We start from the raw sequence: 288,358 nt of genomic DNA, 5'->3' as shown, positions 1-288,358 counted from the left end.
TATAAAAGAATTACTATGCTAATCATAATCATAATCATGCAATGATAAAGCTTTACGAAAAATATATAAAGACAAATATTAAAATTACATTGGAGATGTTAATCTTAAAGTCATTTACAATTGGATTACATATATGATTCAGGAAACACCATAATTTTTGCTAAGGTCCCTTTAAGGATTAACCAGATAAACTAGAGATTTCAATCATTGACATGAATAAAGAGGACAAAGAATTGTGGAATGACATGTCTTTTATTAGTATGTCAGAAAACATCAACAACGTTTATAAATAATCTTTTAAAGATCAAGAAAATGGGAGCCATATGACAAGGTAACAGAGTGCATCACAGTCCATGAAGAGAGTTGCCAAGGGCCAGCATAGCCCCATTGGAGCCATATGACAAGGTAACAGAGTGCATCACAGTCCATGAAGAGAGTAGCCAAGGGCCAGCATAGCCCCATTGGAGCCATATGACAAGGTAACAGAGTGCATCACAGTCCATGAAGAGAGTTGCCAAGGGCCAGCATAGCCCCATTGGAGCCATATGACAAGGTAACAGAGTGCATCACAGTCCATGAAGAGAGTTGCCAAGGGCCAGCATAGCCCCATTGGAGCCATATGACAAGGTAACAGAGTGCATCACAGTCCATGAAGAGAGTTGCCAAGGGCCAGCATAGCCCCATTGGAGCCATATGACAAGGTAACAGAGTGCATCACAGTCCATGAAGAGAGTTGCCAAGGGCTAGCATAGCCCCATTGGAGCCATATGACAAGGTAACAGAGTGCATCACAGTCCATGAAGAGAGTAGCCAAGGGCCAGCATAGCCCCATTGGAGCCATATGACAAGGTAACAGAGTGCATCACAGTCCATGAAGAGAGTAGCCAAGGGCCAGCATAGCCCCATTGGAGCCATATGACAAGGTAACAGAGTGCATCACAGTCCATGAAAAGAGTTGCCAAGGGCCAGCATAGCCCCATTGGAGCCATATGACAAGGTAACAGAGTGCATCACAGTCCATGAAGAGAGTTGCCAAGGGCCAGCATAGCCCCATTGGAGCCATATGACAAGGTAACAGAGTGCATCACACTCCATTAAGAGAGTTGCCAAGGGCTAGCATAGCCCCATTGGAGCCATATGACAAGGTAACAGAGTGCATCACAGTCCATGAAGAGAGTAGCCAAGGGCCAGCATAGCCCCATTGGAGCCATATGACAAGGTAACAGAGTGCATCACAGTCCATGAAGAGAGTAGCCAAGGGCCAGCATAGCCCCATTGGAGCCATATGACAAGGTAACAGAGTGCATCACAGTCCATGAAGAGAGTTGCCAAGGGCCAGCATAGCCCCATTGGAGCCATATGACAAGGTAACAGAGTGCATCACAGTCCATGAAGAGAGTTGCCAAGGGCCAGCATAGCCCCATTGGAGCCATATGACAAGGTAACAGAGTGCATCACAGTCCATGAAGAGAGTTGCCAAGGGCCAGCATAGCCCCATTGGAGCCATATGACAAGGTAACAGAGTGCATCACAGTCCATGAAGAGAGTAGCCAAGGGCCAGCATAGCCCCATTGGAGCCATATGACAAGGTAACAGAGTGCATCACAGTCCATGAAGAGAGTTGCCAAGGGCCAGCATAGCCCCATTGGAGCCATATGACAAGGTAACAGAGTGCATCACAGTCCATGAAGAGAGTATCCAAGGGCCAGCATAGCCCTATTGGAGCCATATGACAAGGTAACAGAGTGCATCACAGTCCATGAAGAGAGTTGCCAAGGGCCAGCATAGCCCCATTGGAGCCATATGACAAGGTAACAGAGTGCATCACAGTCCATGAAGAGAGTTGCCAAGGGCCAGCATAGCCCCATTGGAGCCATATGACAAGGTAACAGAGTGCAACAGGCACAACAAAAATAACAAAAAGGCCAAATGGCAACCATAAAAAGCAAAATCAACATGTGGACGGAAGATTCTTTTCTGCGCCCTTGGAGCATCTCCAGATCCTCCACTTACTGGTCATCCCCTTCATCATCCTGTGCCTGTCCAGCTAGAGATTTAAGCATTGAATTAAATCGCAGCATCTGACGCAGACTCAAATGCTGAACCTGTAGCTGGGCCTGCATGGTGTCGTTCATCCCTCTCAGGACAGCTGCGTTCCTCAACACGGCCTGCTCTATGCGTGCTAGACCTTCTAGCGTCAGCCATGTTGAGTCACAGCCTAAAATAAAGAATAAATAAAATATTAATGATAATTACACAACAGAATAACAAATAAGCAAAGATAGATTGTCATCATAAAGACAAATCATTCTTTAAATCAATTTGTTGAAATTGATTATTTACACATGAAATATGTTATTCAGACAGACCTAAACCATTAAAGGGATAGTTTACTCAAACATGTTGTCCCCTTTAATTGGTTTACGATGATCCACTTTTACAGCTTGAGTGTATAAAATCTTGTAAAAGGATTTACATTGTACTTACATTAGCAATTTAAATATTTTAGTTATACTGTGGTAGGCACACCTATCCTTAAACATTTTGGCGTTGAGGATAAGCTGTGTAAACATAGCAACCAGAAGAAATTACATTCCCACTGGGTTATACAAGAGATTATGTATGAACATTTGTACATAAATTGTTGGATCCAAGTAGTGGTGATTGGTATATGTAGTGATATCAAATTAAAGGGACACTAAACCAAAATATTTTATTTACTGATTCAGATAGAGCATGACATTTAAAAATATCTATTAATTTACTCCTATTCTTTAAATGTTAGAATTCTATAGCTATATTTTAAATGCAAGAATGTAAGTTTATAGGGCAGGCCATTTTTGGTTATCAACTTTGGTTGTCCCTGCTGATTGATGGATACATTCATCCAACAATAAAGAAATGATGTCCAGATTTTGTTTTATTTAAAAATAATTAGAGGCATTTCTTTGTTTCAATAAAGATAGCAAGAGAATGAAGAATAATTGATAAGAGTAGTAAATTATAAATTTGATTAACATTGCATGCTCTATTTGAATCACAATAGAAACAATTTGCCTTTAGTGTACCTTTAAGTATCTTATAATGATTTTGAATGATACTTACAGCTGTGCCTGGGAAGGACAATCCGACACCCAGGACAATGAAGGTTGAGACAGGGGGGAGGGATGGGATTGGGTTGGGGAGAGATGGGATTGGGTTGAGGAGGGATGGGCTACTGCTCTGGGGTAGCCCGTACAGCTGGGGAGTGGTGAGTTGGGGGCTGGGCAGCTGGGGTAGCTGTACGGGCCAAAAGACAGGGAGAGCGGCGAAGGGGGACGAAGGGGCGTTTTTTGGGAGGGACAGGATAGGAAAAATGGGAAGGGCCGGGAGGTTCTGTGGTCTGTGGAGGGGCAGGGGGCTGGGCAGGGGACTGGGCCTGGGCAGGGTACTGGGCCTGGGCAGGGGACTGGGCAGGGGATTGGGCAGGGGCGGAAAACTGATGACCAGAAGAGGAGGATCCATCTGAAATAAATAATAAAATATATTAACATCTCATACATCATGAAATCAAATCAACACATTTCAACTTGATTATGTTTGCAATATACTTAGAAGTGTGTTTGAATTTCTAAACAATGATGACGTGAGGATATGGTATGCATATAGGCACTCAGATGAATAGCAATGACTGTCTGTACAATTATAAAATTATTATTGTGGTTTGGCCTGGAATATGCATGTGACATCATGATGGCATGAATTAGAAATCCAAAAAAACAAAAAAAAATCCAACCATATTTTCATGCTGCCTGATATAGAAAAGGGGCAGTAGTGTATTTGAACAGACAAATAATATTCCTTTTTAAAGTGCAAAAGCTGTAGACTTTGAATGTCTTCAATAAAATGATTTCCAATAAAGAAACATGTTGGATACATGTTAGATATATTTCACATACCATCAGACTTCAAGGGAGCCTCTTCCTCCTCTGTCCCACATGTTAAATCAATCTCTGTAAAACATAACATGTTGTGTACACGTTAAGATCAGATATTATAACATATGTTACTGTTGCTCAAAGACACACATCAATGTTGCATTAAAGATATACACACCCAAAGTTATGATTTACATCATTTTGATGGAGCATACAAATGACATTAGATTTGTTATTCTCAATGATTCAGATTTTCGATTTATTGTTTGTATTAATTTTAAAATCATAAAAGCATAGTACATTGAACATTTAAGATTTCTCATGTGTGTATCACTTGATGATTGTTGTCAAAATTGAACATGGAAACAAACTATGCTATACATCTTCTGAATAACAAATGTGTAGACTAAGAAAATTGTAATTCTTAATATTTCAATATTAAAATAAAATTGATATATAATCAGAGGAGTAAATTATATGTTTGTTTCAAATGTTATGCTTCATCAGAATCATGCTCATAATATTGATTACCAATACACCTTCAATGACATATAAATGAGTCAATGGACTTACCAGAAGACCACAAAGGCAGCTCTGTGTCGGTGCTGGATCCCTCTGGGCTCCCCACAACAACTCTCTCTATGAATGATATAGATATATATTAGTGAACACATTTGGGATAGCACTAAATCACATCTGTATCGATTTATAAGAATAATCAACTTGAAAATGTGAAGAATAGAGCAGTCATTAGAATAAAAAATGCTTGATTGAATCAAGGGGATTCTGTAAAAAATGATGTATTTAACATATGTTTAATTTCTGACTATATTAGACATCAAACTCATCTCATACGATGCTATTGCATATCTAAATATACCCATTAATCAATGTTCTTAAAAGAATACACACAAACCACATTTCGAATAACAGCTGTTGACAAATATAAACAAAGACATGTGGCACATCGAGCCATTTGTGCAATGTACAGTTTAGGACACAACACATATTGATCACAATACCAAACCAAATTGATTTATACAAATATGTAATCATGGTGCTGTTAGAGTATGCTTATATCTAGAAAGTAACTCAAACAGTGAATATGTGAATTATATATCAATATTGTTTAAGCCAAAGAATGTAAGGATTAATGAATCTATTGTTTATCAAAGGGACACTGACATGATTTATTTCAAGCAGTGATTTCACAGTTCAAACTGTTCCAAATTATTTAACATTGACTCCTATTATAATTTTAATTTTGCTACATTTTAATCTTAAAGGCAGATAAGCAATATTGGATTCAATAAATATTGTTTGTTGAAGGTATCCACCAATCATCAATAAAAACCCAGGTTGGTCAACCAAAATGGAGCTGCAGATAAACGTACATTCTTGATTTTAAAATACATTTATCAATAGAATATTTAAAATATGATTATAGTATTATATTTAAATGTTGATTAATATTGCATGCTCTATCTGAATGACAACAGTAATAATTTTAGCTCAGTGTCCCTTTAATATAAAAATATATTGATTTGACAATGTTGCTGTTAATGAATTCTCTACTCCATATGTTGATGTAATGAATGGGATGGAGCATGCAATTACAATCTAATAGTTAGTTAAGGATATCCTAAAAATTATTTAATTATTCTCTCTTAAAGGGACATGAAGCTCAAAATGTGTAATTGTATACTTTTTGAAACTATGTACTACTGTTATCTGAACACATGATTTAAATTTTTAAAAAAATGCCAATTTATGCTTAAAAAAACAGCCGGATAATACCAGTAATGCATTGTTTAACCTAAACCAAAATCAATATGTTTTTAGAAGAACTAAAACAATAGACTGAACCAATTTAGCTCATAAAATGTTTATACAAAACAATAAAATCACGTTTCAAAATCATTCAATGTAAAATTTAGTTGGCATGTCCCTTAAATGAGGTGATCAATTTCAAAAATTGAATCTATATTTTAAAAATCAAAACATATGCAAAAGTGTGTGAATTTTGTCAAAATGTATCCAAATAAGATTAAGCAATACACAGGGGAAGAATATAAATTGGACATTCAAAGAATCTTACATTAAAATGAAGATATCAGGAATAGATGGGATATCTTAAATTAAAAAAAAATTCAGATTAGTATTACAATGTAATCCTATGTTTGTTTGTTTTTTATTCTTATTTGTAAATATTTTACAAATTTATTTTGCGGATACATATAAATATTGAACAATGTGGATTTTGTATGTAATGTTCTGTCCATGTTTCTAAGACAAATGTCAATTAAAATGAGACATACCATACTGTGACAAGCCCTGGCTTGAGGTTCCAGCACCAACATCACGATCTGTAATATATTAAATGAGGATTGGCTATCATTAATACAAATCATGCCATGTTTAAAATCTTTACATTATGACCAAATCAATGAAAAACTATTAATCTTTTGGTAGTCCCATGGGTTAATTGTTTCCTTAATTAAATTCATCATAAATATATCCTGTACTCTTATTTTCAATCAGTTGTGTTGTTTACTGTAGCTTTAATAATTTTTTTGTGTTATTTCATTCTCATCAATTGATGGACATATTTTATTATTTTTTTGTATTCTGCTATTTTGTTTTTTATTATGTATAATATTGAAAATAAGAATACTGTATACTTCAAATATATAATAATTCACATTTCATTTTGACCAACATGTGTAAAGCGATGCCACTTACATCAAACCCATGTTCACGTGTGTGCGCAATTCTAATTTTCGGGATCATTGCGCAATGATTCCAAGCGGAATTACGCATCCGTCATTTGACCAACATGTGTAAAGCAATGCCACTTACAGCAAACCCATGTTAACGTGAATGCGCAATTCTAATTTTCGGGATCATTGCGCAATGATTCCAAGCGGAATTACGCATCCGTCATTTGACCAACATGTGTAAAGCAATGCCACTTACAGCAAACCCATGTTAACGTGTATGCGCAATTCTAATTTTCGGGATCATTGCGCAATGATTCCAAGCGGAATTACGCATCCGTCATTTGACCAACATGTGTAAAGCAATGCCACTTACAGCAAACCCATGTTCACATGTATGCGCAATTCCATTTTCGCTCTGTGACGCATATTCTGAAGAGCGCAAGAAACATCATTCCTATTTCATGGGTCACTAATCTAAAATCAGATATCTAAACATCATATGTAGCGTATGTTGTGAGATCTATATAGGTTTAGTATCTGACTATATACACATTTCTTAAAAATCTAATCAAATATTAATATATTATATGAAGTTGGATAGTTACCTGGTTCAGATTCTCTTTCCGCTCCTCCTAGGCCACCGGACGGAGAAGCAGCTGCCCTGGCCCCCGGGTCAGAACTTTCAGATCCAGCAGCTGGGAGGGAAGAAGAGGAGGCCGAGGATGGAGAGGATCGAAATCTTTTGGGGACCCGGAGAGTGAGGAGCTCGCATAAAGTCACCTCATAAGGGAGTAGGTAGAGTTTCCGCAGGGCCTTTCTTTTGCCCCCTCTTTTACGGGCTTGTACCCACTCCCTTATGAGGTCGACTTTTTTCGTCAAGCGCAACCTCATATCTCCGAATCTCCACATGATCTGATCCTGGCTCCTCTGGACGCCACACACCAATTGAACCGCATTGGTGATAGACTCCCAGAGGGCCTTCTTAACAGGCGCATCTGTCGACCTCCTCTTGTTCCCAAACAGCTGGGGATAAAAGTCCTGGACAGCGTGGACCAGTGCAGCGCTCTCCTGCTTGGTAAACCTGGGAGGTGACATGCCTGCTGGGTTTTTTGATATGATATATATAAATTATATATACAGTACGCCTGCAGGCATTAGAGAACTGACAAAGATGGCAACGTGTAATGGACTTTTATATGGTGAAGTAAACATGAGATGCACCATGGGACAAGTTATCTGTACATCTGATTGGATAAAAGTTTGAAATATTGTTAGAATGTCTGTGAGTCCATCCTGACTCAAGTTGTGTTTGTGTGATGAACTCTGATTGGCCGTTCCTTAATGTTTCATATCTTAGCAACTTCCATACACATACCTCCTGGTGGTGCTGTTACTTCATTGTTCATGTAGACTTATTTGTAACTCATGGGCCTGTCATGCGGATATGTGTGACGCAGATTTAATATCCGTGATCCGTTTAAATTCTCTTTAAAATCTAATACTGTCACATTATTAAATGTTGTAGACATTTCTCGGTTTAATAATGGTCTGTTTCTTTAATACAAATACGTTGGATTAATACACATTTAATATTGTATGTCTTTATTGTTCATAAAATCAATTTGGTGACTTATTGTGAAGTATTGACATTGCTCTATTAAATGTATTTATAATGCACATTGATTGTGTGCTATTGCGTGACATTAGACTCTAATGTTTAAAGATGCAAATCTGGTGTTTCAAGATACGTTTCCCACGCAACATTTCTGAATGTTCAAATTCAGGTTATAATGTCAGTAACTTGGATAATCTGTTTATAGATGTTAAACTACAGGTTTGTTTGTTATTAGTAAATAAACCTCGAGCTTGTATTTGTCTGAACTGCTCATATATGTTATTGTGCAATGGCGTCTTTATTTTTAAATAGACATTACAACCAAACAATTGTATCAAATGATCTGTAGAGATCAAATATGTTTAGACTTTAAAATGCAACTCAATTGATCTTTGTATTTAGATATCCTCAACAGAAGAAATTTAAATGCACATGGTTGAGCCAATCACATAAGGCATCTCTGTGCATCCACAAATCTTCATCTACTGAGCCTATCTCGATATGCTTTTCAAGCAAAGTATGTCAAGATAATAAGAGAAGAGAAGTAAATACACTCTTTAAATCTCTTAAAGGGACACTGTCCCAAAAAATTTAGCGTTCGTGATTCAGATTGAGCATCAAATGTTAAGCAACTTTATAATTTAATCCGATTCTCAAATGTTAATAATTATCTTGTTATCTTTCTTTGCAAATAAAAAATGATATTTTATATTACGGACAATTTTTGGCGAAAAACCTGGGTTGTCCTTGATGATTGTTGGATAAATTAATCCACCCAAAAAAAAAGTTCGGTCCAGAGTACTGAAGCAAATAAATTATCAATTTAATGCCTTATTTTTCAAGTAATGATAGCAACATCACGAGGAACATTGATAATATGAGTCAATTTATAAAGTTGCTTAAAATTGAATACTCGTTCATAATGTATAAATAATTAATTTTTTAACAGTCTCCCTTTAAGTATATTTTGAGTTCATGTCCCTTTAAGGAGACATTTCGCAATAATGCTTGAAATATCATAAACCTAGGCACCTTCCTTTGGCAAAATTAGTATAACATATGAGTAAAGCATATTTAGATTAACTTCTGGATTGTTTTACACACTGAATGAAATAGATATTGTAATGGATGTATTTCACAGTCTTCAGCTTAGAGGGACATTAAGCTATATTTTATTTATGCATTTTGGAGAAGATTATAATATTTGAACAACTTAATATGTTTTGTTATTTGATCATTATATTTTAATTATATATATTCTTGGATTAAATACATATCTACATAGGCTATTTTGATGCTGATTGTTGGTTGCACATAGATGCCTTATGTAATTGTCTAAGATATGTGCATTGATATATCTTTTTCTAAGTATATTTAAAGACTGAATGTAATTCAATAGTACATTAGAAATATGTAAAAATTATTTTATGATTGTTTAAAATTCAATACACAATATATTTTGTGAATGTCCCTTTAAGGACCAAAACATTCAGAATGTTGATTTAACATTGTCGAAATAAACTAAAGGGGAATGAAAATTATATATAGATATGTGATGTCTAACCCAAGAGGTAAGATTTTAAAAATTACATAATATTAATAACTATAGTTAAATGACCCTTTAAATGACTCCACTAGAACATAAAATCAATTAACATTGCATCCAATAACTAGCTTGTGCAAAATATGAAGTTAACTGACCTACCATTTTTAAATTTTAAAAATATAAATTTAGAAAAAGAATGTTTTTAGATACCTAAGGAAGATACAAGATCTTACAAAAGAAATTTTACATTCAACAACACTGTCACTTTAATGTAAGTGAACCACTTTCCCTTCTTAAAAGTGAAAAGAAGAAAGTTATGTTAAATTCTGACTACATATCCGAAAATATTTTTACAAATTAACATCTAAAAATTACACAATAAAAGCATCGATGGATTTCACTCCCCAATTAATTTAAAAAAGATAGTTGACTTTAATATTCTCTGAATCAGTGGATTTTCTCAAATTAATGCAATACATGATGCCTAATTTGATCTTATGCATGTGCTTGTCAAATAGACAACTACCAGTGATGGGAGTCAAATAGTTTTTTATTGACAGATTATATGGATATTTATTATAATCTGTTCAAAAGAGGGTATTTAATAATAAAATGTTGATTATTACCATTAAAAAAAAATAAAAAAAATTTTTATCAAAACAAAACAAAAAGTCCTGGAAGTCATCAGATGAAAATCTGTAAAAAATAAAAAATATTTTACAAAATTAATACACACGTTGTAAAATATTCATAACATACATTTACAATCATCTTGTGTCTATGCTCTAACTTTGTGCAACATTTTATCAAGATATTTATGAATTAAATTTTGGGATTAAAAACCAAAAAACATACACCATTATATTGTGTAATCAAAATTCCATTTAAATATCAGCATTTCTAATTATACATAATAATGTATATCACATTTAAATAATCCAAAAAACATATATGTATGCTGAACATAAATGTAATATTTAATGTCCATTCAAATACCTCTATATCAACTATAATATGTATTCCTTTGTCTGATTGTGATACATAAATATCTAATTATGAACAAAGTATGGCTAATGTATGTAAGCTACAAATATTCTACATTCTTCCTGTAATTCTTAACTAGCATGCATTGGTAAACCAACCTGGATAATGCATGGTCTTTGAAAGTCAATTCTGGAGAAAACAGTTGATCTTCAATAGGTATCTTATTCATCATTTCAAAAATAGAGGACTGAAATACCATCTAAAAATTTAAAAATAATCTAAGTGTCTGATTGTGATACATAAATATCTAATTATGAACAAAGTATGGCTAATGTATGTGAGCTACAAATATTCTACATTCTTCCTGTGATTCTTAACTAGCATGCATTGGTAAACCAACCTGGATAATGCATGGTCTTTGAAAGTCAATTCTGGAGAAAACATTTGATCTTCAATAGGTGTCTTATTCATCATTTCAAAAATAGAGGACTGAAATACCATCTAAAAATTTAAAAATAATCTAAGTGTCTGATTGTGATACATAACTACTAATTATGAACAAAGTATGGCTAATGTATGTGAGCTACAAATATTCTACATTCTTCCTGTGATTCTTAACTAGCATGCATTGGTAAACCAACCTGGATAATGCATGGTCTTTGAAAGTCAATTCTGGAGAAAACAGTTGATCTTCAATAGGTGTCTTATTCATCATTTCAAAAATAGAGGACTGAAATACCATCTAAAAATTTAAAAATAATCTAAGTGTCTGATTGTGATACATAAATATCTAATTATGAACAAAGTATGGCTAATGTATGTAAGCTACAAATATTCTACATTCTTCCTGTGATTCTTAACTAGCATGCATTGGTAAACCAACCTGGATAATGCATGGTCTTTGAAAGTCAATTCTGGAGAAAAAAGTTGATCTTCAATAGGTGTCTTATTCATCATTTCAAAAATAGAGGACTGAAATACCATCTAAAAATTTAAAAATAATCTAAGTGTCTGATTGTGATACATAAATATCTAATTATGAACAAAGTATGGCTAATGTATGTAAGCTACAAATATTCTACATTCTTCCTGTGATTCTTAACTAGCATGCATTGGTAAACCAACCTGGATAATGCATGGTCTTTGAAAGTCAATTCTGGAGAAAACAGTTGATCTTCAATAGGTGTCTTATTCATCATTTCAAAAATAGAGGACTGAAATACCATCTAAAAATTAAAAAATAATCTAAGTGTCTCCAATAGGATGCCTCCACAGCCTTATTCCATCAAATAGTTGGCACTTACCATGTGAACATGTCTTTGTATGGTTTTCAAGGTCAGCAGATTTGAAAGATAATGCCAGACATGATCCCATTGGTATTCTTCAATTTCAATCTTGGCTTTTTCCACTGTCAGTCTGGGAATTCTTCACTGTCAGTCTTCGAATTCTTCCCTTTCAGTCTTTAGATGAAGTCACCTCCTTAATGGCAGAAAAAGTTTTAGAAAAATTATTACTACAAGTGTGTGAATCAGTTCTGTACCCTTCTCCCACCCCCCATTTCTGAATCAATTTCTGTCACTAGCTTAATAAGCGTGTGTAGCATCTTGTGTTATGTTCTATCAATCAAGTGTGAAGATGAGTCATATTGAGCAGAACGAACCTCTAATGTGTGACTTTGAACCATAGTCATGCTAGAGGATAGTTATGCTAGAGGATCCCTTTCTGAGTATTTACATTTTAAGTAATGTGTAAACTAAATACTAGTTTTGAAAATGTATGCCATATGATGTATTTGTGTACAATTCATGCCAGCAACAGTCCATACATTTATACTTACCAGCTGATGTTCTCTTTAAAAACCAGGTGGCAAAGACTCGATACAGGACCCAATGACCAGAGCATCACCTATATTAACAAATGAAACACATTTTTAGCATTTGATGAACAATCCTAACATGTTTGCACAATTCTCTACTTGTCATTTCCCTAGAGTTCACATCTATTGACAATACTCCAATCTAACTTCTATTATTTACCGTCTAAAGTGGCGGTTGATGATGTCTGCTCTGACATTGAGCCCCTCGTCCCGGAATGGCCCCTCTAGAACTGGATCGTCCTCCTCATCTCTGAGGAGGTTTCGGGGTGCCTGGACGGCCTGCAGCATCCCAGCCCGCTGTGCAATATTAGGCAGGACACTACAGGCTATAACGATCTTAGCCACCTTCTTTGGGCTGTACTGGAGGGCTCCTCCCGACCTGTCAAGGCACCTGAATCTCATTTTCAGGAGCCCGAACATTCTTTCAACCACAGCCCTGATTCTCTTATGCTCCCTATTGTAGCGCTCCTGAGCCACATCAGTAGGGCTACGTAAGGGAGTAATAAGCCAAGGCCGGCTCATGTAACCAGAATCACCTATAAATGATGAACAGAACATAATTCAAACTGAATCCTCAAAATTGTATTTCGATTCCAAAAAAAGTTTGTGTACACGATAATCCACTAACAAATGTTTATTTTTTAAAAGAATAATCTAGTTCAATATTATTCTCTATCTTCCCATTTCAGCTAAGACATGCTACATATGCGTATTTCGCCTAAACCAGACCTTGTGTAAAATACCAACTAAATGGTTACATTGCATTCTCTATCTGAGCATTTAAGGTAAGACATGCTACATATCTGCCTTGAACTAAAAGTAGACATTAGCGGAAAGAGACAATGACATGGTTAAATTGCATTTGCTAATATCTTCCCATTTCAGCTAAGACATGCTACATATGCGTATTTCGCCTAAACCAGACCTTGTGTAAAATACCAACTAAATGGTTACATTGCATTCTCTATCTCAGCATTTAAGGTAAGACATGCTACATATCTGACTTGAACTAAAAGTAGACATTAGCGGAAAGAGACAATGACATGGTTAAATTGCATTTGCTAATATCTTCCCATTTCAGCTAAGACATGCTACATATGCGTATTTCGCCTAAACCAGACCTTGTGTAAAATACCAACTAAATGGTTACATTGCATTCTCTATCTGAGCATTTAAGGTAAGACATGCTACATATCTGCCTTGAACTAAAAGTAGACATTAGCGGAAAGAGACAATGACATGGTTAAATTGCATTTGCTAATATCTTCCCATTTCAGCTAAGACATGCTACATATGCGTATTTCGCCTAAACCAGACCTTGTGTAAAATACCAACTAAATGGTTACATTGCATTCTCTATCTGAGCATTTAAGGTAAGACATGCTACATATCTGACTTGAACTAAAAGTAGACATTAGCGGAAAGAGACAATGACATGGTTAAATTGCATTTGCTAATATCTTCCCATTTCAGCTAAGACATGCTACATATGCGTATTTCGCCTAAACCAGACCTTGTGTAAAATACCAACTAAATGGTTACATTGCATTCTCTATCTGAGCATTTAAGGTAAGACATGCTACATATCTGCATTGAACTAAAAGTAGACATTTGCAGAAATATAAATAAATGGTTAAATTGCATCCTATAGCTGAACATTACGCTAACATTTTAAGACTACAGTGGCAATTGTCTAACTAATTAACCATGTTGTGCACAAATACTCACCAACGAGATAACCAGGGGGCATTTGTCTTTCCTCAAACTGCCGCCACAGGGTGGACAGAGAGAGGATGTGGGCATCATGACAAGCCCCTCCAAAATTCGCACACACGTGCATAATCCTCATCCGTGCGTCACAAACATACTGCACGTTGAGGCTTTGAAAATGTTTGCGATTTCTGAAGGGCAAGTCATCAATTGGAGCACGCAGCGCAATGTGGGTACAACCAATGACATTGGGCAATTCAGCAATATCAAAGAATTCCCGCTTCAGGCACCTCCAATCACCATCATTCTGTGGGAATCCTATGTAGTGCTTACTGATACGTACCATGGCGTCCAAAAAGTTATCAAACACCACAGAGAATGTACCTTGAGACAGGCCATGCATGTACATTTCTCCTGATTGAAAACTCCCGGAGGCCAGGACGTATAGACAACTTAGCATCTTACTCATGCTGGGAACAGCAGTCCTTATTCTTATACGTGGCTCCAAATGAGGTTTAAGAAGATCGTAAAGGCCAATGAGCTGTTCGCGATTGAGCCGATACTTATCATAAACCTCAAAGTCGCTCATGTTTTCCAAGGTGGGTCTCACCCTGTAGACACAAGGACCTCGAACCAGACAACCCCTTTGTCTCAGTCTGAGCCGCCGAGGCTGCCTGATTCTATCAACAGCTAGTTCGCCAATAGCAGCACCAGCAGCGTCTACCATATCATCATCATCCATATTTCCAAACAGCAGAGCAAGGAGTAACAGGGTATGCAAATTGATATGATGTTGATCACCATGGATGCTTTGGCCATGTTGTTTGGGGGATTTATAGTACAATTAGTCCAATGGTAGTGAGTTTGTAATGATTGCTAATTGTATTCACTTGTTTGTATGTGAGCGGCGCGAATGCTTTCAAAGTGGGCGTTTTTTTAGGTGTTTGTTGAAATGTTGTTTTCCACCAATGAATCTCAATGTGAAAGTATCAAATATCACACATACAGTGCATGTTTGTAATGTTTGATCATATGCGTAATCAATATTTATTAAACGCGATCTTATAGTAAAAAGCACACGTCCAGGCTAACATGAATGAAAGTGCATAGTTGTGTATAATGTGCATCGAATGTGATCGATCAATGTTGCTGCAATATTGTTTGTAAACGATAAAGTAACATCTGCCATCTGTAGTATTGTATATATAAGTGATTGCCGAGATGTCAATATTGTATGCGTCCCATTAAAATCGCACTAATACTGAAGAACTTCCGGCTGTCATCTGTAGTATTGTATATATAAGTGATTGCCGAGATGTCAATATTGTATGCGTCCCTTTAAAATCGCAATAATAATTCAGAACTTCCCGTCTGCCATCTGTAGAATTGTATATGTAAGTGATTGCCAAGATGTCAATATTGTATGCGTCCCATTAAAATGGCACTAATACTGAAGAACTTCCGGCTGTCATCTGTAGTATTGTATATATAAGTGATTGCCGAGATGTGAATATTGTATGCGTCCCATTAAAATCGCACTAATACTGAAGAACTTCCGGCTGTCATCTGTAGTATTGTATATATAAGTGATTGCCGAGCTGTCAATATTGTATGCGTCCCATTAAAATCTGCATAATAATTCTGAACTTCCGGCTGTCATCTGTAATATTGTATATATAAGTGATTGCCGAGATGTCAATATTGTATGCGTCCCTTTAAAATTGCAATAATAATTCTGAACTTCCCGTCTGCCATCTGTAGTATTGTGTATATATAAGTGATTGCCGAGATGTCAATATTGTATGCGTCCCATTAAAATGGCACTAATACTGAAGAACTTCCGGCTGTCATCTGTAGTATTATATATATAAGTGATTTGCGAGCTGACAATATTTATTAATTGTCCCATTCAAATCGCCCTAATAATGCTGTTCCAAACTGTTGTTTACGTATATTTAGTATTGTAGTATTGAGTGGTAAATTTCTGAAAGGGGCGGTACAGTCGTGAATCTGTAATGTGTATGGTTGAATCTTCTAATGACGTCATCATATTATTAACCTGCCTATGTAGTTCTGAAATCCTCATTGTGTTGTTGTATTGTACTACATTGTTATTGTGTGCTGAATAAAATATAAATGTGTGCTTTGTGGTTGCGTGATGCGTGTTATGTACATATACGTATATGTTGTGATTGTGTCCCACATATACTGACTTCTATATAGCGGTCTCGCATTGTTGTTCCTTCCCATAAAGTGACAGCTGTAATCTGTTGTAATGATGTTATTCTTGTACGTAATTCCTAATGGTTTATTGTGATCAAATCATGATGTTAAAAGTACAGTAAAATCCATATGTTCTGTTTTGTGATTCCTGGAGAGAATGTAATGTGTTTTTCCCCCATCATTTGAATGCACATGTATGAGTGAATGTTAAAAGTAATGTATGTGCATCAATGACTGATAATGTGTTAAGCCTATGTAGATATGCTGTTGCTGCAAGCATATGAGTTGAATAAATGAAATGCAATAATAAAGGTAAATGAGAGGTGTTTCCCATTGTCTACTGTTTGTGAATCCTGAAATGTTTTAATTATGTTTGTGTCCGTTTAAATTTTTTTTTTTTTTTAAATATGTTTGTTACTAGTGATGTTGATTTGTAGTTGATGTAATGTAAAAGTATCAAACAATATAATGCTGTTGTGAAGATTCAATAAGTAAAATCCATAAGTCCACCATAGGGAAAGAGGCATTTCTTGATCTATTTGTCATAGCTGGGTCTAACGCAGAAAAGCATTTTTTTTTTTAAGATTTCTAGTGCTGGTATTTGGAGTTTTTTGGTCTACGCTTTTTGCGTGCGTTATGGAAATCTGTCTGTCGCATGCACGAGCACGTCTTCCTCATAGAAGTCAATGGAGGCTCAAAATTTGTGTGTAAATAGAATCCAAGACTGGTTTTGAGCGTAAAGTGAGTGACGTCATGAGCTTGTGTGAAAAAGTAGCTAAATCGTGTTCATTTTGTAATAAATAACTTGTTTGGGTATGTAATGTGGTGTATATTGTTTGTATGCATCGATGAGTGTATGTTTGTGATAATATTATTAGTTATATGAAGCTATATGAGTGTGTTTTCCCGTCTGTCAATGTAAGTCAATGGCAAAATGGATTTGTGTTGTTTTTTTTCTAACACCCGAGATCTCGCATCTTTGATCCTTTCTATTTTGAAGAAAAAATATTAAATCTGAAAAATAAATATAGTGTAGTGTTTGTATGAGTGTAAGTGTACTTTGTGTAATATTTGTTTTGTGATTCGTGGATGTTTATTTTGTCGGTAGATGTTAACTACTGGATCTGAGCTGTCGGTAGAGATTTGTGCGTTGGGAGATTTTTGAGTGTCGATAACTAAACTCTAAATACCGGAGGGCGGTAAAAACAAGCGTTAGAAGCCCTATACGCTGGTTTTGACGGCTAACGCCAAACTCTAAATCTAGGCCAGAGAGAAGTGCACTCACAGTGCACCTACAAAATCTATCCTGTACACCGACTATGTTTACAGCGCTGCGGAATCTGTTGGCGCTCTACAAATACCTGATAATAATAATAATAAAAAAAGTACTTACCGCTCACTCTGTTAAAAGCTTCCGCAGATGTATCGATCAGTCTGAACCCATCAGCTCTGAAATGTCCTGTTTACTTGAATATGCATAATCCAAAACACGTTCTGTCAGCTGTTTTTTCTATTGCTTACGCTTAACTGCCGGGTATGTTATAACCATTTGAGCACCTGTCTGGAGTTGATGTTAACCTTTCTATTACCACTTTGCATAAGTTGAAACCACACAATATTCCATCATTTACAGCTTGCACTTCTATGTAAAACCAACGTTAGGAATTTCTTGTAACCTTAACAACCTGAAATACCTCTTATATATATATATATATATATATATATATATTTAACCAATCTGTGATGACTGATCCACAGCCTCCTGTTGTAGCAGTTATAAGATCAGCTGTTCAACTAGGCAGTGGTAAATTAACTGTAACATGGTTACCACCTCACAGAAGAATAATGTGAGGAAGAAACTAATGTCACACAAAATATTATATAACACACACAAACCTAGATTTAATCTGCACATTTGATTCTTCTATTCAGTAACAGATACCATTACAATACCATTGTTAGCCTGTTTTATGGCAATTTATCACCTGGGTGCAACTTCTTTTAGCCCAGTAATGCTTTTCACAGAGTAAAAATTCCTGTAGTATATCAGTTTGATCCTGCCTATTATGGTCAGTCCAGCACCGAAATACCAGGCAATTCCTCTCTGAACAAGGAACACAGCAACCCCAGACAATTGTTTCGGCCTTCATTGGGCCTCATCAGTGAGATGTAGAAATATTCCTCTAAGCACACTGAGCAAGGAGTCTACGTCTGGTTGCCCCTTTTTTCCATAGAGAGACTAAATACACACAGAGAGAAGTGCACTCACAGGAACGAAGAACCAGCTCAATACCATTGTTAGCCTGTTCTATGGCGATTTACCACCTGGGTGCAACTTCTTTTAGCCCAGTAATGCTTTTCACAGAGTAGAACTTTCCTGTAGTATATCAGTCTGATCCCGCCTATTACGGTCAGTCCAGCGCCGAAATACCAGGCAATTACTCTCTAAACAAGGAACACAGCAACCCCAGACAATCGTTTCGGCCTTCATTGGGCCTCATCAGTGAGGTGTAGCAGTATTCATTTAAGCACAATGAGCAAGGAGTCCATGTCTGGTTGCCCCTTTTTTCCATAGAGAGACTAAATACACACAGAGAGAAGTGCACTCACAGGAACGAACAACCAGCTCAATACCATTGTTAGCCTGTTCTATGGCAATTTACCACCTGGGTGCAACTTTTTTTAGCCCAGTAATGCTTTTCACAGAGTAGAACTTTCCTTTAGTATATCAGTCTGATCCTGCCTATTACGGTCAGTCCAGCGCCGAAATACCAGGCAATTCCTCTCTGTTCAAATCAGCCAATAGGATTTCAGTAGCTCTCATCCTATTGGCTGTTTTGAACAGCCAATAGGATTTCAGAGGCTCTCCTCCTATTGGCTAATTTGAATTTGAAGAATCAAATCAACCAATAGGAGCGCAAGAGACGCCATTTTGAAAAGGCTACATTGCATTGAAGCTTCAGTGTACGGCGGGGACTGTATGAAGAAGACGCTCCACGCTGGATAGCTTTGCCGCTCCGCCGGGATCAAGATAGAAGAAGCCCCCACGATGAAGGAAGATGTCGTTGCCTGGATGAAGACTTCTCGCAGCCTAGATGGCGATGGATGTCCGGACTTCAGGAACCATAAGTAGATATTCTGGGGTTAGTTGTTTTTTTTTCAGATTAGGGTTTTGGCAGTTTGAAAAAGTGCTAAATGCCCTTTTAAGGGCAATGAAAAAGAGCTGTTGTCCATACAAATGCCCCTTTAGGGGCAATGGTTGCTTAGGTTTTTTTTTTTAGAGTAAGGTTTTTTTTATTTTGGGAGGATGGTTGGGTGGTGGGTTTTACTGTTGGGGGGACTATTTTACAAAAAGGCCCTTTTAAGGACTATTGGTAGTTTATTGTAGGCTAGGGGGTGTTTTTATTTGGGGGGCCTTTTTTTTTTATAGGGCTATTAGATTAGGTGTAATTGTTTCTATTTTTGATAATTTAGTTTATTGATTTTTGTAAGCTTAGTGTTTTTATTTTTTGTAATTTAGTGTTTATTGTAATTTCACGTAGTGTTAGGTTTTTTTTAAATTTGTAATTTAGATTTTTTTAATTGATAGTTTTTTAAATTTTATTAGATGGTGAGGTTATAGTTTAATGTTAGGTTTATTTTTATTTCACAGGTAAGTTTTTATTTAAATATAGTTATATTGTAATTTTAATTTAAAGTTAGGGGGATGTTAGGTTTAGGGGTTAATATTTTAATTTAGTGTTTTGCAATGTGGGGGGGCGGCGGTTTAGGCGTTAATAGGTTTATTTAGTGGCGGCGATGTGGGAAGCCAGAGGTTTATGGGTTAATAACTTTTGTATAGTGTCAGCGATGTCAGGGAGCGGCAGATTAGGGGTTAATAGCTTTATTATTGTCGGCAATATTGGGGGCGGCTGATTAGGGGTTAATAAGTTTAATATAAGTTTAATATAGTGTTTGCGATGCAGGAGGGCGGCGGTTTAGGGGTTAATATGTAGTTTATGGGTGTTAGTGTACTTTGTATCACTTTAGTTATGAGTTTTGTAAAACATTTTTGTTACACAAAATTTATAACTAGTCCCCTCAGATGACGGTATGGATTTTAGCCGGACCGCACAACCTGTAATACCGGCGCTACGAAAATCCCACACAAAAACATAATTTTTTTGAGTGCGGAATGGACGTTGCATTACAGGCTAAAATGCTTGCGGCATAGCTATACCGACACAACTCGTAATAGCGCGTTACTGCCATTACGCTGAAATTGACATTTTGTCAGCGTTAAAAGCCGTAACGCAAAACTACCTGATTGTTAGGTGCCTGATGGTTTGTTCATTTCTCGTGAGAAGTCACATTATTGCTGATAAGGAAATTCTTAACTATTTCATACTTGTAAATTCCTATATAGAGTATTGTATGCAGGATAGAAGTCACAAATAAACAAGCTGCATCACAATGATGTACAAGTGAGATGTTCGTTCCTTAATGTCTTATGCAATAATGCACCTCAGAGAATTTTGCTTTATTCTGGGTCTACTGTACTGACTAGGAATTAGTTACACTCCAAGCAATAGAATCCTATGTTTGCTCCTATTAAAGGTTCATAGACGTGCTTGGCCATATGCAAAAATAGCCGATCATCTTAGGATATCTCTCAGTGAGTAAACTATTATACAATGGCTTTTGGTTTACCTATGTCTGTGGTTATTATAGTTCACTAGTTATAGAAATTGTTATACTAATGCTATTGACTATTACCAGTAGCAGGTAGGATCAGTTTGTAGTATGTATTTTAGACAGAATTTACAAGTGATATCTTTACACATCTCTTTGCTAGGCCGGTTTTATTGGAGGTTTGTGTAATGATTCATCCAGATGTTCTCAGTATATGCTTATCTTATTCATTCTGAATGCTATACAATGGAGCTTTTCCATATATATATATATATATATATATATATATATATATATATATATTTATATATATATATATATATATATATATATATTTATATATATATATACACTGTATATATATATATATATATATATATATATATATATATATATATGTTTCAATGCAAATTTATGCTATACACACGTCTATTCGATATTTCGGTATAATTTCTACTTTCAAAGCTCTATAAAATAAAATAAAAACTTAACGGCAATAGACGCGGAATTATATATGTAGTGCAACCAACAACTGAATGTATGAAGCATAGATTCCATGACTAAGGGCTAGATTACAAGTGAAGTGCCATCGTTTGTGCAAAACTTAAATTCCACCCGTATTATAAGTTGAAAATAAATACAAAATCATGAGTGCAGTTGCGATTTACGTGACCTCAGATCTCTGGTTAATTGTTACGCAAGACAAAAAAGTTGCACAAAACACATCAAATATACATAAAAAGTGAAGTTGCACTCATAATAACACTGTCTGATTAAAAATTTGCACAAAAAATTTATAAGGACTCAAACATATGAGGTCTCAGGTATTAGAAAATACATACATATACATGTCTAAATAGGTTTATGTATGCATACATGTACGTTGATATGTGTGTACATATGTATCTATGTATTTATATGTGTATATATGTATTTACAGACATATATACACATAAATACTATATATATATATATATATATATATATATATATATATATATATATATATATATACATAAGTGCATTGGAGCCCTTTGAAGTACAGTAGATGAAAAAATGAAAAAAATCCTATATATGCAATATTCATACTTAAAGGGACAGTCTACGCCAGAATTTTCATTGTTTTAAAAGATAGATAATCCCTTTATTACCCATTTCCCAGTTTTGCATAACCAACACAGTTATATTAATATACTTTTAACCTCTGTGATTATCTTGTATCTACAGGGAGTGCAGAATTATTAGGCAAATGAATATTTTGACCACATCATCCTCTTTATGCATGTTGTCTTACTCCAAGCTTTATAGGCTCGAAAGCCTACTACCAATTAAGCATATTAGGTGATGTGCATCTCTGTAATGAGAAGGGGTGTAGTCTAATGACATCAACACCATATATCAGGTGTGCATAATTATTAGGCAACTTCCTTTCCTTTGGCAAAATGGGTCAAAAGAAGGACTTGACAGGCTCAGAAAAGTCAAAAATAGTTAGATATCTTGCAGAGGGATGCAGCACTCTTAAAATTGCAAAGCTTCTGAAGCGTGATCATCGAACAATCAAGGGTTTCATTCAAAATAGTCAACAGGGTCGCAAGAAGCGTGTGGAAAAACCAAGGCGCAAAATAACTGCCCATGAACTGAGAAAAGTCAAGCGTGCAGCTGCCAAGATGCCACTTGCCACCAGTTTGGCCATATTTCAGAGCTGCAACATCACTGGAGTGCCCAAAAGCACAAGGTGTGCAATACTCAGAGACATGGCCAAGGTAAGAAAGGCTGAAAGACGACCACCACTGAACAAGACACACAAGCTGAAACGTCAAGACTGGGCCAAGAAATATCTCGACTGATTTTTCTAAGGTTTTATGGACTGATGAAATGAGAGTGAGTCTTGATGGGCCAGATGGATGGGCCCATGGCTGGATTGGTAAAGGGCAGAGAGCTCCAGTCCGACTCAGACGCCAGCAAGGTGGAGGTGGAGTACTGGTTTGGGCTGGTATCATCAAAGATGAGCTTGTGGGGCCTTTTCGGGTTGAGGATGGAGTCAAGCTCAACTCCCAGTCCTACTGCCAGTTTCTGGAAGACACCTTCTTCAAGCAGTGGTACAGGAAGAAGTCTGCATCCTTCAAGAAAAACATGATTTTCATGCAGGACAATGCTCCATCACACGCGTCCAAGTACTCCACAGCGTGGCTGGCAAGAAAGGGTATAAAAGAAGAAAATCTAATGACATGGCCTCCTTGTTCACCTGATCTGAACCCCATTGAGAACCTGTGGTCCATCATCAAATGTGAGATTTACAAGGAGGGAAAACAGTACACCTCTCTGAACAGTGTCTGGGAGGCTGTGGTTGCTGCTGCACGCAATGTTGATGGTGAACAGATCAAAACACTGACAGAATCCATGGATGGCAGGCTTTTGAGTGTCCTTGCAAAGAAAGGTGGCTATATTGGTCACTGATTTGTTTTTGTTTTGTTTTTGAATGTCAGAAATGTATATTTGTGAATGTTGAGATGTTATATTGGTTTCACTGGTAAAAATAAATAATTGAAATGGGTATATATTTGTTTTTTGTTAAGTTGCCTAATAATTATGCACAGTAATAGTCACCTGCACACACAGATATCCCCCTAAAATAGCTAAAACTAAAAACTACTTCCAAAAATATTCAGCTTTGATATTAATTAGTTTTTTGGGTTCATTGAGAACATGGTTGTTGTTCAATAATAAAATTAGTCCTCAAAAATACAACTTGCCTAATAATTCTGCACTCCCTGTAAGCCTCTGCAAACTGCCCCTTTGTTTCAGTTCTTTTGACAGACTTGCAGTTTAGCCAATCAGTGAATGCTCCTAGATAACTTCACGTGCATGAGCACAGTGTTATCCATATGAAAAACACCCTCTAGTGGTGAAAAACTGTTAAAATGCATTCTGAAAAGAGGTGGCCTTCAAGGTCTAAGAAATTAGCATATGAACCTCCTAGGTTAAGCTTTCAACTAAGAATACCAAGAGAACAAAGCAAATTTGGTGATAAAAGTAAATTGGAAAATTGTTTAAAATTACATGCCCTATTTGAATCATGAAAGTTTATTTTGGACTAGACTGTCCCTTTAATAAAGTGTTATACTGTGTATTTTCTGTAGATATTTCACATTCCAATGTCCTGCACATAGCAGAATATGCTCTAGGTATTTCTAGATATTCCCATAAATATGTATCTAGGTATTAATATATTTGTGCAAAAACCCATCAGATATATATTTAAATATCTCTTTAGGAATAAATAGAACATATTCTGCTGTGTGCAAAACATTGGATTATGAAATATGCAATATTATCTTCTTATGTTGCGCTTTTAAATAACTATGATTATGTTTGCGCGACTTGTTAATGTTAGTTTTTTTTTTACTTTTTCGGCTTCATTGAAGTCTATGGCGGAATGTGATTTTGCGTTTGGGGCATCTCAAAGTCTATTTGTTTCTGCGACTTTGTGAATGCGAGAGCAGAAAACTTTTTACTTTTAGCTTGTAATAAGAGCGCGAATCTCAGAGTGCAGAAAATTACTTCTAGGAGCTTTAACGCTTGAATGCTAGCGCAAAATTCTGCTCCACGCTTATTCTAGCCCTAAATGTTTACTATGAAAAAATGACATTGAAGCAAAGTTGTTTAAGGGTGGAGCGTACGGCCATGACTTGAGAGTGGTACATACTTAAAATGCGTGTAATATCCCAACACAATCTGTTGTCATCCGTTAATTTCTCAACTTCTTAGCCCTCAGTGACTTTATGATGCATATAAAATATTACTGTTTTTAAATTAATCCTGATTTGCAAACATTTTTTTTAATAAAGATCCTGCTTACCTTTTTGCCTTAAAGGGACATTAAAGACAGGAGTGTACTGCAACTGTAAATGGCATTTGCTGTGCACATATCGCACGTTTTCATAATTATTATGCATTAACAAATACTTTTAGAAATCCCCTCATGGATATATATTCTGGCCACTGGCAGAGCTGAACTGTTTTCTGTGGCAGATGGTTTAGCCAATTGCATGGCTACCAGCTCTGCTGCTGGTTTTATTGAAGAATTGCTTCTGCCTTTTTCCTGTCAGCCCTGCTTTTCTGGTGTGGCTGATTGCTTCAACCAAACAGCTCACACACCATTGTAAAGAGGACCAGTTTAATGCAATGAAATCATGAAAAAGCTTCAGAGGAAGGGAAAGGGGCAGCCTTCTATTCTCATAGGGGCATATCTATCAAGGTCCAAATGGAGCTTGAAACCCGTGAGGCTCGCCAGAAACACCAGTTCTGAAGCAGTGGTCTAAATACTGCTGCTCCATAACCTGTCCGCCTTCTCTGAGGAGGCGGACAGAGATCGACACAATTAAACCCGATCGAATACGATAGGGTTGATTGACACCCCCTGCTAGCGGGGGCGGCGTAGCACCATCAGTTCACAAGAGCTGCTGGTGCAATGCTGAATGCGGACAGCGTATTGCTCTCCGCATTCAGCGAGGTCTGTCGGACCAGATCTGCACAGTCGGATCATGTCCGACAGGCCTTTCATAAATAGGGGCCATAGACTGGACCACTACAGAGACTCAGGTGTGGCCTTTGTGGCAGCATCTGGCTAACAGATCCAAAACAGAAATATAATGTAAGGTTAAATATGTGCTTCATATTAATTTATTTTATGAAATGGATAACCTATGTGCTATGTGAATACACAGATAAATACAGAAATGCATTTTAATATTTGGATGTTTATGGACTACCTCAATGCTGTAAATAAGACCTGCAATTGCAATGAAGTTAAATTGATCGTTTATGGTGAGAGCAATCACTTAGCACAATACAGTGTTAATGGGACATGAACTAAAAACTTTATTTTCATGATTTAGATAGAGCACACAGTTTTAAACAACTTTCCAGTTTACTTTTATTAGCAAATTTTCTCCATTCTCTTGGCATCCTTTGTTGAAAAGCATTTAAAAAAAGCATTTTATTCAATATCACTTTTGTTGTGTACCCTTTGTTTTATAACCTTGTTAGTATAGAAAATATGTTCTATGGACATTTTTTATTATAAGTATCAGATACCACAGATTTATTTTCAAAATTTGACTGTTTGTGGTATAACAAAAAGGTGAATCCTACTGAAATCCTGACTTTGAAAATAAGTAATTAGGTAAATAATAAATGAATAAACAAACAATATTACCATATTCTAGACATATTCTATGTATCTATAAAATTCACCATTACATGATATGGTAATTTAAGTAGATATGAAATTCCAAATGTTTCTTTCATGATTCAGATTCAGAACATGTCATTTTAAACAGCTAATTTACTTCTATTATATATTTTTTCTTTGTTCTCTTGGAATCATTTGTTAAAAAACAGGGATGTAAGCTCAGGAGCGTGCATGTGTCTGGAGCACAATAAGGCAGCAGTTTTGCAAAAATGTTATCCATTTGCAAGCGCACTAAATGGTGGTACTATTTCATGTAATGTAGTATTTCAGACACCTACCTAGGCATTATAATTTTACTATTATACTAACTATTGGCAAAGTTCTAATAAGCTTGAATTGCATGGACTTTTATAATTATTTAATTTCAACTGCAAATACTCAGCAACTTACTAATCTATTTTGAATAGAAGTAGGTGAAATATATTACTATCTCCATCCAATGAAAATGTAGTGCGGATAAGCACTGGTATCTGACATCCTTATCACACTGATGTATTGAGTAAAATGCATAAAACAGCATTGAGACTATACTAAATTTGGTATTTTTGTATTTTTATTTCTCCATTACATCACTGTCACTTTTTGTCAAACTATTATTTAAAGGGACAGTATACATGACTTGTCATATAACTGCATGTAATAGACACTACTATAAAGAATAATATGTACAGATGATGATCTAAAAATCCAGTATAAAACCTTTTAAAAACTTACTTCGAACGAAGCTCCCAGTTTAGCACTTTTGATTAGGTTGACTGGAACACCCAGTGAAAGCAGACACTCCCCCCTTCCTCAGCATATGAAAAGACCCTTAACACAAACAGGAGCAAGCTAGCTGGGGTAGGTATACATCAGTATGTTCCTAAAACTTTGGGGCTTGGTTAGGAGTTTGAAAATCAGCACAATGTTATTTAAAAAGAAGCAAAACTATATATATTTTTTACAAAATAAAACCTGTATGGCCTATATAAATGGATCATCTACAAAACATTTATGCAAAGAAAAATCTAGTGTATAATGTCCCTTTAACTTCACATTAAAGGGACAGTCAACTCCAAAAATGTTATTGTTTAAAAAGATAGCTAATCCCTTTATTATTACCCATTACCCAGTTTTGCATAACCAACACTGTTATGTTAATATACTTTTAACCTCTGTGATTACCTTGTATCTAAGCCTCTGTAGACTGCCCCCTGATCACATGAATGTTTATTTATTATCTATTAACTTGCATTTTAGCCAATTAGTGCAGTGTTATGCACAACCAATGGGCGTGATCACAATGTTATCTAAATGGCCCACATTAAAGGGACACTAAACCCAAACATTTTCTTTCATGATTCAGATAGAGAATATAATTTTAAACAACATTCAAATTTACTTCTATTATTTAATTTTCTTCATTCTATAGCTATCCTTTGTTGAATAAATTGCAATGTATATGGGTGTGCCAATCACACAAGGCATCTAGGGGCAGCAACCAATCAGCAGCTACTGAGCCTATCTAGATATGTTTTCAGCAAAGTATAACAAGAGAATGAAGCAAATTAGATAATAGAAGTAAATTAGAAAGTTGTTTAAAATGACATGCTTTTTCTAAATCATGAAAGAAAAAAATGTGGGTTTCATGTCCCTTTAACTAGCAGTCTCTTGTTGTGAAAAGTTAATAAAAAAGCATGTGATAATAGACTGTCTGTAGTGGATTAGAAATAGGCAAAAATTTCGAGGTTTAAATCTTATAAAGAATATTAATATAACCAAGTTGGTTGTGCAAAGCTGAGGAATGGATATTAAAGACATTATCTTTTTTAAACAATAACAATTTAGGTGTTGACTGTCCCTTTAACAAGGAAAAAGACAAACATTTGAAAACAAAATACAGTATACTTTACAGCTTGATGTTTCTTTTAATGTTTTATAATAAGGTCTTTATGCCAAAGTCTAATTTTGTACAAAATGTGGCTAAATTATTTTTCAAGAGGTCTGTCCTATATATTAAATTCAGTTTATATGGCATTTTAAAAAGCTAAATTAATTGCAATTGTAATATCTGCACTCCAATGACTACCTCTATTACAAAAGAATAGCTGGCAATCTGGTAATAACTCATGTTCCAATTTTATACTAATCTTTTATGTTTTAGGTCAATATGACTTTTAGATGTTGTATTGCTATTATTTTTGACATGTGATTGGCAGATCATTCTAATGCATTCAAAGTGCTGTGTAACATGTTCCACATGGCTTTTTGCAGGGTTTTCAAATGATAATTTTCCATATGATAAAACTTGGCTATCATGTTTTTTTTGAGTGGCTTTGTAAGAGCTAAGCTCCGCTAATACTTTTCCATTGAGACTTCAATTGCAGTGTTCCAGTCTGTCAGAAACCAATGTTTGAGCAATGTTTCCATTGATTTTTAGACTTTTCTATTACACCAGCCTTGATCTCATAAAAACCCATTTTAGCCACTTTCAATAGGCATATATCTTGGTTGCTCTTTTATCTTTCTTTGTTTATGCATTCTAAGTTTACATATTAATAAACATGATTATATTCTGGGTTAAATGAAATGTTAAAAATATCGGTTAAATCACACGTTTAAGCTATGAAGCTTGTACACAACTAAAATATTAATGGTTGCAATTTTTTTTAACTATATTCGTAAGTACATTTATTGAGATGAGACAAAAGGTAAGTAGATGCAGAAAAGTTTGTGTGCACATGGTAGAAATCACTTTGATGGTTTAAATCAATATATTTGGGTTTAGAGCACATTAACATTAGAATTTTATACATTTATATTTGTATACAAATTAGATTATTGCGATATACAAATAGTTATGTGTTATCTTCAAATCAAGCTTCACAGTGTATATGATCTCTTCTTATTATATGCCAGACAAAATATTCATCCTTATGTTTCACAGAAAACTGATTCGACAGATACAGATGTAATTTCTTAAAATGTTCAAATTCTGCATCATTTTCATCTGCCATGGGTTCTCTTAATTCAGCTGTCAGTGAGGCGAAACAAAAGACTAGATTGAAAGGCCGACAGAGTATGTTGTCATGGCAATAGCAGAAATGAGTTAAAGATTTCTGTATATTATAGTTGTTTTGGAGCATTGGATTACACAACCTTTTACCATTAAGCCTGCTACAGCTGTTGTTAACTGCACTGTCCAGGAGGTATAGCAGACATATTTACATGAATTGAGTATGATTATGTATGAAATGGGTAAAGAGGAATATTATCATCGATTTGCCTTGTTTATAAAACCCAAAATAGAATTTACTTCACTTATCAATCTACTATTTAACAATCACAGTATTCAAGAGATTTTATGTCCTTCCATACTGGGGGCTGATCCAGTGTAGAACCTTAATTTGCTCTGAATTTCTAGGCTTGTGATGCATTGGCTATGGAAATGGCACCAAAGTTCATGTATGGAAATGGCACCAAAGTTCATGTAGGAACTTAGAGAAGGGCTTTTATATTTTATTAGGGGGCTTAGATTAGGTGTAATTAGTTTAAACTTCTTGTATTTTTTTTATTTTCTGTAATTTAGTGTTTGTTTTTTTCCGTATTTTAGTTTATTTAATTTAATTGTAATTAATTGTAGGTAGTTTAGGTAATTAGTTTAATTATAGTGTAATGTTAGGTGTAATTGTAATTTAGGTTAGGATTTATTTTACAGGTAATTTTGTACTTATTTTAACTAGGAAGTTATTAAATAGTTAATAACTATTTAATAACTATTGTACCTAGTTAAAATAAATACAAAGTTGCCTGTAAAATAAATATAAATCCTAAGCTAGCTACAATGTAACTATTAGTTATATTGTAGCTAGCTTAGGGTTTATTTTACAGGTAAGTATTTAGTTTTAAATAGAATTAATTTATTTAATAGTAGTACATTTATTTCGTTTTATTTAAATTATATTTAAGTTAGAGGGTGTTAGGGTTAGGGTTAGACTTAGATTTAGATGTTAATAAATTTAAGATAGTAGCGGCGACGTTGAGGTCGGCAGATTAGGGGTTAATAAATGTATGTAGGTGACGGCGATGTTAGGGACGGCAGATTAGGGGTTAATAAAATGTAACTAGTGTTTGCGAGGCGGGAGTGCGGCAGTTTAGGGGTTAATAAGTGTATTAAAGTGGCAGCGATGTCCGGTTGGCAGATTAGAGGTTAAATAATTTTATTATAGTGTTTGCGATGTGGGGGGAGGGGCTCGGTTTAGGGGTTAATAGGTAGTGTATGGGTGTTAGTGTACTTTGTAGCACCCCTTAATGCTGCTTTTTAAGGCTAACGCAAGACTTGTAATCTAGCCGATAGCAGTGCTATGGCAGTGCAGTCTGAAGGGAGAGGGAATCAAGGAGGGATCAAGGAGGTGGTAGGGTGAGGAGAGATCCCTATACTACAGAAAATTAAAAATAAAATATAAAAAAATATAAACTAAAATGGAGACTGGGCACCAGTACCTAGGTGTGGTCTGCAGGTGCAATTAGTGGCCTTCTGATTACCAAAAATCGGTGGCAAAGCCATGCATGCCTGCCATTTCAGAACAAAATGCTTCTTATTACTTCAGTAGATGTGTGTAAATAATTTTAGTTAAAATTCCAAAGTTTGTGAAAAAGTTAATGATTTTTTTATATTATCGCTTTTTGGCAGCCAAATTGTAGCATAAAATATACTAAAAATGGGCCTATATAGTTTTGGGGGTCAATTTTGTGAATGTGGGGAGTTATACCAAATTATAGTTACCCTATTGCATCATTTTAAATCATTAAAGGGACACTCAAGTCAAAATAAACTTTTATGATTCAGATAGAGCATTCAATTTTAAGACACGTTCCAATTTAATTTGATTATCAAATTTTGCACAGTCTTTTTAAATTCACACTTTTTGGGGAACAAGAGTCTACTGAGCATGTGCACAAGCTCACATGGTATACGTATGCTAGTCTGTGATTGGCTGATGCCTGTCACATGATACAGGGGGCTGGCAAATGGGAGAAAAAATAATTTGTCATAAAAAAATCTACTGCTTATTTGAAATTCAGAGTAGGTGTTATTGCATTGTATTTTTATTACGTACTTGTTAATTATGTAATTCTACTGCATTGAGTGGTCCTTTAAATACATAGCTGCAGATAAAGACCTTAAAATCATCAAACATAATAAAAAATATATATGTTTGGTCTTAGCTGAAATAGAGGATGACTTATTTATAGATATTTTTCTACAGTTCAGAAGTTCAGAAGCTACAGGTTTTTGTGGAATGTGATAATTAATATTTTTATATATATATATATATATATATATATATATATATATATATACACACACATACATACAGTATATATATATATATATATATATATATATATATATATATATATATATATATATATATATATATATATATAAATTACTGCTTTTGGAAATGTTACAATCATTTCTTAAATCTGTAAATAAAAAGCTAGTTTATCCACTGAAACTTTTTTTTATGCCAAATAATATATATATGTATATATAGTTTTCATATGTTAATAAAAAAAAAAAACAGAGGTTTCAGTTTAAACTGAGTGATAGCAAAAATGCTAAAACTTATCTGGTACTTTGGGCAAGTTTTTCTCTGAAATTTAAGGTAGTGAAGGGGTTAATGTGACATTAAAGTCAAAATTAAAATGGAAAGCTGTTTAAAATGATTTGTTATTTCTGAGTCATGAAAGAAAAAAAGCATGTTTCATGTCCATTTAACGGTAAAAGAGTTGCAAACATCCCAGTTAAATAGGTAAATAAAATTATTTTACTATTCTATGTTCCAGCATGAATAGAAATGGGCTACTATTGAAGTATAGCAGTGATATTTCTTAGAACTTTGTATTAATATGCTACATCTAAAACAGGTATCTTTGGTTGTCGAAATCACTTTAAACTGAATTACTGGCATTTCCTTCACCTTCACATGTACAGATTCCTATTCCGTGAGATAATTAAGAAATCAAAGTTTCCTGACCAGGTTCCATCATTTTTACTGAAAAAAAAAATCTTCATGAAATGAAAGGGCTCAACATTTCTTCAAAACAATTACCGAAAAGTCAGAACTACAACGAAGAAGCAATTGGCCTTACAAGGTTACTGAATGGGGCAAGTCCATTTGAAAAAGATAATTGTTCAACTACCTTCTGTACAGTCTTAGTGTTTATACTAGGTCATTTTAGGTTATGCTCCTGTTTCAAATTTACAGTGATTTAAAAATAAAAAGTTTGAGACATAAGTTTCAATTTAACTGGAAAAAGTAGAGTTTTCATGAGCTTTATATAGTAAGAATTATCTACAGTATTCTATTATGTAGAGATACTGTTTAAAATATTAAAGACAAACGCCTAGATTATGAGTTTGGCGTTAGCCTTAAAAAGCAGCGTTGAGAGGTCCCAATGCTGCTTTTTAACGCCCGCTGGTATTACGAGTCAGGCAGGAAAGGGTCTACCGCTCACTTTTCTTCCGCGACTCGAGGCTACCGCAAATCCCCTTACGTCAATTGCGTATCCTATCTTTTTAATGGGATTTGCCTAACGCTGGTATTACGAGTCTTGGAAGAAGTGAGCGATAGACCCTCTCCTGGCAAGACTTCTACCGCATTTAAAAGTCAGTAGTTAAGAGTTTTATGGGCTAACGCCGGAACATAAAACTCTTAACTAAAGTGCTACAAAGTACACTAACACCCATAAACTACCTATTAACCCCTAAACCGAGGCCCCCCCTCACATTGCAAACACTATAATAAAATTATTTAACCCCTAATCTGCCGACCGGACATCGCCTCCACTTTAATAAATGTATTAACCCCTAAACCGCTGCACTCCCGCCTCGCAAACACTAGTTAAATTTTATTAACACCTAATCTGCCTGCCCTAACATCTCCGACACCTGCTTACATTTATTAACCCCTAATCTGCCACCCCCAATGTCGCTGCTACTATATTAAAGGTATTAACCCCTAAACCTAAGTCTAAACCTAACCCCCCTAACTTAAATATAATTTAAATTAAACAAAATAAATTTAACATAATTAAATAAATTAATCCTATTTAAAACTAAATACTTACCAATAAAATAAACCCTAAGCTAGCTACAATATAACTAATAGTTACATTGTAGCTAGCTTAGGGTTTATTTTTATTTTACAGGCAACTTTGTGTTTATTTTAACTAGGTACAATAGTTATTAAATAGTTATTAACTATTTAATAACTACCTAGCTAAAATAAGTACAAAATTACCTGTAAAATAAATCCTAACCTAAGTTACAATTACACCTTAAACTGAACTATCATTAAACTAATTACCTAAACTACCTACAATTAATTAAAATTAAATAAAATAAACTAAAATACGGAAAAAACAAACACTAAATTACAGAAAATAAAAAAAAACAAGAAGTTTAAACTAATTACACCTAATCTAAGCCCCCTAATAAAATATAAAAGCCCTTCTCTAGGTTGTTCTACCTGATACATTATATTTAAGTTTTACTAGCAGCTCCTCACCCCCTCCCTACCCCATATTTCCCCCCTTCCACATTATTCGAGCGGCTCTTGCCCGCTGCAACCCCTCCCCCCTGCCTACTATATATACAAATTACGTAAGACCGTGATACATATCTATATTCTTCACCATGTTTCATTAAAGATCATTATATTTTACCTTGTTCATACTCCAATAAACTGTGAGAATTACTACTTCATACTACTTTGTATTGTATGGTATGCAGTCTACAATGTAAAGTTAAATGAAAAATGAGAAAAATCATCTCAGAAAAGCAACATCTTGATGAAGATTATATTAAGATTTATGGAAATATTATCTGTATGTTCTCTTTCACCTCACTTAACCAAGTCTGTCGAAAATTCTTTCTTTAACCATAGTAATAACTGTTTAGTAAGTTGCCATATTACTAAAAGTGAGGTTTCATTCAAGGTTTCCAGATGTATTGTTGACACCTGTATTATTGTGATAAGTTTGACTCGCAGATTTGTTGCGTTTATTTGATGTTATTGTAATTTCTCAGTAAAAAACTTTATTAAAAAAAAAATATATATATAAAAGCCCCCCAAAATAATAAAATGCCCTACCCTATACTAAATTACAAAGAGCCCTCCACCCACACTACTCTAAAACCCACCCAATCCCCCCTTAAAAAACCTAACACTACCCCATTGAAGATCACCCTACCTTGAGCCGTCTTCACCCAGCCGGGCACAAGTGGTCATCCGATCCGGGCAGAAGTCTTCATTCAATGGGGCAGAAGAGGACATCTAGACCGGCAGAAGTCTTCATCCTATCCGGGCAGAAGAGGACAGCTGGACCGTTAGAAGGCTTCATCCAAGCGGCATCTTCTATCTTCTTCCATCCGACGATGAGCGACTCCATCTTGAAGACATCCGGCGTGGAGCATCCTTCCAGCACGACGAACTAACGACGAATGAAGGTTCCTTTAAATGATGTCATCCAAGATGGCGTCCCTCAAATTCCGATTGGCTTATAGGATTCTATCAGCCAATCGGAATTAAGGTAGAAAAAATCCGATTGGTTGATTTAATCAGCCAATCGGATTGAAGTTCAAACTGATTGGATCAGCCAATAGAATGCAAGGTCAATTCTATTGGCTGATCCAATCAGCCAATCGGATTGAACTTCAATCCGATTGGCTGATTAAATCAACCAATCAGATTTTTCCTACCTTAATTCCGATTGGCTGATAGAATCCTATCATTCAATCGGAATTCGAGGGACGCCATCTTGGATGACGTAATTTAAAGGAACCGTCATTCATCGTTAGTCCGTCGTGCTGGAAGGATGCTCCGCACCGGATGTCTTCAAAATGGAGTCTCTCCTCGTAGGATGGAAGAAGATAGAAGATGCCGCTTGGATGAAGCCTTCTGACGGTCCGGATGTCCTCTTCTGCCCGGATAGGATGAAGACTTCTGCCGGTCTGGATGTCCTCTTCTGCCCCATCGGATGAAGACTTCTGCCCGGATTGGATGACCACTTGTGCCTGGCTGGGTGAAGACGGCTCAAGGTAGGGTGATCTTCAATGGGGTAGTGTTAGTTTTTTTTAAGGGGGGATAGGGTGGGTTTTAGAGTAGGGGTGTGTGGGTGGTGGGTTGTAATGTTGGGGGGGGTATTGTGTTTTTTTTTACAGGTAAAAGAGCTGATTACTTTGGGGCAATGCCCCGCAAAAAGTCCCTTTTAAGGGCTATTTGTAATTTAGTATAGGGTAGGGCATTTTATTATTTTGGGGGGCTTTTTTATTTTATTAGGGGGCTTAGATTAGGTGTAATTAGTTTAAAATTCTTGTAATTTTTTTATTTTCTGTAATTTAGTGGGGGTTTTTTCTGTAATTTAGTTTATTGAATTTAATTGTAATTAATTGTAGGTAGTTTAGGTAATTAGTTTAATGATAGTGTAGTGTTAGGTGTAATTGTAACCTAGGTTAGGATTTATTTTACAGGTAATTTTGTACTTATTTTAGCTAGGTAGTTATTAAATAGTTAATAACTATTGTACCTAGATAAGATAAATACAAAGTTGTCTGTAAAAATAAATCATAAGCTAGCTACAATGTAACTATTAGTTATATTGCAGCTATCTTATGGTTTATTTTATAGGTAAGAATTTAGTTTTAATTTATTTAATTGTAGAAATTTTATTTAGATTTATTTACATTATATTTAAATTAGGGGGGGTGTTAGACTTAGGTTTAGGGGTTAATAACTTTATTATAGTGGCGGTGACGTTGGCAGCGGCAGATTAGGGGTTAATTAATTTAATATAGTTGCGGCGACGTTGGGGGGGCAGATTAGGGGTTAATAACTATATGTAGGTGTCAGCGATGTTGGGGGCAGCAGATTAGGGGTTTATAAGTATAATGTAGGTGGCGGCAGTGTCTGGAGCGGCAGATTAAGGGTTAATAGTAAAATGCAGGTGGCGATGATGTCGGGGGCAGCAGATTAGGGGTTAATAAGTGTAAAATTAGGGGTGTTTAGACTCAGGGTTCATGTTAGGGTGTTAGGTGCAGACATATGTTTTATTTTCCCATAGGAAACAATGGGGCTGCGTTAGGAGCTTAACGCTGCTTTTTTGCAGGTGTTAGGTTTTTTTTCAGCTGGCTCAGTCCCATTGTTTCCTATGGGGAAATCGTGCACGAGCACGTTTAGCCAGCTTACTGCTACCGTAAGCAACGCTGGTATTGAGGTGAGATGTGGAGCTAAATTTTGCTCTACGATCACCTTTTTGCGGCTAACACCAGGTTTAAAAAAACCTGTAATACCAGCGTTGGCTTAAGGGAGCGGTGGGAAAAAAAGGAGCGTTAGCCCCGCAAGCCTTAATGACAAAAACTTGTAATCTAGCAGAAAGTAGGTTATCCAGGTTTTTTAAACATTAGCATTCTGGTATGATAATCTGATTCTCACCTAACACAGATTCATGTTGGCCCGTCACACAAATATGTAATATCAAATATGACTGGTTAAAAAAAAATTATCTGAATTTGAATGTAGATAAAGTGATAAAATAATCTCCTTCAAATCTTTTAATCCTCAACACTTTTTTGTTGTTGTCAATTTGTATCAGAATTCGGTGAACTGTACTTTATCAATCTGACAGTGGATTAACACAAAGATTTTGAGATGTTGGCCATTAGTACACTCAAAATATTATGCATAAATAGTTTTCTTATTAGAATCAAATTTAGATTACATACCTCTTCAACTGATGCTACAAATTAAAATTAAATTTTTATTGGAAATATTACAATACATTTGGTTCTTGAAACACTACACCAATTGAGTAGCCTTAAAATGATCTTAAACTCAAACGCCTAGATTTAGAGTTTGGCGTTAGCCGTCAAAACCAGTGTTAGAGGCTCCATCTGATTGGCTGATCCAATCAGCCAATTGGATTGAACTTGAATCTGATTGGCTGATTCCATCAGCCAATCAGAATTTTCCTACCTTAATTCCGATTGGCTGATAGAATCCTATCAGCCAATTGAAATTCGAGGGATGCCATCTTGGATGACGTCCCTTAAAGGAACCTTCATTCGTCGTCTAGTCGTCGGAAGAAGAGGATGGATCCGCGCCGGAGGTCTTGAAGATCAGCCGCTCGTCATCAGATGGAAGAACATAGAAGATGCCGCCTGGATGAAGATGTTTGCCGGTCCGGATGTCCTCTTCTGCCCGCTTGGATCAAGACTTTAGCTGGAGGATGGACGTCACTCTTCAGCCCCCGCTTGTGCTTGGATGAAGACTTCGGAGGCTCTTCTGGACCGATCGGGACCCGGTGTGGTGAAGACAAGGTAGGGAGATCTTCAGGGGCTTAGTGTTAGGTTTATTTAAGGGGGGTTTGGGTTAGATTAGGGGTATGTGGGTGGTGGGTTGTAATGTTGGGGGGGTATTGTATGTTTTTTTTTTCCAGGCAAAAGAGCTGAATTCTTTGGGGCATGCCTGCAAAGGGCCCTTTTAAGGGCTGGTAATGTAAAAGAGCTTTTCTATTTTAATTTTAGAATAGGGTAGGGCATTTTTTTATTTTGGGGGGCTTTGTTATTTTATTAGGGGGCTTAGAGTAGGTGTAATTAGTTTAAAATTGTTGTAATTTTTTTCTAATGTTTGTAAATATTTTTTTATTTTTTGTAACTTAGTTCTTTTTTTATTTTTTGTACTTTAGTTAGTTTATTTAATTGTATTTATTTATAGGTATTGTATGTAATTAATTTATTGATAGTGTAGTGTTAGGTTTAATTGTAGATAATTGTAGGTATTTTATTTAATTAATTTATTGATAGTGTAGTGTTAGGTTTAATTGTAACTTAGGTTAGGATTTATTTTACAGGTAATTTTGTAATTATTTTAACTAGGTAGCTATTAAATAGTAAATAACTATTTAATAGCTAATGTACCTAGTTAAAATAATTACAAAGTTGCCTGTAAAATAAATATAAATCCTAAAATAGCTACAATATAATTATAATTTATATTCTAGCTATATTAGGGTTTATTTTACAGGTAAGTATTTAGCTTTAAATAGGAATCATTTATTTAATAACAGTTAATTTATTTCGTTAGATTAAAATTATATTTAATTTAGGGGGTGTTAGGGTTAGGGTTAGAATTAGCTTTAGGGGTTAATACATTTATTAGAGTAGCGGTGAGGTCCGGTCGGCAGATTAGGGGTTAATACTTGAAGTTAGGTGTCGGCGATGTTAGGGAGGGCAGATTAGGGGTTAATACTATTTATTATAGGGTTATTGAGGCGGGAGTGAGGCGGATTAGGGGTTAATACATTTATTTTAGTAGCGGTGAGGTCCGGTCGGCAGATTAGGGGTTAATAATTGTAGGTAGGTGGAGGCGACGTTGGGGGGGGCAGATTAGGGGTTAATAAATATAATATAGGGGTCGGCAGTGTTAGGGGCAGCAGATTAGGGGTACATAGGGATAACGTAGGCTGCGGCGGTGTACGGAGCGGCAGATTAGGGGTTAAAAATATATGCAGGTGTCAGCGATAGAGGGGGCGGCAGATTAGGGGTTAATAAGTGTAAGGTTAGGGGTCTTTAGACTCGGGGTTCATGTTAGGGTGTTAGGTGCAGACATAGGAAGTGTTTCCCCATAGAAAACAATGGGGCTGCGTTAGGAGCTGAACACTGCTTTTTTGCAGGTGTTAGGTTTTTTTTCAGCTACAAAAAGGGCCCATTGTTTTCTATGGGGGAATCGTGCACGAGCACGTTTTTCAAGCTGGCCGTGTCCGTAAGCACCGCTGGTATTGAGAGTTGCAGTGGCGGTAAATATACTATACGCTCCCTTTTTGGAGCCTAACGCAGCCCTTCTGTGAACTCTAAATACCAGCAGTATTTAAAAGGTGCGGGGGAAAAAAAGCCAGCGTTAGATACGCAGGTCGTTACCGACAAAACTCTAAATCTAGCCGAAAATGTTATCCTACATAGGATGTTTAAATGGAAACAAAGTCTTGATTTTTTATGAATTACTCCAGGGTTAGTTCATATCTGTCCTAGAAAATGTGTCCATATCAGCAGGTATTAAGACCTGTAGGTCCTGTATTACCTGCCCCTGTTTGCTGCAAAACTTTTATTAATGAAAGACAATGCGAGAAGTACAGCCAATGACCAGCTTTACCACAGGCTCTATAAAAACAGAGGAAAATATGTTCCTGACTGCTTCAGTAAGAGCTGCCAGCTTTTCTGCTCAGCAGGCACCCACATTAGGGCAGTAGATGAATTGACACATTGATTCCTTCTTCTTTATCTTCTAAAGCCCTTCCAAATATATGAGACATTCTTTTATCCCCTTGACTGCCATTACTAGACAAAACAGTTTTATTTTTCTGTTTGCTAGTAATACACACACCACTGATTTTGCCCCCTTGACCAGTGACGTGTGGTGAGGTCAGAGGCTGGTGAGGCACTGGCTATTATACATCCGAGAAACACATATATGAACCCAATAGAGATAGCATAAATTAACGATTAAATTAGCAGGTTGCACAATGACAATTAGCACTCTTTACAATACACACATTGTATCCTTGGATGAAGGAACATAAATGTACTACTGGAAGCTAGCTGAGCACATCAGGTAAGTTAATGAGAAGAGGTGTGTATGTGCAGCCACCAATCACCAGCTACTCCCAGAAGTAAAATGTAAAGTTGTTTAATATTGTATGTTCTATCTGAAACATGAAAGAAAAAAAATGTGTATTAATGCTCCTTTAACATTTTAAAACAAATTAACATCCTTTTTACTGCAGCTATTCTCCAATAGCCAAACTCCACCCACCATTTGACTTATTTGGAGAAGCCAATCTGGGCTTTATTCTTTTAACAAAAAGACCCCTGTCATAAAGTTAGCACAAAAAGTTTTGAATCTGTTATCCACTAAAGCCAATTAGGACAGATATGTAACCGGCTTAGCCTTGCATTCCATGTTCTGGTAATTAGAAATTGCTCAACGTTCAGTGCTAAATTACAAAATAAATAATAAAAATATATTGCAAATATATTTCATTATTCGTAACTAGAAATTAATGCGTTTGTGTAGCTCTATCTGAAGAATGTCAGAAAATAATCTGTTTGACCCTTTATGGGATTTCTGAATCTACAAATTTAGGAATGTGTACTGTACTTAACAAGATAATTATTATCAGATCAGGCCTAGATTAGACAACTACTCTGCCTCCCTGGCTATACTGGACTGGTCACTGTTGTTCAAACCCTGAATCCATGCCATTCCTGGCTTCTGGTGGATCATGTCAAGTTGGAAGCCAGGAGTGGCATGGAATCAGGGTTTGGATTTGCAGCATCATTATACAGTGTAGTTAACAAATATTAAGAATAATTAGGCATATTCATCATCATTCATAAATAACAATATAATTATTATTCAGATCAGGGTACACATACTATTTATTGTACAGTTCAAACAGCTTGAGGTGCGAGTCAGATGTCAGGTTGTAGAGCAGGGAAGTGAGAGAGAGTGCTTAGTTTGACATTAAAACATTTATATATTTTTGTAGCTCATCTTTTAGCCCTATATATACACTAGTAGCCTATGACTTTCATCAATGAAGAAGTTAAACAAAAAAAAAAGAAGCATGCAGCACTTTTTAAATTGCTTTCTGAGTGATTATATTTTTCTGTTTAATATTAATATCTGGAATGAAATCTCATTTTTAGGTGCAAATGATGTGTGTGTGAGATACACATCTATTAAGAGCTTCAATATTGAAAGTGGACAGTGTACATATTTCACGTAGCCTACTAGCCTAGCCTTTATATTTCTGAAGTAAGTTAATATTAGTAGTTTTACAGGACAGCTTGCTAAAATACTGCAGCCATATAACAGAGTTTTTTAAATCTGAAATCGGAAAAATATCAAATTATTCCATAATTAATGCTGACATATAAACACTTTCATTAGAAAATGGTCATAATAAAAAAGCATTTTAAATAACAATAACTGCTATGGCTGAGGCAGTGTTAATATGCACCATATTTACGTGGTGCCAGTCCAGGGCTTCTCTCAAGGACAGTATATGGTTTTAAGTGCCGTATTTAAGGTTTGGGGGTTGCTTTTTGGGGCTCTTCATAATTTTGAGCCCCAAAACATATTTCATGGCTGAATCTGGGAAACACTAAACTAAGGCAGCTGCATAACTACCACCAGTTACTTGCCTTGAATAGGGCATTAGTCTGGCTCCCTTCAGCTGTATCTGCCACCTCTCCCCAGTTGGGGTTACAGTCTCCCTCAGGTACATAGCGACCCTGTCACTGAGCTGGCCAGCAAAACTTCTTAACTGGTGGCCACAGTAGCAGTGAGCTTCAGGCTCGGATCCCTGGAGCAGCTGGTTTCTGATTAAGTACTTGGCCGCCTCTGCCTCATTCTCCTCGTCAAGCCGAGTAGTACCAGTGTGGGCTGGAACAACAGCCAGCCCCACATTAAAATCATAGGGCCAGACCACCTCTACTGATGTGAACCCTGCACCAGCCACGGCCTCAATACAATAAGGCAGTCCAGGCACCTTCTGGAACAGCCAGGAGAGATGATTAACTGAGAAGTGCTAGGTCGCCATCCTGACTTGACACAGGAATATTAAGTGCGGGAACAGGGTTGTGACAGACTGGTGCATGCATTGGAATTAGGCCACAGCAAGGATGCTGGGTGACTGCTCTTCCTTCCCGACACTCTGCACTGCTAGTCTCAGCTGCTCCGCTGCTTCTTCCTCTTATTGACCACTCTGGTCATGTTCCTGGTGCTGTAAATCACTGTTGTGAACCAGGAACGTAACAGGCTTATTATGAGAGCTGCCTCAATTGGGGGCTTATTGGCCACACTGAGCATCCCACTGTCAGTGGCTGGCAATTTTGGCTCACGGCTCCTAGATGCACATTTGTCATGTTGCACAATGGAGACAAGCAGACCTGCGTACTGCCTCTCTCTGTAGATTGAAATAAAAAAAGTGTTATTATTTTATATTTTAAAATGATTAGTGATTTTTTTCCCCATGATGCCTCCTCTAAATGCACGTCCCTGCCCTTGACCTCCAGCTGCACACAAACAGAGAAGTCATTTTACCCATGTTGACTACCAATGACACACACTAACCACATTTCTAGCAGTAGCACTCAAGTTAGTGTTTTTTTATCCTGCTTGGATGCCAATAACATATATGTCAGTCATTTCACTCTTTATTGCAATGATTCAGACACAAGTGAATTTACCTCCATTGTGCCAGTCAGATATACTGTATATTATTATTATTTTTTTTATTTAATCATTTTTTATTGAGGTTTTGGGAAATGTACAACATACTTTGAACGCCATATGACAAAAAATTTCAGATTGAACAATAGTTATCGATCTAAACAACATACTTTGAACGCCATATGACAAAAATTTCAGGTTGAACAATAGTTATCGATAAACATAAATAAGATTATACTGAATAATAATGTGGCTTCTCAAACCTATATTTTACGTTATTTTCTGAGTTTGATTCCTTCCAAGACCCAGAAGGTCACTCTTGGACCTAACCATAGGTATAAGACAGAGGGAAGGAGGATTAGCATTTGAAGTGGCCACTTTTGGACGGAAAGATTACTGTGAGATTAGCTGTTGAAAATATAGATTGAGATATATAGTAATTGAAATATATAGTAGATGGAGTACAGTGCTCAAAGATTAAATAATGGCAGACAATCAGTTAAAATGTATAGTACACAACTGTTCTGAAAGAGTATGGAGATATCGGTGTTGTACCCCCCTATCATGATTTGACTTAGTGTAAAAATAGAAAGAGAAAAAAAAGAATATATATATTATATATATAGGAGCTAGTAATTATCTGTCTAAAGAGCTATACCTTGATAGAAGTGTGTTGCTGTTCTTAGAAAGCACCAGTACCATCTCCCACTTAGCAAAGTATTCTTTGAGATATTTCCTATCATACCTTCATATTGTATTCTTGACAAACTTTTTTGGATCTGAGTTCAGAACTCATTTTAAAATGTTATGTATAAATTTTAAAGTGACTCATTTTGAGTATTTAAGCATAGGTGAAATCTCATATCAGCTAAAGCTACGACATATCTAGCCCTGACCCCAAAAGTCCTGCGCATATATATGTATGTGTGTCTAAATAAAATGGTCTCAGGATGTAAGAGGAAGATGAAGGGAACATCAAAATGTATAGCAGATTAATGATAACTGGTAGAACTCAGTCTGGCTTATGTTACTGCATGGGGGGGGGGGGGGGGGTTAGCATCTGCTGATTACAGTCTGCAAACCCCTAATAACAATAGCATTGTTAAGTATATATTTAGAGCTTCTGAGTCATACTAAACATATAGGGTGGAGGGTAGCGAGTGATAACTGACCTACACCATTGTTTACTATCTGTGAGGTATATGAACATTAACATTAACTTTGATGGCTATAACTAAATTAAACATACTTGACATGTGGTTAATTTAGCTTCAGTGAATGGTTTGTGATTGGCTATTCCCCCTGCAGTGTCACATGGGAAAGCCAGCAGGAGTGAGTAAAACAGGATCGGGGGGGGGGGTGAAATTGTATTTATCAGCTGATTTGGACAATTACTAGGATGAATATGCACTACTCAATGCATTAGATAAAGTGATGGTAAATTTCAGACTTTATGAATGTTGCAATGAAGAAAGTGTAAATTATTTTTATAATAATCCTACTTGGTATCTTCTGTTCCTCTGCCCCCCTTCATTTTCTCTTTTGGCTGGGCTTTGAAATAAAAAGCAGTCCCACCCACTCTCTACATAGGCTTCAAAAGGGCTTTAAAGGGCTGGACTTCAAGAGTGTCATATGACACACACACTGATTGGATGCACATTGGAATTGTCATAAGAAATAATTAATTCCGGTGGGCAGGCATAACATTGTAATAGAAGCATTACTATAGGCAAGGATAAAAAAAAGGAAACATATTGTTTATTAATGGCACAGATTATATTTATGGCATTTGATTAGCTAAAGTTCACCATCACTTTAATATGATTTCATAAACAGTTAAAGATTTAAAAGGACAGTATACTGTAAAATTCCCCCCTTTGAAGTGTTTGCAATGATCTATTTTACCTGGTGAAGTTAATTAAATTGTTTACAAATAGCTACTTTAACTTCATTTGAAAAATATAATACTGCAATAATGGGTGCAGAAAAGCTAAGAAACAATTCTGGGGCGTATTTGTACCTAGCCTAATTCTTCTCAAGTTATGTATAAAATATGTTTTATTTTTATTTGATTGCCAGGTTGGCTATATTTTCCTTTATAGCTATGATTTATACTGCAGGGTGTTAAGGGAGGAACATGAATAGGGCCGTCAAGTAGTACTGCCTATGTACTGTCTAGCTTCAATATTCATATACCTCCTGCAGCATGTGTAACTCATAGCTGTCCAGATAAACATTACTGAGGTAGAAAGCTAAAGACTGGATAATAAAGAAACTGAAAAACTAATTTGGGAAATTCAGAAGGAGAAGAGTTTTGATGATGCAGAACATTAGCAGCATAAAACTAAAATATGCCACCTGTTTTCAATAGAATGGAGGAAAAAGCAGCCATGTTTGTTTATTTTCATGGCAAACACATTCTCGTATTACTTTAGTATAAAACCCTTTAATCTCTTTGCTAAAAAAAGAAAGTGAATTTAATCTGCATTGTAATCTATTGCTTGTACGTAAGACTAATAAACGCTGAGTTAAAAAAACACAGCCCAGATTAAAACTGAAGCGGCATTTAAAGGGAAAGTAAAGTCAAAATTAAACTTTCATGATTCAGATAGAGCATGTAATTTTAAACTACTTTCCAGTTTACTTCTGTTATCAAATGTGCTATGTTCTTTTGGTATCTTTTATTGAACAGTGCTTTGCAACATTGTATAACAAAGCTACAAATAATGCTGTAAAACACTGCTGTCATAGTACTAAAGACACGTGCACACTCCTGAGCTCTTATGAGCCTACCTAGTTTTACTGTTCAATAAATGATATCAAGAAAACAAAGCAAATTTGATAACAGAAGTAAATTGGAAAGTTGTTTAAAATGTCATGCTCTATCCGACTCATGAAAGTTTAATTTTGAATTTACTGTCCCCTTAACTCTCAAGCTTTGGCGCTAATACCACTGAAAGTAAATTTGTAAGGCGTACAGGATAGCACGTGTAGTACAAGTTGAAAGTAAAACGTTAGAGTGCAAAGAAAACCCAACACATGACTGTATTACTTCAGATATAGCAACCATGTTAACTTCTTCCCATAGGCTTTAATGTAGAGTGCAACTTAAAGGGTCACTCATGTCAAACCTATCGTTTGTGCACTAACCAAACACCGTGTTAAACCTACTGCGCTAACCTGAAGTGAGTAATAGGTATTTTATGTTCCTATGTTCTTCGCATAGGATAAAGTGTTCTTTTTATTTAAGATGTTATATATATATATATATATATATATATATATATATATATATATATATATATAAATATACAGTATATATATATTTATATGATGTTTTTCGTAAAACACATAGAGGCAACGTTTTGGGCTACAAACACAATGTTATTACATATTCTATGCATGAATAAGGGCTGAGTATGTAACCCGAAACATTGCATCTATGTGTTATTTATCCCAATAAAGATACCCTGATGGGGTACTTGTAAAGGAGTGTCATTGGATTCTTCTTTGAAGTTTGTATCTACTTTGGCATTACAGAGCCATGTGAATACCTTGCACACCCTAAAAGGATTTTGAAAAGTTAATGCTGTTCCTTTTTTTATACGTGTATTGTTTTGTAAAATATTTATCTATATGAATATATACAGGCATAGATATATACAGATATATATATATATATATATATATATATATATATATATATATATATATATAAAAGAAATACATATTAAGAAATGAAAAGAAAGAAGAATATTTTTTTCCCTAATAAAGATAATAATAAATAAAATAATAAAAGGTTTTTCTTATTTTTAGGTATTCAAGTGGAAAGGGCTCCATATATATATATATATATATATATATATATATATATATACACCACTAGAAATTTTGGGGCCCCTGACTTAACCATTGATCAGGCCCCCCCTTTGACGTGCAATTTTTGACCAAGTGACTAAAACCTATATGCACTTTATTCTTAAGTGTAGTCAAACTTGGAAATGTTGTAAAGGTGATAACACATAAACACAGAAACACACAGATAAACTCATAAACGGAAACACACACTCACACATAAGGATTCACATATAGACACTCTAGCAGACATGCACAGGAACACACAAACACACTCAGACACAGACACCCAAACAGACACTCAGCACTTGTTTACATTGACCTGACAAGTAATGAGATAGATTACAGTTATGTCCAAAAATGAGATTTACAAAACAAAATATAGAGTTCTGATTATTTATTTGTCAAGGAAGATGCCAACTAAATGATGACAACAGCATGCAGTGGCTGAAAGGAAGGGCCCTGAACTGTTTAGACAATAATTTAAAGGTTAAATGGTGGATTGGTGACGTCCAGAAAGATCTAATTAGTCACAAAGTCTGTAGAAAGATGTGAATAATTAGTAGTAAGGTCAGAATGTCCTAAAAAGGAACAGACAATGGACACATACACACAAACTCAAACAAAAACCTGCACATACACCCAAGGAAACACTGACAGAGACATCTTCAGAAAACACACAAAAACATACACACACACACAAACACACACACACAGAGAAACCCACAGAAAACACACAGAGAGACAACCACATAAAACACACAAAGACATACATACACACACACCCTCACTGAGACATCCACAGAAAACACACAAAGACATACACACTCTCTCACAGAGACACCCACAGAAAATGCACAGACATACACACACCCTCACAGAGACACCCAGAGAAAACACACAGACATATGTACACATCCTCACAGAGACATCTCAGGTAACACTATTTTTCCATTACTTTAGATTGGATTTCTTGTGTCATATGTCTGCTATGTTACGCATTTTACATATTTATAGCCCATGGTATCACAGCTTTCTCATAAAAAAAAAAAAAAGTAACGTAAATCCTATTTTGATTTGTTGTTTGCCTTTGGGAGAGGTTGTTTGTTTCTGACAGTGACAGATATATTCAAATTCATAGGAAAAAAATGATTATTACATTTTTAAAATGATGTGCACCTTTCAAAATGCATTAACTATGGCTAGACACACATTTACAATTACATTTGCATGTTACTATTCACACTGACTTAAAGGGACAGTCTATTTAAAAATCAACTTTCATTCAGATAGGGCATGCAATTTTAAACAACTTTTCAATTTACTTTTATAATTAAATTTGCTTTGTTCTCTTGGTATTATTAGTTGAAAGCTCAACTTAGGTAGGCTCATATACTCATTTCTAAGCCCTTGAAGGCTGCTGCTTATCTGAATGCATTTGACAGTTTTTAACAGCTAGAGGGCATTATTTCAGGTGTGCCATATAGATAACATGGTGCTCATGCCAGTGGAGTTACTTATGAGAGGGCACTAAACTGCAAGTCTGTCAAAAGAATTGAATTAAGGGGGCAGTCTTCAGAGGCTTATATACAAAGTAATCAGAGGTAAAAAGTATATTAATATAACTGTGTTGGTTATGCAAAGCTGGGGAATGGGTAATAAAGGGATTATCTATCTTTTTAAACAATAACAATTCTGAAGTAGATTGTCCCTTTAATGGAAGAATGCTGTGCTCACTTTGCATATTATCTGTTTTGAATGTTTATATAAATGCCATTTTTAAAAGTTCCTTTTCTTGCAATAAATAAATCAATAAAAACAAATTGAAGACAAATTAGTTTTTCCCCAAATTAGAATTAATGAGAAGAATATATATATTATTATTATTCCCAATATAACTAATGCATACTATGTATAATTATATAATATTATTTTATTTAATACACAATTTTTATATTTTTTTCTTGAACTTTTCTTTTCGCCATAATACAATATTTAAAAATTGTTGATATATTTTTTCAAATATTTTCATGTATTACTAAGGTTTGGAGAAAGGACTCATATTTCTTTGCATCTAATGAAATTCCTATTTCCTGTGCATTTGTTGTAATGGGTATTTGCTACAGGCAATTCTTAATAACATACACAATACACTTGTCAATGTGCATAATGTCCCCTTTCTATTTATTGTGGCTATATTATATTAGATATCTCCTTCTCCAGATGCAAAACTGTTTCCAAAGTGTTCATAAGTTGCATTAAATAAATGTAGGACAAAATTTCACATTAGGTGAGCACAGTTGCCTTAAAGCCCTTTTTGTAAAATATTAATTTTCCTCTGATTGTGAACATACATTGTTCTACATTCATGTTGTGTTTTTACAACAAATATTCATTTACACATTGCAGAAAATCATAAGTGCTACAAGCACATGGTGTATTAAACCAATGAACAAAGAGGCACATTCATTAGATCCAGGAAGCTAAAGAGATACAGATACGAACATCAAGATTTAATAACACCATTTCATACATGTATTTAGCAGTGACACTTGGCAGCTGTGTCTACTGTATCTGCAATAGTTTATTAATGATTTTGTTCACTGGATGGTTTCCGTTATCTCTTGAGAATTTGTTACTCAAACAAATTACTCATTTATATAAATATAAAGTTTTTATCAATGAACATGAATGTAACTAAACCTCATTTTTTAACGTACATCAATCTGTAATTTTTCATTACAAATAAAAATGAGGATGAATTTTTACTTTTCCTGGGCAAAGTAGTTTCATAAAAGCTTTCCTGAAGCTCATATGACACAAAGGGTACAAGACAGGGTTAATTGAAGAATTCAACCACAGGAGCCAAAATGAGATCTCATAGAGATAATGCTGGACACAGCTGCCATGGCACGCTGCCCTGATGATCATTAATAGTGTGTATGGAGCCCAGCATAATCCAAACACACAAACTATAATGGCCAAAGACTTGGCTACCCTCTTGTCTCGAGATAGCCTAAAACGGTTTGCAATGCTACTGGCCATATCTGTTCTAATATTACTGCATGCATTCTCCACTGTTTTATAAAAGCAGTCCTGAGGTCGATTTGACTGGACCTCAACTTGTAATGGTGGCAGATCTTGACTTATATTGAGATCAACAGTTTGTCCTTCAAGTTTCTTGGTGGTATGTCCTGCAACAGACGGTCTTGTTGGTGTGAGGCAAGAGTTCAGTTTTCTAGTATCTCCATGACATCTTTCCGCAGGTTTGACAAAAAATATCAAGGTCTCTTTCTTTTTTCCATGGAAGCTCATCTCACAGTGCTCCTGACCTTGAGCCAGCTCTTCGTTTCTCATCATAGTCCTTTTTTTAATATTAATATAGATACTTAAATTAAAATATGTAACACTGATAAATGGTGTGAAGAATTCAACTGTGGATGCTATCATTAGAAAGTACCAGTTGTAATAAAATTCAACATAGCATTCTCCTTCAGGCAAGATACTTGTTCTTGCAATGTATTCCCAACTGATGATAGCTGGACCATAAAGAAGAAAGGCTGCAATCCAAACGGCTATCATTTTCAACACTGTATTCCTGGTCATTCCTTTCTGAGCTCTGTAAGATACCTACACAAACCAAAAGAGTTAGAAAATGAATTAATTAATTTATAAACCTGTTACATAAATAAACAATGTTGACAGAGCTATTTGGCAAATTCTAGTTTGGGGCTGTACAGTTCCAGTCCTTAGAATCAAATAATACACCAGATTTTTCAGATGCATGACCTAAAGCATAAGGGACATAGTCAGCTGTTCAGTAAATGTGATGAATTTATCTCTCCTCATCCAGGGTACTCCAGAATTTTTTTTTTTTAGAAGAAACCACTCAAGTGTTATAGATAACTGAAGAGCTCTAGTCTAGTAAGCTCATTTTCACCCTGTTTTTATTGAAACATTGAGTAGAATATAAAGATTAAGATTCCATTGATTAAGATGCACATGCAGTTTGGGAGCCCAATAGGTGCAGCCTAACTCGTGTGAGTTAAGAAACTGCAGTTTTTTAGACTACAACTTCCTCAGAGCTGGTGGAATTAAACTACACCAAACTTGTTTGTCTGGGATAATTAACAGGCCCTACTCTTTCTGCACTTGTTCACCCATTACTTAGTAAACTAATCCCAGTGAGGTAGATCATATTTCATTTCTAAATTTAACAACTGGTAGTTATAAAAGAAATAACAATAAACTGAAAAAATGAATTGTTGCTGCTACTATATTTTCCTGTTAAAACAGCAGAGAAATATATAAAACATGACAAATGAAGGAACAGTTTTTTTCTGTGCATTGAGTCAGTGATACTTTTTTCTTATGGGGTGAAGGGAGGGATGTGACTCAAATGTAACAAAGGAAGTGGCACACCATAAACTTTCCAAAATAACAGTAGTGATTAAGAGGTCTAGTATCCAACTTTAGGGTCCAAATGATAACTAAAGGAGCTAATTATGGGCTAGATTACTAGTAGAGCGCTAACAATTAGGGGTTTATCACGGCTGTTTGCACGTGTAGGTTTTTGTGCTCGTATTACAACAAGTTGAAAGTAAGCGCAATGGCTTGAGGGCAATTGAAGTTAATGCACATCGGGTGAGTGTGACCTCAGAGCTCTGGTTAACTGTTTCACAAAACAAAAAAGTTTTACAAAACACATAAGAATACACTACAAAGTACTGCTGCACTCATAATTACTGCATCTAGTAAAAATTATTTAAAAAAAAAATTGCACAAAAAAGTTATAACAGCTCAAGAGTTGAGTTCTCAAGTTTTAGGAAAAAATGCATACAGATACACACACACACATATATATATATATATATATATATATATATATATATATATATATATATATATATATATATATATATAAAAACATATATATACTGTATGTCTATATGTGTGTACACATGTATTTATAAGTGCATTGAAGCCATTTGCAGTTAAGTAGATGAAAACCTATTTATGCAATATTCGTTTTTAATAAATTGTTATACTGTGTATATACTGTAAATATTTCACATGCCAATGTTCTGCACATAGCTGAATTTGTTCTAAGTTTTATTATATATATATTTCCATATATATATATACCTGTGTATATATACACAGTATAACAATTTATTAAAAACAAATATTGCATAAATATGTTTTCATCTACTTATATATATAAATCCATCAGAATTATGCACTCACTCCAATGTAGAAACTTCCATGCCTGGGTGTCTCCCCAAAATGTAAAATAGAAATTCATGACTGAAAGAGGGCACTCACAGTTCTTTGTAAAAAAATATATTTTTATTTCATATATATGTCAATGTTTTGGCTTGCATGTTGAGCCTTCCTCAAGACAGCCTATAAAAATAGAAATTTTATACAAATCAATCTAACTTGTTATAGTCACTATCACATGTAGACAGAATGCAAAATATAAATACAAACAACAAATGAAACAATTAATTAAACCCAGTTAACTCTATATGCACCTTAAACAATGTGATTAAAAATTCAATACCTAGAGTGTTTTACAAGTAAAAGTATATAATAAAACAGCTTAGAATAGTTTAACAGCAGAATTGCTTAAAAATATACATTAACAATTGTTGCCTGTGTGATACAGCATCAATTTCAGACTATGTTATATTTACAAACTGCAACAGCGGTAGTTGCAAGGGATGCGATGCAACATTGCAACACTTTGAATCAAATAGAGCACCAGATGTAAACATGGACAATGGCCATCCCAGATAAGAATATTTTAAACACTATTGCATGGGCCAAACAGTTGGTAAATGCAACTGTAAACCAGCTAAGTTGACGACATTTGTGCAATACACCATAGGTACATCAATGTGACAAAGTATGTATCAAACATTAGATCAACTCTTAAAAACACATACCTTAGTTTCTATAAGCCAAAGCTTGTAATGCTGCTTTCGCTGAGTAATCTAATACAGTATGGGGTTTCCCTGTTAAAATACCCACTCTGCGGTTCACATCATAGTACGTGATGCATGTAAAAGGGGTGTGTCATATTGACCGATGGAAAGGGAGGCACTACGTAATCGTAGTAAATACCTGGATGTCAGGCAAAAGGCCCGTAACCCCTTGTTTTTCAACCACACCGTCATTGCTCAATAATAGCGACATATACAGCTATACAACAGGAAACCACGGGATGGTGAATGTGAATAATCAGATTGATATATTATGTAGAGACCTGCTTTGAAATAATTCACAAGTCACTAGGATGGAAGGCAACTCAAGTATACCAGGAACCTAATTAAAACCCGATGACTTATTAAATATTGAGTATTAACAACACTAGTAGAATATATAAAACAAACTATTAGATAAGCATAAAGTTAACTAGATGTATGTATTGCCCAAGCCATGGGACCAGCCAAATTCAGGGTGTAATATGAGCTGTTAAATGCAACAGTGCATTCAAAGTTCGAGACATGGCAAAATGAATTTAAGAAAATGAATATGAAAAAGGCAATTGAGTCCCTAGGGAGTCCCAAAGGTATTTGATGCTTGAACAACTACATACGCCCAAAAGTCAAAACTGTGTCAACCACAACATACATAGGCATTGGACCCCTAATAAAATAAAGATAAATCAAATAAAATGTGTATTAAGTCTTTTAGGGTGCATTGTCCCTAGTTTATGTATCCACATGGCTTCTCTTTTTAATAATTCTTCATTTCTTTTGCCACCTTTTCTCAAGGGGGGAATGTGATCTATGACCATAGTTCTTATCATGGCGACAGAATGTCCATGATGGACAAAATGGTGTGCCACTAGCTGATCACTGTCAAGGTTTCTATAAGCTGACCTGATAGCACTCTTGTGGTTGGCAAGACACTCTCTGAATGGGGTGCAGGTCTTGCCAACATAATACTTGCCACACAGGCAAATGATGATATATACCAGAAAATCAGAGGTGCATGTGTCTATTCAGATTGTAAATTGTTTGATCATATAGGGATGCGAGAATCGATCACCTGTCAACATAGTGTTGCAGGTGACACAACTTCTGCACTTAAAGCAACCCATCTTGGTGCTAGTTAACTAAGTACAGGTATCACAATAGATATCATGCTGCACTATTAGGGACCTTATGCTTTTATTTTTTTTATACATCATTCACGGTGGTTTAGTCTCCTTGAATGGCAACGTGGGATCCTGAGATAAAATGAATTAATTTTTTGCCAGTGAATTTTTGACTATATTACTAGCTGGAGTGTATGTTGTAATGAAATTCATAGTTTTAGGATTTACAGCCTTCACACTCCTGTTGGAAATAACTGATTCCTGATCAAGATGTAACATATTGTTCCAAATACTCATTATATCCTTCAATTTGTAGCCCCTGGCTAAAAACTTATCCCTCATATTCACAAATTGACACTGTTTGTCCTCGGATCAGTATTATTCCATATGACCCATAAGAGCTTGGATTTTAGAATTCCAAATTTAAGCGGGGGGGGGGGGGATAACTCTGGAATTTTAGCAAAGTGTTGCAAACTTATGTTATTCTTTGTTGAAGAGATATCTAGATAGGTAGCGTGCACATGTCTGGAACACTACATAACAGGAAAAAGTGCTGCCATCTAGTGCTCTTGCTAATGTATAAAATTCTTGCAAAACTGCTACCATATAGTACTGAAAGACACGTGCACACTACTCAACTTACCGTCATGCTTTTCCACAAAGGATACCAAGAAAATTAAAGATTTTTGGGGAGTTTTACGTCACATTTAACATTCTGCCTTACTGTAATGTGCACACAGTATCCACATGTCAAGGTTCAGACTGTAATAAAACAAAACTTGGCCAGAGCTGAAAAATATATTATCTAATCCAGTACTGTTAAGTTCCAATCCTTTGTACCTACTATAGGCTCAAGTTTAATGGGGCAGTGTAGTTCAAAATCATTACTGATTCTAGCTTAAAGGGAAGGTCTAGTCAAAATTAAACTTTAATGATTCAGATTGGGAAATACATACATCTAGTTAACTTTATGGTTATCTAATAGTTAATTTAATATATTCTGCTAGTGTTGTTAATACTCAATATTTAATAAGTCATCGGTTTTGATTAGGTTCCCGGTATGCTTGAGTTGCCTTCCATCCTAGTAACTTGCGTATTATATAAAACAGGTCTCATATTATATCAATCTGATTATACATATTCACCATCCCGTGGTTTCCTGTTGTATAGCTGTATATTTTGCCTGACAGCCAGGTATTTACTACGATTAGGTAGTGCCTCCCTTTCCATCGGTCAATATGACACACCCCTTTTACATGCATCACGTACTATGATGTGAACCCGCAGAGTGGGTATTTTAACAGGGAAACCCCGTACTGTATTAGATTATTCAGGGAAAGCAGCATTACAAGCTTTGGCTTATAGCAACTAAGGTATGTGTTTTTAAGAGTTGATCTAATGTTTGATACATACTTTGTCACATTGATGTAACTATGGTGTATTGCACAAATGTCGTCAACTTAGCTGGTTTACAGTTGCATTTACCAACTGTTTGGCCCATGCAATAGTGTTTAAAATATTCTTATCTGGGATGGCCATTGTCCATGTTTACATCTGGTGCTCTATTTGATTCAAAGTGTTACAATGTTGCATCGCATCCCTTGCAACTACCGCTGTTGCAGTTTGTAAATATAACATAGTTTGAAATTGATGCTGTATCACACAGGCAACAATTGTTAATGTATTTGTTTAGCAATGCTGGTGTTAAACTATTCTAAGCTGTTTTATTATATACTTAGACTTGTAAAACACTCTAGGTATTGATTTTTTAATCACATTGTTTAAGGTGCATATGGGGCTAACTGGGTTTAATTAATTGTTTCATTTGTTGTTTGTATTTATATTTTGCATTCTGTCTACATGTGATAGTGACTATAACATGTCAGATTGATTTGCATAAAATGTCTATTTTTATAGACTGTCTTGAGGAAGGCTCAACATGCGAGCCGAAACGTCGACATATATATGAAATAAAAATATATTTTTTTGCAAAGACCTGTGAGTGCCCTATTTCAGTCATGAATTTATTTATTTATATATATATATATATATATATATATATATATATATATATATATATATATATAAATATAAAAATAGATATATATTTTAGCAAAATACCATCAGATATATGTAGAAATATATCTTTTGTAAAAAAATAGAACATATTCTTCTATGTGAATAATATTGGAATGTAAAACATTCATATTGCCATGTCGGGTTTCTGCACTTGAGAATATGTGATTGGGTTTGTGCGCAAGTACGGTGTTATTTTTAATTTTATTTTTTTACACTTTTTTTGCTTTAATAACTTCTATGGGTGGAATAGGTTACCGTGTGCACGATATTTTAAGTTTGTTTTTTTTATGTCCGTCCAGGTTAGTTTTTTTTTTACACATTTCTTGCTTCATTAACTTCTATGGAGGGGGAATAGGTTACAGCGTGCACAATAATGTAAGTTTGTTTTTGTTATGCTCGTCCGGGTTAGCGTGCAAGCAAAAGCAGTTTACTTTTAACTTGTAATATGAGCGCAACCTGACGTGCGCAAAAAGCTTACTTCTAGCACAGTTAATGCTCGAGCGAAAGCGTTAAATAGCGATCCACTTGTAATCGGGCCCCATATCTGATCATGGGTGTCCAGATGGAAGGGTGGGGGAGAGAGGGCTAATGCCCCTCCCCTTGAATTTTTCTCCTTATATATAAATCTAAGTACCCATTTGAGTCACTCTTTTCATACCACCATTTTTAAAATGATATGCAGCCTGTGTGTAAAGCAAGCCACCCTCTCCTGCTATATGCTAATAATTATGTTTGGGGCATTTTATTTATTTATTTATTTTTTTTTCTTCCACCACCAAATTTCTGTAGAGAAAAAAAGAATACTGTGAGCAATACCCAATGTAAGTGTTAATATTCATGACGTTTAACAAAAAAATAAAATCAGTTATGTTGGCTTTTCTCTATTTACACTGAGGATAACTTTATTTTGTGGATAGCATGTCCTTGCTTTATTATGTGTATGGATGGCATATCACATAAAGTACGCACAGAATTTTTACTCAAATAGCTATTTAACATTTTGCTCATTTTCAATCATGTAAGACATTTTGAAGGTATATGGGTAGGAAGGCATCAATAACTCCCCCTTAAAATTTGCTGCCTCCTAAATCCTGCTGTGCTAGGCACAAGCATACTTAGCATAAGCCAAAATATGCCCTGAAATTAGTAAATCAAGCAGAATTCTTTATAACGTGTTACTTCAGTTATTTCCATTAACACACGGCTAGATTTAGAGTTGGGCGGTAGCCGTCAAAACCAGCGTTAGAGGCTCCTAACGCTGGTTTTTACCGCCCTCTGGTATTTAGAGTCAGTCAGGAAAGGGTCTAACGCTCACTTTGCAGCCGCAACTTTTCCATACCGCAGATCCCCCTACAACATTTGCGTATCCTATCTTTTCAATGGGATCTTTCTAATGCCGGTATTTAGAGTCTTGGCTGAAGTGAGCATTAGAAATCTAACGACAAAACTCCAGCCGCAGAAAAAAAAACAGGAGTTAAGAGCTTTCTGGGCTAACGCCGGTTTATAAAGCTCTTAACTACTGTGCTCTAAAGTACACTAACACCCATAAACTACCTATGTACCCCTAAACCGAGGCCCCCCCACACCGCCGCAACTCTATTAAATTTTTTTAACCCCTAATCTGCAGCTCCGTACACCGCCGCCAGCTACATTATCCCTATGTACCCCTAATCTGCTGCCCCTAACATCGCCGACACCTACATAATATTTATTAACCCCTAATCTGCCCCCCCCCAACGTCGCTGCTACCTTACCTACACTTATTAACCCCTAATCTGCCGACCGAACCGCACCGCTACTATAATAAATGTATTAACCCCTAATCCGCCTCACTCCCGCCTCAATAACCCTATAATAAATAGTATTAACCCCTAATCTGCCCTCCTTAACATCGCCGACACCTAACTTCAAACATTAACCCCTAACCTGCGACCGAAGCTCACCGCTATTCTAATAAATTTTTAACCCCTAAAGCTAAGTCTAACACTAACACCCCCCTAAGTTAAATATAATTTTTATCTAACGAAATAAATTAACTCTTATTAAATAAATTAATCCTATTTAAAACTAAATACTTACCTGTAAAATAAACCCTAATATAGCTACAATATAAATTATAATTATATTGTAGCTATTTTAGGATTAATATTTATTTTACAGGCAACTTTGTATTTATTTTAACCAGGTACAATAGCTATTAAATAGTTAATAACTATTTAATAGCTACCTAGTTAAAATAATTACAAAATTACCTGTAAAATAAATCCTAACCTAAGTTACAATTAAACCTAACACTACACTATCAATAAATTAATTAAATAAAATACCTACAATTATCTACAATTAAACCTAACACTACACTATCAATAAATTAATTAAATACAATACCTACAAATAACTATAATTAAATAAACTAACTAAAGTACAAAAAATAAAAAAGAACTAAGTTACAAAAAATAAAAAAATATTTACAAACATTAGAAAAATATTACAACAATTTTAAACTAATTTCACCTACTCTAAGCCCCCTAATAAAATAACAAAGACCCCCAAAATAAAAAAAATGCCCTACCCTATTCTAAATTTAAAAAGTTCAAAGCTCTTTTACCTTACCAGCCCTGAAAAGGGCCATTTGCGGGGCATGCCCCAAATAATTCAGCTCTTTTGCCTGTAAATAAAAACATACAATACCCCCCCCCAACATTACAACCCACCACCCACATACCCCTAATCTAACCCAAACCCCCCTTAAATAAACCTAACACTAAGCCCATGAAGATCTTCCTACCTTATCTTCACCATGCCAGGTTCACCGATCACTCCAGAAGAGGGTCCGAAGTCTTGATCCAAGCGGCGGCTGAAGAACTCCATCATCGGGCTGAAGTCGGAAGTCCATCATCGGGATGAAGTCTTCTATCAAGCGCCATCTTCAATCTTCTTTCTTCCGGAGCGGAGCAGAGCCATCTTCTTCCCAGCCGACGTGGATCCAACCTCTTCAACCGACGCGTACTCGCCGAATGACGGTTCCTTTAAATGACGTCATCCAAGATGGCGTCCCTCGAATTCCGATTGGCTGATAGGATTCTATCAGCCAATCGGAATTAAGGTAGGAATATTCTGATTGGCTGATGGAATCAGCCAATCAGATTCAAGTTCAATCCGATTGGCTGATCCAATCAGCCAATCAGATTGAGCTCGCATTCTATTGGCTGATCTAAACAGGGGTACATGTTAGGGTGTTAGGTGCAGACTTAGGAAGTGTTTCCCCATAGTAAACAATGGGGCTGCGTTAGGAGCTGAATGCTGCTTTTTTGCAGGTGTTAGGTTTTTTTTCAGCTCAAACTGCCCCATTGTTTTCTATGGGGGAATCATGCACGAGCACATTTTTGAAGCTGGCCGCGTCTGTAAGCAACGCTGGTATTTAGAGTTGCAGTGGTGGTAAATATGCTCTACGCTCCCTTTTTTGGAGCTTAACACAGCCATTCTGTGAACTCTAAATACCAGCGGTATTTAAAAGGTGTGGGGGAAAAAAAGCATGCGTAGCTAACGCACCCCTTTGGCCGCAGAACTCTAAATCTAGCCGACAGTTTGTCAATATATTTTATGCACTATTAGGTTATTTTTATTCTAGTCATGTTTCTTTTCCATTTACATTTTTTTAACTACACATATTTAAAAACAGGTATATGCTTCAGCTAGCAGTAGTTTGTAAATTACATTTTTTTAGTAGGAAGTAGTAAAGCCTTATCACCTACAAGTGAATCCTATACAAGTGAGATGGTTTTGCTGCATTCATTAAAAAAAAAATTCTTTTAAAAGGGATATGAAACCCAAATCTGTTTTTACACAATTCAGAGACAATTTTAAAAAGGTTTTCAATTAACATAATATAAAATTTGCTTTGTTCTTATGTTATTCTTTGTTGAAGAGATATCTAGATAGGTAGCGTGCACATGACTGGAACACTACATAACAGGATAAAGTGCTGCCCTCTAGTGCTCTAGCTAATTTACAACATTCTTGCAAAACTGCTACCATATAGTGCTGAAAGACACGTGCACACTCCTGAACCTACCTTCATGCTTTTCCACAAAGGATACCAAGAAAATAAAAGAATTTTGGCTAGTTTTATGTCCCTTTAAAATCACATTTACCATTCTGCCTTACTGTAATGTGCACACGGTATCCATATGTCAAGGTTCAGACTGTAATAAAAAAAAAAACTGGGCCAGATCTGAAAAATATATTATCTAATCCAGTGCCGTTCAGTTCCAATCCTTTGTACCTACTATAGGCTCAATTTTAATGGGGCAGTGTAGTTCAAAATCATTACTGATTCTAGCTTAAAGGGAAGGTCTAGTCAAAATTAAACTTTCATGATTCAGATAGGGCAAGCAATTTTAAACAACTTTCCATTTTCATTTTATCATCAAATTAGCTTTGTTCTCTTGTTATTCTTTGTTGAAAGCTAAAACTAAGTAGGTTCATAAACTGATTTATAAGCCATCAAAGACCGCCCCCTTAGCTCAGTGCATTTTGACAGTTTTTCACAGTTATCTATCTTTTTAAACAATACAAATTTTCAAGTAGTCTGTATAATTTAATATGTGTTTTACCACTGCAGATACATACGCAATATGATAAAATATCACTTTAAAAAACTCTGTATTAACTCTTTTGTTGTTTGATTTGGACATGACATTGTGCAACAATAGTAAAATAAAGATTTTATGTTTAATATTCAATAGAAAAGCAAGACAAATCATGTTACTTACAAATATAAATAAATAGATATTCTTGAATACGGCGAGCAATACGCTCTCCGTATTCAGCATTACACCAGCAGCTCATAAGAGCTGCTGGTGCAATGCCGCCCCCTGCAGACTCGTGGCCAATGGGCCGCCAGCAGTGGGATGTCAATCACTCGACTCGTACTCGATTGGGTTGATTTCCAGCAATGTCCAGTTGATTTCCGGCGATGTCTGTCCGCCCGCTCAGAGCAGGCGGACAGGTTATGGAGCAGCGGTCTTTGTGACCGCTGCTTCATAACTCCATTCGGAGCTTGATAGAAAGGCCCCATAGTATAACACATAGCTACATATGTAGACACATACATACAAAATCACAGGAGGGGAGTACAGCACCTTGTTTTCTAACAAATTTGAAAATTCCCCAGAGTGCAAGCGTATCCCATAGGAGAAAAAGGGTGGATATGACAAGGTGTTTGACTGCAATGGACTATATTGTGTATATATGTGTATGTAGGTATAAATGTATGCATATGTGTGCACCAAAAATGAAAACCACCAAAAAAGAAAAAGACTGCAGCACTTCTGTTCATAGCAAAGACTTGCTCATTTATTAGGGTAGGGTACCCAGAAAAATAGCAATGTTTCGAGTCACACAGGACCTTTTATCTTTAGTAAGGGTCCTGTGTGACTCGAAACATTTCTGTTTTTCTGGGCACACCACCCTAATAAACACCTTGTCATATCCACCCTTTTTCTTTTTTGGTGGATTTCTTAGGGTTCAGGAGAAGCCCTATGGGATATGCTTTCACTCTGGTGAATTTTCAAATTTGTTATAAAACAAGGTGCTGTACTCCACTCCTGTGATTTTCTATATATGTGTGTACATATGTAGTTATGTGTTATACTATATATTTACTGCACATATTTAACATTCCTATGTTCTTCATATACAGGACAATGTTATTGCTTTCCTAAGATATGGTGAGTCCACGACATCATCATTTACTGTTGGGAATATCACTCCTGGCTAGCAGGAGGAGGCAAAGAGCACCACAGCCAAGCTGTTAAGAATCACTCCCCTTCCCACAAAACCTACACATTTTCTTTGCCTTGGTGCATGGAGGAGGTGGTTGATGTCTGAAGAAAATAGGATTTAATTTGCTTCAAGCAAGATTTTACCTAGTAGAAAGCCAGAGTAGGTTGACTCTGTTCTTCCCATTTTTTTCAAGGATTGGGTCTAGCCGTACTCCACGTTAATCTCTTCAGTAGGGTAGTGATGGCTTTAAAGCAGTCAGGACCTTGCTGGGTTTTCTTGTCATATTTGCTGCCCATGTTATAGAAAGCCAGAGTAGGTTTACTCTGATCTTTCTTTTTTTCTACAGGTCTCTGTGAGGAGTGGCATCCTCTCACACCATATAAGCTGTCCTCCTGCCAGACGGCTAAATGCAGGTAAGTTCCTTTTGTCTTCTAGTTTAGGAGATTGTGCATTTTAGACTGCAGACATTTATTAGGACATTATATATCCTAGTTAGGATATTTCTTAGGCAGTGTGCAGGCACTTGATGTGACATGGTTATGTGAGAGTGACTGTTAACCGTTTATTGGTAATGAAGGGGTTAAACAGTTATATTGGGCGCTCATTTTATTTGTACTTAATGCTTGCACACTTATATGTGTCTTTTCTAAATGTACATTAGTTCTGGAGACAGGATTTTTACATATTCTCAGTCCTACAGTGGTTTCAGAAACCTTTTTAAACATGCCTTGTGCATTGTGTTTTTTTTTATGGCCCCTGCAATGGGCGATTTTGTGGCGCAGCAATAGACAGAAAGTATCTCAGAATCTGTCGGCTCTGGAAGCGTGCGTTTTGTTTAAGTGCAGCTCTCGTTTCAGGCCGATTTTATGTATATCTTCAATGCCTTCCGCTCCTCGTTGGAGCAGTGTTTTCTGTGTTTTACTCTGAATACAAGGGGATTCGTGGAGTTTTTATTTTGAGCGCACTGTTTGTGCGCCTGTTGAAATAACTCTGCCTTCTTCTTAGCTAAATATTGGAGCGGCGCCATTTCAGCATGTTGCTGAAGCCTGGTCATGTGACTTTGCCCTTATCCATCGGAGAATGGAGCTGGGAAGTTTGGCTTCTGTTCCCGATTGTCAGAGATGAAGTTTTCTGAGGGGCTGTGATTCTAAGGTATTGTTAAACCGTTTGGGACATAAAGTGTTTCAACGGTTATATAGATCCTTTTAAAGCTGTATGACAACTGTTTATAGTTTCACATGACTTCTTAAAGGGACAGTATATGTAATATTAAAGAGTTTTTAATATATATTTTTATTTTAATTTCAGAACAGGGGTCTGTTCTTGTGATTAAGCAATTTTATATCATTTAAAGGGACTTTTCAAATGTTTCATTTGTTGTGCTTGTGTCTGTGATTTTTTTCCACGGAGCAAGAGCTTCTTATGGACATACGTCTGCTCGGCCTTGAATTATAAGATTTTGTTTCTCCTAATAACTGTTCAAATTAAAGGAATATTCCTTCTTATTTTCCTGAGCCCCATGTCTCTCAGGATGATGCTTTTTAGGCAATGATACAGCTTTCTCCATAAGCACTCCAAGCCCTCATGGCATCACATGCAGTGCCCTGCAGTTCCTTTCAATCTACTGGAGGAGTTTTTTGCTGGCGGAAATTGCTGCCCAGGTATCTTCAGCGATATCTGTGGCATGATCTGCTTTTCCTTTACTAAAGGGAAATCTCAAGAGGAAAAGTAGAGATTCAGATAGTAAGATTTCTGTTCCACCTGTTGCTACTCAGGTTGCTCTTTCTCATAGGTTGATGAGGAGGATTCGCCGGTAGTCTCTGGGGGTGATATCTCAGATTCAGACAGTATTATTCCTTCATCTGATGCTGAAGTCATAACTTTAGATGTATGCTTGTACATCTCATGTATTGTTATAGGTGGTTTTGGCTACTTGGACGACATCAATACTCCTGTCATTGTCAACCCTATGAAATCTAGTAGACTTAATACATATTAGGATTTCACTGTGGAACTTTTTCCTGTTTCAGATCATTCAAGGAGATTTGTCAAAGGAATGGAAGAAGTCAGGGATTCCTTTTTTCCTCACTGTCTCCATTAAATATCATGACACACGGTGCCTGAAAGTAAAAGGGGGCATTTCTACTCTGAGAACTACGATCCCTATATAGGATAGCTGCTCTTGAAGGATCAATGGACAAGCTACGGTGTCAAGTGAGGCATCTTTTTGGTGCAATGCCTTGTCTGTTTCAATTTTGGTAGAGATTTATTTGGCGGAGATTCAGGTCAGAATTTAGCTTTTAAGCTCACCAATTCTTCTATTTCTGATGCTACCATGTAATTTCTCAGACTGGAAGCCAAGATATCTGATTTTGTTGTGCTAGCCCATTGGGCATTATGGCTAAACTCTTGGTCAATGGATTATTCCTCTATGTCTAAGTTTAGGGCATCTCTTTACTAGGGTAAGACCTTGTTTGATCCTGGTCTGGCAGAATTTTCTGTTATACGGATGGAAAGGGTCCTTCAGGATGTCAGAGTAAAAGCCCTCAGGTGAGTGTAATCCAGCAGTTCGGCCATCAGTGGCTTAATATATGGAGGTAATTGGTCTGATGCTTGCTGCCATGGACATTATTCCTTTTGCTCATTTCCATTTGAGAGCTCTGCAGTTATGCATGCCCAGTCAATGGATGTCAGGGTGCCAGACTGAGACAAGAAGTGCAAAAATAATCACACCTTTATTAATAACAAAGAAATAATAAAATGTCAACAAGTCAAATAACAAGCCAGGAGTCAAAGCCAGAGCTGGTAGTCAGACGAGCTGAGTCAGGAGCCAAAGCAAGTAGTCAGACGAGCCGAGTCAGGAACCAGGAGGGACATCAGACAGCCAGGTAATACACAGGAACAGGAACTCACAAACAGGTCTGAGACAACGCAAGGGCAAAACATACTGAACAGAGGCCCTTTAAATAAGTGATGACATCACAATACTGAGACTGGCACCTGTCTCACATGGATGTAAACCAGTCCGGCCATAAGAGGGCGTGCAGGAAATGAGCAGCATCAGACACTCTGCACCAGATTCAGTAAGAGGTAAGTAACATGGCTGCCAGCAGCACATGGCAAACAAAGCAGGGAAAAAACCCTGACAATGGAACGGGGACCATGTGGATCTGTCTCAGAGGATAGACCTAGATCAGTCATCGAGAGTCTCTCTCCTGGGGTGGTTTTCTCAGGAACATCTGTCTCAGAGAGCATGCTTTCGGAGACCTTCCTGGGTGATTGTGACCATGGACCACTGCTGGGCTGGGGAGCAGTCTGGGACTCGTTAAAGGCACAGGGACTATAGACTCGGGAGGTGTCTGTTTTCCCCATAAACATCTTGGATTTGAGAGCGATTTACAATGCTCTGATGGCTTGGCCTCAGTTGTCCTTAGCCTGGTTTATCAGGTTCCAGTCCGACAAAATAACTTTAATGACTAACATAAACCACCAGGAAGGAACTAGGAGTTCTGTAGCCATGAAAGAGGTGGCTCGGATTGCTCATTTGGTGGAAGCTCACAATTGCTATCTATCTGCCATCCACATTCCAGAAGTGGCCAACTGGGAAGCGGATTTCCGGAGCAGCCAGATTTTCCATCCTGGGAGTGGGCACTTTGGAGGTGTTCTCCAGCTTAATGCTCAAAGGGGGGTGCCGGAGCTGAATCTGATGGTGTCTCAGCAGAGTGCCAAGCTTCCAAGGTATGGTTCAATGTCAAGAGATCCACAGGCCGCTCTGATAGATGCTCTGGCGGTCCCTTATTATTTCAGATGGGCATACCTGTTTCCTCTGTTTGCTCTCCTTTCATGAGTCATTGCTCAAATTAAATAGGAGAGAGCATCGGTGATTCTAATAGCCCCTGCATGGCCTTGTAGGATCTAATATGCAGACCTAGTGGAGATGTCGTCTCTTCCATCTGGGAGATTGCCGCCGAGGAAGGACTTCTGATTCAGGGCCCTTTCTTTCACCCAAATCTTGTTTCTCTGAAGCTGACTGCTTGGTGATTGAATGCTTAGTTCTGTCTAAGCACAGTTTTTCTGAGTCAGTCATTGAGACCATGATTCAGGCTCACAAGCCTGTTACCAGACAGATTTACCATAAGATATGGCAAAAATATCCTTATTGGTGTGAATCCAAGGGCTACTTTTTGAGTAGAGTCAGGATTCCTAGGATTTTGTCTTTTCTCCAGGAAGGTCTGGAGAAGGTCTGATACTCAAGCATCTGGCGGTTGTGCCAGATGTTCAATCTTTTTGTCAGGCCTTGGTCAGACTTAGGCCTGTGTTTAAGTCTATTGCTCTTCCTTGGAGTTTTAACCTTGTTCTTTAAGTTTTGCAGCAGGCTCTGTTTGAGCCATTGCATTCCATAGATTTTAAGTTGCTATCTTGGAAGGTTTTGTTTCTTATTACTATATCTTCTGCTCAGAGAGTCTCTGAACTCTCGGCTTTGTAGTGTGATCTGCTTTATCTTATTTTTCATGCTGATAAGGCGGTTCTTTGTACGAAGTTGGGATTTCTTCCTAAAGTGGTTTCTGATGGAAATATTAATCAGGAAATTGTTGTTCCTTTTCTATGTCCTAATCCTTCTTCTCATAAGGAACGTTTGTTGCACAATCTGAATGTTGTGCGTGCTTTAAAATTTTATGTACAGGCGACTAAGTATTTTTGCCAGTCCTCTGCCCTGTTTGTTTGTTTCTCTAGAAAACATAAAGGTCAGGAAACTACTGCTACGTCTCTTCTCTCTGGTTGAGAAGTATATTTTGTTTTGCTTATAAGACTGCTAGCCACAGCCTCCTGAGAGAATTACGGCTTATTCCACGAAAGCTGTCGCCTATTCTTGTGTTTTCAAAAAATGAAGATTCTGTGAAACAGTTTGCAAGGTTGCAACTTGGTCCTCTCTACGTACTTTTTCAAATTTTACAAATTTGATCTTTTGCTTCGGCCGAGGTTTCTCAGCTGAGGTTTCTTTTGGGAGAAAGGTTCTTCAAGCGGTGTGCCTTCTGTTTAGGTCTGCCTGTCTTGTCCCTCCCTAGTCATCTGTGTCCTCTAGCTTGGGTATTGGTTCCCGGCAGTAAATGATGACATTGTGGACTCACCATATCTTAGGAAAGAAAACAAAATGTATGCTTACCTGATAAATTTATTTATTTCCAGATATGGTGAGTCTACGACCAAGCCCTTTATTTTAAGGCAGTTATTTTTTGTCTAAGCCTCAGGCACCTCTACACCTTTGTTTTACTCCCTTTTCTTCATTTCCCTTCAGTCGAATGTCTGTGGTTTGTGGGAAGGGGGGTGAAACTCAACAGCTTGGCTGTGGTGCTCTTTCCCTCCTCCTGCTGGCCAAGAGTGATATTCCCAACAGTAAATGATAATGTTGTGAACTCACCATATCTTAGGAAAGAAATAACATTGTCCTGTATGTGAAGAACATAGGAATGTTAAATATGTGCAGTAAATATATAGTAAAACACATAAATACATATGTACACAAATATATACCAAATCACAGGAGTGGAGTGCAGCACCTTGTTTTATAACAAATTTGTATATCCAGAAATAAATAAATTTATCAGGTAAGCATAAATTTAGTTTTTTACTGCAAATACATATGTCTATATATTTAATTAGCTTATAACCAATGGGGTGAATAATGTGTTTAATGTATCATGTGGCCTTAACAAAAAGCCAGAGGTGTGAAAGACCGCAATTGAAGAGTTACTTAGTTATACTAAGTTGAATAGATACTTTGAAAAGAAAGTCTCTTTCGCATTTGCATATATGATAGATAAGAAATAAAATCATATCAATCTTATGGGAATATGAACATTCTAAATTAAAATGTAACTATTTATGTCAATGGACATAGTACAGAAAATAATCAGTAATACTTCACTGCATAATTATAAGTAACTATTAAAGGGAGAAATTCTAATATTATAAATTTTCATGAGAACGGACAGGCACGTGCAATTTTTTGCCATATAGCCTTTCAGGTCTGTCCTAATATTACAAATTATTCATTTCAAACAAGTAATTAGTGAGTCTGTGATAATACAAACAAGCATGGCTTAAAGCACAATGCTGTAGCTATTAAATGTAAAAATCAGAGTCGCACTTAATTTATGCTGGCATTTTAAATACTTTCACTAGCCATCTGTTAGTTAGGTTGTATCGTTTTTACTAAGTAGTCGAGGGTGGCTAAAATAGCCCATTCATTGTCCCATATCAATTATACCACTTTTTACATTTTATGCACAAACCTAGCTGTGACTAAGCTCCTTCAATCCGGGAGCTAATTATTTTAATGCTTTGCTAAACCAACATTCATACAAAGTACTGATTATATCAGTGGCACTCAAACATAAATATATGTATGTAGATTTAGCAGCATGCAGATTAAAAATTGGGAGACAAAACTCCCGTGCTGGCACCCCTGACGCATGTTCCACATAATGCTTGTTCAGGGGGGGGGGGGCTTACAGGTTAAACTTTGAGAGATGAAACTCCAATGCTTACACTTCTAATGCATAGATACAAACAAAGGGATAATCAGTAGATACAAACAAACTCCTAATGCATGCTTTACATTAAATCTATCTTTAAAATGCCAGTTTAAATTAAGTGCTACACTGATTATTACATTTAGTAGCCACAGCATTGTGCTTTTAACCATGCTTGTTTGTATTATCGCAGACTCACTGATTACTTATTTAAAATAAGGGAAAAATGAATCATTTGTAATATTAGGGCATAGGGCAGACCTGATAGGCTATAAGGCAAAAAAGTGCACATGCCTATCCGTTCTCATGAAAATTTATATTAGAATTTCTCCATTTAATAGTTACTTATAATTATTCAGCAAAGTATTATTGATTACTTTCTGTACTAGGTCCGTTGACAATGGAAACTTTTTAACTTTATAAATAAAAGTTACATTTTAATTTTTGAATGTTCATATTCACATAAGATTGATATTATTTTATTTTGTATCTATCATATATGCAAATGTGAAAGAGGCTTTCTTTTCTAGGTATCTATTCAACTCAGTATAACTAAATATTTCTATATATACCTGCATATACCTATACCTGTATATTTATTCCTATAGATATATAGGTATATATATATATATATATATTACATTAACATTATAATATATATATATATATATATATATATATATATATATATATATATATATATATATATATATATATATATATATATACAGGGAGTGCAGAATTATTAGGCGAGTTGTATTTTTGAGGATTAATTTTATTATTGAACAACAACCATGTTCTCAATGAACCCAAAAAACTCATTAATATCAAAGCTGAATAGTTTTGGAAGAAGTTTTTAGTTTGTTTTTAGTTATAGCTATTTTAGGGGGATATCTGTGTGTGCAGGTGACTATTACTGTGCATAATTATTAGGCAACTTAACAAAAAACAAATATATACCCATTTCAATTATTTATTTTTACCAGTGAAACCAATATAACATCTCAACATTCACAAATATATATTTCTGACATTCAAAAACAAAACAAAAACAAATCAGTGACCAATATAGCCACCTTTCTTTGCAAGGGCACTCAAAAGCCTGCCATCCATGGATTCTGTCAGTGTTTTGATCTGTTCACCATCAACATTGCGTGCAGCAGCAACCACAGCCTCCCAGACACTGTTCAGAGAGGTGTACTGTTTTCCCTCCTTGCAAATCTCACATTTGATGATGGACCACAGGTTCTCAATGGGGTTCAGATCAGGTGAACAAGGAGGCCATGTCATTAGATTTTCTTCTTTTATACCCTTTCTTGCCAGCCACGCTGTGGAGTACTTGGACGCGTGTGATGGAGCATTGTCCTGCATGAAAATCATGTTTTTCTTGAAGGATGCAGACTTCTTCCTGTACCACTGCTTGAAGAAGGTGTCTTCCAGAAACTGGCAGTAGGACTGGGAGTTGAGCTTGACTCCATCCTCAACCCGAAAAGGCCCCACAAGCTCATCTTTGATGATACCAGCCCAAACCAGTACTCCACCTCCACCTTGCTGGCGTCTGAGTCGGACTGTAGCTCTCTGCCCTTTACCAATCCAGCCACGGGCCCATACATCTGGCCCATCAAGACTCACTCTCATTTCATCAGTCCATAAAACCTTTGAAAAATCAGTCTTGAGATATTTCTTGGCCCAGTCTTCACATTTCAGCTTGTGTGTCTTGTTCAGTGGTGGTCGTCTTTCAGCCTTTCTTACCTTGGCCATGTCTCTGAGTATTGCACACCTTGTGCTTTTGGGCACTCCAGTGATGTTGCAGCTCTGAAATATGGCCTAACTGGTGGCAGAATTATTAGGCAAATGAGTATTTTGACCACATCATCCTCTTTATGCATATTGTCTTACTCCAAGCTGTATAGGCTCGAAAGCCTACTACCAATTAAGCATATTAGGTGATGTGCATCTCTGTAATGAGAAGGGGTGTGGTCTAATGACATCAACACCCTATATCAGGTGTGCATAATTATTAGGCAACTTCCTTTCCTTTGGCAAAATGGGTCAAAAGAAGGACTTGACAGGCTCAGAAAAGTCAAAAATAGTGAGATATCTTGCAGAGGGATGCAGCACTCTTAAAATTGCAAAGCTTCTGAAGCGTGATCATCGAACAATCAAGCGTTTCATTCAAAATAGTCAACAGGGTCGCAAGAAGCGTGTGGAAAAACCAAGGCGCAAAATAACTGCCCATGAACTGAGAAAAGTCAAGCGTGCAGCTGCCAAGATGCCACTTGCCACCAGTTTGGCCATATTTCAGAGCTGCAACATCATTGGAGTGCCCAAAAGCACAAGGTGTGCAATACTCAGAGACATGGCCAAGGTAAGAAAGGCTGAAAGACGACCACCACTGAACAAGACACACAAGCTGAAACGTCAAGACTGGGCCAAGAAATATCTCAAGACTGATTTTTCTAAGGTTTTATGGACTGATGAAATGAGAGTGAGTCTTGATGGGCCAGATGGATGGGCCCGTGGCTGGATTGGTAAAGGGCAGAGAGCTCCAGTCCGACTCAGACGCCAGCAAGGTGGAGGTGGAGTACTGGTTTGGGCTGGTATCACCAAAGATGAGCTTGTGGGGCCTTTTCGGGTTGAGGATGGAGTCAAGCTCAACTCCCAGTCCTACTGCCAGTTTCTGGAAGACACCTTCTTCAAGCAGTGGTACAGGAAGAAGTCTGCATCCTTCAAGAAAAACATGATTTTCATGCAGGACAATGCTCCATCACACGCGTCCAAGTACTCCACAGCGTGGCTGGCAAGAAAGGCTATAAAAGAAGAAAATCTAATGACATGGCCTCCTTGTTCACCTGATCTGAACCCCATTGAGAACCTGTGGTCCATCATCAAATGTGAGATTTGCAAGGAGGGAAAACAGTACACCTCTCTGAACAGTGTCTGGGAGGCTGTGGTTGCTGCTGCACGCAATGTTGATGATGAACAGATCAAAACACTGACAGAATCCATGGATGGCAGGCTTTTGAGTGTCCTTGCAAAGAAAGGTGGCTATATTGGTCACTGATTTTTTTTTGTTTTGTTTTTGAATGTCAGAAATGTATATTTGTGAATGTTGAGATGTTATATTGGTTTCACTGGTAAAAATAAATAATTGAAATGGGTATATATTTGTTTTTTGTTAAGTTGCCTAATAATTATGCACAGTAATAGTCACCTGTACACACAGATATCCCCCTAAAATAGCTATAACTAAAAACAAACTAAAAACTACTTCCAAAACTATTCAGCTTTGATATTAATGAGTTTTTTGGGTTCATTGAAAACATGGTTGTTGTTCAATAATAAAATTAATCCTCAAAAATACAACTTGCCTAATAATTCTGCACTCCCTGTATTTACCAAGGGTCCAAGAGTGATTCTATGTGCATTATTTACTGAGAGACCCCTACCATGTCCCCTTATTAACACATACTAAAGTTTAAGGTCCAAGAGAGGCCTTTGTTTATCTCATGGGGTTCTAGTTTTTCTTTAGCTATGATATCTATAATTAGGGGTTACCTCTAATCTTACTATTACTGCGATTTCCTAAATATAAACAAAAATGAGCAATATATAAGAGTGGCTAATAGTGATTATGTCTAGTCATATTATGGTGAGCTTAGTCCAATGTACACTATGAGAGTTACCTCCCAGATTTGTATTTATATTATGATACTATGTCTTCTATGTACTTAAGTTTAGACACATATGAATAATCTGTTACACAATTTTTTATATGAGTTGATGTACATGTTATCTACTTACTTTGCACTCTACTTTTAGAAACTTGTAAGCTACTTCCTCAATAAAATAAATATTTTTTAAAAAATATATTAATAATTATTAAAAATTATTATACATACTATACAAAATTCTAATATATATATATATATATATATATATATATATATATATATATATATATATATATATAAAAATATATATATTACAGCATGTGTAATAATGTTTACTACTTTATATTTAATAGTTTAAGAATAGTTCAAGAAGACACTTTAAGATTACCGCGTTAAGCACAAATCACATTACGCATAGTTTACATTTCTATGTTCTTATAGATATATAAATATATATTTCTATACATATATATTTCTATATATATATGTGATAATGTTAATGTAAAATATATATCTAAACCTATATATCTATAGGAACAGATATACAGGTATAGGTATATACAGATATATATAGAAATATTTATTTACAATAAAGATAACATTGTCCTGTATGTAAAAAAAATTGGAATATGAAAGTGCTAGGTCCATTGAAGTCTATTGAAAGAATAAATTAACGTTGTTGCAGTATCTGAAGTCCTTTGGTTAGCGCTCATTGGGTTTTAATTGCATGCAAGCTTTTTACTTTCTTAATCTTTATTTTCAAACCAGCAAATAGTCGTACAGGCAATGTCAGTGTCAAAAAAACAGAATTCAGACATCAATAATAAAACAAATACATTGACCCTCTCTTTAAGTTGACAACTGGCACAAAACTGATATAAAATTATATTGACAATCCTATTACTGGAATTTCCTATATCCATTAACTTAAAATAAACAATAAAATAATACAGCACAAAAAAACAAAACAAAACAAAAAACCCAACAACTATATCTAGCTGTCACACCATAGTTCATGTTAGGTTGAGCTGACCTATTCAGGGTAATACAGCTTTCTTTCCTCATCTTGCTGTATCTAATTACCTCTTCTCCCCTCAAACGGGGCAGTATAAATATGTCTTCCCTCGTTATAGGGTTTTTGTAGCTATGAAACTACCAGCTGCTGGTATTAGTGCGTCATTCTATTGCGGGGGTATATAACCATCTATGCCTCAATCTAAATCCTGGAGTCAGCCTACAGCAGTTTAACTCTTAAAGTCTAAAATCCATTCAGAGCCTATAAAGAATAAGAAAAAAAAAAAAAAGGGACACCCCTATTCCCCCTGTTCGTCCTGACCAACTTTATCTTTGTTCTGCCCATTGTGATGGAAGAAGACCTTCAACTATGGTGATATCAAAAAACACCGATTTACGTAAGGGGTAGATAATCTGTAATTGCATTGTAAGTGGACAGGATTTTATAAGGTTTAGCCATTTATGAAAAAAACTTCTAAATTGTTTTTCACTACTTGGTTCTAATTGATGTTGCTCTATTGTTATTTGTTCATGCATTTTTTTGTGCAAACTCTGCAATGTTTGGTGCTTTAGCTGCCTTCCAGTGTAGCAGTATTATATTCCTAGCCACCATTATAGCTGTATTGATAAAATCTCTATCTTTCTTTTCTTCTTGAGATATTGGATTGGACAAGAAAAAGATTGTTTTTGCGAGCAAAACCACTTTTTGATGCGTGAATCTGTTTACCCAGAAGTTAACTCTGTTCCAAAATCTAGCAATCTTTGGGCAGGACCAAAAACAGTGTAGAATATCTGCTTTTGGGTATTTACAATGAAAGCAGTTACCTGTACACTTTTTATCCCATTTGGCTAAAATTACCGGCGAGATGTAGGAAAAATTTAATATTTTGCTATGGGACTCTTTCCGCGTTGTATTCTTACTGCCTATTAGTTGAATACTTGTTTTAATATCATCCATTTCTGTTTCTTGCAGCACTCTCTGCCATTTGGATAGAATTAACTCCAAGTGTTGTTGGCCGTATTTTAACATGATCATCTTGTACCAGCTGGATATTGAATAATATCCATTTTTAAACATTCCAATCCCAGATTCAATTATTCCTAAATCTCGTGCAATATGCGGGTATTGTGTCCCATGCAGAATATAGTGTCTGATTTGGAGATATGCGTAAAAGTGGTGTTTTGGGAGATCAAATTCCCTTCTAATTCTTTCAAAGGTTTTCACAATGCCCGTACTTGGATCTAGTAGCTGAGCAACATACTTCAGACCCCGAAGGAGCCAACCTTGAAATATACCTGGAGAAAGTCCTGGTGCAAATCCAGGGTTACATGTTATGGGGAGATAGTTAGAAAAATTATAACTTAACCCAAGTTCCGCACAAAATTTTTGCCAGGCTATAATTACGTTGTACGTCACCCTCAAATTACCAATACTGGATGGTAATCTGTTCGTCGGAGTATGGAGAATTGCCTTTAGCGAAAAAGGTTTAATCATTCCCTCCTCTAGATCAAAGAGGGTGAAATGATTGGCTTCAGTTATCCAATCTACTGCAATCTTAACCAAGGTAGCCCAATTGGATACCTTGATATTTGGGAGTCCAAACCCTCCCAGATCCTTATTTTGTTGCAAAAATCGTACAGATATACGTGGCCTCCCTTTCCCCCATAATAATCCTGTACACAGTTTATTAAAGATTTGTACATCTGAGTTTTTTATAATTATTGGTAGATTTTGCATTATATACAAAAGACGTGGGAACATGAATGTTTTTAGTAAAGTAATTTTAGCAGACAAAGAGATTGGTAGCGACTTCCACTTGTCTATCATGGACTTGACTTCCCTGAAAAATTTTGTGTACTTTACTGCATACCACCTTGTGGGGTTGCCAGACAAATAAATCCCTAGATACTTAATATGATCTACTATCTTAAAAGGAAAAACTCTTAAGCTGTCTTTCCTCTTGTGTATCAATAAAAGTTCTGATTTGTTTTGGTTAACCTTGTAGCCCGAGAACAGGCTGAACTCCTTAATTATCCCTAGAAGAATGGGTATACTAGATTTAGTTTTTGATAAAAATAGTAGGAGATCATCCGCATCCGCATATAAAGATAATGTAAGTTTGGTGTCCCCAAAGGAAATACCTTCCAGTTCTTGTTTCAAACGAGTCGCGAGAGGTTCTATTGAAAGATTAAAGAGGAGTGGCAACAGGGGACACCCCTGTCTTGTTCCTCTAGCTAAAGTTATTTTTGGAGAAAGTCCTCCATTAATTAATAGATAGGAACAAGGGTTATTGTATAATAGTTTTATAAAATTAAGAAAGCCCCCCGTAAAGCCAAAATACTTTAAGGTAGTAAATAAATGGTTCCATTCTATTGAGTAGAAGGCTTTCTCCGCATCGAGTTTCAATAAGGCCAAATCTGCTTTGAGAGCCTTGCGGCCATCTTGCACTCTGTTCCAATAATGATCTAATGTTAACAGTGCTTTGCGTATGTTTTTGGTTACACTTCTACCTGTCATAAAACCCGTTTGGTCTGTATAGATTAAATTATTCATACACTTTTCCAGTCTGTCTGCCACTATATGAGTAAGAAGTTTGTAGTCGTTATTCAATAACGAAATAGGGCGATAGGATCCTGGGAGCTCTAAATCTTTATCTTTTTTGGGAATAAGGGTCACTACCGAGGTGGTGAAGTACAGTGAGTCCATTCTGTTATTAGTATAGTATTTATTGAATAGTTTTACTAATATATCCGGAATATTGTCTTTCAATACTTTGTAAAATTCAGCTGGTAGTTGATCTGGTCCGGGTGCTTTGTTCATTTTCAGTTTCTCTATAGCCATCACCACTTCTTCTATCAAGATTGGCTGGTTCAATTCTTGTAATTGCTCCAGAGATACTTTTGGTAAAGTGATTTTGCTCCAAAATACATCCTTAGCCTTATCCTCGGTTTTTTGGGCTGAATATAGTTCTTGGTAATATTCATATAGAGCCTCCCTAATCTCAAGTGGCGTCGTAAGCCTTTTGTTATTCTTAGTTATACATGGGATGTTGTGTCTCCCCTTCCCTGCTTTTATAATTTTGGCCAATAATTTGACCTCCCGTGATGACTCTTAAAAAAGGCTTTTGCTTTGAGATCTTCCTTTTGTCCCTTCTGTTTAAGGAAGATATCCCGCTCCTCTTTAGCTTTCTTATAGTTATCCCACGCATTACCAGAATGGTTAGCAATATATGCTTTATATGCATTCCTTACTTGATTGGTAAACTGGAGGTCTCTAGCGGATGTTTTTTTCTTCCATTTAATCATGTATGCTCTGATCTTTCCACGAAGAACCGCCTTTGCTGCTTCCCAAAATATTTCTATTTTATCTATGTATCCCTTATTAAAACCCACATACTCTATCCATGCTTTCGTTAGAAAATTCCTAAATTCATTATCCTGGATAAGATATTTGGGAAAAGAAAAGAAGTTTTGTTCAGCTAGTTTCCTGACCCCTTCAACTTCTAGGGTTATTATTGCGTGGTCTGAGATTACTATATCTTGGATGGTGGGTTTTAGATCTAGTTTAACCATGCTATCTGATATCAAAAATAAATTGATACGGGAAAAATTCTTATATGCTTTAGATTCGCACGAAAATGCTTTTACATCTGGATTGTGTATTCTCCAGATGTCATGAAGGTTCAATTTATTCGTAAAATTCCTAAAAACTTTTCTCTCCCTGTTTCTCTCCTGCATAGTTGTACCTGACTTACTTCTATCTAGATAGGGACATATAGTCATGTTGAAGTCTCCTGCTATAATTAGGTTTTGATCTATATATGGAAGGAGTTTAATATATAAGCCATCCCAGAATTTTTGATCTATGGTGTTCGGGGCATATATGTTACATAGTACATATATTAATCCCCTATATTCTATCTTGACTATAAGAAATCTCCCATTTAAATCAAGTTCCTGTGACAGGATATTATACTCTAATTTTTTAGAAAAAAGGAGGGCCACCCCTCTTTTGCGTGTTGAAACGGGAGTAGCAATTACTTTTCCGACCCATTTACATTGTAATTTAGGGATCTCTTTAATCTTAAGGTGTGTTTCTTGTAAAAAAACAACATTGGGATGATGTTGTTTAAGTTGTTTTAAAATAATACTTCTTTTGGGTGGGGAGGTTATTCCCCCCACGTTCCAGGAAAGACAGTTCAACATTTATTTGGGGCAACAAGCTTTAGCATAATATCGGAGAACAGGAGGGGGGAAAGAGAGAGGAGAAAAATAAATAAAAAAAATAAAAAATGAAAAAATAAAATAAACCAACATCCCACCCCTAAAAAAAAATATACAAAACCCCATTATAGACATATAAGTCTAATGTCTGGAGACAATTCTAGACCTACCACTCATCTAACTTAATGTATTTATAAATTCTTTAGCTTCTTGGGGGTTGTTTAGCGTATAGCTTTCGCCCTTTATATTTACAACTATCTTTGCGGGGTACAGCATTCTTGCCTGAATGCCTTTCTTGAAGAGCATCGAACAAAATGGCGCCATTTCTCTCCTTTTGAGTGACGTCTCTACCGAGAAGTCTTGAAAGAGCAGGATTTTATCTTGACCATACATCAGAGGATTTACTTTTCTAAAGTGGGTCATCAACATGGTCTTATCTTGGAAACATAGATATTTAACCAAGACAGGCCTGGGTTTGGTAATGCCCTCCGGATTGGATCGCACAACCCCCAGCCTGTGTGCTCTTTCAACTATAAATGGCTTCTCCACATTTTGGATACCTAACAAGTGGGGTAATTCCACTGCAGCAAAGTGAACTAAGTCTTGTTGTTGAATGTTTTCAGAAAGACCTATTATTCTAACATTGTTTCTGCGTGAGCGATCTTCTAGATCTTCCAACCGCGAATCTAACACTTTAATTAGTTCCCCTTGTTTTTGAAGGATTGTATCTTGTGCCCCAGCTTGGTCTTCCAGATCAGAGACCCTAGATTCTACCTCAGCAAAACGTGTTGAGAATTGTCTTACTTCTCCAGCCAGTTCTGAAATTTCAGCTTTAAGTATATTGAATTGAGGCATAATCATATCTGCGATCTGGTTGATCAGGATTTGTTTATCTGGAATTGGGGGAGCTGGAGATTGGATTTCTAAGCTATTTTCCATCTCATTGCTCTTAGCTTTCCTTTCCCTTTGTTTTGCCGGCATAGCTGGCGAACTATTTTTACCCCGTGAGACAAATCTTTCCATAAAATAAAATCAAGAAAAAAATAAAAAGTGACAACTTTATAAAACAGTGAAAACCACAATACATAAAAAAAAAAAACACTGCACAACAATAGTGCTAATTGTGTATGTAGGGATACACACACTTATGTGTACCTATGCTGGATATTATAAATCCACACTTGAGGGCATAACTCTCTAAAATTATGCAAAATCAAATATACAGTGTATGTGCTGCCTTCGACGCAGCACCTTTCCAACGTTAATTTATATTGTACCTAAATATCTAACAGTGCCTTAAATTACACCTTGTATCTATATATTAAGTCTAGTTACACATTTCTTGTTCCACTTATACTTGGTCAAGGTGTAGTGCCACCATAACCCTAAATTGTTAGCAACAGCTATCTGTGATTCTTACAGTTCTAAGGGAGAAAAGCTAAAAAAAAACCAGAGGAGAAAAGAAAAACAAGGCAAAAAAAAAAAAAGACAAAAGAAAAAAGCAATATAAATTTCTGAAAACCAATCTTATGTATCATCAAAATCTAAACAGCTTCAGTCCAGCTTGCTCAGACCGTGGTGGGGGGTTCACGCCCGCCTGAGTTTGTGATTACTCTCACTAGTTTGGAATATCAAGTCCCAACTTGTCTTGGCTTTTCTTCCCCTGGGAACTAGCGCTTCTCTGGGTCCTCCTTAGGCCCAGGTACTGTATGCCTTATAAAGTGCCAAATTAGATTGTACTTGGGAAAGAGTACCCCTCTTTACAGATGAGCCATAATTGTTCTCCCAAGGACTCAAATCCAGGCTTATGTCCCAGTTACATATAGTCAGCAACTCCGAGAAAAAAAAAACACTCTCTTATTGGGTCTCTATCGGGGGTGCATACCGCTCCCTCTGGTTGGCAGTTTCAAGGAAGTAGAATAAATGAATCTGAAGATTAACCTCACTCCTTACCAAGACCCGACAATTCAAAGCCAGAGCACGCCCTCATTCATTATGTTTTCCAAACAAGGGGTAAGAGAAGAACAGTTCTGCCCAGATAAAAGTTTTTAATATGTTCACCGCTTGAGTGGGACTGCAATATTGGGAAAAGCCAACTTTAGGACAAAAGAAAAACTCACCCCGGTTCCTGTCTCCGGATTGCCAACGCTCTTTCTGTCAGCGCTTCAACTCCTTAACAGCTCTTTACCAGGGCAAGCATCACACCGCTGATTACTGTGAGGTCTTTTCCTATGCGTCCCACCTCCACCTTCGCGGACGGGGCACCGTCACTCAGTCACTTGCTCTGCTGGGTCTGCTTACTTTGTCTCGACAGCTGTGGGATAGACATCGACGCATATGCACCCCCAATCTTCAGTGTATCTCGCGCCGCAGCTACGGCACTGCACTCCCGGTCTCCTTCTCACCAAATGCCAGCGTTTCTCCAAGCAGCTTTCTGGCTCCGTTTACCTCTGAGATATCTCTCTTTGCCGACCAGTAGCGCCGCTATCTCCCCAGAGCGGAGGTTCTTTTTTTTTTTGCACAGGGGTTTCTAGGCCTTAGCGACTTGGCCAACTTCACAGGCTAAATAGGCTTCCTGCTCGCCACTGTCTTTCTTAGCTCGAGTATAGTAGCTCGGCACAAGAGTCTCGGCGTGGAGGGTTGAAGATGATTTCGGCTCACCCAGTACTATCGGGTGCTCTCCTCGCGTGTGTCTGCGAGGCCCCTCCCCAAACGGAAGTCCCCGAATGTTGCATGCAAAAAGAATACTTCTTGTAAAGTTTACATTTGCGTGGGAGCACTACATTGTGTGCCACTTGTAATCTCATGCTTATACTATGAAGGTAAGTCCAATATGTACAAGCACCAAGGTAACACATTTTTGCAGGTGTGCAAGCTAACAGACCAGCACCACGGGCTTAAACAATATTCAAAAAAATTAGTATAGCAGCACCACCAATCAATGTAAAAAATTACTTTATGAAGCCAACATAAAACAGACAACGTTTTGGACTTTCATCCTTAATCATGTCTAATGTGAATACAGGTGGCCCTCGGTTTACAACGGTTCAATTTGCGCTGTTTCAGAATAACAACCTTTTTTTTTCAGTCATGTGACTGCTATTAAAAATCATTGAGAAGCAGTGCATTGATTAAAATAGCCAGTAGGTGGAGCTGTCCGCTTGTGTTGCAGCAAAGATATGCAAGCCAAGCACACAAACAGGCTGAAATTAATCAGTGTAGTTAGCTAGACCTGAGCTATCGAGCAGCTTTCAAAGGAACAAGATCTTCCTGTCTATAAATAAGTCCAGATTGGAATGCATAGAAAGAACCGTTTGCAAAAAAATGCAAGTAAAGTCTGTGTTGTGTGATTTTTTATTAGGTTTATAATACTGTTTTAGCAAATGTTTTTGTTCATTTAACTTAGTTTAATTATATATTCTGTGTTGTGTGATTATTTAATTAGGTTTATAATGCTGTTTAGCATTTAAAGTCTTAATTTCAAAGCTTTAAAAAAAAAATGTATTAGGTGTTACTTATGACAATTTTGAGAGGGGCCTGGAACCTAACACCCTCCCTTCCCATTGACTTACATTATAAACTGTGTTTCAATTTACAACGGTTTCGATTTACAACCATTCCTTCTGGAACCTAACCCCGGTGTAAACTGAGGGCTACCTGTACATTTAAAATCAACCTTAAATAGGCTAAAGACATGCCTCCACATATACCTCCACCTGTCTTAACCCTTACCTATACCAAATCATATCATTTTTCAAAAATAGTGCCATCTAGTGGCCAAAGCATATATTGTTTAAACACATAGTAAAAGATAACCCTTAGATCTAATTTTTAGAATCATTTAGTCAAATAATTACCATAATTACATTTTAAAACCTAAAGCAATGGTTATCTATTCATTACAAGCATACCCCCCAATCTATTTCCCTATTCATCCCATTTGGGGTCACAGTCCCTAACTCATGTATCCAGTATAGCTCCCTATTCTGTAACATGTTTGTTCTATTTCCCACTCTTCTGGATATTCCTACATGTTTATGTACCTGAAACCTGAGCTTATTTATTTTATGTCCAGCCATAATAAAATGGTTGGACACTGGGGCCTCCAAGTTACCTGTCCTGATATTACTTTTATGCTGGTTGATGCGCTCATGCACCTTGCGAGTAGTCTCGCCAATATACCCCAGCCCACAAGGACACTTAATTAAATATACCACATACTTTGTATTATAGGTATTATGATCTCTTATTCTGTATTTTTTACCTGTACGAGGATGGGTGCAAATTGGGCCTTTTATAATACTGGTACAATTTTGGCAACTAAGGCAGGGAAAACATCCCAGATTTTTCTCACCAATATAACTTTGGCTATCATTCTTTTTTGGACCAACATCTGCCTTGACTAATGTACCTTTAAGGTTTTTACCCCTTCTGAATGCAGTCATGGGGGGGCTTGCAAACTCCTTCCCACGTGGATTTGAAATGTGTAAAATATGCCAATGCTTTCTCAAAACTTTCTGTATTTGACTGCTCCAGGGAGAATATTCATTTACAAAAATCATTTTGGGATTACTCTTGATCTTTGTTTTATCTTTAAGTAAGGTGGTCCTAGGAATTTGCAATACATCCTTCATTCCCTGTTCAATTATATCTGCCGTTTATCCCCTCTGTTTGAAGCGTTCACCCATTTCCTAAAGCCTTTTTTCAATTAAATTCTCATCAGAGACAATCCGTCTCACATGCATGAATTGGCTTCTGGGTAAACTCCTCACCCAAGCAGGAGGATGTGCACTTTCAAAGGGCAACAAGTTGTTGTAGTCTGTTTGCTTCTTAAAAAGATCTACAGCCAACACATCATCATTCTTGTACACAGTAGTGTTCAAAAAATCAATTCTTTCTTCACTCACATTTAGTTTAAATTTAATATGCTGTGTGGCACAATTTAGATCCTTAACAATTTATTATGACTGGACATCAAATAAATCAGCTCATGTTTCAGGTACTTGAACATGTAAGAATACCCAGAAGAGGGGGAAATAGAACAAAAATTTTACAGAATTAGGAAGCTTTACTGGATACATGAGTTAGGGACTATGACCACAAATGGGATGAATAGGGAAATGGATTGGGGAGTATGCTTGTAATCAATAGATAACCATTACTTTAGGTTTTAAAATTAGTTATGGTAATTATTTGACTAAATTATTCTAAAAATTAGATCTGAGGGTTATCTTTTACTATGTGTTTAAACAATATATGCTTTGGCCACTGGATGGCACTATCTTTGGAAAATGATATGATTTGGTATAAGTAAGGGTTAAGAAAGACAGGTGGAGGTATATGTGCAAGCATGGCTTTAGCCTATTTAAGGTTGATTTTAAATGTATTCACATTAGACATGATTAAGGATTAAAGTACCAATCGTTGTCTGTTTTATGTTGGCTTAATAAAGTATTTTTTTTACATTGATTGGTGGTGCTGCTATACTAATTTTTTGGAATGATGCTTATACTATGAAGATAAAGATGTTTAGCCTTAGTGTTTTTTATCTTCTTTTTTTGTTTGGCATTGTAGGGGTTTTGTTTACAAGGAAGGCTAAAAGGTTAATTTGTATTTCTAGATCATAGTATTTCAACCTGTGGTACATTTGGGGAATTAGCTAAGGGTTACTCCAGGGACTGACATTCATTATTTTTTTTTCCTGATGTAGCTATGGTAAATATAACATCTTATAAAGTCTCATTTCCACCCTCAAGCCCCCATCAGAGCAGGTCTACTGCCTAATCAATGATTCAGCTCAGATTGTGAAATCATTAGAATCTGACCTGTTAGTGACATTTGAGACCTAGAGTTGAACTTCATTGATATGAAGTGTACAATGTAAATTAATCTATGAGGCACAATATCAATGGACTGTATATCTGTGTTGTGTGTGTTTTCACTTTTTATTTATTTGTTTTATTATTACAATGTTTTGCTGCATCCAGACCTCTGGATCTGATGCCTGCAGAGAAAACTGGTTAACAGATCTGACACAAGTTTGTGAAATCATGTGATATGCAAGTTTTAAAATTTTGCTCATGTGAGTGTTTGAGATCAATAATTGTTTTGTAGTTGAAGTACATAGGAAAAAAGGTATGTCTGCATGGGTAATTGTGACACAAAGGTTGAGAAACACTGAATACATTGAATGAAAGAAAGAAATTGAACAAAAGAAATACATTGAATGCAAAAAAGGGGGGGGGGGGTAGCTGTCTGAGCACTTTGTAGATAGCTGTTTTGTTAATGAAAAGGGACAGAGGTGCTGGGAAGAGAATGGTAGCAGGATAACAGGATGTTTTCAACTGATGAAAGGAAAAACGGACAATTTAAACAAAAAAACAGACACTATTGTGTGGAAAATAAATTTGAATTCAGAATGAAGAAGGTAGGGTAATTTAAAAAAAAAAAATACTACTTTACAAAATATGGGTTAAATGCATAATGGTGAAGGACAATACAATTAAAGGTATGTTTGCAAATATAAGAAGCTTGACAGGTGAAATGTATGAGCTGGAACTCATAACTATAAAGGAAGAATATGGTACTATAAAATAATTGATGGTGGGATGACACGCATGGCCAGGATCTTTACATAGAGGGTTATATTCTATTAAGGGAGGTGCTAGGAGCAACACAAATGAGGAAGTATTTGAATGTAGACAGATGATAATGTAAAGACAATCGGTTAGATCTTGCGTTATGAGCTGTGCAGTGCTAACGTGCAGTTTTTTTTATCACCGCTCACTTACCTGCAGCGCTGGTATTACGGGTTTTTACAAACCCGACGTCAAAAGGCAAGAAGTGAGCATAGAGCAAAATTGAGCTCCATACCTCACTCCAATACCAGCGCTGCTTAAGTCAGCGGTGAGCTGGTTGTATGTGCTCGTGCACGATTTACACAGAGACATCAATGGGGAGAGCCGGCTGAGAAAAAAGTCTAACACCTGCCAAAAAGCAGCGTAAAGCTAAGTAACGCAGCCCCATTGATTCCTATGGGGAAACACATTTTATGTTTATACCCAACACCCTAACATGAACCCTGAGTCTAAACACCCATAATCTTACACGTATTAACCCCTAATCTGCTGCCCCCAACATCGCCAACACCTACATTATATTTATTAACCCCTAATCTCCCTCCCCCAATGTCCCGCAACCTACCTACATTTATTAACCCCTAATCTGCTGCCCCCAACATCGCCGCCACTATTCTAAATTTATTAACCCCTAAACCTAAGTCTAACCCTAACCCTAACACCCCCTAACTTAAATATAATTTAAATAAATCTAAATAAAATTACTATCATTAACTAAATTATTCCTATTTAAAACTAAATACTTACCTGTAAAATAAACCCTAAGCTAGCTACAATATAACTAATAGTTACATTGTAGCTAGCTTAGGGTTTATTTTTATTTTACAGGCAAGTTTGTATTTATTTTAACTAGGTAGAATAGTTATTAAATAGTTATTAACTATTTAATAACTACCTATCTAAAATAAATACAAATTTACCTGTAAAATAAAACCTAACCTAAGTTACACTAATACCTAACACTAAACTACAATTAAATACATTCCCTACATTAAATACAATTAAATAAATTAAATTAAATTAGCTAAATCACAAAAAACCCCACTAAATTGCAGAAATTGAAAAATAAATTACAAGATCTTTAAACTAAGTACACCTAATCTAATAGCCCTATCAAAATAACCCCCCCCCCAAAAAAAAAAACAAAAAAAAAACCCTAACCTACAATAAACTACAAATAGCCCTTAAAAGGGCCTTTTGTGGGCATTGCCCCAAATAAATCAGCTCTTTTACCTGTTAAAAAAAAATACAAACAACCCCCCAACAGTAAAACCCACCACCCACACAACCAACCCCCAAAATAAAGCCTAACTAAAAAAAACTAAGCTTCCCATTGCCCTGAAAAGGACATTTAGATGGGTATTGCCCTTAAAAGGGCATTTAGCTCTATTGCTGCCCAAAGCCCTAACCTAAAAAATAAACCCACCCAATACACCCTTAAAAAATCCTAACACTAACCCCCTAAGATTCACTTACCGGGAGAACTCTTTATCCAAGCGGCAAGATGTCCTCAACAAAGCCGGCAGAAGTGATCCTCCAGACGGGCAGAAGTCTTCATCCCGACGGCATCTTCTATTTTCATCCTTCCGACGCAGAGCGGCTCCATCTTCAAGACATCTGGCGTGGAGTATCCTCTTCAATCAACGTCTTCTTCGGAATGTATATCTCTTTAAGTGAAGTCAGCCAAGATGGTGTCCATTAGATTCAGATAGGCTGATAGAATTCTATCAGCCAATCGGAATTAATGTAGAAAAAATCCTATTGGCTGATGCAATCAGCCAATAGGATTGAACTTCAATCCTATTGGCTGATCCAATCAGCCAATAGGATTGAGCTTGCATTCTATTGGTTGATTGGAACAGCCAATAGAATGCCAGCTCAATCATATTGGCTGATTGCATCAGTCAATAGGATTTTATCAACCTTAATTCCGGGGGGGGTTTATTCTGGGGGGGCTTTTTTTATTTTGATAGGGCTATTAGATTAGGTGTAATTAGTTTAAAGATTTTGTAATTTGTTTTTTATTTTCTGTAGTTTAGTGTTTTTTTGTTTTGTTATTTAGCTAATTTAATTTATTTAATTGTATTTAATGTAGGGAATTGATTTAATTGTAGTGTAGTGTTAGGTGTTAGTGTAACTTAGGTTAGGTTTTATTTTACAGGTAGATTTGTATTTATTTTAGCTAGGTAGTTATTAAATAGTTAATAACTATTTAATAACTATTCTACCTAGTTAAAATAAATACAAACTTGCCTGTAAAATAAAAATAAACCCTAAGTTAGATAGAATGTAACTATTAGTTATATTGTAGCTAGCTTAGGGTTTATTGTATAGGTAAAAAGTTTAGAATAGGAATAATTTAGTTAATGATAGTAATTTTATTTAGATTTATTATTAAGTTAGGGGGTGTTAGGGTTAGACTTAGGTTTAAAGGGTTAATACATTTAGAATAGTGGAAGCGACGTTGGGGACGGCAGATTAGGGGTTAATAAATGTAGGTAGGTGGCGGCAATGTTGGGGGCAGCAGATTAGGGGTTAATAAATATAATGTAGGTTGCGGCGATGTTAGGGGTGGCAGATTAGGGGTTTATAATATTTAACTAGTGTTTGCAAGTGTGGCAGTTTAGGGGTTAATATGTTTATTATAGTGGCGGCAATGTCCGGAGCGGCAGATTAGGGGTTACAATTTATTATAGTGTTTGCGATGCGGGAGGGCCTCGGTTTAGGGGTTAATAGGTAGTTTATGGGTGTTAGTGTACTTTTTAGCACTTTAGAATGTGTTAGGAATCTTGTTGGTAGAGGGTGTACCGCTCACTTTTTGGTCTCCCAGGACAAACTCGTAATACCAGCGCTATGGTATTCCCATAGAAAAAAGGGTTTACGAACTTTACGTAAGTTGGTTTGCGGTAAGGCCAAAAAAATGTGCGGTACACTTATACTTGAAACACTCGTAAGAGCAGCGGGCGTAAAAAAGCAGCGTTAGGACCTGTTAACGCTGCTTTTTCACCTTACCGCTAAACTCGTAATCTAGGCGAATGTGAGTTGAAATAAAGAGTTGGGATATGAATCCAGAAAAACTATTCCTTGTAACATGCTACAAGCTCCCCAACGTTAGTGACACAGAGTAAGATGTTATTAGAAACATGGAAGACAGCAAATTACAGAGGGGCAAAAAAGTATTTAGTCAGCCACCAATTGTGCAAGTTCTCCCACTTAAGAAGATGAGAGAGGCCTGTAATTTTCATCATAGGTATACCTCAACTATGAGAGACAAAATGTGGAAACAAATCTAGACAATCACATTGTCTGATTTGGATAGAATTTATTTTCAAATTATGGTGGAAAATAAGTATTTGGTCAATATCAAAAGTTCATCTCAATACTTTGTTATATATCCTTTGTTGGCAATGACAGAGGTCAAACGTTTTCTGTAAGTCTTCACAAGGTTGTCACACACTGTTGCTGGTATGTTGGCCCATTCCTGCATGCAGATCTCCTCTAGATCAGTGATGTTTTGGGGCTGTAGCTGGGCAACACAGACTTTCAACTCCCTCCAAAGGTTTTCTATGGGGTTGAGATCTGGAGACTGGCTAGGCCACTCCAGGACCTTGAAATGCTTCTTACGAAGCCACTCCTTCGTTGCCCAGGCGGTGTGTTTGGGATCATTGTCATGCTGAAAGACCCAGCCATGTTTAATCTTCAATGCCCTTGCTGATGGAAGGAGGTTTGCACTCAAAATCTCACGATACATGGCCCCATTCATTCTTTCATGTACACGGATCAGGCGTCCTGTTCCCTTTGCAGAGAAACAGCCCCAAAGCATGATGTTGCCACCCCCATGCTTCACAGTAGGTATGGTGTTCTTTGGTTGCAACTCAGCATTCTCTCTCACGACGAGTTGTGTTTCTACCAAACAGTTCTACTTTGGTTTCATCTGACCATATGACATTCACCCAATCCGCTTCTGGATCATCCAAATGCTCTCTAGCATACTTCAGACGGGCCTGGACATGTACTGGCTTAAGCAGGGGGACACATCTGGCACTGCAGGATCTGAGTCCCTGGCGGCATAGTGTGTTACTGATGGTAGCCTTTGTTACGTTGGTTCCAGCTCTCTGCAGGTCATTCACTAGGTCCCCTGGTGTGGTTCTGGGATGTTTGCTCACCATTCCTGTGATCATTTTGACCCCATGGGGTGAGATCTTGCATGGAGCCCCAGATCAAGGGAGATTATCAGTGGTCTTGTATGTCTTCCATTTTCTAATTATTGCTCCCACAGTTGATTTCTTCACACCAAGCTGCTTGCCTATTGCAGATTCAGTCTTCCCAGCCTGGTGCAGGTCTACAACTTTGCTTCTGGTGTCCTTCAACAGCTCTTTGGTCTTCACCATAGTGGAGTTTGGAGTGTGACTGTTTGAGGTTGTAGACAGGTGTCTTTTATACTGATAACAAGTTCAAACAGGTGCCATTAATACAGGTAATGAGTGGAGGACAGAGGAGCCTCTTAAAGAAGAAGATACAGGTCTGTGAGAGCTAGAAATCTTGCTTGTTTGTAGGTGACCAAATACTTATTTTCCACCATAATATGCAAATAAATTAATTCCAAATAAGACAATGTGATTGTATGGATTTGTTTCCACATTTTGTCTCTCATAGTTGAGGTATACCTATGATGAAAATTACAGGCCTCTCTCATCTTCTTAAGTGGGAGAACTTGCACAATTGGTGGCTGACTAAATACTTTTTTGCCCCACTGTATGTCCATGTTTTAATTATTGGAGATGCCAATGATTTAGTTATGGGAGACTTTAATTACCCTGAAATAAGTTGTGACATTTAAAGTAAGAATATACGGCCAGATTACAAGTGGAGCATTAACAGCTCTAGAAGTAATCTTTTTGCGCATGTTGGGTAGCACTCGTATTACAAGTTGAACGCAAACTGTTTTGCTCTCGTGCTAACCGGACAAGTGTAAGAAGCCGAACCTAGAATATCACGTGCGATAACCTATTCCCCCATAGAAGTCAAAGGAACAAAAAAGTGGAAAAAAATACCTTACTCTCGCGCAAACACAATCACATATTCTTAAGTGACCTAACCAGACATGAAATTATGAGCATTTCCCATTCCAATGTTCTTCAAATACAAGAATATGTTCTATTTATTCATAAATACATATTTTTACATATATCATTCAGATGGAATTTTGGTAGAATATATATCTATACCTATTACTTTTATTATCAGTTATTTAAAGAGCGCCAACAGATATATATATATATATATATATATATATATATATAAATACAGGGAGTGCAGAATTATTAGGCAAGTTGTATTTTTGAGGATTAATTTTATTATTGAACAACAACCATGTTCTCAATGAACCCAAAAAACTCATTAATATCAAAGCTGAATAGTTTTGGAAGTAGTTTTTAGTTTGTTTTTAGTTATAGCTATTTTAGGGGGATATCTGTGTGTGCAGGTGACTATTACTGTGCATAATTATTAGGCAACTTAACAAAAAACAAATATATACCCATTTCAATTATTTATTTTTACCAGTGAAACCAATATAACATCTCAACATTCACAAATATACATTTCTGACATTCAAAAACAAAACAAAAACAAATCAGTGACCAATATAGCCACCTTTCTTTGCAAGGACACTCAAAAGCCTGCCATCCATGGATTCTGTCAGTGTTTTGATCTGTTCACCATCAACATTGCGTGCAGCAGCAACCACAGCCTCCCAGACACTGTTCAGAGAGGTGTACTGTTTTCCCTCCTTGTAAATCTCACATTTGATGATGGACCACAGGTTCTCAATGGGGTTCAGATCAGGTGAACAAGGAGGCCATGTCATTAGATTTTCTTCTTTTATACCCTTTCTTGCCAGCCACGCTGTGGAGTACTTGGACGCGTGTGATGGAGCATTGTCCTGCATGAAAATCATGTTTTTCTTGAAGGATGCAGACTTCTTCCTGTACCACTGCTTGAAGAAGGTGTCTTCCAGAAACTGGCAGTAGGACTGGGAGTTGATCTTGACTCCATCCTCAACCCGAGAAGGCCCCACAAGCTCATCTTTGATGATACCAGCCCAAACCAGTACTCCACCTCCACCTTGCTGGCGTCTGAGTCGGACTGGAGCTCTCTGCCCTTTACCAATCCAGCCACGGGCCCATCCATCTGGCCCATCAAGACTCACTCTCATTTCATCAGTCCATAAAACCTTAGAAAAATCAGTCTTGAGATATTTCTTGGCCCAGTCTTGACGTTTCAGCTTGTGTGTCTTGTTCAGTGGTGGTCGTCTTTCAGCCTTTCTTACCTTGGCCATGTCTCTGAGTATTGCACACCTTGTGCTTTTGGGCACTCCAGTGATGTTGCAGCTCTGAAATATGGCCAAACTGGTGGCAAGTGGCATCTTGGCAGCTGCACGCTTGACTTTTCTCAGTTCATGGGCAGTTATTTTGCGCCTTGGTTTTTCCACACGCTTCTTGCGACCCTGTTGACTATTTTGAATGAAAGGCTTGATTGTTCGATGATCATGCTTCAGAAGCTTTGCAATTTTAAGAGTGCTGCATCCCTCTGCAAGATATCTCACTATTTTTGACTTTTCTGAGCCTGTCAAGTCCTTCTTTTGACCCATTTTGCCAAAGGAAAGGAAGTTGCCTAATAATTATGCACACCTGATATAGGGTGTTGATGTTATTAGACCACACCCCTTCTCATTACAGAGATGCACATCACCTAATATGCTTAATTGGTAGTAGGCTTTCAAGCCTATACAGCTTGGAGTAAGACAACATGCATAAAGAGGATGATGTGGTCAAAATACTCATTTGCCTAATAATTCTGCACTCCCTGTATATATATATAAAATTGTATATAGGTATATACAGATATACAGATATATATATAGGAATAGCTATTTAAAAATACGTTGAACATATTTTGCTATGTGCAGAGCATCAGAATGTGAAATAGTTACAGTAAATACACAGTATAACACTTTATTAAAAATGAATATTGCAATAATATGATTTTACATGTTTTCATTTACTTAACTGCAAATACACTTATATATGTATAGATATTTATTTATGTGTTTATATGTGTAAATATTTCTATAAATACATATATACACTGTAAGAAAAATGGTTGAGGTAATTGCTTTAACTTGTATGACTTTGCCTTTAAGAGAGTGTGCCTTTAACAAAGTTAAAGTACATTATTAATTGCAAGTAGCTACGCTACGCTGGTAAACAACCGATGGGCTCTAATGATAAGGAGTCAAACCCAGACAGAATGAGGGTGCAACTCTGACAAGGGGGGCCACTCACTGAAACTATAAGAACATCTTGATAACACATTAACTGAGGGGTTAATACTATTTATTCGCCAAAGGATTCATTATATTAATTGCAGTGTGCTAAGTAATAAAGCTATTATGGTGTTTCAGCTATTATATAAAGCTATGAGAGATTGTTAAAGCTAAATATTGTTGTTACTGCATTTGGCAGAAGTAATTGTATAAGAACACCTTATCAGATGTATAATGTTAAGAGAGAAATATGAAGGGTGACAACATAAGCCTAGTAATGACGTAAGAAAGTAAGGGATAGTACCCTGGGATGCCCCTGATATGCTTGGATGCCAGAACTGTTACACAAGTTAACAGTATAAAGGGAGGTACCTGTGAGCAACCTGATTTGGAGACTTGTGACCTGTCGATGGACGCATTGTCAGTGTTGTTCCCGAGACCACCCTCTCCTGTTCAGATTGCCCAGATGTCTTCTCCAATCGAGCCACAGGACAGGATGATGAAATGGGGGATCACAGTGATGTATTACTTCTTTGTTTAAAGTTAGCTAGGATTGTTTTAGCAGCGAAAAAACCTAATCGCTGAAGGGGGCGCTCAAGATGCAGTATAATCAATAATCTAGAACAAAAGTATATATGATGGGGCAATGTTAAGCTATCATAGATGAGTATATACACAATAAAGGCAGAAAACAGTAAATTCTTAGATACTGTAGTGAAAATACACTTGCAATTGTGAAAAATTAGACAGTCCTTTATACGTTCTTCAAAGGATAACGATTGCTGTAGCGGCTGCCTCCTCCTCACTGGATGGTCCAGGTGGTACTATATAAGATAAAACAGAATGGAGGGGCGCCTCATGTGTGGTATCATCTATTAATTAACAAGTCACAGAACTATTGCCAAATGGGTACTCACAAATTTGGAGAGCACACTTATGTGCTGGTAGGGGCGGGCTGCAGAATTAGAAAGGTGTGACAGCTCACCCACTTGAAGGCGCTCTTGGCGTAAGATGGTGGTGCTATAAGGGAGACAAGAAATATGGGCACCACATGTGCAGACTATTAATGGTACAACCACAACAGATTCCTTAATATGGAGGGTACTCACATATTCCCAGAGCACACCAATGTGCTTGTAGAAGCAGGCTGCAGATTGGTAGAGGTGTGGCAGCTCACCCAAACTCTAGGTATCCTATTTGTATGATAATGTGTTCCCTCAGGTGCTGGGCTGGTCTCTCATAGGTGAACAATGGCAGATGGTGGGTAGAAATGAATCCACTCAAAGGATAAAAGATATATCCAAATTTATTTAAAAAAGCATAAAAGTTTAAAAACAACAGCACAATGATTGCTGATGAGAGTGGATAACAGGGTGTCCAATAATCACCCAATCATGCAACGCGTTTCACGGTTCACAGACCGTTTCATCAGGCATAAAAAAATCATAATAAATCATGCTACCCTTCACTGCCTTATATACCTCACTAATGAACAGAACCAAACACCTCTTTTTGCTGGAGAATGATTGATGTGGTACACCTGTGTGGGTTAGTCCAAATCACTGGCCTAGAGGTGAAAAATCTCTCTTGACTCTGTAAACACTCACCTATGTTTGCATTTATTAATCTATTCTCTGCAGCACAATTATCTGGTGGAATAAACTTCATAAATAATCATTGTTATTAAAAAGCTCCAAACTGGTGAACATGTAAATAGGTTCCCTTACTGGGATAGATAATCCCTCCCACCCCTTTTATTTTACACCTTTGAGGTGGTATAACCCTTCCAAATATATTTTGGGAGTCTGTATTTGACAACAGTATGATTGATGTGGTACACCTGTGTGGGTTAGTCCAAATCACTGGCCTAGAGGTGAAAAATCCCTCTTGACTCTGTAAACACTCACCTGTGTTTGCATGTATTAATCTATTCTCTGCAGTACAATTATCTGGTGGAATAAACTTCATAACTAATCATTGTTATTAAAAAGCTCCAAACTGGTGAACATGTAAATAGGTTCCCTTACTGGGATAGATGATCCCTCCCACCCCTTTTATTTTACACATATGAGGTGGTATAACCCTTCCAAAGATATTTTGGGAGTCTGTATTTGACAATACTATGTAATGAAAAGTTATATTGAAATTCGTGTCAATTTAAATGTTTACTTCAATTTGTCTAATTTAAACTACTAGTAGCAACTAAAACTGTATAATTCCTACTTTGTTATGAACACATACAGATCGTGTAGCGGTTCTATGTTGTTATTTATTAGCCTGAACACTCTTATTCTATTCTATATAATGAACTTTGTGTCTTGTGTTTCTATTCGCCGGCATTTGTTTCATTCTCTGGCTAATCGCCTACCAAAATCTTTATATAATACAATACATGGCCTAACTTCTTTATATAATACAATACATGGACTAACTTGACCAAATGACATTTCTAAATTCTTATTAAGTTTACAAGTGAGTATATTCCTAATAACTGGTATATGTCCAGGGGGATATAATTGATTCCAAAAAAACGCAAGTTGCGTTATGCAATATAGGATAAAGGATGATAGACTAAACCTATAAAGTGAAATGTGAGGTGTAGTGAATGTGTATGGAATGTCATCATGCTGGAATAATGGAGAAAATGGGGGGAAAAATACTGGAGTGAGAAAAAAAATAATAAAAAAAATAACTTAGTTAACGAATTAATAAAATGGACTAAAAGGGAAGATTAATCTGTGAGAGGTTGAACGGGAAATATCTTAATATGATAATGGATTGTAGTCTAATCTCATAGTGATACTCGTGAAAAACTTAGTGATGAATTTATAGTGGTAATCTGGAAGATCTTGGTAGGAAAAAAAAAATCTATTAAAAGGATAATTGGATAGAAAATCTATCATGGGGATATCGTAATAATGAGTGCCAGGACCGGGGAACAAGAGTAATAGACAATATGGAGAATAGTAGATAGTATGACTAAAGGGGTGACTAAAGTGTATGTAGGGGTGAACTAAACTAAAAAGCTGCCAAATCGATAACTTCATTTAAGCCGGAGGGAAACACAACTGGAATTTATAAATCCAATATGATTCCCTCTGGCGGAGACGGGTGTACCTATTATAACCTATTTTGTGGGGGATGTGTTCGAGTGGAGTAATAGAAAAGGTGTGTTGATGTCCATAATGTTGGATGGTGCTGTGTCTTGAAATACTATGTTTGAGTGATTGTTTTTTGATATTTCTTAAGTGCTCACTCCATCTCGTGCGTATCTTCCTGCAGGTGCGGCCCAAATTTTGAAGGCCACATCTGCATGTCAATACGTAAATAACATAATCTGTGCCACAATCTATCCTATTTTTTATGGTGAATACTTCCCCTGTCGTATGACATTTCACAGATGTTTGTCCATGTGTTATATACCTACACATATGGCAACGTGATTTGTTACACCTAAAAGCTCCCATCTTAAAATTCTTGTTTATATTAAGTGTAGGCTGATGTATTCGATTTCTCTTGGAAATCACAACTTTACTTGGGGCCAGTTTTTGTTTCAGGGTCGGTGCTCTTCGGAATACTACACGTGGATTCCTGGTGATACTATGTTTCAGAATTGGATCTTTCATTATAATAGGCCAGTGTTTTTTCAAAGTTTTCTTTATATAGGTGTGTTGTGAATTAAATTGTGTAATGAAAAGTGGTTCCTTTGAATTGTTATTAGATGATATGGTCAAATTTTGATATTTAGGGGTAAGGATATTCTGTCTATCGACATTCCTTGCCCTCAGAAAGCTGTCTTCTATTAATTGGGCAGGATAGCCTTTTTCTTTAAATCTATTACATAAAATTTCTGACTGTTGATCATATCGGGTTAGAGTGCTACAATTCCTTCTAATCTGCCTAAACTGACTGTAGGGGATGTTGGTCTTCCAGCTGTTGAGGTGATTACTTGAAAAGTGTAAGAAGTTGTTGCTATGAACCTCTTTAAAAAAGGTGGAAGACACAATATCCCCCACAGTATTCCATTCGAGACAAACGTCCAAAAACTCTATTTTTTCATTCTGTATGTTGTATGTGAAGGAGAGGCCCATATTATTTGAATTTAAATGGTTCACAAATGATATAACTTCGCCTGTGGTGCCTTCCCAAATAAAAATGAGGTCATCGATGTAACGGCCATAGAATACCAGGTTTGCCTCCCAGTTAGTGTTGTAGATGTACGTGTCTTCAAAAACCCCCATGAAGAGGTTAGCAAAACTGGGGGCAAACCTGGTACCCATGGCCATACCCTTAATTTGTAGGAAGAAGTCATCCAAAAATTGAAAATAATTATGTGATAAAATGTGTTGGATGCAAATCATAATGAATTCTTGTTGAATAGAAGGTAAATATATGTCATTCTCAAGGTGATGTTTGATGGCATTAAGCCCCAACATGTGATCTATATTAGAATAGAGTGCCCCTACATCGCACGTCAGCCAGAGGGTACATTCTTTCCTTTTGACATTTTTGAGCTTATTTAATAGGTCTGTGGTGTCTCTAATATAAGACGGTAACTTCATAACGTATTTCTGCAAAAGTAAATCAATATATTCGGAGAGACGGTCAGTGGGGCTATTGATTCCTGAAATTATAGGTCTCCCTGGCGGTTTTATTCGACTTTTATGTATTTTTGGGAGGTGATAGTAAAATGGGATACTGGGGTGATCTGGTAAAAGATATTGTTTTTCCTTTTTGTTTAAAATTCCTTTATGGAAACCGTCTAAGATTAGATTTTTGAGAATTTTACAGAATTTTAATGTAGGATCACTATCTAGTTTTCTATAATACTCTGTGTCAAGTACAATACGTTTGGCCTCTGTGATATAGTCAGGATAATCCTGTAGGACTATCCCGCCGCCTTTGTCCGCTTGACGTATTATTAGATTCTTATTTGCCATCAGGCTGTTAAGGGCTTTCTGTTCATTAGGCCAGATGTGTCCAAGTTTACTTTTACCATTTATTTTAGCCTTTTTATGCTGTTTATAAGCTAGTTTATTCAAGTCATCTAACACCAGTTGCTGGAAGAGATCAATATATGATCCTTCCTCTCTCGGAGGATTAAAAGTGGACTGGGGTGCAAGATCAGTATGCACAATCTGTTCAAATAGATCGTTTGCTAAATTAGTGGTCTCAGTATAAACTATCTGTGTTGGATTTCTAGGGTCCATTGCATTAGTTAAGATTGGTGTGCCATCTAATTTATGTTTTCTAAGTTCTTTAGCTGCAAAATATCTCTGTAATGAGAGTTTCCTAGTAAACGAATTTATATAAACAAAAAGATTGAATAAATTAGGTTGGTGTGGGGGACAATAGGACAGACCTCTACCTAGAATTCTGATCTTGTCATCAGATAGAGTATGTGAGGATAGATTAAATATGCCATCTTTTGATCTCTGAAGCTTTGCTTTTTTGAGGGTGTGCCCTCTCCCTCTCCTCCCTCGTTTGGAAATGATCTTTTTTTGTGGTTCAGGGTTACCTTCGTTTTGTCCCATAATGGGGCTAATGGTCTGTCCCCTAAAAAATGATTTCCAGCAGAGGTGGAAGGTCTTTCTTGTGACATGTTTTGTTGTTCCATTGGTCTATTGGATGGAATGTCATCATTGTGTGATAAAGCATCATAGCGGTTTTGTGTGGGAATAGTGTATTGGTTATGAGAAGCATTAATACGTGTATTATTGTATTCTCCCTGGTTCCTATAGTCGTGGTTCCTATTGTCTCGTCCCTGATGAGTCATCTCAAATGGTCTATTGTAATGTCCTGGACGGTGATAGTCATTTACTCTATGGTTATATGTGTGGGGAACCATGTTATTGTAGTTCGAATTGTATGCTGCTCTATTCTCATGGAGATGAGTTTGTGGTCTAAAAGACTTTTGTGATTTTTGTCGATTATACTGTGAATGATTCCCCCAATTGTCCTGTGTATCCCAGCTGATGGTGTTCCGATCAGTCTTAAAATTATTATTCTCATTGTAGTTCTGGGGTGTACGTGGTGTGTGTTGATTTTGTCTATCAAAATATTGACTATTAGAACTAGACTTTCTTTGATGGTGCGGGGTCCAATTTTGACTGTCACTGGATCTATTGTTCCTTCTATTGTTTCTATTGTGTGCTCCCTTCCAATTGTCATTTTGATTCTCATTTACTTCAGTGTTATCCTTTTTATTATATGTATAGACAATCCCTTTATTATAGTCCTCCTCATCTCTTGTCTCCCTTCCAATTGTCATTTTGATTCTCATTTACTTCAGTGTTATCCTTTTTATTATATGAATAGACAATCCCTTTATTATAGTCCTCCTCATCTCTTGTTCCCTTCCAATTGTCATTATGACGTTATGAAGTTTATTCCACCAGATAATTGTACTGCAGAGAATAGATTAATACATGCAAACATAGGTGAGTGTTTACAGAGTCAAGAGGGATTTTTCACCTCTAGGCCAGTGATTTGGACTAACCCACACAGGTGTACCACATCAATCATAGTGTTGTCAAATACAGACTCCCAAAATATCTTTGGAAGGGCTATACCACCTCAAATGTGTAAAATAAAAGGGGTGGGAGGGATCATCTATCCCAGTAAGGGAACCTATTTACATGTTCACCAGTTTGGAGCTTTTTAATAACAATGATTAGTTATGAAGTTTATTCCACCAGATAATTGTACTGCAGAGAATAGATTAATACATGCAAACATAGGTGAGTGTTTACAGAGTCAAGAGGGATTTTTCACCTCTAGGCCAGTGATTTGGACTAACCCACACAGGTGTACCACATCAATCATAGTTTTATCAAATACAGACTCCCAAAATATCTTTGGAAGGGTTATACCACCTCAAATGTGTAAAATAAAAGGATGGGAGGGATCATCTATCCCAGTAAGGGAACCTATTTACATGTTCACCAGTTTGGAGCTTTTTAATAACAATGATTAGTTATGAAGTTTATTCCACCAGATAATTGTACTGCAGAGAATAGATTAATACATGCAAACATAGGTGAGTGTTTACAGAGTCAAGAGGGATTTTTCACCTCTAGGCCAGTGATTTGGACTAACCCACACAGGTGTACCACATCAATCATAGTGTTGTCAAATACAGACTCCCAAAATATCTTTGGAAGGGTTATACCACCTCAAATGTGTAAAATAAAAGGGGTGGGAGGGATCATCTATCCCAGTAAGGGAACCTATTTACATGTTCACCAGTTTGGAGCTTTTTAATAACAATGATTAGTTATGAAGTGTATTCCACCAGATAATTGTACTGCAGAGAATAGATTAATAAATGCAAACATAGGTGAGTGTTTACAGAGTCAAGAGGGATTTTTCACCTCTAGGCCAGTGATTTGGACTAATCCACACAGGTGTACCACATCAATCATAGTGTTGTCAAATACAGACTCCCCAGGGGCGTATCATGGCCAAGGCCAACAAGGCCCGTGCCTAGGGCAGCAACTTTGGGAGGGGCGGCAGTTGAGGGAGGCAAGCACCATTCACATAAGATTTTTGCGCTGCGCACATTTAAAAGACTGAAGAGACTGAGAGACGCATATTGATTTCAAGGTAAGTGTCCCCGGGTCCCCACTGACACCAATGCTTTTTATTGTGTTCTACTCAGTGACTTTGACAGTCTCTCAAGAAACTAGTGGTAGTGGAAACTAGTTAGTCTGTGTCTGTTAATTTGCTTTATGCACAAGAGCGGTGCGCCACAAGTTCAACATCACCATGCATGCCATGATGATCAGCACAGTGTGAGAAATACAGTGAGTGTGAGAAATGTAGCCACCGGTCTCACAGTCTCACTGATCAGTCAGGCCATATGCAAACAAACATTGTGGATTGTGGTGTATAAAAAGTGTTGTTATATCGCCAAAAAAGCAGAATGATAATATTATTTGTGGTATTTTTTTAAATGCATATGGTTGCATAGAGGCAGAAGAATGGGGGCAGCGAAGCAGACCTGTAAAGCAAAAAAGTGTCTCCTATCTGCTTCTGGCGATTTATGGGAGACAGTTACTGTGGCTTTGCGTTGATAGGGCAAGTTTCGAGGGTGGACGCAGCATTTAACTAATTACGAGCACAATAAATGTTGTACTGTAACTAAAGCATTTAGAGGTTAAACAACTATGACAGCCTAAAACCGCTGTGAGGGGGTCTTTTCTCCTTTGGTCGTCAGTCTGTGTGTAAACTCAGCTCTCTGCACAGGCGATATCATTCTTGATTCATAGCCCAACAAGACAATCTTTGGTAAGCAGATCTATGTTTAATCTTCAAAAGGTATGACAGGAATTCCTGTAAGCTGTATGTTTAACAGCTTGTAATTGCATTGTAAGAATATACTTGCGGCACGCTTTTGAAAACTGGTTATCATGTAATGTATTATGTAATCAAACTGGAAGTTGCAGTGGGTGCCATAAGAAAAGAATTAGCGGCTCACGGTCCCGCCTCCAGCAAAGGGAAGGAGAAACAAACTATATAAAGTTAAAATGAAGCGTTTATTCAAGTACAGTCTGTACTTGAATAATAAACGCTTCATTTTAACTTTATATAGTTTGTTTCTCCTTCCCTTTGCTGGAGGCGGGACCGTGAGCCGCTAATTCTTTTCTTATGGCACCCACTGCAACTTCCAGTTTGATTACATAATACATTACATGATACACTGACTGATCAGTGAGACCGGCTACATTTCTCACACTGTGCCGATTAATGGCATGGTGATGTTGTGCATAAACAAACTACAGTACCAGTCCAGTAAGTTAGCATTAGCACTGCAGAGAATGCTGAGGGGAAGGGAATGTTAAGGTACTGGCTGCAGGCTGCAGCAAGATGGGACCCTGCACCTGGAAATTGATAGATCCGTACAGTACCAATAGTTAAGCTCCTGAGTGGCAAGTTACTCTCCTGATAAGCTGTGTCTTGTTGAGCATATTTAAATACATAGCCCTGCCTTACCTCCTATTACTTACACAAACATCTGTCTAGACTGTCTGTGGTTTGTATACCTCAGAGTCAATTTCAAGCTGTAAATCTCTCCCTCCCTCCTCTCCCTCCCTTCTCTCCCTCCTCTCCCTCCCTCCTCTCCCTCCCTTCTCTCCCTCCCTCCTCTCCCTCCCTTCTCTCCCTCCCTCCTCTCCCTCCCTTCTCTCCCTCCCTTCTCTCCCTCCCCTCCCTCCTCTCCCTCCCTTCTCTCCCTCCCTCCCTCCCTTCTCTCCCTCCCTCCCTTCTCTCCCTCCCTTCTCTCTCTCCCTCCCTTCTCTCCCTCCCTCCATCCCTTCCCTCCCTTCTCTCCCTCCCCTCCCTCCCTACCTTTTCTCCCTCTCTCCCTCCCTTCTCTCCCTCCCTTCTTTCCCTTCCTTCTCTCCCTCCCTTCTCTCCCTCCCTTCCTTACGTCTTTGCTTCCCTCCCTCCCTTATCTCCCTCCCTTCCTTATCTCCCTTTACATTTACTTTGGAATTGTTATGAATAAAATAAAAAAATTTTTTAACATCTTGACAAAAAAATATTAAGGCAAAAAATGGCTTAAAACCTGTGCGTGCTGGGGGGGCAGCAGAATCTTGAGTGCCTAGGGCAGCACAAAACCTAAATACGCCACTGAGACTCCCAAAATATCTTTGGAAGGGTTATACCACCTCAAAGGTGTAAAATAAAAGGGGTGGGAGGGATCATCTATCCCAGTAAGGGAACCTATTTACATGTTCACCAGTTTGGAGCTTTTTAATAACAATGATTAGTTATGAAGTTTATTCCACCAGATAATTGTACTGCAGAGAATAGATTAATAAATGCAAACATAGGTGAGTGTTTACAGAGTCAAGAGGGATTTTTCACCTCTAGGCCAGTGATTTGGACTAACCCACACAGGTGTACCACATCAATCATTCTCCAGCAAAAAGAGGTGTTTGGTTCTGTTCATTAGTGAGGTATATAAGGCAGTGAAGGGTAGCATGATTTATTATGATTTTTTATGCCTGATGAAACGGTCTGTGAACCGTGAAACGCGTTGCATGATTGGGTGATTATTGGACACCCTGTTATCCACTCTCATCAGCAATCATTGTGCTGTTGTTTTTAAACTTTTATGCTTTTTTAAATAAATTTGGATATATCTTTTATCCTTTGAGTGGATTCATTTCTACCCACCATCTTCCATTGTTCACCTATGAGAGACCAGCCCAGCACCTGAGGAAACACATTATCATACAAATATCAGGATACCTAGAGTTTGGGTGAGCTGCCACACCTCTACCAATCTGCAGCCTGCTTCTACAAGCACATTGGTGTGCTCTGGGAATATGTGAGTACCCTCCATATTAAGGAATCTGTTGTGGTTGTACCATTAATAGTCTGCATATGTGGTGCCCGTATTTCTTGTCTCCCTTATAGCACCACCATCTTACGCCAAGAGCGCCTTCAAGTGGGTGAGCTGTCAGACCTTTCTAATTCTGCAGCCCGCCCCTACCAGCACATAAGTGTGCTCTCCAAATTTGTGAGTACCCATTTGGCAATAGTTCTGTGACTTGTTAATTAATAGATGATACCACACATGAGGCGCCCCTCCATTCTGTTTTATCTTATATTATTTTAGCAGCGGTGTAACATAAGATTGTTATCAGCAGTTGTGCAGGCAACTTAGTTATAATCTGTATTACTAGACAGTAATTGTAATTGCATAAATATTGTAACTGCATAAAGGGTGTAAGCATGAACAGAGTTTTGTGGTATATTGTTATTATAATCTTATTGTTATTGTAAGTATTGCAAAAAACCTGTGTGACCTGTCATTTCTTTCCTTGCTCTAAGTGATATATGATATCTATACATCCTGAAAATACCACAAACAATACACATATAAGTACATAAATACATACAGTGAGGCATACTTAAGAAATGTCTTGTGGACCTGATCCGACAGTGTGGATCAGGTCCGCAAGACATCGCTGAATGCGAAGAGCAATGCGCTCTCTGCATTTAACATTGCACCAGCAGCTCACAAGAGCTGCTAGTGCAACGCTGCCCCCTGCAGACTCGCGGCCAATGGGCCGCCAGCAGGGAGCTGTCAATCAACCCGATCGGGTTGAATTGTTGCGATTCCTGTCCGCCTACTTAGAGCAGACGGACAGGGTTATGGAGCAGCGGTCTTTGTGACCGCTGCTTCATAACTGCTGTTTCTGGCGAGTCTGAAGGTTCGCCAGAAACACGGGCCATCAAGCTACTTTCGGAGCTTGATAGATAGGCCCCAGTATGTACACACATATAAATATATATATATATATATTTTATACACATTCATATCCATCTTTATACATGTATATGTATGTAACACCTGAAACCTCATATCTTTAAACCCTTATAACTTTTTTGTGCAATTTTTTTGGAATAATTTTTATTAGATGGCGTTATTATGAGTGTAATTGTACTTTTAAATGTATTTTTTATGTGTTTTGTGACACTTTTTTGATTTGCGAAACAGTTAACCAAAGCTCTGAGGTCACGTTAACGTGACGTGCGTTTACTTTAAACTTGTAAGTGAAAAAACTGACGCACGCACACACACCCGCGAGAGACCCATTTTTTGCTCCTGCGTAACTGTTAGCATTCCAATCGTAATCTAGCCCATAATGAGGGAGATAGAATTTTTAACATATGACAATATAACTACCTGTCACAATTCACATAAAAAATTATTAGGGATAAAGTTATACTCAATATAGTCTTGTCAAATAATTTAGAAATAGTATCAACCTTAGAAGTCAAAGATTATTTAGGTAAGAGTGGTCATAAGTGTTCAAAACATTATGACATCAGTAGTGGATTTTCGTAGGTAAAGTTACAAGGGTTCAACCAAAGCCATTTATTTTAAAAATACAAATTAAAAGCAATTATCACAATATTTAAAATGCATTTCCTGGGAAGATCTACTTCCAAATAAATCAGCAGAGGATAAATGAGGATATACGGAGAACAATTCCTTGTTGGATAAATATACTGTACATCTCAGTATATAAGATATACAGTATATGAAGATGAAAGTGAAATAAATTCAAACCAATGTGACTCAATGGAAAACCTCAAGTGAAATTCAAAAAAAGCACAGTACATCTACATTATTCAAGTATTGATCTCTCTAAATAGATATGGAATGCTCCAAAACATGCAAAGGGACAATCTAATCTGCTAAATCAGAAAATGAAAAGAAAAATATTGCAAAGGAATTGCCATACAACCCCATAGACTTTTTTTTTTGTTCAAGAATATAAATGGCAAAAAATATAAGAAGGAAAATATCAGTAGCAGGTTATAAGGATAGGATTATTAACAGTGGCCAGGCAGAAAAGTGCCAAGTATATATTTTTTTGTATGAACAAGAAAAAAAAACAATGAGAGAGACATTGCAGCATAACCCCCCCCCCCCCCAATCACTAATAAATTGTTTAACTCTGTTATGGTACCACAGTTTAAAACAGGAACCAGGGAATTATAGACCAATCATTCTATACCAGTAATGAGGAAAATATTAGAGGGATTTATAAGAGATTATATTCAATAGTATATTCATGAACCCAAGACCATAAGTTAAAATCAGTATTGTTTTTTTTAAGAGAGATAGATTATATTAAACTAATCTTACTGTTTTTTATGATTAAGGAAGGAGAAACACATAAAAAGTGAGTCATTTGGAGTGATAACATCTGGGTTTTGACACGGCTTTTTAAAGGGACAGTCTACACCAGAATTTTTATTGTTTTAAAAGATAGATAATCCCTTTATTACCCATTCCCCAGTTTTGCATAACCAACACAGTTATAATAATATACTTTTAACCTCTGTGATTATCTTGTATCTAAGCCTCTGCAAACTGCCCCTTTTTTCAATTCTTTTGACAGACTTGCAGTCTAGCCAATCAGTGCCTGCTCCCAGATTACTTCACGTGCACAGAGCACAGTGTTATCTATATGAAATATGTGAACTAACACCCTCTAGTGGTGAAAAACTGTTAAAATGCAATCTGAGAAGAGGTGGGCTTCAAGGTCTAAGAAATTAGCATATGAACCTCCTAGGTTAAGTTTTCAACTAAGAATACCAAGAGAACAAAGCAAAATTGGTGATAAAAGTAAATTGGAAAATTGTTTAAAATTGCATGCTCTATCTGAATCATGAAAGTTTATTTTGGCCTAGACTGTCCCTTTAATATGTAAAATCCTCTCCCTCCTCTAGTTTCATGATGTATTATACATGGAGGGGGATTTCATACTAAGATAGGAACGAAAGCAAAGAAATCTCATCAGAAAGCCTAGAAGTGTGATAGGATCAGAGACACCCCGGCAAATGAGTGTTTGGTAAAATTGAATAGGTGCATTATTGCAAAAAGTGGGAAAAGCTAGAAATGCCATGATAAATCAGCAAGGCAAAAATAGCAGAGATGATTTGATCTAGATGGAAGAGTGCATGAAGTTGCAGCTGAGGATTGGTATCACATATAACAAGTGAACAAAAAAATAATCAAAGGATGCTGCTAATTCCCATACAACTTTTGCATTGTACAGGGTTTTATATCATCTGTGCGGCGGTTTAGCGAACAGCATACATGAATATCCAGGACTATGCTAGCATTTTATTGGATGCAGTACATGTTTTCTCCCTCTCAGGTTAATTTACATCTCTCCCCACATATATGTAATCCCTATACAGTATTCACTGTCTCTCTGTTTTATTTATCTTCAGCAAATATCCAAAACATCTACTCCGACATCTAAACTATATCACATAATGACATTTAGCCTGTGAGCGCACAGGTGCTCATCGTGCAACATAGGAAATATGGTGTTGTTTTAAAAAGTTATTATACAGTTCTGTGTTTGTATGGTTGTAAAGAAGTTGTGCAAACGGTTTTGTTATTACTATTGATATCGGTTATTTAAAAATATAAAAAAACATAGAGATTCTATAAATATTCTGGCTCCAGCACATCGTAGCTGAGTTATAGCAACAAAATGTCAGTTTATTTGCAGCACAGACATTGTGCACTGGTCAGAGTAAAACCTACAACTGTTTTAGCATGAATAGAACGTTTTATGGAAAATGCCCAATAAACTGTAATGAGTATTCCCTGTCTTATTTTTAAGCTTATTTATGTCATAACAATGAAAAGTATTCTTGGAAGATTCGTGTTTGTTATTGATACATAGAGATTTAGTCATTTAGGCCTAGATTTGGAGTTTGGCGGTAAAAGGGCTGTTAACGCTCCGCGGGCTTTTTTCTGGCCGCACCATAAAATTAACTCTGGTATCGAGAGTTCAAACAAATGCTGCGTTAGGCTCCAAAAAAGGAGCGTAGAGCATTTTTACCGCAAATGCAACTCTCGATACCAGAGTTGCTTACGGACGCGGCCGGCCTCAAAAACGTGCTCGTGCACGATTCTCCCATAGGAAACAATGGGGCTGTTTGAGCTGAAAAAAAAACCTAACACCTGCAAAAAAGCAGCGTTCAGCTCCTAACGCAGCCCCCATTGTTTCCTATGGGGAAACACTTCCTACGTCTGCACCTAACACTCTAACATGTACCCCGAGTCTAAACACCCCTAACCTTACACTTATTAACCCCTAATCTGCCGCCCCCGCTATCGCTGACCCCTGCATATTTTTTTTAACCCCTAATCTGCCGCTCCGTAAACCGCCGCAACCTACGTTCTCCCTATGTACCCCTAATCTGCTGCCCTAACATCGCCGACCCCTATATTATATTTATTAACCCCTAATCTGCCCCCCTCAACGTCGCCGACACCTGCCTACACTTATTAACCCCTAATCTGCCGAGCGGACCTGAGCGCTACTATAATAAAGTTATTAACCCCTAATCCGCCTCACTAACCCTATCATAAATAGTATTAACCCCCACATCTGCCCTCCCTAACATCGCCGACAGCTACCTTCAATTATTAACCCCTAATCTGCCGAGCGGACCTCACCGCTATTCTAATAAATGTATTAACCCCTAAAGCTAAGTCTAACCCTAACACTAACACCCCCCTAACTTAAATATAATTTACATCTAACGAAATAAATTAACTCTTATTAAATAAATTATTCCCTATTTAAAGCTAAATACTTACCTGTAAAATAAATCCTAATATAGCTACAATATAAATTATAATTATATTATAGCTATTTTAGGATTAATATTTATTTTACAGGCAACTTTGTAATTATTTTAACCCAGGTACAATAGCTATTAAATAGTTAAGAACTATTTAATAGTTACCTAGTTAAAATAATAACAAATTTACCTGTAAAATAAATCCTAACCTAAGATATAATTAAACTTAACACTACCCTATCAATAAAATAATTAAATAAACTACCTACAATTACCTACAATTAACCTAACACTACACTATCAATAAATTAATTAAACACAATTGATACCTGGATGGTGAAGACAAGGTAGGAAGATCTTCAGGGGCTTAGTGTTAGGTTTATTTAAGGGGGGTTTGGGTTAGATTAGGGGTATGTGGGTGGTGGGTTGTAATGTTGGGGGGGGGGGGTATTGTATTTATTCTTTTACAGGCAAAAGAGCTGAAATTCTTGGGGCATGCCCCGCAAAGGGCCCTGTTCAGGGCTGGTAAGGTAAAAGAGCTTGTAACTTATTTAATTTAGAATAGGGTAGGGAATTTTTTATTTTGGGGGGCTTTGTTATTTTATTAGGGGGCTTAGAGTAGGTGTAATTAGTTTAAAATTGTTGTAATATTTTTCTTATGTTTGTAAATATTTTTTTATTTTTTGTAACTTAGTTCTTTTTTATTTTTTGTACTTTAGATAGTTTATTTAATTGTATTTATTTGTAGCAATTGTGTTTAATTAATTTATTGATAGTGTAGTGTTAGGTTAATTGTAGGTAATTGTAGGTAGTTTATTTAATTATTTTATTGATAGGGTAGTGTTAAGTTTAATTATATCTTAGGTTAGGATTTATTTTACAGGTAAATTTGTTATTATTTTAACTAGGTAACTATTAAATAGTTCTTAACTATTTAATAGCTATTGTACCTGGTTAAAATAATTGCAAAGTTGCCTGTAAAATAAATATTAATCCTAAAATAGCTATAATATAATTATAATTTATATTGTAGCTATATTAGGATTTATTTTACAGGTAAGTATTTAGCTTTAAATAGGAATAATTTATTTAATAAGAGTTAATTTATTTCGTTAGATGTAAATTATATTTAAGTTAGGGGGGTGTTAGTGTTAGGGTTAGACTTAGCTTTAGGGGGTTAATACATTTATTAGAATAGCGGTGAGGTCCGCTCGGCAGATTAGGGGTTAATAATTGAAGGTAGCTGTCGGCGATGTTAGGGAGGGCAGATTAGGGGTTAATACTATTTATGATAGGGTTAGTGAGGCGGGTTATGGGGTTAATAACTTTATTATAGTAGCGCTCAGGTCCGCTCGGCAGATTAGGGGTTAATAAGTGTAGGCAGGTGTCGGCGACGTTGAGGGGGGCAGATTAGGGGTTAATAAATATAATATAGGGGTCGGCGGTGTTAGGGGTAGCAGATTAGGGGTACATAGGGATAACGTAGGTGGCGGCGCTTTGCGGTCGGAAGATTAGGGGTTAATTATTTTAAGTAGCTTGCGGCGATGTTGTGGGGGCAGGTTAGGGGTTAATAAATATAATACAGGGGTCGGCGGGGTTAGGGGCAGCAGATTAGGGGTACATAAGTATAACGTAGGTGGCGGTCGGCAGATTAGGGGTTAAAAATTTTAATCGAGTGGCGGCGATGTGGGGGGAGCTCGGTTTAGGGGTACATAGGTAGTTTATGGGTGTTAGTGTACTTTAGGGTACAGTAGTTAAGAGCTTTATAAACCGGCGTTAGCCAGAAAGCTCTTAACTCCTGCTATTTTCAGGCGGCTGGAATCTTGTCGTTAGAGCTCTAACGCTCACTTCAGAAATGACTCTAAATACCAGCGTTAGAAAGATCCCATTGAAAAGATAGGCTACGCAAATGGCGTAGGGGGATCTGCGGTATGGAAAAGTCGCGGCTGAAAAGTGAGCGTTAGACCCTTTAATCACTGACTCCAAATACCAGCGGGCGGCCAAAACCAGCGTTAGGAGCCTCTAACGCTGGTTTTGACGGCTACCGCCGAACTCCAAATCTAGGCCTTAGTGAGCAGCTGTAATTTTGATATTCAATAAATATTTGTCACAAGGACATAATGAGCTTCTGTTTATACTGTAAGTTACACCTGTTCTCTCATTTGTGATTAGCCCATGCACCACCGTCATATTGTTACAATAACACAGGCAGCAGCTACATGTTATTTTGTATAGAATTTATACTAAAATCTGCAGTTTCCCTCACATCACCCATTGGCCACCTGACTACTTGGTAATGCTGAACATTATTATCCCCATCTAGCTCATTTACCTCTAAATAAACTATTGTTATATGATGCAGAATATGACCTAACTGATAGTGATATCATCTGTAAAACTGAGCACAGGACACACAATGTTTTACAAAATGTTTTATTTTGTAGGTTCTTGATCTCCCCAATATATTTACATTTATAAGTTAATTTACACACACAGATATCCTTTTTCTACCTGTTACTTTTTTTCAAGAATCTGACACTCTCCGGTAACGCTATTATACATTCTATAAATATTCTGGCTCCAGCACATCGTAGCCGAGTTATAGCAAGTTACAGCCTATTGTGTACTTCACATCTCTCCCCACATATATGTAATCCCTATACAGTATTCACTGTCTCTCTGTTTTATTTATCTTCAGCAAATATCCAAAACATCTACTCCGACATCTAAACTATGGCACATAATGACATTTAGCCTGTGAGCGCACAGGTGCTCATCGTGCAACATAGGAAATATGCCATGAATATTGCAGAGACATGCCCCTTGCCCACTAACCATGCTACCATATATATCTATATGTGTATGTGTGTTGCATGTATGTGTGTGTTGTATGTGGGTATGTATGTTTATGTGTGTGTTGTATGTATGTATGTGTATGTGCGCAGGGTGTATCTGCTTGTGAGTGTTTGTATGTATGTTTATGTGTGTGTTGTATGCATGTTTGTATGTGTGTGTGTGTGTGTTTGTAGATAAAAGTGTTCTTTAGCAGACAAGGCAGAGGAAGACAAGTCTTTACTATAAGCTTTATATAGGAGGCAGTGAGCAGTTAGTTCTCAGATCAAAACACTCCAGTAACAGCGGTTGGAAGATTTCTAACACTGTCTAGTTTCATGATGTATTATACATGGAGGGGGATTTCATACTAAGATAGGAACGAAAGCAAAGAAATCTCATTAGGAAGACTAGAAGTTGCAGTGACACAAATGTGATAGGATCAGAGACACCCCGGCAAATGAGTGTTTGGTAACGCTATAGATTCTATAAATATTCTGGCTCCAGCACATCATAGCCGAGTTATAGCAACAAAACGTCAGTTTATTTGTAGCACAGACATTGTGCACTGGTCATAGTAAAACCTACAACTGTTTTAGCAAAAGAACAAAACTTCAAATGTCTGAACGTAGGATGATAAATGGCAGCGGTCCGTCACTGAAATAGGAACCTTCTTTCAGTTCCTTTTATAATGAGACTGCTAGTGACTAAAATGAACAAGTGCGCATGCGCAAATGGGCGTGAGCGTCGTGGCCGACACTCATGTCATTTGCTGTTAGAATCAGCCTCCAAATGACGTCAAGTTAGGAGGAGTTAGGAGTCCATTTTGGCTGTGAACGGCGGCAGTTTTTTTTTTAAAAAATGGATAAACACTGAGGACTGCAGCACAGGGAGAACGATGTCCCCCATAATCGTGTGGCAAGTAACCTATTGGTTAAAGATAATTTTGAGTCTTAACTGTCCCTTTAATGCATAAAAAAATGACACTAACATAAAATGTTTATTTATTTCATGACTGTAAAATTTTATCATACACTTTGGGGGATCAGTTAATAATGAGGAAAATGCAGAAATAGAAAGAGCTATAAATAACTGGATGATTTGAATTATAAAGAAGGTTTAGCATTACTAGGTCTATTTACTAAGGAAAAAAGGCAGTTAAGAGCTAATATGATTTATTTTATAGCTCCCCAGTTATAGGAGCTATATGTTTAGAAGCATCTGGCTGGGTTATAGCTGGTATACAGTAAGACACATAAAGAGTACGGCTGTATTAGTGTTTAGTGTGAGGGCTAAAAGGCCTTATATTTATATACAAAGGATTAAGTACCCAGAGAACCATAAAACTAAAATATGTAGCTATATTGGAGAAACAACACAAACAGAGCTGCTTTTAGGGAAGAAGTGAACAGCCTTACACAATCCTAGACATAGCCAGAATCTTCATATGTAAAACTATAGGAGAGGCACATTATATTTATACGTATATACCAAAATATAGTATTAGAATAATAAGGGGGTTAACCTATCCTGCCAGCATAGATTATGGGAAATTCTAAGATTGTGACCTGCAAGCATGCACAACCCTGTCAATATCAAGTGTACCATTAACAAAGGTCGCACAGACCTATTTGACTAGGTATATCCATGTATCCTTAAGAGAGTAACATGTCCAGATCCACACGTAAAAAGCGATAAGGACCAAAGTTTAACAAGTGAGTGTTCAGAAAGACATCTTCAGTGGGGTTGCCAATATTAACCCTTTCCGGACACCACATTCCCGAAAATAGTAGAAAAATAAGATGACAATATAACCGTCCAAATCCAATAATAGGTGTAATAGAGGCAGCGTCCCTTGTTGCTAGAGAATCTTAAGCATTTCGTAGGGACGCGTTAGTTAAACGCCCTGCCTCTAGCATTTAGCCAACTCCGGAGTGTCTTTTGGCTAGTAAAGGGCACCTCAGATAAAGGCTTGTCTCACAAAGCAGCTCCATTCTAGTACCTGGATCATACCTCCTGTAATACTTTACCGGAGGATCACCGAACAGGGCCTGCGATGTCAGCTTTAGGCGACCTCCCAACAATATGAGTGATGAGTAATGGATCTCCAGTACATTGTTCTCTACCCATTGCGGGACAACAAGGTCAGGGCAATCTGGAGCCTGCAGGCTTTGGTGTTGTGTAGAGGGATCAAAACGAACATTGGGGCTGCTGTGTATGTCAGGCGATCCTCCACTTGCAATTGCGTGTTGGTGAGGCTCTATAGCCATATTCAGCGTCTCATTTTTCACTGAGGTGCCCGAGGGGATTTGCTTTGTCATAGATCCATATAGCGCAGGTCCAATGCTGCAAAGTGTCTCTGAAAGAGTAAATCTGCCTCTCTCGCCAACACTGCAAGGTGTTCAATGCCTATAATCAAGTCGTGTCCATTTCAGCTGCTTAAGAGATGTAAATCCTCACAGCCACAAGGATAGGAAAATTGCCTCCGCATGTGTAGAATCGGCTCAGGCCTTCCTCCAAAGTCGTGGTATCAATAGAGATATATTGCCAATACCAAAAGTAGGAGTTAGGGATGTCTCCCCAGGATTTCCAGTAACAATGCAAATATAAATTACCCTTAGACATGGTTTTAACAGAATATCTGCCAGAGCAATATAAATGTGCGGCCATTCCTGTATGCGGCTGACTCCGCCCCCCAAAATAGTTTTTATCTAAAAACATTAACTGTTATAATTTTAAAGGGACTTTCTGGTCAAAATTTAAATGAACATAGATGAATTTATATTTTAATAGGTACATATTTGCAACATACATGAATTAGCAAAAATGATTTTATTAAATGTTATCACTGTTTTAGTATTAATACTTTTCTCTGCATATGCATGTGAAGTAACACAAGTCGGGACTGTTCTGAGTCGCCCGACAGACACCCCAAGGAGATTCTGACTGCATAAAGGAACCTGGGTAAAGAGCAAGAGCGAACACGCACTCTGAGACTAAATACCTGACGCTGAAATCTACAGCTGGTCTCGGGCAGTTGGAATTGAGCGGCATTACCCGCAGCTGATTGGAAGTTCCAGTGTAACGCGCATTAGCCTTGGGGTGTCTGTCGGGCGACTCAGAACAGTCCCGACTTGTGTTACTAGGCACGCCTCGGTGCCGCCCGCCTTGTGAGTATCTGATAGTATCGGGGGGGGGGGAACGTACCTGTCTTATCGCATAGGAGTGACGATACTGTTTTATGTTTGGCGCCTCTCTTCTCCCCTTTTTTCTACACAGTCAAGATTTCTTTTGGATCTCCTTTGGGAGTGCTGCCAAGGATTCAGCGTGTTAGAACCACCAACAACACTGAAGATTAACAGCAAAAGCACAAGCGCACCTTCTGGGGACTATTGATTCATATGCATGTGAAGCACAGCTAGATATTCCCAGTGCACAAGCAGCTGCTCAAAGCATCAGTGGGGCTTGTATCATGTCAGAAATAAACAATCTGAGTCATTACCAGATGGTACAAGCACCGTAGGCTCTCTGAGCAAGTGCTGTGTTTAAAATGCTGGTGCACGGTGCATATTTAAATACACTTTTGAAACAGCTATAGTTTTTATTAGAAGCATTCTTATACATGTATATTACAAACATGCTTCTATTAAAAACTGAAATTCATCCATGGGTCCCAGGATTCTAATTTTTACTGGAATGTCCCATTAAATATATATACAGTATATATATATATATAAAACTAATAATGGGGGTTGGTGGCACTCATTGTGTGAGCTATTTGGTGTAAATCACAAAAAGTGCAAGCAGTCACAAAATATTATAATAATATACCATAAAAAGAAAGGACAAATGCAGATTTATAATAAAAGCCAAAGTGTGACACAGGCTGCACCAAAAACATATACTTTATTTACAGTACACACACTATGCAATTGCAAATGATGTTATAAACTGGAGCACTTAAGTGGCTAGGCATATTCCTTGTATTATCCTAAAACTAGACAGCAATATAATGAAAGTTAGTAGGTGTGGGGAGCACTTAGTACAACTGCACGTTCCAATCCAGCATGGAAAGAATAATCAAACAGTTCCTGTTTATCACAGATTAGGATTTACCAAAATCTTCAGTCTCTGGGCAAATCAATCAACCGGTGCCTCTTTCCTTAGTTTAGGACAAAACCGGGACCTCCTTTTTCCTCCAGATTTGGTTTATATCACTTGTACTGTGTCTTTATTATTGCAAGTGTAATCCTCTGCTGCAGTGATTTTACCTTCTCCTGCCTCTGCTTTTGAGTATTAGAACAACTCACTTGATGCACAGACACTGCATGGAGGGCTTGGTTCACCTTTACCAAACAGCTCACAGCTCACAGGTGAGTAATGATTACAGGATTGATGACATGTTTTGCCCCTTCCCTGTGTGGGCTGTCAGAGGGGCTTCGTCAGATAGCAACCTGATTCTATTCCTTGGCTTTTATAGCCAATTACAACTCGTTAGGAAGGTATAGTTAACACTTCACATCCTCTGCTGAGTTACATGGCACATAGTGAGAAAAAACCTGTTACCTTTATAATTTGTGCTTCAGTATGTGCTTCAACTTGATAATACCATAGTTTACAAACATATAACATGAATGTTAGGATATTTTACAATTTTCATACATAAAACAAAAACAAAATAGCAACATTGCAACATATTGTTGCATATTTTCCCCTGAGTCTATGTATCACTACATCTTTGCCAATGGAACAAAAAAAATATATATACATATTAAAAATTCTGGACTAGGTGTATTGCATAAAGTCTAAACTCCTCTTTTTAGGACATTATTGAGGTCTTATTACAAAAAACTTTCAAATTCTAGCTTCTCATTTAAACCATTTGGTGAAAGTGTATTTAACACATACATCCATTTGGACTCTTTCTGAAGCAAAATTTTGTCAATGTTACCTCCCCTCCTTTTGGGTTTAATCTGTTCAATACCAATCACTGTCAAATTATCTGAACTAGATTCATGTTTTTCTGAGAAGTGTCTCCCTATGGGACTGTCCACATTCACATGTTTGATGTCATACCTGTGTTCTCCCACTCTATCTTTCAGTTCTCTTGTCATTTTTCCAACGTAGAAAAGTGGACAAGAACAGGATAAAAGATAAATCACCCCTGTGGAATTGCAGTTAATCCACTGCTTTATTTTAAAGATATGATCCACATCTGTGTGGAATGTTTTGGTTCGTGTCATATGGCTGCAGTACACACACCTTCCACAAGGCTGACTACCTGTCCTGGGCCTGCTACTTGTTAACTAGTTTTATGTCAATATACCTCTCACATACTCACTATGGACAAGGGAGTCTTTCAGACATAGGGGGGTAGTTATCAACGCGTCTACTTTACCTGCCTTCGCCGGCCCAATACGCCCGCCTAAGCTCGCCTACCATCGCCGCCGCGGACTTTCAAAATTTCGCCTAAGTTATCAATAAAGCTGTCAAAAAGCCGCGCACCAAGTACGGGGCGATGAGCAGTGGACTGTGAGAGTTATCACTCATCCGATCTCGCTGCTCTTCGGCTTTTCACAGCTTTATTGCTAGCCTGTCACTAAGCACCAACACTAACTACACTGTTCTACCCCCTATACCGGTGACCCCGGAGCCCCCCGCAACTCAATAAAGTTATTAACCCCTAAACCGCTGCTCCTAGACCCTGCCGCAACTCTTATAAATGTATTAACCCCTAAACCGCCACTCCCGGACACTGCCGCCACCTACATTATACCTAGTAACCCCTATCCTGCCCCCCCTATACCGCCGCAACCTATAATAAATTTATTAACCCCTATCCTGACGATCCCGGACCTCGCCGCAACTAAATAGTTTAACCCCTAAACCGCCGCTCCCGGACCCCGCCGCAACCTATATTAAACTTATTAACCCCTAATCTGCCCCCCCTACACCGTCGCCACCTATAATAAATTTATTAACCCCTATCCTGCCCCCCACTACACCGCCACCACTGTAATAAAATTATTAACCCCTAAACCTAAGTCTAACCCTAACACCCCCTAACTTAAATATTAATTAAATAAATCTAAATAATATTTCTCTTATTAACTAAGTTAATCCTATTTAAAACTAAATACTTACCTGTAAAATAAACCCTAAGATAGCTACAATATAAATAATAATTATATTGTAGCTATTTTAGGATTTATATTTATTTTACAGGTAACTTTGTATTTATTTTAGCTAGTTAGAATAGTTATTAAATAGTTATTAACTATTTAATAACTACCTAGCTAAAAGAAATACAAAATTACCTGTAAAATAAATCCTAACCTAAGTTACAATTAAACCTAACACTACACTATCATTAAATAAATTAAATAAATTAGTTACAAATAACTACAATTAAATTAAATTAAATAAACTAACTAAAGTACAAAAAATAAAAAAAGATAAGTTACAAAAAAAAAAAAAAAAGTTACAAACATTTAAAAAATATTACAACAATTTTAAGCTACTTACACTTAATCTAAGCCCCCTAATAAAATAACAAAGCCCCCCAAAATAAAAAATGCCCTACCCTATTCTAAATTAAAAAGTTCAAAGCTCTTTTACCTTACCAGCCCTTAAAAGGGCCTTTTGCGGGGCATGCCCCAAAGAATTCTGCTCTTTTGCCTGTAAAAGAAAAATACAACCCCCCCAACATTAAAACCCACCACCCACATACCCCTAATCTAACCCAACCCCATCTTAAAAAAACCTAACACTACCCCCCTGAAGATTATCCTACCTTGAGTCGTCTTCAGCCAGCCGACCCACCGATGGAACCAAAGAGGAGATCCGGAGGGGCAGAAGTCATCATCCAGGCGGCGCTGAATAAGTCTTCCATCCGATAGAAGTCTTCATCCAGGAGGTGTCTTCAATCTTCATCCATCCAGAGTGGAGCGGAGCCATCTTCAGACGAGCCACAGGAGCCATCCTCTTCTTCCCAACGACTAATGGATATTCCTTTAAGGGACATCATCCAAGATGGTGTCCCTTCAATTCCGATTGGCTTCTAGGATTCTATCAGCCAATCGGAATTAAGGTAGGAAAATTCTGATTTGCTGATTGAATCAGCCAGATTGAGCTTGCATTCTATTGGCTGATCGGAACAGCCAATAGAATGCGAGCTCAATCTAGATCAGCCAATCGGATTGAACTTCAATCTGATTCAATCAGCCAATCGGATTTTTCCTACCTTAATTCCGATTGGCTTATAGAATCCTATCAGCCAATCGGAATTGAAGGGACGCCATCTTGGATGACGTCCCTTAAAGGAATATCCATTCGTCGTTAGTCGTCGGGAAGAAGAGGATGGCTCCTCGTCGGCTCGTCTGAAGATGGCTCCGCTCCGAATGGATGAAGATTGAAGACGCCGCCTGGATGAAGACTTCTATCGGATGGAAGACTTATTCAGCGCCGCCTGGATGATGACTTCTGCCGCTCCGGATCTCCTCTTCGGTTCCATCGATGGTCGGCTGGCTAAAGAAGACTCAAGGTAGGATGACTAGCTAAAATAAATACAAAGTTACCTGTAAAATAAATATAAATCCTAAAATAGCTACAATATAACTATTATTTATATTGTAGCTATCTTAGGGTTTATTTTACAGGTAAGTATTTAGTTTTAAATAGGATTCATTTATTTAATGATAGTGTAGTGTTAGGTGTAATTGTAGCTTAGGTTAGTTTTTATTTTACAGGTAAAGTTCTCTTTATTTTAACTAGGTAGCTATTAAATAGTTAATAACTATTTAATAGCTATTGTACCTAGTTAAAGGGACACTGTACGCAAAATATTTCTTTCGTGATTCAGATAGAGCATGCAATTTTAAGCAACTTTCTAATTTACTCCTATTATCAATTTTTCTTCGTTCTCTTGCTATCTTTATATGAAAAAGAAGGAATCTAAGCTTTTTTCTAGGTTCAGAACTCTGGACAGCAGTTTTTGATTGGTGGATGCATTTATCCACCAATCAGCAAGGACAACCTAGGTTGTTCACCAAAAATGTGCCGGCATCTAAACTTACATTCTTGCATTTCAAATAAAGATACCAAGAGAATAAAGAGCATTTGACAATAGGAGTAAATTAGAAAGTTGCTTAAAATTGCATGCTCTATCTGAATCACAAAAGAAAAAATTTGGGTACAGTGTCCCTTTAAAATAAATTGAAAGTTACCTGTAAAATAAAAATAAATCCTAAGATAGCTGCAATATAATTATTATTTATATTTTAGCTATATTAGGGTTTATTTTAAAGGTAATTATTTAGTTTTAAATAGGATTAATTTATTTAATAAGAGACATATTATTTAGATTTATTTAATTAATATTTAAGTTAGCGGGGGTGTTAGGGTTAGGGTTAGACTTAAGTTTAGGGGTTAATAATTTTATTACAGTGGCGGCGGTGTAGGGAGGGGCAGGATAGAGGTTAATAAATTTATTATAGGTGGCGACGGTGTAGGGGGGGCAGATTAGGGGTTAATAAGTTTAATATAGGTTGCGGCGGGGTCCGGGAGCTGCGGTTTAGGGGTTAAAATATTTATTTAGTTGCGGCGAGGTCCGAGATCGGCAGGATAGAGGTTAATAACTTTATTATAGGTGGCGACGGTATAGGGGGGGCAGGATAGGGGTTAATAGGTATTATGTTGGTGGCGGCGGGGTCTGGGAGCGGCGGCTTAGGGGTTAATACATATATTATAGTTGCGGCGGGGACTGGGAGCGGCGGTTTAGGGGTTAACACATTTATTATAGCTTGCGGTGGGCTCCGGGAGCGGCGGTTTAGGGGTAATAACTTTATTTAGTTGTGGCGGTGTAGGGGGGGGGCAGATTAGGGGTGTTTAGACTTGGGGGAAAATGTTAGGGTGTTAGGTGTAGACAGCTCCCATAGGAATCAATGGGATGTCGGGCAGCAGTGAACATGAACTTTCGCTATGGTCAGACTCCCATTGATTCCTATGGGATCCGCCGCCTCCAGGGCGGCGGTTTGAAAACCAGGTACGCTGGGCCCGAAAAGTGCCGAGCGAACCTGCTAGTTTTTTTGATAACTAGCAAAAGTAATCAGATTGTGCCGAACTTGTGTGCGGAACATCTGGAGTGACATAAGAATCGATCTGTGTCGGACTGAGTCCGGCGGATCGAAGCTTACGTCACAACATTCTACTTTTGCCGGTATGTAGGGCTTGATAACTAAGGCGAATCAGCCTTGCCGCAAATACGCTGTGGAATTCCAGCGTATTTGAGGTTGACGGCTTGATAACTAGGCCCCTTAATGCTCTTTTTGCTGTTATTTGCGGATAATCTGAGACGATCCCACACCAGGTATAATAGCCATTGGGACAAAATCAAAACCATCCTAAAGAAGAATTGGTATATTTTACAAGCAGACAATTCCTTAGATGGGAACAGTTGTATTATCAGGTTGAAGCACGAATTATAAAGGTAACAGGTTTTTTCTCACTACAGGGAGTGCAGAATTATTAGGCAAATGAGCATTTTGACCACATCATCCTCTTTATGCATGTTGTCTTACTCCAAGCTGTATAAGCTCGAAAGCCTACTACCAATTAAGCATATTAGGTGATGTGCATCTCTGTAATGAGAAGGGGTGTGGTCTAATGACATCAACACCCTATATCAGGTGTGCATAATTATTAGGCAACTTCCTTTCCTTTGGCAAAATGGGTCAAAAGAAGGACTTGACAGGCTCAGAAAAGTCAAAAATAGTTAGATATCTTGCAGAGGGATGCAGCACTCTTAAAATTGCAAAGCTTCTGAAGCATGATCATCGAACAATCAAGCGTTTCATTCAAAATAGTCATCAGGGTCGCAAGAAGCGTGTGGAAAAACCAAGGTGCAAAATAACTGCCCATGAACTGAGAAAAGTCAAGCGTGCAGCTGCCAAGATGCCACTTGCCACCAGTTTGGCCATATTTCAGAGCTGCAACATCACTGGAGTGCCCAAAAGCACAAGGTGTGCAATACTCAGAGACATGGCCAAGGTAAGAAAGGCTGAAATACGACCACCACTGAACAAGACACACAAGCTGAAACGTCAAGACTGGGCCAAGAAATATCTCAAGACTGATTTTTCTAAGGTTTTATGGACTGTTTAAATGAGAGTGAGTCTTGATGGGCCAGATGGATGGGCCCGTGGCTGGATTGGTAAAGGGCAGAGAGCTCCAGTCCGACTCAGACGCCAGCAAGGTGGAGGTGGAGTACTGGTTTGGGCTGGTATCATCAAAGATGAGCTTGTGGGGCCTTTTCGGGTTGAGGATGGAGTCAAGCTCAACTCCCAGTCCTACTGCGAGTTACTGGAAGACACCTTCTTCAAGCAGTGGTACAGGAAGAAGTCTGCATCCTTCAAGAAAAACATGATTTTCATGCAGGACAATGCTCCATCACACGCGTCCAAGTACTCCACAGCGTGGCTGGCAAGAAAGGGTATAAAAGAAGAAAATCAAATGACATGGCCTCCTTGTTCACCTGATCTGAACCCCATTGAGAACCTGTGGTCCATCATCAAATGTGAGATTTACAAGGAGGGAAAACAGTACACCTCTCTGAACAGTGTCTGGGAGGCTGTGGTTGCTGCTGCACGCAATGTTGATGGTGAACAGATCAAAACACTGACAGAATCCATGGATGGCAGGCTTTTGAGTGTCCTTGCAAAGAAAGGTGGCTATATTGGTCACTGATTTGTTTTTGTTTTGTTTTTGAATGTCAGAAATGTATATTTGTGAATGTTGAGATGTTATATTGGTTTCACTGGTAAAAATAAATAATTGAAATGGGTATATATTTGTTTTTTGTTAAGTTGCCTAATAATTATGCACAGTAATAGTCACCTGCACACACAGATATCCCCCTAAAATAGCTAAAACTAAAAACAAACTAAAAACTACTTCCAAAACTATTTAGCTTTGATATTAATGTTGGGTTCATTCAGTTTTTTGGGTTCATTGAGAACATGGTTGTTGTTCAATAATAAAATTAATCCTCAAAAATACAACTTGCCTAATAATTCTGCACTCCCTGTATGTGCCATGTAACTCAGCAGAGGATGTGAAGTGTTAACTATACCTTCCTAACAAGTTGCAATTGGCTATTGTAGTGTTTGTAAATCCAGGTGGTTTATAAATATATCTGACACAGAGTCCATTTATACAGCAACTAACTACACACTTTATTTCCTGCTTCCTCACTCGAACAACACTGTCCCCGCCCCTGCTTCTTTGCAACAATTATATACATTTACAAGTCAGAGCATAAACCAGGAAGAAAGCATTATATATTATAATATCACAACAAACACCATATCTCTCCCTTACTTTAGATTAGAAACATAACAATTAAACTAAACATAAATATAACTATATATATACTATGCTTAATATCTAGAAATAAGACCAACTATATTTCACATAAAAGAGTTGCATGATGACATAATACATTACATGAAAACACATTATTTTCCATAGTTTTTAAGGTATTCAGGAGGTCTTCTGTTTTCTCTGAGAGGGTATTTTCGATTAGTATCTAAGGACTGATCATATGCTATGTTTTCTTCCCCCTCACTGCTCTCTGAGTTATTCATATTATCATCATGTTCTTGAAATAATTTGGGTATATCAGAATCATCATCTTCTGCATCAGATACTTCAGTGTCCTGTTCTTTGTGTAGTTTCTTGAAGAAAGAAGAGTAATTGTATGTCCATTTCTTACTGCAGAAAGTATCCAACTTGTGTCGTCTATCTTGCCTACACAGGACTCTGTCTCCAACAGCAAAAGGAGCAGATTTGGTATGATAATATTTATCCGCATAAGCTTTCATCTTGGCTTTGGCATGACTGTCTTTTTGTATTAAGTCCTTGTTGAGTATCTCTGTTAGCGAATCATTTATATCCGGAATTTTGATCCGAAGTTTGCGATTGAATAACAGCTCTGCAGGTGATCTGCCAGTAGTACTATGGGGAGTTGATCGATAGTCTCTCAGAAAAGAGTATAAATTTTGTTTCCATGGTCTACCTTGCGCTGTAGTTGCCCTTAGAAATTTCCCCATAGAACGCATGAATCTTTCAGCTTCTGCATTAGCTTGTGGCCACAAAGGAGTAATGGGGCTATGTTTAAATCCAAGATATGAAGCAAATTTATTAAACTGAGTACTGTTAAATGGGGGACTGTTATCTGTTTTAACAATTCTAGGAATTCCCAATAAAGAGAAAACTTTGTCTAAAACCGGAATAACAGTGACTGAAGATGTTGAGCTGATAACTTCTACTACCGGGTATCTTGAATATTCGTCTATAACCACCATCAAATAATATCTAGTAGGTAATGGACCATAAAAATCTATACTCACATTACACCATGGTGCTTCAGGCAATGCAGACATTTTTAAAGGTTCTTTGTGAGCTCCTGGAGTTGTGGCTTGACACACAATACAATTTCTCACCAACTTTTCTGCTTGTTGATCTATTGATGGAAACCACACTTTTTCTCGCAATAAACTTTTCATTTTAACTATTCCTTGGTGACCTTCATGTGCTAAGGATAATACTTGCTGTTGTAAACATGTCGGAATAACTAGTCGATTACCTCGCAAGATAATACTGTTGTCATTATTCACTGAGAGTTCTTTGCTAAATCTTGCAAATGACTTCAACTCTTTTCCATGTATTTTGTCAGAATCAGCTGTGTACCATTTTCCATTCCGAACTAATACAGCGAGTTTTTGCAGTATAGGATCAGCTAATGTTGCTTGTTGTATTTCTTCTAAACTCAATGCTTTAGGTATAGCATGATTAGTAACAAAATTGATATATTCCTCTGCATCCATGGAACTTGGTGAACTTGTGAATGAGTCTGTTGATATAGGATGTCAAGACATATAGTCTGCTGGGTTCTCTTTTCCAGATTTGTAAACCACAGTAAAATTATATGGTTGTAGTCTTAAACCCCATCTTTCTATTCTAGCGGGCGGTTTGGATTTTGGATTATTCCAGATCAACTGTAAAGGTTTATGATCTGTGATCAGTGTGAATGGACAACCATATAAATATAAATGAAAGTATTCACAACTCCAAACTATTGCCAGAGCTTCACGTTCTGTTTGAGAATAACGTTTTTCCACATCATTTAAAGAACGGCTACCATAAGCAATTATATAATGCTTGCCTTTGTCTCTCTGTGCCAGAATAGCACCTAAACCAACAGGGCTAGCATCTACTAAAAGAATAGTTTGCCGTTGAGGGTTAAAATAGGACATTGTATTGTCACTGGTCAAACTCTGTTTCAGTTGTTGAAAAGCTTGTTGTTCAGTTTCAGTCCAACGCCATGGCACACTTTTCTTTGTTAACTCTCTTAAAGGTGTGGCAATAGTAGAGAAATTAGGGATAAATCGAGAACAGTAGTTTACCATCCCTAGGAAACTTCTGACTTCATTGGCGTCTATTGGAGGATTTGCATTCTGAATTGCTTCCACTTTCTTTGGGTCTGCTGATATGCCTTCAGCTGAAAAAACAAATCCATAAAATTCTAGTTTAGTTTTGTTAAATTCACACTTACTACAATTTAAGGTAAGTCCTTTCTCATGAAGTCGCTCAAAAACTGCTGTGAGATTTTTATCATGGTACTCTTGAGTAGCTCCAAACACAATGATATCATCGCTGAAGTTTTTAACTCCTGGAATTCCAGATAATGTTTGCTGTATTGCATTTTGAAATACTTCAGCAGCAGAAGAAACACCAAAACTTAGGCGCTTGTATCTCCACAATCCTGTGTGTGTTGAGAATGTAGTTATATATCTACAGGGAGTGCAGAATTATTAGGCAAATGAGTATTTTGACCACATCATCCTCTTTATGCATGTTGTCTTACTCCAAGCTGTATAGGCTCGAAAGCCTACTACCAATTAAGCATATTAGGTGATGTGCATCTCTGTAATGAGAAGGGGTGTGGTCTAATGACATCAACACCCTATATCAGGTGTGCATAATTATTAGGCAACTTCCTTTCCTTTGGCAAAATGGGTCAAAAGAAGGACTTGACAGGCTCAGAAAAGTCAAAAATAGTGAGATATCTTGCAGAGGGATGCAGCACTCTTAAAATTGCAAAGCTTCTGAAGCGTGATCATCGAACAATCAAGCGTTTCATTCAAAATAGTCAACAGGGTCGCAAGAAGCGTGTGGAAAAACCAAGGCGCAAAATAACTGCCCATGAACTGAGAAAAGTCAAGCGTGCAGCTGCCAAGATGCCACTTGCCACCAGTTTGGCCATATTTCAGAGCTGCAACATCACTGGAGTGCCCAAAAGCACAAGGTGTGCAATACTCAGAGACATGGCCAAGGTAAGAAAGGCTGAAAGACGACCACCACTGAACAAGACACACAAGCTGAAACGTCAAGACTGGGCCAAGAAATATCTCAAGACTGATTTTTCTAAGGTTTTATGGACTGATGAAATGAGAGTGAGTCTTGATGGGCCAGATGGATGGGCCCGTGGCTGGATTCGTAAAGGGCAGAGAGCTTCAGTCCGACTCAGACGCCAGCAAGGTGGAGGTGGAGTACTGGTTTGGGCTGGTATCATCAAAGATGAGCTTGTGGGGCCTTTTCGGGTTGAGGATGGAGTCAAGCTCAACTCCCAGTCCTACTGCCAGTTTCTGGAAGACACCTTCTTCAAGCAGTGGTACAGGAAGAAGTCTGCATCCTTCAAGAAAATCATGATTTTCATGCAGGACAATGCTCCATCACACGCGTCCAAGTACTCCACAGCGTGGCTGGCAAGAAAGGGTATAAAAGAAGAAAATCTAATGACATGGCCTCCTTGTTCACCTGATCTGAACCCCATTGAGAACCTGTGGTCCATCATCAAATGTGAGATTTACAAGGAGGGAAAACAGTACACCTCTCTGAACAGTGTCTGGGAGGCTGTGGTTGCTGCTGCACGCAATGTTGATGGTGAACAGATCAAAACACTGACAGAATCCATGGATGGCAGGCTTTTGAGTGTCCTTGCAAAGAAAGGTGGCTATATTGGTCACTGATTTGTTTTTGTTTTGTTTTTGAATGTCAGAAATGTATATTTGTGAATGTTGAGATGTTATATTGGTTTCACTGGTAAAAAAAATAATTGAAATGGGTATATATTTGTTTTTTGTTAAGTTGCCTAATAATTATGCACAGTAATAGTCACCTGCACACACAGATATCCCCCTAAAATAGCTATAACTAAAAACAAACTAAAAACTACTTCCAAAACTATTCATCTTTGATATTAGTGTGTTTTTTGGGTTCATTGAGAACATGGTTGTTGTTCAATAATAAAATTAATCCTCAAAAATACAACTTGCCTAATAATTCTGCACTCCCTGTACTTGTTGGATCCAATTCCAGTTGAAGTTAGCCTGATTTTAAATCAAGTTTGGAGAAAACTTTTGCCTGGTTGAGATCATGAATTATATCATCTAATGTTGGAGTAACGTGGCGCTCCCTGATAATGGCAGTGTTGGCTTGCCTCATGTCTATGCAAATTCTTACACTATTTGGGTCTTTGGGTTTTGGCATTGATACTATTGGGGAGACCCATGGAGTTGGCCCCTGCACTCTTTCGATGATTCCTTGTGTTTCAAGGTTCCTGAGTTCAGCATCAACCTTGTGCTTTAGATGAAATGGAATTCTTCTGTGTGGTTGTATTACAGGTTTTATATGTGGATTAATATGCAGCTGTACTTGAAAATCTTTCAATTTACCAATGCCATTGGGAATACTGCTGTACTAACCGATCTGCTACAGATTCTGTGTCCTTTCTAGGTGAAATTGCATTCATAAGCTTTATAAGTCCTAAACTGGATGAAGTTTCAAAACTCAGAAGAGAAGAATTTTGACCCTTTACAACATAAAACATAGTTGCTGTTTTGTTGTGTTTAAATGCACATGTGGCTGTAAATTTACCAATGACATTAAGGGGTTTAGTTGATCCATATTCATATATATTTATTTTACTCTGTAATAACTGTGGTTGCGGTTTTAACATGTGAAATGTTTGTTCACCCACTAAATTGACAGCAGATCCTGAATCAATCAATGCAGTGATTTTAGTGTTATTAATGAGTACATCAACTTGTGGCTGAGTTAGGTTACACATGTTGTTTACTACAAATACATATTTGTCATCATTGTTTGAATATTGTCCTTTTTGATCAGGAGATCTGACTAGATTTACTTTCCACTGTTCTGATGTATGTGGTCAGTATGTGATTGAGGTATTTGATACAGTTTTGTTCTACATTTCTTTGCAAAGTGATTAAATTTCCCACATGCCCTGCATTGCTTATTCCTTGCAGGACAAGTCCCATTATGTGGATAGAAACCCCCACAGTTCCTGCATAACACACATGAGGTCTCTTTCTTTCTTGTGGGCTGTACTGTTGAACTGTCTTTTTGAACTCTATTTGTAATAAACTGATCTTCAGTAGATCTATTTTCTATGCTTGCAGCTTGCCTGTCAGCAATTTCTAATGTTCTGCCATAATCAAGCAAATCTTTTAAAGATAGTTCAGATTGTCTCAGTGCATATTTCCTAAGTTTTGAAGAAGTGCAGCTTTGTATTATCTGTGCTTTAATCTCATTTTCAACATTAGAAAACTCACAATTCTTTGCTAGTAAACGTAACCTAGTTTGAAATACATCTAAAGGTTCATCACCCTGTTGTGTTGCCTGTCTGAATGTGTATATTTCATACTGAGTGTTCTTTTTAGGGAGAAAATATGTTGTCAGTTTATCTTTAACATCATTGTATGAGTCAGTGGTTGCAGACAAGGTATCATAAATGTCATACACTTTTTCTCCAGCTAAATGAAGCAGTAAAGCCTTTTTTTCTGTTTGCATCAGTAACATCCAAAGCAATAAGATAATTTTAAAATCTCTGAATCCATTTTAGCCATCTTGGGCCTACTGAGCTTAGTTCTGCATCAGAATCAAACACAGGGAAGTTGTATTCATTACATGCAGCCATTCTTGTGTGTGTTGCAGCAGGTTACTCACTGTTTGCTGAGACAAAGCAATAGGGTTCAAACATAATCCTCGTCGCCAAAATGTAGTGTTTGTAAATCCAGGTGGTTTAGAAATATATCTGACACAGAGTCCATTTATACAGCAACTAACTACACACTTTATTTCCTGCTTCCTCACTCCAACAACACTGTCCCCGCCCCTGCTTCTTTGCAACAATTATATACATTTACAAGTCAGAGCACAAACCAGGAAGAAAGCATTATATATTATAATATCACAACAAACCCCATAGCTATAAAAGCCAAGGAATGGAATCAGGTTGCTATCTGACGAAGCCCTTAAGACGGCCCACAAAGGGGAGGGGCGAAACATGTCATCAATCCTGAAATCATTACTCACCTGTGAGCTGTTTGGTAAAGGTGAACCAAGCCCTCCATGCGGTGTCTGTGTATCAAGTGAGTTGTTCTAATATTCAAAAGCAGAGGCAGGAGACGGTAAAATCACTGCAGCAGAGGATTACACTTGCAATAATAAAGACACAGTACAAGTGATATAAACCAAATCTGGAGGAAAAAGGAGGTCCCGGTTTTGTCCAACTCCTAATCTAAGGAAAGAGGCACCGGTTGATTGAAGATTTTGGTAAATCCTAATCTGTAATAAACAGGAACTGTTTGCTTATTCTTTCCATGCTGGATTGGAGCATGCAGTTGCACTAAGTGCTCCCCACACCTACTAACTTTCATTATATTGCTGTCTAGTTTTAGGATAATACAAGGAGCTTGCCTAGGCACTTAAGTGCTCCAGTTTATAACATAATTTGCAATTGCATAGTGTGTGTATTTTGGAAAATATTTTTCAAGCTTGTTCCCTTAAGTTTTAGACATGCCTTTTTTGAAGTTAAAGTCTACTATATGGTGTTAATAATTCAACAGACGTCTGTTTAGATATATCTTTATTTATTTTGACATATGTTTCATCTGTCTATGTATCAACTACACAACCACACTTTGTATTAGGAGAGATCCCACTGAGTTTATAAAGCTGTAAATAAAGTATATGTTTTTGGTGCAGCCTGTGTCACACTTTGGCTTTTGTTATAATTCTGCATTAGTCCTTTCTTTTTATGGTATATACAGGGAGTGCAGAATTATTAGGCAAATGAGTATTTTGACCACATCATCCTCTTTATGCATGTTGTCTTACTCCAAGCTGTATAGGCTCGAAAGCCTACTACCAATTAAGCATATTAGGTGATGTGCATATCTGTAATGAGAAGGGGTGTGGTCTAATGACATCAACACCCTATATCAGGTGTGCATAATTATTAGGCAACTTCCTTTCCTTTGGCAAAATGGGTCAAAAGAAGGACTTGACAGGCTCAGAAAAGTCAAAAATAGTGAGATATCTTTCAGAGGGATGCAGCACTCTTAAAATTGCAAAGCTTCTGAAGCGAGATCATCGAACAATCAAGCGTTTCATTCAAAATAGTCAACAGGGTCGCAAGAAGCGTGTGGAAAAACCAAGGCGCAAAATAACTGCCCATGAACTGAGAAAAGTCAAGCGTGCAGCCACTTGCCACCAGTTTGGCCATATTTCAGAGCTGCAACATCACTGGAGTGCCCAAAAGCACAAGGTGTGCAATACTCAGAGACATGGCCAAGGTAAGAAAGGCTGAAAGACGACCACCACTGAACAAGACACACAAGTTGAAACGTCAAGACTGGGCCACGAAATATCTCAAGACTGATTTTTCTAAGGTTTTATGGACTGATGAAATGAGAGTGAGTCTTGATGGGCCAGATGGATGGGCCCGTGGCTGGATTGGTAAAGGGCAGAGAGCTCCAGTCCGACTCAGACGCCAGCAAGGTGGAGGTGGAGTACTGGTTTGGGCTGGTATCATCAAAGATGAGCTTGTGGGGCCTTTTCGGGTTGAGGATGGAGTCAAGCTCAACTCCCAGTCCTACTGCCAGTTTCTGGAAGACACCTTCTTCAAGCAGTGGTACAGGAAGAAGTCTGCATCCTTCAAGAAAAACATGATTTTCATGCAGGACAATGCTCCATCACACGCGTCCAAGTACTCCACAGCGTGGCTGGCAAGAAAGGGTATAAAAGAAGAAAATCTAATGACATGGCCTCCTTGTTCACCTGATCTGAACCCCATTGAGAACCTGTGGTCCATCATCAAATGTGAGATTTACAAGGAGGGAAAACAGTACACCTCTCTGAACAGTGTCTGGGAGGCTGTGGTTGCTGCTGCACGCAATGTTGATGGTGAACAGATCAAAACACTGACAGTATCCATGGATGGCAGGCTTTTGAGTGTCCTTGCAAAGAAAGGTGGCTATATTGGTCACTGATTTGTTTTTGTTTTGTTTTTGAATGTCAGAAATGTATATTTGTGAATGTTGAGATGTTATATTGGTTTCACTGGTAAAAATAAATAATTGAAATGGGTATATATTTGTTTTTTGTTAAGTTGCCTAATAATTATGCACAGTAATAGTCACCTGCACACACAGATATCCCCCTAAAATAGCTATAACTAAAAACAAACTAAAAACTACTTCCAAAACTATTCAGCTTTGATATTAATGAGTTTTTTGGGTTCATTGAGAACATGGTTGTTGTTCAATAATAAAATTAATCCTCAAAAATACAACTTGCCTAATAATTCTGCACTCCCTGTAATTATATATATATATATATATATATATATATATATATATATATATATATATATAGTGAGGGGAAAAATGATTTGATCCCCTGCTTATTTTGTGCGTTTCCCACTGACAAAGAAATGATGAGTCTATAATTTTAATGGTAGGTTTATTTGAACGGTGAGAGACCGAATAAAAACAAACAAATCCAGAAAAACGCATTTCAAAAAAGTTATAAATTGATTTGTATTTTAATGAGTAATATAAGTATTTGATCCCCTATAAAACAGCAATATTTCTGGCTCCAATGTGTCTTTTATACAGGTAACAAGCTGAGATTAGGAGCACTCTCTTAAAGAGAATGCTCAGAATCTCAGCTTGTTACCTGTATAAAAGACACCTGTCCACAGAAACAATCAATTAATCAGATTCCAAACTCTACACCATGGCCAAGACCAAAATGCTGTCTGAGGATGTCAAGGACAAGATTGTAGACCTACACAAGGCTGGAATGAGCTACATATTTGCAAATGGAAGAAACACAAAATAACAATCTCCCTCGCTCTGGGGCTCCATGCAAGATCTCACCTCATGGAGTTTCAATGATCATGAGAACAGCGAGGAATCAGCCCAGAACTACAGGGGAGGATCTTGTAAATGATCTCAAGGCAGCTGGGACCATAGTCACCAAGAAAACAATTGCTAACACACTATTGGCGCCATGTACTAAGGCGTCAATTTTTTCGCACAGACCGTATCGAAATAACCCGCCGGCATTCGCACCATGCGGATGGCACTTCGTTACATGAATGTACTAAAAACCAAGCCGTAAAATTTCGCGTCTATTGTGTGTCGAAGACAATCGCATTATTGATAACTTTGAAGCTTCGTTCGGCGCGAAAGAGCAAAGTTAAGAAGCAGTCTGCGACCTGATTGGTTTAGTTCTTTACCCACGTGACGATCTAGGTGTCATAATCGCCAGACAATGAAAATTAACTATTTTTTTAGTTAAATCTATCATAACAATGCATGACATAAACTACATTTGACAATTATAATAATACTGTAACATAACATCCCTAAAATATAATTACCTAACAGCCATCCTTCAGGCATCTCTCCCTCCTCAAACTTCCGATATAACCCAGACTGACGCAAGATATACGAATCATGGCAGGATCCAGGGAAGTTGGAACGGACACTGATTATTTTCATGTTATGGTCACACACCATCTGAACATTGAGGGAATGGTACTGTTTTCTGTTCCTGAAAACTTCCTCACGTTCTCTGGATGGTTTGACTGCAACATGGGTGCAATCAATGGCTCCAAGTACATTGGGCATTCCGGCCATTCTATAAAAATTAGACTTCACAGATTGCCACTCTTCTGGAGTCGATGGAAGGCACACGTACCTTGGAAAGACGACCATCAAAGCATCAATAACTTTGGTTAGGTGCCTCGAAAAAGCAGACTGGCTGATGCCAATTATAACGCTAGACACAGCTTGGAATGAACCGGTGGCAAAAAAAGTGTAAGGCTGCCAACAGTTTTAATAGTCCGGGTATGGCTTGTGAACGCGCTGTCATTGGTTCAAGGTATTCTGCTATTTCATTGTAAAGTTGCATAATAGCTTCTCTATCCAAACGGAATCTCTGGATAATCTCTCGATCAGAAATGCTTTCCAAACCCATACGTGGAAGGAAAACTCTAGGGACTCTAATTCTTCTACCTCTCCTTCTCTGCAAGTTGTTAACCGGTGCCTGTATAGCCCTTCTTCCTCGTAATTGAATTAATCGGAAAAGAAACATGTGAAAAACTGTCTCTATCTTCATTCACTGATCCAAAAACCAATAATGCTACAATAGTAGTCTAGTCCTTTCACTTAAGTACTTCTACCTGGCGTCAGGTTGATAACCCCTATAGTTTTCTATTGTATTCGCTACCTAAATGGTCGCGAAGGAAATCACGCGAAGTTACAGTGAAAGTTGGAGCGGGCGGATTAGTTGTAACATTCATAATTTCCGATTACAGCGAATTTACGTGCGATCGAACATGTAGTAAGTGGAAAAAGGCTTCGGAACGATGAGTTGAGTAAAATTACGATCGCTGATGAAAAATAGTGGTTTTTCGAGCAGATCGCAGATTGATACATACGAGAAGCAGATCATGAGCGAATTTTGACGCGGAAATACAGACGGACGGTCACTTCGAAGCTTAGTACATGGCGCCCTATGCCATGAAGCACTGAAATCCTGCAGCGCCCGCAAGGTCCTCCTGCTCAAGAAAGCACATTTACAGGCCCATCTGAAGTTTGTCAATGAACATCTGAATAATTCAGAGGAGAACTGGGTGAAAGTGTTGTGGTCAGATGATACCAAAATCGAGCTCTTTGGCATCAACTCAACTCGCCGTGTTTGGAGGAGGAATGCTGCCTATGACCCCAAGAACACCATCCCCACCGTCAAACATGGAGGTGGAAACATAATACTTTGTGGGGGGTTTTCTGCTAAGGGGAGAGGACTACTTCATTGCATCAAAGGGACGATGGGCGGAGCCATGTACTGTCAAATCTTGGGTGAGAACCTCCTTCACAATACTTTTGCTTTTAATGAAACTGTTCTTAATAAAAATTAATACATACAAATAGATTTTTATTTATACAATTAGCAATAGAAATTGTACAGAACAAGTCTATTTGCAAAATTGTAGATGCAAATCCCTTACACTACACAGAATTCAAACATTTGATAAAGAAAAATAAAAATACATTTGGAATGTCAAAGAAAGGGTGACAATCAGGGTTATAATCTCCAGCAATGGCAGGTTTTTTTTTTTTCAATGTAGGAGCAATTATACTGTGGAACATTTCTGGCTATATATACAAATCCAAGTTAAGATTGCTTGTTTTAAATAGGTCGATTATTTACATAATCAATTCAAACAAACATTAGATTAAACAATTTAATTTATGAATTATGTATTTGATGGAGTTTTGTCTTCTTTCAATGTCATCTCCTCATTGTTACTATATTAAAGGGACAGAAAACCCTCCCCAAAAATCTCATGATTCAGAGAGAGCATATCATTTTTTTTTTTTATTTTTTTTTATTTACAACCAGCATTCTGTACAATACTGGATAATATGGCCTCGGTTTGGAGCTCATTAATACCCCAGAGCAATATTCATTGATAATTGAAGAGTTTTCAACTCAATATTGAGTTGAAGCATATCTTGCACCTCACAGGGCTGATTATCTTTCAAAATAACATGAGCCGAAAGACAATAAATTATTGTCAGTGTTATTAACAATTCGCAAAATTATGCCAATGTACATTATCATTAAGATAAACGAGAAAAAGAAAAGAAAAAAAAAGACAAAATAAGTTGTAAACTCTGCTGGGATTTTTAAATCAGTTTTCTCAACCACCATAATGACCGGATCATTCTAATATAAAGTCAATTAAAACAAGACAAACGACCAATCAAAAATAAAAACACAAACAAAATAGACCGACAAAAAAAAAATAAAAAAAAAATGGAAGAAAGTAGAGAAAAGGCAAGGTTAGTTAGTCTCTCCTCCTCTCCACGTCTACCAAATGCCAAGGATGACTATCTCTGAATTTTTAAATGGAAAAATCAAATAGTCAATTTCACTCTCATGGAGTGTTTTTATGAGTACTGCCTATTTATTAAAAAAAATCGTTATATCTGATTCCTTATCAATATTTGTGTCCTTTTGTTCTAATATACATTGTTTTTTTAAATGGTTCCTGACTTCGGGGATAGTCGAGGGTGCTCTCGTTTTCCATTTCTTGCAGATCAAATGTCTAGTAGCTAAGATAGAAAGAATTACTAGTTTGTCATTATCCTGATGACTGCCTTCCATCTTCAGGCACAGTATAATTTGATACAGTGATAGAGAAAGTGTCTTAATTTTTAATGTAATTTTAAGCCAAAATTCTAATTTATTCCAAAAACTTCTTATTTTTGGGCAAGACCAGAACATGTGAATCAAGTCTGCCGCCGGATAAGAGCACTTGCTGATTATATATTCTGAGGCCTTTCTCCGGAGTAAAGTATGTCCTGTGAAGAAGCTTAAGATGGGCCTCACGCCAAGTGGCCAATAACGTAGAAGAAGCTACTTTATTTATTGATAATTGAAGAGTTTTCAACTCAATATTGCTCTGGGGTATTAATGAGCTCCAAACCGAGGCCATATTATCCAGTAAGGGGGTACCTTTACTAGTGCCGAGTATACGATAGCATGGGGCAATAGACATGTGGTCATTTTTTGTTAGAATTAGCCAATTTTCCAGCTTGCCTAACGCCCAGCAGCAGCCTACCTGTTTAATTAATTCGGCAGCCAAGTGCCTTATTTGTAGGTAGGCGAAAAAATCTTTATTGGGAAGATTAAATTCAGTCTTTAATTCCTCAAAGGTCTTTTGGTATAAATCCAGTCGGCTAATATGCATGCTAAGAAGCTGAGATTATAAGATCTAATATTTGGCAGTGCTAAGCCTCCGAATTCCCTTGATACAGTGAGTTTGATAAAAGATATCTTGGGCCTTTTCCCTTGCCATATAAATTCTGATTGGCCAGAAATTGACAGAGGCAAATTCTTCCAAAGTTTAAGTTTCTCCTTGATGGTAATTAATATAGGAGATATATTGAGTCATATAGATCTCTTGAATTAAGCGGTATATGAATCCCTAAGTACTTAAAAGAGTCTGTAACCCCTCTAAATGGGATATTTAAGAAGAGCATATCATTATAAACAACTTTCCAATTTACGTCTATTATTTAATTTGCTTTGTTTTCTTGGTATCCTTTGTGTAAAAACATATCTAGGTAGGCTTAAGAGGTGGGAGCTAGCTGCTGATTGGTGGCTGCACATATATGCCTTTTGTTATTGGCTTACCAATGTGTTCAGCTGACTCCCAGTAGTGCACTGCTGCTCCTTCAATAAAGGATACCAAGAGAATTAAGCAAAATTATTAATATAAGTAAATTGGGTAGTTGTTTAAAATTGTATGCTCTATCTGAATCATGAAAGAAACATTTTGGGTTTTTATGTCTCTTCAAAGGGAAAGTCTACACCAGAATTGTTATTGATTTCAAAGATAGATAATCCCTTTATTACCCATTTCCCAGTTTTGCATAACCAACACAGTTATACTAATATACTTTTAACCTCTGTGATTATCTTGTATCTAAGCCTCTGCAAACTGCCCCTTTTTTCAGTTCTTTTGACAGACTTGCAGTCTAGCCAATCAGTGCCTGCTCACAGATAACTTCTCGTGCACGAGCACAGTGTTATCTATATGAAATACGTGAACTAACACCCTCTAGTGATGAAAAACTGTTAAAATGCAATCTGAAAGAGGTGGGCTTCAAGGTCTAAGAAATTAGCATATTAACCTCCTAGGTTAAGCTTTCAACTAAGAATACCAAGAGAACAAAGCAAAATTGGTGATAAAAGTAAATTGAAAAATTGTTTAAAATTACATGCTCTATCTGAATCATGAAAGTTTATTTTGGCCTAGACTGTCCCTTTAAGTTTCACATACTCATATATAAATAAATTGCTAAATCTAAAATCAGCAAGTGTAAATTTCAGTAATTGTTCACTTACAAGAATCTTTAAAATTATATTTGTCATTACTAGATACAGCAGGGAATAAAGAAATAAAAAGGCATTCTTGGGGGGTGGAGCTAACCGCCATACTGAGTGGTCGCATATGAGAGAAGCTCTGCAAAACGAGTCTCTCTAAATAGTTTTTTCAGGCTGTTAATCAGGGTGATCCTACTCTAAAAAGACTAATTAATCTTCACAGAACCCCTAGATAATCTTGGTGACAGGTGCGACTTTCCGTGAGCAGGATCTGAATTGACCGATACGGGACCGATACTAAGCAGCACTCCGGAGGGTTGGGGCTCCGCTGCGGAGTAAGAAGAAGCCAAGACCGGAGCTGAGTGGGCTGTCAACAACACGAAGTGTAACTCAGACCAGACCTTCCTGCCATGCACCTTCTAAGATCCTGGGCTGAAAAAGACTGAAGTTTTAAGAGCCTCCAGACTCGCCTGAATAAACACGCTTTCTGACACTGGGAGGGAGGTGAGACACAGGCTCCTGTTGGATTCTGCTGTCCAAGACTCCACACTGTATATTCAAAGACTCCACGCTGTATATTCGACCCACGTGGTGCTTCAGAGACACAGCCATAAAGGGAAGAAGCTTCAGGGAGATACATTGAGTAACGGTCCTATGAATATGTAAGACCACAGTTTTTGGACTTATAAGGGCACCTATAACACGGAACACAGCAGACCCGCTATTTAAATAGGCCTCAAGCACCCCTAGGCTGCACTACGCTGCATAAATCTGGGCACTTCAACAGGTGGGAGAACAGAACACTTTATCAGTCTACCCAAACCCATATGATATACTAAACCTATACCTATATGTCAGGGATTTGACCCATATATACCTAGTGGGTGCTCATAACCTGTGGGTGAGGCCCCAAATAAGACCTATACACTGTCAGTCATTTACTAGTTAGAAGACTACATAATGGAAGATATCTGCTAAGATGCATGTGTAAATCATCTTTGACTATCCTGGCCAGGGTACTACAGGTGGACCCAAGAATCGTTAAAAGAATTTAGGTTGAAAGTTGGCACCAGATAGCTATAAGATCTTCCTAACATGCCACAGGGGTCTAAAAAGAAGACCACAATCTCCTCAGACATTAAAACGTCAGTTGCTGATCATTTTAAGTACCTATTGAAAAGATAGCTGAAAGCAAGGAACTTGATTTTACCCCTTCAAAGAATGAGATTTCTTCTGAACAGTGCTCCCAGACATACCTGACTCTAGAAAGCTCCATGGCCTCAGATATAGTCTCTACACTAACTTAAGAGGCTTAATGACCTCCAGGACTCACTTACAAAGGCAATCAAGGGTTCAGTGGCTGAGCTACGCAAAGATATTGGGGTGATTAGTGAAAGAGTTGAAACCTTGGAGAGAAAGCAGGAAGATATTGCGGTTGAACAAGTTAACATATCCAATCACTCTCAAGTATTAGTAGATATGATCGATTCCCTAGAAGCAAAAATGGCAGACACGGAGAACCGGTCTCGACCGGAACAATCTGCATTTCAGGGGCATCCCAGAGGAGATAGCAGTGCCAGATCTGGGTAAGTTCCTCACTGAGTTTTGTGAATACTTAAAATCACCCCAAAGAAAAACATGATAGACAGGGTCCATAGACTGCCTACGGGTAAAAATGTATCATCTGATAAACCAAGAGATGTCATAGCACGTTTCCACTTTTTCACATACAAAGAGCATATAATGAGAGCTATGTTCTCCAGCCCACACCTGCCGCCCACACGCTTTAAAAACATCTATAAGAAGGGTCACGTCTATACTCAACAACTCCTAAAGGAATGGTCTACAGCTAATAATTCCACAACTTGAGGAAGATCTGTCTCATCTAATGGAGGAGAATTCTCTAAGCCTCCCTCTTCGGATCTTAGACCCATGGCATCTGAGTGGAGACCCTTGCCTCAGAGACAGGTGCCTGGGAAAAACAAACTTTCTCCTTAAATTTGCCTCCACGACAACCACCCACCAAAGACTTGAACCAGATTGATCTAACTGATCTCACAGCAGATGACTCTACCTCACAAAGGTGGTACTTAACGTGAAAGTCAATCCTAGCATTGTAAAAATGCTAGGATTGACTATTGAAACAAACAAAGGGGACTTTCATTCATGAAGTATAAAATACTTAATGTAGAAAGCTTTTATACTTCATGAATGAAAGTCCCCTTTATTTGCTTCAATAGTCAATCCTAGCATTTGTACAACCCTAGGATTGACTTTCACGTTAAGTACCACCTTTGTGAGGTAGACTCATGATAAGTTTTAAACTGTAAATCTATATTGATATATGTTACTCCGGGGTTGGGCTATGCTACTCTGGTATGACCAGAGTTTCACACTCAGACCCGGAAGTGGGGGTTGTCCATGGTCATTCCTGGGGGCCTGATCACTAAATTGGTTGAGCAGATTGGCATCTCAGACTTATATATATGTTTACTCTCTGTCCTACAATGATTTAATTATTGCATGTCCAACAGGAGACCGATGTTCAAAATTGAAGCAGTCTTTTAGTATCATTTACACAGGTAGACCATTTAAAATACATTCACACTGCGATACACATAAAGAACTTCATGCAAGGCATATATAAGATAGAGAGCTGCGTTGTAACTGTTTTACTATAGGAAAAACTTCCTACAACATACACACTTTGAGAGGGGTATGTTTAGAGTCAGTCTCCTGGGATCTTATACCCAAGTGTTTATGGTATATGGGTTTGTGTTGAGATGTAAGGCCTTCTTTCAACATGACCACATGTCCATTAGAATATAGATGCATACACTGAAGGGGTTTATTAATACCACTTATATAGGTAGGCCTTTCTGGAGACAATATAAAATACAACCGCACTGCTATACACAAAGAGATTCTCAAATATCGTATAGTTAAGTTAGAATGCTGAGATGTAATTGTTTAAATATATGAAAGGCTCCCTACAACATAAATGCCTGGATAGAGGAATGTTACAAGTTCAACATTACACTTGAGAAATGAGAAAGGACTTCTGGATCAACTGTCTCCTGGACTCTAACTACCAAGTGTTTGATATGATATATATGTTCACGATTAGATCTAAGGTTTTCTACCAACATGTGGGACAGAATTGTCAAATGCCCTTTAACTAACAAGGATCTTTCCTTATGCTTTTTTCTATTGGAGATCCGATGAACGTGGGTTCAGGGTGATATATTCATCCTCATTAAATTGTAAGGTTTCCGGATAATATGTAGATGGGAAATACCATAGGTATTCTAAGTTACAATGGTTTGTATATGGGATATACCAAATCTCCCATAAATCTGGTTCATTGGGGCTCCAATAACTAGATGTTTGTTGTTATATTCTAATTCATTCTGTGTTGTAAAGTGCAATGCAATCTTGTAGGATGGAATTATAACAGTTTCCTTTTGTACCAATGGTTTTGCTATATGGTACTTGAATCCCACTATGTTTATAGCTCACAAAATCTATATATGGGACCCCAATACACAAGACACCCATACTACCTTACCCACATAAATACAGAAAATCCCTCCCCAGAAAGACAGATGAAGACCAAGCACTTACTACAACATACCTACCGACATGTTCAATCTTACTACAACATACCTACCGACATGTTTAATTTCAAAGGTCTTCACTTATGCTTTGTCCGCTGGGGTCCTGTGAGCAAGGGTCCATGGCAAAATATACTATCACAATACGATGTAAGGTTTATTGTTAAAATGTAGATGTGAACTACCATAGGTATCCTAAGTTACAATGGTTTAGTTATTGGGACATATCAAACTAAAGTTTACTTAGTAAACACCTGAACATAGATTCTCAAGACCTAATCCCTTTCTTTTTGTATTCTTGTACTATTTGAAACCTAATACTGCCATCAGCTCTAGAAAAATGGCTCTTTGAGCTGTGACTCTCACTCGGATAGTTGACCAAGCTCAAGTGAAAAAGAGCTCTCAATCGGTGAATTATGCAGGAAGCTGCCATTAACTAATTCAAACGTTGTTACTCCTCAGTTACCAGTGCTACATTGCTGCCCAGGTTTTAATCCTTATCTTGTCTTCCTTCCCTCTTCCCCCTCATTCTTCCCTTCATTTAACCCCTTACACCTGGACACCACCTTTGACAATTCAAATTTTCACTGAGGAGTTATACCTGAGAAAAGCAGTTTCATCTGACAATCTCTGTTTCAACTGAGTTCAAATAGTACATATATATATAGTTGGTTAATACACTTCCATAAAGAGCCCCATCATAATAAAATAAATAAATGATTTGAGGTTTCATATATATATTTCATCACAAGAGCAATACCTTAGATTGAGATTCCATAAAGGTTATTTTAATTCAGACATTATACAGTTTCATGCTATGTATGGTATCTGATATTGTACTATGTTAATTTTATATTGATGAATGCCAGATATAAAAGATGTGAGTTGCATTTATCTGTTTTGTGATTCCTCAATAAAAAATAAAATAAAAAAGGCGTTCTTGGTTTAAGCCAAATGCATTGCCCAATCATTTTTTTTTATATATATATTTTACACGTTCCTCTATACAGATTGTTTTTATAGAACTTTCCCCTGCCCTATAATCTTGGCTAATGATAGCAAAATAACTTGAATTAAATAAGCTATTTAAGAACATATTCAGTGCCTTGCAAACGTATTGCATTTATTATTAATTGGATTTATTTATTTTTCCAAATCTCAAAACCACATTGTAAAATGACTGTTTATGTGTTGATATATTTTTGAAGAAAAATAAAAATAATTGACATATGTTGTTTGCTTACATCTTTAATCTCTACATACATTTGGTAAACCCATCTTTTGCTTAAAGGGCATAAAAGTGCAATAAAAATATTCTGTGTATAGGCATGTTATTTTTGCACTATTGCTTGAATATTAAAAAGATGTTAAACAGTCTGTTTCATTGCATACAAAAAGCCATAAGCAGTTGCTTATACTTAAGAAACAATTTCAATATGTATTATTCATCTATTTAAATGTATTTTACCTTTTATTTAATTTTTCCTTATATTTGTGCTTGTCCTTTACTTCCTGTTACAGCCTTACAAGGAGGAGGGACCTCTGCAGGAAGGTTTATCTTAGCCTGATGTCATAAAATTTCTAGGCTTACTATTAAGTGAATAAACCAGGGTGTCGGAGTTGCTCATGCCTAGATCAGTCAGAATGTAACCTAAGTTTCAAAATTGTCAGCTCCCCTATCACCCTGGGGGCAGGGCTACACTGATAATTTCTTAGTGCTCATTTTGCAAGAAAGCTAGGAAGTTGTTTGCTGTTTTTTTACACAATCTGTTTCTTTTTAGGATTACTTTGATTTAACATATTTGTTTTTACAGAAGAAGTACTGTTTAATTTCCCTTTAATATGCGTTTGACCTTTTGATACGTGAATAGAGTCCCTGTCAATCTGCAAACTATTCACTGCACTCTGGTATTTTTTCCTTTCCTGTAACTCTCTTCTGATACATGAATAGAGTCCCTGTCAATATGCAAACTATTCACTGCACTTTAGTGCTTTTTTCTCTCCTGTTACTCTCTTTTGGTACGTGAATAGAGTCCCTTTCAATCTGCAAACTATTCACTGCACTCTGGTGTTTTTTCCTCTCCTGTAACTTTCTTTGGGTACGTGAACAGAGTCCCTGTCAATCTGCAAACTATTCACTGCACTCTAGTGTTTTTTCCTTTCCTGTAACTCTCTTTTGATACGTGAATAGAGTCCCTGTCAATCTGCAAACTATTCACTGCACTTTGGTGTTTTTTTTCTCTCCTGTTACTCTCTTTTGATACGTGAACAGAGTCCCTGTCAATCTGCAAACTATTCACTGCACTCTAGTGTTTTTTCCTTTCCTGTAACTCTCTTTTGATACGTGAATAGAGTCCCTGTCAATCTGCAAACTATTCACTGCACTCTGGTCTTTTTTACTTTCCTGTAACTCTCTTTTGATACGTGAATAGAGTCCCTGTCAATCTGCAAACTATTCACTGCACTTTGGTGCTTTTTTCAATCCTGTTACTCTCTTTTGGTACGTGAATAGAGTCCCTATCAATCTGCAAACTATTCACTGCACTCTGGTGTTTCATCCTCTCCTGTAACTCTCTTTTGGTATTTGTATATTTACATAGAGCAAATGATTTTAGGTTGTTAATTTAGTCCTGCATTTGTTGTAATGTTATCCAATGTCTTACTTCTAATGTTTTGTTAATTGCCATGTGATGTTCAATCCTTATCAATAATTGCTATTATTCTTAAATGTATAGCTGTCTTATGCCATAGTTTCAACCTCCTCCAAATTTTACTGTCTGTTTACTTAACTTATCTCTCACTGACCAGGCCAGAATATAACTTTCCAATTGGCCTTAAATTTGTCTTTGATTTTTCAATCAAGTAATTTAGTGGACACAGCTGACTTCCCTGCCTATATATTTAACATTAGCTTGGGCTGTGCATTGCCTGGGCAGTGTGCATTGTTCCAACAACATATGTTCACATTTTTGAAGTGAACATTTTATTAGTGAGGCATTAAGAAAATAATTATACAAAGATTGGACAAGGGGCAAGACACAAGGCAAGTACTTTTGTAATATTATCTTTTATGTATCTCATTGTTTCCTTATACAATTGCTGCTGTAATGCTGTTTATTCAATTACTCCTTCTCCCTCTCCACCTGCACTGTTTATTAGCCCATCTCTCTTAAACTCACCTTACTTTTGTACTCATGAACTTTACTTATTCCTAAACACTCTCTCCCCCCTTGTACCTCGTCTCAAAAACAGTCTTTTTACTGCAAATCTGTATCTCATCTCATGGCACTCTCCCTCTTGCTTTTACTAACTGCTGGTAACATCTCCCCTAATCCTGGACCCCAACAACTTCCTAGCCGTGCACATCCATGTGCACTATTCCATAGACTCAGAAAACGAAACTCTGGCAACCTTACTCACATTCCTCTTGCATCTAAAGCCACTACCCCTTTCACTTGTGCACTCTGGAACACTCGCTCTATTTGAAACAAGCTCACTTCTATACATGAACTCTTTATCTCCTCAACCTTCTGGTCCTAACAGAAACCTGGCTCTCTCCCCTAGACACAGCATCCACTGCTGCTCTGTCACATGGGGTCTCCACTTCAGCCACACTCCTAGATTGTCTGGTAATAGACAAGGAGGTGGTGTAGGTATTTTACTTTCCTCTCATTGCACCTTTCAACAAATACAATCCATCTCTTCCCTCACATTTTCCTCTTTCTGAACCCACATGATATGCTTATTCTCTCCCCTATCTATATGTGTTGCAGTCATATACTCACCCCCTGGCTCCTCAACTCAATTTCTAGATCACTTGGCTACCTGGCTATCTTATTTCCTTTCCTCAGACACCCCTGCTCTCATTCTTGGCAACTACAACATCCCTCTTGACAATCCCACTTCCTTCTCTGCAAAACAACTTCTGCAACTCACTTCCTCTTTTGGTTTGTCACAATGGACTGATTCTCCCACTCACAAAGATGTTCACTCCCTTGACCTGATCTTTAGCTATCGATGCACTATTTCAAATTTCACAAACTCCCCTTTTCCTCTTTCTGACCACCATCTCCTCACTTGCAACATATAATCCCTCCCTACAACTCTCCCTCCTTCTACTCCTCACACTAAACTTCACAGAAGCATTATGTCATTAGATCGGCAACAGCTTGCTATTTCCCGCAAACCTCTCCTCTCATCCTTCTCCTCTTTTTCCTGCCCTGACCAATCTATCTTCCACTATAATTCCACCTTTACATCCATCCTCGACAATCTGGGCCCTCTTACCATAGCTCGGAAATCACACACTCATCCTCAGCCCTGGCATACTCCTCTGACACGGTACCTACGCAGATGTTCCCGAGCAGAACTGGAGAAAATCTCGGAGTTCAGCTGATTTTCTTCATTACAAATTCATCTTGATCTCCTACTATTCTGCCCTTAATCTCTATAAGCAACATTACTTCTCTACTCTTATATCTACTCTTTCTTTAAACCCAAAACTTCTGTTCTCCACTTTCAATACTCTTCTCCGCCCACCCCCACACCCTAATACAACTTCTCTGTCAGCTCAAGACTTTGCTAGCAACTTCAATAACAAAATCAACTCCATCAGAAACGAAATCAGCTCTCAACACACTTCCATTCTCTGACCCCCTCAAACGCTCGCAATCATCCACAACCCACCTAGCCATAAACTTAGCTCTTTCTCCCCTGCTACCGAGGATGACGTTTCTGCACTTATACTGAGCTCTCACCTCACTACCTGTCCCCTTGACCCTATCCCCTCACAGCTACTCCCCTCCCTCTATTTTACCCTTACCCCTATACTCACACACAATTTCAACCTCTCCCTCAGCACCTGTATTTTTCCTTTATCTTTAAAACATGCACTGGTCACACCTATCCTCACAAAACCTTCCCTTGATCCAACTACCGCCCTATTTCCCTCCTCCATCTTGCCTCAAAGCTTCTTGAAAAGCTAGTATATGCACGCTTATCCCATTTCCTTACATTAAACTCCCTCCTTGACCCACTGCAATCTAAATTTCCTCCCCATCACTCCATAGAGACAGCAATCATTAAGGTTACCAACAACCTACTTACAGCAAAATCAAAAGGCCATTTCTCTCTGCTTATCCTCCTTGATCTGTCTGCAGCCTTTGGCACTGTTGACCACCCTCTTTTGCTCCCAACCCTCCAATCCTTCGGCATTTGTGACACAGCCCTCTCGTGGTTCTCTTCCTACCTGTCAAACCGTACCTTTAGTGTAGCCTTCTCTGAAGCCTCCTCTGCCCTGTCACCACTTTCTGTCTTTTCAAGTGAGCCTTGAAAAGTCAGCAGGGTGCATTTTCAAGTTCTGAGGATTAGTAGTTTTTCAATTTCCAGAGCTAAATTACATAAAAAGGGTCAAAATAAATAATGAAAATGTATTACATAGTTGTTTTATTGTTCATAGCTAAACATTTGATCTAAAAATCTCTGGCCTAGATTTAGAGTTTGGCGTTAGCTGTGAAAACCAGCGTTAGAGGCTCCTAACGCTGGTTTTAGGCGACCGCCGGTATTTGGAGTCACTCAAAATAGGGTCTAACGCTCACTTTCCAGCCGCGACTTTTCCATACCGCAGATCCCCTTACGTAAATTGCGTATACTATCTTTTCAATGGGATTTTTCTAACTCCGGTATTTAGAGTCGTTTCTGAAGAGAGCGTTAGACATCTAACGACAAAACTCCAGCCGCAGGAAAAAAGTCAGTAGTTAAGAGCTTTCTGGGCTAACGCCGGTTTCTAAAGCTCTTAACTACTTTACTCTAAAGTACACTAACACCCATAAACTACCTATGTACCCCTAAACCGAGGTCCCCCCACATCGCCGACACTCGAAAAAAATTTTTTAACCCCTAATCTGCCGACCGCCACCTACGTTATCCTTATGTACCCCTAATCTGCTGCCCCTAACACCGCCGACCCCTGTATTATATTTATTAACCCCTAATCTGCCCCCTCAACGTCGCCTCCACCTGCCTACACTTATTAACCCCTAATCTGCCGACCGCAAAGCGCCGCCACCTACGTTATCCTTATGTACCCCTAATCTGCTGCCCCTAACACCGCCGACCCCTATATTATATTTATTAACCCCTAATCTGCCCCCCACAACGTCGCCTCTACCTGCCTACACTTATTAACCCCTAATCTGCCGACCGGACCTGAGCGCTACTATAATAAAGTTATTAACCCCTAATCCGCCTCACTAACCCTATCATAAATAGTATTAACCCCTAATCTGCCCTCCCTAACATCGCCGACACCTAACTTCAATTATTAACCCCTAATCTGCCGACCGAATCTCGCCGCTATTCTAATAAATGTATTAACCCCTAAAGCTAAGTCTAACCCTAATACTAACACCCCCCTAAGTTAAATATAATTTAAATCTAACGAAATTAATTAACTCTTATTAAATAAATTATTCCAATTTAAAGCTAAATACTTACCTGTAAAATAAATCCTAATATAGCTACAATATAAATTATAATTATATTATAGCTATTTTAGGATTTATATTTATTTTACAGTTAACTTTGTATTTATTTTAACCAGGTACAATAGCTATTAAATAGTTAAGAACTATTTAATAGCTAAAATAGTTAAAATAATTACAAATTTACCTGTAAAAGAAATCCTAACCTAAGTTACAAATAAACCTAACACTAGACTATCAATAAATTAATTAAATAAACTACCTACAATTACCTACAATTAACCTAACACTACACTATCAATAAATTAATTAAATGCAATTGCTACAAAGAAATACAATTAAATAAACTAGCTAAAGTACAAAAAATAAAAAAGAACTAAGTTACAAAAAATAAAAAATTATTTACAAACATAAGAAAAATATTACAACAATTTTAAACTAATTACACCTACTCTAAGCCCCCTAATAAAATAACAAAGCCCCCCAAAATAAAAAAATGCCCTACCCTATTCTAAATTACTAAAGTTCAAAGCTCTTTTACCTTAAAAGCCCTGAACAGGGCCCTTTGCGGGGCATGCCCCAAGAAATTCAGCTCTTTTGCCTGTAAAAAAAAACATACAATACCCCCCCTCAACATTACAACCCACCACCCACATACCCCTAATCTAACCCAAACCCCCCTTAAATAAACCTAACACTAAGCCCCTGAAGATCATACTACCTTGTCTTCACCATGCCAGGTTCACCGATCGGTCCAGAAGAGCTCCTCCGATGTCCTGATCCAAGCCCAAGCGGGGGGCTGAAGAGGTCCATGATCCGGCTGAAGTCTTCATCCAAGCGAAGCGGTAGCATCCTGAAGACCTCCACCGCGGAACATCCATCCTGGCCGACGACTGAACGACGAATGACGGTTCCTTTAAATGACCTCATCCAAGATGGCGTCCCTCGAATTCCGATTGGCTGATAGGATTCTATCAGCCAATCGGAATTAAGGTAGGAATATTCTGATTGGCTGATGGAATCAGCCAATCAGAATCAAGTTCAATCCGATTGGCTGATCCGATCAGCCAATCAGATTGAGCTCGCATTCTATTGGCTGTTCCGATCAGCCAATCAGAATATTCCTACCTTAATTCCGATTGGCTGATAGAATCCTATCAGCCAATCGGAATTCGAGGGACGCCATCTTGGATGAGGTCATTTAAAGGAACCGTCATTCGTCGTTCAGTCGTCGGCCAGGATGGATGTTCCGCGGTGGAGGTCTTCAGGATGCTACCGCTTCACTTGGATGAAGACTTCAGCCGGATCATGGACCTCTTCAGCCCCCCGCTTGGGCTTGGATCAGGACATCGGAGGAGCTCTTCTGGACCGATCGGTGAACCTGGTATGGTGAAGACAAGGTAGGATGATCTTCAGGGGCTTAGTGTTAGGTTTATTTAAGGGGGGTTTGGGTTAGATTAGGGGTATGTGGGTGGTGGGTTGTAATGTTGGGGGGGGTATTGTATGGATTTTTTTTACAGGCAAAAGAGCTGAATTTCTTGGGGCATGCCCCGCAAAGGGCCCTGTTCAGGGCTGGTAAGGTAAAAGAGCTTTGAACTTTAGTAATTTAGAATAGGGTAGGGCATTTTTTTATTTTGGGGGGCTTTGTTATTTTATTAGGGGGCTTAGAGTAGGTGTAATTAGTTTAAAATTGTTGTAATATTTTTCTTATGTTTGTAAATATTTTTTTATTTTTTGTAACTTAGTTCTTTTTTATTTTTTGTACTTTAGCTAGTTTATTTAATTGTATTTCTTTGTAGCAATTGTATTTAATTAATTTATTGATAGTGTAGTGTTAGGTTAATTGTAGGTAATTGTAGGTAGTTTATTTAATTAATTTATTGATAGTCTAGTGTTAGGTTTATTTGTAACTTAGGTTAGGATTTCTTTTACAGGTAAATTTGTAATTATTTTAACTATTTTAGCTATTAAATAGTTCTTAACTATTTAATAGCTATTGTACCTGGTTAAAATAAATACAAAGTTACCTGTAAAATAAATATAAATCCTAAAATAGCTATAATATAATTATAATTTATATTGTAGCTATATTAGGATTTATTTTACAGGTAAGTATTTAGCTTTAAATTGGAATAATTTATTTAATAAGAGTTAATTAATTTCGTTAGATTTAAATTATATTTAACTTAGGGGGGTGTTAGTATTAGGGTTAGACTTAGCTTTAGGGGTTAATACATTTATTAGAATAGCGGCGAGATTCGGTCGGCAGATTAGGGGTTAATAATTGAAGTTAGGTGTCGGCGATGTTAGGGAGGGCAGATTAGGGGTTAATACTATTTATGATAGGGTTAGTGAGGCGGATTAGGGGTTAATAACTTTATTATAGTAGCGCTCAGGTCCGGTCGGTAGATTAGGGGTTAATAAGTGTAGGCAGGTGGAGGCGACGTTGTGGGGGGCAGATTAGGGGTTAATAAATATAATATAGGGGTCGGCGGTGTTAGGGGCAGCAGATTAGGGGTACATAGGGATAATGTAAGTAGCGGCGGTTTACGGAGCGGAAGATTAGGGGTTAATAATAATATGCAGGGGTCAGCGATAGCGGGGGTGGCAGATTAGGGGTTAATAAGTGTAAGGTTAGGGGTGTTTAGACTCGGGGTACATGTTAGAGTGTTAAGTGCAGACGTAGGAAGGGTTACCGCATAGCAAACAATGGGGCTGCGTTAGGAGCTGAACGCGGCTTTTTTGCAGGTGTTTGGTTTTTTTTCAGCTCAAACAGCCCCATTGTTTCCTATGGGGGAATCGTGCACGAGCACGTTTTTGAGGCTGGCCGCGTCCGTAAGCAACTCTGGTATCGAGAGTTGAAGCTGCGTTGAAAATGCTCTACGCTCCTTTTTTGGAGCCTAACGCAGCCTTTATGTGGACTCTCGATACCAGAGTTATTTTTATGGTGCGGCCAGAAAAAAGCCGGCGTTAGTTTTTCGGGTCGTTACCGACAAAACTCCAAATCTAGGCCTCTATGTTTTAACAGTCCCTCTAACTCTAGCTTCTGTAGAATATTTTTTGATGTTCAGTTTCCTTCAAATTCAAAGCCATTCCAGTGGTCCCTCAACAGTGGGACTTTTTTTTTTCTTTTGTTCTAACAGTGGAATTTTTAACTAGGAAATGTAACAACAATATTAACGTTTTATGAATGAAGAGCAGTAGTGATGTAACTGTAACTTATTTTGTGTAACCCTTTAACTATTGAGTAATTCCGTATCTCTATATTAAAGTTCTGTTGTCCGTTACAATAATTATTATATTTAAAACAAATTAACATGTTGTTTGCTGCAATTGTTTTTCAATAGACAAACTTCATTCACCACTTGCCTTATTTGGAGGAGCCAACCCGGGGCTTGACTCTGGAGACAACAAGGCTAGCCACAATCACAATGTTAATATAAACTGCATTGTTTTGCAGAAGTTATCTTGTAAAGCAAATTGGGGAAATATATTTAGCAGGGTTAGCCTTAAGAAGTCAGCAGGGTGCATTCCCATCTCAGAAAATTAGAAAAAACACAATTTTCAGAGATAAATTACATGCAAATGGGGCAAAATAAATGAGGAAAGTATACTGCAAAATTGTATCTCAAAGGTTTTTACTGTCGCGTTAAGTATGTTTTACACTTTTGGTCGTATTGAATTTAACATTAGTTTCATATTTTTATTTTATTTTTTGCTGTGAGTTACAAACTTATTTACTTATTTTTTGGCTTCATCAGATCATGAACTTACAGAAAAATATCTCTTTACACAGATGTGCCCAAAATTGCAAATATCCACCTCCTAAGCGCAAAATTGTATATATTGTACAAAACGCTTTGGGCTCCATTTATCATTCATTCTGGAAATACGACTTTCAGTTCTCCTATCAGTTCTTTTTTCCTTTGGAGAGGCACACATGTGTGCCCATATTTATCATAAAAACGGTAGTATTTTCACGCTAATTTCCAAAGTCGAGCTGTGTCGGATTAATGATAAATCTCTCCATTAGTATTATATATGCACTTTATTTATCATTAAAAATACTCCCAAATAGACTTGATTTTTGTATAGAACCTGTCAAACTTTTTTTAATGGAAATCTTCAATATTTCAATACAAACCTAATATAATAACAATGTAATTAGAAAAATATCATTTTTTTCTTTTTGAATTATGAAAAAACATGTAACCTAATATATGTAATTTAACCAATAAATGCATTTTTTGTTTGACTCATGTGTAAGAAAGCTTTATATTTCTTTTTACATGCTAAAATGCTAACAATAAAAATAGCTGTACCAAACAATCTTAGCTTTATCTTCTTCCACACCACCTGCATTACTTATGACTCCTATAGATATGCAAAAATGACAGTGGTGACCAAAAATATGTTAAGAAGTCTGTACATGTATTACATCTCTACTTGGATCTAATATTGTTAGCTTTATTCTATAAATAGGGCATATTTCCATCATTAAGATGAAAGAAATAGCTGCCAAAATTATTTCCATCATTAAGACGAAAGAAATAGCTGCCAAAATTAAGAAATATTCCATCTTCTCTCTGGAAAAAAATGGAGTAAATTCATAACAGTGGTTCTGGAGAACTTTCGTGGTCGTATTAGTAGAAACATTTTTGGTTCTCCTAAAATGCAAAATAATGATACATCTGAATTTCGGCGAGTACTAAAGCGTATTTTTAAAAATACGTCAGAAAAGGGGCATTTTTTGTGCTTCCTTTGACGCACGTGCGCCTTGGCGAGAGAGAATAGAGTGGGAGAATTTTGCTGTTGTATTTGCTTATTTTTATGCGTATTTTACGATGATAAAAAGGAGAACGGTTATGACAGCATATTTATAGGCACAAATGTATTGCAATGATAAATGGAGCCCTTTATGATTTCACATTTGGAATTAATTTATTATCCCAAAACACCAAAATGAAGAATTCTATACCAATGCTTTCCACGCAAATTAGTTGCTGAAATTTTTTTATTATTATTTTGCACCATCTTGAAGTTAAAGCAGAAAAAGAATGGGGATAAAATATCCAAGTATATAATATTCATTTTAAAATGACACACAATTCTGATTTCAGAGAGAGGTAAAAAAAATATTCAGTATGACATTCCATATGTGTATTAGTCAGAGATGCAAGTAGCTTTTAACTAGACATGTGCAATTAGTTTCGGCCGAATTTAGTTTTCGGACAAATTTTGACCGATTCAGAGATTGAAATGAATCCGAATTTCCGAATCGGCACCATAACTAAAATCCCGAAAAATTCCGACAATGAATTTCCAAATTTTCGGATTCCATTCTTTATTCATATTCGGAATTTTTCTTTGTTCTAATCTAAACCGCAGTTCCCCGACATTGCCGACACTAACTAAATCACTAAATAAAGCTATTATCCCTTAAACCGCCATTCCCTGACTGTGGTTTAGTTTGTCGGGGATGTCGGGGAACTGCGGTTTAGGGGTTAATAGGTTTAGTTAGTGTCGGCGATGTCGGAAAACTTCGGTTTAGAGGTTATTAGGTTTAGTTAGTGTCGGCGATGTTGGGGAACTGCGGTTTAGGGGTTAATAGGTTTAGTTAGTGTTGGCTATGTGGGGGGCGGCGGTTTAAGTGTTAATAGGTTTAGTTACTGTTGGCGATGTGGGGGGGGGACACGCATTTTAGGGGTTAATAGCTTTATTTAGTGTCGGCGATGTGGGTGGTGGCAGTGGTTTTAAATAATTTTGTTTCGGCAATCGGACAGCATATTAGTTATATTTAGTTAAATCGTTTTTTTCGGATCCTTTCGTTTTTTTGGATCCAATCTTTATTCATATGCATTATTCTTTTCTAAACTTTAGAATAGAATAATGAATATACAGTAAATAAAGAATGGATCCGAAATAACGAACGGATCCGAAAAAAACTATTTAACTTAACATAACTAATTTGACAAAACTATTTTTTTTTTAACTTAACTAAATAAATTTGCGGAAACAAAATTATTTATTAAACTAATGAAAACTAAACAAAACAAAAATTTTAGTGTTGCACGTGTCTACTCTTAACCAAATTTACAACAAAACAAAATAAAGCAAGTAGTTGTTGATAAAGTGTAAACATTGTCATGGTTATTGTGCCTTTTAGTGGACATTATTACTATAATTATTAATTATGACTGAAATGAAAGCTATAAAGACATGGCTCGAATTTTTTCAATGGAGGGGACTCTCTCCTTTAAAATAGGCAGTCTTGTAATATGTTCATATGGATAGCCTGATGAACAATAAGGACTTATGTAGATTCACCATATCCCCAAAATAGGATAGATGCTATGAGGTAATTGTCATTGTCACAACAATTGACTAGCAGCTACTAGACACAGAACCACACATTTGAAAGAGGGAGGTTGTCTCTTTTAGTTAAAGGGATCTTATATACCTTTAGATATTGTGAGGAGTGATTAATACTCTCATAATCTGTGTTTGGGTCTGCAATGGGGGCTCTTTAAAGCCCCTCTTTCCTATAGATGAAGTTCTTCTGCTATTGGCCACTTTTCAATTGCATGTGACATAACTGTGATGATGTATGATAAAGTCACCTTATACTGCCAATTCTGCTCATGTCAACATAATAGGGGAGGTTTCTTCCACCCTCAAAAAGTAAAAAAAAAAAAGAATAATATCCCCAATTCACATCTCTGGGATTCTCTACATGGAATATAGCTGGTATAAAAATATAAAAGTATAAGAAGATAAGAAGGGGGGGGGGGGGGAGGCTGAGCCTGGTAATTATTCTGGATATATGTTTGGGGTCTAAGGGGCGGGGGAGGGAAACTTTCTGGTATATAATTAGATATTCTCCGATTTCAACCATGGCGAATTTATAAGGAATAACAAGATAAGAGGTAGTAGGTACATTCTGCCACAATAGTTTCTCTAGGGTGGTAGATATTACACAGACCAGCATTAGTTATGTATAGTTATCACATGCAATATGGTCAATATATCTAGCTAGAACATAGTAGGGCCAAGCTATAGTCAGAAAACTTTTAAATTAAACTCCAGTCAGTATGAATGACATAAGTGATTGCGGCAAACTGGCGGACAGCCAGTCTGCGTACGAGGGAGCAATTGTCAGTGTCTAGCTTGGCAAAACAAGGTGTCAGTTCAAGTAAAACAAGCTTGGCTACCTCCTAAATTGTCTGTCATCTAGAATTGTCATGATATAAGGCTAAACAATAGTGTAGACTAACTTCTCAGAATCTATAGATAGCAAGTATGTACTGAAACTTTTGTTGAAGAGCATGGTTACATATGATTTAACTAATAACAGAGGATCTAGACAAATCTCAGTGATATGGCCCTTACATGACTTTCCTATATGAGCCGAGAGCAAAAGGAGTGGGCAATAATGTATAACCCTGACATATTAAATAAAACAAAACTCTATATCTAAGCTTAACTATGTATCTTAAGGAATAGTAACATATAACATAAGAAAGAGTCATTAATGACATAACTGAAACCTGGAAGGCCATGAAGATAGGCAGTGGCGCTCAATCCACCCCGGATTTCGGGTGAGCCAAGTAGCATAGCATCAAAATAGAAATGAGATGCCATGGCAGTCCCAGTTCCTGTGGCTGTGTCCCTAAGTAGATGACATAGTCCTGGAGAGAACAATTTAGGGAGCCGTGCTCCATCTCTGGCGAAGTCTGAGCTGATTCAGGCGCTTTCTCTCCCCTCCTGCTGAGAATCATCCCAAACAAGGCAGCATGTAGCAACCCGGCATCTGGACGGTTGTGAGATAATGTCTCGAGTTCTAAGGGTGCCAAGCGCGTCGGTGTATGCTTAGTCTGCACGGCAGTCTGGTGAGCTGCCCTCGCACACTGACTACCAGCTGACTCTAAGATGGCTATCGAGGTCTCCTGCTGCGGGGTCGACCGTGGTTCCTGCGGTAGCTGCTTAGCCAGGTCAAGTAGCGCTAGGAAGCTTTGCCGCAAATCAAAGAAGTGGTCATCCAAATAAAGACAGCATCGCATCCTCCTCCCTGTCTGTAGGTTCCATGACGTCAGGAGGCCAATACAGGCACAGGTAAGTATCTGCAGTGAGATGTTGAGAACTCTGTCGCCCTCCGCTTTTCCCTGATACAGTGTGAACGAAACACCAGCGGGAAGGGAAAATAGGGGGTGGGGGTTCAGCCGCTCCTAGTTTGAAGCCTAAAATGCACTGTTTGAGTGGAGCCGTGTTGGTAAAACGGAAATATAGTATAGGCTTGGGTATAAGTCCAAGAATAGTCTCAAAAATGGTGGCTCAGCTTCACAACGGTTCAGAGCTGCGTCATACCGGAGCATAATGTCTGAGCTTCCTTATTTTAGTCTCACACAAGCTGGCTTATGCTCCACTTGATAATATGTCAAAATAGTGTACAAGTTTAGTATAATCATTAGGATATGGAGACTTTTAGTAGGTTAATATAAGATTTCTTTGGAGAGCTCAGTGTAGAGACGTCTTCTCCTCTTGGCAGTTAGCTCCGCCCCCCCTGAGATATTGTTTAATGTGCATAAGATTGTAATGTAAAATATCTTCATTATCTCCACTGTTAAACATATCTCTATACATATAAATCCATGTTTCTCTATGTATGTGTATGTAATTCAATGTAAATTCCCTGCGTCTGCTTTTATGTCTAACACACAAGATCTCATATCTTTGAGCCCTTCTAACTTTTTTGCGCAATATTTTTTTTAAAATAATTTTTACTATACAGTGTAAATATGAGTGTAAGTGTACTTTGTTATGTTTTTTTGAAGTGTTTTGTGAAACTTTATGTTGTGCAAAACTGTTAACTACAGTACATTGAGCACGGAAAGGATTATTGCGTAAAGGCGAAAGTGCACACAATCACGATTTTTCACAACTAGTAATAGCTGCGCAAAGGAAATTGATTGCGAAAAGACCACATCGCATGCGGAAAACTCATAATGCACAACTGGTAATCTTGCCCTATGTGTTTTTGTTTTAAGAGCTAGTAAATTGCACATGCTACATAATCCCTAACCCTAGCAGATTAAAAGTACTTTGCAGTTTGATTTTCCCACTAAAATAAGTCACTATAGTGACTGTATATTGTGGAAATGTTTACTATTTTTTCCTATGCTAAATATGTGGCTTAATGTAAGAGCTTTTCTAACTGAGACATGAATATTTAACATGTAATATATGGAGTATATGTATATATATATATATATATATATATATATATATATATATATATATACAGGTAGCCCTCAGTTTACGCCGGGGTTAGGTTCCAGAAGGAATGGTTGTAAATCAAAACCGTTGTAATTTGAAACCCAGTTTATAATGTAAGTCAATGGGAAGTGAGGGAGTTAGGTTCCAGGCCCCTCTCAAAATTGTCATAAGTAACACCTAATACATTATTTTTAAAGTTTTGAAATGAAGACTTTAAATGCTAAACAGCATTACAAACCTAATAAAATAATCACACAACACAGACTATATAATTAAACTAAGTTAAATGAACAAAAACATTTGCTAAACAACATTATAAACCTAATAAAATAATCACACAACACAGACTTCACTTGCATTTTTCTGCAAACAGTTCTTTCTATGCATTCCAATCTGGACTGATTTATAGATAGGAAGATCTTTTTCCTTTGAAATCTGCTCGATAGCTCAGGTCTAGTTAAACTGATTAATGCTTTGCTGCAGCACAAGCGGACAGCTCCACCTACTGGCTATTTTAATAAATGCCACCTGTATATATATATATATATATATATGTATATATATATATATATATATATATATATATAATGTCATATCTCCATTTCAGTTATGCAACCCATATGGATTATGTTAACTTGTTAGCTTTGGACAGACACTTTATGATATACAACCTTTATGTCCGCAATCATCTACAAGGCAAGCGCTTATTGTTAATGGATTTAACACTATTATCCACACATTTTGCGGTCAGCCGAGGCAGTGGGCCATGTTTATAGCTGATTCCTTAGTCAATTATTCTATCTTAGCTAGAGCTATATTTATATTACTGACTAAGCCCATATAATAGTTATTGTGCTCCCAGTTTAACCAGTATTCCACATATTTTATCTTATGAGCACATATTATTCTGATGCACAATTAGCTTCCCTATATTTAGATTTTAGTCCTTCATAGAATGGCATTTAATATCTCTCATCTGGCTGATATTCCTATTTCATTGCCCTTTTAATCAAAATATTAAAGCAACCTGTTTGCCTCCCACTATAATAAATGTCAACCCCCTGGACATTATTCCACCAGGCTATTTATTTTATTTTGTGATATTTTAGCTCTAAGAAGTTTGTTTTGTTGAGACATCCTACATCACTGAATAAGATACATAATTAGTAGTCTCCTTCTTATCTTGGTTTTGCTAAATGTTTATTTTATTATAAAACAAAAAAACAATATCCAATATACTCTTACCAATCAATATCTTAAATTGCTTACTTAATACTGCATATGTAGTTTTTTTCCTTTTATATTCCCCTATATTTTCAATTTTATCTCGTTGTTGCCCAGGTGTGACCACTAGCTCCTATAAAGGGGTTAACATTTTTTGTTTCTTGTTAATTATTAGTTATATTATATTATTCCCTTGGAATTACCATTATCAATATTTAGATTGCAATAAAGAAGAGTTTACTAGAATATTGCAAAGACAAGGTATGTCGTGTGACACCCAAGAGCAGTCTCTTCAGGCCCAGACACCTTCTATTCATACAATTGCACCTTATGTGTTTGAGGCCTAAGAGTGACCTCCTACTTTACATTTAGAAGGTTTGCAACTAGAATGGCATCCTATAATACTACTAGCAACTATACTCACCATTTATGGTACTTCTATTTTGTTGATGTACAGTGCATTTTACTTTAACTTTGAACTGAACCTATATTGTTTTTTACATTCTGTACAATGTTTGTATTTCTATTAGAAAACTTCAATAAAAAAAATGAAATAGAATAATAATTCTAGTTAAATTATTTTTAGGAGTTAGATAATCCCATTACATTATCCAATTGAAATAGTATGTTAAAAGCATTTCAATTAAAGAAACAATATTACATCTGTTAAAATTCTATGTATTTGACTTAAAAGTCGAGATTACTACAATCCACACTCTTTGGCCTAGATTTGGAGTTTGGCGTTAGCCGTGAAAACCAGTGTTAGAGGCTCCTAACGCTGGTTTTAGGCTACCGCCGGTATTTGGAGTCATTCAAAAAAGGGTCTAACGCTCACTTTTCAGCCGCGACTTTTCCATACCGCAGATCCCCTTACGTCAATTGCGTATCCTATCTTTTCAATGGGATCTTTCTAACTCCGGTATTTAGAGTCGTGTCTGAAGTGAGCGTTAGAAATCTAACGACAAAACTCCAGCCGCAGAAAAAAGTCAGTAGTTAAGAGCTTTCTGGGCTAACGCCGGTTTATAAAGCTCTTAACGTCTGTGCTCTAAAGTACACTAACACCCATAAACTACCTATGTACCCCTAAACCGAGGTCCCCCCACATCGCCGACACTCGATTAATTTTTTTAACCCCTAATCTGCCGACCGCCACATACGTTATACTTATGTACCCCTAATCTGCTGCCCCTAACACTGCCGACCCCTATATTATATTTATTAACCCCTAACCTGCCCCCAACAACGTCGCAGCCAGCTACCTACAATAATTAACCCCTAATCTGCCGACCGCAAAGAGCGGCCACCTACATTATAGATATGTACCCCTAATCTGCTGCTCCTAACACCGCCGACCCCTATATTATATTTATTAACCCCTAATCTGCCCCCCTCAACGTCGTCTCCACCTGCCTACACTTATTAACCCCTAATCTGCCGAGCGGACCGCACCGCTACTATAATAAAGTTATTAACCCCTAATCCGCCTCACTAACCCTATAATAAATAGTATTAACCCCTAATCTGCCCTCCCTAACATCGCCGACACCTAACTTCAATTATTAACCCCTAATCTGCCGACTGGAGCTCACCGCTATTCTAATAAATGTATTAACCCCTAAAGCTAAGTCTAACCCTAACAATAAAACACCCCCCTAAGTTAGGTGCAGACGTAGGAAGTGTTTCCCCATAGCAAACAATGGGGCTGCGTTAGGAGCTGAACACGGCTTTTTTGCAGGTGTTAGGTTTTTTTTCAGCTCAAACAGCCCCATTGTTTCCTATGGGGGAATCGTGCACGAGCACGTTTTTGAGGATGGCCGCGTCCGTAAGCAACTCTGGTATCGAGAGTTGAAGTTGTGTTAAATATGCTCTACGCTCCTTTTTTGGAGCCTAACGCAGCCATTCTGTGGACTCTCAATACCAGAGTTATTTTAAAGGTGCGGCCAGAAAAAAGCCAGCGTTAGATACGCGGGTCGTTACAGACAAAACTCTAAATCTAGCCGTTTGTAAATAAATCCAGGATAGGACTAATGTGTTATTTAATGGAATAAGTCTTAATATACTATCAATCTCTACATCCATTACATCCCCCCCCCCAATATTGTACCATGCCCATAATATGGAAATGAACCTCAGATATTCAGCAGCAAATAATAACTTATGAACTGGAAAAACATGAAGTAAAAAGGCTGTTAGTAAATGTTGCCCATTGTCATTATCTTGCTGGTCTTAAAGAGTACTAAGAACAACTATACTCTGTGTTCAACGTATTACAGCATTTAAAGTTGCAAATTGAACTGAAATTAAAGGGATATGAAACACAATTTTTTTCTTTCATGATTAGATAGAGAGTGCAATTTAAAGCAACTTTCTAATATACTCCTATAATCAATTTCTCTTCATTCTCTTGGTATGTTTATTGAAAGAAGGAATGTAAGCCTAGGAGTCGGCCCATTTTTGGATCAGCACTTGGGTAGCTCTTGCTGATTGGTGGCTAAATGTAACATATTGCTGGAGCAGATTAAGTTTGACTATTGTCTCATACCCTATTTGCTTGACTGCATGGAGCATGCTTAGGGGCCGAATTATCATGTCCGCTGCACATCGATAAATGCCCACAGCATATGCTCTTGGCATTTATCATTACACCAGCAGTTCTTGTGAACTTTCGGTTCGGATCGATTCAAATTCGGAAGAAATCGAATGAATTCGTTTCGGATTCATTTGGATTCTTTCGGATTCGTGTGAAATTCGGTTCGGTTCGAATCGATTCGGATTTTTCGGAATTTCGGCACTGTTAAGTGGGATGTGCTGTGTATTACACTAGTATACTGTACAATACTAGTGTAATACATGGCCATCCGAATCCATCCAAATCCATCCGAATCCATCCGAATCCATCCGAATAAATTCGAATCGATTCGGATTTATTCAGTAGATTCGGCACTGCCGCAATTCGGAAATTCGAATCGATCCGAATTCCGAATTTGGCAAAATTCGTCCGAATTTCGATTCGGACCGAACCGAATCGCACATGTCTAATTTCTGGCAATGTCTGTCTGCCGCCTCAGAGCAGACGGACAGGTTATGGAGCAGCGGTCTTTAGACCGCTACTTCATAACTTGTGTTTCCAGTGAGCCTGCAGGCTTGCCAGAAACACGGGGCATGAAGCTCCATACGGAGCTTGATAAATATGCCCCATTGTGTGTTCCTGGTGCCTGTCCTATGAAAGGGTATTTATCAGCCAATCAGCAATTGCAATTGTCACTGCATCTCCTGATTAGTTGATCATTTTGCCTTTGTTAGGCAGTACCAGAAGCACGACATGACTGCTTCTTTTCACTTTTCTTTACATTTATAAGTTACCAAACAAATAGGGCAGGTAGATATTAGTCAACATAATTAGTAATATTAAACATTTTTTAAAAAAAATTGTTATCTCTTAAAGGGGCATGAAAACAAAAAATAAACTTTCATGGTCAGAGAAGTGCATTGCTGCTTTAGAGCAGACTTTACCTATGTGTTTAACCACATTTCATTAGTTAAAGGGACACTGAACCCATTTTTTCTTCTTTCATTATTCAGATAGAGCATGATATTTTAAGAAACTTTCTATTTACTCATATTATCAATTTTTCTTCGTTCTCTTGGTATCTTTATTGAAAAGAAGGAATGTAAGCCTAGGAGCCAGGCCATTTTTGGTTCAGCACTTGGGTAGTGCTTGCTGATTGGTGGTTAAATGTAACATATTTCTGGAGCAGATTAAAGGGACACTAACCCCAATTTTTTTATTTCATGATTCAGATAAAGCATTCAATTTTAAGCAATTTTCTAATTTACTCCTATTTCAATTTTTCTTCTGTCTCTTCCTATCTTTATTTAAAAAACAGGAATGTGATGCATAGGAGCCAGCCCATTTTTGGTTGAGAACCTGGGTTATGCTTGCTTCTTAGTGGGTAAATGTAAGCCTCCAATAAGCAAGCTCTATCCATGGTGCTGAACCTAAAATGGCTTGGCTGCTAAGATTTACATTCCTGCTTTTAAAATAAAGATTGCAAGAGAACGAAAATTTGATAATAGGAGTAAATTAGAAAGTTGCTTAAAATTTTATGCTCTATCTGAATCATAAAAGAAAAAAAATGGGTTCAGTGCCCCTTTAAGTTTGACTATTGTCTCATACCCTATTTGCTTGACTGCATGGAGCATGCTTAGTATGTTTCTGGTGCCTGTCCTATTAAAGGGTATTCATCAGCCAATCAACAATTGCAATTCTCACTGCATCTCCTGATTAGTTAATCATTTTGCCTTTGTTAGGCAGTACCAGAAGCACGACATGACTGCTTCTTTTCATTTTTCTTTACATTTATCAGTTACCAAACACATAGGGCAGATAGATATCAGTCAAAAATTAACTGCTCTAGTAATATCAAACATTTTTTTTCCATGTTATCTCTCTTAAAGGGGCATAAAAACAAACATTAAACGTTCATGGTCAGAGTAGTGCCTTGCGGCTTTAGAGCAGACTTTACCTATGTGTTTAACCACATTTCAGTAGTTAACCGTTATATGCTAGCAATACTGCAATAATAAAATGCTCTAGCACATTAGAGAATTCTCTTTTTGTTCTTATGCCCCTTTGCTTGAGGGTTAATTGCCTCAGAAATATGTTTATTTTGTGAAAAATAAAATAAAAATGTATCTTAGATTCTAATAAAGATAATCCACCATCTTTCCTATAATACAAGATGTTTTACATTGTGCGTTGGGGCAATCCACAAGGTGGCTACAATATACATTTCATGTGCAGTGTATAGATTGTTTTAGCATTACTTAAAAATGAGCTACCTATTAGCTATGCATAACGATTCCCTTTGCAAAACAGATTACGAATATAATGCCAGACTTTACCATATGGAATCATATATAATAAAGCTAGTGTGCCCAAATAAATACGTTTTTTTCAGAAAGAAAATATGGCTGTGTGCATATAAAATCATTTTTCGTGCTCTTTAAAGGGACACAAGACCAAAAACTTTTCTTTCATGATTCAGAAAGAGTATACAATTTTAAACAATATTCCAAGTTACTTTAATTAGCAAATTTGCTTTATTCCTTTGGCATTTTCTTATATTCCAAAAGGAGCAGCATTGCATTCAGGAAGCTAGCTAAACACATTGGGTGAACCAATGACATGAGTTATCTATGTGCAACCACCAATCAGCAGCTAGGCGCAGTGGCGTCACTAGGGGGGGTGCGAGATGTGCATTTTTTGCCACAGCCAACAGGGGCTTGCCACCCATCGGACATTTGTTTTTTCACTGTATGAATAAAGAGTAAGGTACCTTACATTTTAGACTGTAATGCACCATTTTAATAGCGATTTGAATGTTTCACATATCGCATCCTTTTGAACTTGGTTTTACTATCTAGGGAGATGTCCCTATTTCATATTTTAAAACTTTTTATGTGAGTAGTATTGACTGTTTTGTATAAAAACCCTTTATCCACTGTAAGTTTTACTTATTTGGTTTTAGACAGAATATCTTTTGGTACATTTAATACATTTCATTAGTTTTTCATACTTTTATGTGAGCAACATTTATTTAGAACCACTTTAACATTGTGAGTTACACCTTTTTGGTTTTAAATAGAATATATTTTGACATATATTTATATCTTTGTGTCTTATCCACAATATAGATTTGTGACCATCTATGGTATACATATTAATAGTGTAGTATATATCCCAGCTATTTTTATCACCAGTTCTATTTTCTCTTATTTTGATCCTTTATCTATTTCATAACTACTGGGGAGGAGGAGTTTTTTCAGTTCTTGGCTATTGGGATATATTGTTAGTGCCGACTATCACCCCTCTTACACAAGAAAGCAAATTAGATAATAGAAGTAAATTGGAAAGTTGTTTAAAATTGTATGTTCTATCTGAATCATCAAAGAAAATTTTTGAGTTCCATGTCCCTTTAAAGGGACTTAACACCCTATATTTACTAGATTATATATCACTATATCACAACCTGTTTGTCAGATGTAACATAGTCTATAATTGTGATGCTATAAAATTTATCTCTGGCTTAGGTAAAAAAAAAGAAGCACTATTTGTTACCAAATTAAATTTGAAATGTTTTATGCATATCATTTTAAACAATTTTCCAATTCTGTTATCAATTTTGCTTAGTTTTCTTGTTGCTATCCTTTGTTAACGAGTAATCATAGGTGAGTCCATGAGCATGCATATGTCTTTAGCCATCTGTCAGCAGTGTTTTTATAAATATTAAAGGGACATTGTACACTAGATTTTTCTTCACCTAAATGAGTTGTACATGATCAATTTATATAGCCCATAGTTATTTTGTAAAAATGTATAGTTTTGCATATTTTTAAATCACATTGTGCTGATTTTCAGACTCCTAACCAAGCCCCAAAGTTTTAGATGTATACTGATGTATACAGACTTCACATTGCTTCTGCTTGTATAATGGGTCTATGCATATGCTGAGGAGGGGGAGGGTCTGCTATCAGCCCCTTTCAGTGGGTGTTCCAGACTAATCTCACCAACAGTGCTAAAGTGGGAGCTTCTAAGTAAGTTTTTAAAAAGGTTTTATACTGGATTTTTATATCAGTATCTGTGCATATTATTCTTTATAGTAGTGTCTATTACATGCAGCTAAATTAAAATTGGTGTATAGTGACCCTTTAAACATTGTTGCAAATACTTCTGCCATAGACTGCTAAAGACACATGCATGCTCCTAAGCTTTTATCAGCTTACCTAGGTTTACTTTCAACAACAGACACCAAAAGAGCAGAGCAAATTTAACAGAAGTAAATTGGAAAGTCATTTAAAATGCAATATTCTATCTGATTCGTGAAAGTCTAATTCTGACTTTACTGTCCCTTTAAGTATTTGATTCTTTGGATCAATCAATTATACTAACTGTAGTTGGACCCATCTTTTAGAAAAGACATGTGTTCTATAATTATTCACATCCTGAAGAAAAGAAAACACAGCTAAGTAATAGATCATTTATGTTATAATTATCAGGCTTTGTATTGTTTGTTTATTGATACAATCAATACAGCTTGAAAAGAGGCAGAACAGAGACAGCCGCAGCAATTGATCTGTTTTTGTTGAGAACATTGATCATTTAAGCCACGATTTAATAAACAGTACTAAAACATTGGTATCCCATTTAACATGATTACGTTTTTTTTTATAATGAAAACTACAAGGTTTCAGCGTGTGCACATATGTTTATACAATCTATCCATTTCTAGACTGAGCATTATGTTAGTAGCTGTATTGTGCTTTATATGGGGCAGGTAATACAATGTTATAAGACAAGGTTGTTTTATTATAGCTATATGTCTTTAGTGTTTTATTGCAGGGCACATTTTTAAGGCTTCTATTGAATGACATAAAATCTTGTTTTTTTAGCCGATTATGTTTGAATTGGCTATAGATTGAAATTGATTAACTATAAAATATTTAAACTGTAGCGCTGTTATTATATTGTTGCCTGTTTCATCAAATCCTCCTTTTATAGTAAGGAGATATATTGAGCGTTATCTCACCGCTTTAGTTACTGAGATGAATCGGTCATAGCTGATCAGGACGATGTTAAACACAGATGCAGTGCATAGGAGATAGTCCATTACCAGCCACAACTTGCACAATCCTTTGCCAAACTTCCACTGGCCAGTCAGGACATAGGGGATGTAGAGAGGGATGCAGAATCCACCTGTGTTACAAATATACATTACATCTCAGAAACACAAAAGGGTAAGATATATTTTGAATTAAGCCTAATTATAAATAATACACAAGCTTATGTTTTATCATAGCTGGAATCTAGAACTATAGGGCGTATTACTAAATACAAAATATAGAGTAACAGGCGATTTGGGGCACTTTTACTCAATATAAAGGTATATTTCTATAGAACATCAGGGTACCTGTACGTTAACATTAAAGAATGGCAGTGCTGTTTGAGTGAAGGCTATGGGAATTCAGTTTTTCTTAGCACACATAGGAATCAGCAGGTATAGCCCAGAATTCAGTTTGTTTTTCACACACAGACACAGGAATCAGCAGGTATAGCCCTGAATTCAGTTAGTTTTATGTCACACACAGACACAGGAATCATTAGGTATAGCCCACAATTCAGTTAGTTTTATATCACACACAGACATATGAATCAGCAGGTATAGCACTGAATTCAGTTAGTTTTATATCACACACAGACACAGGAATCATTAGGTATAGCCCACAATTCAGTTAGTTTTATATCACAGACATAGGAATCAGCAGGTATAGCCCTGAATTCAGTTAGTTTTATATCACACACAGACATAGGAATCAGCAGGTATATCCCTGAATTCAGTTAGTTTTATATCACACACATACACAGGAATCAGCAGGTATAGCCATGAATTCAGTTTGTTTTATATCACACACAAAGGAATCAGCAGGTATAGCCCTGAATTCAGTTAGTTTTATATCACACACATACACAGGAATCAGCAGGTATAGCCCTGAATTCAGTTAGTTTTATATCAGACATAGACATATGAATCAGCAGGTATAGCCCTGAATTCAGTTAGTTTTATATCACACACAGACACAGGAATCATCAGGTATAGCCATGAATTCAGTTTGTTTTATATCACACACAAAGGAATCAGCAGGTATAGCCCTGCATTCAGTTAGTTTTATATCACACACAAAGGAATCAGCAGGTATAGCCCTGAATTCAGTTAGTTTTATATCACACATAGACATATGAATCAGCAGGTATAGCCCTGAATTCTGTTTGTCTTATATCACACACAGACACAGGAATCAGCAGGTATAGTCCTGAATTCAGTTTGTTTTATATCACACACAGACATAGAAATCTGAAGGTATAGCCCTGAATTCAGTTAGTTTTATATCACACACAGACACAGGAATCAGCAGGTATAGCCCTGAATTCAGTTTGTTTTATATCACACACAGACATGGGAATCAGCAGGTATAGCCCTGAATTCAGTTTGTTTTATATCACACACAGACATGGGAATCAGTGCAGGTATAGCCCTGAATTCAGTTTGTTTTATATCACACACAGACATGGGAATCAGCAGGTATAGCCCTGAATTCAGTTTGTTTTATATCACACAGACATGGGAATCAGTGCAGGTATAGCCCTGAATTCAGTTTGTTTTATATCACACACAGACATAGGAATCAGCAGGTATAGCACTGAATTCAGTTTGTTTTATATCACACAGACATGGGAATCAGTGCAGGTATAGCCCTGAATTCAGTTTGTTTTATATCACACACAGACATGGGAATATGCAGGTATAGCCCTGAATTCAGTTTGTTTTATATCACACACAGACATGGGAATCTGCTGGTATAGCCCTGAATTCAGTTTGTTTTATATCACACACAGACATAGGAATCTGCAGGTATAGTCCTGAATACCACATAGGCTCTGGCTATAAAGTATAACTGTAACCTAGGAATATCTTTATTATGTTAGGCTATAATGGAAGTCTCTGCTTCCAAACCACTTACCAACTAGAAAATCTGCAATTGCCAAGTTAAGGAAGAAAAAATTCCCTTGAGTACGCAGACCTCTATCCACAACAAATGCCAAGATCACCAAAGCGTTCCCCAATACAGTGGCCAGAACCATAAGAGCCATCAGCACTGCCAGGAGAATAGAGACACTGGGAGAGAACTGTCCATAGTACTGAAACTGCTCCTCGACACCTGCCAGGCACCGGTTTCCACGCTGGCTGTCATACAGCGAACCGTTCCCTATATCTGCTGCTGGCATCTCGTCTGGCTCACACTTCTTGCCTCCAGAACGAACCGAAGAGCAGGGAAATCGAAAAACTATTCCGAGCAAGAGTCATATTATTCAGGTTGATGAAATCTGCCCTCATAGAGCAGGAAGAATCCTGGGGGAAAAGGTTGCAAGGAATGAAATATATATTTATATCTGCTGCTGGTATGTGGAAACTTCAAACTCACAGCTCCCTTTCCTTCCCGTGGATTCAGTACTGAAAGCTTCTGGATAACAACCGAGTCATTTGAGAAAACGCGTGGACTGATTCAGAGTAAAGAGGCTGCGCCCCTCCTAGCAAGAAAGGGCACGGGAGAAACAGATGCCAGGTAGTAGCAAGTCCCTAACAATCAGATCTGGGTGTTCTTGCCAACACATTAACTACTTCTTTAATACTGTGATAAACTGTGAGCTTTGATTGACGTTGTGATATTCAGAAAACAAACGTATTAATCCCAAACACAGCATAGCCAAAGCCCTTTGGTATTGGGTTTAATGGTTGATTATTTTTGTAGCGTTAGAGTTTGTCTCATCTTTATTATATGTGATGTGCTTTATATACATTTTTTGTTGTTCTTGTAGGTTTAACTAACTCACTGTTGGGGATTTGGGTTATAGTACTGTATACAGTATTGCAAAAAATATAACTGGCAAATCTGGGTAAGAGATATTATAATAATGCAACGTATTATCATAAACTAGTCTATATCAGCTGACATTTAAATTCTATTTATGTTCTTCTAATGTATTTATATATAATATGTAAGTGAATACGTTACATTAGAGCTGCACTGCACTGGTAAAACTAGGTCCTCTGTGATATTACTGTTTGCTGTGTTTTTATAAAGCAGTACGTTCAAAGAGAATTGTCAGTCATAATATTCAGTTTGTAAGGAAGTTGGGCATCTATTCATACAGCATCCATGATTTTGTTTTTGCATGCTGGTGCATTCTCCAGGAATACGTTTTATAAAATGATATAAAATAAAAATAATATTAAGAAGTATATATTAGGTATATTACACAGTGGGTACTATTAGAACATGTAGAGTAAAGTTTAAGACATCCATAAATGTTTTTGAATGGCAGATCTAGGCAAATGTTTGTGCTTCTGTTAGATTATTCTCCCAAACTATATTCCTATTCTTTCCTTTCTACTTGTATATATTCTTTTTCTCAACCCTCTTCTTTTTTATTTTTTTTATTGTATCTTTAAATAGGTGTAGTTCCCATATTCACTGTACTCCAAAATGTTTGTTTAAAAAGATATATAATCCCTTTATTACTCATTCCATTATTTTGCACAGCCAACAGGGTTATACTAATAAACTTTTTACCTCTGTGATTACCTTGTATCTAAGCCTCTGCAGACAGCACCCTTATCTGAGGGCTATTTATTTATTATCTATTGACTAGCATTTTAGCCAATTAGTGCTATGTCATGCACAACTCCACTGGAGTGAGCACAATGCTATATGGCACACATGAATTAGCCGTCTCTAATAGAAATGCATGTGATAAGAGGCTATCTGTAGTGGCTTAGAAACAGGCAGAAATTTGGAGGTTTAAATGTTATAAAGTATATTAATATAACAATGTTGGTTGTGCAAAGCTGGGGAATGGGTAGTAAAGGTGTTACCTAACTTTTTAAACAATAACAATTTTGGTGTAGACTGTCCCTTTAACAATTGATGGATAAGACCAATCACCCATAGGTCTGATATGATGATTTCTTAAGCACAGGAATGTCTTTAATATACTATGATTAACTAAGATATGAGCATAATGTCTTTTTTTTAAAGTAACCCTATACAGAAAGATAAATTAAACAATGAATGCATCCCATTAATGCGATACATATCCACATCCCACACTGTAAACAAGGGAGTACAATCGTGCACGGAGTTCTGTAAACCAAAAATATTTAAAAAAAAAAATGAAATCATAATAACACAGTATGGTATTTACCTATACAATGAAATATATAGATAGTCAGCATTATTATGCAGGTTATCATCAGTACATTGGCACATATATCATTATACAAGGCAGTATGTTCTGTTTATTAGAGTATAGTTCTTATGTCCTGTTCATACTTATGTTGATAAGGTCTTTCATTTAAAATATCAGATTTATGAGCTGCGTGTTTCAGTATATGTGACCTTTGCTAATTATAGCTCTCAGTAATTGTCATGATTAAACAGTCCACTCTAGATTCCAACAGTTTATAACACTCACATATTTATTGCAGTGTAACCTAAGTATCATTATACATGGCAGTATATTCTGCGTATTAGTATATGTGGTACTTAAGTCCTGTTTGCATGCTCACTTGTAGTTAAAAGATGCTGAAGTCTCTTTGGTTAAGAAGTTGAAGGGGGGGGTATTTTTATATTGACCAAATGTACAGACAGCAGCATTTTGTATTACTGTACTTGTATAGAGGGACTGAAAGGTAACTTCACTTCAGCCACTGTTAGCATATAGTTAAAAACATATTAAGGGGATGAGTGTCATATTAATCTCCTTGAGAAAAATCTGGTGTGTGCATTTTATGGATTCAATGGAATATAGGGCTGGTCATTCATTTTTTCTGGGCTGTTTTTTATTTTTTATTTTATTTATATTCTCTTTATTTGAAAGTATTTTCCAATAATTGGGATAAAGTCTTTTCATCAGAGCTGAGACTTTGGCATGTCCATGAATATTGATAATGTAAGCATAAGAGTGAAGGACATAAACCTTTCATCATAAAGATAAGGAAGCAGAGTTAAAGTGCTTAACTATTAGTACTCACTCAAAATGTGTCAAGGAATAGGAGCCCCTGAAACCAACAATTTAGCAATGTATAATTAACATTAAACAAGGAAATCTACTTAAAGAGATAACACAATTAAAATAGAAAGAAACACAAGCAAGAAAGAAATTATAAGTATGTACTGTAGTACTCAGTAAGTCAGGTGAGATTAAAAGTTATTGCAACTTGGCGGATTTCCATTTTTTTTTTTTTTTGAGTGAATGAATTATTCTATCCATGGAGAAAGGATTCCCAGAGAAATTGTATATCGTGGAAGAAGTCTATTTGACATAGTTTGAAGTAATGAAACCTTTCCAACATTAAATTTTTATTTACTAGGTTTTTCCATTCTGAGAGTGAAGGGCTTTGTGGGGTTTTCCAATGTTTAGGTATGAGTTGGTTGGCTGCATTGAGTAGAATTTGGAATAGGTGTTTTCTTATTTTACAAGTCAAATTATTAGGTTGATTGAGCATAATCAACTCTGGCGTGAGATTAAGTTGAGAACCTAGAGTTATATTGATACTTAGTGATGTCGCGAACCTAAAAATTTGGGTTCATGAACAGCTCTCTTCCCTCCCCCACCCCACAATTGTCCCCGCCATCTTAAGAACTTGCAGAAAGTCTGCCAGTACTAAAATAAAAGGTTTTTTAAAACAAAATAATTTTTTTATAGCATATTTACATATGCTGTGGTGTAGCATCCCCCCTTAGCCCCCAACCTCCCTGATCCCCCCAAAAAACAGCTCTCTAACCCTCCCCATCTGCCTTATTGGCGGCCATCTTGGGTACTGGCAGCTGTCTGCTATTATTTCACAGTCAAAAAAGTTTTTTTTTTTTTAAATGTACACTACTGTTACACCAGATATGAGTGGTGGCACTGGGCAAGTTGGCACAGTATACACTGTGAGCCTGTCACACACGCTGGCAGGCAGGCAACTGCAATTAGATTACACAGGAAAAAAAAAAAAAAAAAAGCAGACTGATGTTCTAGCCCTAAAAAGGGCAGAGATCAGATGAGTCCTTCAGGACTGTAGTGGACACTGAATACACTAGCCTAGCTATCGATTTCCCTATTAAATCAGCAGCAGTTACACTGTCCCTCCTCTCACTAAGAATGCAGCTTCCAAATGAATCTAAAATGGATGCTGTCCAGGAGGTGGGAGGGTCTGGGAGGGAGGGTCTGCTGCTGATTGGCTGCAATGTGTCTTCTGACTGTGAGGTACAGGGTCAAAGTTTACTCAGTGATGACGAATAGGGGGAGGATCAAACATCGCATATGTTCGTTGTCCACGGCGAACGCGAACATGCTATGTTCGCCAGGAACTATTCCCCGGCGAACTATTCACGACATCACTATTGATACTAGTAAATATGTCTGACCAGAACTGTTTTACATGCGTACACTCCCACCAAATGTGGGACAGGTGACCTTCTTGTCGACAGCCTCTCCAACATAATCCTGAAGTGTTTTTATAAATGTATTTAAGTTTGGCTGGGGTTAAGTACCACCGTATCATGATTTTTATGTTGGTCTCTTTAGCTTGTGAAGAGTGGCCTGACTTAGACAGAGCCGCAAATCTGCGTGTCCAAGTCTGAGCTGGGGTGAAGGTTTTAAGCTCTCTGTCCCAGCTCTTGGTGTAGGAAGGAAGAGTTGGGAAACAACTTGCTAGGGTCAGTTTATATAGGTTAGAAATGACTCTAGTTGGATTCTCCCTGGAAACACATAACTGTTCAAATATCGTTAGGGGCCTTACGAGATCTTTCCTATGTCTGTGAGCATTTATGTAGTGTTTGATTTGATGGACTCTGAACCAAGAGGAGAGGAAAGGATGCCCCAAAGCATCAAGTTTGTCTTTAGATTTAATGTTACTCCCCTCTGTTAGGTAGTATATTGGAGCATTTCCTCAAGTACCTGAAAATTTCTATTGTCTGTGTGGAGACCCGGTGAGAATTCTGTGTTGGATAAAATTGTAGTGAGGGGGGAGTAGCTTGAGGAAATTTTTTTATATGATTTACGGATCAGTCTCCAATCTGACCCAATTTTCTGGGCTGTTTTTTATTCCCAGTCCGGCCCTTTTTATGTTTACTCCCCCCCATTATTCATTACATTGGTTGTTTTCATTTTTCATTATATGTCTCACATCTCATTTCCCTTTCTCTCCTTTGTTATTTAATGATGGCAGAAACAATGATTCCATTTAATAAAACCCATATTGATTGCTATGGTGTAAATACCAGATATATAGAGAGGATTTTATTTCTGTGCACGCCATGCAGTAACATAAACTGTAATGTGTGGCTTATATAATATATGTGTGCCATCAAATGAGTCATGAGTCTTTTGCATCTGGTGAATCTATAGAAGACTAAACAAAATTAACAATTTTATCATAAGTATCTGGCCTTGAGAGACTCTATAATCATTAAATATAATAAATGACACTAGGGCATAGAGTTTAATTTTTGCTAAGATTCCATGGAATTATATTAGCCATTATAACCCTTCATGTGCTATAAATGGATGGAATAAAAATAGGTGTGTTAGGGTTAGCGCTAAATTAAAGCTTAAAAAGGGAGATATTATAGGTAATAATATACTTGCATTAGTTTACTTTATATGCAGAAGGTTGTGTATATAAGGTAAACTAATGCAAGTATATATTACCTATATGCACGGTGAATATCGCTATTTTTTTTCTTTAAAGCATAATATATCAAACTTGTGTCAATTGTTTTTAATAATTTCGATAAACTTGTCAATTGTTTTTTATCATTCTGATACATTTGTATAAAATTGTATTTAACTATTCATATAGAATTGATGCCGGCATCTATCTTTATTTGTATTTTCAATTTTTATTAAAACTTTTTATATTAACCACATTGTTTATATGAACATTACTATATAAGATATTTACATAATAGATATGACTCTTAATAAAGAGATAATATCTCCCTTTTAAGCTTTAATTTAGCGCTAACCCTAACACACCTATTTTTATTACTTTCTCTTTGATTAGTCAGGAGGTCTAATCATAAACACTGGGTTAAGTATAAGGGTATATCGAGTGTAGCATCTTTAAATATAAACCCAGACTTTCACTATAAATGGATGGAATACAAGGCATTAATAGTATTAAAATATCCCTTACTTTTTCTTGTTCTTATATATGTAAAAGGCCTGTAGCTCATGAAATGCTTACAAGTAATGGATTTATTTATATTTTCTTCCTATAAATGAATACACTGATGTTTACGGTATTAATCTTTAACATTCCAGTACCATTTGCTGAAATTGCTGAAACATGATAATTCAGAGCCACTGAAAATAACCATCATATATATATATACTTAAAGGACTAGTCAACACAGTAGATTTGCATAATCAACAAATGCAAGATAATAAGACAATGCAATAGCTCTTAGTCTGAGCTTCAAATGAGTAGTAGATTTTTTTTGGACAATTTTAAAAGTTTTGTCTATTTCCACTCCCCCTGTACCATGTGACAGTCATCAGCCAATCACAAATGCATACACGTACAATGTGACATCCATCAGCCTGTCACAAACGCAAATATGTATATGCTGTGAATTCTTGCACATGCTCAGTAGGAGCTGGTGACTGAAAAAGTTTTAATATAAAAAGACTGTGCACTTTTTGTTAATAGAAGTAAATTGGGAAAGTTGTCTAAAATTACATGCTCTATCTGCTTAATGAAAGTTTAATTTTGACTTGAGTGTCCCCTTTAACTATTTAAGACATAACCACTCAGTAGCCAGGCTCAGTAGCCGTTTCTACTTCTAAGATTTGGGGGTGCAGAAAATTTCTATGGAGGTTTCAACTCTATTCTTTTGAGTAGAGGGTACCAAGATCGCATGGGCCAAAATTTAAGAGCTGCTATTAACTTCAGGTTCTCTTTATGAATACTGCAGATTAGTTTGGAAATCATAGATATTGGATGAAACACATATAAAGCATTATGACATTCGATTTCTGTTAAAATGGCATTCTTTTAGAGTGATGGAAAATGACTTAACAATTGTGGAATTGTGTCTTATGTTACCAAAATCTATCTCTGGTAGTCTCCATTATTCCATTAGCTGCAGAAGGACCACCTCTGCGGGCAACCCTTTTGTTGGAAATAGCTGATGTCTGCTAAGAGTCCATTAGGTGAGTTTAAATCCAACCAGATGTACCACTGTCTGGTATGTTAAATGTATTTGAGCCTGAAAAACACATTGTCAGTTTCTCAAACCATTTGCATTCCCCATGTTCCTCTTTGATATACACAATTTGAAACAATTGTATTGTTGTCTGAAAACACCTTTAGAAAGTTCTTTCTAAGGTATACTGAAGATTTCAAAGCCAAAGCTCTTATTTTTAATACACTATTAAAAAGATCAGAATCTATGTTGTCCCAAAGGCATTGGGCATATAACCCTCTGACATAAAGCTCTAAACCATAGGGCTTGAGTCTGTAATTAGAATTACGCAATTGGAGTTTGATAGGGAAGACATCCTGCTAGATACTGTGTGTTTAGCCACCAATGTAGATATTACTTCAGATCAGCTGGAAATGTTAATCTCTGTTTGAGAGAATCTGTCTCTGAACCATCCAAGTACAGCCGATAAGGGAATCTATCTATAAGCAGAATATTGGATGTAAATTTATTTTTATGCACATTGCTTTAGTATAATGTGATAGACTATTTATTTAATGACATTGCTATTTTTTATTAATATGTGTTCTACTGTAATTTATTATGGCTTGTTGAAACTTTGCATTTTGCTACTTTTTGTGCAGCAATTTATTGTGTTGTAATTGAGTTTTACTGCTGTTAGAGAAGGGTGTATTGCTTATTGCTTAGGCATACTGTAAGACGCTCTGTGTTTGCTATAATATGACAACTGAGAAATTGCAATATTCTGGAATTTAAGAGGATAACTAATGTTGATAATTTAGGGACTATATGCCTACATTTACCCAATTGTGCATTAAATGAGAAATCCTTTCTTCTGCTCATAAATCTTGCAGGGAAACTTGTGCTTTCTTTTACTGATAGTACATTTTTCATGACCTCTGTCTTTAGATGGAGTCTGATGGTTCCAAGCGATCCGGAATGAAACTGAGACCACTATCTGATATTATAAGATGAAAGTTTATTAGGTTTTTAGGATTGAGATAAACTAATTATATTTCAAACCAACGTTTCCATTTACAAAAGAAAGCTTTAACCTTTTTAAACTGCCTTCCACTGTTTTAACCAGAGAGAACTTATTACCAGATTACTATCCACAATATAATGCGTTTTCAGTTTCTACAGACAAGTGACTGCTTTCACGAAGAAAACATAGTTTAGAGTATTCTTCCTGATACATTTTTTGCAAGGGGAGACAATAATTAATAAGCAATATTCACCCTTAACTTTATACCATTCCATAGAGGTAAAATCCATTGGGTTTTCCTCCAGTGCTTGTAAAGTCTCTTCATTTGTCCTATAAATTCTGAAAGGTCTGACATATCAAAAGCTCTAAAATATTAATAGTCAGAATATTATATTTCATTTTACATGGTTATCAAAAGCCTCAGTACAAGAAGACATACAGTTAGCTTTGTGTGGTGTTTGACTTTCACATAGCACTTTACCACCTTATATTTGAAAAATGCAGACAGCACATTACTTTGCTTTAGCCCACACAGTATTAGAACAAGGGGGCATTACGTTTGCATAGTTCAAACAATAAAAAAGAAATCTGTACCCTCTACATAAAGAAATATTTCTATTTCTTCTTCTGATTCAGAAGATAATTTATTTTTAAATCCAAAACTAATAAGCCCCATGTAGACTTTGATTCTACACCTGAGTCTTCGGACTCCTTTTGAAATAATGATAATGATTCTAATTATTGGCAATCCATGGCCTAGATTTGGAGTTTGGCGTTAGCCGTGAAAACCAGCGTTAGAGGCTCCTAACGCTGGTTTTTAGGCTGACCGCCGGTATTTGGAGTCACTCAAAATAGGGTCTAACGCTCACTTTTCAGCCGCGACTTTTCCATACCACAGATCCCCTTACGTAAATTGCGTATCCTATCTTTTCAATGGGATCTTTCTAACTCTAATAAGCCCCATGTAGACTTTGATTCTACACCTGAGTCTTCGGACTCCTTTTGAAATAATGATAATGATTCTAATTATTGGCAATCCATGGCCTAGATTTGGAGTTTGGCGTTAGCCGTGAAAACCAGCGTTAGAGGCTCCTAACGGCTGGGTTTTAGGCTACCGCCGGTTTTTGGAGTCACTCAAAATAGGGTCTAACGCTCACTTTTCAGCCGCGACTTTTCCATACCACAGATCCCCTTACGTAAATTGCGTATCCTATCTTTTCAATGGGATCTTTCTAACTCCGGTATTTAGAGTCGTGTTTGAAGTGAGCATTAGACATCTAACGACAAAACTCCAGCCGCAGGAAAAAAGTCAGTAGTTAAGAGCTTTCTGGGCTAACGCCGGTTTATAAAGCTCTTAACTACTGTGCTCTAAAAGTACACTAACACCCATAAACTACCTATGTACCCCTAAACCGAGGTCCCCCCCACATTGCCGACACTTGAATAATTTTTTTTAACCCCCTAATCTGCCGACCGGCCAACCTATGTTATCCTTATGTACCCCTAATCTGCTGCCCCTAACACCCACAACCCCTGTATTATATTTATTAACCCCTAACCTGCCCCCCACAATGTTGCCCTCCACCTACCTACACTTATTAACCCTAATCTGCCGACCGCAAAGCGCCGCCACCTACGTTATCCTTATGTTACCCCTAATCTGCTGCCCCTAACACCGCCGGACCCCTATATTTATATTTATTAACCCCTAATCTGCCCCCCACAACGTCGCAGCCAGCTATCCTACAATAATTAACCCCTAATCTGCCGACCGCAAAGCGCCGCCACCTACATTATCCTTATGTACCCCTAATCTGCTGCCCCTAACACCGCCGACACCTATATTAAATTATTAACCCCTAATCTGCCCCCCACAATGTCGCTCCACCTGCCTACACTTATTAACCCCTAATCTGCCGACCGGACCTCACTGCCTATTCTAATAAATGTATTAACCCCTAAAGCTAAATCTAACCCTAACACTAACACCCCCCTAAATTAAATATAATTTTAATCTAACGAAATTTATTAACTCTTATTAAATAAAATTATTCCTATTTAAAGATAAATACTTACCTGTAAAATAAATCCTAATATAGCTACAATATAAATTATAATTATATTATAGCTATTTTAGGATTAATATTTATTTTTACAGGTAACTTTGTATTTAATTTAACCAGGTACAATAGCTATTAAATAGTTAAGAACTATTTTATAGCTAAAAATAGTTAAAATAATTACAAATTTTACCTGTAAAAGAAATCCTAACCTAAGTTACAATTAAACCTAACACTACACTATCAATAAATTAATTAAATAAACTACCTACAATTAACCTAACACTACACTATCAATAAATTAATTAAATACAATTCCTCTACCAAATAACAACAATTAAATAAACTAGCTAAAGTACAAAAAATAAAAAAGAACTAAGTTACAAAAAAATAAAAAAATATTTACAAACACTAGAAAAATATTACAACAATTTTAAACTAATTACACCTTCTCCTATGGCCCCCTAATAAAATAACAAAGCCCCCCAAAATAAAAAAAATGCCCCTACCCTATTCTAAATAACTAAAGTTCAAAGCTCTTTTACCTTACCAGCCCTGAACAGGGCCCCTTTGCGGGGCATGCCCCCAAGAAGTTTCAGCTCTTTATGCCTGTTTAAAAAAAACATACAATACCCAAGCCCCCCAACATTACAAGCCCACCACCCACATACCCCTACTTCTAACCCAAACCCCCCTTTAAAATAAACCTAACACTAAGCCCCTGAAGATCTTCCTACCTTGTCTTCACCTCACCGGGTTTCAAACGATCTGTCCAGAAGAGCTCCTTCGATGTCCCTGATCCCAAGCCCAAGCGGGGGGCTGAAGAGGTCCATGATCCGGCCTGAAGTCTTCATCCAAGCGGGAGCTGAAGAGGTCCATGATCCGGATGAAGTCTTCATCCAAGCGGGAGCTGAAGAGGTCCATGATCCAAATGAAGTCTTCTATCACGGCATCTTCAATCTTCTTTCTTCCGGATCCATCTTGCAGAACCTCCGACGCGGAACATTCCTCTTCTCCCGACGCCCTACTAGCCGCAATGACGGTTCCTTTAAGGGACGTCATCCAAGATGTTCCGATCAGCCAATTGAATGCCGAGCTCAATCTGATTGGCTGAATTGGATCAGCCAATCGGATTGAACTTGATTCTGATTGGCTGATTCCATCAGCCAATCAGAATATTCCTACCTTAAATTCCGATTGGCTGATAGAATCCTATTCAGCCAATCGGAATTCGAGGGACGCCATCTTGGATGACGTCCTTAAAGGAACCGTCCTTTCGGCTAGTAGGCGTCGGGAGAAGAGGATGTTCCCGCGTCGGAGGTCTGCTAAGATGGATCCGGAAGAAAGAAGATTGAAGATGCCGTTGATAGAAGACTTCCATCCCGGATCATGGACCTCTTCAGCTCCCGCTTGATGAAGACTTCATCCGGATCATGGACCTCTTCAGCTCCCGCTTGGATGAAGACTTCAGCCGGATCATGGACCCTCTTCAGCCCCCCGCTTGGGCTTGGATCAGGACATCGGAGGAGCTCTTCAGGACCGATCGTGTGAACCTGGCAGGGTGAAGATAAGGTAGGGTAAGATCTTCAGGGGCTTAGTGTTAGGTTTATTTAAGGGGGGTTTGGGTTAGATGAGGGGTATGTGGGTGGTGGGTTGTAATGTTGGGGGGGGTATTGTATGTTTTTTTTACAGGCAAAAGAGCTGAATTCTTTGGGGCATGCCCCACAAAGGGCCCTGTTCAGGGCTGTAAGGTAAAGAGCTTTGAACTTTAGTAATATAGAATAGGGTAGGGCATTTTTTTATTTTGGGGGGGCTTTGTTATTTTATAGGGGGCTTAGAGTAGGTGTAATTAGTTTAAAATTGTTTGTAATATTTTTATTATGTTTGTAAATATTTTTTATTTTTTGTAACTTAGTTCTTTTTTATTTTTTGTACTTTAGCTAGTTTATTTAAATTGTATTTATTTGTAGGAATTGTATTTAATTAATTTATTGATAGTGTAGTGTTATGTTTAATTGTAACTTAGGTTAGGATTTATTTACAGGTAATTTTGTAATTATTTTAACTATTTTAGCTAATTAAATAGTTCTTAACTATTTAATAGCTATTGTACCTGGTTAAAATAAATACAAAGTTACCTGTAAAATAAATATTAATCCTAAAATAGCTGTAATATAATTATAATTTATATTGTAGCTATATTAGGATTTATTTTACAGGTAAGTATTTAGCTTTAAATAGGAATAATTTATTTAATAAGAGTTAATTAATTTCGTTAGATGTAAATTATATTTAATTTAGGGGGGTGTTAGTGTTAGGGTTAGACTTAGCTTTAGGGGTTAATACATTTATTAGAATAGCGGTGAGCTCCATTCGGCAGATTAGGGGTTAATAATTGAAGTTAGGTGTCGGCGATGTTAGGGAGGGCAGATTAGGGGTTAATACTATTTATTATAGGGTTAGTGAGGCGGATTAGGGGTTAATAACTTTATTATAGTAGCGCTCAGGTCCGGTCGGCAGATTAGGGGTTAATAAGTGTAGGCAGGTGGAGGCGACGTTGTAGGGGGCAGATTAGGGATTAATAAATATAATATATTTGTCGGCGGTGTTAGGGGCAGCAGATTAGGGGTACATAGGGATAATGTAAGTAGCGGCGGTTTACGGAGCGGCAGATTAGGGGTTAATAATAATATGCAGGGGTCAGCAATAGCGGGGGCGGCAGATTAGGGGTTAATAAGTGTAAGGTTAGGGGTGTTTAGACTCGGGGTACATGTTAGGGTGTTAGGTGCATACTTAGGAGGTGTTTCCGCATAGCAAACAATGGGGCTGCGTTAAGAGCTGAACGCAGCTTTTTTTGCAGGTGTTAGGTTTTTTTTCAGCTCAAACTGCCCCATTGTATCCTATGGGGGAATCGTGCACGAGCACGTTTTTGAGGCTGGCCGCTTGCGTAAGCAACTCTGGTATCGAGAGTTGAAGCTGCGTTAAAAATGCTCTACGCTCCTTTTTTGGAGCCTAACGCAGCCTTTATGTGGACTCTCAATACCAGAGTTGTTTTTATGGTGCGGCCAGAAAAAAGCCGGCGTTAGTTTTTCGGGTCGTTACCGACAAAACTCCAAATCTAGCCGTATATTTACTCCAGAATTTTCACAAAATTCTGACTGATTCCTCTCCCAGAAATATTTTTTTTTTCAGTTTAAACATGGGCCTCTGTTACTCTCACAAAATATCTCTATCTTCAGAAGCGAAGGAGGAACTAGTTTTAAATAGGAATAATTTAGTTAATTGTAGTAATTTTATTTAGATTTATTTAAATTATATTTAAGTTAGGTTGTGTTAAAGTTAGACTTAGATTTAGGGGTTAATAACTATATTATAGTGGCAGCGACGTTGGGGGCAGCAGATTAGGGGTTAATAAATGTAGGTAGGTTGCAGCGACATAGGGGCGGCAGATTAGGGGTGAATATGTTTAAAATGTAGGTGTCGGCGATGTTGTGAGCAACAGATTAGGGGTTCATAACTAAAATGTAGGTGGCGGCGGTGTCCGGAGCGGCAGATTAGGGGTTAATAATATAATGCAGGTGTCGGCGATGTCGGGGGCGGCAGATAAGGGGTTAATAAGTGTAAGATTCGCCAGGAACTATTCCCCGGCGAACTATTCACGACATCACTATTGATACTAGTAAATATGTCTGACCAGAACTGTTTTACATGCATACACTCCCACCAAATGTGGGACAGGTGACCTTCTTGTCGACAGCCTCTCCAACAAAATCCTGAAGTGTTTTTATAAATGTATTTAATTTTGGCTGGGGTTAAGTACCACCGTATCATGATTTTTATGTTGGTCTCTTTAGCTTGTGAAGAGTGGCCTGACTTAGACAGAGCCGCAAATCTGCGTGTCCAAGTCTGAGCTGGGGTGAAGGTTTTAAGCTCTCTGTCCCAGCTCTTGGTGTAGGAAGGAAGAGTTGGGAAACAACTTGCTAGGGTCAGTTTATATAGGTTAGAAATGACTCTAGTTGGATTCTCCCTGGAAACACATAACTGTTCAAATATCGTTAGGGGCCTTACGAGATCTTTCCTATGTCTGTGAGCATTTATGTAGTGTTTGATTTGATGGACTCTGAACCAAGAGGAGAGGAAAGGATGCCCCAAAGCATCAAGTTGGCCTTTAGATTTAATGTTACTCCCCTCTGTTAGGTAGTATATTGGAGCATTTCCTCAAGTACCTGAAAATTTCTATTGTCTGTGTGGAGACCCGGTGAGAATTCTGGGTTGGATAAAATTGTAGTGAGGGGGGAGTAGCTTGAGGAAATTTTTTTATATGATTTACGGATCAGTCTCCAATCTGACCCAATTTTCTGGGCTGTTTTTTATTCCCAGTCCGGCCCTTTTTATGTTTACTCCCCCCCATTATTCATTACATTGGTTGTTTTCATTTTTCATTATTTTCTCACATCTCATTTCCCTTTCTCTCCTTTGTTATTTAATGATGGCAGAAACAATGTTTCCATTTAATAAAACCCATATTGATTGCTATGGTGTAAATACCAGATATATAGAGAGGATTTTATTTCTGTGCACGCCATGCAGTAACATAAACTGTAATGTGTGGCTTATATAATATATGTGTGCCATCAAATGAGTCATGAGTCTTTTGTATCTGGTGAATCTATAGAAGACTAAACAAAATTAACCATTTTATCATAAGTATCTGGCCTTGAGAGACTCTATAATCATTAAATATAATAAATGACACTAGGGCAGAGAGTTTAATTTTTGCTAAGATTCCATGGAATTATATTAGCCATTATAACCCTTCATGTGCTATAAATGGATGGAATGCAAGGCATTAATAGTATTAAAATATCCCTTACTTTTTCTTGTTCTTATATATGTAAAAGGCCTGTAGCTCATGAAATGCTTACAAGTAATGGATTTATTTATATTTTCTTCCTATAAATGAATACACTGATGTTTACGGTATTAATCTTTAACATTCCAGTACCATTTGCTGAAATTGCTGAAACATGATAATTCAGAGCCACTGAAAATAACCATCATATATATATATACTTAAAGGACTAGTCAACACAGTAGATTTGCATAATCAACAAATGCAAGATAATAAGACAATGCAATAGCTCTTAGTCTGAGCTTCAAATGAGTAGTAGATTTTTTTTGGACAATTTTAAAAGTTTTGTCTATTTCCACTCCCCCTGTACCATGTGACAGTCATCAGCCAATCACAAATGCATACACGTACAATGTGACATCCATCAGCCTGTCACAAACGCAAATATGTATATACTGTGAATTCTTGCACATGCTCAGTAGGAGCTGGTGACTGAAAAAGTTTTAATATAAAAAGACTGTGCACTTTTTGTTAATAGAAGTAAATTGGAAAGTTGTCTAAAATTACATGCTCTATCTGCTTAATGAAAGTTTAATTTTGACTTGAGTGTCCCTTTAACTATTTAAGACATAACCACTCAGTAGCCAGGCTCAGTAGCCGTTTCTACTTCTAAGATTTGGGGTGCAGAAAATTTCTATGGAGGTTTCAACTCTATTCTTTTGAGTAGAGGGTACCAAGATCGCATGGGCCAAAATTTAAGAGCTGCTATTAACTTCAGGTTCTCTTTATGAATACTGCAGATTAATTTGGAAATCATAGATATTGGATGAAACACATAAAAAGCATTATGACATTCGATTTCTGTAAAATGGCATTCTTTTAGAGTGATGGAAAATGACTTAACAATTGTGGAATTGTGTCTTATGTTACCAAATCTATCTCTGGTAGTCTCCATTATTCCATTAGCTGCAGAAGGACCACCTCTGCGGCAACCCTTTTGTTGGAAATAGCTGATGTCTGCTAAGAGTCCATTTAGGTGAGTTTAAATCCAACCAGATGTACCACTGTCTGGTATGTTAAATGTATTTGAGCCTGAAAAACACATTGTCAGTTTCTCAAACCATTTGCATTCCCCATGTTCCTCTTTGATATACACAATTTGAAACAATTGTATTGTTGTCTGAAAACACCTTTAAAAAGTTCTTTCTAAGGTATACTGAAGATTTCAAAGCCAAAGCTCCTTATTTTTTTAAATACACTATTAAAAAGATCAGAATCTTATGTTGTCCCAAAGGCATTGGGCATATAACCCTTGACATAAAGCTCTAAACCATAGGGCTTGAGTCTGTAATAGAATTACGCAATTGGAGTTTGATAAGGGAAGACATCATGCTAGATACTGTGTGTTTAGCCACCATGTAGATATTACTTCAGAATCAGGCTGGAAATGTAATCTCTGTTGAGAGAATCTTGTCTCTGAACCATCCCGAGTACAGCGATAAGGGAATATAATCTATAAGCAGAATATGGATGTAAATTTATTTTTATGCACATTGCTTTAGTATAATGTGATAGACTATTTATTTAATGACCTTGCTATTTTTTTCTTAATATGTGTTCTACTGTAATTTATTATGGCTTGTTGAAACTTTGCATTTTGCCTCCTTTTTGTGCAGACAATTTATTGTGTTGTAATTGAGTTTTACTGCTGTTAGAGAAGGGTGTATTGCTTATTGCTTAGGCCATACTGTAAGACGCTCTGTGTTTGCTATAATATGACAACTGAGAAATTGCAATATTCTGGAATTTAATAGGATAACTAATGTTGATAATTTAGGACTATATGCCTACATTTACCCAATTGTGCATTAAATGAGAAATCCTTTCTTCTGCATCATAAATCTTGCAGGGAAACTTGTGCTTTCTTTTACTGATAGTACATTTTTCATGACCTCTGTCTTTAGATGGAGTCTGATGGTTCCAAGCGATCCGGAATGAAACTGAGACCACTATCTGATATTATAAGATGAAAGTTTATTAGGTTTTTAAGATTTAGATAAACTAATTATATTTCAAACAGCGTTTCCATTTACAAAAGAAAGCTTTACCTTTTTAAACTGCCTTCCACTGTTTTAACCAGAGAGAACTTATTACCAGATTACTATCCACAATATAATGCGTTTTCAGTTTCTACAGACAAGTGACTGCTTTCACGAAGAAAACATAGTTTAGGGTATTCTTCCTGATACATTTTTTGCAAGGGAGACAATAATTAATAAGCAATATTCAACCTTAACTTTATACCATTCCATAGAGGTAAAATCCATTGGGTTTTCCTCCAGGTGCTTGTAAAGTCTCTTCATTTGTCCTATAAATTCTGAAAGTGTCCCTGACATATCCCAAAAGCTCTAAAATATTAATAGTCAGAATATTATATTTCATTTTTACATGGTTTATCAAAGCCTCAGTACAAGAAAGACATACAGTTAGCTTTGTGTGGTGTTTGACTTTCACATAGCACTTTACCCACCTTATATTTGAAAAATGCAGACAGCACATTACTTTGCTTTAGCCCACACAGTATTTAGAACAAGGGGCATTACGTTTGCATAGTTTCAAACAATAAAAAGAAAATCTGTACCCTCTACATCAAGAAATATTTCTATTTCTTCTTCTGATTCAGAAGATAATTTTATTTTTAAATCCAAAACTAATAAGCCCCCATGTAGGACTTTGATTCTACACCTGAGTCTTCTGACTCCTTTTGAAATGATGATAATGATTCTAATTATTGGCAATCTATATTTACTCCAGAATTTTCACAAAATTCTGACTGATTCCTCTCCCAGAAATATTTTTTTTTTCAGTTTAAACATGGGCCTCTGTTACTCTCACAAAATATCTCTATCTTCAGAAGCGAAGGAGGAACTAGTTTTAAATAGGAATAATTTAGTTAATTGTAGTAATTTTATTTATATTTATTTAAATTATATTTAAGTTAGGTTGTGTTAGGGTTAGACTTAGATTTAGGGGTTAATAACTATATTATAGTGGCAGCGACGTTGGGGGCAGCAGATTAGGGGTTAATAAATGTAGGTAGGTTGCAGCGACATAGGGGCGGAAGATTAGGGGTGAATATGTTTAAAATGTAGGTGTCGGCGATGTTGTGAGCAACAGATTAGGGGTTCATAACTAAAATGTAGGTGGCAGCGGTGTCCGGAGCGGCAAATTAGGGGTTAATAATATAATGCAGGTGTCTGCGATGTCGGGGGCGGCAGATTAGGGGTTAATAAGTGTAAGATTAGGGGTGTTTAGACTCGGGGTTCATGTTAGGGTGTTAGGTGTAGACATAAATTTTCTTTCCCCATAGGAATCAATGGGGCTGCGTTAGCAGCTTTACGCTGCTTTTTGCAGGTGTTACGTTTTTTTCAGCCGGCTCTCCCCCATTGATTCCCATGGGGAAATCGTTCACGAGCACGTTTTACCTACTTACCACTAACGTAAGCAGCGCTGGTATTGAGGTGAGATGTGGAGCAAAATTTAGCTTTTCGCTCACTTTTGTGCGGCTAACGCCAGGTTTGTAAAAACCCATAATACCAGCGCTGTCTGTAAGTGAGCGGTGAGCATAAACTGCTCGTTAGCACTGCACCCCTGTCAACGCAAAACTCGTAATCTAGGTGTATGTTATTAAGGGTCTACAAATCTGTTTAAAATTCAGGAGCCAGTAAGAATATTTAGAGAATAACCCAAAAAGATAGGAGTCAGGGGAAAAATTCTAGGAGCCAGTGGCTCCCTGGCTCCTTTACATATTCCAGATAAAATGTGTCTCTCGCATTGGGCTCCATTTACTAAGCAGGGAATGCCGCTTCCGAGGCCTGTCTTAAGACCACTGCTCCTTAATCTGCCCCATTCCGATCAGAATGATTGATAGTCCCTGCTAACGGACGATTGGCCGCAAGCAAGCAGGGGGTGACATTGCACATGCTCACATCGAGTCCATAGAATCCATTGTCTTTTGTGTTTGGCCTGATTCTGTAAATATGGTTAAAGTGAAGGTAAACTTTGGTGAATGAATGCCCGTTTTTTAAAAATACTATTAAAAACAGGGGCACTTTCATTCATCAAAGTTTACAAAGCAGCCGTTTTGATTAAAAACTTACCTCTCTTCTTTGCACAGCCAGAGCAGCTCCCCCCTCCTGGAAATCCTCTCTTTATACGTCAGCAATGACTAATCCGGCTTCCTCCAATCATGGCTTTCCCCCCAGGGTAGTCATTGCCTGAGGCCATGCTGTGATTGGAGGAAGCCGGATTAGTCATTGCTGAAATGTGAAGAGAGGATTTCCAGGAGAGGAAAGCTGCATGTAGCTGTGATAAGAAAAAAGGTAAGTTTTTAATCAAAACGGCTGATTTGTAAACTTTGATGAATGAAAGTGCCCCTGTTTTTTAATAGTATTTTAAAAAAACGGGCTTTCATTCATCAAAGTTTACCTTCACTTTAACTTGTTATTTATTACTTTAGACAGGAAAAGCTAAAATGCAGCAGTATATGAGTAACAAACCCAAACTTATTTAGAATATTCAGTTTTATTGTTACAAATATTTTATGTTCAACTAAATTTATGTCATGCCCTATCAAACAATAACAATCAGCATTCACTTTAAAAGAGTATTTGCTTTATGCCAAGATCTCAGTGTAATGACTTTGCAGCATACCAGCACCCCAATTCCCAGATTGTTCTTTTTGTGATTTACAGAAAAAAATATAGGCGGCGAAAAAAACACAACAGGTGGTTTATATAAATTCTAATAATTCCTTGTGCACTATAACATGTTAATATCCTTAATCATAATCATTATACACTCATACTTCAAACTCAACAATTATATTGCATTATATTGCTATATTCCGATTTTCTATGCTCTCCCTGATTATAATATGGCATTAAATACTAATTATCCTACTAACTTTAGTGTAGATATAATCTAGATTGTATTAAAGACCACAGAGCAAATATATTTGACTTAATCCTTCAATTTACTGCCTCAGGACAGCAATTTCAAAGTAAGTTAAAACTCCATAATAATACATTTAAAATATAGAGACAAACTGCCAGAAAAATGGAGACCATTGTGATAATATTTTGAGTGGACAGTGACAAAAAAAGACCAATCAGAGTCATTAAACACATCCAAATACTGACCAGTAAGATCCAAACTGTTCCTCTTTCTGAATTAATGCAAAAAATAAACATAAAGTTAATCAAACAAAGAGGAACATTTAGGTAAAACAAAGAAACCAATGTTGAATTAAATAATTGAGAAGTCTTTGAAACAGGAACTTGAAGAATGTTGAAAACTTTGAAATCCATAACCCTGAAGATTCTAACTGGGAAAGGAATTTTGATTGTAGTTCGGAGGTCCTTGAAGATCTGTTTGAAGCGACGAATCAGATTCCTGAAGGGGAAGGGTTTGGAGCTGAAAAAAGATAAACTATACGTAAACATATTTTATTATAAAAAAATGAAATGTTCATGAAATAATGGGTGGGCAAGAAAAAAGGAAGGGAAAATATTTGTCTCTGTGTCTTTAATTAAAATCTATTTGATTATACTTACACTAAAGTTAGGATAATCAGAATACCAATCAGCTGCATTCAAATATCTTGTAAGGCACATGATTTAAAGAAAGCTTTAGAATGGAAGTAAAACTTTTATCTACTCCAGCTTCGGGACATAGTACAATCTAACCCATACTTAGCTATAGTTATGGAAGAAACAGGTTTATGATGGTGGAATAAAAGATAATAAAAGTTGATTAGAAGAAGAAGACCTAAAATGAGAGGTTCTTAGTTCATATACTTTGAAACAAAGAACCACACATAATTTAGGGAGTTCGTAAAAGTAAGGGTAAAAGGTATTAGTAGAAATATTAGTTTTAGTTGTATGAAAAGGAGAAAAGATTTTAGAATTGAAATCAATAGCTTTGACGTCAGATACTCTTTTACAAGAGAGAAGTAAGTTTAAAAGAAAGTTTTTTTAAAGAAAGAGATTCATTAGATTAGAAGGCCAAGAATTAAAAAGGGAACAATAAGATCTACATCCCAGAATTGAAGATGTTTAGGGATAGGAGGTCTATTAAGATGGATAGCTTTTAAAAGTCTACGAATTTGAAAATGACGCCCTGTAGGGAGATCAGAAATTGGAAAATGACCTGCAGAAATAGCTGATCTAGCAATATTAATGGATCGATAAGCTAATCCTTGATCAAAAATAAAAGATAAATAATTTAAAATTTAAGTTAAAGGAGCTGAAAAGTGATCCAAATTCCTTTGAGGGCACCAGCCATCCCATCTGGACCATGCAGAAACATAACATTTTCGGGTACCTGGGGTCCATGAATCTCTGAGGAGGGAACTAGCTCTTGAAGAAAGGCTTTCGCTAGACCAAGATCCCGAGAAATTGACCATACAACAAGTTGAAGGGAGTTCTGGTAAATCAGAGGATGAGGGTTCTCTAGATGATCTGAGAGGAGAAGAGGATAGGAGGGAGGAGGGGAGGTAAGTAAGACATCTCTTGGAGGGATGGGTATCAAGGTTGGGATGGCGTTATTAGCAGGATAGAGTTGAGATTTTTGCAAACATAAGTTATGGTCCTGGAAATCATAGAAAAAGGGGGAAAAGCATAAGCTCCTAGAAGGGGCCAAGTTTGGAGAAAAGCATCTATAACTAAGGCATCTGGATCCGGATGCCAACTGAAGAATGGTTTTATCTGGAAATTCAAGGCAAACAGGTCTATTAGAAATGGACCTCTTAAGGATTGAATCTAAGAAAAAACGTCCTGAGGAGTTTCCAATCACTTGAATCTCTGAGAACCCCAATCATCCGCGGTATTTGATAAACCCGGAATGTATTCTGAGAGGATAGAAATATTGAGATTGAGACATTGGTGAATAATTGAAGAGGTTAATTTTGAAAGTTGTTTTGACTTGGTACCTTCTAAACGATTCATGTAGCGGACTGAAGAAATGTTGTCCATTTTTAAGAGAATGGTAATAGGTGAAGAATTTTTATAGCAAAAGATCCTGCTATGAGTTCTAGACAATTGATGTGGAAATTCTGTTCTGAAGGGGACCATTTCCCTCCGGTTATATAATCTCCACAACGGGCTCCCCAACCAGTCTTGCTGGCATCTGATTCTATAATCAAATCTGGTGAATTTCCAAATATCGCTTTGCCATCCCAAGCATCTATGTTGGATAACTACCTAGTTAAAATAAAGACAAAAGTACCTGTAAAATAAAACCTAACCTAAGTTACAAAAACCCCTAACACTACACTATAATTAAATAAATTACCTAAACTAAATACAATTATTTACAATTAAATAAAATTATCTAAAGTACGAAAAACTTACTTAAAAGTATACAGAAAATAATAAAATAATTACAAGATTTTTAAACTAATTACACCTATTCTAATCCCCCTAACAAAATAAAAAGCCAACCAAAATAAAAAAGCCCTACCCTACACTAAATTACAAATAGCCCTTAAAAGGGCCTTTTGTGGGGCATTGCCCCAAAGTAATCAGCTCTTTTACCTGTAAAAAAAAAAAGTACAAATACCCCACCCAACATTAAAACCCACCACCCAAACAACCAACCCTACTCTAAAACCCACCCAATCCCCCCTTAAAAAACCTAACACTAACCCCTTGAAGATCACCCTACCGTGAGACATCTTCACCCAACCGGGCAGAAGTGGACCTCCAGATGGGCAGAAGTCTTCACCCAACCGGGCAGAAGTGGACCTCCAGACGGGCAGAAGTCTTCATCCAGACAGCATCTTCTATCTTCATCCATCCGGCGTGGAACGGGTCCATCTTCAAGACATCTGACGTGGAGCATCCTCTTCAAACGCCGGCCGACGACTGAATGAAGGTTCCTTTAAATGACGTCATCCAAGATGGCGTCCCTTCAATTCTGATTGGCTGATAGAATTCTATCAGCCAATCGGAATTAAGGTAGATAAAATCCAATTGGCTGATGCAATCAGCCAATGGGATTGAACTTCAATCCTATTGGCTGATCAAATTAGCTAATAAGATTGAGCTTGCATTCTATTGGCTGTTCCAATCAGCCAATAAAATGCAAGCTCAATCCTATTGGCTGATTGCATCAGTCAATAGGATTTTTTCTACCGTAATTCTGATTGGCTGATGGAATTCTATCAGCCAATCGGAGTTGCAGGGACACCATCTTGAATGATGTCAATTAAAGGAACCTTCATTCAGTCGTCGGCCGTCGTTTGAAGAGGATTCTCCACGTCGGATGTCTAGAAGATGGACCCGCTCCGTGCCGAATGGATGAAGATAGAAGATGCCATCTGGAGGAAGACTTCTTGTCAGGGTGCCAGAAATCAGACTGAGACGAGAAGTGCAAAAATAATCACAACTTTATTAATAGCTAAAAATAATAAAGAGTCCACAAGTCAAATAACAAGCGAGGAGTCAAAACCAGAGCTGTTAGTCAGACGAGTCGAGTCCAGAGCCAAAGTGAATAGTCAGACAAGCCAGAATCAGGAACAAGGAAAACAGCAGAGTCAGGAACTAGCCAGGGATCAGGAACCAGGAAGGACGTCAGGCAGCCAGGTAATACACAGGAACTCTCACAAACAGGTCTGAGACAACACAAAGGCAAGAGTGAGTCTGATGGAACTCACATTTCTCAAGTTTACAAAACAGTCCATTCTCACGTAGTCTCTGAAGAACCTGAGTAACATCAGAACGATGAGCCTCAAGTGTGGGTGAGTATATGAGGATGTCGTCTAAGTACACCACAACACACTGTTGCAACATATCTCATAGGACATCATTAATAAATTCCTGAAAAACAGCAGGAGCATTACATAGGCCAAAGGGCATTACAAGATACTCATAATGCCTGCTCCTGGTGTTAAATGCTGTTTTCCATTCGTGACCCTCCTTAATCCTAACGAGATTGTAGGCTCCTCTCAAATCAAGTTTAGTAAAGACCGTAGCTCCCTTGAGGCAACCAAAGACTTCCGTAATGAGCGGAATAGGGTAAGCATTCTTAATGGTAAGACGATTAAGACCCCTATAATCGATGCATGGTCTTAACTCGCCACTCTTTTTCTTCACAAAGAAGAAGCCAGCCCCTGCAGGAGAGCAGGATTTGCAGATGATTCCCCGTGACAGAGCATTGGCAACATACTCCTCCATAGCACAATTCTCTGCAACAGACAGAGGGTACACCCGGCCCCGAGGAGGAATGGCTCCAGGTTGCAGGTCTATGGCACAATCGTAAGACCGGTGAGGAGGCAACGTATCGGCACGCACCTTGTCAAACACGTCTAGGAACTCTCGGTACTCCTCTGGCAATTGAGATTGTTGTGCACCGAAGAAGTGCACAAGAGTTTAAATGGTTTCCGAAGACAAGTGGAAATACATTGCGAGGACCACAACAAAATTTCGGACATGTGCCAGTCGAGACTGGGATTGTGCTTTTGGAGCCAGGGATAACCCAGAACAACCGGAAAATGCGGAGAGTTTGTCACCGGGAACTGGAGGGTTTCAAAATGGAGAGCCCCAACAGCCATGGACAACGGAGCAGTTTCGTGAATAACGAGTGCGGGCTGAAGGAGCCTGCAATCAATGGCCTCAATAGCAAGTGGAACAGACTGAGGCAAAACAGGAATGGAGTGCTTTGATACAAAGCACTGTCAATGAAATAGCCTGCAGCACCGGAGTCAACAAGAGCCTGAATGACTATGGAGGAGTCCACCCAGGAAAGGACAACCATGACAAAAGACTTCTCCTTAAGTGGTTCCGGGGACGAGGATAAACCACCCAAGGTCTGCTCTGGTCAGGACCTTAGGTGTGAGCATTTCCCGGCCGTGTAGGACAAGACTTCAAAAGGTGGCCCTGTAACCCACAATAGAGGCAGAGCCCCTCCCTACTACTAAAGGCCCTCTCCGCCGCAGAGAGACACGTGAATCCCAACTGCATTGGCTCAGCAGTACCTGGTGACTCGGGACCAGGAGGCATGGGAGGAGAGGAAGGCATGGGTGGGAACAAACACGTAGGAGACAACGGAACAGGAGGCTTCTGCAAGCGATCCTTGAAAGAGGGCCTCTCTCTGAGTCTGATGTCAATTAGGATCAAAAAAGACACCAATGCCTCAAGATCCTCTGGTAAATCTCTGGCAGCAACTTCATCTTTAATCGCATCAGAGAGCCCATGAAAGAATGCAGAAACAAGGGCTTCATTGTTCCAACCTACCTCTACGGCAAGCGTATGGAACTCAATAGCATAAGTCGTTTAGCAGCACAGGACGAGCAAGTCGAAAAACATCAAATACCCTTCGAAAGGAGGCCACAAATTCAGGGTAATTTGAAATCACAGGTTTATTTGTCTCCCACAAGGGATTAGCCCAGGCAAGAGCTGTGTCAGAGAGTAACGAGATGAGAAATTCCACCTTAGCTCTGTCAGAGGGAAACATATGAGGTAACATCTCAAAGTAAAGCCCACCTGGTTCAAAAACCCTCTGCACTGAATAGGATCGCCTCCATATCACTGAGGTAGAGGTGCAGAACCGGACATGCTCCTGGTAGGCATAGGTGCAGCAGCAGAAACAGGAGCAGCCATAACTTGCGGGACACTTTGGTCCAAATGTGCCGTGCGAGTCAGCAGGGTTTGCAGGGCAAGTGCAAATTGATCCAAGCGGTGATCCTGTTCATCCATCCTGGAAATGATGGCAGGTAAAGGTGGATTATTAGCACCATCAGGATTCATGGCCTTTGCGTAATGTCAGGTTGCCAGGAATCAGACTGAGATGAGAAGTGCAAAAATAATCACACCTTTATTAATAGCAAAAAATCATAAAAAGTCCACAAGTCAAATAACAAGCCAGGAGTCAAAACCAGAGCTGGTAGTCAGACGAGCCCAGTCAGGAGCCAAAGCGAATAGTCAAGACGAGACGGAATCAGGAACAAGGAAAACAGCAGAGTCAGGAACAAGCCAGGGATCAGGAACCAGGAAGGACTTCAGGCAGCCAGGTAATACACAGGAACTCTCACAAACAGGTCTGAGACAACGCAAAGGCAAAGCATACTGAACAGAGGCCCTTTAAATAATAAGTGATGACATCACAATTCTGAGACTGCATCCTGTCTCACATGGATGATGCACACCAGTCTGGCCATAAAAGGAAGTGTAGGAAATGAGCAGCATCCTCCACAATGCACCATAGTCAGGAAGAGAGGTGAGTAAAATGGCTGCCAGCAGTACATGGCAAACAACAGGGAAAAAACCCTGACACTTCTGCCCGTTTGAAGGTCCAATTCCGCCTGGTTGGGTGAAGACTTCTGCCCATCTGGAGGTCCACTTCTGCCTGGTTCTGTGAAGACGTCTCACGGTAAGGTGATCTTCAAGGGGTTAGTGTTAGGTTTTTTTAAGGGGGAATCGGGTGGGTTTTAGAGTAGGGTTGGTTGTGTGGATGGTGGGTTTTAATGTTGGGGGGTATTTGTACTTTTTTTTTACAGGTAAAAGAGCTGATTACTTTGGGACAGTGCCCCGCAAAAGGCCCTTTTAAGGGCTATTAGTAATTTATTGTAGGGTAGGGCTTTTTTATTTTGGGGGGATTTTTATTTTGTTAGGGGGATTAGAGTAGGTGTAATTTGTTTACAAATCTTGTCATTATTTTATTATTTTCTGTAATTTAGTGTTTTTCTTTTTTCATACTTTAGATAATTTTATTTAATTGTAATTAATTGTATTTAATTTATTTAATTTATTTAATTTATTTAATTATAGTGTAGTGTTAGGTGTAATTGTAACTTAGGTTAGGTTTTATTTTACAGGTAAATTTGTCTTTATTTTAACTAGGTAGTTATTAAATAGTTAATAACTATTTAGCAACTATTTTACCTAGTTAAAATAAATACAAAGTTGCCTGTAAAATAAAAATAAAACCTAAGATAGCTACAATGTAACTATTAGTTATATTGTAGCTATCTTAGGGTTTATTTTATCGGTAAGTATTTAGTTTTAAATAGGAATTATTTAGTGAATTGTAGTAATTTTATTTAGATTTATTGTAATTATATTTAAGTTAGGGGGTGTTTGGGTTAGGGTTAGACTTAGGTTTAGGGGTTAATAACTTTATTATAGTGGCGGCGACGTTGGGGGCGGCAGATTAGGGGTTAATAAATGTAGGTAGGTTGCGGTGATGTTAGGGCCGACAGATTAGGGGTTAATAATATTTAACTAGTGTTTGCGATGCGGGAGTGCGGCAGTTTAGGGGTTAATATATTTATTATAGTGGCGGCGATGTCCAGTTCGGTAGATTAGGGTTTAAAAAATTGATTTTACTGTTTGCAATGTTGGGGGGCCTCGGTTTAGGGGTTAATAGGTAGTTTATGGGTGTTAGTGTACTTTTTAGCACTTTAGTTCCAAATTTTATGCTACGGCGTTGTAGTGTAAAACTCTTAACTACTAACTTTAAAATGCGGTATCAGTCTTGACAGGAGAGGCTGTATCGCTCACTTTTTGGAAGACTTGTAATTCTGGCGCTATGCAAGTCCCATTGAAAATATAGGATAGGCAATCGACGTAAGTGGATTTGCGGTATTTCTGAGTCTGGCCAAAAAAGTGAGCGGTACACCTGTACCTTCAAGACTCGTAATACCAGCGGGCGTTAAAAAGCAGCGTTGGGACCTCTCAACGCTGCTTTTTAACCCTAACGCAAGACTTGTAATCTAGCCGACTGTTTTCAAAAGTATAATTTGTTTTTCTATTGCAACTTTATTGTTTGTTCAAAATCACAAAATTACAATAGCTCATATAAAATACGCACAACTGCTAAAAAATAATAATATATTAAGGGCCAAATTACGAATGGAGCCCTAACAGTTACGCACAAGCGATAAGGGGTTTATCACGGGTGTTTGGGTAAGTCAGATTTTCCGCTCATATTACAAGTTTGAAAGCAATTGTGATTAACGCTATAATGATTACAACTTCCTCAGAGCTCTGGTTAATTATTTTGCGACACAAAATAGTGTCACAAAACACATAAAAACTGTATTACAAAGTACATTTACACTAATAATAACACCATCTATTATTATTATTATTAAAAAAAAAAATATTGCACAAAAAAGTTATAAAGCTTCAAAGATATGAGGTCTCAGGTAATAAAATAAAAAAGGCAGGCAAAGGACTTTAACATAGAGATACATACATGTCAAGTAACTGAAGGACACAGTAATATTTCAGCAGTGAAATGAGGTTTATTGGATTAACAGAAAATATGCAATATGCATCCAAACAAATTAGACAGGTGCATAAATTTGGGCACCCCAAAAGAAATATTGCATCAATATTTAGTAGAGCCTCCTTTAGCAGAAATAACAGCCTCTAGACACTTTGTATGGCCTGTAATGAGTGTCTGGATTCTGGATGAAGGTACTTTGGACCATTCCTCCTTGAAAAACATCTCGAGTTCAGTTAGTTTTGATGGTTGCCGAGCATGGACAGCCCGCTTCAAATCACCCCACAGATTTTCAATGATATTCAGGTCTGGGGACTGGGATGGCCATTCCAGAACATTGTACTTGTTCCTCTGCATAAATGCCGATTTTGAGCAGTGTTTTGGGTCGTTGTCTTGTTGAAATATTGTATTGCCTAATAAAATGTATACCTTAATACATATGCTCAAAGCAATAATTGAACTCCTTGCTATTCTTAATAGGTATAATAGTTTATTCACAAAAGAAAAGAAGAATCTTAAATAATAATGTATAATAACAACTTGTTTATATAAAAACAAAATAAATCACTACATCACCAGATAGGGCATCATATAAGTTCTACTTTGGCTGGGGATTCCCGTCAACTTCAGTTTGAACAATATAGAAGATCTGGGATTTTCAGCTTAGTACCCAAACGACACAATTGCCCTTGAATTGAGAAGTCCAATTAATCTAAGTCCCAGATCCTCTATAAACACTTTTAAGTTTTTGTAAAAAAAAAAAAAAAAAAAAGGTTATGAAACTGTCTATGTGTCTCTTATTCCTGTCCAGATGTATCCAGTCCAACTAATGTCCCAACCACGGATGAGTCATTTGTTCTTTTAGAATACATATTGTTTTGTTCAGCATTTTTTTTTTGGTATCAAAACAAGTTATATATAAGCTTCAAGTCTGTGCCATGTCAGAAACTTAAAATTTCTTTAATCACTACACTTATTCATATAGGCCAAGATGACTGGTTCACAATAATCACACTCTATATGGCCGGCCATATCACATTTGTATCACAAATATCCAGCCCCGGCGTAACTTCAACTTTGTGACTGATTCCTCAACAGTATTCTCAAGTAGCAGAAAAATAGTTCCGAAGGTGGTCCAAGCCATAGAAATCAAAATGCCAAATGGATGCTAGTTAAAATATACACAAATCTTTATTGGTTCATCTTAAAAATAACAACAATGATGGCAGACTCCATACAAAAAATATTTTATATGAGCTAACACATAAAAACGTCTGAGACTACAGCCTACAGAGCTGAAACAAGCTATGCATAAAGAGACACAACAGCGGAGTTTATACACAGTGAAGACACCGGAGTCGGATTGAACACACGGCATACACGCTGGACAGGTGATTACGGTAACACAAGCATTCTATGTTCTTTGGCTGTATTAATGGGGATTCTTGTGCATGCATTAACAGGGCTGGTTTTCACTGTATGTTGGTCCCTTTGTTATTAGAGATAGGCTGCAAATTTAACCCCATAAGTCAAGGTATTAGAACTTTTATTCTTGGTATTATTGTTTACCGTATTATTCATCTATGCTATTGGGATTTCATTGAATGTATGTACCCTTGAATTCAAGTGCTCTTCGTACTATTTGGATAAATACTATCCCTACTCCTATAGTGAACTCACTCTGCATGTTGCTATAGTAACGGCTCATTATTCCTAGACGCCCATTCATTACTGCACTGAAATTTTGTTTCTCTGTGTTATTATTCTCAAGTATCTGCTGATATTGAGTGGAATCCATGCGACCCTCAACTTTAACAAGATTCCCAGTACTGGCACTGGCCCCACAGCCCCACAGCATGATGGAGCATCCACCAAATTTTACTGTGGGTAGCAAGTGTTTGTCTTGGAATGCTGTGTTCTTTTGCCACCATGCATAACACCCCTTGTTATGACCAAATAACTCAATCTTTGTTTCATCAGTCCACAGCACCTTCTTCCAAAATGAAGCTGGCGTATCCAAATGTGTGTTTGCATACCTCAAGCGACTCTTTTTTTGGCGTGTGTGCAGAAAAGGCTTCTTCCGCATCACTCTCTCATACGCTGAATTGTTGAACGATGCACAGTGACACCATCTGCAGCAAGATGATGTTGTAGGTCTTTGGAGGTGGGCTGTGGGCTGTTTTTGACCATTCTCACCATCCTTTGCCTCTCTGATATTTTTCTTCTTGCCTTAACAAGAACTGTGCCTGTGGTCTTCCATTTCCTCACAGTGGACACTGACAGCTTAAATCTCTGTGATAGATTTTTGTAGCCTTTCCCTAAACCATAATGTTTAACAATCTTTGTTTTCAGGTCATTTGAGAGTTGTTTTGAGGCACCCATGTTGCCACTCTTCAGAGGAGAGTCAAAGAGAACAAAAACTTGCAATTGGCCACCTTAAATACCTTTTCTCATGATTGGATGCACCTGTCTATGAAGTTCAAGGCTTAATGGGCTCATCAAACCAATTGTGTGTTCCAATAAATCAGGGCTAGGTAGTTACAGTATTCAAATGAACAAAATTACAAGGGTGCCCAAATGTATGCACCTGTCTTACTTTGTTTGGAGGCATATTGCACATTTTAATGTTAATCCAATAAACCTAATTTCTCTACTGAAATATTACTGTGTCCTTTAGTTTAGTCCAAACACCCAATTATTTATAAATGAAAATCATGGAAATTGTCAGGGGTGCCTAAACTTTTGCATACAACTGTATATATATATATATATATATATATATATATATATATATACCCGTATTGGCCCGAGTATAGGCCGCACCTGATTATAAGCCGCACCCTTAAAGTTTGGTGCCATTTTAAAGAAAATGAACATTTTATAGAAAATATACACATAAAGTGCTATGCCAAACATTTAACTTATTTTCTAATGTATTTACTTAGGTTTTCACTTTGTCTGGTATATTGCTTTGCTGACTAACATTTGACAAACACCCTTGTAGCACAACATTTTAAGAGAAAACAATGTTTTATATTGCAATGACAACAAGTGTTCTGGTTTCTGTACAAAAAAACACCACCACCTTTATAGTTTATATTCCTATTGAGAATATGCCAACAGCTGTAAATGTATGTCCTTATAATAGCTTAACAAAATACCCTACCTGACCCCACAGCACCTCCACGCTGCTTCCTCTCCTGTCCCTGCAAAACCAGAGAGAGACCAGAATCTGTAATACGTAGGTAAACCAGTTAGCTTCCATCTAACTCGAAAACATTATTGAAATATTCATTCAGGACCTCCACAAAGTTATGTATGGCTTCCAAGTAAACCTGGTTTCTGTCTGTCACATCTACACAAATACAGAAGTTCAACCCGGCGTATTGGCGGTAGATGATCTGGAAATTCCTGAACTTACCACAGCGTGAACCTCTTTACTTCCGGGCACAGGATTTCCGGGCAAAGGACTACAATACCCAGAGGGCTCGACCAGGCTCCACTGTCAGCTTAAGCCATCTTCAAGTCTGTCCGCCCACTGCCCAGCCCTAGATGCCCACAGCAGCCCCCATTGTCATGATCCTCACTGCTGCTGTCTATTCTTCTACTGTCTGCTCCGCTCCAGCCTCCAACTGCCCCCATAGCACACACAGTTACACTGCGGCAAAAACTGCTGTATAGCTTCCGATTATAGGCCGCGTCTGAATATAGGCCGCACTCCTAATTTAAAGATTTGCATTAGGGTAAAAAAGTGTGGCCTATACTCAGGCCAATATGGTATATATATATATATATATATATATATATATATATATATATACATACAGTGGCGCAAAAAAGTATTTAGTCAGCCACCAATTGAGCAAGTTCTTCCAGTTAAGAAGAAGAGAGAGGCCTGTTATTTTCATCATAGGTATACCTCAACTATGAGAGACAAAATGTGGAAACAAATTTAGACAATCAAATTGTCTGATTTGGAAAGAATTTATTTGCAAATTATGGTGGAAAATAAGTATTTGGTCAATATCAAAAGTTCATCTCAATACTTTGTTATATATCCTTTGTTGGCAATGACAGAGGTCAAACGTTTTCTGTAAGTCTTTACGAGGTTGTCACACACTGTTGCTGGTATGTTGGCCCATTCCTGCATGCAGATCTCCTCTAGAGCAGTGATGTTTTGGGGCTGTCATTGGGCAACACAGACTTTCAACTCCCTCCAAAGGTTTTCTATGGGGTTGAGATCTGGAGACTGGCTAGGCCACTCCAGGACCTTGAAATGCTTCTTACGAAGCCACTCCTTTGTTGCCCGGGTGGTGTGTTTGGGATCATTGTCATGCTGAAAGACCCAACCATGTTTCATATTCAATGCCCTTGCTGATGGAAGGAGGTTTGCACTCAAAATCTCACGATACATGACCCCATTCATTCTTTCATGTACACAGATCAGTCGTCCTGTTCCCTTTGCAGCCCCAAAGCATGATGTTGCCCCCCCCCCATGCTTCACAGTAGGTATGGTGTTCTTTGGTTGCCACTCAGCATTCTCTCTCCTCCAAACACGAGTTGTGTTTCTATCAAACAGTTCTACTTTGGTTTCATCTGACCATATGACATTCTCCCAGTCCGCTTCTGGATCATCTAAATGCTCTCTAGCATACTTCAGACGGGCCCGGACATGTACTGGCTGAAGCAGGGGACACGTCTGGCACTGCAGTATCTGAGTCCCTAACGGTGTAGTGTGTTACTGTTGGTAGCCTTTTTTACGTTGGTCCCAGCTCTCTGCAGGTCATTCACTAGGTCCCCCCATGTGGTTCTGGGATGTTTGTTCACTGTTCTTGTGATCATTTTGACCCCACGGGGTGAAATCTTGCGTGGAGCCCCAGATTGAGGGAGATTATCAGTGGTCTTGTATGTCTTCCATTTTCTAATTATTGCTCCCACAGTTGATTTCTTCACACCAAGCTGCTTGCCTATTGCAGATTCAGTCTTCCCAGCCTGGTGCAGGTCTACAATTTTGTTTCTGGTGTCCTTTGACAGCTCTTTGGTCTTCACCATAGTGGAGTTTGGAGTGTGACTGTTTAAGGTTGTGGACAGGTGTCTTTTATACTGATAACAAGTTCAAACAGGTGCCATTAATACAGGTAATGAGTGGAGGACAGAGGAGCCTCTTAAAGAAGAAGATACAGGTCTGTGAGAGCCAGAAAACTTGCTTGTTTGTAGGTGACCAAATACTTATTTTCCACCATAATATGCAAATAAATTCTTTCCAAATCAGACAATGTGATTGTCTGGATTTGTTTCCACATTTTGTCTCTCATAGTTGAGGTATACTTATGATGAAAATTACAGGCCTCTCTCATCTTCTTAAGTGGGACAACTTGCACTATTGGTGGCTGACTAAATACTTTTTTGCCCCACTGTATATATATATATATATATAGATATATAGGGCCAGATTATGAGTGGAGTGCAAACATTTACAAGTGATCAATTTGCAGGCAGGTTAAATTGCACTCGTGTTACAAGTTGAAAGTAAACGCAATCGCTTGAGCGCAAATTTCAAATCGTAATACAAGTGTAAGCCGGCGCACACAAAACGTTTAGTTTTAGTGCAATTAGCACTCTAGTAAAAATGCTAAATAGTGATCCACTCGTAATGTGGCCCATATTGTACCAAAATCCTCAGATTTATGTTGAAATATTTATTTTATAAATGTGAAGAACATTGGAATGTGAAAATATTTATATGTTCATGTTTTTTTCACTTTTTTCGCTCATTGACTACTATGGGGAGTAAGTTTTTGCACGCATCCGGCTTTTTACGTGCATCGAATTTGTGCGCAAGTGAAAACAGTTTACTTTCAACTCATAACATGAGCGTAACCCAACGTTCACAAAAAGCTTACTTCTAGCGGCATTAATCAGGGCCGGACTGGGACCAAAAATAGGCCCGGACATTTTAAGGCAAAGCAGCCCACTCCCCCCCCATTTTTTATTTAATAGCCCATATACAACCACTCATATCCCGCACCCCATACATAGACCCACCTACATGCACGCACACAACACACACTCACATGCATGCACACACACACCACACATACACCCACTCACATGCACGCACACCACACATATACACACTCATGTGCACACACCACACATACACACACTAATAGACTAAAAAAAAAACCAATAATAATATTATATATATATATATATATATATATATATATATATATATATATTGTTTAAACTAGATTTAGTAAGTACAAGACTTATGCTTGCTCAACAAAAAAAGTACTTAAACCCTTGCAGGCTAACCCTGCCTGCCTCTCCCTACAGTGCATAAGCACGGTACAATACACATATCAGAAACAATTCATAAAGACCATATCAGTTTTTTCTCTGACACTGAGCTTAGAAATTATAGTGTAGCATGTTGCAGGATCACATCAGCAAAGTGTTCAAAGTACATTCAGGTTTTTCAAGGGACAGGGAAGAAAATTGTTTTTGGATGTAAGCTACAAGAAAATCTAGCAAAATAATGAAAGTCTGGTAAATTTATATTTTTATGTTTAATTTATTTTTAATATGGGAAATACATGGGCACTTAAATATTAAATTAAGTACAAATATTGCCCACATTTATTAATAAAAAATTTTGTAGGGTGTACAATATGACCTATGCTATTATAGTTAATTATTTACTTAGTACATGCAGGCTTGCAGTTTTCTACCAGCAATTTACAGCTGTGCTCACTCCAGCTGGCTGTATGACCAAGTGGCATGCTGACTCCTACTGTCCGTGGCCGACTGATCATAGTCATGTACTGTGTCACAATTTCTGTCTCTCTCTCTCTCTGCAGTGCTACTGACTATATATACTGTATATATACATACATACATACACTTACACTGTGCCCTAGAAAAGTATAAATATATATTTATAGATCTATATAATATATATATATATATATATATATATATATATATATATATATATATATATATATATACATATACATACATACATACATACATACATACATACATACATACATACATACACACACACATACTATATATAAAAATATATATTTTTTCCACAGGACAGTAATTTAACTCAGGTTTAATTCATTTTTAATTCAGGTAATCAAGGCATGAAATTAATACATTGTCATTAACTGTTACTTTGGCAATCATAGAGTTAAATCACAGTTGCATGACAAACTTACTTTGTTCAAGACTTTCAGGGGGTGGGGATAATGGCTAAGGTGGAAAAAAGGCTAATTATTTTAACATTAACAGAGATTAAAAGCAATAAATTATATAAAAATAAATGATATGTGTATTTATATATATACACAAATATAATGTATACATACACACACATGTAGTAGACTATAAAAAATATATTGTACATAATTTTAACTGCACAATTTAGATATTCTGAACATTATTGCCAATTGCCAACAAGTGTACACAAGGAACAGGCTATTTAAGATTTTTTTTGCAGAGATTAAAGGACTTAAAAGTAAAAAAAATATATACTTATTAAACAAACAGCTTAAGCCCCTTGACTGTCAGAGAGGGCTGCATATCTGCTAGACAGTGCACTGCAGCCCTCTTTGACAACTTTGAACTTGTTCAAAAAAACAAAAAAAACTTGAAACAAGAAATGTATGGCTCACTCACAGCCTAGATATGACATTCCACAGGGCTGGACTTCCCTTCTTTCTCCCTCTTACTTGGATGCCTCTCTCAGACTGTCTCTGGCTGTCTCTTCGGGCAGCGCTCAGGAGCTAGTGGAGGCCCTTCACTCCCAGTGATGATGTGGCGCTAGGTGACGTCACAAGCAAGGGAGCTTTGAAAATACGTTCGCATGCACAAAGGGATCTCCTGCTCAATAATAGACTGCGCATGCAAACGTTTTTACTAAGCTCCCTTGTATTGTAGCTGCCTGCCGAGAATGAGTTCCCCAGTCTCTTCGCAAACATCGAAACTCTGACCCACCTCCATTCAGCTGCTCTCAGCTCAGCCCTTGTAGCTTATCCTGCACTGAATAGAGGTGGGTCAGAGTTGCCAAGAGAGACTGAGGAAATCATTCTTGGCTCTGGGGATCAAAATCGGCAATTCCCAGAACCACGCCCACACATCTCTAACCCGCCCACACAACGATCAGGAAATACACATAAAATAAAATGGACATAAAATAAAAGGGAAATACACATAATGCTTGAACCTCAGGTCTTTGTGTTTATATACATATAATATGATTTTTTGTGAGCTCTAGATAATGTAGCCCATTTCTTTTCACTTCATACGCTACATATAAAGTGAAAAGAAATGGGCTACATTCTCTAGAGCACACAAAAAATCATATTATATATGTATAAATAACATGGCAGCCTCCACACCACACACATGTGTGGAGGCTGCCATGTTTCCAAGCGTCTTAGCTTGCTCTGAAAAGTCCCAGCTTTTCCAGCACACTGGAAGCGCTGGGACTTACGTCACCAGAGCGCTCAAAAACGCCAGCCATCTCACTTGCAAGTGTGAGAAAAACGCTCCAAGCAAGTTCCAGTTCGCTTGGAGCGCTGCCCGAACGCAGCTTCTGTCTCTCTCTCTCTCTGCAGCAAAGATGCCCCTCCCCCACAGCACCACACACCACGGACAGAGGGAGCTCTGACAGCTCATAAAAAACAGGCACAGCTAGGTCTTCTAAAATGTAACACTATGCACTGGGAGGGAAGGAAGTGAAGTCACTCTGACTGGCAGGAAACTGAACTCAACTGAACGCACTGTCAGACGGACCTCAGCGCAGTGTTACTGCCTCCGCGCTTCGTTTCATCTGCTCTGAAATGCTGCTCACAAATATAACACCCAGGCAGGCTGACAGTTTAAAATAAATGCATACATAATGTACAGCCTGCATTAGCCTCTCTAGCCAAAACTTGTATGAAAAAAATGCCGGACATGTATAAACACAGTAGCTCTGCTTATGCTCTGCTTGTTGGCCCCCACCACTCTGGTAATAGTTCCGCTCCTGCTGGCTGCTGCTATATGAATAATCATTACAGTATATTAAACTCAAGACTTACTAACTTGCAGGCTGCTGCTGCCTGCCTCCCTCGCACTCTTCCCTCCTGCACGCGCGGGCGCAGCAACACTGAGAGGAAGTGATGTGGGGGAGCAGTAGGTCACATGATATTCAGTTCACCCAAACCATGCATCCATTACAGATCTCATGGGCCCCTGCTCCTCTTCCCACCCTCGGCCGCATAATTCAGAATAAATAGCACTGTCCTCAAGCACATACAGCGACTGTGAGATAAACTTGCAAGTAAGTAGATGCTCAGTCTCATGGCCGCTATATGCAAGTAGTCTGTGTCCCCTTGCCTGCTCACTCACGGCCGTGCTGTCCTTATAAGGCAGTGCGGCCATTTTACAGTGCACATTAACATTTAACACTAACTATACTATAGTATAATAAACATTTTGGGGCACACTGACTTGGTATGTACAGAAAATAGTGGCGGGGCTAAGATAACTGGCGGCCCACCGGGCTTTTGCCCGGTATGCCCTATGGCCAGTCCGGGCCTGGCGGGAGTGGGATAGCACTCCAATTGTAATCTAAATGGATATGCAGTAAATGTGCTACCAAGCAGGAGAGGGGACAGTCAAATTTTCAGACATCAAGCTTATTAATGAATTCAAGACTTTTCATAAATATCAATAAAAATAAACAACCTATGTACCCCTAAACCTAGTCCCACTTTGGGCTACATAAAAGGAAAAAAAGACCTTGGTTATCTTAGGGTAGAAAACATTTACTATTATCATATAATGATTTTATGTTCAGATTAATTGTAAGCTAAATAACATATTGTGAAATTAATCACATAGTGAAAACAAATCTGAAACCTTAATAAAAACAATTTTATCTAAGCCAAACTTTCATTTCAGTAGCTACCTTTTAGTAATAGTGCATCAAACAAATACATTTTAAAGAAAAACTTACTATAATTTTTTTTAGCATTTTTGCTATAACTCCATTTAAACAAAAATAAAGCCATACGCCTAGATTTAGAATTTTGCGTTATAAGGGGTGCGTTAGCTATGCATGGTTTTTCCCCCCGCACCTTTTAAACAACGCTGGTATTTAGAGTTGTCTGAAGGGCAGCGTTAGGATCCAAAAAGGGAGCGTAGAGCATATTTACCGCCACTGCAACTCTCAATACCAGCGTTGCTTACGGACGCGGCCAGCTTCAAAAACGTGGTTGTGCACGATTCCCTCATAGGAAACAATGGGGCAGTTTGAGCTGGAAAAAAACCTAACACCTGCAAAAAAGTAGCGTTCAGCTCCTAACGCAGCCCCATTGTTTCCTATGGGGAAACACTTACTAAGTCTGCACCTAACACTCTAACATGTACCCCGAGTCTAAACACCCCTAACCTTACACTTATTAACCCCTAATCTGCCGCCCCCACTATCGCTGACCCCTGCATATTATTTTTAACCCCTAATCTGCCGCTCCATACACCGCCGCAACCTACGTTATCCCTATGAACCCCTAATCTGCTGCCCCTAACACCGCCGACCCCTATATTATATTTATTTCCCCTAATCTGCCCCCCCCAACGTCGTCACTACCTACCTACACTTATTAACCCCTAATCTGCCGATCGGACCTCACCGATACTAAAATAAATGTATTAACCCCTAATCCGCCTCACTCCTGACTCAAACACCCTATAATAAATAGTATTAACCCATAATCTGCCCTCCCTAACATCGCCGACACCTAACTTCAAGTATCAATCCCTAATCTGCCGACCGGACCTCGCCGCTACTCTAATAAATGTATTAACCCCTAAAGCTAAGTCTAACCCTAACACTAACACCCCCCTAAGTTAAATATAATTTTTATCTAACGAAATAAAATAAATCTTATTAAAAAAATGAATCCTATTTAAAGCTAAATACTTACCTGTAAAATAAACCCTAACATAGCTACAATATAATTAATAATTATATTGTAGCTATTTTAGGATTTATATTTATTTTACAGGCAACTTTGTATTTATTTTAACTAGGTACAATAGCTATTAAATAGTTAATAACGATTTAATAGCTACCTAGTTAAAATAATTACAAAATTACCTGTAAAATAAATCCTAACCTAAGTTACAATTAAACGTAACACTACACTATCAATAAATTAAATAAATAAACTACCTACAATTATCTACAATTAAATCAACTAAACTAAATTACAAAAATAAACCCCACTAAATTACAAAAAATAAAAAAAGATTACAAGAATTTTAAACTAATTACACCTACTCTAAGCCCCCTAAAAAAATAACAAAGCCCCCCCAAAATAAAAAAATGCCCTACCCTATTCTAAAATAAATATTTTACAGCTTGTTTACCTTTCTAGCCCTTAAAAGGGCCTTTTTGCGGGGCATGCCCCAAAGAAAACAGCTCTTTTGCCTGTAAAAAAAACATACAATAACCCCCCCCAACAATACAACCCACCACCCACATACCCCTAATCTAACACAAACCCCCCTTAAAAAACCTAGCACTAAGCCCCTGAAGATCTTCCTACCTTATCTTCACCACGCCGGGTATCACCGATCCTTCCAGAAGAGGGTCCGAAGTCTTCATCCTATCCGGCAAGAAGAGGAGATCCGGACCGGCAAACATCTTCATCCAGGCGACATCTTCTATCTTCATCCATCCAACGAGGAGCGGCTCCATCTTCAAGACCTCCAGCGCGGAACATCCTCTTCTCCCAATGACTAGACGACGAATGAAGGTTCCTTTAAGGGACGTCATCCAAGATGGCGTCCCTCGAATTCTAATTGGCTGATAGGATTCTATCAGCCAATCGGAATTAAGGTAGGAAAAAGCTGATTGGCTGATTGAATCAGCCAATCAGATTCAAGTTCAATCGGATTGGCTGATCCAATCAGCCAATCAGATTGAGCTCGCATTCTATTGGCTGTTCCGATCAGGATCTTCTGGGGGTGTTAGGGTTAGACTTAGCTTTAGGGGTTAATACATTATTAGAGTAGCGGCGAGGTCCAGTCAGCAGATTAGGGGTTAATAAGTGTAAGTAGGTAGCAGCGTTGTTGGGGGGGGCAGATTAGGGGGTAATAAATATAATATAGGGGTCAGCGATGTTAGGGGCAGCAGATTAGGGGTACATAGGGATAATGTAGGTGGCGGCGGTGTGCGGTTGGCAGATTAGGGGTTCAAAAATTTTATTAGAGTGGCGGCGATGTGGGGGGACCTAGGTTTAGGGGTACATAGGTTGTTTATGGGTGTTAGTGTACTTAAGAGCACAGTAGTTAAGAGCTTTATGAACCGGCGTTAGCCCAGAAAGCTCTTAACTCCTGACTTTTTCCTGCGGCTAGAGTCTTGTCGTTAGATTTCTAACGCTCACTTCAGCCAAGACTCTAAATACCGGCATTAGGAAGATCCCATTGAAAAGATAGGATACGCAATTGACGTAAGAGGATCTGCGGTATGGAAAAAGTTGCGTATGGAAAGTGAGCGTTAGACCCTTACCTACAAGACTCTAAATACCAGCGTTAGGACCCCCTAACGCTGGTTTTGACGGCTAATGCAGAACTCTAAATCTAGCGATAGTTTTTTTGATTTACTTATGAAACATATATATATATCTGGTCAGAGGAAGGGACTGTTATTGTCCCGAAACGTCACAAATAAAGTATTGTTGGTTCTAAGAATGCTGAAGTCCAGTGAGTGCTTTCTCATATCTACTTTATATATATATATATATATATATATACATACATATACATATTTAGACATGTTAAAGCCCTTTGCCTGCCTTTTTTTCTAACACCTAGGACCTCATATCTTTGAGCCCTTATAACTTTTTGTACAATATTTTCTTTTATTAATTTTTATTAAATAGTGTCCTTATGAGTGTAATGTATTTTTGATGTGTTTTGTGACACTTATTTTGTTTAGAAAAACAGGTAACCAGAGCTCTGAGGTCTCGATAATCATTGTAACATAATTTGCAATTGCGCTCATACGTTCATATTTACTTTCAACTTGTAATACGAGTGCTCCTTCCGACGCTCGCAAACAGCTGTGATACACCCGATATCGTTTTTGCGCCACTTGTAATCTGGCCATATACAAGCAGTTAAAAAAGTTAAGAAGTAAAACAGTAGAGAGTTGTGCCTCAGATGCCAAAAGGATGTAGAATTTGTAAGATGAGAGGATGCTCCACTGTGTTGAAATAAGCAGATATATCCAAAAGAAAACAAATATGGATTAGTGGCCCTTTGATTTATCTGATTGCAGATAAGCAGTTTCGGTTAAGTTTGTCATAACAGGCACTTGTCTAAGAGACAAGTTGCAGTGCATTCTCATTGGTTATTATTCCTTTATTAAATGCTGTCTCTTTTGAATAGGATTGTCTATGATTTAGCACCATGGATAGGCGTGAAGGCCTAAACCCTATTTATAAGTATTTATATACTTAATTGTTCTATACTTGTTATTGTTAGTTCCTTTTTCTATGTCCAAGAAGATCTTAGTTGTGTGAAGGAATGAAAAGACTTGTGAAGATCGATAGAAGACATAACTAACTCCGCAGAGGACACTCAATTGCTCAGTTGCAAGTCATCTTGGCAATGTGAAGAACGTGCGATTTGTTGACTTATGTCGGTCGTATTAGACTATATCTTGTAAACAAAATTTGACCAATAGCTTTATGATTTATTTTTACAATTAAGTTTCACTTCTCAAATGGCCAATTTGTAAGTGTAGTCTTTAGGTAAAGTGGAGGATGTAAGGGCTGTCGGTGGGGGGGATGGGCTAAGGGGGGTGTAGGAAAATAAGAAACCCATGGGGACTTCGGGGAGGTGGGGGTGGGGGGGCATTAATATGAGGTTTGATGTCTTTAAGAGTTGTTAAAAGCAGGGGGTTTGTTATGTTTTCTCCCTCCCTCCTCTTTCCGTTTTCTAAGCTCTCTGTTTCCCCCTGTTCCACATCTCCAGCATCATCTCATGTATTTGAATTGTGTAGGTCTACCTGGGCGGACCACTCCCCCATGATGGGAGTAAGAGGAGATTTCCAGTGTCTAGAAATTAAGATTTTTAGGCCATTTAGCATGAGAATCATTAATGTTTGTTTGGCTTTGTTTTTTAGTTTGGGAAGGCCCAAGAACAGTAGTGTTTTGGGTCTGTTATGTATGAGGGCCTCCAGAACCGTACTCATTGTGTATATCACTTCATCCCATAATTTGTGTATTTTTTCAAAGCTCCACCAAATGTTTAAAACACTGCCCCTTTCCTCACAGCCCTTCAAGCACCTGCCTGTGGTTTTGGGGTAAATGTTAGGATGTGAAGTTTGTTTCTAGGACTTAAGAAAATATGGAAGAAATATTGATTGACCCCCTTCAACTCTTGGAATGGGATGTTCGAGCCATATTATCGGTGCCAGGCACTGGTGAAGCTTGGTAGAAGGTTCGCTTCTGGAATTAATAGAAGTTTTTATAGCAAAGAGATAGAGTGTGCTGGTGGGTGTTGCAGTAGACACAGTTTTTTAAAAGCAGTTAATTGTCAGGTAAATTGGTGTTTAGAGGTATGGGTGTCAAAAAAGTGTTATATTTGGGCATAGGCAAGCCAGTTAGGTAGGAGGCCCAGGGTCTGCATTAATTAAGGTTTCATTTATTGTTGTATAAGAGGTATTGGAAGGTTTCTTTGTCAATGTGGGGTGGTTTAATGGGATGTATTTTTGTGGTTGATATGGGGATCACTGGGTTGTGTCTAAAAGGGGGTTAATGGGGACACTTTAGTTGAGATGTTACTGGATTCATTAATAATGGAATCCCACACCCAGGAAGAATTCCTTCATTGTGGGGTATTTGGAGATACAGCATGTATTGGCCTTTGAATTGTGTGTAGCCACACTGTGGTGTCCGCGTTATCCTTGTTTAACATTCTCTCTTCCAATTGTATCCATTGCTTGTTTTCATTGTTTGGTGTTCCAGTCTAATAGACTGTGTAGAAAGGTAGCCAATCTGTATTTAGAGATGTCCGGGATCTCCCAACCCCCCTATGTTCTTTGGTAAATATATATTTTTTTTTATTTATTCTTGTCTGATACCATTCCAAATGTATTTTTCCAGGTGATTCTGTAGTTTATGGATACATTTGTGTGGACGGGATATCGCTAGTGTCTGAAGAACATATAGGATACTCAGAAGAACATTTATTTTGACTACGCTCATTCTACCCAGCCAGGATATGGACTTATTTTTCCAATTTTCTGAGATCTCCTATAATAATGTTTCTTATATATAGGTGACGAGAGGCCACAATTTGGATATTACATTCCAAACCTCAAAGCCTATAAATACCACACCCACCTCACTCATATCCCAGTTTAAACTTTGCCTTCTTTGGAGGTAGTTAAGTATGATGTGCTTCAGTGATAGGTCCTTCAGTGTATGTTGAGTTCCGTTTATCCCTCAGAGTACAGTGTTTGTCAGAGGGAAGCAAGGGAAGTTTGCCTAAGGATACCATGTTTTTTACCTTTGTCTAAAACCCTATATGGCCTATCTGTAAATCGGTTGCAGGGATTCATCTCCTGCCTCTCTTTACAGTCCAATACACTTCTTTTTTCTACCTCTGCTGATATGTTTCAGCACTGGTTTGGCCTGTCTGCGTTCAGTAAGTGGACGAGTGGACGGTAAGTATTGCTTTCTTTAAAGACACTCCTAGCTTATTTTGGGTACTTTCTATTTAAAGTTAAATGCTATATATTATGTTGTGTATTGCAGCCCTGGGACATTAGTTTATTTCTCTTTGCTTATTATATTCGCGATGCAGCTTTTTCACTATTTAGCTTTTATTGGGGATTGGTATTATACGCAAGCACAACACTGCTTTCCCTGTTTTTTCTTGCCTTGAGTTAAATTATACGTTGCTTACCTTTAGCCTGTTTTTGTATTTTTGCTTGAGCGCACTGCCGTGTAGTGTCTCTTTTATACTCGCCCCTTGTGACGATCATCATGTGCGCCGTTTTTTCACACGCTTTTTGCCGCTGATTTTCGCACACTTTCTTTGCTAAATATTAGCTCTTTTGATCTCTTAGATGCCTCATTCTATAATATAGGGGGCTTTATGTTTCGACATATAATATACTTGAACCTCTATAAATAGTGTTTTTATTAACTATTATTTATCTTGGCAAAGACTTTTTTTCCATTCCCAAAAAAGTTTACCTTTTTTTCCATATTTGTTCTATGCCATAATGAAACATCCTACTTCTGTCCCTGAATTAATCATAGGACCTGAGTCTGTTGAGCACCTTTCTACCAAAGTTAAGTGTATCCTTTTGCAAAACTTCTGAAGTGCCATCTTCAGCAAATTTATGTGACTCATGTATAGTAGTTTTATCACAATCTAATGATGTTTCCTATGGTTTCAATGCTCCTTCTGTTTCAATTTAATAGATGGATGTATATGGCGTACCCCCTAGCAATTATAATCATTTATTGCTGGTTCAATTGAGAAGGCTCTGACTGATTTTCCGCCTACTCAAATAAGCGTAAGAGATCAACACATGTTTTTCCTCCATCTAGTAAAATCTGTGCTGATCAGGACTAATACTGATGTATCTTCTCATGATGATGATCCTCTGATACTGAGGATCCTTCATCTGATAAGAACCAGATAAATCTTTTTTTTTTTATTTAAAATTGAGCACATTTCATTCTCTTTAAAAAAAAAAGTTTTAGTAACTTTAGGTATTGAGGAAGTAAAAACTTCTGAGGACATTCCTTGTAACAATTTAAATTCCTTTTTTAAAGTCTAACATTGTTATTCCAGATATATTTCCTGTTCCTAATGCAGTCTCTAATATTATCTCTAAGGAATGGTCTAACCTGGTACTTATTTTAATCCTTTGTCTAGGTTTAAAAACGTATATCTTTACCTGTTGCTAATTTAGAACTATGGGAAACTATCTCTAAGGTAGATGGGGCTATTTCTTCTCTAGCTAAACTTACTATGATTCCGTTAGAAGATAGTACTTCTTTTAAAGATCCTTAAGATAGGAAACTTGAATATTTTTTGAGAAGGGCTTATTTACATACTGGTTATGTTCTTAGGCCAGCTAGTATCTATTGCTGATGTAGCCGTCTCCTCTACTACTGTTTCTGGCTTTCTAATCTTGCTCAGCAACTTTCTTCATACCCTGAATGCTGTAATGTGAATTATTTACTACAAAGAAGCAAATCTTTTTATATGTAATGCAGTATTTTGACATTGTTCAAATTAACATTAAAACTATGGGGCCGAATTATCAAAGCTCCGAATGTAGCTTGATGCCTCTGTTTCTTCTGCGCAAGCCTTCAGGCTCGCTCGGAAACAGCAGTTATGAAGCAGCTGTTTAAAGACTGCTGCTCCATAACAGGTCCGCTGCCTCTGTGGCTGCGGTCTGCAATCCGCCTGATCCTATACAATCAGGCTGATTGACAACTCCCTGCTAATGGCCAATTGGCCATGAATCTGCAGGGGGCAGCATTGCACAAGCAGTTCACAAGCACTGCTTGTGCAATGATAAATAGCGGATCATGTCGGACAGACCTATGATAAATCAGCCCCTATGTCTTTAGCTATTCTTTCTAGAAGAGCTTTATTGCTTAAATCCTAGAAAGGATGATATGGTTCCCAAGATGAGATTACTATCTCTTTCTTTTCAAAGGTTAAGAATCTTTTTGGTTAACTATTAGATTCAATTATTTCTTCCATTACTGGAATAAATTAGTTTTTGTGCCTCAACACTATATATCTGAAGGGAAGTTCATGGCTCCAAATCATTTTTGTTCTTTTCAAAACAAAGATCAGAAGCCTTCCCCCTCTCCAAAAGCCACTGGCTCTAACTGGAGACCTTCTTCCAATTTTAATAAATCTAAAAAAATTTATAAAAACCTAATCCTGTCCAAAATACAGTAATGAAGGTGTTGCCCCCCAACCCAGTTCTTCTGGTAGGTGGCAGATTAAAAAATTTTCAGAAAATTTGGCCAGAATCTGTCCAAAATACCTGGATCCAGAATTCAAACCCCCAAGGGGACGGTTTTATTTTAACTCATGTTCAAGAACATCCATTAAACTCTCAGGTCTTCTAACATGTGTCTCACATCTAGAACTAATGGGAGTGATTGTCCCAGTTCCTCTACAGGAAACAAGGAAAGTGTTTTTACTCAAATCTATTCCATTGTACAAAAGAAGGAGAATTCTTTCAAACCCATCTTGGATCTGAAACATCTAAACAAAATTAAACTTTCAAGATGGAAACTATAAGGACTATTCTACCGTTTGTTCAGCAAGGTGCACTATATTCCACAATAGACTGTACAGAATGCTTATCTTCACATCCCTATTCATCCAGATCATTTTAAATTTCTGATATTCTCTTTTCTAGAAAAGCTATTTTCAGTTTGTTGCTCTTCCATTTGGCTTAGCAACAGCACCAAGAATATTTTCAAAGTTTTGATGCCCTTTTATCTGTAATCAGAAGTCAGGGCATTGCTGTGTTTCCTTATTTGGATGATATCTGGTTCTAGCTCAATCTTTTCATTTTAGCAGAATCTCACACGACTCAACTATTGTTGTTTCTTCAAAATCATGGTTGGAGGATCAATTTTCTAAAGAGTTTCTTGATTCCTCAGGCAAAGGTCACTTATTTGGGATTCCAAATAGACTTAGTGCCATGACTTTCTCTGACAGAAAAGAGATGAATAAAGTTAGTTTTAGCTTGTCTGAACCTTCAGTCTTTATCATACCCCTTCAGTGGCTATGTGTATGGAGGTGTTAGGCCTAATGATTGCAGCATCGGACGCGATCCCCTTTGCTCATTTTCATATGAGCCTCTTCAACTTTATATTAGAGAGAGTTTGCAGCACCTGTGAGCGTATTGTTGTAGTTGCTTATTTGTGAATGCACCCCTAGTGTATAACACCTGCTTCAAATCTCATCACATCACAAAAGCCCCCAGAAAGTTCCTTGTGCATACATACGACCTGCAATGGTTTTCTGATGTGGCGCTGATTCTAGGGACCCACCTTGAAATTTCCTTGCTCCAGATCCCCTCTGAATTCTGTGCATCCACAGCGATAGCCAGGAGGTCGAGCCGTTCTACAACCCCTAGTGGGGGAACTCCTCAGTCACCTGAGGGATACCAAACAACTTCTTATAGAGATAGAAAAGATTTCTTGGAGGGAGGGCTATGGCTGGCTTTCAGTGGATGTTAAGTCACTATATTCATCAATTCCACATAGCTCAGGTTTGGAAGCCATAGCTTCTTTCTAAGAAGATCTACAGAATACAGTGATGATTTCATTAGGTTTGTTGTCAGGGTCACCGAATTCCTCCTCACACACAACTTTTTTGTGTTTGAGCACGTATTTTTATCTCCAGCGGTGTGGCACAAGCCATGGGAGCAGAAAATTTGCTCCCTCTTACGCCAACCTATATATGGGTTGGTGGGAGCTGTGCCACATCTATGGGGATAGAAACAGACAAAGAGGTAAAATTGTTTATTATCGTCGATATATAGACGATCTGCTCTTTGTCTGGGATGGAGAGTGAGGAGGAAGCTGAGATATTTGCAGAATATTTGAATATTAACAAGGCTGGCCTACAGTTCACACCCATGAATATGGATCTACTAGCATCAATTTCTTGGATGTTACCCTTCATGGTGTAAAATCAGAACATGTTAAGGTTGAGCTTTATAGAAAACCAATAACTAGAAACACTCTCTTACATGCCCATAGCAGTCACCCGAAACAGGTATTCAAGTCAGTCTTGAAGGGTCAGTTCACCAGGGTTAAGAGGAATTGTACCCGAGATAGTGAACACCTCAAGCATGAAACTGAACTAGTTACCAAGTTTCAAGAGAGAGGGTACCCCAAACAGATATATGTAGGGCAACGTGAGGAAGTAAGGGCCATAAAAAGGGCCACCCTACTTAGCGAGAAAACGATCCTTATGTGACACTAAATCTGAACAGTTTAACTTTTGTTACTCAGTTCAGTAGGCAATATACCAGGTGTGCAATATTATACGCAAGCATATGACAGTGCTGAAGGCTGATGACGAACTTGCACATATTGCAACACAAAGGGTGAGGTTTGCCTTTAGAAGAGGCAAAACCATAGGCAATTATGTAGCCCCCACACAATTAAAACAAGACGAAATAAATACATCCTCTGGTTAAGGTATAAAGGAGTTTACAAGTGTAATTTTAGCAGCTGCATAGCTTGTGGACATGCAAATTAGGAAATATATTTAGGAGTGCCTATTCAGGAGAGACATTTGCACATAGGGCGCTCTTCAATTGCAGGTCCACGTATGCAGTCTATCTCCTCAGCTGCGACACATGTGACATTCAATACACAGGTCAAACGTCTCGACAAGTCAGAACCAGGATAAGGGAACATATAAATGACATTAAGCAAGGCAAACTCACTACCCCCCTAGTGAACCACTTCAAGATAAAACACAATAAGGATCCAGGGACATTGTCATGGACAATTATTGAAGTGGTAAACACACACAATAGGGGAGGTGATAGGGGAGAATTTGCTCCTCAAAAGGGAGGTGTTTTGGATACACAGGTTACACACCAGAGTGCCCAAAGGGCTAAACTCTGAATATGATTTAATTAATTTCTGGTGTTAGCCTGTGTATTCGAGACAAAACACTATAATGCTGATACATGCTTACAAGTATATGTATGTATATATAAATTTATGGATAAACTTCCCCCTAGGTAACTACACACATGGCTAAGTAAGTGATTAAATATAGTCCTAATGTAAGCACACTAAAGTAAAATATAGTTATATGCAAAAATGCCATTTAGTGTAAGTTGATAAAAATAACTCTCTGGTGCCTCCTGTATAGTGTCATTTTACAGCGTCCATATATGTATTTAATTTTTATTTTTATTTATTTTTTTTTTTATTTTTTTTCATCATTCATAATTAATTACTAAACTGTTTTTTTAATTTTTTGCGTTTTCACATTCATATACATGACAAGAGGAATGTTTAGTTGAATGATATTACTAATATAGTATTAATTTGGTTAACATATGTGACAGATAAAATTGTGCACTAAGTGAATAGTATGGTATTACATCCTAGATTAGGGCATATATATATACTACAGGTGGAGGTGGGTGTCACCCACGTAGCACATTAGTTGTTTTTTTTAACCTATCACATGTGATTTGTGTCTTTAAATAAGTAAACAAGCTTACATCCCTCAGCTACGATTACGGCATTTGCCGAAACATGTCAGCACCAGGGTACGTGGGGTACCTCCACTCACCTTTGCCCCTGAGGTTTAAGGCTTTTTCCGAAGTGTCTCCTGTTTTAACACTTTAATAAAGGACGTTTTTGTTTGTGAAATTACCCGGTGCCTCTTCTCGTTTTTGAAATTACTGCCTCTTCAACTTTGCATGCTACGCCAATGGTGCAAGGATAATACTCGAATATCACAACTAATATTCTTGGATCCCAACAATCGTTCTTCTCTGACATGGAGGCTAAACCACCAATTCTTCAGGGGGCCTCCTTTGTTTGCCCTACCTGGTCTGTGATTACAAAAGATGTAAGTCTTACGGATTGGGTAGCAGTATGGGGGTCCCTGAGTGCACAGGGAGTTGGGAATATTCAGGAAATAAAGATTCCTTTCAATATCTTAGAACTCAGTGCTCTTTTCAAAGCTCTTCAAGCTTGGCCTCTTGTGAAGAACGAACCTTTACTTAGTTTTAAACAGACAATATCAGAACAGTGGGCATATATCAATCATCAAGGGGGAACTTGAAGTTACCTAGCCATGAAAGAAGTATCTCGGATACTTTCTTGGGCAGAAACCAATTCCTGTCTCATCACTGAGATTCACATCCCTGGTGTGGACAACTGCGAGGCAGATTATCTCAGCCACCAGTCCTCTACATCCGGGGGAATGGTCTCTCCATCAGGATGTATTCTTACAAATTGTTCAGATCTGGGGGTTTTCACAAATAGATCTCATGGCCTCTCATTTGAACAAGAAATTTCCCAGATACCTTGCAAGGTCAAGGAATCCTCAGGCAGTAATGATGGATGCTCTAGCAGTCCTTGGTTATTCCAATATGCTTATATATTTCCTCCACTATTTATACTAACCCAGAGTGATTTCAAAAATCAAGATGGAACAATCATCTATACTTCTGATAGCTCTTGCATGGCCTCTCAGGATCTGGTATGCAGATCTAGTTTGGATGTCCAGCTACCCACCATAGCATTCTTCCTCTAAGATCAGACCTTCTGTCTCAAGGTCCCCTTCTTTCATCCAAACATAAAATCTCTGAACTTAATGGCGTGGAGATTGAAGGCCTAGTTCTCAGTCGCAGAGATTTTTCAGACTCTGTAATTAATACTATGATTCAAGCAAGAGAAACCTGTTTATAGGAAAATGTATTATAAGGTTTGGAAAACTTATTTTTCCTGGTGTTCCACCATAATTTTTCTTGGCATACATTTAGAACTCCTAGAATTCTTCAGTTCTTCAAGATGGTTTAGATAAGGACTTATCTGCCAGTACTTTGAAACGACAGATTTCTGCTCTTTCTGTATGTTTCACCTAAAGATTGCTCATCTTCCAGACATTCATTGTTTTGTTCAGTCTTTGTCTAGAATAAACCTGTAATTAAATCTATTTCTCCTCCATAGTGTCACAATCTAGTGTTACAGGCTTTAACAGACTACTCCTTTTAAGCCTATGCATTCTTTAGACATTAAACTACTTTCTAAGTTCTGTTTCTTTTAGCTATCTCTTCTGCTAGAGAGTTTCAGAATTATCTGCCCTTTCTTATGAAACACCTTACTTGATTTTTCATCAAGACAAAGCAGTTTTGCAAACTACTTTACATTTTTTGCCAATGGTTGTTAATTATAACAACATTAATAGGGAAATTGTTGTTCCCTCTTTGGGCCCTATTTAACAAAGGCCTGTCGGACCTGATCTGACAGTGCGGATCAGCTCCGACAGACTTCGCTGAATACGGAGAGCAATACGCTCTCCGTATTCAGCATTGCACCAGCAGTTCTTGTGAGCTGCTGGGTGCAACGCCGCCCCCTGCAGATTCACGGCCAATCGGCAGGGGGTATCAATCAAACCCAATCGTACTCGATCGGGTTGAAGTTGTGGCGATGTCTGTCCCGCCTGCTCAGAGCAGGTGGACAGGTTATGGAGCAGCAGTCTTTAGACCGCTGCTTCATAACTGCTGTGTTTCTGGCGAAACACGGGCCTTCACGGCCAGAAGCACGGGCCTTCAAGCTATGTACGGAGCTTGATAGATATGCCCCATAGTGTCCTAATCCTAAAAATGATGCAGAAAAATCTTTACATTCTTTGGATGTTGTCAGAGTTTTGAAATATTATGTTTCTGCTACTAAAGATTTCAGAAAGACTTCTAGTTTGTCATTTTTACTGGTTCACCGGAAGGGTCAGAAAGCTTCTGCTGTTTGTTTACCCTCTTGGTTAAAAGTTCTGATTCACAAAGCTTATTTGGAAGTGGGTCAGTCTCCGCCTCAGAGAATTGCTGCTTATTCTACAAGATCAGTTGCCACATCTTGGGCTTTCAAGAATGAGGCTTCAGTTGATCAAATCTGAAAATCACCACTTTGTCTTCTTTGCTTACTTTTACCAAATTTTACCATTTTGATGTTTTTTGCCTCTTCAGGATCAGCTTTTGGTAGAAAGGTTCTTCAGCAGTGGTCACTCGTTGATCTTGTTGCCTATAACATTTCTTCATGTTTTTTAGTTATTAAAAGACTTTAATTTGGATATTATTTTCAGTGGAAAAAAGCTGTTTATATTTTCTTCCCTTCCCTTTTTATTTTGTTACTTGTGGTCTTCCACATCTTGGGTATATATATTCCTTGACAAAAGCATACCTGCGAAACGTACGTCGGAACTGAACTGTTCTATATTGAGTTTTATCACGTCTCTACACTAGCCAGGACACCCTGGGGGCTTAGCGCTTACTGTCTTGCTACTAAAGAGGTTTTGGTTTCGGCGGTCACACTCCTGCTGATCCATTTACCTCTTTGCAAGTTTGGCGATTTGAAGCATTTATTACAGCATATCTGCTTTTGTACCCTTACATTGTGGTGTTATCAAGGCTTATGTGACGCTTTTATATATTTTAAAATAAATTTGTATCCAAGTTTTGCTAGTGTACTGTTTTCCCATCAGTATAAAGTGGGAGTGCGCATTTCCTTGAGCTTAGTCGAAAGCTCCAACAAATGTGAGTAGTCATTTGTTATAAAACAACTACTTCCTCAAAGTGCCATTACAGATTCACACTATGTTGCAATTTTCCTGTTTCCTTTTTCATGGGATCTCACTGAGGAATGCTAACAAGCTGAAAAACTCATCCAGAGGACAACAGACATAGCCTTGATTCAGAACTTTATTTGGTTTTCCTTTATGACTTTTGTTTATCACATTTATTTCCCATATGTAACAAATCATGAACTCTCGCCACCTATATGAAAGAAAAACAGTAATTTATGTAAGACCTTTTACCTGATAAATTAATTTCTTTCATGGTGCGATAGTCCATGATTCCTCTCCCTATTAGTGGGTTGTTTTTTAATAGAGCACATCTTTTTTTCCTGTTCCTTTTTTATGGCTTTTTCTTATTCCTTTTTTACACCTCACTTCTTGGCTATACCTTAAACTGAGATATGAGTGAGGTGGGTGGGGGTATTTATGAGCTTTGAGGTTTGGGAAATTTTGTCTCCTCTTGGTAGAAATGTATATCCCACATGTAACATATTGTGGACTCTTGCCACTATGAAAGAAATGAATCTATCAGGTAAGTTCTTACATAAATTATGTTTTTCAAGGGATTTGTTGTTAGAATCAAATAGAATGCGGGGATCTGGTGAAAGAATATTCCTAGGGTACTTACTTTTTTTGTAGCAAAGAAATCCAAGAAGTGTTCCAGCCGACCAGAGTGTATAGATAGATAAAAAATGAACTTTATTAGGACCAGTTAAAAATATATACAAAAATAGGCAGACTCCTGTGAAACAGTGGGAGTTAGAAAAAAGGTCTGACCGGTTTCAGCCAAGTAGGCTGTAGTCATAGACGTGTTGCACCTATGCAGGTGCAATCTATTTAAAACTCTTAACTCTCCCCAAGGAGGTGATAAAAGAAAAGAAGACAAACACCCCTGATTAACCCCTTAAAGTAATGTATGAAATAGTAACTAGATATGTAGACAGACTTCTTTAGGCATAGATATTATGTAGAAAATGACATGTGAAAAATGACAAATAGTTATGCATGAACCAATAATATAACAATATAACAGTCTAAAAGTAGCACAACCCCGATTTACACAAAAACAACAATAAATAATAAAGTGTATCCAAATAATATAATAACAAATTATATATAATAGAAAAAACTCCTCATATTATAGTTTAAGGTTAAAGGAGAAAGTTGCTGCTTGACTGTCATTTAAGCATACCAATGTGTTTGATGCACTAAAGGGCACCCTTGTTGAAATTGTTAGATCTAACTATTGCATATAAAGAATGTCAAAGTCGCTTCAGACTATATTATGAGAACTTAAAATAGGAAATGCATAATGATCGTGATAATAACTAAATATTACTTGTAGGTAAAAAGTAACCAAATGGATATATTAACAAGTTAAAAAGACTTAACATTATGGAAATATATAGATTCTAGGGTCTACAGTAAGCTATTAATAAATGGCCTGAAAAATAACCTGTATGTAATCAGGAGAAATCGACCAATTATATTTATCAAGGCTGAAAAGGAGACCAGAATAGAAAAAAGAGACAAAATGAAGACCTATTTTGGAGAAAAAAAAAAAAATGCTTTGATATGGGCAGTATACGGAGTATTAATCCATATGGGTGTGGATGCGAGGAATGTAAAGGGCATCTGAAAATTCTAAAGGAAATATGCAATATAATGCATATTCGCTATTAATGTTGCCAGTAATTAATAATATCGAATTCCGAGTTGAATCCTCTCGGTAGCAGGCATCCGAGTTTATGGATCCAATAGATTTTCCTGTCGGCACAAAATACGAAATTTGTCACCTCCGCATAGGGGGTCTGACAATCTGCTCGATTGCCTGCCACCTAAAGGATCCAACCTGGCCCTGGTGTATCTCCAAGAAGTGTTTAGAGAGGCTGACACTGCTCTTTCATGTGAGATGTGGGCTAAATGCTCTTTGATGCGTGCCCTACCTCTCTGGTGGTTCTAACCCACATACTGCCTTTGGCACAGGGTACACTCTATGAGGTATACCACAAATTTACTTCCACATTTGACGCAGCCCCTGGTCTCAAAAGATTCTGCCCCAGAGGCTGACGTAAAATGATAGCTACCTCTGATATGGTTACAAGACCCACAGGACCTCTTTCCACACCGGAAAGTGCCCTTGAAGTGTAGCCAAGAACTCCTGCTTGGTCTTCTCTCAGTAAACTGGGAGACAGCAAATTTCCCAAATTTGACTTTGGGAAATTTGCTGTCTCCAGTTTACTGAGAGAAGAACCAAGCAGGAGTTCTTGGCTACACTTCAAGGGCACTTTCCGGTGTGGAAAGAGGTCCTGTGGGTCTTGTAACCATATCAGAGTAGCTACTTATTTTACGTCAGCCTCTGGGGCAGAATCTTTTGAGACCAGGGGGCTGCGTCAAATGTGGAAGTAAATTTGTGGTATACCTCATAGAGTGTACCCTGTGCCAAAGGCAGTATGTGGGTAGAACCACCAGAGAGGTAGGACACGCATCAAAGAGCATTTAGCCCACATCTCACATGAAAGAGCAGTGTCAGCCCTCTCTAAACACTTCTTGGAGATACACCAGGGCCAGGTTGGATCCTTTAGGTGGCAGGCAATCGAGCAGATTGTCAGACCCCCTAGGGGGAGGTGACAAATTTCGTATTTTGTGCCGACAGGAAATCTATTGGATCCATAAACTCGGATGCCTGCTACCGAGAGGATTCAACTCGGAATTCGATATTATTATTACTGGCAACATTAATAGCGAATATGCATTATATTGCATATTTCCTTTAGAATTTTCAGATGCCCTTTACATTCCTCGCATCCACACCCATATGGATTAATACTCCGTATACTGCCCATATCAAAGCATTTTTTTTTTTTCTCCAAAATAGGTCTTCATTTTGTCTCTTTTTTCTATTCTGGTCTCCTTTTCAGCCTTGATAAATATAATTGGTCGATTTCTCCTGATTACATACAGGTTATTTTTCAGGCCATTTATTAATAGCTTACTGTAGACCCTAGAATCTATATATTTCCATAATGTTAAGTCTTTTTTAACTTGTTAATATATCCATTTGGTTACTTTTTACCTACAAGTAATATTTAGATATTATCACGATCATTTATGCATTTCCTATTTTAAGTTCTCATAATATAGTCTGAAGGCGACTTTGACATTCTTTATATGCAATAGTTAGATCTAACAATTTCAACAAGGGTGCCCTTTAGTGCATCAAACACATTGGTATGCTTAAATGACAGTCAAGCAGCAACTTTCTCCTTTAACCTTAAACTTATAATATGAGGTGTTTTTTCTATTATATATAATTTGTTATTATATTATTTGGATACACTTTATTTATTTATTGTTGTTTTTGTGTAAATCGGGGTTGCTACTTTTTAGACTGTTATATTGTTATATTATTGGTTCATGCATAACTATTTGTCATTTTTCACATGTCATTTTCTACATAATATTTATGCCTAAAGAAGTCTGTCTACATATCTAGTTACTATTTCATACATTACCTTTAAGGGGTTAAACAGTGGGTGTTTGTCTTCTTTTCTTTTATCACCTCCTTGGGGAGGAGTTAAGAGTTTTAAATAGATTGCACCTGCATAGGTGCAACACGTCTATGACTACAGCCTACTTGGCTGAAACCGGTCAGACCTTTTTCTAACTCCCACTGTTTCACAGGAGTCTGCCTATTTTTGTATATATTTTTAACTGGTCCTAATAAAGTTCATTTTTTTCTATCTATACACTCTGGTCGGCTGGAAACACTTCTTGGATTTCTTTGCTACATTTTTACTTGGAGTACTGGGACTCCAATCCACATTTACTGTTCACAGCGACATTGGATCCCCCTGCCGGGTGACGTCACGCCTGAAGGAGGAGCTGAGCAACGTGCGAGTGTGGAGACCAGCTGAGCAGAGTTAGAGCTGGGAACACGAATACTACTTTGGCGACTTACATCGAGATGTGCAGCAGGATGTTTTAAACGGACGAACCAAGCGGACATACCTAGGGCAGTGAGTAATTACAGTTTGCATCCTATTATGGTTTGGGACTTATTTCTCTCATAACGGGTTCTCTAGTTACATATGAGCCTTGTTATTTTGTATGAGCGTTACCCCACCTAGCATCTGTACCCTACCCTAACGCACTGACTGAACATCTGCCTGCTTACTAGACCTGTTTCTCCACTGCTCAGGCTTGCCACTGCACTTGTATCATTCATTAAAAAGAGAGCAACAGGACTGTTGTTACGATAAACACAGGCATCTGATTATGCAGGACCTGGCTTTCCTGACAAATACGGCTTTATCTATTACCATCTAACCATCATATATCCTGTTGGCTCTACTTTCTTTTTTGCTTGGCAGCAACAGCAAATGGCTTGGGTTACGACATAAGTACAATAGTGATATTATCCCTTTTATACTTATACTAACTCTGCATATTGCGCTAGTAATAGCGGTCTCCACTCACGCTAGCTCACTCTGCTACTTTTGTTTGCATCATTTGTTTGTTCTCTGTTTCTCACTTACTTTTTTTGTTTAAAGGTTTAGAGGACAGCCAGGTATAGCTTGTAGGAGGGAAGCTTGGGTTATCAATATGTTCAATATTTCTGACTTTCTCAGATTGAGTTGGAAATTGGAGACCCTACAGTAGTCTTCAAAGACTTTCAAGACTATTGGGAGTGATATAAGTAGATTTGTAAGTGTTAGTAATCCCTAATATTAATGGGTCATTTCTTATCTTATGAGCTTGTATTTCTATGGACAACACAAACAGTATGCACGACAAAGGACAGCCCTGGTATGTGCCATTAGTTATTTGGAATTTGTCTGAGAGTAAGCTGTTTAATTTAATCTTTGCATAGGGGAAGTTGTATAGGGTAAAAATGAGATTGATGAATTTATTGTTGAAATTCATGTGTGATAGAGTTAGTGGTATAGGGGAAAAATGAGATTGATGAATTTATCGCTGACATTCATGTAGGTATGGCCAGCTCACTCTATTAAAGGCCTTTTCTGCATCTGTAGAGATGAGTTCTTCGGGTTTATGAGTGTTTTTGTGCATGGGCGATGAGTTGTAGGACCTTGAGGGTGCTGTCCCTTGCTTCCCATCCTGGTATGAACCCCACTTGATCTGAAAGTATTAATGTAGGTAAAAATCTGTTTATCCTGTTTGCTAATATTTAGAAAAGATTTTAATTTCTGTGTTTAATAGAGAAATTGGCCGGAAGTTATCAGGATGGCCTGGGGGCTTACTTGGTTTGAGTAGTACCATTATACATGCTTTCAGCATGTTTTAAGGAGTATGATGAATAATTTGGAGAGATGGGGTGTTAGTTGTGTTATAAAAGTTTTACAATATTTTATGCTGAAGACGTCAGGCCCTAGGCTCTTCCCGCTGGGTATGCTTTTAATTGCCTTGGTTATTTTTGTTGTGGATATTGAGGATTCTAGGTATGCTGAATCCTCTTTAGTGAGGGTGGGTAGGTTAAGGTCTGAAAAGTAATGTTCCATGCAATTTTCATGGGGAGTGTTTTCCTGGTGATTGGTCAAGGGGTCGAAATTATTGCTAGGATTGCATAGGGAGAAGTAATAGTTTTTAAAGATGTTTACTGTCTTTAGATGTTTTCCCTTTTTATTTAAGTTCATGGATGTAGGTTTTAAGTTGACTGCACTTTAAAGCTTTAACAAGAAGTGAGCCTGGTTTATCTCTCTGTTCATTATAATACTGTAAGTGCATTATTTTAATTTGTATTAGTTTGAGCAAGTGAGAATTAAGGTTCTCTCTTGCCTATGTTAGTGATTTGGTAATTGAATTTGAGGATGGATCTTTTTTATGTTGTTTTTCCCTATAGGATATTTGCAACAGAAGTGAATTTAAAAATGATCTGTGTTGTTTTTTTGTTGAGCTTTCAACTGGAAGAATTCACCTCTCATGACAGATTCATGAGTTTCCCATATAGTGGAGGGTGTATGGTGGTCTGGTGTATTATGATCAAAGTATTTCTTATTTTTTTTTGTTCTAAGTTCGTCTGGTTTAGACTATTGTCTAGAATTTTTTCATCCAATTTCCAGATGAATGGTGTTAGGGGCATGTTCAGCCAATGGAAGAGACAGGAGACAGGGAAATGTTACGACCAGGTTTGTGGAAGTATTTCTGCTTTAGTAACCAAGGATAGCCCTATTGTGTCTGTCATAAGGTAGTATGAGTTGTGAGGGTGAGATTAAAAAGAATAATTTCTCTCTGTGGGATGCCGGACTCTCCATGTATCATGTAATATTAGCTGGGATAGTTGTGTATGTATGATTTTATTACTTTTTTGGAATGTGAAGAGTTGCTATTTGATCCAGTGTGGGGTCAAGGGGAAGATTGAAGTCTCCTCCTAGAAAGATGATGCCTTTTGAGTGCTCAAGAAGTTTTTGTGTTACTTTTTCAGTACTGTGAGTTGATTCAGATTTGGTAGATAAATGTTAGCTACCATGATTGGTTAGCCAAAAAAGAGGCCTACCACTATAATGAATCTTCCTTCATTGTCTTTTTCAAGGTGTGTGGCCTGAAACTGTAGTGTGTTTTTAAGTAGTATGCCAACCCACAGGTTTAAGTGGGGCCAGAAGATTTGGTATCTATTGCCTGGGCTCCCTTTGTGGGTTTCCTGCAAATATATGACATCTCTGTGATTACTGTATAGCTTGTGAACAGCCACAGATTTTTTTTTTCAGGGCTGTTTAGTCCTTTGGCATTAATCATGATAATCTGTAATGATCTATGTGTTTGGGCGTCTGTCATAGTTTTTGTCATTGTGAAGGGAGAGAAAAGAAAAACTGGGGTGAAAAAGGAGGAGAGGGAGTATGTTAGTGGTTTGGATAAGTAAGGAGGGTGTGGGATGGAGAATGGGGTCAAAACTAGGTGGGTCCCTTTCAGTAACTGTAGTAGTAAGTTGATATCGTCTGATGAGAAGTAAAGGGTCTGAGTAGGGAGGTGAAGGATAAAGAGGGTTTAGGTTTTATGGTATTGAGTGTCTGTGGATAGATATAGAAGTGGTCTATGACATGTCGGGTACTAAGGGTGAATAAATGTGATCACACAATGTAAGCGATAAAGAATAGAATAAGCAACCATAGAACAGTTACAAATGAATATAAAATACAAATGAGGGTAGTATCCCTTACCCCCAGGCAGTGAGGATGGTAATACATAAAGGGTATACTATTAAAACATCCTATCTGAGTGTGAACCAATTAAAGTGAGATTGGAGTATACATTTTACACTGTATGTGAAAATATGTGAAGATATATATTTTCTTAATAAAAATTAATACAGCAAATCTATGTTAAACCAGATAGCATAAAGTGCTAAACTGGAGTAAATCCATTATTTATCACTAGAGAACTGGGAACTTGAACGAATGGCAGACCTTATAAATAGTATAAAGATTAGATACAAAAGTTTTGCTCTGGAACAATTTTCTAACATTTTAGTATTTGCACTTTGTAGAGTCTGGAGCTGCGAGGGGCAAGTCCTGGAAAAACATTGTTTTAGGTGGTTCAGTCTAGTTGCCCTGTTGCAATTTAGTGTTATGGGCTGGGTATGGAAACCAGTCATTTAGTGAATGTACGGCTATTACTAAGTTGTCTCCATTTGTGGGGTTTCCGTGTTCTTGGGAAGTTGGTGGTTGATGCATGGATTCTCAGGATGGTTGATTCTAATTGTAGTGTGTCACAGAAGGGTTGAAGATGATCCATATTGTTGAAGGTGGCAGTTTTGTCTCCTCTATGTGCTATGATGCTTACCGGGAATCCCCATTGGTATGCTATCTTCTGTTCTCGGAGTACAGTTGTAATGTTTTGCTCTGGAACAATTTTCTAACATTTTAGTATTTGCACTTTGTAGAGTGTGGAGCAGCGAGGGGCAAGTCTTGGAAAAACATTGTTTTAGGTGGTTCAGTCTAGTTGCCCTGTTGCAATTTAGTGTTATGGGCTGGGTATGGAAACCAGTCATTTAGTGAATGTACGGCTATTACTAAGTTGTCTCCATTTGTGGGGTTTCCGTGTTCTTGGGAAGTTGGTGGTTGATGCATGGATTCTCAGGATGGTTGATTCTAATTGTAGTGTGTCACAGAAGGGTTGAAGATGATCCATATTGTTGAAGGTGGCAGTTTTGTCTCCTCTATGTGCTATGATGCTTACCGGGAATCCCCATTGATATGCTATCTTCTGTTCTCGGAGTACAGTTGTAATGTTTTGCAGATCCCATCTTTTCTAAACTGTTGTAGGGCTGAGGTCAGAAAAGATTTGTATGTGAATTCCTGCATGCATAACTTAACGTTTTAGGCGTGCATGTTTCAAAATTTCTTCCTTGTCTTTGTAAAGTAGCAGCCTTACCACTATATCTCGTGGCGGAGCTTTGTTGGGTGGTTTTGCACAGAGTGCTTTGTGAGCTCTTTCTATGTTAATGTAAGGGGAATTTGGCGTGCCATTTACAGTCCTGAACAGATCTTGTAGGTATCCGTGTATTGCCAGGGGTAGGATGGACTCGGGAACACCCCTTATACAATGGTTATTCCTGTAACCCCTATTGTCCAGGTCCTCTACTTTATCCATTAAGTAGCGAGTTGTCTAATCTTGTGTGTATAGAAGTTACGAGAGCTGCTGTAAATCTTGGTTAGTAGTTTTGTGGATTTTTTCTAGTGTGGGGACTTCTCTATGTGGTGGCATAGCCTCAGCTTGTATTAAGTAGTGATTAATCATATTTGACTTTTGCTGGTTTTTAGATTTTTTTTGTTTCTTGCCAGTCATAACCAGGTGAATGTGATACTGATTTTGTAAGCTTAAGGAACTAATTATGTTATATTCGGCTGGTCAGTGTCCAGTTTTTGTGTGCTGGAACAAGATCCTCTTTTTGTCTAGTGCCTGTAACTCTTAATGGGTAAATACAGTAAGTGTGTTGATGAGATTTAGAGGCACTTTAGCGTTTCTAGGCTGTCCAACTGGTTGCACTATGCAAGGCTGATAAAGTGACCTGTTTGTATGTGATTAGGTATGTTGGACATGCCTAAGAAAAACTATAATAGACTCGCTGTAAGTAAGTCAAGGGTATACACAGAGGCCTGGTTTCAGTTGGTGACAGTGTGTAGGTGGTGTGATCTATTTCAGTGGGTGGTATTAGTTCAGCCTGGTATACCATCCTGTTGCTATAGAATGTGGCCTTTGGAGCGTTTAGTACATACCATTTGAGGCTGTCAGGCTTGGTGTATCTACAGTTGGTGTTCAATCTTGTTGCTGCTTGATTGCAGTAAGATGTTTGTGGGGCCTGTTGTCTAGGCAATGTCCCATGCTCTGGAAGCTGCGTGGTGTGTGGCCTCTGGTGTTTTTGTATTGCAGCTTTCTAGAATACTTTCAAGCATGGAACTATGTTCGTGAAAGCTGAGTTTTGAAGCTGTGGTGCCTTACGTGTGAGAGATCACACTTGTCTTTAGCCCTGTGATCGTAGATGGACCCACTACCTGAGCGGCGTGTATTGTACTGCTGGCTGCTTAATGAATGGCCTCCATCAAACTTCAACCGTTCTCCAGAGTCACATCCATTGCGGGACAATGTCTGCAGGTGCCGGGCAGTAAGGTGGTAGTGTTGTGCGGATAGGTGTTTGTAATAACCCTGATAGCCACAAGTTTAAACGTACTTTGAAGTTGAGATGCAGCGGGCAGGGTGCACCGATATGCCACATGTGATCTGCAGCCTGTGCCTAGTCACTTTGTATTCTCAAGGTGCTCCCTAGTGGTCTGTGAGATGTTGGGAGGTTCTTGCTGCACTGCAGGTCTGTTTTCAGATGGTGGTAGGATTCCTCGTTATAGCCTGGGGGATACAGGGCCTAGGAGCTAACAAATTAAGCAGCCATCTTCCAGAATAGCTTAGCTCCACCCCCAATGTGCCTGTTTTTAACTTGAATAATAGAAGTGAATTTTAATGTTTTCCTGCTCATGTGTGTGACTACTTTTCTGGTTTCCATGTATTCAGCGGTATGTTCGGCTGTCATTGTCAAAATTTAGTAGCAGAGTGAGATATGTAGGGGCCGATTTATGAAGCTCCGTATGGAGCTTGTAGAGCTGTGTTTCTTTCGTGCCTTCAGACTCGCCAGAAACACCAGTTATGAAGCAGCGGTCTAAAGACCGCTGCTCCATAAACTGTCAGCCTGCTCTGAGGAGGCAGACAGAGATCATGTTCGATCGGGTTGATTGACACCCCTGCTAGCGACCGCAAATCTGCAGGGGGCGGTGTTGCACCAGTTCACAAAAGCTGCTGGTGCAATGCTGAATACGGAGAGCGTATTGCTCTCCGCATTCAGCGATGTCTGCCGGACAGACATTTCATAAATAGGCCCCTTAATTCTCTCTTTCTCACAAAAGATTCAATGGTTTTCCTGAGCCGTGACTTCTCTGTTACAAGATTTTTAAACTATATCAGACGCTTACTTTTATGTGTCACTGTGCTTTAATGATATTTCTCTTAGAATACAATATATTACTTTTGGAGTGGTACTCCCCACCAGTGAGATACAGTATGTATGTGTATATATTTCCAAATTGTCACAAGAATAATATGTATAGCATAAATAAAAATGCATTCCTGAAATATTTTATTTATATTATAAAATATGAATATCATGTTATGGTGCAATGGAGAGAAGCTGTATTTGATCAGAGTCAAGTTTTGTTCCTAGATCTCACAAGACCCATTAGTAACTTTATTGTCATTTTGGCATGAAGAAAAATAAAGAAGTAGGTAATAATTCATTTTTATGTTTACTCTTATAACAACTGCACAGAGAAACAGTGCTACAGTGTACTGTTAAATATCTGCCCACTATCTGCCCAACTGTTTTATCCTCTTCAGAAAAAGTTTAGAAATAAATATCTGGATGCAGAATTTACATATATAAATGGGATCAGTCTTGTTATTTTTAATAGTGTATAATAAAGTAGATTGAATGTTGTGCACAGTACCATAGCATTCTGTTTGCCTTTTAATCTGTCACTAGTGATTACAACTTTATCCCAGAATTTTTACATTTACATTGGGACTTCTACATTATGAAAGAATGTTTTTTTGTAATATACAGCATCTTTAAGTGGGTTGATGTAACTCAAGGAAGATTTAGGGGGTAGATTTAAAAAGGGCCGAATCCCTTGTTCCCCTTGTTTACGTGTGAGCCTTCAGGCTCGCCGGAAAAGGCAGTTATGAAGCAGCGGTCTAAAGACCGCTGCTCCATAACTTTTCTGCTGCCTCTGAGACAGCCGTCTTCAATCGGCCCGATCTTATACGATCGGGCTTATTGACACCCCCTGCTAGTGGCTGATGGGCCGTGAATCAGCAGGGGGCGGCAATGCACAAGCGGTTCACAAGAACTGCTTGTGCAATGATAAATGCAGACAGTGTATGCTGTCGGCATTCATCGATAAGCGGCGGACATGATACGCTACATAGTATCATGTCCGCTCGCACTTTAATAAATCAGCCCCTATGGATGAATACATTTGGTTTTATCAAGTTCCATCAGCATTTTGATCATTTCTCAGATATAAATGCTAAAGTTTAAAAGCAGTGCATTATTTTTTCTGTGATCTTCAGAGATTTTGAATATGATTATTTTAATTCAAGCTGCTGCTTCACTTTATTGATTCAAAGCAGACTTTTATTAAAGGGACACAAATTCAGATAGAGTATGCAATGTTAAACAAGTTTCCAATTTACTCATATTATCTTGTTTTGTTCTCTTGGTATCCTTTGTTGAAAAATAAGTGCTTTGATACTTCTTCAACAAAGGATACAAAGAGAATAAAACAAATTGGATAACATAAGTAAATTGGAAAGTTGATTAATATTGTATTCTGTATCTGAATCATGAAAGAAACACCTTGGGTTTTATGTCCCTTTAAAGATGTTTTTAAAACTATTTTGTGTCTAGAATTATTAACTTTCTTTCGGCTAGATTATAAATTTTGTCGGTAAAAACTTGCGTTGCTAACGCTCCTTTTTTTTTCAGTGCTCACTTTAAACAACGCTGGTATTACAAGTTTTCTGAATGGCTGCGTTAGCCTCAGAAAAGTGAGCGTTGAGCAAATCTAGCGCCACTTCTCCCTGTAATACCAGCGTTGCTTACGGTAGCGGTAAGCTGGCTAAAACGTGCTCGTGCACGATTTCCCCATAGGAAACAATGGGGCTGAGACGGCTGAAAAAAAACCCTAACACCTGCAAAAAAGCAGCGTTCAGTTCCTAACGCAGCCATATTGTTTCCTATGGGTAAATACTTTCTAAGTCTACACCTAACACCTTAACATGAACCCCAAACATAAACACCCCTAACCTTACACTTATTAACCCCTAATCTAAACACCCCTAACCTTACACTTATTAACCCCTAATCTGCCGCCCCTGCTATCGCTGACACCTACATTATATTATTAACCCCTAATCTGCCGCTCCGGACACCGCCGCCACCTACATTATACTTATGAACCCCTAATTTACTGCCCCCAACATCGCAGACACCTACATTATATTTATTAACCCCTAATCTGCCACCCCAACATCGCCGCCAAGTACCTACAATTATTAACCACTAATCTGCCGACCGGACATCGCCGCCACTATAATAAATGTATTAACCCATAAACCGCCGCACTCCCGCCTCATAAACACTAGTTAAATTTTATTAACCCCTAATCTGCCCCCCCAACGTCGCCGACACCTACCTACAATTATTGACCCCTAATCTTCCGACCCCAATGTCGCTGCTACTATAATAAAGTTATTAACCCCTAAACCTAAGTCTAACCATAACATTAACACCCCCTAACTTAAATCTAATTTTAATAAATCTAAATAAAATTACTATAATTAAATAAATTATTCCTATATAAAATAAACCCTAATATAGCTACAATATAACTAATAGTTACATTGTAGCTATTTTAGGATTTATTTTTATTTTACAGGCAACTTTGTATTTATTTCAACTAGGTACAATAGCTATTAAATAGTTATTAACTATTTAATAACTACCTAGCTAAAATAAATACAAATATAAGTGTAAAATAAACCCTAACCTAAGTTACAATTACACCTAACACTACACTATAATTAAATTAATTACGTAAACTACATATAATTAATTACAACTAAATTAAATAAACTAAATTACGAAAAAAAAAAACCCACTAAATTACAGAAAATAAAAAAGAAATTACAATATTTTAAACTAATTACACCTAATCTAATCCCCCTAATAAAATAAAAAAGCCCCCCAAAATAATAAAATTCCCTACCCTACACTAAATTACAAATAGCCCTTAAAAGGGCCTTTTATGGGGCATTGCCCCAAAGTAATCAGCTCTTTAACCAGCCCTTAAAAGGGCTTTTTGCAGGGCATTGCCCCAAAGTAATAAGCTCTTTTACCTGTAAAAAAAAATACAATACCCCCCCCAACATTAAAACCCACCACCCACATGCCCCTACTCTAAAACCCACCCGATCCCCCCTTAAAAAAACCTAACACTAACCCCCTGAAGATCACCCTACCTTGAGCCGTCTTCACAAAGCCGGGCCGAACTCTTCATCCAATCCGGCAAGAAGAGGTCCTCCAGAGGGTCCGAAGTCTTCATCCTATCCAGGCAAAAGAGGACATCCAGACCAGAAGAAATCTTCATCCAAGCGGCATCTTCTTTCTTCATCCTTCCTGAGCGAAGCGGTACCATCTTGAAGACCTCTGACGCGGATCATCCTCCTTGACCGACGACAAGAAGACGAATGACAGTTCCTTAAAATGACGTCATCCAAGATGGCGTCCATCGAATTCTAATTGGCTGATAGGATTCTATCAGTCAATCGGATTGACCTTGCATTCTATTGGCTGATCGAAACAGCCAATAGAATGCAAGGTCAATTCGATTGGCTGATTGGATCAGCCAATCGGATTTTTCCTACCTTAATTCCGATTGGCTGATAGAATCCTATAATCCTATCAGCCAATCGGAATTCAAGGGACGCTATCTTGGATGACGTCATTTAAAGGAACCTTCATTCGTCGTCTAGTCGTCGGTCAAGTAGGATGTTCCGCGTCGGAGGTCTTCAAGATGGTGCCACTCCGCTCAGGAAGGATGAAGAAAGAAGATGCCGCTTGGATGAAGATTTCTTCCTGTCTGGATGTCCTCTTCTGCCCGGATAGGATGAAGACTTCGGACCCTCTGGAGGACCTCTACTTGCCGGATTGGATGACGAGTTCAGCCCGGCTGGGTGAAGACAGCTCAAGGTAGGGTGATCTTCAGGGGGTTAGTGTTAGGTTTTTTAAGGGAGGATTGGGTGGGTTTTAGAGTAGGGGTATGTGGGTGGTGGGTTTTAATGTTGGGGGGTATTGTATTTTTTTTTTACAGGTAAAAGAGCTGATAATTTTGGGGCAATGCCCTGCAAAAAGCCCTTTTAAGGGCTGGTAAAGGAGCTGATTACTTAGGGGCAATGCCCCGCAAAAGGCCCTTTTAAGTACTATTTGTAATTTAGTGTAGGGTAGGGAATTTTATTATTTTGGGGGGCTTTTTTATTTTATTAGGGGGATTAGATTAATTTAATTATAGAGTAGTGTTAGGTGTAATTGTAACTTAGGTTAGGGTTTATTTTACAGGTATATTTGTATTTATTTTAGCTAGGTAGTTATTAAATAGTTAATAACTATTTAGTAACTTGTACCTAGTTAAAATAAATACAAAGTTGCCTGTAAAATAAAAATAAATCCCAAAATAGCTGCAATGTAACTATTAGTTATATTGTAGCTATATTAGGGTTTATTTTATAGGTAAGTATTTATTTTTAAATAGGAATAATTTATTTAATTATAGTAATTTTATTTAGATTTATTAAAAATAGATTTAAGTTAGGGGGGTGTTAGGGTTAGACTTAGGTTTAGGGGTTAATAACTTTATTATAGTAGCGGCGACGTTGGGGTCAGAAGATTAGGGGTTAATAATTCGAGGTAGGTGTCAGCGACGTTGGGGGGCAGATTAGGGGTTAATAAAATGTAACTAGTGTTTGCGAGGTGGGAGTCCGGCGGTTTAGGGGTTAATACATTTATTATAGTGGTGGCAATGTCCGGTCAGCAGATTAAGGGTTAAATAATTTTATTATAGTGTTTGCGATGTGGGGGGGGGGGTCAGTTTAGGGGTTAATAGGTAGTTTATGGGTGTTAGTGTACTTTTGTAGCACTTTAGTTAAGAGCTTTATGTTCCGGCGTTAGCCCATAAAACTCTTAACTACTGACTTTTATATGCGGTAGGAGTCTTGGAGGTAGAGGCTGTACCGTTCACTTCTTCCAAGACTTGTAATACCAGCATTAGGCAAATCCCATTAAAAAGATACGCAATTGACGTAAGGGGATATGCGGTATGGAAAAGTCGCGGAAGAAAAGTGAGCGGTACACCTGTACCTGCAAAACTTGTAATACCAGCGGGCGTTAAAAAGCAGCGTTAGGACCCCTTAACGCTGCTTTTTAAGGCTAATGCTGAACTCGTAATCTAGCCGTTTGTATTTTACTTATTACCACTGCGTTCTGCAGACAGCATATTGGTAGACTGTGTAATGTACATGCTAGACTGCAAAAGTAAGTTAAGAAGCAGTCATTTTAAGAGCATCCAAAGTGGTGGAGTTAAATTATCTCAGACTCCTTCATCCTTGAATGACAAGCCCTTATTGTGCAAGGGGCTGGAAACCTTGTCTGCCCTCTTCCTGTTAAATGGGGCACTTAGTGATTTGATTTACTGAAACCTTAAAATACTACCCACTCCAGACAAAATGAAAATCTTTGAGGAAAAAAATCACCCTAAGCAAATACTAGGTAGCAGTGCTAACTGGCCATTTCTATCTCAAATTATGGGCCCCATTTATTAAGCAGTGGATGCTGCTTTAGGGCCACAGTGTTTCAGGCTTGCACGAGTGTGCCTAAAAAGCCAGTTAAATACAATAGCTGTATCTACCTATACCGATCTGATGATTGATAGCCACTGATTGTGTGCAATTAATAGCGCAAGTAGGAGATGCTGACTGCTCACCATGATGCAAGTATGGAGCCTTGTCCACCCAGTAAATGATAAATGGAGCCATATATATCCTGTGTTAATTCATGAAGTTATTGAATTAGAGCCACTTTTAGACTTCAGTGTCACAAGCCAAAATGTAAATTTTGGACCCCCAATGCCTTCTGATGCCAATTTTTCTATCTAACTACAGTTTATATTGTGCATGAACCCTTACAAAGTCTATCTATTTATCTATCTATGGGCTAATGGTGTATAATTTTCCAAGTGGTGTTTAATTTATCGCTTCCGCTAGCTCGTTAAATTAGCTTTTTGCAAGCGTCGGGTAGCTAATGAGATCTAACTTGACAAGCTCAAAAACCAGGATGAATATTGCACATGGGGAGGCTTGCTCAAAATTCACAAGTTTAATAATAAGTGGCAGCGTAACAAACAAGAAAAGGCAAAAAGTACAAAAATTAAGTACAGACCACAGGCGGGTTTTCAGTCTTACGACCTTAACCATAGACAATATTAACCCTTGGTGGTAGTCTACCTTATATACAAAATATTAAAATTCTATTGGTCCCCGCAGCCTGTTAATTGGCCAATACAAAGAAGTGGTAGTAGTCAGTGATTGCTATGTCTTTCTATACATTTAACATATAGTTGCACAAATTATCAGAAAAATGAAAACAAAAAATAATAGCAATATCATTTTATTATTTTGGGGGGCTTTTTTATTTTATTAGGGGGATTAGATTAATTTAATTATAGAGTAGTGTTAGGTGTAATTGTAACTTAGGTTAGGGTTTATTTTACAGGTATATTTGTATTTATTTTAGCTAGGTAGTTATTAAATAGTTAATAACTATTTAGTAACTTGTACCTAGTTAAAATAAATACAAAGTTGCCTGTAAAATAAAAATAAATACCAAAATAGCTGCAATGTAACTATTAGTTATATTGTAGCTATATTAGGGTTTATTTTATAGATAAGTATTTATTTTTAAATAGGAATAATTTATTTAATTATAGTAATTTTATTTAGATTTATTAAAAATAGATTTAAGTTAGGGGGGTGTTAGGGTTAGACCTAGGTTTAGGGGTTAATAACTTTATTATAGTAGCGGCGACGTTGGGGTCAGAAGATTAGGGGTTAATAATTTGAGGTAGGTGTCAGCGACGTTGGGGGGCAGATTAGGGGTTAATAAAATGTAACTAGTGTTTGCGAGGTGGGAGTCCGGCGGTTTAGGGGTTAATACATTTATTATAGTGGTGGCGATGTCCGGTCAGCAGATTAAGGGTTAAATAATGTTATTATAGTGTTTGCGATGTGGGGGGGGGGTCAGTTTAGGGGTTAATAGGTAGTTTATGGGTGTTAGTGTACTTTTGTAGCACTTTAGTTAAGAGCTTTATGTTCCGGCGTTAGCCCATAAAACTCTTAACTACTGACTTTTATATGCGGTAGGAGTCTTGGAGGTAGAGGCTGTACCGTTCACTTCTTCCAAGACTTGTAATACCAGCATTAGGCAAATCCCATTAAAAAGATACGCAATTGACGTAAGGGGATTTGCGGTATGGAAAAGTCGCGGAAGAAAAGTGAGCGGTACACCTGTACCTGCAAAACTTGTAATACCAGCGGGCGTTAAAAAGCAGCGTTAGGACCCCTTAACGCTGCTTTTTAAGGCTAATGCTGAACTCGTAATCTAGCCGTTTGTATTTTACTTATTACCACTGCGTTCTGCAGACAGCATATTGGTAGACTGTGTAATGTACATGCTAGACTGCAAAAGTAAGTTAAGAAGCAGTCATTTTAAGAGCATCCAAAGTGGTGGAGTTAAATTATCTCAGACTCCTTCATCCTTGAATGACAAGCCCTTATTGTGCAAGGGGCTGGAAACCTTGTCTGCCCTCTTCCTGTTAAATGGGGCACTTAGTGATTTGATTTACTGAAACCTTAAAATGCTACCCACTCCAGACAAAATGAAAATCTTTGAGGAAAAAAATCACCCTAAGCAAATACTAGGTAGCAGTGCTAACTGGCCATTTCTATCTCAAATTATGGGCCCCATTTATTAAGCAGTGGATGCTGCTTTAGGGCCACAGTGTTTCAGGCTTGCACGAGTGTGCCTAAAAAGCCAGTTAAATACAATAGCTGTATCTACCTATACCGATCTGATGATTGATAGCCACTGATTGTGTGCAATTAATAGCGCAAGTAGGAGATGCTGACTGCTCACCATGATGCAAGTATGGAGCCTTGTCCACCCAGTAAATGATAAATGGAGCCATATATATCCTGTGTTAATTCATGAAGCTATTGAATTAGAGCCACTTTTAGACTTCAGTGTCACAAGCCAAAATGTAAATTTTGGACAACCAATGCCTTCTGATGCCAATTTTTCTATCTAACTACAGTTTATATTGTGCATGAACCCTTACAAAGTCTATCTATTTATCTATCTATGGGCTAATGGTGTATAATTTTCCAAGTGGTGTTTAATTTATCGCTTCCGCTAGCTCGTTAAATTAGCTTTTTGCAAGCGTCGGGTAGCTAATGAGATCTAACTTGACAAGCTCAAAAACCAGGATGAATATTGCACATGGGGAGGCTTGCTCAAAATTCAAAAGTTTAATAATAAGTGGCAGCGTAACAAACAAGAAAAGGCAAAAAGTACAAAAAATAAGTACAGACCACAGGCGGGTTTTCAGTCTTAAGACCTTAACCATAGACAATATTAACCCTTGGTGGTAGTCTACCTTATATACAAAATATTAAAATTCTATTGGTCCCCGCAGCCTGTTAATTGGCCAATACAAAGAAGTGGTAGTAGTCAGTGATTGCTATGTCTTTCTATACATTTAACATATAGTTGTACAAATTATCAGAAAAATGAAAACAAAAAATAATAGCAATATCATTAGCAGAAATAAAACAGGGTGAAATTGTGCTGTAAGCTACATCTTCATGACAATGTTGCAACTTGAAATATAATTGTTTTAGATCATCGCTAAAATACCACAGTCAGCACTTTAAATAAATATAAACCTGCTATACGTTATTGCTAGCTCTGGCACACATAAATAACACTTTTATTTATTTATACCCCCCTCAAGACAGATTTTTGTTCATATTTCTCTAACCCCAGCATCCTTATCACAAATTTTTACCTATATAAATGTAGTAGTTAAATTTAAGTAGCTCAAGTGGATTGATAGAAAAACTATAATTTAAAGAAACCCATTCTATTCTACCAACTTAAGGGTAGTGACGGTAATTTTGTGAAAAACTGGGAGATATATGGGAAATATAATTTCTGTGTGTTTGCTTTGTTGTATTCCTAAATTCTTCACCAAAAAATGTATTACATCTGTTTCTATGTTCATGCCTAATGGTTGTCTAGTTCCTAGGGTATAGATCCAGTAAACTTCCTTTATCATAAATCCCTGTGTCTATCCCCACTCTGAGGTTTCTTTCGGAGTAGATAAAAAGCCATCCAGGTAAAAGAACTTACTTCCTTATTATGTTGGTCAATGAAATGTCTGGCTGTGCCAGTGGCATAACTTCCATATTAAATGTCATTTAGTTGAGCACGTATTCACTCCCTCACCTCACGTGAGGTACAGCCAACGTACTGTTTGGCACATGTTGAGCATGTGATCACATAAATGACATAATTAGACCTACAATTGGTACAATGGTGATGTGAGTATACGTTTTGTGATACTGTGGATTTAAAAATCTTACCCACTGTCACATAACTGCAAGCTTTACATGAACCCCTACCACATTTGTAGTGTCCCTTTGTGTTAAGCCAACTTATTTTTGGATCTGATGTTCTCAACATAGAGGGTGAAATAATATTTCCTATTGTTGCATTGCATCTTGATACGCAAAAAGCAACCATTCTTAACCTTATGCTTTAGATCATCATTAGCTAAAAGGATGGGGATATTCTTATGTACTATATTACACACCAAATAATATTGAGAACTGTATGTGGTAATAAAGGTTGGTCTATCTCCTATACAGTATGTCTTTTCCTTGCTTGTTCCATGAGAGAAGTCTCTCTATCCTTGTTTTTAACTTCATTCAATGCTCTTAGTCCAAGACTGAGCTCCTTCTTATCCCCCCCTCAAGCTCTACGCTGACTTCTGACTTCTCTATCCCTGTTGACGGCATCACCATTTCCCCATCGCCCCAAGTCTGCTGCCGCGGAGTCACACTTGACTCAAACCTATCCTTCGTCCCCCATATCCAATCGCTTTCTACATTCTGCCACAATCATCTACGCAATATTTCCAAAATTCACCCTTTTTTGAGCGCTGACACCACAAAGCAAATTATCCACTCCCTTGTTATCTCCCGACTTGACTACTGCAATAACCTACTCGCTGGCCTTCCTCTTTCCCGCCTCTCCCCCCTTCAATCCATCCTTAATGCCTCTGCCAAGCTGATCCACCCTTTCCCGTCGATCTGTATCTGCTGCACCTCTCTGTGAGTCCCTTCATTGGTTCCCCATTCACAGCAGAATTAAATTCAAAATTCTAACCCTTACATACAAAACTCTCACCAACGCCGCTCCCCTCTACCTATCCTCTCTAGTATACTCCAGCCCGTCCACTAAGATCCAACAATGACCTGCTCCTTGCATCCACAACTATCACCTCCTCTCATGCTAGACTGCAGGACTTCTATTGTGCAGCACTTACCCTCTGGAACACTCTCCCTCGTGTTCAATTCCATTTTCAGTTACCTGTTCCTTTTGATTGAGACATTGGAGCTGATCACAGAGATTTGCCGTGTGTGTGACGTCATCACAGATCATCAGGATCCAGCATGGAGACTAAGAGGTCTATCTATCAAGCTCTGAAAGGAGCTTGACGGCCCGTGTTTCTGGCGAGTCTTCAGACTCACCAGAAACAGTAGTTATGAAGCAGCGGTCACAAAGACCGCTGCTCCATAACCTGTCCGCCTGCTCTGAGCAGGTGGACAGACATCACCGGAAATCAACCTGATCGAGTACGATCGGGTTGATCGACACCCCCCTGGCGGCCAATTGGCCATGAATCTGCAGGGGGTGACGTTGCACCAGCAGCTCTTGTGCGTATTGCTCCCCGCATTCAGCGAGGTCTTGCGGACCTGATCCGCAGTGTAGGATCATGTCCGCAAGACCTTTCTTAAATAGGGGCCTATGTATCTGCACGCAAAGGACACTGCCACAAACAAGCAATATAAGGCTGACAGTGATGTAGATGGCAGAGAATTAAGTGTTTTGCAGTGTTGAGCATTCTGGATACACTTCTTTGACGGTAACCACGCTATTGGGGTGTAATATCTATTAGCTCAATGAGATTACAATTGTTTAGTGAACGGTTAACAGCGTCTATATGGCTGACTTATATATATATATATATATACTGTATATGTATATAGCAACATCTATTTTAAAATACTTAGAACATATTCCCCTATGAGAAAAATATTGGCATGTGATATATTTACAGTAAACACTTTTTTAAATATGGGCTAGATTCCAAGTGGATATTTGCGCTCCACTGTGTAATAAGTAATAAGAGTAGATCTAATTGAAGCCACAAAATGGGAAATCTCGGCCAATGGCCAGCTACTGGTTGATCTGATTTTCCCTTATCCAATGCCTGACGTATTGCCAGGCTATGATTGGCCATGCGCACCCTGAGCATGCCTTTGGTTTTACCAACATAATATTTGGCACACAGACAGATAAGGAGATAGACTACATGTGTGGTATTGCATTAGATAGAAAATCATATTTTATAGGTCTTATTATTATGAGGATGGTGGAATATTTTGGTGGCAATAAGACTATTGCAAGTCATACATCCTAGGCATATGTAGCAACCTTTTATCGCCTTGGACTGTTGTTGATAGCAATTTTGGGGATAAGTTTTAACCAATAGATCTCATAGATTAGTCCATCTCCTTGTAGTATGTTTTATAAAAGTTAATTTGGGATCAGAGGCTAGTATTGGTCAATGTTTCCTTAAGATGTTACCCATATTTGTAGTATTGAGTGTAAATGTTCTAACCATGATTAGTCTTCCATCAGAACTTTTGTCCTTCACTCTCTCAATCAAATCTTTCTGGGTTAGTCCTTGTATCCTCTCTGGAGGAACTTATTTTTCACTTCCTGTAACTGGGGGACCCCCAAATCCATCTGGGAGTTGTTTCTAAGGGTTATAATCATTTGTCATTTTAGTGTACCCCTCAATAGCTATCTGCCCTTAATAAGAAAAGTTGATCTGTTGGCTTAGTATACAATGTTGTGCCAAAAGATTTACCTAAAATGTAGATGGATAGATACAGAAAGGGGATATTTGTTTTCTTCGCCATTTAGTTTTCACCTGACAGTAGTGTTTGTATTATTAAGTGTATCAAACCATTATACAAACCATTAAGCTTATCATAACCACCGCTTCAAATAATGAAGATTTTATCTATATATCTTCTGTAGAAAACAATAGACTCGTTATTAACACCCTAGAAGTATTTATCTTCAAAAGAGGACATAAATAAATTTGCATATGCAGGGGCCATATTAGTTGTCCCCGATACCTGGAGATAAAAACTATCGTTGGGGGATCAGAGCGTAAAAATAGTATCTATATGCTCAAAGTGACGTTGTGCTCATGGTAACAATGAAACATTCATAAGAACAATCATAAGATCAATATGTACAGTAGGATTGAAAAAAGATGAATCTATTATAATATTCAAAGAGACATAGGTAGAAGCCTACAATATATAAGGAATAAACACCGGTGTTATGAAAGATACTTTAAAAACTTAAAAACTTAACAAATAAATACAATAACTAATACTTGTAGTATTTGCTGGGTGAGGAACAAAATGGGATCAAAGAATTGTAAAAATGTAAAAAATAATGTAAAAAATAAAATAAAAAAATAAAAAAAAAATTTGCAAAAATAAAAATATGAAAGATATGGTAAAAATACTAAAAAGTTAGAGTATCTGCCAAAATTGTAGCAGCTGTTCAATGCAATTGCAGACTGAGTCGATAATTAAATAAAAAAGTCACACCTTGTGTATACAATATTTTATAAATTTTGTTTGCAAATTTTTTTGCAAACACAGTCCGATCTTTGAGAGTAATATAAGGCAGCTCTGGCAGTTCTTGACAAAGGCTTGACCCTTCATACCCGAAACCCGTAGAAAGGTAACCAGTTCCAGCACTCAACATTTTCACGCATTCACTGGCCAGTAAGCGTGAACTGAAGGACTCCCAGAACCGCCCTCATCGGAAGCCAGAAGCACTGCAAGAGCAGGCAGAGGTGGAATCTTTTTTCTGAGTGAGCGGTAGGAGTACTAAAGCCATCGGGCTATCCTTTTTTCTCAAATGAGGGAATTCGAATTTACGCTCCCCAAGGAGGAGCGGCAGGGATTGGCTCCAAAAAGACCCGACAGTTCCGAGAACAGGGTGACTGTACTGAGTGAGCTCTTCCGTACATGGTAAGGCACCCGTAGATTTCAAACACACAAACCGGGTAAGTGATTGCCTTAGACACCGTGGTGTACACTATTACCCAGGAGGATTCTACACTATTTATCTATTTCATTGTCGAATATACTTTTTAAACAAGTCTATCCTATGAACTGCCAGAGCTGCCTTATATTACTCTCAAAGATCGGACTGTGTTTGCAAAAAAATTAGCAATTTTTTTTTAAAACATTGTATACACAAGGTGTGACTTTTTGATTTAATTATCGACTCAGTCTGCAATTGAACTATAACAGCTGCTACAATTTTGGCCGATACTCTAACTTTTTAGTATTTTTATCATATCTTTTATATTTTTATTTTTGCTTATTTTTGCAATTTTTTCTTTTTTCTTTTCTTTTTTACATTTTTACAAATTTTTGATCCCATTTTGTTCCTCACCCAGCAAATACTACACGTATTAGTTATTGTATTTATTAGTAAAAGGGACAGTCTAGGCCAAAATAAACTTTCATGATTCAGATAGAGCATGTAATTTTAAACAATTTTCCAATTTACTTTTATCACCAATTTTGCTTTGTTCTCTTGGTATTCTTAGTTGAAAGCTTAATCTAGGAGGTTCATGTGCTAATTTCTTAGACCTTGAAGACCACCTCTTTTCAGAATGCATTTTAACAGTTTTTCACCACTAGAGGGTGTTTCATATAGATAACACTGTGCTCGTGCACGTGAAGTTATCTGGGAGCAGGCACTGATTGGCTAAACTGCAAGTCTGTCAAAAGAACTGAAATAAATGGGCAGTTTGCAGAGGCTTAGATACAAGATAATCACAGAGGTTAAAAGTTTATTATTATAACTGTGTTGATTATGCAAAACTGGAGAATGGGTAATAAAGGGATTATCTATCTTTTGAAACAATAACAATTCTGGTGTAGACTTATGAAGTATCTTTCATAACACCGGTGTTTATTCCTTATATATTGTAGGCTTCTACCTATGTCTCTTTTAATATTATAATAAATTCATATTTTTTCAATCCTACTGTACATGTTGTTCTTATGATTGTTCTTATGAATGTTTCATTGTTACCATGAGCACAACATCACTTTGAGCATATAGATACTATTTTTACGCTTTTAACCCCCAACTGTTGTTGTTAAATTTGTATCCATCATTGACACACACTAATACTATACACTTAATTTGTTCTTATGAATGTTTCATTGTTACCATGAGCACAACGTCACTTTGAGCTTATAGATACTATTTGCTTCTATGCACCCTTAACCCCCAACTGTTGTTGTTAAAATTTGTTAAATTTGTATCCATCATTGATGCACACTAATATTATACACTGTATTTGTTTTCTACTTGGTATAGATAGCCGTGAGGCGCCACCTCCACCCTTGTTTTTTTGTTTGACCCTATAATGTTGCATTTATTTTGAGGAATGCCATTAGTGAGGTAGGCTATTCTGTTTTGTAACAGTCACTTACACCATCTTTTCTTTGTTATAGATAAAAAACTATCCTCAAATCTGAAATAGATATTATTAAGGCAGAATTCAATGAGTGACAATAGGTTTTCAACAGGCGTACTAGAAGAATTTGCGGTTCCAAGCAGATGTTCTTTTAGTGCTATCACTCCCTCACAATGAGGAATGATCGCATATTAATTATTGACATCTAAGGTCACCAATAGATTCCCCTCATGGACCTGTACCTTCATCACAATTTGATAAGATCATCAGTATTGAGTAGGAATAATCAAATATGCTATACAATCTGCCGTCCTTGAGGTTTCTGGAGTCATTTGTGAATTTTAGGTATACTATAAAGGATTGGTATTTTGGGAAATTGTTTGGTACAGAAACTTTTAATTTTGTCAGAATTAAAGCCCTGTTTGAACCTTAATTGTATAAGGGCATCCACTATATATGCATACTGTACATATACAAATTTAGACATGTACATGTGTGTATCTCTATGTTAAGGCCCTTTACCTAGCCGTATGAGGCCATATTTAAACAGAATCATGATATCCATATTTAACCAGCACTGTGCCATGCTCCTCCTGCCTCCCATACATTATACTTTGGCTTCTGCATTCACTCAGCAAAACGAGCTTTCTAGCAAATCGTAGTCTGACCCAGCCTTTAGTAGACATGTGCAACGCTAAAAAATTTGTTTCGTTTCATTTTCATTAGTTAAATAAATAGTTTTGTTTCAGCAAATTAGTTTAGTTAAGTTAAAAAAAATAATTATTTCAGCAAATTAGTTATGTTAATTTAAATTGTGTTTTCGGATCTGTTGGTTTTTCTGGATCAATTCTTTATTTATATGCATTATTCTATTCCGAAGTTTAGAATAGAATAATGCATATGAATAAAGAATGGATCCGAAAAAAACAAAAGGATCCGAAAAAATTATTTAACTTAACATAACTAATATGCCAGCGATTTCCAAAACAAAATTATCTAAAACCGCAACCGCCACCCACATCACCGCCACTAAATAAAGCTATTAACCCCTAAACCGTCATCCCCCCTTATCACCAAAACTTCCTAAACCTATTAACCCCTAAATCGCCACCCCCCACATCGCCAAAACAAAAAGAACCTATTAACCCCTAAACTGCCGTTCCCTGACATCCTCAACACTAACTAAACCTAAACCGCAGTTCCCCGACATCGCTGACACTAACAAAACCTATTAACCCTTAACCGCAATTCCCAAACATTGCCAACACTAACTAAACCTATTAACCCCTAAACCACTGGCCCCCACATTGCAACAACCTAAATTAAACTATTAACCCCTAAATCTAACACCCCCTAACTTTAACAAAATTAAAATAGACCTAAATTAAAGTTACAATTATTAACTAACTACCTATTTAAAAATAAATACAAACTTACCTGTGAAAAACCTAAGCTTGCACTAATAAAACCTAACATTACTAAAAATAAAAAAAACTTAGATTACAAAAAATTAAAACTACAATTACAAAAAATTATAAACACTAAAATAAAAAAACTACCATTACAAAAAATAACAAACAAAATTATCCAAAAAATTAAAAATTATTCCTATTCTAATACCCCGTTTTTTTTAAAAAAAAAATTCACCCCAATATAAAAAGAACCTAATCTATAATAAACTACCAAGGGCTCTTAAAAGGGCCTTTTGTAGGGCATTGTCCTAAAGTTAACAGCTCTTTTGCAAAACAATAAAAACGAACACCCCCTAACATTACAAATCCCCACCCCCCAAACCCACAAAATAAAAATAAACCTAATCTACCCATTTCCCCAAAAAGGGCATTTGTATAGGCATTGCCATTAAAATGGCATTCCGCTCTTTTACAGTCCATTAAAAATAAAAAATGCCTAATCTAAAAAAAATATCCAAAAAATAAAAAAAATCCCATTACAAAAAATAACAAACTAACGGCTAGATTTAGAGTTTGGCGGTAGCCGTCAAAACCAGCGTTAGAGGATCCTAACGCTGGTTTTTACCACCTGCTGGTATTTGAAGTCAGTCAGGAAAGGGTCTAACGCTCACTTTCCAGCCGCGACTTTTCCATACCGCAGATCCCCCTACGCCAATTGCGTATCCTATCTTTTCAATGGGATCTTTCTAATGCCGGTATTAAGTCGTGGCTGAAGTGAGCGTTAAAAATCTAACGAAAAAACTTCAGCCGCAGAAAAAAAACAGGATTTAAGAGCTTTCTGGGCTAACGCCGGTTCATAAAGCTCTTAACTAATTTGCTCTAAAGTACACTAACACCCATAAACTACTTATGTACCCCTAAACCGAGGCCCCCCCACATCGCTGCCACTCTAATAAAATGTTTTAACCCCTAATCTGCCGACCGCACACCGCCGCAACCTACGTTATCCCTATGTACCCCTAATCTGCTGCCCCTAACACCGCCGACCCCTATGTTATATTTATTAACCCCTAATCTGCCCCCCCCCAACGTCGCCTCCAACTACCTACAATTATTAACCCCTAATCTGCTGACCGTACCTCACCGCCACTATAATAAATGTATTAACCCCTAATCCGCCTCACTCCCGCCTCAATAACCCTATAATAAATAGTATTAACCCCTAATCTGCCCTCCCTAACATCGCCAACACCTAACTTCAAGTATTAACCCCTAATCTGCCGAACGGACCTCACCGCTACTCTAATAAATTTATTAACCCCTAAAGCTAAGTCTAACCCTAACACCCCCCTAAGTTAAATATAATTGAAATCTAACGAAATAAATTAACTCTTATTAAATACATTATTCCTATTTAAAGCTAAATGCTTACCTGTAAAATAAACCCTAATATAGCTACAATATAAATTATAATTATATTGTAGCTATTTTAGGATTAATATTTATTTTACAGGCAACTTTGTATTTATTTTTTCTATTTAATAGCTACCTAGTTAAAATAATTACAAAATTACCTGTAAAATAAATCCTAACCTAAGTTACAATTAAACCTAACACTACACTATCAATAAATAAATTAAATAAAATACCTACAATTATCTACAATTAAACCTAACTCTACACTATCAATAAATAAATTAAATAAAATACCTACAAATAAATACAATGAAATAAACTAACTAAAGTACAAAAAATAAAAAAAGCTAGGTTACAAAAAATAAAAAAATTAATTACAAACATAATAAAAATATTACAACAATTTTAAGCTAATTACACCTACTCTAAGCCCCCTAATAAAATAACAAAGCCCCCCAAAATAAAAAAATGCCCTACCCTATTCTAAAATTAAAATAGAAAAGCTCTTTTACCTTACCAGCACTTAAAAGGGCCTTTTGCTGGGCATACCCCAAAGAATTCAGCTCTTTTGCCTGTAAAAAAAAACATACAATACCCCCCAACATTACAACCCACCACCCACATACCCCTAATCTAACCCAAACCCCCCTTAAATAAACCTAACACTAAGCCCCTGAAGATCTTCCTACCTTGTCTTCACCATGCCAGGTATCACCGATCGCTCCAGGATCCAAAATCTTCATCCAAGCCCAAGCGGGGGCTGGAGATCCATCATCCGGCTGAAGTCTTCTATCAAGCGACGGCTGAAGAGGTCCAGAAGAGGCTCCAAAGTCTTCCTCCTATCCGGGCAGAAGAGTAGATCCGGACCGGCAACCATCTTCTTCCAAGCGGTCACAAGCGGCTCCATGTTGAAGACCTCCGACCCGGATCCATCCTCTTCTTGCAACGTCCTAAGTCCAAATGAAGGTTCCTTTAAATGACGTCATCCAAGATGGCGTCCCTCGAATTCCGATTGGCTGATAGGATTCTATCAGCCAATCGAAATTAAGGTAGGGAAAATCTGATTGGCTGATTGAATCAGCCAATCAGATTGAGCTTGCATCATATTGGCTGTTCCGATCAGCCAATAGAATGCAAGCTCAATCTGATTGGCTGATTGGATCAGCCAATCAGATTGAACTTGAGCATTCCGCTCTTTTACAGTCCATTAAAAATAAAAAATGCCTAATCTAAAAAAAATATCCAAAAAATAAAAAAAATCCCATTACAAAAAATAACAAACTAACGGCTAGATTTAGAGTTTGGCGGTAGCCGTCAAAACCAGCGTTAGAGGATCCTAACGCTGGTTTTTACCACCTGCTGGTATTTGAAGTCAGTCAGGAAAGGGTCTAACGCTCACTTTCCAGCCGCGACTTTTCCATACCGCAGATCCCCCTACGCCACTTGCGTATCCTATCTTTTCAATGGGATCTTTCTAATGCCGGTATTAAGTCGTGGCTGAAGTGAGCGTTAAAAATCTAACGAAAAAACTTCAGCCGCAGAAAAAAAACAGGATTTAAGAGCTTTCTGGGCTAACGCCGGTTCATAAAGCTCTTAACTAATTTGCTCTAAAGTACACTAACACCCATAAACTACTTATGTACCCCTAAACCGAGGCCCCCCCACATCGCTGCCACTCTAATAAAATGTTTTAACCCCTAATCTGCCGACCGCACACCGCCGCAACCTACGTTATCCCTATGTACCCCTAATCTGCTGCCCCTAACACCGCCGACCCCTATGTTATATTTATTAACCCCTAATCTGCCCCCCCCCAACGTCGCCTCCAACTACCTACAATTATTAACCCCTAATCTGCTGACCGTACCTCACCGCCACTATAATAAATGTATTAACCCCTAATCCGCCTCACTCCCGCCTCAATAACCCTATAATAAATAGTATTAACCCCTAATCTGCCCTCCCTAACATCGCCAACACCTAACTTCAAGTATTAACCCCTAATCTGCCGAACGGACCTCACCGCTACTCTAATAAATTTATTAACCCCTAAAGCTAAGTCTAACCCTAACACCCCCCTAAGTTAAATATAATTGAAATCTAACGAAATAAATTAACTCTTATTAAATACATTATTCCTATTTAAAGCTAAATGCTTACCTGTAAAATAAACCCTAATATAGCTACAATATAAATTATAATTATATTGTAGCTATTTTAGGATTAATATTTATTTTACAGGCAACTTTGTATTTATTTTTTCTATTTAATAGCTACCTAGTTAAAATAATTACAAAATTACCTGTAAAATAAATCCTAACCTAAGTTACAATTAAACCTAACACTACACTATCAATAAATAAATTAAATAAAATACCTACAATTATCTACAATTAAACCTAACACTACACTATCAATAAATAAATTAAATAAAATACCTACAAATAAATACAATGAAATAAACTAACTAAAGTACAAAAAATAAAAAAAGCTAGGTTACAAAAAATAAAAAAATTAATTACAAACATAATAAAAATATTACAACAATTTTAAGCTAATTACACCTACTCTAAGCCCCCTAATAAAATAACAAAGCCCCCCAAAATAAAAAAATGCCCTACCCTATTCTAAAATTAAAATAGAAAAGCTCTTTTACCTTACCAGCACTTAAAAGGGCCTTTTGCTGGGCATACCCCAAAGAATTCAGCTCTTTTGCCTGTAAAAAAAAACATACAATACCCCCCAACATTACAACCCACCACCCACATACCCCTAATCTAACCCAAACCCCCCTTAAATAAACCTAACACTAAGCCCCTGAAGATCTTCCTACCTTGTCTTCACCATGCCAGGTATCACCGATCGCTCCAGGATCCAAAATCTTCATCCAAGCCCAAGCGGGGGCTGGAGATCCATCATCCGGCTGAAGTCTTCTATCAAGCGACGGCTGAAGAGGTCCAGAAGAGGCTCCAAAGTCTTCCTCCTATCCGGGCAGAAGAGTAGATCCGGACCGGCAACCATCTTCTTCCAAGCGGTCACAAGCGGCTCCATGTTGAAGACCTCCGACCCGGATCCATCCTCTTCTTGCAACGTCCTAAGTCCAAATGAAGGTTCCTTTAAATGACGTCATCCAAGATGGCGTCCCTCGAATTCCGATTGGCTGATAGGATTCTATCAGCCAATCGAAATTAAGGTAGGGAAAATCTGATTGGCTGATTGAATCAGCCAATCAGATTGAGCTTGCATCATATTGGCTGTTCCGATCAGCCAATAGAATGCAAGCTCAATCTGATTGGCTGATTGGATCAGCCAATCAGATTGAACTTGAGCATTCCGCTCTTTTACAGTCCATTAAAAATAAAAAATGCCTAATCTAAAAAAAATATCCAAAAAATAAAAAAAATCCCATTACAAAAAATAACAAACTAACGGCTAGATTTAGAGTTTGGCGGTAGCCGTCAAAACCAGCGTTAGAGGATCCTAACGCTGGTTTTTACCACCTGCTGGTATTTGAAGTCAGTCAGGAAAGGGTCTAACGCTCACTTTCCAGCCGCGACTTTTCCATACCGCAGATCCCCCTACGCCAATTGCGTATCCTATCTTTTCAATGGGATCTTTCTAATGCCGGTATTAAGTCGTGGCTGAAGTGAGCGTTAAAAATCTAACGAAAAAACTTCAGCCGCAGAAAAAAAACAGGATTTAAGAGCTTTCTGGGCTAACGCCGGTTCATAAAGCTCTTAACTAATTTGCTCTAAAGTACACTAACACCCATAAACTACTTATGTACCCCTAAACCGAGGCCCCCCCACATCGCTGCCACTCTAATAAAATGTTTTAACCCCTAATCTGCCGACCGCACACCGCCGCAACCTACGTTATCCCTATGTACCCCTAATCTGCTGCCCCTAACACCGCCGACCCCTATGTTATATTTATTAACCCCTAATCTGCCCCCCCCCAACGTCGCCTCCAACTACCTACAATTATTAACCCCTAATCTGCTGACCGTACCTCACCGCCACTATAATAAATGTATTAACCCCTAATCCGCCTCACTCCCGCCTCAATAACCCTATAATAAATAGTATTAACCCCTAATCTGCCCTCCCTAACATCGCCAACACCTAACTTCAAGTATTAACCCCTAATCTGCCGAACGGACCTCACCGCTACTCTAATAAATTTATTAACCCCTAAAGCTAAGTCTAACCCTAACACCCCCCTAAGTTAAATATAATTGAAATCTAACGAAATAAATTAACTCTTATTAAATACATTATTCCTATTTAAAGCTAAATGCTTACCTGTAAAATAAACCCTAATATAGCTACAATATAAATTATAATTATATTGTAGCTATTTTAGGATTAATATTTATTTTACAGGCAACTTTGTATTTATTTTTTCTATTTAATAGCTACCTAGTTAAAATAATTACAAAATTACCTGTAAAATAAATCCTAACCTAAGTTACAATTAAACCTAACACTACACTATCAATAAATAAATTAAATAAAATACCTACAATTATCTACAATTAAACCTAACACTACACTATCAATAAATAAATTAAATAAAATACCTACAAATAAATACAATGAAATAAACTAACTAAAGTACAAAAAATAAAAAAAGCTAGGTTACAAAAAATAAAAAAATTAATTACAAACATAATAAAAATATTACAACAATTTTAAGCTAATTACACCTACTCTAAGCCCCCTAATAAAATAACAAAGCCCCCCAAAATAAAAAAATGCCCTACCCTATTCTAAAATTAAAATAGAAAAGCTCTTTTACCTTACCAGCACTTAAAAGGGCCTTTTGCTGGGCATACCCCAAAGAATTCAGCTCTTTTGCCTGTAAAAAAAAACATACAATACCCCCCAACATTACAACCCACCACCCACATACCCCTAATCTAACCCAAACCCCCCTTAAATAAACCTAACACTAAGCCCCTGAAGATCTTCCTACCTTGTCTTCACCATGCCAGGTATCACCGATCGCTCCAGGATCCAAAATCTTCATCCAAGCCCAAGCGGGGGCTGGAGATCCATCATCCGGCTGAAGTCTTCTATCAAGCGACGGCTGAAGAGGTCCAGAAGAGGCTCCAAAGTCTTCCTCCTATCCGGGCAGAAGAGTAGATCCGGACCGGCAACCATCTTCTTCCAAGCGGTCACAAGCGGCTCCATGTTGAAGACCTCCGACCCGGATCCATCCTCTTCTTGCAACGTCCTAAGTCCAAATGAAGGTTCCTTTAAATGACGTCATCCAAGATGGCGTCCCTCGAATTCCGATTGGCTGATAGGATTCTATCAGCCAATCGAAATTAAGGTAGGGAAAATCTGATTGGCTGATTGGATCAGCCAATCAGATTGAGCTTGCATCATATTGGCTGTTCCGATCAGCCAATAGAATGCAAGCTCAATCTGATTGGCTGATTGGATCAGCCAATCAGATTGAACTTGAATCTGATTGGCTGATTCCATCAGCCAATCAGATTTTTCCTACCTTAATTCCGATTGGCTGATAGAATCCTATCAGCCAATCTGAATTCGAGGGACGTCATCTTGGATGACATCATTTAAAGGAGCCTTCATTTCATTCAGACTTAGAACGTCGCAAGAGGAGGATGGATCCGCGCCGGAGGTCTTCAACATGGAGCCGCTTGTCACCGCTTTGAAGAAGATGGTTGCTGGTCCGGATCTACTCTTCTGCCCGGATAGCATGAAGACTTTGGAGCCTCTTCTGGACCTCTTCAGCCGTCGCTTGATAGAAGACTTCAGCCGGATGATGGATCTCCAGCCCCCGCTTGGGCTTGGATGAAGATTTCGGAGCCTGGAGCGATCGGTGATACCTGGCATGGTGAAGACAAGGTAGGAAGATCTTCAGGGGCTTAGTGTTAGGTTTATTTAAGGGGGGTTTGGGTTAGATTAGGGGTATGTGGGTGGTGGGTTGTAATGTTGGGGGGGGTATTGTATGGTTTTTTTTACAGGCAAAAGAGCTGAATTCTTTGGGGTATGCCCCGCAAAAGGCCCTTTTAAGGGCTGGTCAGGTAAAAGAGCTTTTCTTTTTTAATTTTAGAATAGGGTAGGGCATTTTTTTTATTTTGGGGGGCTTTGTTATTTTATTAGGGGGCTTAGAGTAGGTGTAATTAGCTTAAAATTGTTGTAATATTTTTATTATGTTTGTAATTAATTTTTTTATTTTTTGTAACTTAGCTTTTTTAATTTTTTGTACTTTAGTTAGTTTATTTAATTGTATTTATTTGTAGGTATTTTAATTAATTTATTGATAGTGTCGTGTTAGGTTTAATTGTAGATAATTGTAGGTATTTTATTCAATTAATTTATTGCTAGTGTAGTGTTAGGTTTAATTGTAACTTAGGTTAGGATTTATTTTACAGGTAATTTTGTAATTATTTTAACTAGGTAGCTATTAAATAGTTCTTAACTATTTAATAGCTACAATATAATTATTATTTATATTGTAGCTACATTAGGAGTTATTTTACAGGTATGTATTTAGCTTTAAATAGGAATAATTTATTTAATAAGAGTTAATTTATTTCGTTAGATTTAAATTATATTTAACTTAGGGGGGGGGTTAGGGTTAGACTTAGCTTTAGGGGTTAAAACATTTATTAGAGTAGCGGTGAGGTACGGTCGGCAGATTAGGGTTTAATAATTGTAGGTAGGTGGAGGCGACGTTGTGGGGGGCAGATTAGGGGTTAATAAATATAATATAGGGGTCAGCGGTGTTATGGGCAGCAGATTAGGGGTACATAGGGATAATGTAGGTTGCGGCGGTGTACGGAGCGGCAGATTAGGGGTTAATAATAATATGCAGGGGTCAGCGATAGCGGGGGCAGCAGATTATAGGTTAATAAGTGTAAGGTTAGGGTTGTTTAGACTCGGGGTACATGTTAGGGTGTTAGGTGCAGACTTAGGAAGTGTTTCCCCATAGGAAACAATGGGGCTGCGTTAGGAGCTTAACGCAGCTTTTTTGCAGGTGTTAGGGTTTTTTTCAGCCATCTCAGCCCCATTGTTTCCTATGGGGAAATCGTGCACAAGCCGGTTTTAGCCAGCTTACCGCTACCGTAAGCAACGCTGGTATTACAGGGAGAAGTGGCGCTAGATTTTAGGTTTTTTTACAGCTCAAACTGCCCCATTGTTTCCTATGGGGGAATCGTGCACGGGCACGTTTTTGAAGCTGGCTGGGTCTGTAAGCACCGCTGGTATCGAGAGTTGCAGTGGTGGTAAATTATGTTCTACGCTCCCTTTTTGGAGCCTAATGCACTGAAAACGCAGCCATTCTGTGAACTCTAAATACCAGCAGTATTTAAAAGGTGCGGGGGAAAAAAAGCATGCGTTAGCTACGCTGGTCGTTACCGACAAAACTCTAAATCTAGCCGTAAATTATCCAAAATAATAAAAAATATTCCTATTCTAATACCCCGTTTAAAAAAAAAAAACCATCCCAAGATAAAAACCCATAATTGATAATAAACTACCAATAGCCCTTAAAAGTGCCTTTTGTAGGGCATTGCCCTAAAGTTAACAGCCCTTTTGCTAAAAAATTACAACAAACACCCCCTAACATTACAAACCCCCAACCCCCCATTCCCACAAAATAAAAAAACCTAACTAAAAAAAAATAAATCTACCTATTGCCCTGAAAAGTGCATTTACATGGGCATTGCCCTTAAAGGGCATTCAGCTCTTTTACTACCCTTAAAAAGGCATTCAGCCCTTTTTCGGCCCATTAAAAAAGCCATAATCTAAAAAAAACACCCCAAAAAACAAACAAAAAAAAACTAACACTAACCCCAAAATCGGTACTCACATTTCCTGAAGTCTGACAAAAGATCTTCATTTCAGACGGCTCTATCTTCATCCATTGCGGGAAAGCATCTTCTTCATCCCTGAAGAGGTGGAGTGGTCGATGTGCGGAGGCTGTTTAAATCAGCCAATAGGATTTAAGCAGCTCTCATTCCTATTGGCTGATTTTAATTTTTCAGCCAATAAAAATGCAACGGTACCCCAATATAAAAGGGGTACCTTGCATTGAATCCTTAGTGTGCAGCGGACAATCTCATGAAGAGGACCTCCACATCGGACCGATGGTCCTCTACCTCCACGCATCCACCGACCACTCCGCCTTCGCTGGGATGAAGATAGAAGATGCCGGTCCCGCGATGGATACAGATGGAGCCGTCTGGATGAAGATGCTTTGCCGCTGGGATGAAGATCTTTCGCCGGACTTCAGCAACTGTGAGTACAGATTTTGGGGTTAGTGTTAGGTATTTTTTTGTTTTTTTGGGGTGTTTTTTTTAGATTAGGGCTTTTTTATTTTAACCCCTTAATGACCAAGGACATGCCAGGTACATCCTACAAAAAACTACCCTTAACGTCCAAGGATGTGCCTGGCACATCCTCTGGGGTTTAAAGCTCTGGAAGCTGTCGTGATCGCTTCCAGCCGCTTCCAGGGTATTGTAGTGATGCCTCGATATTGAGGCATCACTGCAATCCCCTTTTTTACCCACCAATGCAGAGTGGCCCTCTCTGCATTGGCCATTGATGGTGTTGATCGTTGGTGGGTGGGAGCTGTAGCAGGGAGGCAGATGCGCGGCCCATCGATGGTCCTGGATCTGGATCTCGCCTCACATCCATTTGTGCGTCGCTGCGGGAATGCGGCCAGGTGGACGGGGTAGGCCATGCGTGCATGCCACATTAACCTAATTGCGTTAAAAATGTATAGGAAGGATGGACACAAAGGGGGGGGGGGATAAATGTTTTTGCAAGGGATCTGGGAGGGGAGGGGTAGGGTATTGAGGGGGGGAAGCAACACTACAGAAAATAGGGAGGGTTAGAGAGATGTATGGAGGATCAGAGAGGTTGGGTGCTAAGGGGGGGATCCATCACTGCAGACTGAATATAAAAAAAATAATAATAATAAAAAAAAAGCCTTTTATTTTAGTAACGGCATACTTTCTGCCAGTACTTAATATGGCAGTGACAATTCTGAGGTGGGGGAGGGAAGAGAGCTGTTTAAGGGAGGTCAGGGAGGGATCAGGGGGTGGGATGTGTCAGGTGAGAGGCTGATCTCTACACTAAAGCTAAAATTAATCCTAATTAACCCCTTAACTGCTGGGCATAATACAAGTGTGGTACGCAGCGGCATTTAGCAGCCTTCTAATTACCATTAAGCAATGCCAAAGTCATATATGTCTGCTATTTCTGAACAAAGGGGATCCCAGAGAAGCATTTACAACCAGTTGTGCCATAATTGCACAAGCTGTTTGTAAATAATTTCAGTGAGAAACTTAAAAATGTGAAAAAGTTAACCATTTTTCTTATTTGATTGCATAAGGGATAAACCTCCTATTACATCCTACGTTTTCAATAAAAACACAACACAACTGCTTTGGGGAAAAGACCGGTCACGGTCGCGTTTATTAAACAAATTGAATTCTGCCTAATCTAGCCAATAATTAGGCAGCTCAAATCAACCTATCCCTGAACTTGTAGCAAGTTCATTCCAGTTGGTGGCGGCATCTTCTTCTAGCTAACTAACCCCTACTTATTGACGGACAAGGCCCCTCCGATGTCTGCAGCGTGGCACAGGGGTTGCGCACGCTCATTGGCACAGTGAGAGAGATTTTGTTATGTAGAGCTCTTCGGCCTGCAGCTCTTTAAAAGGGGGGAGAGGAACCCCTAAGCCGGCACTTAGTGGGCGACACCTCTCCCTGTGTTCGGGCTGTCACTCTGCTCACACTGCGCCCGCTCCCAGGGCCTTGCCCGACCGCCAGCTAGGGCACAATTTCACCAACCCAGTAAGGCATCCTCTCCAAACGAATCGTCCAACACGTATGAGAGAGGTGGATGACTAAATTACAACCTCGGGCTTATGGGGCTGGTTCAACTAAACCTACCCCCGCCGAGGACTGACTTACCCTTAACCTAACTTGCCGCCACATACCTTCATCCAGGGACGGGCGGGCGGGGAAAGTTCTCCTCGAAGTCTGGAGGCAGGAAGAGGCCGAATCCACTGGAACAGGACCCTATAAAGGCAAGATGTACACCCTCCCACACATTTGCAACATTGTAGCATACACACACTTCTAGAATCCTCCAGACTTCAAGTCAGCTATCCCTTAATTTTGCTACAGGCCCACTAGAGGGCCCTCCACTTCCATAAGGGATAAACCTCCTATTACGTCCTACGTTTTCAATAAAAACACAACACAACTGCTTTGGGGAAAAGACCGGTCACGGTCGCGTTTATTAAACAAATTGAATTCTGCCTAATCTAGCCAATAATTAGGCAGCTCAAATCAACCTATCCCTGAACTTGTAGCAAGTTCATTCCAGTTGGTGGTGGCATCTTCTTCTAGCTAACTAACCCCTACTTATTGACGGACAAGGCCCCTCCGATGTCTGCAGCGTGGCACAGGGGTTGCGCACGCTCATTGGCACAGTGAGAGAGATTTTGTTATGTAGAGCTCTTCGGCCTGCAGCTCTTTAAAAGGGGGGAGAGGAACCCCTAAGCCGGCACTTAGTGGGCGACACCTCTCCCTGTGTTCGGGCCGTCACTCTGCTCACACTGCGCCCGCTCCCAGGGCCTTGCCCGACCGCCACAAAAGACGCCTCTTGCCGCCACACTTAACCAACATAGCCCTTAAATAACAGTATAACAATATAACATACAACCAAATTCAACTTTTTTTTTTTTTTTTTTTATATATAAATAACGCTGTGTTAACAACAGTCGGATGCCAACCATAGCACAGAACTTTGAAACTAACTAATGCCCTAATAAATGTTCATTTTAAACAACCGATGAGATGGCTGTCTTAAGGTTAGCCAGGAAAATGTCCAACCCGACGTCCGCCAGGTGAACCCCATCCGGTCGGTAAAGGGCCTTCTTGTCGGCCGTAATAGTGTCATGCCTAATGACGAAACCTCCCACGGCCGTGACCGCTCTCCCCACTTCCCTATTAACTTTCTTGCGGACATTGTACGCTGCCCTCTGTGTCACAATGTGACGCCAACGCAGCCGTGCAACCACGTTAGACCAACCTATCCGCACATCCTGAAGCCATGTGCACACCCACTTAATGTCCGCAACCATAATCCGTATTAAATCCAACACGGGAATGGATCCCAAGTCATTTCCGCCCAGATGCACAACAATCACTTGAGGCTTTCCCCACCTCCTATGTGCATCCTGTAAGAGAGCGGGAAGCTCCCTCCAATTAAGACCCCTGCGCCCGAGCCAGCGAATGTTAGCCCTGGATGCTGCCAATCCTAGCTGCTGCCCTCCCGGGGAATGATGCGCCCTGATAGCCGCCCAGTGGATAAAGGAGTGCCCAATAATCCACACGCGCACCGGGGTCTTTCCTGTACCTATAACAACATGGATGGGGCCAATGAAATGGTGACAAACCACTGGCAATACCCCTTTCTCACCCCCCCCACTCCCCACCAAGTCGGGAAGGAATCAAGAGGTTACACACCTTACACACCCTCATCACTAAGCATGCAATGGGCGAATATAGCCCCTATATCGCTCAGACTTCCAACGCCCCATTTTCTTAATGACCGCCTGCGACGACCCCAAGGCCGCAGCACTAGTCGCTGCCCCGATGCGGAATGAATGCGGCACAATCTTAGATGGATCCAATCCCACTGCCGCTGCCACTTTGGCAAGCACTTTGTGGAACTGGAAAGCTGAAAGTGAACTACCGTCCTCGTGCACGAGAAACTGTAGTCCTCCGACCGGCCGTACACGGCAATAATCCGCCACGCTCGATACCGGGCAGCACTCTGTGTATTCGTGTCTGGCTAAAGGCAACCAGGCCCCTTTCCCATCCTGATCAGTTTTGGATCTGGGAATGAGCAAGAGCACGCAATCGTCCGTGGTCCTTACGTGCCCCACTTTAATACCGCCTACCTCCCCTCTTGTGGAGGAGGCGACCACTTCGCCTATCCTCAGCGCCCCCGCAAATGCCAGCGCGAAAGCAGCCCGAAACAAGACCGCCTCGTAGGCTGAACTGCACACTGCCCCCAGATTTACCACCAACGAGCGCAATCTTTCCGTCGTGATTGGCTCCCTCCGATCCTTTGCGGGTGGGGCCAACCGGCCCCATCCCTTCAAGATCTGCCTTACTAGAAAAGTACCTGTATAATCCCTGAAACCTAAGGCTTTATTGAAAAAGGACAATGCCGCTAACCTGCTCAAAGCTGACAATCTGGACATACCCTCAAGCTTCAAGCACGCAAGCCATTCTAGAACGTGTACCTGAGATGCCTGACACAACAAGAAGCCCTTCTGCAAGCTGAAACGCTCCCATGCCCTCCAATGCGCCGAATACGCAGCCCACGTCTTAGGAGCCAGCGATGCCCTGATCATGGGGAGGATGGACTCCCAACCCCCGCCAGCTGCCAAAGGAAAAGAGGGCACGTTAGACCCTCAGCTGCCGCCCTCGGGGCTACCCTTCTAAACTGATCCCATTGAAATCTGGAAAGGGCATCTGCTATCACATTGCTCACCCCTGGGACGTGCCGTGCTGTGAAGCGAACATTAAGCTGCAAACACCGCAAGACGAGGTGCCGTAGGTAGGTCACCACCACCGGTGAGGTTGCTGACAACCTGTTTATGGCATATACCACGCTCATATTGTCTGACCAGAAGATTACTGACCGATTTGACAGCCTCTCTCCCCATAGTTCTATTGCTACCACAATAGGGAAGAGTTCTAGCATTGTAAGGTTACGCGTGAGACCCGCGGCAGCCCAGCCCTCTGGCCATGGCTCCGCACTCCAGTCTCCGTCTAAATAGGCTCCATAGCCAAACCCGCCCGCGGCATCCGTGAACAGATGCAAGGCTTGATTGGAAATGGGCCCGTCTCTCCAAAGGCAGACCCCGTTAAAATGAACAAGGAACCTCTCCCAAACTCTCAGGTCGTCCCCCATCTCCTCTGTCACCCGACGCTTGTGGCTAAGCGTCCGAGGCCCCTTCAATTGAGCTTCTAACCTGCGGTTGAAGACCCTCCCCATGGGGATCGCCCTCCCCGCAAAGTTAAGCAACCCCAGAAGGGATTGCAGCTCAGTAATGGAGATATGCTCCGCGCGACATGCTGATTGAACCGCCCCAAGTAGGCGGTCGACTTTATCTTTTGGGAGCCGGCATAGGGAGGCAACAGTGTCGATCTCTATGCCTAGGAACGTCAGGCAGGTACATGGTCCCTGCGTTTTTTCGTGCGCGAGCGGCACTCCAAACTCTGCTGTAATATCCTGCATCACCCGCATCAATGCCGCACATTCGTCAGTATCTGGACCCCCTACCAGCAGGAAATCATCCAGGTAGTGAGCCACGGCCCCGCCCCCAGACGCCCTCTGCACTACCCAGTGCAGGAAGGAGCTGAAGCATTCAAAAAGGGCACATGACAAGGAGCAGCCCATGGGCAAACACCTGTCAACAAAAAATTCACCCTCGAACTTCATCCCCATCAGCCGGAATGAGCAAGGATGAAGTGGGAGCAAGCGGAAGGCGGACTCAATGTCCAGCTTGGCCATCAAGGCCCCGCGACCCCGAGAGCGAACCACCTCCAGTGCCTCGTCAAAGGACTGATAATGCACGGAACTGAGGTCCGGATCTATCGCATCGTTCACTGACGCCCCCTTGGGATAAGACAAGTGGTGAATGAGCCTGTACTTCCCCTTCTCCCGCTTGGGAACTACCCCCAGTGGAGAGACTACTAGATCCGCGATTGGTCGTTCCCGAAATGGGCCGACCACCCTCCCCAGCCTCAGTTCCTTATCCAGCTTCTCCCTCACTACGTGCGGGAACTCATAAGCTGACTTTAGGTTACGGTGGACGGAGGACCCAATTACTTGCGATGTAATCGGTATCCTAAACCCCACCCTCAATCCCGACGACAGGACTGCCGCTGCCTCGCCGTCAGGATACAGCGCCAGCCACGGCGCCATTCTCTCGTACCTAAGTGGAGTTGGGGCCCTTGCCCCCAGGTCCCCCTCTACTAATCGGGGAGGGTGCACCGGCTCCCCTTCTATTCGCGCATTCTGCACCCGGGTGGGGTCCGCTGCAAAACTTGCAGATGTGCCGAAAGGAGCAATTTGCTCCCCTGTCACACTGCTTGTCCTGGAATTTCCAGCACTCCCTCCCCCGCCTCTTCGGGCGCGGAAAGGACCGCTGCGTCCCAGGCTTCGCCGCCCCGGTTGGCGAAGTAGACCTCTCGCGCCCCAACTTAGACCACAGGTGCATATCTTGCGTCCCGAAGTGTAAGATGGGGTTACCCACCATTTTCTTGCGAAACGCCACATCGTAGTCCCGCCAAGCACCTTCCCTGAACCTTTTGTAAATATCACCAATAGTGTCTTGATATTTAAAAAGGTTATGCCCCTGAGTCGGCCACCTATCAACATAGCAGGACGCCAACACCCTATATCCAGCCTGCCATTCCTCATAAGTTTCCTGGCGCCTAACTTTCTTGGGGCCCGAGCCCTCGGCCGCCCTCTCCTTAGCTCTACAGGCTTCCGGAGTGAGTTCGTAGATATTCACATATCTACCCTCTTGGATCTTTTTAATCACTTTAGCCTTCAAATGGCCGTAAAGTGAGTGGACTAGGCATGGGTAGGAATCCCCATGCACCGCCACTTTTCTTGATGCCACCTGCCCCGCCGGCGCAACTCCCGCTTGCGCTAAGGAATTGTTCTCCACGACGCCCTGCGTGCCTGCCTTCGCCTGCACCTGCGCTGCCACTAATTTTTTAATCATTCTAAACATTTGTTGTTGGCCCTTTCCCACTAAACCCAGCCCTGCCTCGCTATCAGAACCTGAGTCACTAGAGGAAGACCCCATGTTAGTGTGTGTAATATCAGTGATTGTGCACTCACCAGCTTGAGACAGCTGCTGCGACACTCCTTCCGATGGCTGTGGTTGTCCGCCTTCTGAAATGCTAGCAAGTCCCACAGCTCCTCCATTTGCCATGCAATGGCCGCTTGTACCAGCCTCCATTCTGCGTTCAGCACCTGATGACACCTGAGGAGACAAAACAGACTGGGGAGTACTCTGAGTGACGAAGAGGGCCCCAGATGGGGCCGCACCCTCCTTTTCGACACCCCTAGCCCTCTCTTGCACCCCAAGTGCTGCAGCCACCGCCCTTCTAATCAAATCCTCCTGAACACCCAATGCCTGACTAACGCATTCTCTCACCTCACGCTGTACCTCAGCAGCGATCTGCGCACTGTCCACACGTGCATTCACACCCCTCAACTGGCCCTGCCTAGAAGCATCTACATTACCTATAGTACCTGACCCAAGAGTCACATTTTCATTGCCTTGTCTATTAGCTATCTGCTCCCTCTGCTGCTCAGGGGCCTGTTGCGGATGTACCGCTTCTTGAAAGTAGGGGGCATCATTTGCACCTAAACTTTGTCCCCTGCAAACTCTCACACTTTGCTCCTGACTCTGTGGCTGATCTCTCATGATAAGATCCCTGTTCATACCGGCAACAGCACCATTCGAGCCACTACCCCTCAGCACCACAACCTCCGCTTCTATTGGAGGTATAACCTGCTGCCTGTGACCCATGGGGTCCCCATCTGCCGTGATGGCGTCATCTGTGCCTCTAACACATGAGCCTCTCACCTGCCGCCTATGCTCCTCGCCTGCAGCCACACTCACCACCTGCCCGGTACCCGCCCCCCTGCCCCCTGCGGCCGTCGTCGCCACCCGGAGTCTCCCCAACTTACTAGGGGCTGCTCCGGAAGGCTCCTCCGGCTGGTCAGCAGGGCGGCGTTGTGTGCGCGTGCGACCGCGCTCCTCCCCAGAAGAAGATCCGTCAGAGGGGGAGGAGACGCGACGCACGTTACGTGCGGGGGCGTGGCCACGCCCCACGCTGCTAGAAGGCCTCAAGCCCGCCCGCCCGGCCGCGGCAGCCACCGGCAATAACCCCAGACCCTCCGGCACCATCCAGGCCCTGCACTATGCCGCCCGGCCAGAGGCCAGAGACCGGGCAAGGGCCAAGACAGTGGCCAGAGCGCCCGGCGGAAGCGCCGGGAGCTGCTGCATAAGGGCCCCAATGTCTGCTCCATGCTCCCCAGCTCCCCCTACCTCAGGCCCAGTCCTAGCAGAAACCTGGGCAGAATCAACACTGGGAACCGCTCTCCCTGCTCCTCTTCCCCTAGCCCTGGTGCTTGCCCCGGCCCCCGCCCTGCTAGAAGGGGTGTAACGGAGCTCCCTCCTAACCCTCTGTCTAGTAGCAATGGAGGGCCTACTGGGAACCCTAACTTGGGGGGTAGGGGGTACCACATCATCCAGGTCTGACTCCTCATTTTCTCCTGCAGGTCTCTTTCTTCTTGAAGGCTCCACCACCGCATCCCTGTACCTCCTGGGAGGCAAAGAAGTACGCCTGGCACGCTTCATGATCCCTGGGGCCTAAAGTTCACGATATCCAGCACAGAAGAAAGTTCTCCTCGAAGTCTGGAGGCAGGAAGAGGCTGAATCCACTGGAACAGGATCCTATAAAGGCAAGAGGTACACCCTCCCACACATTTGCAACATTGTAGCATACACACACTTCTAGAATCCTCCAGACTTCAAGTCAGCTATCCCTTAATTTTGCTACAGGCCCACTAGAGGGCCCTCCACTTCCATTTGGCGGTGAAATGGTGGCATGAAATATACCAAAATGGGCCTAGATCAATACTTGGGGTTGTCTACTACACTACACTAAAGCTAAAATTAACCCTACAAGCTCTCTACAAGCTCCCTAATTAACCCCTCTACTGCTGGGCATAATACACGTGTGGGGCACAGCGACATTTAGCGGCCTTCTAATTACCAAAATGCAATGCCAAGCCATATATGTCTGCTATTTATGAACAAAGGGGATCACAGAAAATCATTTACAACCATTTTTTGCCATAATTGCACAAGCTGTTTGTAAATCATTTCAGAGAGAAACCTAAAGTTTGTGAAAAAGTTTGTGAAAAAGTGAAAGATTTTTGTTTATTTGATCACATTTGGCGGTGAAATGGTGGCATGAAATATACCAAAATGGGCCTAGATCAATACTTTGGGTTGTCTACTAAAAAAAAAAATATATACATGTCAAGGGATATTCAGGGATTCCTGACAGATATCAGTGTTACAACGTAACTATCGCTAATTTTGAAAAAAAAAAAAATGGTTTGGAAATAGCAAAGTGCTACTTGTATTTATTGCCCTATAACTTGCAAAAAAAGCAAAAAACATGTAAACATTGGGTATTTCTAAACTCAGGACAAAATTTAGAAACTATTTAGCATGGGTGTTTTTTGGTGTTTGTAGATGTGTAACAGATTTTGGGGGTCAAAGTTAAAAAAAGTGTGTTTTTTTCCATTTTCCATCATATTTTATAATTTTTCATAGTAAATTATAGGATATGATGAAAATAATGGTATCTTTAGAAAGTCCATTTAATGGCAAGAAAAACGGTATATAATATGTGTCGGTACAGTAAATGAGTAAGAAGAAAATTACAGCTAAACACAAACACAGCAGAAATGTAAAAATAGCCCTGGTTCCAAACGGTCAGAAAATGGAAAAGTGGTCTGGTCACTAAGGCCTAGATTTGGAGTTTGGCGGTAGATGGGCTGTTAACGCTCCGCGGGCTTTTTTCTGGCCGCACCATAAAATTAACTCTGGTATCGAGAGTTCAAAAAAAGGCTGCGTTAGGCTCCAAAAAAGGAGCGTAGAGCATTTTTACCGCAAATGCAACTCTCGATACCAGCGGTGCTTACGGACGCGGCCAGCTTCAAAAACGTGCTCGTGCACGATTCCCCCATAGGAAACAATGGGGCTGTTTGAGCTGAAAAAAAACCTAACACCTGCAAAAAAGCAGCGTTCAGCTCCTAACGCAGCCCCATTGTTTCCTATGGGGAAACACTTCCTACGTCTGCACCTAACACTCTAACATGTACCCCGAGTCTAAACACCCCTAACCTTACACTTATTAACCCCTAATCTGCCGCCCCCGCTATCGCTGACCCCTGCATATTATTATTAACCCCTAATCTTCCGCTCCGTAAACCGCCGCTACCTACGTTATCCCTATGTACCCCTAATCTGCTGCCCTAACATCGCCGACCCCTATATTATATTTATTAACCCCTAACCTGCCCCCCACAACGTCGCCGCCAGCTACCTACAATAATTAACCCCTAATCTTCCGACCGCAAAGCGCCGCCACCTACGTTATCCTTATGTACCCCTAATCTGCTGCCCCTAACACCGCCGACCCCTATATTATATTTATTAACCCCTAATCTGCCCCCCACAACGTCGCCCCCACCTGCCTACACTTATTAACCCCAAATCTGCCGAGCGGACCTGAGCGCTACTATAATAAAGTTATTAACCCCTAATCCGCCTCACTAACCCTATCATAAATAGTATTAACCCCTAATCTGCCCTCCCTAACATCGCCGACACCTAACTTCAATTATTAACCCTTAATCTGACGACCGGAGCTCACCGCTATTCTAATAAATGTATTAACCCCTAAAGCTAAGTCTAACCCTAACACTAACACCCCCCTAAGTTAAATATAATTTAAATCTAACGAAATTAATTAACTCTTATTAAATAACTTATTCCTATTTAAAGCTAAATACTTACCTGTAAAAAAAAATCCTAATATAACTACAATATAAATTATAATTACATTGTAGCTATTTTAGGATTAATATTTATTTTACAGGCAACTTGGTAATTATTTTAACTAGGTACAATAGCTATTAAATAGTTAAGAACTATTTAATAGTTATCTAGTTAAAATAATAACAAAATTACCTGTAAAATAAATCCTAACCTAAGTTATAATTAAACCTAACACTACCCTATCAATAAATTAATTAAATAAACTACCTACAATTACCTACAATTAACCTAACACTACTCTATCAATAAATAAATTAAATACAATTCCTACAAATAACTACAATTACATAAACTAACTAAAGTACAAAAAATAAAAAAGAACTAAGTTACAAAAAATAAAAAAATATTTACAAACATAAGAAAAATATTACAACAATTTTAAACTAATTACACCTACTCTAAGCCCCCTAATAAAATAACAAAGACCCCCAAAATAAAAAAATGCCCTACCCTATTCTAAATTAATACATTTAAAAGCTCTTTTACCTTACCAGCCCTGAACAGGGCCCTTTGCGGGGCATGCCCCAAGAAAATCAGCTCTTTTGCCTGTAAAAAAAAACATACAATACCCCCCCCCCAACATTACAACCCACCACCCACATACCCCTAATCTAACCCAAACCCCCCTTAAATAAACCTAACACTAAGCCCCTGAAGATCTTCCTACCTTGTCTTCACCATACCAGGTTCACCGATCAGTCCAGAAGAGCTCCTCCGATGTCCTGATCCAAGCCCAAGCGGGGGGCTGAAGAGGTCCATGATCCAGCTGAAGTCTTCATCCAAGCGGGGCAGAAGAGTTCTTCCATCCGATTGAAGTCTTCATCCAAGCGGCATCCATCCGGAGCGAAGCGGCAGCATCCTGAAGACCTCCACCGCGGAACATCCATCCTGGCCGACGACTGAACGACGAATGACGGTTCCTTTAAATGACGTCATCCAAGATGGCGTCCCTCGAATTCCGATTGGCTGATAGGATTCTATCAGCCAATCGGAATTAAGGTAGGAATATTCTGATTGTCTGATGGAATCAGCCAATCAGAATCAAGTTCAATCCGATTGGCTGATCCAATCAGCCAATCAGATTGAGCTCGCATTCTATTGGCTGATCGGAACAGCCAATAGAATGCAAGCTCAATCTGATTGGCTGATTGGATCAGCCAATAGGATTGAACTTGATTCTGATTGGCTGATTCCATCAGCCAATCAGAATATTCCTACCTTAATTCCGATTGGCTGATAGAATCCTATCAGCCAATCGGAATTCGAGGGACGCCATCTTGGATGACGTCCCTTAAAGGAACCGTCATTCGTCGGGAGACGCCAGAAGAAGAGGATGGATCCGCGTCGGCTGCTTCAAGATGGACCCGCTCCGCACCGGATGGAAGAAGATCGAAGATGCCGCTTGGAGATGATGTTTGCCGGTCCGGATGTCCTCTTCTTGCCGGATAGGAGGAAGACTTTGGAGCCTCTTCTGGACCTCTTCAGCACCGGATGCCAGGACGGATCGGTGATACCTGGATGGTGAAGACAAGGTAGGAAGATCTTCAGGGGCTTAGTGTTAGGTTTATTTAAGGGGGGTTTGGGTTAGATTAGGGGTATGTGGGTGGTGGGTTGTAATGTTGGGGGGGGTATTGTATGTTTTTTTTACAGGCAAAAGAGCTGATTTTCTTGGGGCATGCCCCGCAAAGGGCCCTGTTCAGGGCTGGTAAGGTAAAAGAGCTTTTAACTCAATTAATTTAGAATAGGGTAGGGCATTTTTTTATTTTGGGGGTCTTTGTTATTTTATTAGGGGGCTTAGAGTAGGTGTAATTAGTTTAAAATTGTTGTAATATTTTTCTTATGTTTGTAAATATTTTTTTATTTTTTGTAACTTAGTTCTTTTTTATTTTTTGTACTTTAGTTAGTTTATGTAATTGTAGTTATTTGTAGCATTTGTATTTAATTTATTTATTGATAGTGTAGTGTTAGGTTAATTGTAGGTAATTGTAGGTAGTTTATTTAATTAATTTATTGATAGGGTAGTGTTAGGTTTAATTATAACTTAGGTTAGGATTTATTTTACAGGTAAATTTGTTATTATTTTAACTAGGTAACTATTAAATAGTTCTTAACTATTTAATAGCTATTGTACCTGGTTAAAATAATTACAAAGTTGCCTGTAAAATAAATATTAATCCTAAAATAGCTATAATATAATTATAATTTATATTGTAGCTATATTAGGATTTATTTTACAGGTAAGTATTTAGCTTTAAATAGGAATAATTTATTTAATAAGAGTTAATTTATTTCGTTAGATTTCAATTATATTTAACTTAGGGGGTGTTAGTGTTAGGGTTAGACTTAGCTTTAGGGGTTAATACATTTATTAGAATAGCGGTGAGCTCCGGTCGGCAGATTAGGGGTTAATAATTGAAGTTAGGTGTCGGCGATGTTAGGGAGGGCAGATTAGGGGTTAATACTATTTATGATAGGGTTAGTGAGGCGGATTAGGGGTTAATTACTTTATTATAGTAGCGCTCAGGTCCACTCGGCAGATTAGGGGTTAATAAGTGTAGGCAGGTGTCGGCGACGTTGAGGGGGGCAGATTAGGGGTTAATAAATATAATATAGGGGTCGGCGGTGTTAGGGGCAGCAGATTAGGGTACATAAGGATAACGTAGGTGGCGGCGCTTTGCGGTCGGCAGATTAGGGGTTAATTATTGTAAGTAGCTGGCGGCGACGTTGTGGGGGGCAGGTTAGGGGTTAATAAATGTAATACAGGGGTCGGCTGTGTTAGGGGCAGCAGATTAGGGGTACATAAGTATAACGTAGGTGGCGGTCGGCAGATTAGGGGTTAAAAAATTTTAATCGAGTGGCAGCGATGTGGGGGGACCTCGGTTTAGGGGTACATAGGTAGTTTATGGGTGTTAGTGTACTTTAGGGTACAGTAGTTAAGAGCTTTATGAACCGGCGTTAGCCCAGAAAGCTCTTAACTCCTGCTATTTTCCGGCGGCTGGAGTTTTGTCGTTAGAGCTCTAACGCTCACTTCAGAAACGACTCTAAATACCAGCGTTAGAAAGATCCCATTGAAAAGATAGGATACGCAATTGACGTAAGGGGATCTGCGGTATGGAATAGTCGCGGCTGAAAAGTGAGCGTTAGACCCTATTTTGAGTGACTCCAAATACCGGCGGTAGCCTAAAACCAGCGTTAGGAGCCTCTAACGCTGGTTTTCACGGCTACCGCCGAACTCTAAATCTAGGCCTAATGGATTAATGGGCCGAAAAAGAGCTAAATGCCCTTTTAGGGCAGTAAAAGAGCTGAATGCCCTTTTAAGGGCAATGTCCATACAAATGTCCTTTTCAGGGCAATGGGTAGATTAGTTTTTTTTTAAATAGTTTATTGTTTTATTTTGTGGGTTTGGCGGGTGTTGGGGTTTGTAATGTTAGCAGGTGTTTGTTTTTATTTGTTTGCAAAAGAGCTGTTCATTTTAGGGTAATACCCTACTAAAGGCCCTTTTAAGAGCCCTTGGTAGTTTATTATAGATATAGGATGAAGACTTTGGAGCCTCTTCTGGATCTCTTCAGCCACCGGATGATGGATCGCCAGCCCCCGCTTGGGTTGGATGAAGATTTTGGAGCCAGGACGGATCGGTGATACCTGGTGAGGTGAAGACAAGGTAGGATGATCTTCAGGGGCTTAGTGTTAGGTTTATTTAAGGAGGGTTTGGGTTAGATTAGGGGTATGTGGGTGGTGGGTTGTAATGTTGGGGGGGGTATTGTATGTTTTTTTTTTTTACAGGCAAAAGAGCTGAACTTCTTGGGGCATGCCCCGCAAAGGGCCCTGTTCAGGGCTGGTAAGGTAAAAGAGCTTTGAACTTTATTAATTTAGAATAGGGTAGGGCATTTTTTATTTTGGGGGTCTTTGTTATTTTATTAGGGGGCTTAGAGTAGGTGTAATTAGTTTAAAATTGTTGTAATATTTTTCTTATGTTTGTAAATATTTTTTTATTTTTTGTAACTTAGTTCTTTTTTATTTTTTGTACTTTAGTTAGTTTATTTCATTGTAGTTATTTGTAGATATTGTATTTAATTAATGTATTGATAGTGTAGTGTTAGGTTTAATTGTAGGTAATTATAGGTATTTTATTTAATTAATTTAATGATAGTATAGTGTTAGGTTTAATTGTAACTTAGGTTAGGATTTATTTTACAGGTAATTTTGTAATTATTTTAACTAGGTAGCTATTAAATAGTTCTTAACTATTTAATAGCTATTGTACATGGTTAAAATAATTACAAAGTTGCCTGTAAAATAAATATTAATCCTAAAATAGCTACAATGTAATAATTTATATTGTAGCTATATTAGGATTTATTTTACAGGTAAGTATTTATCTTTAAATAGGAATCATTTATTTAATAAGAGTTAATTAATATCGTTAGATTAAAATTATATTTAATTTAGGGGGGTGTTAGTGTTAGGGTTAGACTTAGCTTTAGGGGTTAATACATTTATTAGAATAGCGGTGAGCTCCGGTCGGCAGATTAGGGGTTAATAATTGAAGTTAGGTGTCGGCGATGTTAGGGAGGGCAGATTATGGGTTAATACTATTTATTATAGGGTTAGTGAGGCGGATTAGAGGTTAATAACTTTATTATAGTAGCGGTGCGGTCCGCTCGGCAGATTAGGGGTTAATAAGTATAGGCAGGTGGAGGCGACGTTGAGGGGGGCAGATTAGGGGTTAATAAATATAATATAGGGGTCAGCGGTGTTAGGGGCAGCAGATTAGGGGTATATAGCTATAATGTAGGTGGCGGCGCTTTGCGGTCGGCAGATTAGGGGTTAATTATTGTAGGTAGCTGGCGGCGACGTTGTGGGGGGCAGATTAGGGGTTAATAAATATAATACAGGGGTCGGCTGTGTTAGGGGCAGCAAATTAGGGGTACATAAGTATAACGTAGGTGGCGGTCGGCAGATTAGGGGTTAAAAAAATTTAATCGAGTGGCGGCGATGTGGGGGGACCTCGGTTTAGGGGTACATAGGTAGTTTATGGGTGTTAGTGTACTTTAGAGTACAGTAGTTAAGAGCTTTATGAACCGGCGTTAGCCTAGAAAGCTCTTAACTACTGACTTTTTTCTGCGGCTGGAGTTTTGTCGTTAGATTTCTAACGCTCACTTCAGCCACGACTCTAAATACCGGAGTTAGAAAAATCCCATTGAAAAGATAGATAGGATACGCAATTTACGTAAGGGGATCTGCGGTATGGAAAAGTCGCGGCTGAAAAGTGAGCGTTAGACCCTTTTTTGAGTTAGCCTAAAACCAGCGTTAGGAGCCTCTAACGCTGGTTTTCACGGCTACCGCCAAACTCCAAATCTAGGCCTTAGGGTTTATTTTATAGGTAAGTATTTAGTTTTAAATAGGAATAATTTAGTTAATAATAGTAATATTATTTAGATTTATTTAAATAATATTTAAGTTAAGGGGGTGTTAGGGTTAGGATTAGATTTAGGTTTAGGGGATAATAACTTTATTATAGTGGCAGCGATGTTGGCGGCGGCAGATTAGGGGTTAATACATTTAATAGGCTATGTGGGCTACGGCGGTTTAGGGGTTAATACTAGAATAGGCTAATTGCGGTGTGGGCTATGGCAGATTAGGGGTTAATACTAGAATAGGTTTATTGCGGTGTGGGCTATGGCGGTTTAGGGGTTAATACAGTTTATTAGTTATTGTGGGGGGGATTGCGGTTGACAGGTAGATAAGACATTGCGCATGTTTTAAGTGTTAGTTTATTTTTGCAGACATTTTAGGGAGTTACGGTGCTCCCATACTCAGCGCAAGGCCTGCTACGGCTGTCTTTTATGGCGAGGTTAAAATGGAGTAAGATTTCTCCATTTTTGCCATGTAAGGCCTTGCACTGGATATTGGATACCGATTTACGATGCATCCCATGTTAGCTTATGGGAGTAAAAATTGCGAGCGACGGGTGAAATATACGTGCCGCATTTATATGTGGCGCTGTAAATAGGTTACCAAAAATGTGCAAAAACCGGCATTGCCGGCTTTTGTGGGCGACGCTGCATATGTAATGGGGCCCTATGTTTCCAGAATAAGAACAGTTACATTTCAGGTGCTCTCAGCAAGTGCAATTAGCTAGCTAGCAAAAGGCTGCTCTATGAGCAAAAGCGTGTCTCTCTCTTCCATCTGTGAGGAGGAATCTCTTGACAGGCTGCTTGAAAGACCAGAAACACAGAGGGAGACACAGCAGGCACTTTAAAACTATTGTTTACTGGAGACAGTTTAGCTAGTTAATTAGGAATTCTTCAAAGTTTAGTTAGCCTCCTGAGTTAGGAGTAGGTGTTTGTTTTGATTTTGTTTTGTGATTTAAAAAACTAATTATGTGAAACCTGCTGTGTAACAGATAAATAGTTTGTTTTGAATCAAATTAACTATTCCTTCTTGTAAAAGCCAGAAGCTCAGCCACCTTGTCACAATACCTATACCTACATATATGTATGTATGTGTGTATGTGTGTAAAAACATACATCAGATATATATATATATATATATATATATATATATATATATTTAAAAATAAATAGAAAATGTTCTTCTGTGTGAAGAACATTGGAATGTAAAATATTGATAACTACCTTTGGATTAGTCCTGTAGGTTTAACGCCTGTCAGGTTAGCATGCAAGCTATTAGTGTTTTATTTTTTTTGCTTGCGTGCACTATTGAAGTCTATAAGGAGAAGAAGTTAGCACGGTCATGATATCCGAAGTCCTGAAGTTTGCATGTGTTAGGTTTCACTCGCACGCAAAAAATTATTTTAAACTTATAATATGTGCGCTAACCCTAAAAGGTTGACTTATAGCGGTATTAGCTTTCGAGCAGGAGCACTAAATACCACTCCACTTGTAATCTAGCCCAATATTAGTCCAATATTAGACCATAATCGAGCATTCTTGACAAAAAGACTGGGCTCAAGGCGCTTCAATTTATCAAAAGCTACTGTGTTTGTGGCCTAATAATACACCGTATTGAGTTCAGTCGTGCTAAGCAACAGTAACAGCCAGAATATGTATTAATCAAGGTTTAGAACTTCCCTTCTGAGGACAGGCAAAGAGAGTAGAGTACTGCCACGTCTCTGTCCATGAACTAAAAGGACACTTACTTTGTCATAGCTTCCTGTACTTTTACACTGAGCTCCCATCATCTCCACGTGTTCCAAATCTATTTGCCCATGGCTTTCTGGTTTGTTTGCCCCCTTCACATTTTCCGAAAGGTCCTGCATCTGCTGTTTAGGTGAACTCTGATAACCGCCTCGCCTGCTGCACTCAGCTAAACATCCCATGAATGCTTAACCTTTCAATATGTGGTATTAGGAAAACTCAGAGTAAACTGACTTAAATGCAATCACTTTCCAAAAAGAGTTTATCTCTGGTAACTAAAACATAAATTAGCATCAAATGGCATTATAAAAACAGCAAATATACAGATTGTCATCAGACACAAATCCTACATGTTTCTGCGTTAGCCATACTCATAGCTTAATATTTGTGTTCACATGGGGCCATATTACGAGTAGAGCGCAAACATTTGCGCAAGAGAAATAAGGGATTTATTGGGGGTGTTTAGATAGATAACATTGTGCTCACTCCCGTGGAGTTATTTATGAGTCAGCACTGATTGGCTAAAATGAAAGTCTGTCACAAGAACTGAAATAAGGGGGCAGTCTGCATAAGGTTAGATACAAAAAGTTTATTAATCTAACTGTGTTGATTATGCAAAAATGGGGAATAGGTAATAAAGGGATTATCTATCTTTTTAAACAATAAAAATTCTCAAGTAGACTGTCCCTTTAATACCAATAACCTCAGATTACAATATTACATTTTTCTTAAATGCTCAACTACAAAATGTAACCAAGTGCAGAAAAGCATTTCAGAGATATTTAAGACTTACAATGCCTATTGTGATGTGACTTGAATTCAGAGCTTCTATAACAATTTGTTCTCAAGATATCTCATCCACTGCTTACTTATGCAGATACTTTTTGAACAATTTATTACACGCTGTGTTCCTGTCCATGATTTTAGCTGCAGCTCTCTGTCAAGGACAGCTGTGCAACACAGACTGCTTAATATTTTGTTTTTCACTTGTAATATATTTAAAGTTCAACTCACTGCAGCAATAATCCCCCATTTTTTAACTATCCTATTTTCTATAGTTCTGTTCGTGTATGCCCTTCCTCTTTAGAATTAGTACCTGCTAACATTAAAATGTAAAATATAAAGATTTCTTTAAAGGGACAGTCTACACCAAAATTGTTATTGTTTAAAGAGATAGATAACACCTTTAGTATTCATTCCCCAGCTTTGCACAACCAACATTGTTATATTAATATACTTTATAACATTTAAACCTCTAAATTTCTGCCTGTTTCTAATTCACTACTAGTGATGTCGCGAACTTAAAAATTTCGGTTCGCGAACGGCGGACTCAAACTTTGCGAATTGACTTCAATAGGCAGGCGAACTTTAAAATCTACAAGGACTCTTTCTGGCCACAATAGTGATGGAAAAGTTGTTTCAAGGGGACTAACACCTGGACTGTGGCATGCTGGAGGCGGATCCATGGCAAAACTCCCACGGAAAATTACATAGTTGATGCAGAGTCTGCTTTTAACCCATAAAGGGCCTAAATCACCTAACATTCCTAAATTGTTTGCAATAATGTGCTTTTAAACATCAGTTATGATGTCATATATATCAGGTAGTGTAAGGGTTACGGCCGCTTCACAGTGACAGACCAAACTCCAAGTGTAACGCACCGCAAACAACCGCAAACAGTCCATTTGCACAACCACGAGATAGATTGGATAGATAGATACATAGATTACATAGATCAATCGATGCAATATACATATGATCAATACAAATTACATAGATCAATAGAGCAAAATATACATTTGATAGATACGAATTACATTGATCAATAGATGCAATATACATTTGATAGATACGAATTACATCGATCAATAGATGCAATATACATTTTATAGATACGAATTACATCAACCAAAATAGGTAATATACATTCTATAGATACGAATTACATTGATCAATAGATGCAATATACATTTGATAGATACGTTTGATAGTTAGATCGATTTGATAGATAAATAGATAGATTTGAAATATATATAATTTCCCTGACAGAGTATAACAATAAGATATGCGGTCTGTGACCCGTGGTGTGTTAAGTAGTACTATTCTTAGCAGTTTACTACAACCTGTTACTCCCCTTATCGGGGGAGGTCTTTATGGACTGCATTTTTGGAACCGGGAGATAGAAGATGATTGGTCTGTTCTCTTACTTCAAATTTGTCAAAAACACAAGTGGCTGTCTCAAAACAGTCCGGACACAAGATAGATAGATAGGATAGATATACATAGATTGATAGTTAGATAGAATCGATAGAAGAAAAATAGATAGATTTGTTAGATATATAATTACCCTGACAAAGTATAATAATTAAACATGCGGTCTGGGACCCATGGTAATTAGGTTATGTAAAGTAGTACTATTCTTAGCACTTTCATCCCTGTAACTCCTCCTATCGGTGGAGGTCTATATGGCCTGCATGATTACCATGACAAAGTATAACAACAAGACACGCGGTCTGGGACCCATGGTAACTAGGTTGTGTTAAGTAAAACTTTTCTTAGCAGTTTAATTCCCTCTTACTCCCCCTTTCGGTGGAGTTCTATATGGCCTGCATGATTACCCTGACAAAGTATAACAACAAAACATGCGGTGTGGGACCCATGGTAACTAGGTTGTGTTAAGTAGTACTATTGTTAGAACTGTAATCCCTGTTACTCCCCCTATCAAGGGAGGTCTATATGGCCTGCATGATTACCCTGACAAAGTATAATAACAAAACATGCGGTCATGGACCCATGGTAACTTGGTTGTGTTAAGTAGTACTATTCTTAGCACTTTAATCCCTGTTACTCCCCCTATCGGGGGAGGTCTATATGGCATGCCTGATTATCCTGGCAAAATATAACAATAAGACATGCGGTCTGGGAACCACTGTTAACTAGGTTGTGTTAATTTTTACTATTCTTACCACTTTAATCCCTGTTACTCCCCCTATCGGGGGCGGGCTATATGGCCTGGCTGATTATCCTGGCAAAATCTAATAACAAGACATGCGGTCTGGGAACCACTGTTAATGTTAACTAGGTTGTGTTAAGTTGTACTATTCTTAGCACTTTAATCCCTATTACTTCCCCTATCAAGGGAGGTCTATATGGCCTGCATCATTAACCTGACAAAGTATAACAGCAAAACATGCGTTCTGGGACCCATGGTAACTAGGTTGTGTTAAGTAGTACTATTCTTAGCACTTTCATCCCTGTAACTCCCCTTATCAGGGGAGGTCTATATGGCCTGCATGATTACCCTAACAAATTATAACAACAAAACATGTGGTCTGGGACCCATGGTGGTACTGCTATAACTAGGTTTTCTTAAGTATTACTATTCTTCGCAGTTTAATCCCTGTGATTGGTCTGTCCTCCTACTTCAAATTTGTCCAAAACACAAATGGCTGTCTCAAAACAGTCCGGACAGAAGATAGATAGATAGGATAGATAGATATACATAGATTGATAGTTAGATAGAATCGATAGAAGATAAATAGATAGATTTGTTAGATATATAACTACCCTGACAAAGTATAATAATGAAACATGCGGTCTGGGACCCATGGTAACTAGGTTGTGTAAAGTAGTACTATTCTTAGCACTTTCATCCCTGTAACTCCTCCTATCGGGGGAGGTCTATATGGCCTGCATTATTACTATGACAAAGTATAACAACAAGACACGCGGTCTGGGACCCATGGTAACTAGGTTGTGTTAAGTAGTACTTTTCTAAGCACTTTAATCCCTGTTACTCCCCCTATCGAGGGAGGTCTATATGGCCAACATGATTACCCTGACAAAGTATAATAACAAAACATCCGGTCTGGGACCCATGGTAACTAGGTTGTGTTAAGTAGTACTATTCTTAGCACTTTCATCCCTGTAACTCCCCCTATTGGGGGAGGTCTATATGGCCTGCATGATTACCCTGACAAAGTTTAACAACCAAACATGTGGTCTATGACCCATGGTGGTTCTGGTATAACTAGGTTTTCTTAAGTATTAATATTCTTCCCAGTTTAATCTCTGTGATTGGTCTGTCCTCCTACTTCAAATTTGTCCAAAACACAAGTGGCTGTCTCAAAACAGTCCGGACAGAAGATAGATAGATAGGATAGATAGATATACATAGATTGATAGTTAGATAGAATCGATAGAAGAGATATAGATAGATTTGTTAGATATATAATTACCCTGACAAAATATAATAATTAAACATGCGGTCTGGGACCCATGGTAACTAGGTTGTGTTAAGTAGTACTATTCTTAGCACTTTAATCCCTGTAACTCCCCCTATCGGGGGAGGTCTATATGGCCTGCATGATTACCCTTACAACAACAAGACATGCGGTGTGGGACCCATGGTAACTAGCTTGTGTTAATTAGTTCTTTTCTTAGCACTTTAATCCCTGTTACCCCCCCTATCAGGGGAGGTCTATATGGCCTGCCTGATTACCCTGACAAAATATAATAATAAGACATGCGGTCTGGGACCCATGATAACTAGGTTGTGTTTTAAGTAGTACTATTCTTAGCACTTTAATCACTGTTACTCCACCTATCAAGGGAGGTCTATACGGCCTGCATGATTACCCTTACAAAATATAATAATAAGACATCTGCTCTGGGTCTGGGACCCATGGTAAGGTTGTGTTAAGTAGTACTGTTCTTAGCATTTTAATACCTGTTACTCACCCTATCGGGGGAGGTCTATATGGCCTGCATGATTACCCTAACAAAATATAATAATAAGACATATGCTCTGGGACCCATGGTAAGGTTGTGTTAAGTAGTACTGTTCTTAGCATTTTAATACCTGTTACTCACCCTATCGGGGGAGGTCTATATGGCCTGCATGATTACCCTAACAAAATATAATAATAAGACATATGCTCTGGGACCCATGGTAAGTTTGTGTTAAGTAGTACTGTTCTTAGCATTTTAATACCTGTTACTCACCCTATCGGGGGAGGCCTAAATGGCCTGCATGATTACCCTAACAAAATATAATAACATCTGCTCTGGGTCTGGGACCCATGGTAAGGTTGTGTTAAGTAGTACTGTTCTTAGCATTTTAATACCTGTTACTCACCCTATCGGGGGAGGTCTATATGGCCTGCATGCTTACCCTAACAAAATATAATAATCAGACATATGCTCTGGAACCCATGGTAAGTTTGTGTTAAGTAGTACTGTTCTTAGCATTTTAATACCTGTTACTCACCCTATCGGGGGAGGCCTATATGGCCTGCATGATTACCCTAACAAAATATAATAATAAGACATATGCTCTGGGACCCATGGTAAGGTTGTGTTAAGTAGTACTGTTCCTAGCATTTTAATACCTGTTACTCACCCTATCGGGGCAGGTCTATATGGCCTGCATGATTACCCTAACAAAATATAATAATAAAACATATGCCCTGGGACCTATGGTAAGGTTGTGTTAAGTAGTACTGTTCTTAGCATTTTAATACCTGTTACTCACCCTATCGGGGGAGGTCTATATGGCCTGCATGATTACCCCAACAAAATATAATAATAAGACATATGCTCTGGGACCCATGGTAAGGTTGTGTTAAGTAGTACTGTTCTTAGCATTTTAATACCTGTTACTCACCCTATCGGGGGAGGTCTATATGGCCTGCATGATTACCCTAACAAAATATAATAATAAGACATATGCTCTGGGACCCATGGTAAGGTTGTGTTAAGTAGTACTGTTCCTAGCATTTTAATACCTGTTACTCACCCTATCGGGGGAGGTCTATATGGCCTGCATGATTACCCTAACAAAATATAATAATAAGACATATGCTCTGGGACCCATGGTAAGTTTGTGTTAAGTAGTACTGTTCTTAGCATTTTAATACTTATTACTCACCCTATCGTGGGGAGGTCTATATGGCCTGCATGATTACCCTAACAAAATATAATAATAAGACATATGCTCTGGGACCCATGGTAAGGTTGTGTTAAGTAGTACTGTTCTTAGCATTTTAATACCTTTTACTCACCCTATCGGGGGAGGTCTATGTGGCCTGCATTTTTACCCTAATAAAATATAATAATAAGACATATGCTCTGGGACCCATGGTAAGTTGGTGTTAAGTAGTACTGTTCTTAGCATTTTAATACCTGTTACTCACCCTGTCGGGGGAGGTCTATATGGCCTGCATGATTACCCTAACAAAATATAATAATAAGACATATGCTCTGGGACCCATTGTAAGGTTGTGTTAAGTAGTACTGTTCTTAGCATTTTAATACCTGTTATTCACCCTATCGGGGGAGGTCTATATGGCCTGTATGATTACCCTTACAAAATATAATTACAAGACATGCGGTCTGGGACCCATGGTAACTAGGTTGTGTTAAGTAGTACTGTTCTTATTAGTTTAATACCTGTTACAACACCTAATGGTGGGATGTCTATATGGCCTACATGATTAGCCGCACCAAACCCAAAAAAAAGACATGCAGTCTTGGACTAAGACCCATGGCTAACTCGGTTGTGTAAAGTAGTACTATTCTTAGCACTTTCATCCCTGTTACTTCCAGGCCTCTCGGGGGAGGTCTACATGGCCATCATGATTAGCCTAACAAAGTACAACAATAAAACCTTGGCTCTTGAAAGCCTGTTAATTGGCTGTATTTTGGTAGTACTGTTCTTATTAGTTTAATACCTGTTACAACTCCTAATGGTGGGAGGTCTATATGGCCTGCATGATTAGCCGCACCAAACCAAACAAAATGACATGCAGTGTTGGACTAAGACCCATGGCTAACTCGGTTGTTTAAAGTAGTACTATTCTTAGCACTTTCATCCCTGTTACTTCCAGGCCTCTCGGGGGTGGTCTACATGGCCATCATGATTAGCCTCACCAAAATATAACAACAAGACGTGCGGTCAGGGAACCATGGTAAGGTTACTTCCTTTTGCACAATTGAGTATACTAGTTGCAGGCAGAGGTTCTGACCCTGCATTATGGCTGCACCTCTCCCTAAAAGAGGCATCCGTTACAGAGTCTGTGGGCATGTATGCAAAGAGCTGGCCTGGCTAAAAGGATCAGCAAGGCAGTACAGGTCGTTCTCCTTCAGCCGTTTTATGCGATGGCCCACGACCCTCAACAGCCTCAACAGCATGAAGCACCACATGGACATAGGACATATGGCATCCTTTTGAAGAATAGAGTACAGGTACGGCATTGATTTTAGAAACCCGGAGATAATTTTTTTGAACCGGGAGATGGAAAAAGAAGCTTGGACAACCAGTACACTTTGTTCTCCTTCAGCATTTTTAGACGAGGGTCCCGGACCCTCAACAGGCACAACAGCATGAAACACCACATATGCCATCCTTTTGCACAATAGAGTACAGGTATGGCATCCATTTTAGAAACCCATAGATAATTTTTAGGAACCGGGAGATGGAAAAAGATGCTTGGACAACCAGTACACTTTGTTCTCCTTCAGCCTTTTTATAAGATGGCCCACGAACCTCAACAGGCACAACAGCATGAAACACCACATATGCCACCCTTTTGCACAATCGAGTACAGTTATGACATTGATTTGAGGAACCAGGAGATAATTTAGAGGAACCAGTAATATTTAAGAAAAAATGTGCTTGGACACCCAGTACAGGTCGTTCTCCTTCAGTCTTTTTATACGATGGGCCACGACCCTCAACAGGCACAACAGCATGAAACACCACATATGCCACCCTTTTGCACAATAAACTACAGGTATGGCATAGATGGAACCCGGAGATAATTTAGAGCAACCAAGAGATGGATAAAGATGCTTGGTCAGTCCTCCTCCTTCAAATTTGGGGCACTGCACGTGCAATTTAATGCTCCACCAGATATGAGTGGTGTGTTAAGTTGTACTATTCTTAACAGTTTAATCACTGTTATGTGCCTTTTTTTTGCTTTAAGTTTTGTAGCCACAGAGCAGCAGCAGAGGCCAGAAAAATTAGGCATGTACAAATGACTGAAAAATTGGGTATTGTTGCAGCCACTGCTGTAGCAGCGGCCAGAAAAATTGATGTTTGTAAAACATTTCGAAAGTGCCCTAAAAGCTTGCGGCTTGAACACTAGTTGTTGGCAGATAAGTCACGCAAGTCATCCTGCATTATAAGAAAAAAAAAAGCCAGCGTGTGTACCAGTTGTAGCCCAGGCAGCTCATCTCATCATCAGGCCTTTTTTACTCAAATGTATCGCCCAATGTCAGTCCCTTCGGGATCCATCCCTCATTCATTTTAATAAAGGTGAGATAGTCAAGGCTTTTTTGACCTAGGCGACTTCTCTTCTCAGTGACAAAACCTCCTGCTGCACTGAAGGTCCAATCGGTCAGGACACTTGAAGCGGGGCAGGCCAGAAGTTCAATTGCAAATTGGGATAGCTCAGGCCACAGGTCAATCCTGCACACCCAGTAGTCAAGGGCTCCATCGCTCCTCAGAGTGTCGAGATCCGCAGTTAATGCTAGGTAGTCTGCTACCTGTCGGTTGAGTCTTTCTTTGAGGCTGGACCCCGAAAGGCTCTGGCGATGCATGGGAGTTAAAAAGGTCCACATGTCTTCCATCAACAAAATGTCAGGAAAGCGTCCTGTCCTTGCCGCCGTGGTCATGGGAGGAGGAGGAGGATTACTTTCATCTCTTCCCCTGTTAGATTCCCGTTGTGCTGTGACATCACCCTTATACGCTGTGTAAAGCATAGTTTTTAATTTATTATGAAAATGCTCCATCTTTTCCGACTTGTGGGAATTTGGTAACATTTCAGGCACTTTATGCTTATACCGGGGCTCTAGTAGTGTGGACACCCAGTACAGGTCGTTCTCCTTCAGCTTTTTTATACGAAGGTCCCTCAACAGGCACAACAGCATGAAAGAACCCATTTGCACAAGGTTGGATGCCGAGCTAATCATGTCCCGTTCCTCGTCCTCACTGATGTCACTGAGGGTATCTTCTTCCCCCCAGCCACGTACAACACCACGGGTACCAGAGAGGTGACAACAACGAGCACCCTGGGATGCCTGTTGTGCTTGGTCTTCCTCCTCCTCCTCCTCCTCAAAGCAACATTCCTCCTCTGACTCCTCTTCCTCACAATCCTCTTCCTGCGTTGCCGCAGGTCCAGCAAGCGATGCTGATTCGGCTGTTTGTGGGGGTGATGGACACCAAAACTCTTCCTCTTCATGGTCATCGACCGCCTGATCCAGCACTCTTCGCAGGGCATGCTCCAGGAAGAAAACAAATGGTATGATGTCGCTGATGGTGCCTTCGTTGTGACTGACAAGGTTTGTCACCTCCTCAAAAGGACGCATGAGCCTACAGGCAATGCGCATGAGCGTCCAGTAATTTGGCAAAAAAATCCCCAGCTCCCCAGAGGCTGTCCTAGCACCCCGGTCATACAAATACTCATTAACAGCTTTTTCTTGTTGGAGCAGGCGGTCAAACATTAGGAGTGTTGAATTCCACCGTGTCGGGCTGTCGCAAATCAAGCACCTCACTGGCAGGTTGTTTTGACACTTGATATCAGACAAGTGCGCCATGACCATGTAGGAACGCCTAAAATGGCCACACACCTTCCTGGCCTGCTTCAGGACGTCCTGTAAGCCTGGGTACTTATGCACAAATCATTGTACAATCAGATTACACACGTGCCATGCACGGCACATGTGTCAACTTGCAGAATTTCAATGCCGCCACCAAACTACTTCCATTGTCAGAAACAACCTTGCCAATCTCCAGTTGGTGCGGAGTCAGCCACTGATCCACCTGTTCGTTCAGGGCGGTCAGGAGTGCTGGTGCGGTGTGACTCTCCACTTTCAAGCAAGTCAACCCCAAGACGGCGTGACACTGCCGTATCTGGGATGTGGAATAGTACCTGGGGAGCTGGGGGGTGCCATTGATGTGGAGCAAGACGCAGAAGCAGAAGAGGACTCATCCGAGGAAGAGGTTATGGAAGAGGTTATGGAAGAGGATGGAGTAGGAGGAGTAGAGGAGGTAGCAGCAGGCCTGCCTGCAAGTCGTGGCGGTGTCACCAACTCTTCTGCAGAGCCACGCATTCCATGCTTGTCAGATGTCAGCAGGTTTACACAATGAGCAGTGTAGGTGATATACCTGCCCTGACCATGCTTTGCAGACCAGCTATCCGTGGTCATATGGACCCTTGCCCCAACGCTGTGTGCCAGACATGCCATTACTTCCTTTCGCACAAAAGAGTACAGGTTTGGGATTGCCTTTTGTGAAAAGAAATTTCTGCCAGGTACCTTCCACTGCGGTGTCCCAATAGATACAAATTTTTTGAAAGCATCAGACTCCACCAGCTTGTATGGTAAAAGCTGGCGGGCTAAAAGTTCAGACAAGCCAGCTGTCAGATGCCGGGCAAGGGGGTGACTTTGAGAAATTGGCTTCTTACGCTCAAACATGTCCTTGACAGACACCTGACTGTGGGCAGATGACCAGGAACTGCTACGTAAGAGAGACTCAGTGGAGGATATTTGAGAGGGGGGAAGGAGGACAGCAGTGGTTGATGTGGCTGAAGATGCTGGAGCAGGAGGAGGAGGGCAGCTTTGAGTTTGTGTGCTGCTTCTACTCATGTGTTCTTCCCATCGGCGTTTGTGATGTGAGACCATCTGCCTTTGCAAAGCAGTTGTACCTAGGTGGGTGTTGGACTTCCCACGACTCAGATTCTTTTGGCACAGATTGCAAATGGCATTGCTGTTGTCAGAGGCAGACACAAAAAATGGCACACTGCTGAGCTCTGCGATGACGGCATTCTGGTGGTGGCAACAGCATGCGTTGATGGGCGTCGGCGTGCTGTCTGGCTGACCCCGGGTGCCTATGCATGCTGTCTGACTGTGCCACTGGCTCCTTGCGATGACCTCCCCCTGCTTCCAACTCATCTCCTCCTCCTCCTCTCTGTCTCCCCATCTGAACTTTCTCCCTCTTCTTCTTCTCTTCTAGCAGGCACCCATGTGACATCCACTGACACATCATCATCAACCGCTTCACTTGTATCTGACACATCAAGAAAGGAAGCAGCAGCGGGACAACATCATCATCATCACACGTACCTCCATGTCTGTAATGCTGCCTGACTGAGACATATCACTGTTATCTACATCCTCTGTCATTGATGGTTGCGCATCACTCATTTCTTCCAACTGATATGTCAATAACTCCTGTGACAGATCAAGTGAAGCGGCTGTGGTGCTAGTGTTGGTGGTGGTGACAGGTGGGCGAGTGGCACTGGTCACTTGAGAGGTGCCCAAAGCACAGCTGGATGTAAATGGTGTGTCAAGGTTAGGAGGACTAGGAGCGGAAGCTGTAGAAGATTGGGTGTCCTGTGTTAGCCATTCAACTAGGTCCTTCTCAGGACTTTTCGCGTCCCCCCTAGCACCCGGCGTCTGAACAATGTGCATATTTGTAGGTTCTAAAGGAATCACAGCACCACGACCACGATGGAACCTGCAGGGTGGCCTGCCTCTGCCTGTCATTCATTTTTAAAATGTACACTTACAATAATATTACACAAATTATGAGTGGTGGAACTGGGCAAGTGGGCACAGTATACACTGTGAGACTGACAACAAAAAAAGACTGATGTTTCAAAGTCAAAAATGTTTATTTTTTAAATATTAGAAGTACTGTGACAACAAATATGATTGTTGGCATTAGTTGGCAAATGGGCCTGTCTGGCACTCACGCTGGGAGTAAGGCAACTGCAATTAGATTAAACTAGCTGAGTCATGCTTCTTAGTCCAAATTTTTTTTTACCAAAAATTTACAATACTGTTAGAACAAATATGATTGGTGGCACTAATTGGATACGGCAAGTGGGCCTGGCACACACGCTGGCAGGCAGGCAACTGCAATTCAATGGCACTAGGAGACTGAAGATTCACAGTCAAAAAAGTTATGATTTAAAAAAATTCAATACTGTTACAACAAATATGATTGGTGGCACTAGTTGGCTAGTGGGCCTGGCACACACGCTGGCAGGAAGGAGGAAACTGCAATTCAATGGCACTAGCAAACTGATGATTCACAGTCTAACAATTTGTTATTTTAAATATTTACAATACTGTTACAACAAATATGATTGGTGTAATTAGTTGGCAAGTGGGCCTGGCACACAGGCTGGCAGGCAGGCAACTGAAATTCAATAGCACTAGGAGACTGAAGATTCACAGTCAAAAAAGTTATGATTTAAAAAAATTTCAATACTGTTATAACACATATGATTGGTGGCACTAGTTGGCTAGTGGGCGTGGCCCACACACTGGCAGGCAGGAGGAAACTGCAATTCAATGGCACTAGCAAACTGATGATTCACAGTCTAAGAATTTGTTATTTTAAATATTTACAATACTGTTACAACAAATATGATTGGTGTAACTAGTTGGCAAGTGGGCCTGGCACACACGCTGGCAGGCAGGCAACTGCAATTCAATGGCACTAGGAGACTGAAGATTCACAGTCAAAAAAGTTATGATTTAAAAAATGTTTAATACTGTTAAAACAAATATGATTGGTGGCACTAGTTGGCTAGTGGGCCTGGCACACACGCTGGCAGGCAGGAGGAAACTGCAATTCAATGGCACTAGCAAACTGATGATTCGCAGTCTAACACTTTTTTATTTTGAATATTTACAATACTGTTACAACAAATATGATTGGTGTAACTAGTTGGCAAGTGGGCCTGGCACACACGCTGGCAGGCAGGCAACTGCAATTCAATGGCACTAGGAGACTGAAGATTCACAGTCAAAAAAGTTATGATTTAAAAAAAATTCAATACTCTTACAACAAATATGATTGGTGGCACTAGTTGGCTAGTGGGCCTGGCACACACGCTGGCAGGCAGGAAACTGCAATTTAATGACACTAGCAGACTGATGATTCACAATCTAAGAATTTATTATTTTAAATATTTATAATACTGTTAGAACAAATATGATTGGTGTAACTAGTTGGCAAGTGGCCTGGCACACACGCTGGCAGACAGGCAACTGCAATTCAAAGGCACTAGCAGACTGATGATTCACAGGCAAAAAAATATTTATTCTAAATATTTACTATACTGTTACAACAAATATGATTGGTGGCACTAGTTGGCTAGTGGGCCTGGCACACACGCTGGCAGGAAGGAGGAAACTGCAATTCAATGGCACTAGCAAACTGATGATTCACAGTCTAACAATTTGTTATTTTAAATATTTACAATACTGTTAGAACAAATATGATTGGTGTAACTAGTTGGCAAGTGGCCTGGCACACACGCTGGCAGACAACTGCAATTCAAAGGCACTAGCAGACTGATGATTCACAGGCAAAAAAATATTTATTCTAAATATTTACTATACTGTTATAACAAATATGATTTGTGGGAATAGTTGGCAGCAAGTGGGCCTGGCACACACGCTGGCAGGCAGGCAACTGCAATTGGATTACACTAGCAGACTGATCTTTCAGAGTAAAAAATGTATTATTTTTAATATTTAAACTACTGTTATAACAAATATGATTGGTGGCACCAGTTGGCAAGTGGGCCTGGCACACACGCTGGCTGGCAGGCAACTGCAATTCAATTGCACTAGCAGGCCGATGATTCACAGTCAAAAAATATTTTATTTTAAATATTTACACTACTGTTATAACAAATATGATTGGTGTAACTAGTTGGCAAGTGGGCCTGGCACACACGCTGGCAGGCAGGCAACTGCAATTACATAACAATAGCAGAATGATGTAACAGTTTGTTTTTAAAAAAGTTACAAAAATGTTACAACAGATAGGAGTAATGGCACTCAGGATAGAACTAGGCACAGTATGTGCTGGCAGCCTGACAGACAGGCTGGCACTAGTGGTGGCAGGCTGGCCTGTGAACTAATATTAAATAACACTCGAAGAGTGATGTAAAAGTTTTTTTTTACAAAATTTAATATTATGTTACACCAGATAGGAGTCGTAGAATGGCACTGAGGATGGAAGTAGGCACAGTATATGCTGGCAGCCTGACACACAGGCTGGCACTAATGGCAGCCTAGCTGGCCTGGCAACTTAAATTAAATAACACTAGAAGAGGACTGATGTAAAAAAAATTGTTTACATAAAATTTACACTAATGATGTTACACCAGATATAAGTGGTGGAAAAAAAAATATTAATCTGTGTCACACTACATGATGTGGGCCAGAAACACACAGGCCTGATGGAAAAAGAAATTAGATTACACACGCAAAATGATTTACAAAATGTTTTTAACTTTAAAATAATGTAAAGCAGATATGAGTCGTGGCTGGTAGGTAGGGCAGCAATTTACCACAGTATGCTGTGTAAGTGAGAAATACACAGGCCTGATAGAAAATAAAATTAGATTACACTAGCAAAATAATTTAAAAGTTTTTATTTTAAATTTAAAATAATGTTAAGCAGATATGAGTGGTGGCACTGGCTGGCTGCTACGTAGGACAGCAATTAACCACAGTATGCTCTGTAAGTCAGATACACACAGGCCTCATAGAAAATAAAATTAGATTACACTAGCAAAATTATTTAAAGTTTTTTTTTTTAATTTAAAGAAAAAGGTTAAGCACATATGAGTCGTGGCTAGTAGCCTTGGTAGGGCAGAAATTAACCACAGTAGACTCTGTAAGTCAGATACACACAGGCCTGAAAGAAAATAAAATTAGATTACACTAGCAAAATAATTTCAAATTTTTGTTGGTTAAATTTAAACTAATGTTAAGCAGATATCAGTGGTGGCACTAATCACAGCATATGCTGTGAGCCTCACTCACAGGCTGAAAGCCAGGCAAATGCAAATAAAAATACAAAGAAAAAAAAAAAAAACGACTGAAGTTATAGCCCTAAAAAGGGCTTTTTGGGGTGCTGTCCTTGCAGCAGAGATGAGATGAGTCCTTCAGGAATTTATTGGACACTAAATACACTAGCCTAGCTATTTATTTCCCTATAATGTCAGCAGCAGCAACACAAAAGCTCCTCTCACTAAGAAAGCAAGGTCGTAATGAGTCTAAAATGGCTGCTGCCAAGGAGCTGGGAGGGTCTGTGAGGGAGTGTCTGCTGCTGATTGGCTCTAATGTGTCAGAAGGCTGTGACATACAGGGTCAAAGTTTCCTCAATGATGACACATAGGGGGCCGATCGAACATCGCATATGTTCGCCCGCTGCGGCGAACAAGCTATGTTCGCAGGGAACCGTTCGTGGGCAAACAGTTCGGGACATCACTATTCACTACAGACAGCCTCTTATCACATGTTTTTTTATTAGCTTTTCACAACAGGAGACTGGTAATTCATGTATGCCATATAGATAACATTGTGCTCTCTCCCGTGGAGTTGTGCATGAACCAGCACTAATTGGCTGAAATGCAAGTCAATAGATAATAAATAAATAGCCATTAAGGTGATCAAGGGGCTGTCAGAAGAGGCTTAGATACAATGTTATTACAGAGGTAAAAAACATATTAATATAACAGTGTTGTTATGAAAAGGGATTATCCATCTTTTTAAACAATAACAATTTTGGGGTTGACTGTCCCTTTAAGCATTTGTATCTTATTATCTGTGATATTTCAAATATATGTATATCATGTTATTAACACTTTGAGTTCTGAGACATGTGCTAAAGTAAAGTTTTCTCTCTCTATTTAAACAGCAAGGCCTAGATTACAAGTGAAGCGCAATTGATAGGGTGCACTATCCATATGGCAGCCCTGTGCAAGGAATAGCACAAAATCTTGTATTGCAAGTCAATGGTAAATTAGTTTTTAGTTGTTAGTGTGGCTGATATCTTTTCAGAGCACTACTACAACCTTTACTTTCAATGGAGAGCAAGAGGTGTGGTAACATTGGTCATATTTCAATTTCAAGTGATGAGTTATGTGTTGAACGCAAGTGCAACACTTAAAGTGATGGTAAACTTTCCCCTTTTTAAAATCCGATCTGGAATGTTAGCGATATTTTAGATGAAGTTTAATTCATCAGTTGTAAAGAAAATGCTCTATAACTTGCTTTTTTTTGAAGATATGAAATTCAAATACCCCACGCTCTGCCGCCCACTTCAAAAGTACATTTTTCTGTGAGCTAATGGTTTGAATTGTTGTCCAATCAGCACTCTCACCATATGGCACATTTGTTTTAGCTAGAGCGCTGTTCAGAGAACAATTCAAACCTTTTGCTCACAGAAAAATATACTTTTAAAGTAGGCGGTGGAGTGTGGGGTATTTGAATTTTGTATCTGTATTAAAAAGTAAGTTATAGCGCATCTTCGTTACAACTGATGTGTAATATATTACGATTAAAACAAAGTATTTTGCACACACACACACACACATATATATATATATATATATATATATATATATATATATATATATAGTAAAAAAAGCTCTACACAGAATGCAAAAGAGTGTTGTGATTTTACATTAGTTAACTATAAACCAGAACAAGATCAATTACAAGGTAACCTTCAAGGACCCTGCTAATAAATAGGTACATTTCCTGCACAAAGGAAATCTCTACAGCTACATTACAAAGTTGTATTATTATTTTTTAGTTAAAATTATTTTCAAGAAAATAATAGTGTGAAAGAATAAGTCATCACAGGTGTCATTACAAATAGTAACAGAGTTCAATTACCTCTTGTAAATTATTTTTGTACAAGAGATCTGAGAACAATATACCCTATAGCAGTATAATAAGGTTAATAAGGGGAAAAGAGAGAAAAAAAAAAACAAAAAACAAAAAACAAACTAAATTTCCCCTCATCCTGATATTCAAAGATTCTCCAGCTTGGAGAGAAATTATAGTTCAGACTTCACAAAGGCTGATCTCACCGTCTTTTCAAAAGAAAAAGGATGTAACTCTCAGCACGGCGAGATCTCTCTCATTTATGTATGTGAAGCAGAGACAAGTTCAATGCAATATAGCACTGCATGATATGAGAGTTTTGTTACACTTACACTTTGTGCATTGCATTTTATATTACTCTACATTTCAGATTAAGTCCTTTCAGTATTATTACATTGCACTTTGTATTTTCTCCATTGTAAACTGATAGTTTCAGAAAGTGGGAGGTGACGGGGCAGCTCCCTGGGTTGAACAGAGGAGTTCCCAGGGTATGTCTGAAGGTCTCTCACAAGTCTTGTTAAATTTTCTAAGCATTT

The 288,358-nt window shown here is 38.3% G+C and overlaps 1 protein-coding gene across 1 annotated transcript; it reads right to left on the bottom strand.

Moving 5' to 3' along the window:
• Positions 1 to 49,390: 49,390 nt before the first annotated feature.
• Positions 49,391 to 271,300, bottom strand: LOC128664541 (histamine H3 receptor-like). The gene is made up of 5 exons (XM_053719362.1): positions 271,121 to 271,300; positions 260,151 to 260,295; positions 164,507 to 164,830; positions 162,517 to 162,683; positions 49,391 to 50,281 (listed from the first exon to the last, which is right to left on the bottom strand). Exons 1-5 carry the CDS (start codon positions 271,298 to 271,300, stop codon positions 49,391 to 49,393), a joined length of 1,707 nt encoding a protein of 568 aa, XP_053575337.1.
• Positions 271,301 to 288,358: the final 17,058 nt, after the last annotated feature.

This window comes from Bombina bombina, chromosome 1 (assembly GCF_027579735.1).
Source record: "Bombina bombina isolate aBomBom1 chromosome 1, aBomBom1.pri, whole genome shotgun sequence".
Taxonomy (NCBI): Eukaryota; Metazoa; Chordata; class Amphibia; order Anura; family Bombinatoridae; genus Bombina; species Bombina bombina.
Note: the sequence above shows the minus strand (reverse complement) of the source record. Positions and strands in the feature narration are given on the sequence as shown.

What these genes read in the sequence shown, in the direction of transcription:
- LOC128664541 (XM_053719362.1), bottom strand. Translation starts at nt 271,300, where the DNA reads ATGGGATGTTTAGCTGAGTGCAGCAGGCGAGGCGGTTATCAGAGTTCA. An exon ending in GTACAGGAAGCTATGACAAA is followed by an intron (nt 260,296 to 271,120) that starts GTAAGTGTCCTT and finishes TTGTCTCCTCAG; the next exon opens with GTGTCATCAGGTGCTGAACG. An exon ending in GCAGCAGCTGTCTCAAGCTG is followed by an intron (nt 164,831 to 260,150) that starts GTGAGTGCACAA and finishes TGCTCGGAATAG; the next exon opens with TTTTTCGATTTCCCTGCTCT.